The following is a 258651-nucleotide window of genomic DNA, read 5'->3' on the forward strand; positions in this document are numbered from 1 at the left end:
GTATGACGTTATATACTGTAGCGTTATAACGAATAACGTTATATACTATTAGGTAGTAGCGTAGAACGTTATTTAGTGTTACGTTATAACGTATAACGTTATATACTATTACGTTATAACGTATAACGTTATATACTATTACGTTATAACGTATGACGTTATATACTATATCGTTCTAACGTATGACGTTAGATGCTACAACGTTATAACGTATAACGTTATATACTATTACTACTATTACTACTATTAGGTAGTAGCGTATAACGTTATATAGTGATACGTTATAACGCATAAAGTTATATACTATAACGTTATAACGTATAACGTTATATACTAATACGTTATAACGTATAACGTTTTATACTGTTAGGTACTAACGTATAACGTTATATAGTGTTACATTATAACGTATAATGTTATATACTATTACGTTATAACGTATGACGTTATATACTATAACGTTATAACGAATGACATTATATACTATAACGTTATAACGTTTAACGTTTTATACTGTTATGTACTAACGTATAGCGTTAAACAGTGATACATTATAACGTATAACGTTATATACTATTACGTTATAACGTATAACGTTATATACTATAAGGTAGTAGCGTATGAAGTTATATAGTGTTACATTATAACGTATAACGTTATATACTATAACGTTCTAACGTATTACGTTATATGCTATAACGTTGTAACGTATAACGTTCTATACTATTACGTTATAACGTATAACGTTATATACTATAACGTTATAACGTATGACGTTATATACTGTAACGTTATAACGTATAACGTTATATACTATTAGGTAGTAGAGTATAACGTTATATAATGTTACGTTATAACGGATAACGTTATATGCTATAACGTTATAACGTCTGACGTTATATACTGTAACGTTATAACGTATGACGTTATATAGTGTAACGTTATAACGTATAACGTTATATACTAATACGTTATAACGTATAACGTTATATACTATTACGTTATAACGTATAACGTTATATACTAATACCTTATAACGTATAACGTTTTATACTGTTAGGTACAAAGATATAACGTTAAATAGTGTTACATTATAACGTATAACGTTATATACTATTACGTTATAACGTATAACATTATATACAAATACGTAGTAACGTATAACGTTAAATAGTGTTACATTATAAAGTATAACGTTATATACAAATACGTACGAACGTATAACGTTAAATAGTGTTACATTATAACGTATAACGTTATATACTATAACGTCCTAACGTATGACGTTATATACTATAACGTTATAACGTATGACGTTATATACTATAACGTTATAACGTATGACGTTATATACTGTAACGTTGTAACGTATGGCATTATATACAAATACGTACTAACGTATAACGTTAAATAGTGTTACATGATAACGTATAACGTTATATACAAATACGTACTAACGTATAACGTTAAATAGTGCTACATTATAACGTATAACGTTATATACTATTAGGTAGTAGCGTATAACGTTATATAATGTTACGTTATAACGTATAACGTTATATACTATAACGTTATAACGTATGACGTTATATACTGTAACGTTGTAACGTATGACGTTATATACAAATACGTAGTAACGTATAACGTTAAATAGTGTTACATGATAACGTATAACGTTATATACAAATACGTACTAACGTATAACGTTAAATAGTGCTACATTATAACGTATAACGTTATATACTATTAGGTAGTAGCGTATAACGTTATATAATGTTACGTTATAACGTATAACGTTATATAATATAACGTTATAACGTATGACGTTATATACTATAACGTTATAACGTATGACGTTATATGCTATAACGTTATAACGTATAACGTTATATACAATTAGGTAGTAGCGTATAAAGTTATATAGTGTTACGTTATATCGTATAACGTTATATACTATACGTTATAACGTATAACGTTATATACTGTTAGGTACTATCGTATAACGTAAAATAGTGTTACGTTATAACGTATAACGTTATATACTATAAAGTTATAACGTATAACGATTTATACTATTAGGTAGTAGCGTATAACGTTATATAGTGTTACGTTATAACGTATAACGTTATATACTATAACGTTATAACGTATGACGTTATGTACTGTAGCGTTATGACGTATAACGTTATATACTATTAGATAGCAGCGTAGAACGTTACATAGTGTTACGTTATAGCGTATAACGTTATATACTATTAGGTAGTAGCGTAGAACGTTATTTAGTGTTACGTTATAACGTATAACGTTATATACTATTACGTTATAACGTATAACGTTATATACTATTACGTTATAACGTATGACGTTATATACTATAACGTTCTAACGTATGACGTTAGATGCTACAACGTTATAACGTATAACGTTATATACTATTACTACTATTACTACTATTAGGTAGTAGCGTATAACGTTATATAGTGATACGTTATAACGCATAAAGTTATATACTATAACGTTATAACGTATAACGTTATATACTAATACGTTATAACGTATAACGTTTTATACTGTTAGGTACTAACGTATAACGTTATATAGTGTTACATTATAACGTATAATGTTATATACTATTTCGTTATAACGTATGACGTTATATACTATAACGTTCTAACGTATGACGTTATATAGTGTTACGTTATAACGTATGACGTTATATAGTGATACGTTATAACGCATAAAGTTACATACTATAACGTTATAACGTATAACGTTATATACTAATACGTTATAACGTATAACGTTATATACTAATACGTTATAACGTATAACGTTTTATACAAATACGTACTAACGTATAACGTTAAATACTGTTACATTATAACGTATAACGTATATAATATTACGTTATAACATATAACGTTATATACTATTAGGTAGTAGCGTATAACGTTATACAGTGATACGTTATAACGCATAAAGTTATATACTATAACGTTATAACGTATGACGTTATAAGCTATAACGTTATAACGTATAACGTTATATACTATTCGGTAGTAGCGTAGAACGTTATATAGTGTTACGTTATAACGTATAACGTTATATACTATTAGGTAGTAGCGTATAACGCTATATAGTGTTAGGTTATAACGTATAACGTTATATACTATAACGATATAACGTATGACGTTACATACTGTAGTGTTATAGCGCATAACGTTATATACTATTAGGTAGCAGCGTAGAACGTTATATAGTGTTACGTTATAACGCATAACGTTATATAATTTTACGTTATAACGTATAACGTTATATACTAATACGTTATAACGTATAACGTTTTATACAAATACGTACTAACGTATAACGTTAAATACTGTTACATTATAACGTATAACGTATATAATATTACGTTATAACGTATAACGTTAAATACTATTAAGTAGTAGCGTATAACGTTATATAGTGATACGTTATAACGAATGACGTTATATACTTTAACGTTATAACGTATGACGTTATATACTATAACGTTGTAACGTATGACGTTATATGCTATAACGTTATAACGTATAACGTTGCATACTATTACGTTATAACGTATAACGTTATATACTATTAGGTAGTTGCGTATAAGGTTATATAGTGTTACGTTATAACGTATAACGTTATATACGGTTAGGTACTAACGTATAACGTTATATAGTTTTACATTATAACGTATAACGTTATAAACTATTACGTTATAACGCATGACGTTATATACAATAAAGTTATATACTATTACGTTATAACGCATAACGTTATATACAATAACGTTATAACGTATGACGTTATATACTGTAGCGTTATAACGTATAGCGTTATATACTATTAGGTAGTTGCGTATAACCTTATATAGTGATACGTTATAACCTATAACGTTATATACTAATATGTTATAACGAATAACGGTATATACTACAACGCTATAACGTATAACGTTATATAGTCTTACGTTATAACGTATAACATTATATACTATTACGTTATAACGTATAACGTTATATACTATTAGGAAGTAGAGTAGAACGTTATATAGTGTTATGTTATAACGTATAAAGTTATATACTATTAGGTAGTAGCGTATAAAGTTATATAGTGTTACGTTATATCGTATAACGTTATATACTATACGTTATAACGTATAACGTTATATACTGTTAGGTACTATCGTATAACGTTAAATAGTGTTACGTTATAACGTATAACGTTATATACTATTAGGTAGTAGCGTAGAAGGTTATATAGTGTTTCGTTATAACGTATAACGTTATATACTATTACGTTATAACGTATAACGTTATATACTACTAGGTAGTAGCGTATAACGTCATATAGTGTTACGTTATAACGTATAACGTTATATACTATAACGTTATAACGTATGACGTTATGTACTGTAGCGTTATAACGTATAACGTTATATACTAATAGGTAGTAGCGTAGAACGTTATTTAGTGTTACGTTATAACGTATAACGTTATATACTATTAGGTAGTAGCGTAGAACGTTATATAGTGTTACGTTATAACGTATAACGTTATATACTATTAGGTAAAAGCGTATAACGTTATATAGTGTTACGTTATAACGTATAACGTTATATACTATTACGCAGTAGCGTATAACGTTATATAGTGTTACGTTATAACGTATAACGTTATATACTATTACGTTATAACGTATGACGTTATATGCTATAACGTTATAACGTATAACGTTATATACTGTTAGGTACTATCGTATAACGTTAAATAGTGTTACGTTATAACGTATAACGTTATATACTATAACGTTATAACGTATGACGTTATAAACTGTAGCGTTATAACATATAACGATATATACTATTAGGTGGTAGCGTATAACGTTATATTGTGATACGTTATAATGTATAACGTTATATACTATAACGTTATAACGTGTGACGTTATATACTGTAACATAATAACGTATAACGTTATATACTATTAGGTAGTAGCGTAGAAGGTTATATAGTGTTTCGTTATAACGTATAACGTTATATACTATTACGTTATAACGTATAACGTTATATACTACTAGGTAGTAGCGTATAACGTCATATAGTGTTACGTTATAACGTATAACGTTATATACTATAACGTTATAACGTATGACGTTATGTACTGTAGCGTTATAACGTATAACGTTATATACTATTAGGTAGTAGCGTAGAACGTTATTTAGTGTTACGTTATAACGTATAACGTTATATACTATTAGGTAGTAGCGTAGAACGTTATATAGTGTTACGTTATAACGTATAACGTTATATACTATTAGGTAAAAGCGTATAACGTTATATAGTGTTACGTTATAACGTATAACGTTATATACTAATACGTTATAACGTATAACGTTTTATACAAATACGTACTAACGTATAACGTTAAATACTGTTACATTATAACGTATAACGTATATAATATTACGTTATAACGTATAAAGTTATATACTATTAGGTGGTAGCGTATAACGTTTTATAGTGTTACGTTATAACGTATAACGTTATATACTATTAGGTAGTAGCGTATAACGTTTTATAGTGTTACGTTATAACGTATAACGTTATATACTATAACGTTATAACGTATAACGTTATATACTGTAACGTTGTAACGTATGACGTGATATACAAATACGTACTAACGTATAACGTTAAATAGTGTTACATGATAACGTATAACGTAATATACAAATACGTACTAACGTATAACGTTAAATAGTGCTACATTATAACGTATAACGTTATATACTATTAGGTAGTAGCGTATAACGTTATATAATGTTACGTTATAACGTATTACGTTATATACTATAACGTTATAACGTATGACGTTATATACTGTAACGTTGTAGCGTATAACGTTATATACAAATACGTACTAACGTATAACGTATATGCTATAACGTTGTAACGTATAACGTTCTATACTATTACGTTATAACGTATGACGTTGTATACTATAACGTTATAACGTATGACGTTATATGCTATAACTTTATAACGTATAACGTTTTATACTGTTAGGTACTAACGTATAACATTAAATAGTGTTACACTATAACGTATATCGTTATTTACTATTACGTTAAAACGTATGACGTTATATACTATAACGTTATAACGTATGACGTTATATAGTGTTACGTTATAACGTATGACGTTATATACTATTACGTTATAACATATAACGTTATATACTATTAGGTAGTAGCGTATAACGTTATATAGTGATACGTTATAACGCATAAAGTTACATACTATAACGTTATAACGTATAACGGTATATACTAATACGTTATAACGTATAACGTTATATACTAATACGTTATAACGTATAACGTTTTATACAAATACGTACTAACGTATAACGTTAAATACTGTTACATTATAACGTATAACGTATATAATATTACGTTATAACATATAACGTTATATTCTATTAGGTAGTAGCGTATAACGTTATACAGTGATACGTTATAACGCATAAAGTTATATACTATAACGTTATAACGTATGACGTTATAAGCTATAACGTTATAACGTATAACGTTATATACTATTCGGTAGTAGCGTAGAACGTTATATAGTGTTACGTTATAACGTATAACGTTATATACTATAACGTTATAACGTGTAACGATTTGTACTATTAGGTAGTAGCGTATAACGTTATATAGTGATACGTTATAATGTATAACGTTATATACTATAACGTTATAACGTATGACGTTATATACTGTAACATAATAACGTATAACGTTATATACTATTAGGTAGTAGCGTATAAGGTTATATAGTGTTACGTTATAACGTATAACGTTATATACGGTTAGGTACTAACGTATAACGTTAAACAGTGTTACATTATAACGTATAACGTTATATACAAATACGTACTAACGTATAACGTTAAACAGTGTTACATTATAACGTATAACGTTATATACTATTACGTTATAACGTATAACGTTATGCACTATTACGTTATAACGTATAACGTTATATACTATTAGGTGGTAGCGTATAACGTTATATAGTGATACGTTATAACGAATGACGTTATATACTTTAACGTTATAACGTATGACGTTATATACTATAACGTTATAACGTATGACGTTATATGCTATAACGTTATAACGTATAACGTTGCATACTATTACGTTATAACGTATAACGTTATATACTATTAGGTAGTAGCGTATAACGTTATATAGTGTTACGTTATAACGTATAACGTTATATACTATAACGTTATAACGTATGACGTTATATACTGTAGTGTTATAACGCATAACGTTATATACTATTAGGTAGCAGCGTAGAACGTTATATAGTGTTACGTTATAACGCATAACGTTATATAATTTTACGTTATAACGTATGACGTTAGATGCTACAGCGTTATAACGTATAACGTTATATACTATTACGTTATAACGTACAACGTTATATACTATTACGTTATAACGTATAACGTTATATAGTATTAAGTAGTAGCGTATAACGTTATATAGTGATACGTTATAACGTATAACGTTATATACTATAACGTTATAACGTATAACGTTATATACTGTAACGTTGTAACGTATGACGTGATATACAAATACGTACTAACGTATAACGTTAAATAGTGTTACATGATAACGTATAACGTAATATACAAATACGTACTAACGTATAACGTTAAATAGTGCTACATTATAACGTATAACGTTATATACTATTAGGTAGTAGCGTATAACGTTATATAATGTTACGTTATAACGTATTACGTTATATACTATAACGTTATAACGTATGACGTTATATACTGTAACGTTGTAGCGTATAACGTTATATACAAATACGTACTAACGTATAACGTATATGCTATAACGTTGTAACGTATAACGTTCTATACTATTACGTTATAACGTATGACGTTGTATACTATAACGTTATAACGTATGACGTTATATGCTATAACTTTATAACGTATAACGTTTTATACTGTTAGGTACTAACGTATAACATTAAATAGTGTTACACTATAACGTATATCGTTATTTACTATTACGTTAAAACGTATGACGTTATATACTATAACGTTATAACGTATGACGTTATATAGTGTTACGTTATAACGTATGACGTTATATACTATTACGTTATAACATATAACGTTATATACTATTAGGTAGTAGCGTATAACGTTATATAGTGATACGTTATAACGCATAAAGTTACATACTATAACGTTATAACGTATAACGGTATATACTAATACGTTATAACGTATAACGTTATATACTAATACGTTATAACGTATAACGTTTTATACAAATACGTACTAACGTATAACGTTAAATACTGTTACATTATAACGTATAACGTATATAATATTACGTTATAACATATAACGTTATATTCTATTAGGTAGTAGCGTATAACGTTATACAGTGATACGTTATAACGCATAAAGTTATATACTATAACGTTATAACGTATGACGTTATAAGCTATAACGTTATAACGTATAACGTTATATACTATTCGGTAGTAGCGTAGAACGTTATATAGTGTTACGTTATAACGTATAACGTTATATACTATAACGTTATAACGTATGACGTTATAAACTGTAGCGTTATAACATATAACGTTATATACTATTAGGTGGTAGCGTAGAACGTTATATAGTGTTACGTTATAACGTATAACGTTATATACTATAACGTTATATACTATAACGTTATAACGTGTAACGATTTGTACTATTAGGTAGTAGCGTATAACGTTATATAGTGATACGTTATAATGTATAACGTTATATTCTATAACGTTATAACGTATGACGTTATATACTGTAACATAATAACGTATAACGTTATATACTATTAGGTAGTAGCGTATAAGGTTATATAGTGTTACGTTATAACGTATAACGTTATATACGGTTAGGTACTAACGTATAACGTTAAACAGTGTTACATTATAACGTATAACGTTATATACAAATACGTACTAACGTATAACGTTAAACAGTGTTACATTATAACGTATAACGTTATATACTATTACGTTATAACGTATAACGTTATGCACTATTACGTTATAACGTATAACGTTATATACTATTAGGTGGTAGCGTATAACGTTATATAGTGATACGTTATAACGAATGACGTTATATACTTTAACGTTATAACGTATGACGTTATATACTATAACGTTATAACGTATGACGTTATATGCTATAACGTTATAACGTATAACGTTGCATACTATTACGTTATAACGTATAACGTTATATACTATTAGGTAGTAGCGTATAACGTTATATAGTGTTACGTTATAACGTATAACGTTATATACTATAACGTTATAACGTATGACGTTATATACTGTAGTGTTATAACGCATAACGTTATATACTATTAGGTAGCAGCGTAGAACGTTATATAGTGTTACGTTATAACGCATAACGTTATATAATTTTACGTTATAACGTATGACGTTAGATGCTACAGCGTTATAACGTATAACGTTATATACTATTACGTTATAACGTACAACGTTATATACTATTACGTTATAACGTATAACGTTATATAGTATTAAGTAGTAGCGTATAACGTTATATAGTGATACGTTATAACGTATAACGTTATATACTATAACGTTCTAACGTATGGCGTTATATACTGCAGCGTTATAACGTATAACTTTATATACTATTAGGTAGTAGAGTAGAACATTATATAGTGTTACGTTATAACGTATAACGTTATATACTATTAGGTGGTAGCGTATAACGTTATATAGTGTTACGTTATAACGAATGACGTTATATACTTTAACGTTATAACGTATGACGTTATATACTATAACGTTGTAACGTATGACGTTATATGCTATAACGTTATAACGTATAACGTTGCATACTATTACGTTATAACGTATGACGTTATATACTATTAGGTAGTTGCGTATTACCTTATATAGTGGTACGTTATAACATATAACGTTGTATACTAATATGTTATAACGAATAACGGTATATACTATAACGTTATAACGTATAACGTTATATAGTGTTCCGTTATAACGTATAACGTTATATACTATTAGGTAGTAGCGTATAGCGTTATATAGTGTTACGTTATAACGTATAACGTTATATACTATAACGTTATAACGTATAACGTTGCATACTATTACGTTAAAACGTATAACGTTATATACTATTAGGTAGTTGCGTAGAACGTTATATAGTGTTACGTTATAACGTATAACGTTATATACTATTACGTTATAACGTATGACGTTATATGCTATAACGTCATAACGTATAACGTTATGTACTATTAGGCAGTAGCGTATAACGTTATTCAGTGTTACGTTACGACGTATATCGTTATGTACTAATACGTTATAACGTATATCGTTATATACTATAACCTTATAACGTATGACGTTATATACTGTATCGTTATAACGTATAACGTTATATACTATTAGGTAGTAGCGTATAAGGTTATATAGTGTTACGTTATAACGTATAACGTTATATACGGTTAGGTACTAACGTATAACGTTATATAGTGATACGTTATAACGTATAACGTTATATACTATAACGTTATAACGTATGGCGTTATATACTGCAGCGTTATAACGTATAACGTTATATACTATTAGGTAGTAGAGTAGAACATTATATAGTGTTACGTTATAACGTATAACGTTATATACTATTAGGTGGTAGCGTATAACGTTATATAGTGTTACGTTATAACGAATGACGTTATATACTTTAACGTTATAACGTATGACGTTATATACTATAACGTTGTAACGTATGACGTTATATGCTATAACGTTATAACGTATAACGTTGCATACTATTACGTTATAACGTATGACGTTATATACTATTAGGTAGTTGCGTATTACCTTATATAGTGGTACGTTATAACATATAACGTTGTATACTAATATGTTATAACGAATAACGGTATATACTATAACGTTATAACGTATAACGTTATATAGTGTTACGTTATAACGTATAACGTTATATACTATTAGGTAGTAGCGTATAGCGTTATATAGTGTTACGTTATAACGTATAACGTTATATACTATAGCGTTATAACGTATAACGTTGCATACTATTACGTTAAAACGTATAACGTTATATACTATTAGGTAGTTGCGTAGAACGTTATATAGTGTTACGTTATAACGTATAACGTTATATACTATTACGTTATAACGTATGACGTTATATGCTATAACGTCATAACGTATAACGTTATGTACTATTAGGCAGTAGCGTATAACGTTATTCAGTGTTACGTTACGACGTATATCGTTATGTACTAATACGTTATAACGTATATCGTTATATACTATAACCTTATAACGTATGACGTTATATACTGTATCGTTATAACGTATAACGTTATATACAATTAGGTAGTAGCGTATAAGGTTATATAGTGTTACGTTATAACGTATAACGTTATATACGGTTAGGTACTAACGTATAACGTTATATAGTGATACGTTATAACGTATAACGTTATATACTATAACGTTATAACGTATGGCGTTATATACTTCAGCGTTATAACGTATAACGTTATATACTATTAGGTAGTAGAGTGGAACATTATATAGTGTTACGTTATAACGTATAACGTTATATACTATTAGGTGGTAGCGTATAACGTTTTATAGTGTTACGTTATAACGAATGACGTTATATACTTTAACGTTATAACGTATGACGTTATATACTATAACGTTGTAACGTATGACGTTATATGCTATAACGTTATAACGTATAACGTTGCATACTATTACGTTATAACGTATGACGTTATATACTATTAGGTAGTTGCGTATTACCTTATATAGTGGTACGTTATAACATATAACGTTGTATACTAATATGTTATAACGAATAACGGTATATACTATAACGTTATAACGTATAACGTTATATAGTGTTACGTTATAACGTATAACGTTATATACTATTAGGTAGTAGCGTATAGCGTTATATAGTGTTACGTTATAACGTATAACGTTATATACTATAGCGTTATAACGTATAACGTTGCATACTATTACGTTAAAACGTATAACGTTATATACTATTAGGTAGTTGCGTAGAACGTTATATAGTGTTACGTTATAACGTATAACGTTATATACTATTACGTTATAACGTATGACGTTATATGCTATAACGTCATAACGTATAACGTTATGTACTATTAGGCAGTAGCGTATAACGTTATTCAGTGTTACGTTACGACGTATATCGTTATGTACTAATACGTTATAACGTATATCGTTATATACTATAACCTTATAACGTATGACGTTATATACTGTATCGTTATAACGTATAACGTTATATACAATTAGGTAGTAGCGTATAAGGTTATATAGTGTTACGTTATAACGTATAACGTTATATACGGTTAGGTACTAACGTATAACGTTATATAGTGATACGTTATAACGTATAACGTTATATACTATAACGTTATAACGTATGGCGTTATATACTTCAGCGTTATAACGTATAACGTTATATACTATTAGGTAGTAGAGTGGAACATTATATAGTGTTACGTTATAACGTATAACGTTATATACTATTAGGTGGTAGCGTATAACGTTTTATAGTGTTACGTTATAACGAATGACGTTATATACTTTAACGTTATAACGTATGACGTTATATACTATAACGTTGTAACGTATGACGTTATATGCTATAACGTTATAACGTATAACGTTGCATACTATTACGTTATAACGTATGACGTTATATACTATTAGGTAGTTGCGTATTACCTTATATAGTGGTACGTTATAACATATAACGTTGTATACTAATATGTTATAACGAATAACGGTATATACTATAACGTTATAACGTATAACGTTATATAGTGTTACGTTATAACGTATAACGTTATATACTATTAGGTAGTAGCGTATAGCGTTATATAGTGTTACGTTATAACGTATAACGTTATATACTATAGCGTTATAACGTATAACGTTGCATACTATTACGTTAAAACGTATAACGTTATATACTATTAGGTAGTTGCGTAGAACGTTATATAGTGTTACGTTATAACGTATAACGTTATATACTATTACGTTATAACGTATGACGTTATATGCTATAACGTCATAACGTATAACGTTATGTACTATTAGGCAGTAGCGTATAACGTTATTCAGTGTTACGTTACGACGTATATCGTTATGTACTAATACGTTATAACGTATATCGTTATATACTATAACCTTATAACGTATGACGTTATATACTGTATCGTTATAACGTATAACGTTATATACTATTAGGTAGTAGCGTATAAGGTTATATAGTGTTACGTTATAACGTATAACGTTATATACGGTTAGGTACTAACGTATAACGTTATATAGTGATACGTTATAACGTATAACGTTATATACTATAACGTTATAACGTATGGCGTTATATACTTCAGCGTTATAACGTATAACGTTATATACTATTAGGTAGTAGAGTGGAACATTATATAGTGTTACGTTATAACGTATAACGTTATATACTATTAGGTGGTAGCGTATAACGTTTTATAGTGTTACGTTATAACGAATGACGTTATATACTTTAACGTTATAACGTATGACGTTATATACTATAACGTTATAACGTATGACGTTATATGCTATAACGTTATAACGTATAACGTTGCATACTATTACGTTATAACGCATAACGTTATATACTATTAGGTAGTAGCGTATAACGTTATATACTATTAGGTAGTAGCGTATAACGTTATATACTATTAGGTAGTAGCGTAGAACGTTATATAGTGTTACGTTATAACGCATAACGTTATATAATTTTACGTTATAACGTATGACGTTAGATGCTACAGCGTTATAACGTATAACGTTATATACTATTACGTTATAACGTACAACGTTATATACTATTACGTTATAACGTATAACGTTATATAGTATTAAGTAGTAGCGTATAACGTTATATAGTGATACGTTATAACGTATAACGTTATATACTATAACGTTCTAACGTATGGCGTTATATACTGCAGCGTTATAACGTATAACGTTATATACTATTAGGTAGTAGAGTAGAACATTATATAGTGTTACGTTATAACGTATAACGTTATATACTATTAGGTGGTAGCGTATAACGTTATATAGTGTTACGTTATAACGAATGACGTTATATACTTTAACGTTATAACGTATGACGTTATATACTATAACGTTGTAACGTATGACGTTATATGCTATAACGTTATAACGTATAACGTTGCATACTATTACGTTATAACGTATGACGTTATATACTATTATGTAGTTGCGTATTACCTTATATAGTGGTACGTTATAACATTTAACGTTGTATACTAATATGTTATAACGAATAACGGTATATACTATAACGTTATAACGTATAACGTTATATAGTGTTCCGTTATAACGTATAACGTTATATACTATTAGGTAGTAGCGTATAGCGTTATATAGTGTTACGTTATAACGTATAACGTTATATACTATAACGTTATAACGTATAACGTTGCATACTATTACGTTAAAACGTATAACGTTATATACTATTAGGTAGTTGCGTAGAACGTTATATAGTGTTACGTTATAACGTATAACGTTATATACTATTACGTTATAACGTATGACGTTATATGCTATAACGTCATAACGTATAACGTTATGTACTATTAGGCAGTAGCGTATAACGTTATTCAGTGTTACGTTACGACGTATATCGTTATGTACTAATACGTTATAACGTATATCGTTATATACTATAACCTTATAACGTATGACGTTATATACTGTATCGTTATAACGTATAACGTTATATACTATTAGGTAGTAGCGTATAAGGTTATATAGTGTTACGTTATAACGTATAACGTTATATACGGTTAGGTACTAACGTATAACGTTATATAGTGATACGTTATAACGTATAACGTTATATACTATAACGTTATAACGTATGGCGTTATATACTTCAGCGTTATAACGTATAACGTTATATACTATTAGGTAGTAGAGTGGAACATTATATAGTGTTACGTTATAACGTATAACGTTATATACTATTAGGTGGTAGCGTATAACGTTTTATAGTGTTACGTTATAACGAATGACGTTATATACTTTAACGTTATAACGTATGACGTTATATACTATAACGTTGTAACGTATGACGTTATATGCTATAACGTTATAACGTATAACGTTGCATACTATTACGTTATAACGTATGACGTTATATACTATTAGGTAGTTGCGTATTACCTTATATAGTGGTACGTTATAACATATAACGTTGTATACTAATATGTTATAACGAATAACGGTATATACTATAACGTTATAACGTATAACGTTATATAGTGTTACGTTATAACGTATAACGTTATATACTATTAGGTAGTAGCGTATAGCGTTATATAGTGTTACGTTATAACGTATAACGTTATATACTATAGCGTTATAACGTATAACGTTGCATACTATTACGTTAAAACGTATAACGTTATATACTATTAGGTAGTTGCGTAGAACGTTATATAGTGTTACGTTATAACGTATAACGTTATATACTATTACGTTATAACGTATGACGTTATATGCTATAACGTCATAACGTATAACGTTATGTACTATTAGGCAGTAGCGTATAACGTTATTCAGTGTTACGTTACGACGTATATCGTTATGTACTAATACGTTATAACGTATATCGTTATATACTATATCCTTATAACGTATGACGTTATATACTGTATCGTTATAACGTATAACGTTATATACTATTAGGTAGTAGCGTATAAGGTTATATAGTGTTACGTTATAACGTATAACGTTATATACGGTTAGGTACTAACGTATAACGTTATATAGTGATACGTTATAACGTATAACGTTATATACTATAACGTTATAACGTATGGCGTTATATACTTCAGCGTTATAACGTATAACGTTATATACTATTAGGTAGTAGAGTGGAACATTATATAGTGTTACGTTATAACGTATAACGTTATATACTATTAGGTGGTAGCGTATAACGTTTTATAGTGATACGTTATAACGAATGACGTTATATACTTTAACGTTATAACGTATGACGTTATATACTATAACGTTATAACGTATGACGTTATATGCTATAACGTTATAACGTATAACGTTGCATACTATTACGTTATAACGCATAACGTTATATACTATTAGGTAGTAGCGTATAACGTTATATACTATTAGGTAGTAGCGTAGAACGTTATATAGTGTTACGTTATAACGCATAACGTTACATAATTTTACGTTATAACGTATAACGTTATATACTATTGGGTAGTAGCGTATAACGTTATATAGTGTTACGTTATACCGTATAACGTTATATACTATATCGTTATAACGTATGACGTTATATACTGTAGCGTTATAACGAATAACGTTATATACTATTAGGTAGTAGCGTATAACGTTATATACTATTAGGTAGCAGCGTAGAACGTTATATAGTGTTACGTTATAACGTATAACGTTATATACTATAACTTTATAACGTATGACGTTAGATGCTACAACGTTATAACGTATAACGGTATATACTATTACGTTATAACGTACAACGTTATATACTACTACGTTATAACGTATAACGTTATATACTATTAAGTAGTAGCGTATAACGTTATATAGTGATACGTTATAACGTATAACGTTATATACTATAACGTTATAACGTATGGCGTTATATACTGCAGCGTTATAACGTATAACGTTATATACTATTAGGTAGTAGAGTGGAACATTATATAGTGTTACGTTATAACGTATAACGTTATATACTATTAGGTGGTAGCGTATAACGTTATATAGTGTTACGTTATAACGAATGACGTTATATACTTTAACGTTATATCGTATGACGTTATATACTATAACGTTATAACGTATGACGTTATATGCTATAACGTTATAACGTATAACGTTGCATACTATTACGTTATAACGTATAACGTTATATACTATTAGGTAGTAGCGTATAACGTTATATACTATTAGGTAGTAGCGTATAACGTTATATAGTGTTACGTTATAACGTATAACGTTATATACTATAACGTTATAACGTATGACGTTATATACTGTAGTGTTATAACGCATAACGTTATATACTATTAGGTAGCAGCGTAGAACGTTATATAGTGTTACGTTATAACGCATAACGTTATATAATTTTACGTTATAACGTATAACGTTATATACTATAGGGTAGTAGCGTATAACGTTATATAGTGTTACGTTATAACGTATAACGTTATATACTATATCGTTATAACGTATGACGTTATATACTGTAGCGTTATAACGAATAACATTATATACTATTAGGTAGTAGCGTAGAACGTTATATAGTGTTACGTTATAACGTATAACGTTATATACTATTAGGTAGCAGCGTAGAACGTTATATAGTGTTACGTTATAACGTATAACGTTATATACTATAACGTTATAACGTATGACGTTAGATGCTACAACGTTATAACGTATAACGTTATATACTATTACGTTATAACGTACAACGTTATATACTATTACGTTATAACGTATAACGTTATATACTATTAAGTAGTAGCGTATAACGTTATATAGTGATACGTTGTAACGTATAACGTTATATACTATAACGTTATATACTATAACGTTATAACGTATGGCGTTATATACTGCAGCGTTATAACGTATAACGTTATATACTATTAGGTAGTAGAGTAGAACATTATATAGTGTTACGTTATATCGTATAACGTTATATACTATTAGGTGGTAGCGTATAACGTTATATAGTGTTACGGTATAACGAATGACGTTATATACTTTAACGTTATAACGTATGACGTTATATACTATAACGTTATAACGTATGACGTTATATGCTATAACGTTATAACGTATAACGTTGCATACTATTACGTTATAACGTATAACGTTATATACTATTAGGTAGTAGCGTATAACGTTATATCGTGTTACGTTATAACGTATAACGTTATATACTATAACGTTATAACGTATGACGTTATATACTGTAGTGTTATAACGCATAACGTTATATACTATTAGGTAGCAGCGTAGAACGTTATATAGTGTTACGTTATAACGCATAACGTTATATAATTTTACGTTATAACGTATGACGTTAGATGCTACAGCGTTATAACGTATAACGTTATATACTATTACGTTATAACGTACAACGTTATATACTATTACGTTATAACGTATAACGTTATATAGTATTAAGTAGTAGCGTATAACGTTATATAGTGATACGTTATAACGTATAACGTTATATACTATAACGTTCTAACGTATGGCGTTATATACTGCAGCGTTATAACGTATAACGTTATATACTATTAGGTAGTAGAGTAGAACATTATATAGTGTTACGTTATAACGTATAACGTTATATACTATTAGGTGGTAGCGTATAACGCTATATAGTGTTACGTTATAACGTATAACGTTATATACTATAACGTTATAACGTATAACGTTGCATACTATTACGTTATAACGTATGACGTTATATACTATTAGGTAGTTGCGTATTACCTTATATAGTGGTACGTTATAACATATAACGTTGTATACTAATATGTTATAACGAATAACGGTATATACTATAACGTTATAACGTATAACGTTATATAGTGTTCCGTTATAACGTATAACGTTATATACTATTAGGTAGTAGCGTATAGCGTTATATAGTGTTACGTTATAACGTATAACGTTATATACTATAACGTTATAACGTATAACGTTGCATACTATTACGTTAAAACGTATAACGTTATATACTATTAGGTAGTTGCGTAGAACGTTATATAGTGTTACGTTATAACGTATAACGTTATATACTATTACGTTATAACGTATGACGTTATATGCTATAACGTCATAACGTATAACGTTATGTACTATTAGGCAGTAGCGTATAACGTTATTCAGTGTTACGTTACGACGTATATCGTTATGTACTAATACGTTATAACGTATATCGTTATATACTATAACCTTATAACGTATGACGTTATATACTGTATCGTTATAACGTATAACGTTATATACTATTAGGTAGTAGCGTATAAGGTTATATAGTGTTACGTTATAACGTATAACGTTATATACGGTTAGGTACTAACGTATAACGTTATATAGTGATACGTTATAACGTATAACGTTATATACTATAACGTTATAACGTATGGCGTTATATACTGCAGCGTTATAACGTATAACGTTATATACTATTAGGTAGTAGAGTAGAACATTATATAGTGTTACGTTATAACGTATAACGTTATATACTATTAGGTGGTAGCGTATAACGTTATATAGTGTTACGTTATAACGAATGACGTTATATACTTTAACGTTATAACGTATGACGTTATATACTATAACGTTGTAACGTATGACGTTATATGCTATAACGTTATAACGTATAACGTTGCATACTATTACGTTATAACGTATGACGTTATATACTATTAGGTAGTTGCGTATTACCTTATATAGTGGTACGTTATAACATATAACGTTGTATACTAATATGTTATAACGAATAACGGTATATACTATAACGTTATAACGTATAACGTTATATAGTGTTACGTTATAACGTATAACGTTATATACTATTAGGTAGTAGCGTATAGCGTTATATAGTGTTACGTTATAACGTATAACGTTATATACTATAGCGTTATAACGTATAACGTTGCATACTATTACGTTAAAACGTATAACGTTATATACTATTAGGTAGTTGCGTAGAACGTTACATAGTGTTACGTTATAACGTATAACGTTATATACTATTACGTTATAACGTATGACGTTATATGCTATAACGTCATAACGTATAACGTTATGTACTATTAGGCAGTAGCGTATAACGTTATTCAGTGTTACGTTACGACGTATATCGTTATGTACTAATACGTTATAACGTATATCGTTATATACTATAACCTTATAACGTATGACGTTATATACTGTATCGTTATAACGTATAACGTTATATACTATTAGGTAGTAGCGTATAAGGTTATATAGTGTTACGTTATAACGTATAACGTTATATACGGTTAGGTACTAACGTATAACGTTATATAGTGATACGTTATAACGTATAACGTTATATACTATAACGTTATAACGTATGGCGTTATATACTTCAGCGTTATAACGTATAACGTTATATACTATTAGGTAGTAGAGTGGAACATTATATAGTGTTACGTTATAACGTATAACGTTATATACTATTAGGTGGTAGCGTATAACGTTTTGTAGTGTTACGTTATAACGAATGACGTTATATACTTTAACGTTATAACGTATGACGTTATATACTATAACGTTATAACGTATGACGTTATATGCTATAACGTTATAACGTATAACGTTGCATACTATTACGTTATAACGCATAACGTTATATACTATTAGGTAGTAGCGTATAACGTTATATACTATTAGGTAGTAGCGTAGAACGTTATATAGTGTTACGTTATAACGCATAACGTTACATAATTTTACGTTATAACGTATAACGTTATATACTATTGGGTAGTAGCGTATAACGTTATATAGTGTTACGTTATACCGTATAACGTTATATACTATATCGTTATAACGTATGACGTTATATACTGTAGCGTTATAACGAATAACGTTATATACTATTAGGTAGTAGCGTATAACGTTATATACTATTAGGTAGCAGCGTAGAACGTTATATAGTGTTACGTTATAACGTATAACGTTATATACTATAACTTTATAACGTATGACGTTAGATGCTACAACGTTATAACGTATAACGATATATACTATTACGTTATAACGTACAACGTTATATACTACTACGTTATAACGTATAACGTTATATACTATTAAGTAGTAGCGTATAACGTTATATAGTGATACGTTATAAAGTATAACGTTATATACTATAACGTTATAACGTATGGCGTTATATACTGCAGCGTTATAACGTATAACGTTATATACTATTAGGTAGTAGAGTGGAACATTATATAGTGTTACGTTATAACGTATAACGTTATATACTATTAGGTGGTAGCGTATAACGTTATATAGTGTTACGTTATAACGAATGACGTTATATACTTTAACGTTATATCGTATGACGTTATATACTATAACGTTATAACGTATGACGTTATATGCTATAACGTTATAACGTATAACGTTGCATACTATTACGTTATAACGTATAACGTTATATACTATTAGGTAGTAGCGTATAACGTTATATACTATTAGGTAGTAGCGTATAACGTTATATAGTGTTACGTTATAACGTATAACGTTATATACTATAACGTTATAACGTATGACGTTATATACTGTAGTGTTATAACGCATAACGTTATATACTATTAGGTAGCAGCGTAGAACGTTATATAGTGTTACGTTATAACGCATAACGTTATATAATTTTACGTTATAACGTATAACGTTATATACTATAGGGTAGTAGCGTATAACGTTATATAGTGTTACGTTATAACGTATAACGTTATATACTATATCGTTATAACGTATGACGTTATATACTGTAGCGTTATAACGAATAACATTATATACTATTAGGTAGTAGCGTAGAACGTTATATAGTGTTACGTTATAACGTATAACGTTATATACTATTAGGTAGCAGCGTAGAACGTTATATAGTGTTACGTTATAACGTATAACGTTATATACTATAACGTTATAACGTATGACGTTAGATGCTACAACGTTATAACGTATAACGTTATATACTATTACGTTATAACGTACAACGTTATATACTATTACGTTATAACGTATAACGTTATATACTATTAAGTAGTAGCGTATAACGTTATATAGTGATACGTTGTAACGTATAACGTTATATACTATAACGTTATATACTATAACGTTATAACGTATGGCGTTATATACTGCAGCGTTATAACGTATAACGTTATATACTATTAGGTAGTAGAGTAGAACATTATATAGTGTTACGTTATATCGTATAACGTTATATACTATTAGGTGGTAGCGTATAACGTTATATAGTGTTACGGTATAACGAATGACGTTATATACTTTAACGTTATAACGTATGACGTTATATACTATAACGTTATAACGTATGACGTTATATGCTATAACGTTATAACGTATAACGTTGCATACTATTACGTTATAACGTATAACGTTATATACTATTAGGTAGTAGCGTATAACGTTATATCGTGTTACGTTATAACGTATAACGTTATATACTATAACGTTATAACGTATGACGTTATATACTGTAGTGTTATAACGCATAACGTTATATACTATTAGGTAGCAGTGTAGAACGTTATATAGTGTTACGTTATAACGCATAACGTTATATAATTTTACGTTATAACGTATGACGTTAGATGCTACAGCGTTATAACGTATAACGTTATATACTATTACGTTATAACGTACAACGTTATATACTATTACGTTATAACGTATAACGTTATATAGTATTAAGTAGTAGCGTATAACGTTATATAGTGATACGTTATAACTTATAACGTTATATACTATAACGTTCTAACGTATGGCGTTATATACTGCAGCGTTATAACGTATAACGTTATATACTATTAGGTAGTAGAGTAGAACATTATATAGTGTTACGTTATAACGTATAACGTTATATACTATTAGGTGGTAGCGTATAACGTTATATAGTGTTACGTTATAACGTATAACGTTATATACTATAACGTTATAACGTATAACGTTGCATACTATTACGTTATAACGTATGACGTTATATACTATTAGGTAGTTGCGTATTACCTTATATAGTGGTACGTTATAACATATAACGTTGTATACTAATATGTTATAACGAATAACGGTATATACTATAACGTTATAACGTATAACGTTATATAGTGTTCCGTTATAACGTATAACGTTATATACTATTAGGTAGTAGCGTATAGCGTTATATAGTGTTACGTTATAACGTATAACGTTATATACTATAACGTTATAACGTATAACGTTGCATACTATTACGTTAAAACGTATAACGTTATATACTATTAGGTAGTTGCGTAGAACGTTATATAGTGTTACGTTATAACGTATAACGTTATATACTATTACGTTATAACGTATGACGTTATATGCTATAACGTCATAACGTATAACGTTATGTACTATTAGGCAGTAGCGTATAACGTTATTCAGTGTTACGTTACGACGTATATCGTTATGTACTAATACGTTATAACGTATATCGTTATATACTATAACCTTATAACGTATGACGTTATATACTGTATCGTTATAACGTATAACGTTATATACTATTAGGTAGTAGCGTATAAGGTTATATAGTGTTACGTTATAACGTATAACGTTATATACGGTTAGGTACTAACGTATAACGTTATATAGTGATACGTTATAACGTATAACGTTATATACTATAACGTTATAACGTATGGCGTTATATACTTCAGCGTTATAACGTATAACGTTATATACTATTAGGTAGTAGAGTGGAACATTATATAGTGTTACGTTATAACGTATAACGTTATATACTATTAGGTGGTAGCGTATAACGTTTTGTAGTGTTACGTTATAACGAATGACGTTATATACTTTAACGTTATAACGTATGACGTTATATACTATAACGTTATAACGTATGACGTTATATGCTATAACGTTATAACGTATAACGTTGCATACTATTACGTTATAACGCATAACGTTATATACTATTAGGTAGTAGCGTATAACGTTATATACTATTAGGTAGTAGCGTAGAACGTTATATAGTGTTACGTTATAACGCATAACGTTACATAATTTTACGTTATAACGTATAACGTTATATACTATTGGGTAGTAGCGTATAACGTTATATAGTGTTACGTTATACCGTATAACGTTATATACTATATCGTTATAACGTATGACGTTATATACTGTAGCGTTATAACGAATAACGTTATATACTATTAGGTAGTAGCGTATAACGTTATATACTATTAGGTAGCAGCGTAGAACGTTATATAGTGTTACGTTATAACGTATAACGTTATATACTATAACTTTATAACGTATGACGTTAGATGCTACAACGTTATAACGTATAACGATATATACTATTACGTTATAACGTACAACGTTATATACTACTACGTTATAACGTATAACGTTATATACTATTAAGTAGTAGCGTATAACGTTATATAGTGATACGTTATAACGTATAACGTTATATACTATAACGTTATAACGTATGGCGTTATATACTGCAGCGTTATAACGTATAACGTTATATACTATTAGGTAGTAGAGTGGAACATTATATAGTGGTACGTTATAACGAATAACGTTATATACTATTAGGTGGTAGCGTATAACGTTATATAGTGTTACGTTATAACGAATGACGTTATATACTTTAACGTTATAACGTATGACGTTATATACTGTAACGTTATAACGTATGACGTTATATGCTATAACGTTATAACGTATAACGTTGCATACTATTACGTTATAACGTATAACGTTATATACTATTAGGTAGTAGCGTATAACGTTATATACTATTAGGTAGTAGCGTATAACGTTATATAGTGTTACGTTATAACGTATAACGTTATATACTATAACGTTATAACGTATGACGTTATATACTGTAGTGTTATAACGCATAACGTTATATACTATTAGGTAGCAGCGTAGAACGTTATATAGTGTTACGTTATAACGCATAACGTTATATAATTTTACGTTATAACGTATAACGTTATATACTATAGGGTAGTAGCGTATAACGTTATATAGTGTTACGTTATAACGTATAACGTTATATACTATATCGTTATAACGTATGACGTTATATACTGTAGCGTTATAACGAATAACATTATATACTATTAGGTAGTAGCGTAGAACGTTATATAGTGTTACGTTATAACGTATAACGTTATATACTATTAGGTAGCAGCGCAGAACGTTATATAGTGTTACGTTATAACGTATAACGTTATATACTATAACGTTATAACGTATGACGTTAGATGCTACAACGTTATAACGTATAACGTTATATACTATTACGTTATAACGTACAACGTTATATACTATTACGTTATAACGTATAACGTTATATACTATTAAGTAGTAGCGTATAACGTTATATAGTGATACGTTATAACGTATAACGTTATATACTATAACGTTATAACGTATGGCGTTATATACTGCAGCGTTATAACGTATAACGTTATATACGGTTAGGTACTAACGTATAACGTTAAACAGTGTTACATTATAACGTATAACGTTATATACAAATACGTACTAACGTATAACGTTAAACAGTGTTACATTATAACGTATAACGTTATATACTATTACGTTATAACTTATAACGTTATGCACTATTACGTTATAACGTATAACGTTATATACTATTAGGTGGTAGCGTATAACGTTATATAGTGATACGTTATAACGAATGAAGTTATATACTTTAACGTTATAACGTATAACGTTGCATACTATTCCGTTATAACGTATAACGTTATATACTATTAGGTAGTAGCGTATAACGTTTTATAGTGTTACGTTATAACGTATAACGTTATATACTATTAGGTAGTAGCGTATAACGTTATATACTATTAGGTAGTAGCGTAGAACGTTATATAGTGTTACGTTCTAACGCATAACGTTACATAATTTTACGTTATAACGTATAACGTTATATACTATTGGGTAGTAGCGTATAACGTTATATAGTGTTACGTTATACCGTATAACGTTATATACTATATCGTTATAACGTATGACGTTATATACTGTAGCGTTATAACGAATAACATTATATACTATTAGGTAGTAGCGTAGAACGTTATATAGTGTTACGTTATAACGTATAACGTTATATACTATTAGGTAGCAGCGCAGAACGTTATATAGTGTTACGTTATAACGTATAACGTTATATACTATAACGTTATAACGTATGACGTTAGATGCTACAACGTTATAACGTATAACGTTATATACTATTACGTTATAACGTACAACGTTATATACTATTACGTTACAACGTATAACGTTATATACTATTAAGTAGTAGCGTATAACGTTATATAGTGATACGTTATAACGTATAACGTTATATACTATAACGTTATAACGTATGGCGTTATATACTGCAGCGTTATAACGTATAACGTTATATACGGTTAGGTACTAACGTATAACGTTAAACAGTGTTACATTATAACGTATAACGTTATATACAAATACGTACTAACGTATAACGTTAAACAGTGTTACATTATAACGTATAACGTTATATACTATTACGTTATAACTTATAACGTTATGCACTATTACGTTATAACGTATAACGTTATATACTATTAGGTGGTAGCGTATAACGTTATATAGTGATACGTTATAACGAATGAAGTTATATACTTTAACGTTATAACGTATAACGTTGCATACTATTCCGTTATAACGTATAACGTTATATACTATTAGGTAGTAGCGTATAACGTTTTATAGTGTTACGTTATAACGTATAACGTTATATACTATTAGGTAGTAGCGTATAACGTTTTATAGTGTTACGTTATAACGTATAACGTTATATACTATAACGTTATAACGTATAACGTTATATACTGTAACGTTGTAACGTATGACGTTATATACAAATACGTACTAACGTATAACGTTAAATAGTGTTACATGATAACGTATAACGTAATATACAAATACGTACTAACGTATAACGTTAAATAGTGCTACATTATAACGTATAACGTTATATACTATTAGGTAGTAGCGTATAACGTTATATAATGTTACGTTATAACGTATTACGTTATATACTATAACGTTATAACGTATGACGTTATATACTGTAACGTTGTAGCGTATAACGTTATATACTATTCGGTAGTAGCGTAGAACGTTATATAGTGTTACGTTATAACGTATAACGTTATATACTATAACGTTATAACGTATGACGTTATAAACTGTAGCGTTATAACATATAACGTTATATACTATTAGGTGGTAGCGTAGGACGTTATATAGTGTTACGTTATAACGTATAACGTTATATACTATAACGTTATAACGTGTAACGATTTATACTATTAGGTAGTAGCGTATAACGTTATATAGTGATACGTTATAATGTATAACGTTATATACTATAACGTTATAACGTATGACGTTATATACTGTAACATAATAACGTATAACGTTATATACTATTAGGTAGTAGCGTAGAAGGTTATATAGTGTTTCGTTATAACGTATAACGTTATATACTAATACGTTATAACGTATAACGTTATATACTACTAGGTAGTAGCGTATAACGTCATATAGTGTTACGTTATAACGTATAACGTTATATACTATAACGTTGTAACGTATGACGTTATGTACTGTAGCGTTATAACGTATAACGTTATATACTATTAGGTAGTAGCGTAGAACGTTATTTGGTGTTACGTTATAACGTATAACGTTATATACTATTAGGTAGTAGCGTAGAACGTTATATAGTGTTACGTTATAACGTATAACGTTATATACTATTAGGTAGAAGCGTATAACGTTATATAGTGTTACGTTATAACGTATAACGTTATATACTATTACGCAGTAGCGTATAACGTTATATAGTGTTACGTTATAACGTATAACGTTATATACTATTACGTTATAACGTATGACGTTATATGCTATAACGTCATAACGTATAACGTTATGTACTATTAGGCAGTAGCGTATAACGTTATTCAGTGTTACGTTATAACGTATATCGTTATGTACTAATACGTTATAACGTATATCGTTATATACTATAACCTTATAACGTATGACGTTATATACTGTATCGTTATAACGTATAACGTTATATACTATTAGGTAGTAGCGTATAAGGTTATATAGTGTTACGTTATAACGTATAACGTTATATACGGTTAGGTACTAACGTATAACGTTAAACAGTGTTACATTATAACGTATAACGTTATATACAAATACGTACTAACGTATAACGTTAAACAGTGTTACTTTATAACGTATAACGTTATATACTATTACGGTATAACGTATAACGTTATGCACTATTACGTTATAACGTATAACGTTATATACTATTACGTTATAACGTATAACGTTATATACTATTAGGTAGTAGCGTATAACGTTATATAGTGATACGTTATAACGAATGACGTTATATACTTTAACGTTATAACGTATGACGTTATATACTATAACGTTATAACGTATGACGTTATATGCTATAACGTTATAACGTATAACGTTGCATACTATTACGTTATAACGTATAACGTTATATACTATTAGGTAGTAGCGTATAACGTTATATAGTGTTACGTTATAACGTATAACGTTATATACTATAACGTTATAACGTATGACGTTATATACTGTAGTGTTATAACGCATAACGTTATATACTATTAGGTAGCAGCGTAGAACGTTATATAGTGTTACGTTATAACGCATAACGTTATATAATTTTACGTTATAACGTATGACGTTAGATGCTACAGCGTTATAACGTATAAAGTTATATACTATTACGTTATAACGTACAACGTTATATACTATTACGTTATAACGTATAACGTTATATAGTATTAAGTAGTAGCGTATAACGTTATATAGTGATACGTTATAACGTATAACGTTATATACTATAACGTTCTAACGTATGGCGTTATATACTGCAGCGTTATAACGTATAACGTTATATACTATTAGGTAGTAGAGTAGAACATTATATAGTGTTACGTTATAACGTATAACGTTATATACTATTAGGTGGTAGCGTATAACGTTATATAGCGTTACGTTATAACGAATGACGTTATATACTTTAACGTTATAACGTATGACGTTATATACTATAACGTTGTAACGTATGACGTTATATGCTATAACGTTATAACGTATAACGTTGCATACTATTACGTTATAACGTATGACGTTATATACTATTAGGTAGTTGCGTATTACCTTATATAGTGGTACGTTATAACATATAACGTTGTATACTAATATGTTATAACGAATAACGGTATATACTATAACGTTATAACGTATAACGTTGCATACTATTACGTTATAACGTATAACGTTATATACTATTAGGTAGTAGCGTATAACGTTATATAGTGATACGTTATAACGTATAACGTTATATACTATAACGTTCTAACGTATGGCGTTATATACTGCAGCGTTATAACGTATAACGTTATATACTATTAGGTAGTAGCGTATAGCGTTATATAGTGCTACGTTATAACGTATAACGTTATATACTATAACGTTATAACGTATAACGTTGCATACTATTACGTTAAAACGTATAACGTTATATACTATTAGGTAGTTGCGTAGAACGTTATATAGTGTTACGTTATAACGTATAACGTTATATACTATTACGTTATAACGTATGACGTTATATGCTATAACGTCATAACGTATAACGTTATGTACTATTAGGCAGTAGCGTATAACGTTATTCAGTGTTACGTTACGACGTATATCGTTATGTACTAATACGTTATAACGTATATCGTTATATACTATAACCTTATAACGTATGACGTTATATACTGTATCGTTATAACGTATAACGTTATATACTATTAGGTAGTAGCGTATAAGGTTATATAGTGTTACGTTATAACGTATAACGTTATATACGGTTAGGTACTAACGTATAACGTTATATAGTGATACGTTATAACGTATATCGTTATATACTATAACGTTATAACGTATGACGTTATAAACTGTAGCGTTATAACATATAACGTTATATACTATTAGGTGGTAGCGTAGGACGTTATATAGTGTTACGTTATAACGTATAACGTTATATACTATAACGTTATAACGTGTAACGATTTATACTATTAGGTAGTAGCGTATAACGTTATATAGTGATACGTTATAATGTATAACGTTATATACTATAACGTTATAACGTATGACGTTATATACTGTAACATAATAACGTATAACGTTATATACTATTAGGTAGTAGCGTAGAAGGTTATATAGTGTTTCGTTATAACGTATAACGTTATATACTAATACGTTATAACGTATAACGTTATATACTACTAGGTAGTAGCGTATAACGTCATATAGTGTTACGTTATAACGTATAACGTTATATACTATAACGTTATAACGTATGACGTTATGTACTGTAGCGTCATAACGTATAACGTTATATACTATTAGGTAGTAGCGTAGAACGTTATTTGGTGTTACGTTATAACGTATAACGTTATATACTATTAGGTAGTAGCGTAGAACGTTATATAGTGTTACGTTATAACGTATAACGTTATATACTATTAGGTAGAAGCGTATAACGTTATATAGTGTTACGTTATAACGTATAACGTTATATACTATTACGCAGTAGCGTATAACGTTATATAGTGTTACGTTATAACGTATAACGTTATATACTATTACGTTATAACGTATGACGTTATATGCTATAACGTCATAACGTATAACGTTATGTACTATTAGGCAGTAGCGTATAACGTTATTCAGTGTTACGTTATAACGTATATCGTTATGTACTAATACGTTATAACGTATATCGTTATATACTATAACCTTATAACGTATGACGTTATATACTGTATCGTTATAACGTATAACGTTATATACTATTAGGTAGTAGCGTATAAGGTTATATAGTGTTACGTTATAACGTATAACGTTATATACGGTTAGGTACTAACGTATAACGTTAAACAGTGTTACATTATAACGTATAACGTTATATACAAATACGTACTAACGTATAACGTTAAACAGTGTTACATTATAACGTATAACGTTATATACTATTACGTTATAACGTATAACGTTATGCACTATTACGTTATAACGTATAACGTTATATACTATTAGGTGGTAGCGTATAACGTTATATAGTGATACGTTATAACGAATGACGTTATATACATTAACGTTATAACGTATGACGTTATATACTATAACGTTATAACGTATGACGTTATATGCTATAACGTTATAACGTATAACGTTGCATACTATTACGTTATAACGTATAACGTTATATACTATTAGGTAGTAGCGTATAACGTTATATAGTGTTACGTTATAACGTATAACGTTATATACTATAACGTTATAACGTATGACGTTATATACTGTAGTGTTATAACGCATAACGTTATATACTATTAGGTAGCAGCGTAGAACGTTATATAGTGTTACGTTATAACGCATAACGTTATATAATTTTACGTTATAACGTATGACGTTAGATGCTACAGCGTTATAACGTATAAAGTTATATACTATTACGTTATAACGTACAACGTTATATACTATTACGTTATAACGTATAACGTTATATAGTATTAAGTAGTAGCGTATAACGTTATATAGTGATACGTTATAACGTATAACGTTATATACTATAACGTTCTAACGTATGGCGTTATATACTGCAGCGTTATAACGTATAACGTTATATACTATTAGGTAGTAGAGTAGAACATTATATAGTGTTACGTTATAACGTATAACGTTATATACTATTAGGTGGTAGCGTATAACGTTATATAGTGTTACGTTATAACGAATGACGTTATATACTTTAACGTTATAACGTATGACGTTATATACTATAACGTTGTAACGTATGACGTTATATGCTATAACGTTATAACGTATAACGTTGCATACTATTACGTTATAACGTATGACGTTATATACTATTAGGTAGTTGCGTATTACCTTATATAGTGGTACGTTATAACATATAACGTTGTATACTAATATGTTATAACGAATAACGGTATATACTATAACGTTATAACGTATAACGTTGCATACTATTACGTTATAACGTATAACGTTATATACTATTAGGTAGTAGCGTATAACGTTATATAGTGATACGTTATAACGTATAACGTTATATACTATAACGTTCTAACGTATGGCGTTATATACTGCAGCGTTATAACGTATAACGTTATATACTATTAGGTAGTAGCGTATAGCGTTATATAGTGTTACGTTATAACGTATAACGTTATATACTATAACGTTATAACGTATAACGTTGCATACTATTACGTTAAAACGTATAACGTTATATACTATTAGGTAGTTGCGTAGAACGTTATATAGTGTTACGTTATAACGTATAACGTTATATACTATTACGTTATAACGCATGACGTTATATGCTATAACGTCATAACGTATAACGTTATGTACTATTAGGCAGTAGCGTATAACGTTATTCAGTGTTACGTTACGACGTATATCGTTATGTACTAATACGTTATAACGTATATCGTTATATACTATAACCTTATAACGTATGACGTTATATACTGTATCGTTATAACGTATAACGTTATATACTATTAGGTAGTAGCGTATAAGGTTATATAGTGTTACGTTATAACGTATAACGTTATATACGGTTAGGTACTAACGTATAACGTTATATAGTGATACGTTATAACGTATATCGTTATATACTATAACGTTATAACGTATGACGTTATAAACTGTAGCGTTATAACATATAACGTTATATACTATTAGGTGGTAGCGTAGGACGTTATATAGTGTTACGTTATAACGTATAACGTTATATACTATAACGTTATAACGTGTAACGATTTATACTATTAGGTAGTAGCGTATAACGTTATATAGTGATACGTTATAATGTATAACGTTATATACTATAACGTTATAACGTATGACGTTATATACTGTAACATAATAACGTATAACGTTATATACTATTAGGTAGTAGCGTAGAAGGTTATATAGTGTTTCGTTATAACGTATAACGTTATATACTAATACGTTATAACGTATAACGTTATATACTACTAGGTAGTAGCGTATAACGTCATATAGTGTTACGTTATAACGTATAACGTTATATACTATAACGTTATAACGTATGACGTTATGTACTGTAGCGTTATAACGTATAACGTTATATACTATTAGGTAGTAGCGTAGAACGTTATTTGGTGTTACGTTATAACGTATAACGTTATATACTATTAGGTAGTAGCGTAGAACGTTATATAGTGTTACGTTATAACGTATAACGTTATATACTATTAGGTAGAAGCGTATAACGTTATATAGTGTTACGTTATAACGTATAACGTTATATACTATTACGCAGTAGCGTATAACGTTATATAGTGTTACGTTATAACGTATAACGTTATATACTATTACGTTATAACGTATGACGTTATATGCTATAACGTCATAACGTATAACGTTATGTACTATTAGGCAGTAGCGTATAACGTTATTCAGTGTTACGTTATAACGTATATCGTTATGTACTAATACGTTATAACGTATATCGTTATATACTATAACCTTATAACGTATGACGTTATATACTGTATCGTTATAACGTATAACGTTATATACTATTAGGTAGTAGCGTATAAGGTTATATAGTGTTACGTTATAACGTATAACGTTATATACGGTTAGGTACTAACGTATAACGTTAAACAGTGTTACATTATAACGTATAACGTTATATACAAATACGTACTAACGTATAACGTTAAACAGTGTTACATTATAACGTATAACGTTATATACTATTACGTTATAACGTATAACGTTATGCACTATTACGTTATAACGTATAACGTTATATACTATTAGGTGGTAGCGTATAACGTTATATAGTGATACGTTATAACGAATGACGTTATATACATTAACGTTATAACGTATGACGTTATATACTATAACGTTATAACGTATGACGTTATATGCTATAACGTTATAACGTATAACGTTGCATACTATTACGTTATAACGTATAACGTTATATACTATTAGGTAGTAGCGTATAACGTTATATAGTGTTACGTTATAACGTATAACGTTATATACTATAACGTTATAACGTATGACGTTATATACTGTAGTGTTATAACGCATAACGTTATATACTATTAGGTAGCAGCGTAGAACGTTATATAGTGTTACGTTATAACGCATAACGTTATATAATTTTACGTTATAACGTATGACGTTAGATGCTACAGCGTTATAACGTATAAAGTTATATACTATTACGTTATAACGTACAACGTTATATACTATTACGTTATAACGTATAACGTTATATAGTATTAAGTAGTAGCGTATAACGTTATATAGTGATACGTTATAACGTATAACGTTATATACTATAACGTTCTAACGTATGGCGTTATATACTGCAGCGTTATAACGTATAACGTTATATACTATTAGGTAGTAGAGTAGAACATTATATAGTGTTACGTTATAACGTATAACGTTATATACTATTAGGTGGTAGCGTATAACGTTATATAGTGTTACGTTATAACGAATGACGTTATATACTTTAACGTTATAACGTATGACGTTATATACTATAACGTTGTAACGTATGACGTTATATGCTATAACGTTATAACGTATAACGTTGCATACTATTACGTTATAACGTATGACGTTATATACTATTAGGTAGTTGCGTATTACCTTATATAGTGGTACGTTATAACATATAACGTTGTATACTAATATGTTATAACGAATAACGGTATATACTATAACGTTATAACGTATAACGTTGCATACTATTACGTTATAACGTATAACGTTATATACTATTAGGTAGTAGCGTATAACGTTATATAGTGATACGTTATAACGTATAACGTTATATACTATAACGTTCTAACGTATGGCGTTATATACTGCAGCGTTATAACGTATAACGTTATATACTATTAGGTAGTAGCGTATAGCGTTATATAGTGTTACGTTATAACGTATAACGTTATATACTATAACGTTATAACGTATAACGTTGCATACTATTACGTTAAAACGTATAACGTTATATACTATTAGGTAGTTGCGTAGAACGTTATATAGTGTTACGTTATAACGTATAACGTTATATACTATTACGTTATAACGTATGACGTTATATGCTATAACGTCATAACGTATAACGTTATGTACTATTAGGCAGTAGCGTATAACGTTATTCAGTGTTACGTTACGACGTATATCGTTATGTACTAATACGTTATAACGTATATCGTTATATACTATAACCTTATAACGTATGACGTTATATACTGTATCGTTATAACGTATAACGTTATATACTATTAGGTAGTAGCGTATAAGGTTATATAGTGTTACGTTATAACGTATAACGTTATATACGGTTAGGTACTAACGTATAACGTTATATAGTGATACGTTATAACGTATATCGTTATATACTATAACGTTATAACGTATGACGTTATAAACTGTAGCGTTATAACATATAACGTTATATACTATTAGGTGGTAGCGTAGGACGTTATATAGTGTTACGTTATAACGTATAACGTTATATACTATAACGTTATAACGTGTAACGATTTATACTATTAGGTAGTAGCGTATAACGTTATATAGTGATACGTTATAATGTATAACGTTATATACTATAACGTTATAACGTATGACGTTATATACTGTAACATAATAACGTATAACGTTATATACTATTAGGTAGTAGCGTAGAAGGTTATATAGTGTTTCGTTATAACGTATAACGTTATATACTAATACGTTATAACGTATAACGTTATATACTACTAGGTAGTAGCGTATAACGTCATATAGTGTTACGTTATAACGTATAACGTTATATACTATAACGTTATAACGTATGACGTTATGTACTGTAGCGTTATAACGTATAACGTTATATACTATTAGGTAGTAGCGTAGAACGTTATTTGGTGTTACGTTATAACGTATAACGTTATATACTATTAGGTAGTAGCGTAGAACGTTATATAGTGTTACGTTATAACGTATAACGTTATATACTATTAGGTAGAAGCGTATAACGTTATATAGTGTTACGTTATAACGTATAACGTTATATACTATTACGCAGTAGCGTATAACGTTATATAGTGTTACGTTATAACGTATAACGTTATATACTATTACGTTATAACGTATGACGTTATATGCTATAACGTCATAACGTATAACGTTATGTACTATTAGGCAGTAGCGTATAACGTTATTCAGTGTTTCGTTATAACGTATATCGTTATGTACTAATACGTTATAACGTATATCGTTATATACTATAACCTTATAACGTATGACGTTATATACTGTATCGTTATAACGTATAACGTTATATACTATTAGGTAGTAGCGTATAAGGTTATATAGTGTTACGTTATAACGTATAACGTTATATACGGTTAGGTACTAACGTATAACGTTAAACAGTGTTACATTATAACGTATAACGTTATATACAAATACGTACTAACGTATAACGTTAAACAGTGTTACATTATAACGTATAACGTTATATACTATTACGTTATAACGTATAACGTTATGCACTATTACGTTATAACGTATAACGTTATATACTATTAGGTGGTAGCGTATAACGTTATATAGTGATACGTTATAACGTATAACGTTATATACTATAACGTTCTAACGTATGGCGTTATATACTGCAGCGTTATAACGTATAACGTTATATACTATTAGGTAGTAGAGTAGAACATTATATAGTGTTACGTTATAACGTACAACGTTATATACTATTAGGTGGTATCGTAGGACGTTATATAGTGTTACGTTATAACGTATAACGTTATATACTATAACGTTATAACGTGTAACGATTTATACTATTAGGTAGTAGCGTATAACGTTATATAGTGATACGTTATAATGTATAACGTTATATACTATAACGTTATAACGTATGACGTTATATACTGTAACATAATAACGTATAACGTTATATACTATTAGGTAGTAGCGTAGAAGGTTATATAGTGTTTCGTTATAACGTATAACGTTATATACTAATACGTTATAACGTATAACGTTATATACTACTAGGTAGTAGCGTATAACGTCATATAGTGTTACGTTATAACGTATAACGTTATATACTATAACGTTATAACGTATGACGTTATGTACTGTAGCGTTATAACGTATAACGTTATATACTATTAGGTAGTAGCGTAGAACGTTATTTGGTGTTACGTTATAACGTATAACGTTATATACTATTAGGTAGTAGCGTAGAACGTTATATAGTGTTACGTTATAACGTATAACGTTATATACTATTAGGTAGAAGCGTATAACGTTATATAGTGTTACGTTATAACGTATAACGTTATATACTATTACGCCGTAGCGTATAACGTTATATAGTGTTACGTTATAACGTATAACGTTATATACTATTACGTTATAACGTATGACGTTATATGCTATAACGTCATAACGTATAACGTTATGTACTATTAGGCAGTAGCGTATAACGTTATTCAGTGTTACGTTATAACGTATATCGTTATGTACTAATACGTTATAACGTATATCGTTATATACTATAACCTTATAACGTATGACGTTATATACTGTATCGTTATAACGTATAACGTTATATACTATTAGGTAGTAGCGTATAAGGTTATATAGTGTTACGTTATAACGTATAACGTTATATACGGTTAGGTACTAACGTATAACGTTAAACAGTGTTACATTATAACGTATAACGTTATATACAAATACGTACTAACGTATAACGTTAAACAGTGTTACATTATAACGTATAACGTTATATACTATTACGTTATAACGTATAACGTTATGCACTATTACGTTATAACGTATAACGTTATATACTATTAGGTGGTAGCGTATAACGTTATATAGTGATACGTTATAACGAATGACGTTATATACTTTAACGTTATAACGTATGACGTTATATACTATAACGTTATAACGTATGACGTTATATGCTATAACGTTATAACGTATAACGTTGCATACTATTACGTTATAACGTATAACGTTATATACTATTAGGTAGTAGCGTATAACGTTATATAGTGTTACGTTATAACGTATAACGTTATATACTATAACGTTATAACGTATGACGTTATATACTGTAGTGTTATAACGCATAACGTTATATACTATTAGGTAGCAGCGTAGAACGTTATATAGTGTTACGTTATAACGCATAACGTTATATAATTTTACGTTATAACGTATGACGTTAGATGCTACAGCGTTATAACGTATAAAGTTATATACTATTACGTTATAACGTACAACGTTATATACTATTACGTTATAACGTATAACGTTATATAGTATTAAGTAGTAGCGTATAACGTTATATAGTGATACGTTATAACGTATAACGTTATATACTATAACGTTCTAACGTATGGCGTTATATACTGCAGCGTTATAACGTATAACGTTATATACTATTAGGTAGTAGAGTAGAACATTATATAGTGTTACCTTATAACGTATAACGTTATATACTATTAGGTGGTAGCGTATAACGTTATATAGTGTTACGTTATAACGAATGACGTTATATACTTTAACGTTATAACGTATGACGTTATATACTATAACGTTGTAACGTATGACGTTATATGCTATAACGTTATAACGTATAACGTTGCATACTATTACGTTATAACGTATGACGTTATATACTATTAGGTAGTTGCGTATTACCTTATATAGTGGTACGTTATAACATATAACGTTGTATACTAATATGTTATAACGAATAACGGTATATACTATAACGTTATAACGTATAACGTTATATAGTGTTACGTTATAACGTATAACGTTATATACTATTATGTTATAACGTATGACGTTATATGCTATAATGTCATAACGTATAACGTTATGTACTATTAGGCAGTAGCGTATAACGTTATTCAGTGTTACGTTACGACGTATATCGTTATGTACTAATACGTTATAACGTATATCGTTATATACTATAACCTTATAACGTATGACGTTATATACTGTATCGTTATAACGTATAACGTTATATACTATTAGGTAGTAGCGTATAAGGTTATATAGTGTTACGTTATAACGTATAACGTTATATACGGTTAGGTACTAACGTATAACGTTATATAGTGATACGTTATAACGTATAACGTTATATACTATAACGTTATAACGTATGGCGTTATATACTGCAGCGTTATAACGTATAACGTTATATACTATTAGGTAGTAGAGTAGAACATTATATAGTGTTACGTTATAACGTATAACGTTATATACTATTAGGTGGTAGCGTATAACGTTATATAGTGTTACGTTATAACGAATGACGTTATATACTTTAACGTTATAACGTATGACGTTATATACTATAACGTTGTAACGTATGACGTTATATGCTATAACGTTATAACGTATAACGTTGCATACTATTACGTTATAACGTATGACGTTATATACTATTAGGTAGTTGCGTATTACCTTATATAGTGGTACGTTATAACATATAACGTTGTATACTAATATGTTATAACGAATAACGGTATATACTATAACGTTATAACGTATAACGTTATATAGTGTTACGTTATAACGTATAACGTTATATACTATTAGGTAGTAGCGTATAGCGTTATATAGTGTTACGTTATAACGTATAACGTTATATACTATAGCGTTATAACGTATAACGTTGCATACTATTACGTTAAAACGTATAACGTTATATACTATTAGGTAGTTGCGTAGAACGTTATATAGTGTTACGTTATAACGTATAACGTTATATACTATTACGTTATAACGTATGACGTTATATGCTATAACGTCATAACGTATAACGTTATGTACTATTAGGCAGTAGCGTATAACGTTATTCAGTGTTACGTTACGACGTATATCGTTATGTACTAATACGTTATAACGTATATCGTTATATACTATAACCTTATAACGTATGACGTTATATACTGTATCGTTATAACGTATAACGTTATATACTATTAGGTAGTAGCGTATAAGGTTATATAGTGTTACGTTATAACGTATAACGTTATATACGGTTAGGTACTAACGTATAACGTTATGTAGTGATACGTTATAACGTATAACGTTATATACTATAACGTTATAACGTATGGCGTTATATACTTCAGCGTTATAACGTATAACGTTATATACTATTAGGTAGTAGAGTGGAACATTATATAGTGTTACGTTATAACGTATAACGTTATATACTATTAGGTGGTAGCGTATAACGTTTTATAGTGTTACGTTATAACGAATGACGTTATATACTTTAACGTTATAACGTATGACGTTATATACTATAACGTTATAACGTATGACGTTATATGCTATAACGTTATAACGTATAACGTTGCATACTATTACGTTATAACGCATAACGTTATATACTATTAGGTAGTAGCGTATAACGTTATATACTATTAGGTAGTAGCGTAGAACGTTATATAGTGTTACGTTATAACGCATAACGTTACATAATTTTACGTTATAACGTATAACGTTATATACTATTGGGTAGTAGCGTATAACGTTATATAGTGTTACGTTATACCGTATAACGTTATATACTATATCGTTATAACGTATGACGTTATATACTGTAGCGTTATAACGAATAACGTTATATACTATTAGGTAGTAGCGTATAACGTTATATACTATTAGGTAGCAGCGTAGAACGTTATATAGTGTTACGTTATAACGTATAACGTTATATACTATAACTTTATAACGTATGACGTTAGATGCTACAACGTTATAACGTATAACGATATATACTATTACGTTATAACGTACAACGTTATATACTACTACGTTATAACGTATAACGTTATATACTATTAAGTAGTAGCGTATAACGTTATATAGTGATACGTTATAACGTATAACGTTATATACTATAACGTTATAACGTATGGCGTTATATACTGCAGCGTTATAACGTATAACGTTATATACTATTAGGTAGTAGAGTGGAACATTATATAGTGTTACGTTATAACGTATAACGTTATATACTATTAGGTGGTAGCGTATAACGTTATATAGTGTTACGTTATAACGAATGACGTTATATACTTTAACGTTATAACGTATGACGTTATATACTATAACGTTATAACGTATGACGTTATATGCTATAACGTTATAACGTATAACGTTGCATACTATTACGTTATAACGTATAACGTTATATACTATTAGGTAGTAGCGTATAACGTTATATAGTGTTACGTTATAACGTATAACGTTATATACTATAACGTTATAACGTATTACGTTATATACTGTAGTGTTATAACGCATAACGTTATATACTATTAGGTAGCAGCGTAGAACGTTATATAGTGTTACGTTATAACGCATAACGTTATATAATTTTACGTTATAACGTATAACGTTATATACTATAGGGTAGTAGCGTATAACGTTATATAGTGTTACGTTATAACGTATAACGTTATATACTATATCGTTATAACGTATGACGTTATAGACTGTAGCGTTATAACGAATAACATTATATACTATTAGGTAGTAGCGTAGAACGTTATATAGTGTTACGTTATAACGTATAACGTTATATACTATTAGGTAGCAGCGTAGAACGTTATATAGTGTTACATTATAACGTATAACGTTATATACTATAACGTTATAACGTATGACGTTAGATGCTACAACGTTATAACGTATGACGTTATATACTATTACGTTATAACGTACAACGTTATATACTATTACGTTATAACGTATAACGTTATATACTATTAAGTAGTAGCGTATAACGTTATATAGTGATACGTTATAACGTACAACGTTATATACTATAACGTTATAACGTATGGCGTTATATACTGCAGCGTTATAACGTATAACGTTATATACTATTAGGTAGTAGAGTAGAACATTATATAGTGTTACGTTATATCGTATAACGTTATATACTATTAGGTGGTAGCGTATAACGTTATATAGTGTTACGTTATAACGAATGACGTTATATACTTTAACGTTATAACGTATGACGTTATATACTATAACGTTATAACGTATGACGTTATATGCTATAACGTTATAACGTATAACGTTGCATACTATTACGTTATAACGTATAACGTTATATACTATTAGGTAGTAGCGTATAACGTTATATAGTGTTACGTTATAACGTATAACGTTATATACTATAACGTTATAACGTATGACGTTATATACTGTAGTGTTATAACGCATAACGTTATATACTATTAGGTAGCAGCGTAGAACGTTATATAGTGTTACGTTATAACGCATAACGTTATATAATTTCACGTTATAACGTATAACGTTATATACTATTGGGTAGTAGCGTATAACGTTATATAGTGTTACGTTATAACGTATAACGTTATATACTATATCGTTATAACGTATGACGTTATATACTGTAGCGTTATAACGAATAACGTTATATAGTTATTAGGTAGTAGCGTAGAACGTTATGTAGTGTTACGTTATAACGTATAACGTTATATACTATTAGGTAGCAGCGTAGAACGTTATATAGTGTTACGTTATAACGTATAACGTTATATACTATAACGTTATAACGTATGACGTTAGATGCTACAGCGTTATAACGTATAACGTTATATACTATTACGTTATAACGTACAACGTTATATACTATTACGTTATAACGTATAACGTTATATAGTATTAAGTAGTAGCGTATAACGTTATATAGTGATACGTTATAACGTATAACGTTATATACTATAACGTTATAACGTATGGCGTTATATACTGCAGCGTTATAACGTATAACGTTATATACTATTAGGTAGTAGAGTAGAACATTATATAGTGTTACGTTATAACGTATAACGTTATATACTATTAGGTGGTAGCGTATAACGTTATATAGTGTTACGTTATAACGAATGACGTTATATACTTTAACGTTATAACGTATGACGTTATATACTATAACGTTATAACGTATGACGTTATATGCTATAACGTTATAACGTATAACGTTGCATACTATTACGTTATAACGTATGACGTTATATACTATTAGGTAGTTGCGTATTACCTTATATAGTGGTACGTTATAACATATAACGTTGTATACTAATATGTTATAACGAATAACGGTATATACTATAACGTTATAACGTATAACGTTATATAGTGTTACGTTATAACGTATAACGTTATATACTATAACCTTATAACGTATGACGTTATATACTGTATCGTTAAAACGTATAACGTTATATACTATTAGGTAGTAGCGTATAAGGTTATATAGTGTTACGTTATAACGTATAACGTTATATACGGTTAGGTACTAACGTATAACGTTATATAGTTTTACATTATAACGTATAACGTTATATACTATTATGTTATAACGCATGACGTTATATACAATAAAGTTATATACTATTACGTTATAACGCATAACGTTATATACAATAACGTTATAACGTATGACGTTATATACTGTAGCGTTATAACGTATTACGTTATATACTATTAGGTAGTTGCGTATAACCTTATATAGTGATACGTTATAACGTATAACGTTATATACTAATATGTTATAACGAATAACGGTATATACTATAACGCTATAACGTATATCGTTATATAGTCTTACGTTATAACGTATAACGTTATATACTATTACGTTCTGACGTATAACGTTATATACTATTAGGTAGTAGAGTAGAACGTTATATAGTGTTATGTTATAACGTATAACCTTATATACTATACATTATAACGTATAACGTTATATACTGTTATGTACTATCGTATAACGTTAAATAGTGTTACGTTATAACAAATAACGTTATATACTACAACGTTATAACGTATGACGTTATATACTGTAGCGTTATAACATATAACGTTATATACTATTAAGTGGTAGCGTAGAACGTTATATAGTGTTACGTTATAACGTATAACGTTATATACTATAACGTTATAACGTGTAACGATTTATACTATTAGGTAGTAGCGTATAACGTTATACAGTGATACGTTATAATATATAACGTTGTATACTATAACGTTATAACGTATGACGCTATATACTGTAACGTAATAACGTATAACGTTATATACTAGTAGGTAGTAGCGTAGAACGTTATATAGTGTTTCGTTATAACGTATAACGTTATGTACTATTAGGTAGTAGCGTATAACGTTATATAGTGTTAGGTTATAACGTATAACGTTATATACTATAACGATATAACGTATGACGTTACATACTGTAGCGTTATAACGAATAACGTTATATACTATTAGGTAGTAGCGTAGAACGTTATTTAGTGTTACGTTATAACGTATAACGTTATATACTATTAGGTAGTAGCGTATAACGTTATATAGTGTTAGGTTATAACGTATAACGTTATATACTATAACGATATAACGTATGACGTTATATACTATAACGTTATAACGTATGACGTTATATGCTATAACGTTATAACGTATAACGTTGCATACTATTACGTTATAACGTATAACGTTATATACAATTAGGTAGTAGCGTATAACGTTATATACTATTAGGTAGTAGCGTATAGCGTTATATAGTGTTACGTTATATCGTATAACGTTATATACTATAACGTTATAACGTATAACGTTGCATACTATTACGTTAAAACGTATAACGTTATATACTATTAGGTAGTTGCGTAGAACGTTATATTGTTTTTCGTTATAACGTATATACTATTAGGTAGTAGCGTATAACGTTATATAGTGTTAGGTTATAACGTATAACGTTATGTACTATAACGTTATAACGTATGACGTTATATGCTATAACGTTATAACGTATAACGTTGCATACTATTACGTTATAACGTATAACGTTATATACTATTAGGCAGTATCGTATAACGTTATATACTATTAGGTAGTAGCGTAGAACGTTATATAGTGTTACGTTATAACGTATAACGTTATATACTATTAGGCAGAAGCGTATAACGTTATATAGTGTTACGTTATAACGTATAACGTTATATACTATTGTTACGTTTCGCTATCCAAATTTTGAAATTTTAAACAATGTAGTAGTCGCTGCCACCAGAAACAGTCTAAGGACTGTTTCAATTAGATATTTCTTGTTAGATTATGTAGCGTTGATCGGAGTTTAGGCCACTGGTCAACAATCTCCACGTTTCGGCTAACCTGCTATGCGCAGGAATACTAGCACGGGAGAGGATTGTTTGGAATAAACAATTATATTATAAATAATTATTACAGGCTGAATTAATGACGAATTATACTAATCATTGATATTATTTATTATTTTAATTATTAGTTATTAATAATAATTAAAGTTAACTCACCTGACGTTGGTCTCCGCTGATGAACGGGCAGGCCGCTGGGGTGATTCCGGTTTTACAAAGATCGACACTTCTATAATTTTTCGTTTTAATCTTTATTTAATTTGAACAGTGTAAACAACAGTGTGTCCGGACGTGTTTAACAATTCGAAATTCTAACACAAAAACTTGAGCCAACTATTGTTTTGATTCTAACTGTCTAATAACAATTATTTTATAATTCGAACTGACTAATAACATTTATATCTCGTAATTCTTAAACTCAAACTGGAACGAACAATTATTCTCTAATCGTAACTTAAATTCTAATTAAATCAACTGAACGAATTCTCTTAAATCAACTCAACTTAAATCAGACTCACTCAAATTCAATTGAACGACTAACAATTATTCTCCTTATTTTCGCTAAATTCTCCTGAACCAACTAATCACAATTGCTCTATCCTATTTCTTTATTCTAACTGAATTACTCTTCTTTAATTTCGTTAAATTCTCCCGAACGCTAACAATTTCTCTGACTATATTCTAACTGAACCAACTAATGGCAGTTACTCTCTTTTCACAATCACTCTGATTGTTCTAACTGAACCACTAACAATTAATCGCTAACGCTAACGCTAACAATTAATCTGACTCTTCTTTATTTTTCGCTAAATTCTCCCGAACGCTAACAATTTCTCTGACTATATTCTAACTGAACCAACTAATGGCAGTTACTCTCTTTTCACAATTACTCTGATTGTTCTAACTGAACCACTAACAATTAATCGCTAACGCTAACGCTAACAATTAATCTGACTCTTCTTTATTTTTCGCTAAATTCTCCCGAACGCTAACAATTACTCTCTTCTATTCCTTTATTCAACTGACCCGCTAACAATTACTCCCTTCTATTCCTTTATTCAACTGACCCGCTAACAATTACTCTCCTTATTTTCGCTAAATTCTCCTGAACCAACTAATCACAATTGCTCTATCCTATTTCTTTATTCTAACTGAATTACTCTTCTTTAATTTCGTTAAATTCTCCCGAACGCTAACAATTTCTCTGACTATATTCTAACTGAACCAACTAATGGCAGTTACTCTCTTTTCACAATTACTCTGATTGTTCTAACTGAACCACTAACAATTAATCGCTAACGCTAACGCTAACAATTAATCTGACTCTTCTTTATTTTTCGCTAAATTCTCCCGAACGCTAACAATTACTCTCTTCTATTCCTTTATTCAACTGACCCGCTAACAATTACTCTCTTCTATTCCTTTATTCAACTGACCCGCTAACAATTACTCTGATTTGAATTGTGTCGCTACGCTTTTTATAATGACATCCCCAATGGGATGACAGTCACGTGACAGTTCGTTCCGGTGGGAATCGCAATGCTGCAGGTTTTTAGAGTTTCCATGAGAGAACGTGGATTTTGATGATTACAGGTTATGTTGAGTGATGGATACAAAAGCGTCCGCGCCTGTGCGAACTGTGTGAGTATGTGTTTTTAGTATTCTATCTCGTTTCGCATGTTGTTTGTTTCCTTAAACTTGTGAATTTGTTTTAGCGCAAGAGGAAGAAGATATGTGAATGGTACGAGATGACGTGATCGACGTGCGTGTGTGAATATGTGCGAGGGATGATGCTGAAGTGGCGGTTTTCCATCCAAATAGGCACAGTGGCACCTTCGTTGGCGTCGTGTCCTGATGATCTTTTGACAATTTGGTTTTATTTGACAATATGAGATATATTTTGCTCCTTGTAGATTTATATGTCCATATTTGCTATATATTAAATCGTGTATATTTTATATTACCTTCTTGTTATTAGGTTATTAGTTGTGTAACTCCAGTTTCTGATCTATGGAAAGTGGTGAAACGTCTTCACGAAATACAATTTCATTCGTTTTCCTCCCTTGCATTGGCACGCTGTGAGTGGTGTCGACTTCCAGATGAGGTTTGTGCATCTTGATTATTATGCATTTAATGATAGATACTTTGTCAGAGGTTCCCATGCGGATTGTCTCGGTGTGTATCTTGTTATGATTTCTTTTATTTAGTTCATCCTGCTTCTTTCGTGTTTTATTCACTGCATATGATATTTCAGTGCAAGAAGAAGAAGAATTGTAAAGAATCCGTAAGTGGCCCTAGAAGACGCAGTCATCGTGTGAGGTGTTGTCGGCAGGAACGAAGAGTCGAAGTTGTTGAAGAAGTCGTGTGACATTTGTATTGTTTCCGGTTATATACAACGCTATTTCACATATCTATGTATATATATATATTATTATATTATTATATATTATTATACTAAATCTTCAGTTGGTTTAGTTGAATGTTCAGTAATGTAATTTTTACAAGGTGGTTTTGTATATTAGATGAGTAGTTGTTCGATATAATAATATGTGTATATATATATATACATTTCACAATGTAATTTTCCATTATGTAAAATATATATATGCATATGTATATGTGCGCGTATTGTTATTCTCATTGTTTCTCGGATCGTTAATTGGTTGAATATTCCATAATATGGATTTCGTATATAATTCTCTAGGTTTGTAGAAATGTAAATCTATATATTTATTTCTTTGCGTTTTAATGGTTTAATAACGTATACATACATATATATATATATATATATATTATGAATTTTTCCCAAAGATACGCGTACGCATGTGTATATCTATATATGTGTGTGTCGCAGAGTAATCTTGTATACAATTTTCACTTTTATTAGAATGCTGGTGTAATGTAGTATATTTTATTTCTTTTATATTTTATTAGATTACCAATTATTCAGATTCACGAAGTGGGTCACACACACAGATATGCATACACGTGTGTGTATATACATGTGTTTTCGCAGAGAAATCTCATACATTTGAATCGCGGTTTGTTTTATTTATTGGTTCATTTAATTATTTCATTTTATTTGTATTTTATATGTCATTGCTGATTGGTTGTAGTGTTTCTTCTTATTGATTCATTTATTTCATTTTGATTGTCTGTCGTATAATTCTTTTTATTTTGATTGGTTAGTTATTAGTTAATTTATTATTATTGGTCGTGTTTAATTATTCATAAGTTATTGGTTCGTGGCGTCACGTGCGGAACGCGGGACGTGACACTATTATGCAGTAGCGTGTAACGTTATATAGTGTTACGTTATAACGTATAACGTTATATACTATTACGTTATAACGTATGACGTTATATGCTATAACGTCATAACGTATAACGTTATGTACTATTAGGCAGTAGCGTATAACGTTATTCAGTGTTACGTTACGACGTATATCGTTATGTACTAATACGTTATAACGTATATCGTTATATACTATAACCTTATAACGTATGACGTTATAGACTGTATTGCTATAACATATAACGTTATATACTATTAGGTAGTAGCGTATAAGGTTATATAGTGTTACGTTATAACGTATAACGTTATATACGGTTAGGTACTAACGTATAACGTTATATAGTGATACGTTATAACGTATAACGTTATATACTATAACGTTATAACGTATGGCGTTATATACTTCAGCGTTATAACGTATAACGTTATATACTATTAGGTAGTAGAGTGGAACATTATATAGTGTTACGTTATAACGTATAACGTTATACACTATTAGGTGGTAGCGTATAACGTTTTATAGTGTTACGTTATAACGAATGACGTTATATACTTTAACGTTATAACGTATGACGTTATATACTATAACGTTATAACGTATGACGTTATATGCTATAACGTTATAACGTATAACGTTGCATACTATTACGTTATAACGTATAACGTTATATACTATTAGGTAGTAGCGTAGAACGTTATATACTATTAGGTAGTAGCGTAGAACGTTATATAGTGTTACGTTATAACGCATAACGTTACATAATTTTACGTTATAACGTATAACGTTATATACTATTGGGTAGTAGCGTATAACGTTATATAGTGTTACGTTATAACGTATAACGTTATATATTATATCGTTATAACGTATGACGTTATATACTGTAGCGTTATAACGAATAACGTTATATACTATTAGGTAGTAGCGTAGAACGTTATATAGTGTTACGTTATAACGTATGACGTTATATAATATTAGGTAGCAGCGTAGAACGTTATATAGTGTTACGTTATAACGTATAACGTTATATACTATAACGTTATAACGTATGACGTTAGATGCTACAACGTTATAACGTATAACGTTATATACTATTACGTTATAACGTACAACGTTATATACTATTACGTTATAACGTATAACGTTATATACTATTAAGTAGTAGCGTATAACGTTATATAGTGATACGTTATAACGTATAACGTTATATACTATAACGTTATAACGTATGGCGTTATATAATGCAGCGTTATAACGTATAACGTTATATACTATTAGGTAGTAGAGTGGAACATTATATAGTGTTACGTTATAACGTATAACGTTATATACTATTAGGTGGTAGCGTATAACGTTATATAGTGTTACGTTATAACGAATGACGTTATATACTTTAACGTTATAACGTATGACGTTATATACTATAACGTTATAACGTATGACGTTATATGCTATAACGTTATAACGTATAACGTTGCATACTATTACGTTATAACGTATAACGTTATATACTATTAGGTAGTAGCGTATAACGTTATATACTACTAGGTAGTAGCGTATAACGTTATATAGTGTTACGTTATAACGTATAACGTTATATACTATAACGTTATAACGTATGACGTTATATACTGTAGTGTTATAACGCATTACGTTATATATTATTAGGTAGCAGCGTAGAACGTTATATAGTGTTACGTTATAACGCATAACGTTATATAATTTTACGTTATAACGTATAACGTTATATACTATTGGGTAGTAGCGTATAACGTTATATAGTGATACGTTATAACGTATAACGTTATATACTATTAGGTGCTAGCGTATAACGTTATATAGTGTTACGTTATAACGAATGACGTTATATACTTTAACGTTATAACGTATGACGTTATATACTATAACGTTATAACGTATGACGTTATATACTGTAGCGTTATAACGAATAACGTTATATACTATTAGGTAGTAGCGTAGAACGTTATATAGTGTTACGTTATAACGTATAACGTTATATACTGTTATGTACTATCGTATAACGTTAAATAGTGTTACGTTATAACGTATAACGTTATATACTATAACGTTATAACGTATGACTTTATATACTGTAGCGTTATAACATATAACGTTATATACTATTAGGTAATAGCGTATAAAGTTATATAGTGTTACGTTATATCTTATAACGTTATATACTATACGTTATAACGTATAACGTTATATACTGTTAGGTACTATCGTATAACGTTAAATAGTGTTACGTTATAACGTATAACGTTATATACTATAACGTTATAACGTGTAACGATTTATACTATTAGGTACTAGCGTATAACGTTATATAGTGATACGTTATAATGTATAACGTTATATACTATAACGTTATAGCGTATGACGTTATATACTGTAACGTAATAACGTATAACGTTTTAGACTATTAGGTAGTAGCGTAGAACGTTAAATAGTGTTACATTATAACGTATAACGTTATATACAAATACGTACTAACGTATAACGTTAAATAGTGTTACATTATAACGCATAACGTTATATACTATTAGGTGGTGGCGTAGAACGTTATATAGTGTTACGTTATAACGTATAACGTTATATACTATAACGTTATAACGTGTAACGATTTATACTATTAGGTACTAGCGTATAACGTTATATAGTGATACGTTATAATGTATAACGTTATATACTGTAACGTTATAACGTATAACGTTATATACTATTAGGTAGTAGAGTATAACGTTATATAATGTGACGTTATAACGGATAACGTTACATGCTATAACGTTATAACGTCTGACGTAATATACTGTAACGTTATAACGTATGACGTTATATACTGTAACGTTATAACGTATAACGTTATATACTAATACGTTATAACGTATAACGTTATATACTATTACGTTATAACGTATAACGTTATATACTAATACCTTATAACGTATAACGTTTTATACTGTTAGGTACTAAGGTATAACGTTAAATAGTGTTACATTATAACGTATAACGTTATATACTATTACGTTATAACGTATAACGTTATATACTATTACGTTATAACGTATAACGTTATATACTATGACGTTATAACGTATGACGTTATATACTATAACGTTATAACGTATAACGTTATATACAAATACGTAGTAACGTATAACGTTAAATAGTGTTACATTATAACGTATAACGTTATATACAAATACGTACTAACGTATAACATTAAATAGTGTTACATTATAACGTATAACGTTATATACTATCAGGTAGTAGCGTATAACGTTATATAATGTTACGTTATAACGTATAACGTTATATACTATTACGTTATAACGTATAACGTTATATACTATTACGTTATAACGTATAACGTTATATACTATTACGTTATAACGTATGACGTTATATACTATGACGTTATAACGTATGACGTTATATACTACAACGTTATAACGTATAACGTTATATACAAATACGTAGTAACGTATAACGTTAAATAGTGTTACATTATAACGTATAACGTTATATACTATAACGTTCTAACGTATGACGTTATATACTATAACGTTATAACGTATGACGTTATATGCTATAACGTTATAACGTATAACGTTATATACTATTAGGTAGTAGCGTATAACGTTATATAATGTTACGTTATAACGTATAACGTTATATACTATAACGTTATAACGTATGACGTTATATACTGTAACGTTGTAACGTATGACGTTATATACAAATACGTACTAACGTATAACGTTAAATAGTGTTACATGATAACGTATAACGTTATATACAAATACGTACTAACGTATAACGTTAAATAGTGCTACATTATAACGTATAACGTTATATACTATTAGGTAGTAGCGTATAACGTTATATAATGTTACGTTATAACGTATAACGTTATATACTATAACGTTATAACGTATGACGTTATATACTGTAACGTTGTAACGTATAACGTTATATACAAATACGTACTAACGTATAACGTATATGCTATAACGTTGTAACGCATAACGTTCTATACTATTACGTTATAACGTATGACGTTATATACTATAACGTTATAACGTATGACGTTATATGCTATAACTTTATAACGTATAACGTTTTATACTGTTAGGTACTAACGAATAACATTAAATAGTGTTACACTATAACGTATATCGTTATTTACTATTACGTTATAACGTATGACGTTATATACTATAACGTTATAACGTATGACGTTATATAGTGTTACGTTATAACGTATAACGTTATATACTATTACGTTATAACATATAACGTTATATACTATTAGGCAGTAGCGTATAACGTTATATAGTGATACGTTATAACGCATAAAGTTACATACTATAACGTTATAACGTATAACGTTATATACTAATACGTTATAACGTATAACGTTATATACTAATACGTTATAACGTATAACGTTTTATACAAATACGTACTAACGTATAACGTTAAATACTGTTACATTATAACGTATAACGTATATACTATTAAGTTATAACATACAACGTTATATACTATTAGGTAGTAGCGTATAACGTTATATAGTGATACGTTATAACGCATAAAGTTATATACTATAACGTTATAACGTATAACGTTATATACTATTACGTTATAACGTATAACGTTATATACTATTACGTTATAACGTATGACGTTATATACTATGACGTTATAACGTATGACGTTATATACTACAACGTTATAACGTATAACGTTATATACAAATACGTAGTAACGTATAACGTTAAATAGTGTTACATTATAACGTATAACGTTATATACTATAACGTTCTAACGTATGACGTTATATACTATAACGTTATAACGTATGACGTTATATGCTATAACGTTATAACGTATAACGTTATATACTATTAGGTAGTAGCGTATAACGTTATATAATGTTACGTTATAACGTATAACATTATATACTATAACGTTATAACGTATGACGTTATATACTGTAACGTTGTAACGTATGACGTTATATACAAATACGTACTAACGTATAACGTTAAATAGTGTTACATGATAACGTATAACGTTATATACAAATACGTACTAACGTATAACGTTAAATAGTGCTACATTATAACGTATAACGTTATATACTATTAGGTAGTAGCGTATAACGTTATATAATGTTACGTTATAACGTATAACGTTATATACTATAACGTTATAACGTATGACGTTATATACTGTAACGTTGTAACGTATAACGTTATATACAAATACGTACTAACGTATAACGTATATGCTATAACGTTGTAACGCATAACGTTCTATACTATTACGTTATAACGTATGACGTTATATACTATAACGTTATAACGTATGACGTTATATGCTATAACTTTATAACGTATAACGTTTTATACTGTTAGGTACTAACGAATAACATTAAATAGTGTTACACTATAACGTATATCGTTATTTACTATTACGTTATAACGTATGACGTTATATACTATAACGTTATAACGTATGACGTTATATTGTGTTACGTTATAACGTATAACGTTATATACTATTACGTTATAACATATAACGTTATATACTATTAGGTAGTAGCGTATAACGTTATATAGTGATACGCTATAACGCATAAAGTTACATACTATAACGTTATAACGTATAACGTTATATACTAATACGTTATAACGTATAACGTTATATACTAATACGTTATAACGTATAACGTTTTATACAAATACGTACTAACGTATAACGTTAAATACTGTTACATTATAACGTATAACGTATATACTATCAAGTTATAACATACAACTTTATATACTATTAGGTAGTAGCGTATAACGTTATATAGTGATACGTTATAACGCATAAAGTTATATACTATAACGTTCTAACGTATGACGCCATATACTATAACGTTATAACGTATGACGTTATATGCTATAACGTTATAACGTATAACGTTATATACTATTAGGTAGTAGCGTATAACGTTATATAATGTTACGTTATAACGTATAACGTTATATACTATAACGTTATAACGTATGACGTTAGAAGCTATAACGTTATAACGTATAACGTCATATACTATTAGGTAGTAGCGTAGAACGTTATATAGTGTTACGTTATAACGTATAACGTTATATACTATATCGTTATAACGTATGACGTTATATACTGTAGCGTTATAACGAATAACGTTATATACTATTAGGTAGCAGCGTAGAACGTTATATAGTGTTACGTTATAACGTATGACGTTAGATGCTACAACGTTATAACGTATGGCGTTATATACTGTAGCGTTATAACGTATAACGTTATATACTATTAGGTAGTAGAGTAGAACATTATATAGTGTTACGTTATAACGTATAACGTTATATACTATTAGGTGGTAGCGTATAACGTTATATAGTGTTACGTTATATCGTATAACGTTATATACTATACGTTATAACGTATAACGTTATATTCTGTTATGTACTATCGTATAACGTTAAATAGTGTTACGTTATAACGTATAACGTTATATACTTTAACGTTATAACGTATGACGTTATAAACTGTAGCGTTATAACATATAACGTTATATACTACTAGGTAGTAGCGTACAACGTTATATAGTGTTACGTTATAACGTATAACGTTATATACTATTAGGTAGTATCGTATAACGTTATATAGTGTTAGGTTATAACGTATAACGTTATATACTATAACGATATAACGTATGACGTTACATACTGTAGCGTTATAACCAATAACGTTATATACTATTATGTAGTAGCGTAGAACGATATTTAGTGTTACGTTATAACGTATAACGTTATATACTATTAGGTAGTAGAGTAGAACATTATATAGTGTTACGTTATAACGCATAACGCTATATACTATAACGTTATAACGTATGACGTTACATACGGTTAGGTACTAACGTATAACGTTACATAGTTTTACATTATAACGTATAACGTTGCATACTATTACGTTATAACGTATAACGTTATATACTATTACGTTATAACGTATAACGTTATATACTATACGTTATAACGTATAACGTTATATACTGTTAGGTACTATCGTATAATGTTAAATAGTGTTACGTTATAACGTATAACGTTATATACTGTAACGTTATAACGTATGACGTTATATGCTATAACGTCATAACGTATAACGTTATGTACTATTAGGCAGTAGCGTATAACGTTATTCAGTGTTACGTTATAACGTATATCGTTATGTACTAATACGTTATAACGTATATCGTTATATACTATAACGTTATAACGTGTAACGTTATATACTATTTCGTTATAACGTACAACGTTATATACTATAACGTTATATACTGTTAGGTAATAACGTATAACGTTAAATAGTGTTACATTAAAACGTATGATGTTATATACTATTACGTTATAACGTATAACGTTATATACTATTACGTTATAACGTATGACGTTATATGCTATAACGTTATAACGTATAACGTTTTATACTCTTAGGTACTAACGGATATCGTTAAATACTGTTACACTACAACGTATAACGTTATATACTATAACGTTATAACGTATGACGTTATATGCTATACCTAATAGTATATAATAGTATATATATATGTCGGAGTGAAGTCAGGATTAATGAGATGAGCGTTTAATGAATTTTCATTAGGGTTGGCCATAGCCGTGATACGATGGAGAGTTTATTAGCACAGACTTATTAACAGGATTGGGCACTTGTAGCACGAGTGATAATGACCTTAGGTTCGAAACGAATCCGCAGTCCACGGGACTCTTTTATTCTTTACTCGCAGGCAACGCCTAGGTGGTACTCTCAGTTAGCCCGCGAAGTAAGCACTCTATCGAAATGATATCTTAGTCGATGAAATCGTACTCGAAGCTCTCACGATGACACTGTCTAGGAAAAACTGCTCCACTCTCTAGCGACACAAGGTCTTTTATATTCGTTGAGACAAGTCTTCGTTCAGAGAGTGAGGGAAATTGCCGTTGTTGTTAATTAGTCAGTCTTTGGAAGTGTCCTTCGCGGAAAAGACTGTTTGCCTATTTTCGTCAATCAAGGTTTAAGGTTTATGACGGGTCGATGTTTTGCGAATATGTCTCGACAACCGGCAATCGACCTACCCATAGAATAGGGTCTGCTTATGACGAGCCATAAGACAGAAACCGTTAGTATGCTTACTGTCAAGTGCCATTACAACTATTTCTTTTTATGAAGGGCTATAGACTTTTTCATGACTTTGTTAGAAAAACGTTCGTCCCTTGACCGCGGCTACGTTCGGTGACTGGTTGTCACCTCGAACCCAAACTCATTCTCATAGATTGCAGGCAATTACAATCGGGCTGAAGGACGGTGATTGTTTAACTACGGCTATGGTGAAATCCAAACTACAATATTAGGGGTTTTTCCCCGGTTTCAACGGAAGGCTCCGGTGTCTCTCCATCTCCGACATATATAATAGTTATAACGTATAACGTTCTATACTAATACGTTATAACGTATAACGTTATATACTAATACGTTATAACGTATAACGTTATATACTAATACCTTATAACGTATAACGTTTTATACTGTTAGGTACTAAGGTATAACGTCAAATAGTGTTACATTATAACGTATAACGTTATATACTATTACGTTATAACGTATGACGTTATATGCTATAACGTTATAACGTATAACGTTATGTACTATAACGTTATAACGTATGACGTTATATGCTATAACGTTATAACGTATAACGTTGCATACTATTACGTTATAACGTATAACGTTATATACTATTAGGCAGTATCGTATAACGTTATATACTATTAGGTAGTAGCGTAGAACGTTATATAGTGTTACGTTATAACGTATAACGTTATATACTATTAGGCAGAAGCGTATAACGTTATATAGTGTTACGTTATAACGTATAACGTTATATACTATTGTTACGTTTCGCTATCCAAATTTTGAAATTTTAAACAATGTAGTAGTCGCTGCCACCAGAAACAGTCTAAGGACTGTTTCAATTAGATATTTCTTGTTAGATTATGTAGCGTTGATCGGAGTTTAGGCCACTGGTCAACAATCTCCACGTTTCGGCTAACCTGCTATGCGCAGGAATACTAGCACGGGAGAGGATTGTTTGGAATAAACAATTATATTATAAATAATTATTACAGGCTGAATTAATGACGAATTATACTAATCATTGATATTATTTATTATTTTAATTATTAGTTATTAATAATAATTAAAGTTAACTCACCTGACGTTGGTCTCCGCTGATGAACGGGCAGGCCGCTGGGGTGATTCCGGTTTTACAAAGATCGACACTTCTATAATTTTTCGTTTTAATCTTTATTTAATTTGAACAGTGTAAACAACAGTGTGTCCGGACGTGTTTAACAATTCGAAATTCTAACACAAAAACTTGAGCCAACTATTGTTTTGATTCTAACTGACTAATAACAATTATTTTATAATTCGAACTGACTAATAACATTTATATCTCGTAATTCTTAAACTCAAACTGGAACGAACAATTATTCTCTAATCGTAACTTAAATTCTAATTAAATCAACTGAACGAATTCTCTTAAATCAACTCAACTTAAATCAGACTCACTCAAATTCAATTGAACGACTAACAATTATTCTCCTTATTTTCGCTAAATTCTCCTGAACCAACTAATCACAATTGCTCTATCCTATTTCTTTATTCTAACTGAATTACTCTTCTTTAATTTCGTTAAATTCTCCCGAACGCTAACAATTTCTCTGACTATATTCTAACTGAACCAACTAATGGCAGTTACTCTCTTTTCACAATCACTCTGATTGTTCTAACTGAACCACTAACAATTAATCGCTAACGCTAACGCTAACAATTAATCTGACTCTTCTTTATTTTTCGCTAAATTCTCCCGAACGCTAACAATTTCTCTGACTATATTCTAACTGAACCAACTAATGGCAGTTACTCTCTTTTCACAATTACTCTGATTGTTCTAACTGAACCACTAACAATTAATCGCTAACGCTAACGCTAACAATTAATCTGACTCTTCTTTATTTTTCGCTAAATTCTCCCGAACGCTAACAATTACTCTCTTCTATTCCTTTATTCAACTGACCCGCTAACAATTACTCCCTTCTATTCCTTTATTCAACTGACCCGCTAACAATTACTCTCCTTATTTTCGCTAAATTCTCCTGAACCAACTAATCACAATTGCTCTATCCTATTTCTTTATTCTAACTGAATTACTCTTCTTTAATTTCGTTAAATTCTCCCGAACGCTAACAATTTCTCTGACTATATTCTAACTGAACCAACTAATGGCAGTTACTCTCTTTTCACAATTACTCTGATTGTTCTAACTGAACCACTAACAATTAATCGCTAACGCTAACGCTAACAATTAATCTGACTCTTCTTTATTTTTCGCTAAATTCTCCCGAACGCTAACAATTACTCTCTTCTATTCCTTTATTCAACTGACCCGCTAACAATTACTCTCTTCTATTCCTTTATTCAACTGACCCGCTAACAATTACTCTGATTTGAATTGTGTCGCTACGCTTTTTATAATGACATCCCCAATGGGATGACAGTCACGTGACAGTTCGTTCCGGTGGGAATCGCAATGCTGCAGGTTTTTAGAGTTTCCATGAGAGAACGTGGATTTTGATGATTACAGGTTATGTTGAGTGATGGATACAAAAGCGTCCGCGCCTGTGCGAACTGTGTGAGTATGTGTTTTTAGTATTCTATCTCGTTTCGCATGTTGTTTGTTTCCTTAAACTTGTGAATTTGTTTTAGCGCAAGAGGAAGAAGATATGTGAATGGTACGAGATGACGTGATCGACGTGCGTGTGTGAATATGTGCGAGGGATGATGCTGAAGTGGCGGTTTTCCATCCAAATAGGCACAGTGGCACCTTCGTTGGCGTCGTGTCCTGATGATCTTTTGACAATTTGGTTTTATTTGACAATATGAGATATATTTTGCTCCTTGTAGATTTATATGTCCATATTTGCTATATATTAAATCGTGTATATTTTATATTACCTTCTTGTTATTAGGTTATTAGTTGTGTAACTCCAGTTTCTGATCTATGGAAAGTGGTGAAACGTCTTCACGAAATACAATTTCATTCGTTTTCCTCCCTTGCATTGGCACGCTGTGAGTGGTGTCGACTTCCAGATGAGGTTTGTGCATCTTGATTATTATGCATTTAATGATAGATACTTTGTCAGAGGTTCCCATGCGGATTGTCTCGGTGTGTATCTTGTTATGATTTCTTTTATTTAGTTCATCCTGCTTCTTTCGTGTTTTATTCACTGCATATGATATTTCAGTGCAAGAAGAAGAAGAATTGTAAAGAATCCGTAAGTGGCCCTAGAAGACGCAGTCATCGTGTGAGGTGTTGTCGGCAGGAACGAAGAGTCGAAGTTGTTGAAGAAGTCGTGTGACATTTGTATTGTTTCCGGTTATATACAACGCTATTTCACATATCTATGTATATATATATATTATTATATTATTATATATTATTATACTAAATCTTCAGTTGGTTTAGTTGAATGTTCAGTAATGTAATTTTTACAAGGTGGTTTTGTATATTAGATGAGTAGTTGTTCGATATAATAATATGTGTATATATATATATACATTTCACAATGTAATTTTCCATTATGTAAAATATATATATGCATATGTATATGTGCGCGTATTGTTATTCTCATTGTTTCTCGGATCGTTAATTGGTTGAATATTCCATAATATGGATTTCGTATATAATTCTCTAGGTTTGTAGAAATGTAAATCTATATATTTATTTCTTTGCGTTTTAATGGTTTAATAACGTATACATACATATATATATATATATATATTATGAATTTTTCCCAAAGATACGCGTACGCATGTGTATATCTATATATGTGTGTGTCGCAGAGTAATCTTGTATACAATTTTCACTTTTATTAGAATGCTGGTGTAATGTAGTATATTTTATTTCTTTTATATTTTATTAGATTACCAATTATTCAGATTCACGAAGTGGGTCACACACACAGATATGCATACACGTGTGTGTATATACATGTGTTTTCGCAGAGAAATCTCATACATTTGAATCGCGGTTTGTTTTATTTATTGGTTCATTTAATTATTTCATTTTATTTGTATTTTATATGTCATTGCTGATTGGTTGTAGTGTTTCTTCTTATTGATTCATTTATTTCATTTTGATTGTCTGTCGTATAATTCTTTTTATTTTGATTGGTTAGTTATTAGTTAATTTATTATTATTGGTCGTGTTTAATTATTCATAAGTTATTGGTTCGTGGCGTCACGTGCGGAACGCGGGACGTGACACTATTATGCAGTAGCGTGTAACGTTATATAGTGTTACGTTATAACGTATAACGTTATATACTATTACGTTATAACGTATGACGTTATATGCTATAACGTCATAACGTATAACGTTATGTACTATTAGGCAGTAGCGTATAACGTTATTCAGTGTTACGTTACGACGTATATCGTTATGTACTAATACGTTATAACGTATATCGTTATATACTATAACCTTATAACGTATGACGTTATAGACTGTATTGCTATAACGTATAACGTTATATACTATTAGGTAGTAGCGTATAAGGTTATATAGTGTTACGTTATAACGTATAACGTTATATACGGTTAGGTACTAACGTATAACGTTATATAGTGATACGTTATAACGTATAACGTTATATACTATAACGTTATAACGTATGGCGTTATATACTTCAGCGTTATAACGTATAACGTTATATACTATTAAGTAGTAGAGTGGAACATTATATAGTGTTACGTTATAACGTATAACGTTATACACTATTAGGTGGTAGCGTATAACGTTTTATAGTGTTACGTTATAACGAATGACGTTATATACTTTAACGTTATAACGTATGACGTTATATACTATAACGTTATAACGTATGACGTTATATGCTATAACGTTATAACGTATAACGTTGCATACTATTACGTTATAACGTATAACGTTATATACTATTAGGTAGTAGCGTAGAACGTTATATACTATTAGGTAGTAGCGTAGAACGTTATATAGTGTTACGTTATAACGCATAACGTTACATAATTTTACGTTATAACGTATAACGTTATATACTATTGGGTAGTAGCGTATAACGTTATATAGTGTTACGTTATAACGTATAACGTTATATATTATATCGTTATAACGTATGACGTTATATACTGTAGCGTTATAACGAATAACGTTATATACTATTAGGTAGTAGCGTAGAACGTTATATAGTGTTACGTTATAACGTATGACGTTATATAATATTAGGTAGCAGCGTAGAACGTTATATAGTGTTACGTTATAACGTATAACGTTATATACTATAACGTTATAACGTATGACGTTAGATGCTACAACGTTATAACGTATAACGTTATATACTATTACGTTATAACGTACAACGTTATATACTATTACGTTATAACGTATAACGTTATATACTATTAAGTAGTAGCGTATAACGTTATATAGTGATACGTTATAACGTATAACGTTATATACTATAACGTTATAACGTATGGCGTTATATAATGCAGCGTTATAACGTATAACGTTATATACTATTAGGTAGTAGAGTGGAACATTATATAGTGTTACGTTATAACGTATAACGTTATATACTATTAGGTGGTAGCGTATAACGTTATATAGTGTTACGTTATAACGAATGACGTTATATACTTTAACGTTATAACGTATGACGTTATATACTATAACGTTATAACGTATGACGTTATATGCTATAACGTTATAACGTATAACGTTGCATACTATTACGTTATAACGTATAACGTTATATACTATTAGGTAGTAGCGTATAAGGTTATATAGTGATACGTTATAACGTATAACGTTATATACTATTAGGTGCTAGCGTATAACGTTATATAGTGTTACGTTATAACGAATGACGTTATATACTTTAACGTTATAACGTATGACGTTATATACTATAACGTTATAACGTATGACGTTATATACTGTAGCGTTATAACGAATAACGTTATATACTATTAGGTAGTAGCGTAGAACGTTATATAGTGTTACGTTATAACGTATAACGTTATATACTGTTATGTACTATCGTATAACGTTAAATAGTGTTACGTTATAACGTATAACGTTATATACTATAACGTTATAACGTATGACTTTATATACTGTAGCGTTATAACATATAACGTTATATACTATTAGGTAATAGCGTATAAAGTTATATAGTGTTACGTTATATCTTATAACGTTATATACTATACGTTATAACGTATAACGTTATATACTGTTAGGTACTATCGTATAACGTTAAATAGTGTTACGTTATAACGTATAACGTTATATACTATAACGTTATAACGTGTAACGATTTATACTATTAGGTACTAGCGTATAACGTTATATAGTGATACGTTATAATGTATAACGTTATATACTATAACGTTATAGCGTATGACGTTATATACTGTAACGTAATAACGTATAACGTTTTAGACTATTAGGTAGTAGCGTAGAACGTTAAATAGTGTTACATTATAACGTATAACGTTATATACAAATACGTACTAACGTATAACGTTAAATAGTGTTACATTATAACGCATAACGTTATATACTATTAGGTGGTGGCGTAGAACGTTATATAGTGTTACGTTATAACGTATAACGTTATATACTATAACGTTATAACGTGTAACGATTTATACTATTAGGTACTAGCGTATAACGTTATATAGTGATACGTTATAATGTATAACGTTATATACTGTAACGTTATAACGTATAACGTTATATACTATTAGGTAGTAGAGTATAACGTTATATAATGTGACGTTATAACGGATAACGTTACATGCTATAACGTTATAACGTCTGACGTAATATACTGTAACGTTATAACGTATGACGTTATATACTGTAACGTTATAACGTATAACGTTATATACTAATACGTTATAACGTATAACGTTATATACTATTACGTTATAACGTATAACGTTATATACTAATACCTTATAACGTATAACGTTTTATACTGTTAGGTACTAAGGTATAACGTTAAATAGTGTTACATTATAACGTATAACGTTATATACTATTACGTTATAACGTATAACGTTATATACTATTACGTTATAACGTATAACGTTATATACTATGACGTTATAACGTATGACGTTATATACTATAACGTTATAACGTATAACGTTATATACAAATACGTAGTAACGTATAACGTTAAATAGTGTTACATTATAACGTATAACGTTATATACAAATACGTACTAACGTATAACATTAAATAGTGTTACATTATAACGTATAACGTTATATACTATCAGGTAGTAGCGTATAACGTTATATAATGTTACGTTATAACGTATAACGTTATATACTATTACGTTATAACGTATAACGTTATATACTATTACGTTATAACGTATAACGTTATATACTATTACGTTATAACGTATGACGTTATATACTATGACGTTATAACGTATGACGTTATATACTACAACGTTATAACGTATAACGTTATATACAAATACGTAGTAACGTATAACGTTAAATAGTGTTACATTATAACGTATAACGTTATATACTATAACGTTCTAACGTATGACGTTATATACTATAACGTTATAACGTATGACGTTATATGCTATAACGTTATAACGTATAACGTTATATACTATTAGGTAGTAGCGTATAACGTTATATAATGTTACGTTATAACGTATAACGTTATATACTATAACGTTATAACGTATGACGTTATATACTGTAACGTTGTAACGTATGACGTTATATACAAATACGTACTAACGTATAACGTTAAATAGTGTTACATGATAACGTATAACGTTATATACAAATACGTACTAACGTATAACGTTAAATAGTGCTACATTATAACGTATAACGTTATATACTATTAGGTAGTAGCGTATAACGTTATATACTGTTACGTTATAACGTATAACGTTATATACTATAACGTTATAACGTATGACGTTATATACTGTAACGTTGTAACGTATAACGTTATATACAAATACGTACTAACGTATAACGTATATGCTATAACGTTGTAACGCATAACGTTCTATACTATTACGTTATAACGTATGACGTTATATACTATAACGTTATAACGTATGACGTTATATGCTATAACTTTATAACGTATAACGTTTTATACTGTTAGGTACTAACGAATAACATTAAATAGTGTTACACTATAACGTATATCGTTATTTACTATTACGTTATAACGTATGACGTTATATACTATAACGTTATAACGTATGACGTTATATAGTGTTACGTTATAACGTATAACGTTATATACTATTACGTTATAACATATAACGTTATATACTATTAGGCAGTAGCGTATAACGTTATATAGTGATACGTTATAACGCATAAAGTTACATACTATAACGTTATAACGTATAACGTTATATACTAATACGTTATAACGTATAACGTTATATACTAATACGTTATAACGTATAACGTTTTATACAAATACGTACTAACGTATAACGTTAAATACTGTTACATTATAACGTATAACGTATATACTATTAAGTTATAACATACAACGTTATATACTATTAGGTAGTAGCGTATAACGTTATATAGTGATACGTTATAACGCATAAAGTTATATACTATAACGTTATAACGTATAACGTTATATACTATTACGTTATAACGTATAACGTTATATACTATTACGTTATAACGTATGACGTTATATACTATGACGTTATAACGTATGACGTTATATACTACAACGTTATAACGTATAACGTTATATACAAATACGTAGTAACGTATAACGTTAAATAGTGTTACATTATAACGTATAACGTTATATACTATAACGTTCTAACGTATGACGTTATATACTATAACGTTATAACGTATGACGTTATATGCTATAACGTTATAACGTATAACGTTATATACTATTAGGTAGTAGCGTATAACGTTATATAATGTTACGTTATAACGTATAACATTATATACTATAACGTTATAACGTATGACGTTATATACTGTAACGTTGTAACGTATGACGTTATATACAAATACGTACTAACGTATAACGTTAAATAGTGTTACATGATAACGTATAACGTTATATACAAATACGTACTAACGTATAACGTTAAATAGTGCTACATTATAACGTATAACGTTATATACTATTAGGTAGTAGCGTATAACGTTATATAATGTTACGTTATAACGTATAACGTTATATACTATAACGTTATAACGTATGACGTTATATACTGTAACGTTGTAACGTATAACGTTATATACAAATACGTACTAACGTATAACGTATATGCTATAACGTTGTAACGCATAACGTTCTATACTATTACGTTATAACGTATGACGTTATATACTATAACGTTATAACGTATGACGTTATATGCTATAACTTTATAACGTATAACGTTTTATACTGTTAGGTACTAACGAATAACATTAAATAGTGTTACACTATAACGTATATCGTTATTTACTATTACGTTATAACGTATGACGTTATATACTATAACGTTATAACGTATGACGTTATATTGTGTTACGTTATAACGTATAACGTTATATACTATTACGTTATAACATATAACGTTATATACTATTAGGTAGTAGCGTATAACGTTATATAGTGATACGTTATAACGCATAAAGTTACATACTATAACGTTATAACGTATAACGTTATATACTAATACGTTATAACGTATAACGTTATATACTAATACGTTATAACGTATAACGTTTTATACAAATACGTACTAACGTATAACGTTAAATACTGTTACATTATAACGTATAACGTATATACTATCAAGTTATAACATACAACTTTATATACTATTAGGTAGTAGCGTATAACGTTATATAGTGATACGTTATAACGCATAAAGTTATATACTATAACGTTCTAACGTATGACGCCATATACTATAACGTTATAACGTATGACGTTATATGCTATAACGTTATAACGTATAACGTTATATACTATTAGGTAGTAGCGTATAACGTTATATAATGTTACGTTATAACGTATAACGTTATATACTATAACGTTATAACGTATGACGTTAGAAGCTATAACGTTATAACGTATAACGTCATATACTATTAGGTAGTAGCGTAGAACGTTATATAGTGTTACGTTATAACGTATAACGTTATATACTATATCGTTATAACGTATGACGTTATATACTGTAGCGTTATAACGAATAACGTTATATACTATTAGGTAGCAGCGTAGAACGTTATATAGTGTTACGTTATAACGTATGACGTTAGATGCTACAACGTTATAACGTATGGCGTTATATACTGTAGCGTTATAACGTATAACGTTATATACTATTAGGTAGTAGAGTAGAACATTATATAGTGTTACGTTATAACGTATAACGTTATATACTATTAGGTGGTAGCGTATAACGTTATATAGTGTTACGTTATATCGTATAACGTTATATACTATACGTTATAACGTATAACGTTATATTCTGTTATGTACTATCGTATAACGTTAAATAGTGTTACGTTATAACGTATAACGTTATATACTTTAACGTTATAACGTATGACGTTATAAACTGTAGCGTTATAACATATAACGTTATATACTACTAGGTAGTAGCGTACAACGTTATATAGTGTTACGTTATAACGTATAACGTTATATACTATTAGGTAGTATCGTATAACGTTATATAGTGTTAGGTTATAACGTATAACGTTATATACTATAACGATATAACGTATGACGTTACATACTGTAGCGTTATAACGAATAACGTTATATACTATTATGTAGTAGCGTAGAACGATATTTAGTGTTACGTTATAACGTATAACGTTATATACTATTAGGTAGTAGAGTAGAACATTATATAGTGTTACGTTATAACGCATAACGCTATATACTATAACGTTATAACGTATGACGTTACATACGGTTAGGTACTAACGTATAACGTTACATAGTTTTACATTATAACGTATAACGTTGCATACTATTACGTTATAACGTATAACGTTATATACTATTACGTTATAACGTATAACGTTATATACTATACGTTATAACGTATAACGTTATATACTGTTAGGTACTATCGTATAATGTTAAATAGTGTTACGTTATAACGTATAACGTTATATACTGTAACGTTATAACGTATGACGTTATATGCTATAACGTCATAACGTATAACGTTATGTACTATTAGGCAGTAGCGTATAACGTTATTCAGTGTTACGTTATAACGTATATCGTTATGTACTAATACGTTATAACGTATATCGTTATATACTATAACGTTATAACGTGTAACGTTATATACTATTTCGTTATAACGTACAACGTTATATACTATAACGTTATATACTGTTAGGTAATAACGTATAACGTTAAATAGTGTTACATTAAAACGTATGATGTTATATACTATTACGTTATAACGTATAACGTTATATACTATTACGTTATAACGTATGACGTTATATGCTATAACGTTATAACGTATAACGTTTTATACTCTTAGGTACTAACGGATATCGTTAAATACTGTTACACTACAACGTATAACGTTATATACTATAACGTTATAACGTATGACGTTATATGCTATACCTAATAGTATATAATAGTATATATATATGTCGGAGTGAAGTCAGGATTAATGAGATGAGCGTTTAATGAATTTTCATTAGGGTTGGCCATAGCCGTGATACGATGGAGAGTTTATTAGCACAGACTTATTAACAGGATTGGGCACTTGTAGCACGAGTGATAATGACCTTAGGTTCGAAACGAATCCGCAGTCCACGGGACTCTTTTATTCTTTACTCGCAGGCAACGCCTAGGTGGTACTCTCAGTTAGCCCGCGAAGTAAGCACTCTATCGAAATGATATCTTAGTCGATGAAATCGTACTCGAAGCTCTCACGATGACACTGTCTAGGAAAAACTGCTCCACTCTCTAGCGACACAAGGTCTTTTATATTCGTTGAGACAAGTCTTCGTTCAGAGAGTGAGGGAAATTGCCGTTGTTGTTAATTAGTCAGTCTTTGGAAGTGTCCTTCGCGGAAAAGACTGTTTGCCTATTTTCGTCAATCAAGGTTTAAGGTTTATGACGGGTCGATGTTTTGCGAATATGTCTCGACAACCGGCAATCGACCTACCCATAGAATAGGGTCTGCTTATGACGAGCCATAAGACAGAAACCGTTAGTATGCTTACTGTCAAGTGCCATTACAACTATTTCTTTTTATGAAGGGCTATAGACTTTTTCATGACTTTGTTAGAAAAACGTTCGTCCCTTGACCGCGGCTACGTTCGGTGACTGGTTGTCACCTCGAACCCAAACTCATTCTCATAGATTGCAGGCAATTACAATCGGGCTGAAGGACGGTGATTGTTTAACTACGGCTATGGTGAAATCCAAACTACAATATTAGGGGTTTTTCCCCGGTTTCAACGGAAGGCTCCGGTGTCTCTCCATCTCCGACATATATAATAGTTATAACGTATAACGTTCTATACTAATACGTTATAACGTATAACGTTATATACTAATACGTTATAACGTATAACGTTATATACTAATACCTTATAACGTATAACGTTTTATACTGTTAGGTACTAAGGTATAACGTCAAATAGTGTTACATTATAACGTATAACGTTATATACTATTACGTTATAACGTATGACGTTATATGCTATAACGTTATAACGTATAACGTTATATACTATTACGTTATAACGTCTAACGTTATATATTATTACGTTATAACGTATGACGTTATATACTATAACGTTATAACGTATGACGTTATATACTATAACGTTATACGTTATAACGTATGACGTTATATACTATAACGTTATAACGTATGACGTTATATATTGTAACGTTATAACATATAACGTTATATACTATTACGTTATAACGTATAACGTCATATACTATTACGTTATAACGTATGACGTTATATACTATAACGTTATAACGTGTGCCGTTATATGCTATAACGTTATAACGTATAACGTGTTATACTGTTAGGTACTAACGTATAATGTTAAAAAGTGCTACATTATAACGTATTACGTTATATACTATAACGTTATAACGTATGACGTTATATACTATAACGTTATAACCTATGACGTTATATGCTATAACGTCATAACGTATAACGTTAAATAGTGTTACATTATAACGTACAAAGTTATATACAAATACGTACTAACGTATAACGTTAAATAGTGTTACATTATAACGTATAACGTTATATACTATAACGTTCTAACGTATGACGATATATACTATAACGTTATAACGTATGACGTTACATACTGTAACGTTATAACGTATAACGTTATATACTAATACTGTATAACGTATAACGTTATATACTATTACGTTATAACGTATAAAGTTATATACTAATACCTTATAACGTATAACGTTTTATACTGTTAGGTACTAAGGTATAACGTTAAATAGTGTTACATTATAACGTATAACGTTATATACTATTACGTTATAACGTATAACGTTATACACTATTACGTTATAATGTATAACGTTATATACTATTACGTTATAACGTATGACGTTATATACTATAACGTTATAACGTATTACGTTATATACTATAACGTTATAACGTATGACGTTATATACTATAACGTTATAACGTATGACGTTATATACTGTAACGTTGTAACGTATAACGTTATATACAAATACGTACTAACGTATAACGTTAAACAGTGTTACATTATAACGTATAACGTTATATACTATTACGTTATAACGTATAACGTTATACACTATTACGTTATAACGTATAACGTTATATACTATAACGTTATAACGTATGACGTTATATACTGTAACGTTGTAACGTATAACGTTATATACAAATACGTACTAACGTATAACGTTAAACAGTGTTACATTATAACGTATTACGTTATATACTATAACGTTATATACTATAACGTTATATACTGTTAGGTACTAACGTATAACGTTAAATAGTGTTACATTATAACGTATGATGTTATATACTATTACGTTATAACGTATAACGTTATATACTATTACGTTATAACGTATGACGTTATATACTGTAACGTTATAACATATAACGTTATATACTATTACGTTATAACGTATAACGTTATATACTAATACCTTATAACGTATAACGTTTTATACTGTTAGGTACTAAGGTATAACGTTAAATAGTGTTACATTATAACGTATAACGTTATATACTATTACGTTATAACGTATAACGTTATACACTATTACGTTATAACGTATAACGTTATATACTATTACGTTATAACGTATGACGTTATATACTATAACGTTATAACGTATTACGTTATATACTATAACGTTATAACGTATGACGTTATATACTATAACGTTATAACGTATGACGTTATATACTGTAACGTTGTAACGTATAACGTTATATACAAATACGTACTAACGTATAACGTTATATACTATTACGTTATAACGTATAACGTTATACACTATTACGTTATAACGTATAACGTTATATACTATTACGTTATAACGTATGACGTTATATACTATAACGTTATAACGTGTAGCGTTATATACTATTACGTTATATACTATAACGTTATATACTGTTAGGTACTAACGTATAAAGTTAAATAGTGTAACATTATAACGTATGATGTTATATACTATTACGTTATAACGTATAACGTTATATACTATTACGTTATAACGTATGACGTTATATGCTATAACGTTATAACGTATAACGTTTTATACTGTTAGGTACTAACGGATATCGTTAAATACTGTTACACTACAACGTATAACGTTATATACTATAACGTTCTAACGTATGACGTTATATACTATAACGTTCTAACGTATGACGTTATATGCTATAACGTTATAACGTATGACGTTATATGCTATACCTAATAGTATATAATAGTATATATATATAATAGTTATAACGTATAACGTTAAATAGTGTTACATTATAACGTATAAAGTTATATACAAATACGTACTAACGTATAACGTTATATACTATAACGTTATATACTGTTAGGTACTAACGTATAACGTTAAATAGTGTTACATTATAACGTATGATGATATATACTATTACGTTATAACGTATAACGTTATATACTATTTCGTTATAACGTGTAACGTTATATACTATTACGTTATATACTATAACGTTATATACTGTTAGGTACTAACGTATAACGTAAAATAGTGTTACATTATAACGTATGATGTTATATACTATTACGTTATAACGTATAACGTTATATACTATTTCGTTATAACGTGTAACGTTATATACTATTACGTTATATACTATAACGTTATACACGATTACGTTATAACGTATAACGCTATATACTATTACGTTATAACGTATGACGTTATATACTATAACGTTATAACGTATGACGTTATATACTATAACGTTATAACGTATGACGTTATATACTATAACGTTATAACGTATGACGTTATATACTGTAACGTTATAACATATAACGTTATATAATATTACGTTATAACGTATAACGTTATATACTAATACGTTATAACGTATAACGTTATATACTATTACGTTATAACGTATAACGTTATACACTATTACGTTATAACGTATAACGTTATATACTATTACGTTATAACGTATGACGTTATTTACTATAACGTTATAACGTATGACGTTATATACTATAACGTTATAACTTATGACGTTATATACTATAACGTTATAACGTATGACGTTATATACTGTAACGTTATAACATATAACGTTATATAATATTACGTTATAACTTATAACGTTATATATTATTACGTTATATCGTATGACGTTATATACTATAACGTTATAACGTATTACGTTATATACTATAACGTTATAACGTATGACGTTATATACTATAACGTTATAACGTATGACGTTATATGCTATAACGTTATAACGTATAACGTTAAATAGTGTTACATTATAACGTATAAAGTTATATACAAATACGTACTAACATATAACGTTAAATAGTGTTACATTATTACGTATAACGTTATATACTATAACGTTCTAACGTATGACGATATATACTATAACGTTATAACGTATGACGTTATATACTGTAACGTTATAACGTATAACGTTATATACTAATACTGTATAACGTATAACGTTATATACTATTACGTTATAACGTATAACGTTATATACTAATACCTTATAACGTATAATGTTTTATACTGTTTGGTACTAACGTATAATGTTAAAAAGTGCTACATTATAACGTATTGCGTTATATACTATAACGTTATAACGTATGACGTTATATACTATAACGTTATAACGTATGACGTTATATGCTATAACGTTATAACGTATAACGTTAAATAGTGTTACATTATAACGTATAAAGTTATATACAAATACGTACTAACGTATAACGTTAAATAGTATTACATTATAACGTATAACGTTATATACTATAACGTTCTAACGTATGAAGATATATACTATAACGTTATAACGTATTACGTTATATAATGTTACGTTATAACGTATAACGTTATATACTATTACGTTATAACGTATAACGTTATATAATAATACCTTATAACGTATAACGTTTTATACTGTTAGGTACTAAGGTATAACGTTAAATAGTGTTACATCATAACGTATAACGTTATATACAATTACGTTATAACGTATAACGTTATATACTATTACGTTATAACGTATAACGTTATATACTATTACGTTATAACGTCTAACGTTATATACTATTACGTTTTAACGTATGACGTTATATACTATAACGGTATAACGTATGACGTTATATACTATAACGTTATAACGTATGACGTTATATACTGTAACGTTATAACATATAACGTTATATACTATTACGTTATAACGTATAACGTCATATACTATTACGTTATAACGTATGACGTTATATACTATAACGTTATAACGTGTGCCGTTATATGCTATAACGTTATAACGTATAACGTTTTATACTGTTAGGTACTAACGTATAATGTTAAAAAGTGCTGCATTATAACGTATTACGTTATATACTATAACGTTATAACGTATGACGTTATATACTATAACGTTATAACGTATTACGTTATATACTATAACGTTATAACGTATGACGTTATATACTATAACGTTATAACGTATGACGTTATATACTGTAACGTTGTAACGTATAACGTTATATACAAATACGTACTAACGTATAACGATAAACAGTGTTACATTATAACGTATAACGTTATATACTATTACGTTATAACGTGTAACGATCTACACTATTACGTTATAACGTATAACGTTATATACTATTACGTCATAACGTATGACGTTATATACTATAACGTTATAACGTATTACGTTATATACTATAACGTTATAACGTATAACGTTATATACTATAACGTTATATACTGTTAGGTACTAACGTATAACGTTAAATAGTGTTACATTATAACGTATGATGTTATATACTGTTACGTTATAACGTATAACGTTATATACTAATACGTTATAACGTATAACGTTATATACTATTACGTTATAACGTATAACGTTATACACTATTACGTTATAACGTATAACGTTATATACTATTACGTTATAACGTATGGCGTTATATACTATAACGTTATAACGTATGACGTTATATACTATAACGTTATAACGTATGACGTTATATACTGTAACGTTATAACATATAACGTTATATAATATTACGTTATAACGTATAACGTTATATATTATTACGTTATAACGTATGACGTTATGTACTATAACGTTATAACGTATTACGTTATATACTATAACGTTATAACGTATGACGATATATACTATAACGTTATAACGTATGACGTTATATACTAATACTGTATAACGTATAACGTTATATACTATTACGTTATAACGTATAACGTTATATACTAATACCTTATAACGTATAACGTTTTATACTGTTAGGTACTAACGTATAATGTTAAAAAGTGCTACATTATAACGTATTGCGTTATATACTATAACGTTATAACGTATGACGTTATATACTGTAACGTTATAACGTATAACGTTATATACTAATACTGTATAACGTTATACGTTATATACTATTACGTTATAACGTATAACGTTATATACTAATACCTTAGAACGTATAACGTTTTATACTGTTAGGTACTAACGTATAATGTTAAAAAGTGCTACATTATAACGTATTGCGTTATATACTATAACGTTATAACGTATGACGTTATATACTATAACGTTATAACGTATGACGTTATATACTGTAACGTTATAACGTATAACGTTATATACTAATACTGTATAACGTATAACGTTATATACTATTACGTTATAACATATAACGTTATATACTAATACCTTATAACGTATAACGTTATATACTATAACGTTATAACGTATGACGTTATATACTATAACGTTATAACGTATGACGTCATATTCTGTAACGTTGTAACATATAACGTTATATAATATTACGTTATAACGTATAACGTTAAATAGTGTTACATTATAACGTATAAAGTTATATACAAATACGTACTAACGTATAACGTTAAATACTGTTACATTATAACGTATAACGTTATATACTATAACGTCCTAACGTATGACGCTATATACTATAACGTTATAACGTGTGACGTTATATGCTATAACGTTATTACATGTAACGTTATATAATATTACGTTATAACGTATGACGTTATATACTATAACGTTAAAACGTATGACGTTATATACTATAACGTTATAACGTATGACGTTATATACTGTAACGTTATAACATATAACGTTATATAATATTACGTTATAACGTATAACGTTATATACTATTACGTTATAACGTATGACGTTATATACTATAACGTTATAACGTATTACATTATATACTATAACGTTATAACGTATGACGTTATATACTATAACGTTCTAACGTATGACGTTATATGCTATAACGTTATAACGTATGACGTTATATGCTATAACGTTATAACGTATGACGTTATATGCTATAACGTTATAACTTATGACGTTATATGCTATAACGTTATAACGTATGACGTTATATACTATAACGTTATCACGTATGACGTTAAATACTATAACGTTGTAACGTATGACGTTGTATGCTATAACGTTATAACGTATAACTTTAAATAGTGTTACATGATAACGTATAACGTTATATACAAATATGTACTAACGTATAACGTTAAATAGTGTTACATTATAACGTATAACGCTATATACAAATACGTACTAACGTGTAACGTTAAATAGTGTTACATTATAACGTATAACGTTATATACAAATATGTACTAACGTATAACGTTAAATAGTGTTACATTATAACGTATAACGCTATATACAAATACGTACTAACGTATAACGTTAAATAGTGTTACATTATAATGTATAACGTTATACACTATAACGTTCTAACGTATGACGTTATATACTATAACGTTATGACGTATGACGTTATATTCTGTAACGTTATAACGTATAACGTTATATACTATTAGGGAGTAGCTTAGAACGTTATATAGTCTTACGTTATAACGTATAACGTTATATACTAATAACGTATAACGTAGCGTATAACGTTTTATACTGTTAGGTACTAACGTATAACGTTACATAGTGTTACACTATAACGTATATCGTTATATACTATTACGTTATAACGTATGACGTTAATACTATAACGTTATAACGCATGATGTTATATGCTAAAACGTTATAACGTATAACGTTATATACTATCAGGAAGTAGCGTATACCGTTATACAGTGTTACGTTATAACGTATAACGGTATATACTATTACGTTATAACGTACAACGTTTTATACTGTTAGGTACTAACGTATAACGTTAAATAGTGTTACATTATCACGTATAAAGTTATATACTATAACGTTATAACGTATGACGTTATATACTATAACGTTATAACGTATGACGTCATATACTATAACTTTCTAACGTATGACGTTATATACGATAACGTTATAACGTGTGACGTTATATGCTATAACGTTATAACGTATAACGTTAAATACTATTAGGTAGTAGCGTATAACGATATATAGTGTTACGTTATAACGTATAACGTTATATATTAATTCGTTATAACGTATAACGTTGTATACTGTTAGGTACTAACGCATAACGTTGAATAGTGTTACACTATAACGTATAACGTTATATACTATTACGTTATAACGTATGACGTTATATACTATAACGTTCTAACGTATGACGTTATATACTATAACGGTATAACGTATGACGTTATATACTATAACGTTATAACGTATAACGTTTTATACTGTTAGGTACTAACGTATAACGTTAAATAGTGTTACATTATAACGTATAACGTTATATACTATATCGTTATAACGTATGACGTTATATAGTATAACGTTATAACGTATGACGTTATATGCTATAACGTTATAACGTATAACGTTTTATACTGTTAGGTACTAACGTATAACGTTAAATAGTGTTACATTATCACGTATAAAGTTATATACTATAACGTTATAACGTATGACGTTATATACATTTAGGTAGCATCGTATAACGTTATATAGTGTTATGTTATAACGTATAACGTTATATACTATAACGTTATATACTGTTAGGTACTAACGTATAACGTTAAATAATGTTACATTATAACGTATGACGTTATATACTACTACGCTATAACAGATGACGTTATATGCTATAACTTTATAACGTATGACGTTATATGCTATAACGTTATAACGTATAACGTTTTATGCTGTTAGGTACTAACGTATAACGTTAAATAGTGTTACATTATAACGTATAACGTTATATACTATATCGTTATAACGTATGACGTTATATATTATAACGTTATAACGTATGACGTTATATGCCATAACGTTATAACGTATAACGTTATATACTATTAGGCAGTAGCGTATAACGTTATATAGTGTTACGTTATAACGTATAACGCTATATACTAATAGGTTATAACGTATAACGTTATATACTATAACGTTATATACAAATAGGTACTAACGTATAACGTTAAATAGTGTTACATTATAACGTATAACGTTATATACTATTAGGTAGTAGCGTATAACGTTATATAGTGTTACGTTATAACGTATAACATTATATACTATAACGTTATTACGTATGACGTTATACACTGTAACGTTATAACGTATAACGTTATATGCTATTAGGTAGTAGCGGATAACGTTATATAGTGTTACATTATAACGTATAACGTTATATACTATAACGTTATGACGTAACTCGTTATATGCTATAACGTTATAACGTATCAGGTTATATACTATTACGTTATACCGTATAACGTTATATACTAATACGTGATAACGTATAGCGTTATATACTATTACGTTATAAAGTATAACGTTATATACTATTAGCTAGTAGCGTATAACGTTACATAGCGGTACGTTATAACGTATAACGTTATATGTTATTACGTTATAACGTATAACGTTTTATACTGTTAGGTACTAACGTATAACGTTAAATAGTGTTACATTATAACGTATAACGTTATATACTATAACGTTATAACGTATGACGTTATATAATATAACGTTATAACGTATGACGTTATATACTATGACGTTATAACGTATGACGTTATATGCTATAACGTTATAACGTATAACGTTATATACTATAGCGTTATAACGTATAACGTTATATACTATTACGTTATTACGTATAACGTTATATAGTGTTCTGTTATAACATATAACGTTGTATACTATTACGTTATAACGTGTAACGCTAGATACCATTAGGTAGTAACGTACAACGTTATATACTATTACGATATAACGGATAAGGTAATATAGTGTTACGTTATAACGAATGACGTTATATCCTATTAAGTTATAACGTATAACGTTATATAGTGTTACGTTATAACGTATGACGTTGTATACTATTACGTTATATCGTATAAGGTTATATAGTGCTACGTTATAACGTATGACGTTATATGCTACTACGTTATAACGTATAACGTTATATAGTGTAGCGTTATAAGGTATGGCGTTATATACCATTACGTTATAACGTAGAAAGTTATATACAATAATGTTATTACGTATGACGTTATATACTATTACGTTATAACGTATAACGTTACATGGTGTTACGTTGTAACGTAGAAAGTTACATAACGTTACGTTATAACGTATAACGTTATATACTATTACGTAATAACGTATAACGTTATATGGTGTTACGTTATAACGTATAACGTTATATAGTGTTACGTTATAACGTATGACGTTGTATACTATTACGTTATATCGTATAACGTTATATAGTGCTACGTTATAACGTATGACGTTATATACTACTACGTTATAACGTATAACGTTATATAGTGTTGCGTTATAACGTATGGCGTTATATACCATTACGTTATAACGTAGAAAGTTATATACAATAATGTTATTACGTATGACGTTATATACTATTACGTTATAACGTATAACGTTATATGGTGTTACGTTGTAACGTATAAAGTTACATAACGTTACGTTATAACGTATAACGTTATATACTATAGCGTTATAACGTATAACGTTATATACTGTAGCGTTACAACGTATAACGTTATATACCATTACGTTATTACGTATAACGTTATATGGTGTTATGTTATAACATATAACGTTATATAATATTTCGTTATAACGTATAACGTTATATAATGTTACGTTATATTACTTATATATATTACTATTACCTAGTAACTTATAACGATATATATTATAACGTAATAACGTATACCGTTATACAGTGTTACGTTATAAAGTATAACTTTATGTACTGTTACGTTATGACGTTTAACGTCATATAGTGTTGCGTTATAACTTATAACGTTATATATTAAATGCCCACGCCGGATAAAACTCTGACATGTGCCGCGCCGAATCTACGCTCGTATCGCAGTGGTGGCGACGCGCGGTCGCTTCCTTCCTGATTCGGTGCTAGTATTCGCCAATGCACCCGTGCCCGGTGAACACCTGCGTCACTCTGTATGACAGGGGGGTGGGGGCCGGCCCCATCCAAGCAATCGTCCCTCTTTGGAAGGGCGGCCTCGAGATCCCTTAGCGCCGGCGCGCCCTCCCTCATGTCGAGGCTGATACGCCATCTGTCGAGCAGGGCCCGTCGAGCCCGATTCTCAACGTCGTCGCCCAACTCCTGGACCCCGTCCGACAGACCCCGCGTGTGGAGGTAAATTTCGCGACACCTCAATGCCTGCAGTTCGAACGGGGGGCACCCGGCATCGCCGCTGCTGCTCGGCAATGGTGCGGAAGCCCCTTACTACCCTGATGGCCACCGTCCTGTGCAACCTCCTGATCTTCAGGAGACTGTGGCGGCTGGCCATGAAGTCTTCTGCCCAAATCGGGCTCCATTGAGGAGCTTCGATCTCACCACGCCGGCGTAAGACGGCGCATTCCGACGCCGGGCCCGCCCAGCCGAAGCAGCAAACGTCCTAATGCATTCGCTGTCGCCTCGACCGTTGGTGCCAGGTGCCCGAAGTGAGCGCGGAAGGTCCAGTGACTGTCGAGGGTCAGGCCCAGGTCTTTCATGCTGGTTCCGACCTCGATCTCAGCCCCCTCCAACCTCAGGCTATAGCCCGCTGGAGGTGTCCCGTGATCGGCCCTGCGACAGAACCACATTGCCTCAGATTTCTCAGGGGACACCGTCAGCCCCAATCCCTTGATCGCGGCGACCACACAGGTCACAGCCAGTTCCGCCAGACGGACGATTCCTTCCCACGCCGCGCCCCAGACCAGCACCAACGTGTCGTCGGCATAGCACACCAGCCCCGAGTCCGGAAGCATCGGCACTCGAAGCACCGCGTTGTACGCGATGTTCCATAGCAGTGGACCAAGCACGTAGCCCTGCGGGACCCCGCGGTACACCGCCCTCTCAGTCATCCCCTCGCCACGAACGGTGTAGACGATGCTTCGGTCCCGGAGAAATGCCCGGACCACACTCCACAGGTACGCACCCGCGTACCCGATGAAACTCGAGGGCCGGGCATATCCTGTCCCAGAGGATGCTGTTGAAGGCGTTGACCACGTCCAGCGACACAGCCAACTCCACGCAACCGCGCTGCTCGGTCCCCTCAACCAGGAAGCCGACACGGGCTGCATCGTGGGCCGTGGACCGTCCCCTCCAGAAGCCAAACTGACTGTCGTGCAGTCCGGGAACACTCCGGGACAAATGCGACTCGAGACGGACCGCCACCACTCTCTCCAGTAGCTTGCCAGTTCCGCCCAAAAGGCAGACCGGCCGATATGCGGAAGACGAGTCCGGAGAGCGTCCTGGCTTCGGCAGCGAGACCATCCGTGTCTCTTTCCACAAAACGGGGAATTCGCCCCGAGACAGGAATCTGTCAAATAGACGTAATAATTTCGGGGCCAAGACCCCGGTGACGTCCTTCCACAGGCGGGTCGGGACTCCATCGGGACCCAGAGCTTTCCGCGCTCCGATCCTCCCGACAGTCTCGGCCAATTCTTCCTCGGTGACCCTCGATTCCGGGCTCCAACTTCCCGCGGAGTCACGTGGCTCTTCTTCCGACGGTTGAGGCTCTTGCTCCTCCTCATCGGTGAACCTGCTATTCTCCTCGCTTGTCGCTCCCGAGAACAGGGTGCCGACAACCGCCTCCAGGAACCGAGGATCCAAGCTCTCCGTTGCGGGAGGCGCCCATGGACGAAGTTTGTTCAATACCATCTTGTAAGGGCGCTCCCAGGGATCAGAGTCGAGGCTGGCCAGAAGATCGCCCCAAGCCCGTCTCTTCGCCTCCTTGATGGCTTGTTGCAGGGGCCTCCGCGCTTCGCGGTAAGCCTCATACAAACAAGCCACCGTGTCTTCGTCCTCCTGCCACCGGATCTGGTGTATCAGCGCTGAGCACGGATGCACGCCTCGCGGAGACGAGCGATCCCCTCAGACCATCAGTACACCGCGCCAGCACAGCGCGGGACTCCGGACCGCGGCATACACGAATCGTAGATCGCGTGCAAGTCGCGCCTGAACCGAGTCGCTCCCGCCTCCGCGTCCTCGTCGATCAGGGATTCTTCCTACCATCCGACGGCTATAGCGGCCGTCGCCGTGAAGTCCTCGTCGTGGTGAGTCGTCGATACTAACTAGGGTTGGACGACGGCAGCGCAGTGGTTAGCGTTTAGGTTACGAACGTTCGGAACCCGGGTTTTCGAATCCTGATTTCCGATTTCGAGTCCAATTTTTCTTCCATGCATCAAAAAACGGAGGAAAAATCAGCGGTACCCCAGCAGCGACATCTATAACCAGCAACCAACAACTATTACGGACAACATATACCACCTTCAGATCTTTTTCTTTTTCAGTATCGCTCTGGGCGTTTGTTAATGGAAATACTGTTGAACAATATATCTGTTCGACACTGATAAATATTTTTAATTTGAGGTTGCATTATTTAAAATTATTATACATGATTTTATTTCATAATTACAAGACGTACAAAACATAAGAAACATATTGCATTTCAAAAAAATGAAAGGTGATATATTAATATATCTGAATTATACGATATAAAAATTTTCTGCTAAATGAGAAGAAAATGGGGGACAACGATAGTGAAGTTAATAACATTTTGTAGTCTATTAATTTATTTGAAATAAACCATTATACCATTAAGATCTTATTTCATTACTTTATGGTATTAACAGTGACCATTTGTTATTAGGGTTATAATTTTCTCGTTCATAGTACTTTCCATTAATTAAGCACAAAGTAATTTTGTAGATGTTTCAATGCATAAATGTGCATAAATCAAAGTTTCTTCGCGATCATCGTTTATATTCAAGAATCTTGCACAGAAAACGTTGTGCAAATGTAATTCGACGTGAGTTCGACTCTTCGCGTTGACAATAAAGATCATTTGGCCTTTCCAAAAAGTTAAAAGAAAAGTTCCAAGTTAAAATAAGATATAGTAGAGTTCGAGTTCTTAAAAAGTATCTTTCTCGGTAATTTGTGCAAAAATTACATAGTGAAATAGAAATTATACGGAAAACGTCATATCTGAAACCAATTGAAACTGCACACACACACAGTCATTGAAATGAAAAAAAACGAGCACATTAAAATTGTCGGAAATTTTTAATGCAACAAACAAAACTCATTTTAAACTCATTTTATAAAAAAAAGTATAGATGTATTATTGAATAATTCGATAAAGCAAATTGTGACTTTAATCGATTCTTTTCTCATCTTCATATTTAAAATAAATTTTCCAATTTTGATAAAGTCAAAATTGAAATATTTTATTTCAAACTCAAATTCAAGTTGCTTTAATCTTGCACAATTCTGATTAATATGATAAAATGGTGGATATATAAGAAAATACTATGATTTATTTTTATAATTTAATCGCTTTTATATCTAAAACGTCCTCTCTTCAACTTTCACCTTTTCTTCTATCATATGTACTAATAAAATAAATAAGTTTGTTGTAGATTTATCAACTTCTAGGAAGTACACTTATATAAATAAACAACATTTCACATTATATGTATTACATCAAAAATTCAAGGATGGATAGTGGAATTTGGAATATAGATTGAAAAGTATAAATGAAATATGAATTGAAAAGATATGAGAAAAGCTAAAAAACACAAAACAGATTTTCATCCTTATCTGCTGTAAATTATAACCAAAATTCTTGTAAAATTCTACTAAACCTTATCCGACTTGAGTTTGTTACAGATACCATTGGAGAACCAACAAAAGAGGACATATCCCGTACAATATCCTACACATATAATATACTATCCCTTTTCCTTCTAATATTTAGATTTTTATATGAGTAGAGTTCTTAAACGAGTTTAGGTTTTTATAAATTGATGACTTAAATGTTGTTAATTAATAGTTTAAATGTTGTTAATTAATGGATTAAATGTAAATATAATGTAATAAATTAATAGCTCAAACGTTATAAATTAATAGTTTTTTTAAGTAATACTATATAACGTTTTATTAAATACAAAATTTATATAGAACAGAGTAACTACTTTACATGAAACATAATAACTCGAAGTATTAACGAATAGCGCTTTATTCTCTTGTACACCTCAAACAGGAATGAATTTCCTTTATTGCACATTCATTCATTCAACACATACGCGATGCGCTCGTCTTTTCCTGCGTTTTCCTTTTGTCTTCCTCTCTTTCATCTATTTTCTAACACGCCTCCTTACATTTATATTGTACACTGTACACTGTACACTGTATTTGTATTTACATATTTCCTTTCATTTTACATTCATTAGTTGCCCAAATTTTTCATATTTTTCTTTACATAAAGACTTTGTGAATATGTCCGCAATATTCTTATCAGATTTAATTTTAATTACATCGATTGTATTTTCTTCTATATACTTATATATATAATGATAATGAATTTCTATATGTTTTGAATTTTTCGTAAAATTTCCATATTTCGCTATATTAATAGTTCCGGAATTATCTTTGTAAATCTTTATTGACTTATCTATCCGTACATTGAATGTTCTAACTACTTCCTTTATAAATATTGATTCGTAAACTGCTTCTGATAATGGTGTGTATTCAGCAAATATCGAATCTTTTGTTACACATTTTTGTTTTTTTTTTTTATTTCCAGTGAATTACATTATCACATAATCGAATTACATACCCAATGGTAAACTTCCTATCATTACTATCACCTGCCCAATCGGCATCTACATAACAATCTAAAGTTTCAACCTTTTCATTTTTCTTATATTCTAATTTTAAGTCTTTTGTTAAATACAAATATTTAAGTATTCGCAACGCATATTTATAACGAGTTTCATTGTAACAGTTTTGAAATCTACTTAATTAATTAACGCTATAACTTATGTCAGGTCTTGTAACTGAGCTTACATATAATAATGCACCAATCAAATTTCTATGTTTAATATTACTTTCACATACATCATCCTTTTAAATTTTCAAATTTGTTTCCATCGGTGTATTATGTAATTGACTATTTTACAACTTATACTTGCTTACTAATGACTCAATACATTTTGTCTGAATTAGGTTCATTTCATTTTTTTTTTTTTTTTTTTTTTCATAATAATCATATTCAACGTTAATTCCTAAATATTCTTTTATTTCACCCAAATCTTTCATTTTAAATTTATCAGCTAAAAGTTTCTCTATATCTTGTATTTTCTCTTTGCTCATGGTACAAATCAATAAATCATCTACATATACAAGTAAATAAACAATATATATTCCTTTCTTAAAAGTATGTAGACAGTAATCTATATTACACCTTTTAAATCCTAAATTTATCAGAAATTTATTTAAATATTCATACCAAGTTCCCAGACTCTCCCTTAAACCACATAATAACTTTTCCAGTTTACATACCCTATTCGAACTATCTTCGTATCCTTTCGTTTAATTGACAGATATCTCAGAGATTACTTTACCATTTAAGAATGCAGTTTCTACATCCATTTGTTCAATAACTAGGCCCATTTTACAACAATGAGATAATAATATTTTTAACGTTTGCATTTTTGCTACAGAAGAATATATGTCATCAATTACATCTGTTTATTAAAAACCTCTTACGACTAACATAGTTTTATATCTTCCATCTGATTTTCTAATCTTCTTTTTTTCTTACATCTTATCAACTAATTCCCACGTTTTATTTTTATTTAGACGTTCTATTACTTTATCCATAGCCTTTTTCCAATTTTTACAGTCATTACTTGCAATCGCCAAATGTAAGAGGAGTATCTACACTACAATAATTTGCGTAAATATTATTACTATATATATCTCCTAGAGATTTAATTGGTTCTTTTCTCTCGCGTTTTGATTTACGTGGTATATGCTTAAAATCAATCTTAGATTTCGAATCATTTTTATTTTCTTTAATTTTTTCTTGTTCAATTTCATCAGCGCTTTCGAAACTATCATCCGATGATTCGTCATTTACACAATCGTTATTTTCTTCGTCTAATTCATCTAAACCGATACATTTTACATCTCTTTCTACGATATCAACATGTGTCGCAACTATTATTTTATTATTTACAGGAACTCCATAACCGACCTCATTGTAACCTAGTAAAATTCCCATATCTGCTTTTTTTCAAATTTAGGAATTCTTTTCTGTTTTAGTCTTCTTAGAAACAATTTCCCTTTAATTAATTAGTTATGGACAATTATCGTAGCAAATATCGCGACTTGCGCGATAAGGGTCTGCGATTTTTCATACGTGAGAATTCTTTGCGATATTAATTCACTCTCTAAGGATTGGAGAACCTTCCTTAAATCCTGTACTAAATTCTTCGTGCATAAAAGTTCATAAATTAATTACGTGTAGTGATACTTAAGCGATATAATATAACGAAATACAAGATAACGCAATGGAAAACCAATACAATTTAACGTAATATAATATAACGTAATAGAACATAATGCAACATCATATAACGTGATATAATATAATATAATATAATACCATGCAATATACTACAACATAATATAATCTAACGCAATACATTATAACATAATATAATATACCGTAGTGCAATACCACGCAATACAATAGCACGTAATATACTACAACATAATATAATTTAACGCAAGACATTATAACGTGATATAATATAACGTAATATGATGATATAACGTAGTATTATATAACGAAAAACATTGTAACGTAATACATTATAAAGTAATATAATATAACTCAATACTGTATAACGTAATACTATGTAACGCAATATAATGTAACGCAATATTCTATAACGTAATATATTGTAACGTAATATTATATAACGTCATACTATATAACGTAATAGATTATAACGTAATACAATACAGCGTGTTATGACAATATTCAACATTCAAGACATTTGCAAGACTGTGACGAGTATTCTCAAAGGAATGAGAAAACGTGTAACAATTGTTTATCACATTAGTTTGTCATACAAATCGTTGTATAGCCCTAGGGGAAATGTGATTTGAATAAAATGAAACATTTTCCTCAAAACGATGCCTTGCCTTGTTATTTAAAAGTTCGGTTGCTTTTACGACGGACTGTGTATATATGTATGTATGTATGTATAAGCGAAATTATTCCGAACATTGAACCTGACAATATGTATCAATGAACGAAATTGATGAAGTATGCCTTTTTGTGTATAAGTGCTTAAGTTTTTTATTTTGTACAAGAGAAAAAAAGTTTGTATATTTCTAAGTATTATTGCTTCTAAAAATAATAAAATCATTAGACCAACTTTTGATTTTCTCTGTGGCTGATAGATGACACAAATGTGTTGTATAAATCTAATTTGTATACAACATTTGGTGAACTTACGCATACGATATTCAATTGAAATCTTTAATTGAACTTAATCCGAAACTTGTTTGGTTTGGTCGTCGAGATTTGAATCTCCTCATCTTTAGGTATGTTCATTTATTCCATCTTTTTTCAAAACTATGTCAATATGGTGAACATCTTCTACTGTGATATAACCAAATCCAAATTTATACAGAAAAAGCACACAAATTTGATTCTCATCTATGATCCGTATCGATGCAATTCCTGTCATTTTAAAATAAAGCAACTGATAAAACACCGATCATGTCGGTGATATATCGAGTGTAGAAAACAATTTTATACTTTTAATTTTACATTTCACATGTTTTGTTGTACAAAATCTTTATTCTCAAAAATTGAAATATTCCAGAGTGATCAATGATTTAATTTCATTTTGACTCAATAATTTTCATCGTTTTTGAATCTCCATCTTTTCATAGACTAGGTAGTGATTTGTACAAATTTTCACACAGAATTAGATCTTTTCATTGATAAATTTTTAATATAATTTTTAATATCACTAACGAGAAAACAAATCGGTTCCGTAACTTCGGAATCGCGCATATTAAAATTTTTTTAATTATATCACTATGAAAATACTAAATGACAGATTATTTGTAAAATTATATATCAGCGAGGAATTATTATTTACATTTATTTTAAAATATTAATCATAAAAATATTAACATTGATTACAGACTACTAACGTATTTAACTACGCTAGAATCTGAAACATTTTTCGTGTTTGTGGAATCGATCGTATCGTATGTTGCAACTTAATATTTCTGGAATGGAATAATTAAGAATTAAATAAGACGCAAAGTAAATATTATTATAAATATAATATTATAGCGATGGAAGCTAAAAGAAATACTAAATTGTGTAGCAGAAATACACGAATAGAATTTTGATTGTTACAAGCGTAGCCTTCGCAGAAAGAACACGCAATGCTGGATCCCTGAAAATATTCCTCTAATTGGCAGTATCCATCGATTTCTCGTGAGGGGACGCAACCTCGCACCGTTACCAATATGTGCCCATCTACATCATAAAGGAAATATGTAGTTATTTTATAGTCTCGGCAGCATCATAAACAGAAAAAGCTTAAAGCTAAGCTAAATAAAAATCAATATGACGGTGGTGAAAAGCAAGAATTGCAAGATTGGATACCAGCATTGCTAAGTTTAGCGTTGAATATAGCGTATCAAATATTTATTTTATATAATTACTTACAAACGTGAGAAAGAATCTTACGATGCTATTAAAACAACTGACTTCTCAGAAGACTGAATGTGATTTTGATTTTACTAACAAATTAACAGTAAATAAATAAATATTTCCATGTTTTAGTTATTATAAATTGTTATCACTACTTTATGTCACTCATCTAAGATAGATAGATCTTTGTTGTGGTTTTCAATAAATGACTAAATTATTATACGATCATAAATTTTATGTTTATGTTTAAGCGTAAGCATTATCCTATCGTCTTTAGAAAGTGATACTTCGAAGAATGATTTTGCATGTGAAAATAAATCAAAAAATTAAATGTAACGTCTGTCCGAAGAAGCTTCGGTTTTGAAAAAATTGAAATTAAAAATTCATCGAGTAAACGCGTACGTATAATCCACGTCTATAATTGATTTGTAGTGACAAGCAATACAAGAGTGATAAATATCGGTGATATATCTATTTATCAATTCTATAAATCGATAATTTTGTTAATTTACGTTTATATTATTCAATACAGTATTGAAAGTGGCATATCCCTTTATGAGAGGAAATGAAGAATTCAAACGTATTTTGATGTTTCATTAATTAATCATTCAAAAGTTCGTATCTGTCATTTAGATGCGAAAGATTTATTACATAATATTTTACACATAACTATATGTGTTTATATAATCGAATTCCTGTAAATATAGAATATATCTTTGTGTGTTCGCTTGATGTTTGATCTGTTAGTATTAGAAGATGTCTAATTCGTAGATGTTAAAGATGCCTAAGTGCCTGTTTAACGTTCGTGCTTTGAATGTTAAAAGACGCCTAGTGCGAATTTTGTTCAGAATGTCCAAGATATCCTTAGTATGCTTAGGATACATACATATATTAGGATACATATGATTATTATTAAAAAGTCAATATTCCGATCACCATCAGTGTCGCAATTATCCCTTTTCTAGTGAGAATGTGACGGTATCTGAACTGACATGACGTGAAATAATTTGTGTTTCTCGAAAATTTGGCGATATTTTATCCAGGTCAGAAACTTCAGCAACTTGTATCTTTCAGCAACGTGTCTCTATATTATCCTTCGAAAATACTGAGTTTATAACACTTCATTTATTATTTTAGTACGCCGATTATTGATTGCAGAAGAAACTAAAACTTCTAAAAAATAATATTTTAAGATTCCTGTTCAAAAATATTCTTTCTTTGTGACCATGCTGGTAAGTTTTACTCGCGAAGATCTCACGAAATCTTTAGTATATTCTGAACGAAACAGATGCCCCTATACATATTCCAAAGGAACTATTAAAGTAATTAATTTATATATATATATATATTAATCTCAAACGCAAATAATATAATACTCGATTAAATTATGAAATTTTATGTGTTACGTTAAAAGTACAAGTATTAAGTAAACATTATTAACTGGAAAGAAAGCCATATCAAAATATTTCTTTAGATTTTCTCAATAATGTTCGAGTGTCGTAAACAATTGAAATAAGATAAAGCTCAAAATCATGAGATGATAATTATGAATAAATATGATATTATGAATTTATTATGAATAAATTATGAATACATAATCGTAAATCATGGAGAATTGCAACCTAGACTATATGGGAAATTTTAAATGATTGAAAAGCAATATTAGAAGACTCCTGAATTAAAGAAAAGCTAACACTAAGGAATAAAAAAGAATGACTAGTAAAAGCATAAAACAAGTTTTAACTGAAAATTCAGATGTATAAAGAGTGCGCGTGTAGTTTGTGGCATATGTTTCAAAAATATCACAAATCAATTGAAGACCATAAGAGAAACTACATGATTTTGAATTATGGCATAATCATTATAAAATCATATGTTTCTTAAGCTACGAAAATATAATTAAAAATCCTTTACGGTGTTATTGCATTATAATACAATAACCAGTTTTTAATTGAAACACTTTGTATCACAGTTAATAAATAATTCATCAAAAACTGAATATACTCTCGAGAAATGTAAAACATCTGTGCTGTGTTAATTGCAAAACGTACATTAATTTCGATTGCGTGACATTGTTGTTCAATTTGAAATTTGCATATTTGTAATTAGAAACATGATATATAGAGAGGGCTACATAAAGTATAGCATTTCTGAGTCTGTATACGATAGATAGATACATGTCTATATACCACCATAAATATAAACATCATTAGGTATGTAAAGTCCTTCCCCCCAATACATTTTCTTTTATCATTGCATTTATCATAGCATTTTCTTTCTTTTTTTTTTTATCGAAAAATTCGTACTGTGAAAATGAAATATAGGTCAAAAATAGCACAAGTACTTTGCAACTACTGTATGTACATAAAAGATTATTTTTTTTATTTCCATTGTAAAAAAATTCCTTAACCTTATCGTGCAAACGTTTTCTTTTGATATTTTATGCAATGAAAAATCCAATGTCGCAATGTCTAGTAATGAGAATTGCATTAATATTAAGCTTGTGCTCGTTTAATTACTATATTTAGATGAAAAATAATTTGTTATCATTTTGTATTTCCGCAGTAAATTTGCTAATAAAGCATTTACGAGTCTCATTTGCATAACATTTTTTTCATTCTTACTCATACATAAAATATACCGACAGTTTTGCAAGAAGAAACGCTTTGTAGATAAGTAAACGTTTCATTTGTAAGTGTTCGCATATGTCACTTATATGACATTTGGACAATACAAACACATTTCTTGATATATTCTAAGGAATACCAAGGTATTAGCTGCTTAGTATGTAGAAGCGTGTGCGAATGCAATCAACGTTAATATAAGCACGTCGTAGATATGTGCATGTGCGACTTACATACATGTATACGATGCGTGCACATAATGAAAGTGAGCGCACGCAACAGTAATTTACAACTGAATATACTTTATACGCACAATCGATGACGCTTTTAAGACAATTCTGCGACTCGTTTTGGGGACAGAGAACTAAGTCGAAATAAGGCGTCGGGATGTAAGGATCGTTGCACTCTCTTGTATGTCCGTTTGTCAAATCGGTATTGCATTGGTAACACCATAGATTTCCTCCTGTCGTGTATTCTGTTAAGTGGTTGAATTTTCTCGATTTTAAAGTAGTCAACAGGTAAGGTTGAAAAGAATGTTAAGCTTAGAAGTAAACAAAGTTAAAGGTGAAGTAACGGAATTAATCTAACTGTAAATCATTACAGCCATATACAAGATATCAATGAATATCATGGTAGTGACACTTTGCATAATTGCAATTATTCTTTGTAAATTGTAAGTGACTCTTTCGTGAATTACTAAACTTTTTCGACTAAGAATTATAACAAAGTACTTGCAATAATTATTGTCTATTAAATTCGTTTTGAATTGTCCTAATACTTATCAATTGCGCAAATTTAACTAAGTGTCATTTCCATTGAACACTTACACAAAAATAATATTAAAAGCTACCGATTTAAGCTCTACTTACCCAAATTTATGAGAACGATTATTATCGCCAAACTTACTTGTGCGGCCATGTTGGTTCTACCTGCTATCTTATCTATGATAATAAAGGTAAGGACTGTAGCAGATGTCTGCAGTGCAGATGTTAAACGTATTAAGAAATACATACATATTATGCATACAATCTTCCTCGTGTACGTAATAATCTATAAACGTTAAAATTATCAAACAACATTGTTCCTCAGTGTTGCATTTAATAATTGAATAATCATCATAAAATAAGTACCATAAAAAAACTGTACAGAGTAATTCCATTTTCAAACCCTCCCAACTATATTTTTTAAATTCTTCTCGTTTAGAATTATAGTGCACAGATATTACACTAGAATACATATTTAAAAATCAAGCTATAATATCTTTCGAATTATTGTAAAAAAACACGGTGTTAATATTAAAACTAAGTGTGAATATTAATACATATTTACAAATAACATTAATAGAAAAGTGAATAAAATAGATAATGCCGTGACAAGTTTTAACCGCATATCACCTATCGTTTCTTTTAAGAACTACGCATACATAAATTTTCATTTATTTCGCTATTTGATAAGCTTGAAATTGATAGTCTACGTTTCTATGTTTGAGAATATCGTTTCTTTAAAATTTTTCTCAAAAACGTATATTTCCATTAATATGAAAAGACATCGCTCTTATCCGCTTAGAGAAACCTCACGGATTACGTATATTTTTCTAATGCGCACATTTATGTACAAAGTTTAAAATTCTTACTGCTTAGTATCTTCAGTTATTTGTCGAAAAATTGCGGATTGAATTTTTAACGATAATACAGTACAATCGGTCGATATATATTTATTGCTTGTCACAATTTTCGATAATAATATATTCCATCTTTAGAAGCTAAATAGCATTCCGTGATATAAACATTAGCCAAATTTGATATTTCATAAGCCTCTTCGTTTGTATGTACAATACACATATAAGTTCAAGTACATATATAATATACATATATTTACTTCTTTATGCTTGTAAGGTCGTGCTTAATGAATTTAATCGCAAATGCAATTTGACAAATATACATAATAACATCCGAATTTTTATAATGAACACACATACAAGCAATGACCATTGCTCAATCAGAATAAAGTTATTATTCATTAAATATAATTCTATAGACATGAGCTTCTCGAAGTATTCGATATACAAAATCTGCTAGCCAATTTATTCTTAAAATTTGGACAATAGAAATTGTGTGGAAAGTCACATTTCTGTCTGGAATTCTTTCATAAGTATTTCGTTGTTTTCATTTCATTATGAAACAAGAAAGAAACAAGACAGAAACGTTTATATATATCAGAAGTCATTCTAAAGTAATGGAACAAATCTGATGAATTCCCTTATAGACTATCGCAAGTTTAATTTAACCGCGAAAAGAAGTTTGATTATTTAATAATTTGTATCTTTCGTCTGTACGAAATAGGAATTTACGATCTCGCTACAGAAAAATACAAATAAAAATTATGTACGTATATAGAAAACGATAAAAATATACAGAAAAATAATTTATTCGTTAGTCAAAAATTAATCTAACAACGCTGAATTTTTAATTTTTTTTTTTCTTTTTTTCGAATATTCATTGTATGATACATACTCGTGGTACGATGTGAAGTATTAGTGAACAATGTATATGCTTAATGTGTGTGTTTTCAAATCTTAGAATACGCTATGAATCGATTAACGAGCAACGCCTGTAAGGCCGATCGCAATCAACTCTATATTTTGATATATAAAGGTTACGCGCTGTTATAAAAACAGCCCAAAACTACAGCTCCAAGAGCGGACAACAAAGTAACGGAAATTGTTGGCGAAATTGTAATCGAACTATTGCAAGCGTCCTCCGTGCATAATTCACAAAATTCCAGCTTCTTATCGTCCGTAGTTAATGTAGGGATCATTGCATTTATCGATTTGCACGGGTCAACGGTCTCAGTCTTCGCTGTTTGGCAACTTCTCATTGTGATGTTTTGATATTTATCTAATAAACATAAATAAAAGTTCCTTCGCTTACATTCGTTCGATGGATAATTGATAATTAAATATTCAGATAGGTAATTAATCAGATAAATGATAATTTGAATAATAATTATTCGTTCGAATATAAAGATAATAGTAGAAGTATGGTGCGACAGATTTTCGTTTGGCACTTTCACCCTCGTATTCACGCATTCGCTCGTTTATTCACACCATTTCTAAATTTGAAATCTATCACGATGATGAGCTAATATTCTCATACTCTGAATAATTTACCCTTCAAAATCATTTTAGCACACGCCATTGGAGCGACAAGTTGGTGATCCAAATCGTCAACCTCAAAAATTGGAGCTGCCCAATTTAAAGCTTTGTGCTGTTGAATTCTTAGTTTCCAATCCAGCATGTGGTCTAAAGTACATTCGACAAGTTCAAGGTTATGTGCCTTAGGATCTGTTTCACAATTAGGATGCGTTAATGAAGTACACACATAGCATCTTACATTCTTATCTGTGAAACAAAAAGAACAGTTATTTGTAATACAAAATACGTTCTCATAAAAATAATTTTGCAGAATTGTTTCCGTCGCACAATATTAAACGTACAGGACGTTAGATAAGCCTGAAAACGGCCAAATATTTTGAAAACGAAACATTTTTTCCAAAAATATTTCGGACTAAAGTTTTACGGCCAAGGTTGCATCAAGGTTAATATGATCTTTTAAAACCATAAAATTCGACCTCGAGGCACGAGGTGCAACCTGGATAATGTTAGTGCTGGCGGCACTTCTAAATCACTCAAGTAATTCTTAACGAATATAGGTCATCAACCAGTGTTTTGGAAAGGTCATTGCCGTCAGCTCTAACACTGCATAATAAAAAATGGGGTGTTCCATTTGCAAAAATCATGTCGATCTTGATATGACCTAGATCCACTCAAGATCAAACGAATATGAACATTCAATAGAATGTTTAAAACCTTGAAGTATTGATTTGAAACATTTTTCTCAAATAATATAATCTGAAAAGATATTCTCTGTATATCAGATTTTATTGATGGATCATGCAACATTATAATAATAAAGATTTGATATTGTCAGGTTTCTGAGGATTATGAATACCCCAGTAGTCTTGTTGTAATAATATGAAATAATACAGTTTAATTGATTATTTAATGAAGTAATTATTAGGTTATCCGAAAAGTGTCTTTCTTTCGCAAACATGTTTTTTACAACAGTGCACCTTCAAGCAAACGTGAATCCAAGTCTGTGAAATGTCACGATACTTATCTCAACAGAACAAAATAGATCGTACGTAATTCGACAAAATAATATAAAACAAAAAACGTTGTACGTCTATTATTTCCTCATAAAACGAAAGAAACTTTTCGGACAACCTAATATTAAGTACAAGCTTACCACTAATGACGTTATTGCTTGTAATTCTACTTACATGTAGTAAACATACATAAAACTACATGAACATAGTATATTTTGCAATAATCGTTCAACAACAGAAAAGTAATAAACAATAGCTTGTTTTCATATATCATTTGGTTCACTTGTAACATTTTCTTGAATAATCGATATTTTTGCAAAACGTTGATTTTTCAGTTCTAATTAAATTTTGAAAATTGAGATAGATTTACAAGAGTTCCATTTTGTCAAGTAAATAGAATATCGAAGCATTCGAACTCTTTCATAAATTGCAATCGGCAAATTCATTTCCCATTGTGCACGGACAGTCACTTCTTTCGTCATTATCTCGCGATTCTTCACCTTCAACGTTTGTATCACTCGAAAGTTGTTGAGTTTGACATTGCAGTATTTTCATACGCCTCTCACAAGTACTTTACATATTTCATGTTTGACACGAAATATTTATAAGATATGACCACGGTTGTGTGTATTTGCTTAATGTTTGTTTCAGCAAGAAATGTTATTACTTAAAAATCAAAACAATTCACCACTCCGTTATTATAAACACTATAAAGTTCATGTTTTAGAAAGTAGATGAGATTATAATTAAGTGATTTTATATGTCTTTGATTCATAAAACACTGGATTTTTAGTTTTAACAGACAAGAGAGTTGATAAGAGCTAATAACAAATTTAAATTTTGTTCGAGAAATAATAAAAAAGATATTACTAGCTTTCTAACTATTTAAAGTTACACTCAAATAATTATTAGACTAAACTGTTGTCATTGCAAAACTAAGTGCTACGATTTTTGCAACTTTCTAAATTGATATAAAAAATATGGTAAAAAGTCAGTGAACAACATATAGAATTAAATGTTACATAAAATAAAAACGTGAAAAGATCGCGATAATTATTTTTGAAATCCAAACAAATAAGAATATATACAGAAACATATAGATTCCAAAATTAATCTTACATAGATGAAACGTTTTTCATTCTTGTTCAGCGTATATCTAGTACAATAACGGTAAGAAAATAGAAAAAGACGTAAATGTTCCAGAATAATAACGTATGAATCTCCTTAGAAAAATATAGAAGCCATTTTTCTAGATTATAGTCCATTTCAATTCAACGATTGTTTGTTTTCCGGAAGAAGTAAATAATCTATTTCTCTGGCGCCTGGTAGACGCCTCTACGACGTCGAAACATTCCCTACTGTCACACATAATTCTAACAAACCAATGGTACTTACGTACCGTGAGAATGTTTATAATCGAGCGTGTATTTCCAATGTCCCGTTTTCAAACATACGCATGTTCAATGTAGTTATTATTTGGGTCGCAGTATTGTGGCGCCAAGAGTCGCGACACTATATTACTCACCCCTACAAATTGTTCCATATCTCGTAGTTCGACAAACGATAGTTAACCTACTCCTACGTACTACCCATCTAGTTTCAGACTGTTTCGAATCGATTGAGAATATCCGCGACTAGAGAGTAACGGTTTTTTTTATCTTTTTTATTTTCACGTTGTCTCATAAATGTATATTAAAAGACATCTCGAAGTTATCAAGAGTTTCTGACAGTTAATTAACATCAACTGTAAATATGATTACTATATATACAGGACAAATAGCTAATCGAAAGCTGAACAATGCGGAATATTGGGAAATATCTTTGACCGGCAAATCTACATATATCTGATCTAGTCGTAATCTCCGGTAACATTTTTAATCATGCAAAGGGACGTTTACTGACGTTAAGTTGTCATGTACTAGCCTAACGTCTATACAATGTATAGGATTTTAACATAATTTTATATAAAAATTGCATTGTTTATACTGTTTAGATACTATATGATAATTAATTTATGTACATTAGTTTTAACACAGTTAGCAATATTAATTAGAATATCTTTATACCAATGTGTATACGGCAACATCATAATACTGTTAACGTTCCCAACAATTTCAGCAGTTATCATAGTACACAACTATAGCAGAATCTAGTAGCTAATATTGTTTATTCATTAGATTGTAAGGAACATTTTTAATCGGTTATTCCGAAATCAGTATGAAAATAACATGATGAAATTTCTTTTGATATTTACAAAAATATTGTGATTGATATAATTAGCCAGTAATAAAATTTAAATACGTACAGCTTCTAAATCAGGAAATATGCAATCTGTTACTCAAAGCATTACCGAAATATCTAGGGCGGCTTGTGTATAACAAATTGCCTGCTAATAGGGGTACCTTCGTATTTTTGAAGTTTTTATGCTAAAAGGCAATGCAAAGAGATCAGACACAACAATAAGTACCACATATGATGTATATATACAGTGTCTAAAGTTTTTTTCCGTCAAATGGTACTATTACATTCTAGAATAAAAATATGAAAAAATGTCATACACAGACTATGATAAAAATACGAAACAACAGGGAAGTGGGTTTTCGTTTGATAAAATGTTTAAACGAGCATTAACCTCAACCACAAGCTGAGGAGGGCCAATTATTCGCCCCCTCATATGATCAAATATTATGTCATTCTTACTCGTAAGAAACTTTAAAGCGAAAGATTTGCCAGATAAGAATTAATTGTACGCTAAGAATTGATACAAAGAGATAATATAAAGGGTCAATACAAAGAATTAATATAAGAAAATTCAAAGAAACGAATAAAAAGTTCGTAACGTAGTACATTCAACTTCCACCAATTATATTTTTATAAAATACTTTGAAATGGAATTAACTTAAATACCGCTGATACGCATGCCTTTATGCTTTTTTAAACATATTTCATTGTTACTTCATACTTCTCCTGTAAGTGTTTAATAAAATATTTATGAGCTTATATATAAGTTCCGTTCCTCTTTTTATTGTTACTCATAGAATACGCAGAAGTTTGGTGGAAGAAATCTGGAGCACTTTATGTACATATATATATAAGAATAACAGATACATATACTATATGACAATATGTGTACTGTTATGTTTATCCTATTACTCTAATAGACCGTATTTTATAAACCACTATATATCCTACGAGCGTTACTAAAGAAAAATTGCAAAGAAAAGTGTTCAATAAATTAATCACAACATGGAATCAATGTTAAAAACATAAAATAAAATATTTCATATTGGCACACCAACAGCTTGTAAAATCAACGTATTGCTTAACAAACTTTCATTTGCATTTTCACTAGTGTTCCACCATATTTGAAAAAAAAAGATATCTTTTCGCATCATTTTGTAAAAAGTAAATTTTCAATATAATCACCTGCACAAGCCGTCAACACGAACGCGAGATTAACAATTAACACTAGGATTCTTCGATACATCCCGGGAGTTGCGGGAGACAAGGTTTCACCTGAAGAAGTTTACTCTCGGGGAGCAGAATACAAACTGCGATTCGTGACGGGGGTTGAAGCACTGGCACAAGGAAGGATTGTCGCCGAGTCGACAGCCTGATCGCGAGTATGAGATTGCGAGGTCCGCCACTCACCACGCCACTCACCGACCTCCTCTCCTCTTTTCACCACTCCTCACTGTTTTTCGCCTCTCCTCCACAGATCGCATAATCGCGCAAGTCGCGTAGAGATTTAGCTTCTTTTTCCCTTCGAAGCCTTTTCTCTAGATCGTTTGACGTCTGGATCAGTATTACGCATTCAGCTTCATCAAATGCTCATGTGAATTCTTATTTTTCGAAAAGGAAACTAATCTTTTATGCAATACTATTATTAATCCTTCATCCGTAATCTTATTTTATTGACGTCGTCCGAACACTGGGTCGTTTAAGTCCATACAGTCCTTTTTTGGATTTTTGTGTTTTGTAGAAGCCTCTGAAGTTCTTGAATACTCCTCCAAGTTTCTAGAATATCATGCAATAATATTCATTGCTACGCGTTGACGTAACTTTTTTAAGCAAAGCGAAATTTAAAGAAAAATGTGGAAATAAATGAAAAATTACTTTAAACTACTGGCCGAGAATTAGTTACAATTTTTTATATTTTTATATTTTAATAAAGTTAAAATTTTTTTTAATTTGTATATACATTTTTTCTGTAGGCATTACATTCTTGTCCTCTTTTTCTTTTTTCTTTTAGTAAAGGTACTTTTGTTACAACCTGAATGTATGGAAAATTTACAGTTGAAATATAATCTGTTGTATTCGCGTGAAAAATTGAAATTAATAAAATTGACTTGGATTTTAAAAATTATATAAAATGGGATATACGTATTAAATACATAAAGCAAGTTACTCTACTGTTACCTCTAAGATTGAAAGATGTAATCACTGAGACGATTTCAATCATTTTCAATCGGTTCCCATTGAAATCACCGACAACAATTCACCGACACCAGATCTCATCGACGCCAGACTTCACCGACACCAGATTTCATCGACCCCAGACTTCACTGACACCAAACTTCGCTAACAACAGCTTTGACTATCTACTGCTTCAAATGATTGACAGTATTAGCAAAGGGAAATAGAAAAAGATCTTCACTACTATGTAGGTATTTTTGCTTATTTGTCGTACTTGTATTTATTGTGCCTTTGCTGTATTTTTATTGTCTTTCTTTTTTTTTTTTTTTTTATTTATTGCTGTAATTAATGATGATCGGCTGCCTCACACCGCATTGCATTAAAAATGCCATCTCAAACCTAACACGGACCATGAATTTGATATTGATTTGTGTTAAAATTACACTAGAACTTACGAACGTAAATTAATTGAAACAAAAGCATAATTTATTTAATTGCTGGTCAGCTCGTGCTCTGTCTTGCATTTGGGTTAGTTTTTTAATCCGATCGTCGTAAGGCAACCGGTTATCAACTATCTGCAGCGATAAACCTACATAACCAAAAACCCTCTCTTATTTCTCTGTGCTAATATTGCTTGCCAGTTAAAGCTGCTATCGAGGTTGTCGTCGGTTAAAGCTATCGCCGGTGGATTGTTATCGGTGAAAACAGTGTCGATAAAAATTGTGTCGGTGAATTCAATGAAACCTTTCCCAACTATAGTTAAACGACAAATCCTTGTATGTAATCATAACAAATTTTCGAATTACTAAACACAGACAGGTCATTTTTCACTAGTAAAAAAAGATTAGAATAAGATTTGATACACAAATAAGAGTTTATTGGAAATGATAACTTATTATAAAATATAGTTTGATTAAAAAATATCTTGAATTGAATTCAATGAGAATGATGTAGAAATAAATACATTTAACGAAATATGTGTAAGGTGTTTCATATCAAAACTAACAAGGGAACATCTCCAAGCGTTAATTACCTCACCTCACATTGTAACCAAAATTATGTATGTGTAGTTCTCGAGAAATATTTGACAGACACGTTTTCTTTTACGTGCTCATATTCACGTTGGAGGGATGAAGAGAAAGTTGGGGGTTGGGAACATATTTCGCAGGATATCTCGAAAACTATTGGGTCTAGAAAAGTGGTTCAACTATCAAAATTGGTTGTTTTTAAACAAGGAATTCATTTGCGTAAATAGGACTTTTAAAAATGCATTTGTTTAAAAATGATAATAGAAATTGACATACTTTTATTGTAAAATGTACATGTGTAAATTTGAAATAATTGTACAAAATATTGATATACTGGAATTTGGATTTTCATATTACATCGTACCTAAATTTATAAACATCGTGTTTCGTATTATTATCTTGTGAAAAAATATAATTATCTTCTAGCCCAATTTTGTTTACATTAACTTGGATATGTCCTTTCAAAATATCGATACGCGCTTTACGGTCCATAAATATATACCATAAATAAGACAATATAATATAGATAAGATAATATAAGATAAATAAGATATACCATAAACTAGCTAGCATTCACACAACCCCAAATTATGACTGATCTTATTCTCCATCATGTTTTATAGTCAACTGCCTTATGTTTAGTATTTCTTTGTCGCCATACTTTATATTCTAGATATAAATTAATGTCCTATAGTCTTTGCGAAGTATTTCCGAATATTTTTGTAACGTCAAAACTGGGCGCTTCCCATTTGTAATTTAGTATTTGAAAAGCTATTTAATATTTAATAAACGAATAAAATGTCTGCGTTAACTACAAATTATAATCTAATATAAAGTAGAGCATACTTTTACTTATTCCCATAATTACTTAAACTATAGAGTAAAATAGTTAATATCATGATGGCCGAATATTTTGCGGCAGACTGCACATCAACATTAAAACAGTTTTCAAACGCATTATGCTATTTTCATCGCATTTGTTTTCTGCTGTTTTATCTTGCCAATTATGCACAGACCGGTATATTCGTTTTCCTTTCCTAAACGCCTGTTACCTGGTTTATTTTCTCTTTTAATTTTTCCATCGCTATATCTATCTATGATTCCTTGAATTGTTGACCTTAGTTTATTTCCAACTTTAGAAACTTCGTGCAGAACTTCGCACTTGTTATGAAAATTTGCAATAACATCTTTTTTCCTTTTCAGTCGTTTAGTTGCCTTCTCGTTACTTTAAAAACTATCTGTACCGATACCTTTAGATACTGATGTTAATTATACTAACATTTCACGCATGTACATGTGTATATATCATCACGTTATGTACAATTTCATATAGGAATAATTATTAGGCGTATATTTTCCTCTATCTTTTTTAGGTATTTGTTAATATCTTCATAAGAAATATGGATAAATAACGTTCTCCAACATATGTACACGTCTCTTAATTGTGAAGATAAACAGAGTTCTATGAAACTTTTGTTGAAATTCACTATTGTTATGTATCACGCAAAATATATTTTTGAGATCCTTAGATATTTAATTTCCTCTACATTTTTTCGTTTTTCCTCTATTTATTCTATTTCTCTGCTTTTTGTGTACTATTGTTGTAATTGTATCTGTAAATTGTCACGTTTCAAATAGTGCAAAACTTCGTTCACGAAGAATAAAACATAATTGAGCAAACAAGCTGACTAACCCTGAACTGGTACAGTATTAAATTCATAGTCGGATTATGTATTATAGTATCACAATAAAAAATTTTAAATATCTAGCATCATACTATGTTTGAAAGCGAAACTATGACAATGTTACATCTGGTATGTTTTAGGACTCATTATCCTGGAATCAATCAAGTCATAAAAATCAATAAATTGCTTAAATTAAACCAATTTTAACATTGAAATCAATCTCGGGAACACGTTTTACGTTTTTATTAAAAATCCTCTGTGTACTATAATATTATAGCATTTACGTCTACAATTTGTAGACATTTTATTACTCACGTTGTCAAAATAATTTTTTATAGAAAAAAATCTTCGACGAAATACGAAAATGATTTTGCATTTTATAAATGGAATTCGTTTTTTATCATAAGTTGAATATTTAGTTATACACGAACTTTACCGACCTCTTCCATTAACACTAAACCTATTGACACTTCGTGTATACCTATTCCTACCGTGAGCGGTCAAAATGACCGGTGATTAAAGAAGTAATATTTTTTATGACTTAACTTAGATAATGGTTAATTTATAACTTAATGTATATAAAATAATAAACTTTCACAAAATTTCGTCCAAATTTACTTCTGTTTAATTTCAATTATAGACTTAGATAGAATTACCCTTTTATTTATATAAAGATATATCTTATTCAACTTTGCTGCATTTTTTACAAATTATCTTATAATCAATAAATAAATATTTCCCACATCATAAACAAATTTTCGTAATTTTGTAACCTTTACAATTTTTTACTTGACAAGTTTTTTATAATGAATCTGAACTTGTTGATAGTTTTATTGTATGGCTTTTTTCCCGCGATTCTTTATATAAAAGTAATGTATGCACTAGGTTTATAACAATTTTGTGAATTCTTTGTAAATTGGCCCCATACTGTAGATACCATTGCAAATTTATTGGTTCGTAGACGTTAGCTTCTTTCGCTCTTCTTATCAAATCGTATAAACCTCATAATTTCAGCAAAATCATTCGTCTCATTGTTTTTGAAAAAAATGCAGGTCTCCAAATATTATTCCACAAATATGAGACATCTAAATTCTTTACCTGATATGCACCGCGGGTATGCAGCAGAGCAATAAATGTATCCAGTTTTGTTACATCTAGCTCCTTCTTAGTCCCCAATATTCTAAATGGTTCTACTTCCGTACATTTTATTATATGATCCCTTATAAAATATAATTTGATTAAAAAATATTGATCAATGGTAAGATAATATGCCGTCTTTGCTAGTCCTTTCATTATATGTCGTTTAACATATCCCTAAAAATATTATGAACTAATGTCCTGCCAGATTTGGGACTTGCATCTATTTCTTTCCAAACTATTCCATCGGGCCCAGTTTCATTCTCTCCTGTCAACGATAATTTCTTTCCTTTTTGCTCTTACGTAAACGTTTATTTATAATATTCAATTCTGATTCGGTCGTAAATAGCTTTTCATGTGTTTCCATGCCGTTTTCAGTTGCTGAAGTTTCTTGTTTATCGCACATTGAACAGTCTTCCTCTATGTCCGTTATTTTTATTTTTATCATTTTTTTTTTTAATCTTGACATTTCTAAAGTAAATATTTATCACAGAATAATAACATGTACGGAATACAAAATTATTGTCAAATTTGATATGCTTTACTTTTCCTTTCATAACAACTTTACACAAACCGCTCTGAAATGCTTTCTGTCTGAGTTTTAGAAATAACAAGTTTAGATGTCGACTAATTGACTAACAAACCGAGATGTATTCTAATTGAAAAGACAATAGCAAGTGAAAATATGATCTGTGACGGCGATATTTATACGAAAATATTGATGAGTATTTTATAGCAATGAGCAATAACCCTAAGAAACTTCTCGACTTTTAAAATGTTTGTAACAATAGACCGTAAAAAAGGCTAAATTTTGTGGCGGTTCCTTAGGATTATTATGGGCCTGAGTTGATATGTCTTGACAGCTGATGGCTATCTTCATCGATCTTTATTACTGATTTTGTTTATCATCTGACCTTGAAATAACCTTTTCTTTGTACTGATTGCATTTATTCTAAAAATAACTAACATACATTGTCGGGCCGTCAAAATAACCGCTCACGATAGGCAAGGCAGAGTACAAATTTTTCTCAGAAAATAAAAGAGCAAACTATAATTAAGTACCGAAAAATATATTGTATGCATGTTTTAGGAAAAGTCAGAAATTATGAAGTGATATGATAAAGTTTAAATGTGGTTAAATTTGTGTATAAATCGCGAGAGCGGTCAATTTGACCGCGCCGATAGGTTTAGTATTAAACTGGTTAAGTTACGTAATTAGTAATAAATCGATAATATGAACTTACGCAGCACTGCTTGTCGCTATAATTTACAATAATTTTTAATAATTAAAACTGAACCTTTATTAATCGCTGCTCATCAAAGTCAGACCTTAAATACATTTAATGTATGACGACTAGCTACATTAGTTACGAGCGAATACTTCCTCTCAAAATATCTTTCGTCAACCGACAATTATGTGACATGATAAAGTGATAGAATTTACTACTGGAAGTACTTACATCTTATTAAACATTTTTGATTTCTCATATATGTACATACCTGATACAGTACAATTAAAAATATTAATTCATTTACCTAGTTTAAATATTATCTAATTTAAATATTACGTAACATGATGAATGAGACATTTTATCATTTAATATGTTTAGTCACGTACACATCTGTTTAATCAACCATGAGTCATGGATTGTATAACTCTCATTGAATTAAGATTTAGTATACAATCCACGTGGGAAATACATTTAAAACTAGTTGGCAAGAATTCCAAATACGTTTCCTTGCAGATCACATCAAAGTAACACATTACTAAAGAGAACCGTATAAATTGTGGCAGTAACGATTGACGTGGGGGTTGAAGGGCAGCGCGAATACGTCGAAGAACGTTAATTGTCTATTAGCCTAATTAAAGCTAACAATATCCATGACAAAGACGGCACACAGACCATATTTTTGTAGTACGAAACACGAAAATATATTTCTTAAAAATTATTCGCTTCAATGTAATTTTTCAAATGCAAAGTGACCATACTGTAAAACATAGAACAGCATAGTAAAATTTTAACAGAAACAACCATAAATTCAGTGAACTAATGAAGTAGAGATTTGTTGTTTCTCTTGTTAAATATTATAAAAAGTACTAAATTATTTAATAACTAAATATTACGAAATATTGAATTCGAATATTTTATATACTTTCTCGCGTTATGCGCCTTTTATACATTTTCATGCCTTATTTTCACCGGCAATCTGATAAAGAAGAAGAAGAATTGATTCGAATAACTGACTCCAGATCGTCTTGAATTTTTTAAACGGAAATCAAATTTCTGTTCATAAGGCAAGTTGTAAATAATATTAAAACAAATTGACTCTAAAAAATGATACCTATAAAGCGATTTTGATATTCTTCATTTTCATCTTATCTTGAGACGCAGAATATTCTCAACTTCACTCGCACTACGAATTACGGCCCACGGTGTATGTAAATATCGCATAGGTAGATTGTAGATAACGTGCCAGGTCATTCTACGATCTCGTGTGTTTTATCAGAGAAGATATTTTAACCACTCCAGTGCTTAATTTCTATATTTCTCTTAGAAATATTTCTCCTTATACGAGAAAATAGGAAAACAACGCATTCATTTGATAATATTTAGAGTACATGAGGACTTACCATGAGTTAATAGCAGGACCAATAATGCAGACATTTTGTCTTCCACTGTTTCTTTCAACGAAAGTTCCGTCTTACTGACTGTTTACTATTAATTGTCACCTATGGTCATAATATATTATAATTATATTCGGTGCAACTAAAGCGAAACATGTCTAATAGAATACAGTCACAAAATTCCTTAATAGTAATAATAATCATTGTTGTATTATTTGGCCTAATTATAATTAGCCTATTTAACAGTTTCGTTGTTAATGGAGTTTATAAATCAATATATTTACCTATTAAGCAAACATGCGTAATCCAACTGATCTAATCGTTTCCTTTACAGGGAGATACACTTCTTCTAGATCCAGGCAACGTAAAGGAAGACCTAATTCTGAGTTGACATGATACATTCGTAGGCGAGGCTTTACTCTTTACGATTGCCACTTCCAATTATGAAAGTTGTAAATTTTAATCACTGACCAATTTTACTATCCCGCCATGTCCCTTCCATTTACTATAATTCCTAGTTTAGTTTCTGGAAATATGTATACTAAAGTATATCTACACTTTCAGTATGGTATACCAATAATTCCTATTGAATACAGGTGATTTCCAATTAGTATCCTTTTATAGTACTGCGAACGTTTTTCTATTCTACTCGCTCTTAGTATGCCTTTTCGTGGAAGAGATAAACATTGTCTGCACTGGTGTGAGCTTCTAGACGATTTTTGGCAAAATCGCAGAATTTCCCTCTAGATCTGACCTCCGACCGTGCAGACTATTATCACTGTCGCTCATTTAACGTTAGAGCATCGTAAGTACGTAAGTGGCATCAATTTAAAATTATTATAGGTAATTTAGATATAGATACGTTCACTCATCTATGACAACGCAACATTCTCATCGCATTCTCTAACCCAACATTAATATTTTCCTAATCACACGTTGATCGAGTGCTACTGGTACAGTGACAATAAGACACTTATTCATTGAAGAAATTAATAGGATTCGTTGATATTCATTTTTATACAATTATATCAAGAAACTTTTCGTAAAAACCTTGAAATAATTACCTACGAAGCATGAAATTTATTTTCAATTTTCCTTACTTTCCTTAATGTGGTCTCTCATGTATTCAATATTTTCTGCTTCTGTTATTTTCATCCTTACCAAATAATAATAATAAAGTCTTTCTAAATACTAAATTCAATACTAAATTCAATACTAAATTCAATCAATCGTCTTCAATACTAAATTCTAACGTACTTTTTTATGAACTCTACAATGGCTTATGAAAGTATTTGAACTCTTATTATAGAGAAATTTATTAGTATATTAATTTGTAGGTATTATATAAAACTTTTTGAAATCTTTTTCATTAACACTGTAATGAGATATCGCTATGCTAGTAAAATTTGAAATCAATCTGAGTATATGTGTAAAAATTACAAGTTTCAGACGTTTATTCCAAACATACGTTTAGAAAGAAATTAGTATGATACGAATAGTCTAATAATGCTGAAACTTATTAACTATTTAAATAACTTTGTGATTTTTAAGAAATGTATACTACTGGTAAAATATTAAAACACTTAATATTTGTGTATTAAGTACAAATTGGATCAGGTAGTATCAGTTTCGTTAATTCGATTTAAGTTTACTTTTGCAGACAGTCTAAGTACCTCAAAATTATTATACATTACATTTATTATCTGTTATGTTATAGATCTGGCGTAAAATTTCGCTCCTAATTCTTCAAAATTCCACTCCCAACATCTAGCGTAATTGAAAATTTCCCTTGTCAATCTTTTTGACAAGTTAATAAACAAAAATTATTCACTTATCCGGAAATTATTAAAATATCATTGTTTGCATTTACTTGGATTAATATATTGAAAGAAGTTTCGTTACGGAAAATAAAAACATGCAATCATATTTCTATAGGGGTCTCCCTCGACAATCAATAATATTGTCAATATTTCAAGAATCTCAACGAAGACACAGTTTATCAATAAATATTGACAGTATTGTATTGACAATATGTATTGATCGTCTGAGGACAGCGTAACGCATCAAGGCACAAAGATGCTAAGATATGGCATGATAATACGCAGTGTTTAATTCCACTTAACTACGCCTACCTTACTTGTTCGCTACATTCACTACTTCTCCTATTTAAAAAAGGATATACACTTTAATTTATCAGGATGCTTACTAAAATTTAACGACGATTAAGAAATAAATAAAATTTATAACTATTGAAATATGATCATATATTAGCAATAAAAATTGTACGTATAAAAATATTGTTCTGCGCTAGTACTCTTTGCTAATGCTAACTAGATTAGAAATAATCAAGTGAGAATAACAATAACCTGATTTCATAAATAACTCGGTTCAGTTGCTTGAATTGTTTATGCTGCGCCTCGTAAACTGCTAAAGCTATTCTGCCCATTTATTGTCTATATAAATAGTGTACGTCTATGACTAGAACTCTTTCAGTTTTACGGTTGAACGAAAATTTAATAAAGTGCGTGCTTTTCGCCTACGATTTATACTCGCTATGACCTCTTTCGTTCAAACGTTTTTAGTTTTGAAATTTCCGAGAAAATCGCTGCTTATAAAATTGTACTGCAATTTTCATTAGACAGCATCATTAATCGTTGTCCAGTCATTTTGCTCGCTGTGTAGTCGGATACGTCGTAAACTTCGTTCTTGCGTAAAATCAGTACGGTATAGCAAAGAAAACAGGATAAAGGAGGGGAAGGATGAAAACGAGAGACGTCCGGCACCGCGGCGCCTATCCACGACGCGAACGACGCCGTCGTCTAGTTCAGTTTTGAATTTAGCAATTACTATAAGATCTAGCACAGAACTTCCTTTATTTTCGTCATCACGGTTTACAAATCGATCTATTCAAATATTTCTTTGGTTTTCTATTCTTGCAAATAATCTCGTCTTAACAAATTATTTTCAAATACATAATCCTGTCTAGGCAAATATTGTGCTTCTCTTGATTAACTCTGTAATAGATATTAATCGATTTCCTTTCGTATCATTTGTTCGTTACCTTTGAATACTAACCACGAAATTTATGGCAATAGTTAAATAGTTAAACATAAATAAATATGAATATTGTACAAATAATAAATAATACGCATTCGACAAATAATTAAATAAAAGTCTGTACAGTGATAAAATATAATTATATATAATTACTCACGTTAATCATTTCGAACACAGCACTGTCCCTGTATTTCTTGCTTTGTGTACAAGAGGGAATGATTTAACCCCTTTGAGGCGTATTTTTTCCGACCATGAATGCAGTAATATAACGTGTACCGTAGTATATTCGATGGTTAAAAAAATTAAGTTAAGCATAACTTTGAAATTGAGATATATAGTCTCGTCAGTTTTTCACAGTGGAGACATATGTCTCAACAGGCCTTAGTGAGAATAGGAAAAATTGTATTATATATGTACATAAATAAAAGGCTGTAGATGTATGTATATATATATAAGGTTATGTTAATAACGTGAGACTATCGACGTGAATTTCCTTTTTTTTATTTCGCTCATTTATGTATTGCTCTCACTATCGTGGACCTCTTGCATGTCATATATCTGTAACGTAAATAAAGATAAGCAACTGAATTCGGAAACATATATCCCAATTGACATACTGAAGATTATCTTGGGACGTGATGTCCCAATAGTCTCGAAAGGATAAAATATTGTGTTACTTATTCTAAAAGAATACGAATCGTTCATAGTAACGTGAAAATATGTAAACAATTGCTTCATAAGAATAGCATTCAATCCTATCATTTATCACTTACCTTTTTATCAAATAATTGTCTTGTTTTCATATCCTGCTGATATTCAGACACTTGTTTATGCTGTGCAGTGAAGCAATATTCAGAAATAGATTGAACTACGAAATAGATTTACTTTGTTTAATTAATACCAAGTAGACAGCCCATATTTTTATAATACAGCAAGAGATTTAATATTTTAAAGGAGTAAATGCAGATTATAGAAATTATATTAAATTTTGAAAAAGTTGATACAAAAGCTTCTCTTCTCGTCGTTGAAATTATGACCGGTATATCATTTACGTTCTTTAGTATTTATGGAATCCTATAAACAGGAACGCGAGTTATTGGATCAAACAAAGAACAAAGAAAAACTCGAGAAATATGTAAATATAGTACGCTATAATTCATCTTACGTATAGAAGTTATCCTTCAGAAATACCTGCGTATGTCAAACATCAATGTTGGTTGGTTGGTTGGCAATATTGGTTCAGGTGAAAAATTTGAATTATTCGCTTGCATAACTTTTAAAGCATAAAAAATAGCAAAATCATATTCTAACTGAAAAATGTTAAGAAATAATCCTTTCTTAATAGCATAATAGTATAATGTATTTTATATTTGTTTAAAAAGAGTGTTTTCATTAATATTTAAATTCAATTCTTGTAAATAAATTGTAAAAGCTTTCTATAATATACTTTAATATTTTTCTAGATAGTCTGTGTCGCAAGTTGCGAAAACTTCGTTTTCTAACTATAAGAGATTGCATCTTGTAAATAAATTGTAAAAGCTTTCTATAATATACTTTAATATTTTTCTAGATAGTCTGTGTCGCAAGTTGCGAAAACTTCGTTTTCTAACTATAAGAGATTGCATACTATTACGATTTCTGACGAAGAATGCAGTTTAAAAATATTTCGCGAATAAAAAGTAATATTTAAAATTACATTTATTCTACACTAATCCATCAATTATATTTGACTGATTATTACAGTATATTCATTCATTTTACTTATCAATTGTACAATACTTCAGTTATATCAATTTGAACTGTGGTATAGTACCCGGGCTGCAAAACATTCTCCTAGAATAACACTTTTTTGGGATTTCTGAAGTTGGTGAAGCCAAAAATGAGGGTCGTTTTTCGTGGAAATAACGCGTAAAAAATTGCAATCGATCTATTAATGTGTAACGTCCTTATGAATTTTGGTGGTACTTTTTTCAAAATTTGATTCTCTTAATCCGCTGAAGGGTTACTCTGTATGCGTTTGAATCGTTAGTATTGGATTAGGTTTGACTTATCCTTTTTATTTTCCACTCTCCGTGTCGTGAGGTCACGACCAAACAGAAAGCGGTAAGCGGTGAGCAGAAAAATTGGCATTTGGAACATTGACATTGGCTGTGCCAACCCTTGTTTTTCCACTTACCACTTATCGCTCTGTATATCCACTCTGTATGTCCAATGACCTTTGTCGATGTTCATAACGACGAATGTTTCGTAAAAAACATTCATAAGAACGAATTGTTAAAACCGCTAATTTCTGTAAAAAATGACACTCATTTTCAGCTTTAGCGACCTAAAACGCTACTGGAAAAACACATTCAGAATAAGAATTTTACAGCCCGTATACTATATTAAATCCTCAATTTGTATTAATTATACCGAATTTCCTAGAGAATAATTCCTAATTCTTGCAATTTTGAACTCTGATATTAATCATACGTCATTCTTGAAATTATCATTACGGCGAATCCATCAAATTTTATCAGAAAACATGAACGATAAGCTTATATTTTCTTATTTATTTAGCAGCTCTGTGAGACCAAACTTTTACGTCTGATCTTTCCTGTGAATTTCCCAAATCCTTGTGTACAGGCAATGATGATTGCAATACAGTAGGTACACATAAAATGAGGTAGCTCTCGATAATGCTGCTGGCTCTGTATTATAATAATTATAAGAATTAGCAACTATAATAATAATTAAAGTTATAATAATTTGCATAGGAGGGAATAAGAAATAATTTTCGCACAATTATACACGAAAAGCATGCTAAAAACATTCCAAACTGTAAAAATGTGAGATTATTTGTTACTGAGAAGATCAAGTGTAAAAAATGTTGATGATAGTCATTTGTTTTATTGAACGTTATTTTTTAATACATTATAAATAATAGCTCTTAATTGACAATATTAATTCTTAACGCGAGAAAATATTTTACATTTGTAAAAACGGGAAGAAAGTATTAGGCGTGGTCCTTAGGACATACCAAACGAAGAAAACTGTTTTTTTTTTCTGAAAAATATTGTAGTATCGTGGATGAAAGGTCTAAGAGATATCGGGCGAACTATAAACAATGTCGCGAGAAAGCCGAAGTGCCGACACTTCGTCCATAGTCCACAGTGCATAAACGTAGCGATATACTGCATATTAGTTGCATAATAGTAATATCATTAAACCACGTCATACGTAAGTCACATTCAAGATAAACAGTATTGAAACAACAGAATGTGATGAATTTTGGGTGGTTAATAAATGAGGTTCAGCGCTATGAAAAGTTGGATTTAATATCTTTTACCTCATCCCCGAATTTTCTTTCCAAACTATTCTTTCCAGACCTCCTTATACGTATTATAAATATTTTTATGTCATAAATATTTATATATTATTCTATATAAAATAGCGATGAAGAGAGTCTTTTTCTCACTACATTTAAGAGAAAAGTGAAAAAAGTAGAAACAGTGCTAAAAGCAGTAACTGATTTCGTTAAATTTGTCGCTTCAAGTACGACGAAATTGCTCAGAAACCATTATGAGAAAACCGGTTAACGGAACGATCAGTTGTCGAAACACTAAAAACTATCGAGTACGGTTGGCTCACTTATTCTTAATATTTTTATTTAGAATATGTGTTCAGAATTTTCAACATTTGCCCCTTTACATTTCTTCAAACGGTATCAGAATGACCTGTTCTGGGTGTGTCTTGAGCAATTTCTTCCTAGACTCTTTCAATACGCTAATTCATATATGCTTTACATGTTCATTTACACTGTCAAATTCTGTCTCCTTTGTAGCTATTCGACTTTTGTCTAATATATTTTTCTGCGTCAAAGTAAAAAAAAGAAAAAGAAGAAGAAAATAAAACACGATATGCGATTAACTGTTATTCACACACGATCCACTATAGTAACAAAAGCAGTTCTCGAAGGGAACAAATTTTATCCTTATAGCTAGAACGTCTTATATGGTTCTTATAGAGTGTAAATGCAATAAAATTTTTTTATAAAAGTAGAAGTAATAAAGCAATATGACTGTGTAACTCTTGCAAGACATATTAATTTGTATGTCTCGAACATATATTTCCTTGATCATAAATTATAAATCATAAATAAATTATAAATGAAAGTAGGTTCAAGTAACTTTAAAATCGCCTGTGTCTTGCCCAAATTTATAAGCGGAAGTTAAAGACGATTTTCATGTATATGTACATGTATATCTACATGTATACATGTGAATCCTTTCTCGGTGATATATTAGAAAGCATTACGACAAACTAATAAATTTGAGCCCAGAGTCGTATCACCATTATGATACCCGTTACTTTAGTAACAAGTTATCCTCGGAGCTAAGAAACGTTCTGTAATACAGATAATGCCCTTGGCATACGTTTAACGCGTGTTGAGCATCGTTTTCACAGACAATCAACGAATTTTCGAACAATGGATGTAGCTCATTATCTCGGATTAATAGTTAAATTATTTTAGAAACAGATTATGAATATACGCCATTAGTAAAGATATTTAATTAAAATTTAATTACTAATCTAATAGAATGTGACAAACTTAAAAAATGTTACAGACACGTTAACAAAAAAAAAAGTAAATTATTATACGTACATATATAGCTACTATGTATGTTCAAGTTCGTTAATAAAGTTAGACTATAGATCTAGAAATTATTCATTAAGAAATCTTTTAATGGATGAATATGTACAGAACTTTTTTCCGTTGAAAAGTAACACGTCTGACGAATTTCGTCAATTTCAGTCGCTTTTGATTTATTTACTAAAATTTTGATAAATTAAATGTATTATTTCATATTCAGAATTACCTAATATACCATTGAGTCATAAAAAGGTACGTGCATGATTATCTCCTGTATACAATATTTACTATGCATTTATTGTTACAATGGCAAAGAACAAGTTATAATTAATAACTGAAACTTTGAAGAACTCTGTACCCATTTATTCTTTATCATTATTAATTTCGATATACAGAATGTTTTAATATATACTAGCGTAACTAAGAAAAAACAAGCAACAAGCATTATAAATATTTGTTTCGTTCCACTTTGTTTATAAAGTAATTTTGTATTCCAAGAATATTCAAGGCTGCAGATATTATCTTATCAATACTTTATATTTTACCTGGATACAACCTCGCTGTTCATAAATACGTACTTCCTTAGTACATTATGAATCCTTTCAGTTTATTCACTTAATAAAAGCAAATTTCTGCTATTGTTTAAAATATTTAACGTTTCTCCTAAAAAGAATTCCGGGACATGCACATTTATAATTTTTCATGCCGTGAGAGTATTCACAAATAACGAACGAGATAAGAAGTATCGATAATAAGTGATTAAGTAAAGTATACCAATTCTGTTTATAAGAAGAATTCTCAAAACAGTAACTTAACTCAAAAACAAGATCAAATAGCGTTTACAGAACAGCGTTTACAATGTTGCGAAACCTGCATATATTAGAATCTATTAGGGTCTGTTCAAACAATTTTCGTAGTTGTGTTGAAGAGAAAACGGCTATGTACAGACAAATGCATTATAAGATTCTCGTAATACAGGAGGAATCGTTGGTGCGCACTAACGAAAGCATAGCTGGTGAAAACTGTTCGGGGAGCGTCAGGATGCTCGGCGCCACATTGCTGCGACCCAAATAGTAATAATACCGCCGGCGAAGGAGGGTCGGAGACGCTGTTGCGAGTGATGGAGGACGAGGAAGAATGACCGTACACTACCTACATTTGCTTGAACCTTGGACGTAGTGAGTCGCTCCTACATAACGCTATTTTTCACTGCCTGAAGTCAATGATTTTACGAAGCCATCACATCGATAACACTTTGTTCCGTTGCTCGTTTGCTTTTCCACATTCTCGTTGTTTCGTGATGACAAATGTACGCGCTTATACCCGTACAACGAAGCGGAAAAATAATTCTGGTCCCTATGCATATCGATGATTATGTGGTGGCTGTTTGCGCTAGCTGACATTCGTCGCGAGAGATATCCTGCTTTTCGGAAAAATGTCGTATCAAGGAAGATATTAAGGAAGGAAAGAAGAAACTTTTCTCATGCTGATAAATCAGCAAACAACATCCGCGAAATGTTCCTTCGGAGAAGTTCCGCCAACCAGATGTAATAATAAGGGCAACGTGGGTGGACGACCGGAATGCGACTTGTCTAACGATTGTTTCCGACAGATTGTCGGGAATAACTGGCTAATTCGTTCACATTCCAACTGCGTGTATCGATTTCGGTATCAGATGGCTTTTCAACTAACGCGTAAGGTTCGCGTCTGACGCGTTCACTGCCACGATGGTCATCGGTGACTCTAGTTTCGTTAAATCGTTTGGAACGATTAAGATAAATTTCATCGACTAAAAAATTGTCGACCATGCGAATGATCCAGATATAAAAGCGCGCAAGTACGATATAATATTTTGCAAAAAATTAAATGTTACAGAGCATATTTGAATCTATTGTGGCTCCCAGGGCAGAGTACAGAACATCTTCGTAGCAGATTACCTGTTAAGTAACAGTTTTGCTTATCGTTAGTATAATTAAATAAGAAATAAATAAAAAATAGACTCTCAACTTATCTGTATCATAGTATGCACACTATGGGGTATTTTAGTCCTAAATCAGATTATTTCATTCATTTTCATTATCAGTAGTTTCAGATTAACAATTTTATATTGATTGAACGACGAACATCGAAATTCTGTTCACACAAAAACATCCGCAAATATGTGTATAATTAAATGTAATTTCTTCTTGTTCTATATTAGCAATGTGAACTAAAATAATGTCAGTGCGAAGCTTATCATACGAAAGATAAGGAAAAAGCGTATTCTTGTGGTCGTGTTGCTCTTATCCTTCGTAAGGTAGATTTTACAAAATTCAAGTTAATTAAAATATTTTTCAAACTAATCTTTTCGGACACAGATACCTTAGTATTTTCTTACCTGGATGAGAAAACACGCGTACTGATCCGTAAAAAATAGAAACATGTAGCGTCACTTTCAAAAATAATCAATACCATGAAAAACTTGAAGAAAGCGATGTTATTGAGAAAATCATAAAGTTCAAAACGCGAATTAGAGGATCCGTCGTTCTGAATCAAAAAACTTTGCGCAGACACAACTCTTTTATCAGTAAATGTGACTAAAATCTTAAGGAATTCGAAATAAACGAAATACTTTATACATATAGTTTGTACATATTGTACGTAATAATACATAATCCTCTTATGTGTAATCGTGGCCAATTTGAAACATACATATATGGTGGCCAGTTTTTTCTATCGTTCCATAAAACATGATGCATCGCAGAAAACTATTATGTGAGAAACAGAGAAGACATTACAGTTCGTGATTACTCATCGTAAAAAGTGTATCAGCTACCGTAAGTTCTAATGTTCTTAACACCTTAGCCTCGTCCTGGAATTTCATTCCTTTTTTGATATTCAGAGTCGTCTTAAGAGGCCATGATTCAGACATACGTACATACGTAAATGCCCGAATGCAGCTGTAACATTCGTAAGAAGACGCGATAGAAAAATAGACATTTTCTCTCGAAAAAGATATCTGATGACCTTAGAAAACGGTAGAAGATTGATTTTTTATTTTCACGATATATTTTCATATGTTTCGTCATATCTTTCATCTTAGATTTATTTTCATGATTCCTCCGAAACAACTCCAAATGTGCTTTAAAGATTTCTTATTTTGTTAAAAACAAGAAAGGTGTGTAAAACTATTCTATCCATACTGATTGTGAGATGAACTTTGTCGCGTCGTCTTCATTGTACAAATAAAAAATGTATAGCCTATAATTGCAAAAGTTATAAACTGAAATTGATTAGTAATCGTTGTTTTCTTTTTGGTAAGTGCTGTACGTTTGCAACACTCGCAATTAATTATTATTTCATATTTATTACGTCTTAATAATCTTCTTACAAGATGATTTATATATTATTACATTTTGGTGTAAACATTTCAACCACAAAACTTCATACAGTAGCTTATAAAAACTGTTTTTATAACTGTATATTCATTATTATATATTATTATAATGTATACATATATATACATATATACTATATATTATTGTAATGCTTGTATTTAGTACTTTGAACTTAAAGGATAAAAGAAATAAAAAATTTTCACTTCATGTTTTTGGTTTTATGAACTTCTTATTCTTTGAGATAAAACTGAAACAACTTACTTTAGATTATTATATATTAGGTCGTCCGAAAAGGTTCCTTCGTTTTATAAGGAAATAATGGATGCACAACATTTTCCATTTTATATTATTTTATTGAATTACGTATGATCCATTTTGTTCTATCAAGATAAAGATCAGAACGTTTAATAGATTAGGTTTCATGTTTGTATAAAGATGCATCATTGTAAAAGACGTGTCTGTTAAAAAGGACACTTTTCGAACAACCTAATACATATATCGTAGATTATTTGCGAATATATCACAAATTTAATTGGATTTTAAGAGTTATATTATTTTATATTAAATAAATAGAATAACTTATTTGGTTTCGGTTTTTTGTAAAATGAAAGCAAAGTGCCGGGGGATGGGCTAGAAATAATAAAATCTATTTACAGTCGCTCTGGAAAGTAAGTTAAGGATCTTACGTTTAAACTTCCAGTGGAAGCGTTAACTTACTTTTCGGGACGACTGTATGTACCAACTACTTTAGATTGCGTAAGTTGCAAAATGTACAGTGACGCAGTATTTTTTTATTTCTAATATATATAAAACCACTTTCTGTTTCGTTCTATTTTCCTTTTAATTTAAACGGCATCGTTTTCACGCACTTGCTATATCTTTTAATAGATACTCTTTCTAATAATATACATATTTTATTTTTATTACATTTTATATTATCCGGACGATCAATTAGATGTATCTATTTATTTATTTACTTTATCGTAATATATTAGTAATGAAATGCCATTTTTCAGGCATTTTTCATTTGTCAGGTAGGACTTCTAACGAGAAAAACTATAAATTGACACAAAACATACAGAACTGTGGTCATCATGGATGAGAATGTCGTAGATCGATTGCATCCTGTACTCTTACATTCGCATACAAATTGATAACTATCGCGTGGGTAACGACCTCTATAACATTCGTTGTCAGAACTTCCCCATTTTGCACACTCGCGTATTATTATGTACTCGTGAGAATTCATAAAATAATCTAAAAATTATGTGATTAGTTTACGATTAGCTTACAATTTATCTTCTATATCGCAAAGATATTCCGAAAAGTAAAGAAATAATAGTTTAATGTACGTGATACCAATGAAAGATAATGTAACTTTCAAAATAACAGAAAGAAATAATTATAATAAATAAGTAAAGAAATGTAAAAGAGAAATTGTGATTATCAACTTACATATGTACACAGCTTTACGACAAAATGCTTGTGACGAGGAGCATGGCTTCAAATATCTTATATCCGCCGTATTAATAGTGCAATCTTGATCCCTTTTACTGTTACATTGATAACACGTAATAGCTTTCGATTCTTCTTATGCGTGTCAATAACGTATCAGATATGAATTTACGTATATAAGAAGATTAATATAAAGTATGATAGTATTATCATCATTAATGAATAACATATTTTATTTTTGTTTGTTATTTATATTTATAAAACAGAATATAACAAAATTTGGAATAAAGAAACGTTTGAAAATTTTTCCTACAATAACCATAAAGAAAATCGAAACGATTAACAGAGCATTAAAGAAAATATGCAAAATGAAACTTATTCTAAAAGTATTGTTCGCTTTATTTGTGTAGTTTATTGCTTCAATTATACTAACAGTCAGTATATATCTGTCTGCATTCTACTTTATTCGTAATTGATAAACATATATTCTGTTTTATCTACAATTGATAAACATGATATTTCTTTTATGAAACTTACCTCTTTGAAATACAAGTAAAAGCAACAGTATATGTAATGCATTTACTTTTACACGCATTTTAAGCTTTCTTTTGCGTTTCTATATTTACAATTTATTTAACGTTTGTTCACCAATTGTCGAATTTTCTCAGATTACAGCCACTTTATCTAAATTACTGTAACATTATCTTTTATTTGACTATCGTAAGATGTAGCTAAAAGAATGATGGGAATGAATATTACTATTGAGAGTAATAATAATAATGATTGAAAGGTTATATAATCATACCTTGACAAATGTGACCGAAATGAAAAATTTATTTTCTGCACTTTTATCCACGTATTGCAACGCTTTACATAACTTTCTATATATTAACTTATACAGTAATAAATATTGTCCAAGCGAAACAGAAACAATCAATTTAATTTAACAATTTTTCACTAACTTTGACATAAAAATTTAGTAAATACCTCTTAGACATAAACGTGACAAAATCAATACATAGCTATTTTCGTGATGCGTGGAAGAATTTGTTTCTAAAGTGTCTTTAAATTTAATTTCATGTTATCACTAAACAGTGTTACCGCTACAGCCTTAAAATACAAAAAACTATAGAATAATAAGAGGAACTATAAAGTTTCATTGAAACAAAAATAATAATATTAGAAATATTCAATTTAAAAAGGGGGATAGCTTAATTTATTATAGTTTTATATATTTTTAAAGAATAAATTCACAATATTATAATTTAAATCTTCATACAAAAAAGTGTAATTATAACAATTTAGGTAAACTGTAAATTGCAAAATCTTAAATATTAATATCTATATCATAGGACAGTTTCAATTCATTTAGATGAAATATAAGATAACGTATCTGTTACTGTTACGGAATAAAAATTTCACGTGGAAAAATTTGCAAGTAAATTAATATTTGAAAATTATTTAAATGCTTAATAAAAACGTAGAATTAAATTCCTATTTTATTTCTTACTTGAAGAGGTAATATCACATTAAAGAAAAAATGTTTGTGTGGTATAAATATTCGTGTAATCTCATTTTTAATATAAGTATATTTAGGTATATTATAACACTGATAATATTATATATGAAATGTCTACAATTATCAATTGATTCAAATATGATGATGAAATGTATAAATTTGTTAAATACTTAAAACTAGAGCAACGTTATGCTATTGACAGCAAGCGTTATATATATCCTAGTTGTTTTAAGGGAAATACGTATTTCATATTCAAGATATGAAGTATTTATTTCAATGTGATCATGTAAGACTATCGAATATGGATAAAAAACTTGAACTAAATATTTATCATGCACACTATTTTATGACTTTATATAAGTTCAATGTAAATATAAATTCTAAGAAAGATTTTATTTTGAGTTTTATGTTTATCAAGATACACGCGATGTTTTACACAATTCAAACGAAATGTATTTCTTAAACGACAGGTGAGTTAAGAGGGTATTCTAGTCTAGAGGCATGAATTTCGGGCGGTTTTTGAAGCTCTGTGCAAACGAAACAAAAAATATTTTCACTATCCATTTTTTTATCATTTATTTGTTGATATTTTAAAAAATTAACCGGAAAAAAAGAAACTCAAAATTCACAAAGTTTTGAGCTGGCAAAGTGGAGGGTCCAAAAAAAAAGTGTCCTGACGTGCATGATTTCAACCCTTCTGGTCATCTGAAACAAAAAAGCCGAACTGATTCTTAATTAGTATAAATGCCGCTATAACATGAACCTTGGAAAAGTAAACAAAAAATATGAATTATTAATAATGAAAGAATGTCATAAGAAAAAATTGTACTGTATTTTACACCGTTTACAAGATGTATTTTTATTGTATTGTATTGTGGAAACTGAAGTTCGTGCCTTTGAGTAGATTGGCCTAAGCAATGTGATCGATCTTCTACAAAAAAGTATTAAAATATTCATAATTCATCTTAAAGATATTATGGAACTTGGAAATTATTCGAATTATTCTATCTCTTAGAATGCATATAATTTATAATTTATGATGCATATAAATCATTACACGTAAATTCTTGAAATAACGTGCAAAAATTGAGAAGAGTATTCGTTAGCAGTGATAGATTCCTCATTATTAGTAGAAAAATGATCTCATTGTTACATTTTTAAAAGATTTCAGAATACTTATCACTTAGAATATAATCATCGAAGAGGTGTCAGGGACTCACTATGTTGCTAAATAAGTTAAATACTAACTGCGACGAGCAACGTGCAGTGAAAATCAGATCACATATATGACTTTCAATAAATTCAATACGTTTCAGTTCTGTATCATTTTCACAGATTTTATTGCGAAAATAATTTCACTGTTTACATTAGCCACATCATATTCTTAAGCAGAAACATGTACGTGTTCTAAATTAATGCAAACATTAAATAATAATAATACGCATACAAAAAATGTCAAACAATCTGGTTATACAAGCAGAAATATTTCTTATTTTCTAATCAGTATTTCCCCTTAGCATAAGATATTACGGTTATTAATTATTTGTTATTATATATTACTGCCAATTTTTTTTATTTGTTTTTAATTAACAACATATAAAAGACTTATCTTTATATCCAAATGGGACAAATAACAATAAGCTTAAGTATTTTGTTCTCATTACTTCCGCTGGCGAGTTTAAAAAAATAGGTCATAAGGAACGATGATTCAGAAGCTTAATAGCAAGAGTGGAAAAATATCCTTCACGTTCCTTTCCGTATTGTTCGCGTGCAACTTATTACAGTAGCTTCCATGACATTTCATGACGTTCAGTGTGTCACAGGAAAAGGGATATTATCCACTTATCGTGTTCCAAACCACCACTTTACGCTCCATTTGAACATAAAGCTCTTCGTACCGCCCACGGCCTTCCCTATTTAACATCCAGCCCTGCCTTATCCGTCAAAACAATCGTATTTTTTATCCTCGACGATTAAGGCTTTAGATTGCTACAGAAAGTTAACATTCTAATTATACTTCCTAGGAGGAAGTAGAAACATTCCAACAATATTTGTTGTTTATTATCATACATGGTATATTTAACGTTATATCTGGATAATTGTTGGTACTTCTTAAAAAATTAATTTGAGTTTCATTGAAACATGACAAACGACGTTTATATGGTTCATCCCAAGGATAACCAATTCTGAACCTTTGAAACAACGAGATGATATACGCTGGCAAAATTTTAAGAGATTTCGCGGACAATTTCAAAATCGAAGGTTGCGTATACTTTAAAAATTGAAGAAATATCTTGAGTAAATTAGAAAATTGTAATACCACCCACTTGTATGACATAAACGACGAGATTGCAAAATCGTATCGGAGGAAGACTGTCAAATCAAGTGAACATATTAGTGCGCATAGGTGAACTCGTTATTCGTGATAATTTAAGAAGAAAAATTATACAGGATGTTTCGCAAAATAGATTTAACTTTAGAGTGTTGATTTCAATGTTCGCCTATGTTTCTGTACACGATTGCGTTCATAATCACGAATAATGTTGTAAATTGTTGTTTACCATCTTACCAGTTGTCGATACGAGCTATCAGTTTGAATTGATTTATCAATATCGGATAAAACGCAGATATACTTGCTTCATTTTCGAGATCAACTTTCTCGAGGACCAACCCGTATTTAAGAGAACATTGGTCTTTGTTACGAATCAACCTTTTTTTTTATGAGAAATCATACCCTGTTTGATAATTCTACGACACTTTCCAAAACACCCCGCGCGTTTGTAACAAAATGCTTCAATTAGATTTCTGGTACTTAATAGTTACCACTGATAGGAAGTATGGAATATTTTGTACGTAGACTTATCGTTACTAGCGATATTTTTGGCAAAAATAAAAAGCGTGCAATCACTGAAACACAGTAAAAACCAATCCCAGGTAGCAGCAATCCTTCTACTGATTGTTCGTCAAAAATATTGATTTCTTGATATGGCGAGTATAGCAGCAACGGTAGAAAATCTGTACAACGCAACGTGGAAAACGAGAATCCAAATCGCGGACCGCAAAAAGCGACGAAGCTTTCGCGCGACCGTGGCTAGATCGTTTGGTCCTTGGATTATTCGTTGGGGCGAGATCGTTTTTCCCATTCGTCTCGCCTCGTCTTGTCGACCTTAGTATTCCTCGCGCGCAATCACGTATTCATGATTCTATCAGTGGTGTAAGCATCGTCGCCTTAGTTGCGGGCTTGCGCTGCAATCGCGCCGAACGACAGCCAACGCGAACAGTGCTTTAGCAGCTGTCGAGGCCGGATGGTTGGCCTCGTCAACCCCTGATCTGACCGCGTTCTCTCTCTTTCCCGCCGCTCGGTCGCGCGTAATCTACGCCAGTGACCGCGAGAAACGTTAATCGTAGAAGGACGTGCCAGGATAATACCGAAACCAACATGAAGCGCTTTCTCATCCTCGTCGTTTGCCTATTGGTCATTCTCGGTTTTTATGGTAAGCGTCTACGCGTCGAGTCTGTGCTGTCTTTGGTTCAACGATCGGGGCGGGTTTACGAGTCTGCTTCCTATCGATCCTCGTATCCTTCTCTAAAAGACCTACTTTTATCGCCATTTCCTTGTTTTTCTCCTTTTTCTTTGTTCCTCTTTGTTTTTGGTTTTTTTTACTACGTTATAGTCGTATAATCGTATAAAAGTTCATTTCCTGAATCGCGTCGTTCAGTGTGTGATGTAACTGATAAATAGTTCGGTCTCCGTTTCTCTACGATAATACTTCGTTATGTTAACTTATATTCTTTAATTGAAAAAATAATTACTGTACTTGTTTCGATTTGATTGTACGTGCGATGTGTCAGTATATTATGTAATTATTCTTTGGTTTTTGTATCTTTCTTGGTTACGACTATCTAAATAAATTAAAAAATATAACATAAATTAATCGAAATTCGCGACACATTTGCTTTTAATGTATAATTCTTATTCCCTTTTCCTCCATATTCGCCTAGTTCCTTTTAATTCTCGTCAATAAAGTCATGGTATACCCTATTCGAAAAGTGGATCAACTAGCTTCCTCGTTCGAGGGAAGCGTTTAAATGCGACGTCGTTGTTTCAGCTGATTTAACAATAAGGACGAGCGTGTATAATATGCCGTACGTTGTTTGCGGAAGCAATTGAATATGAAATAATCTTCATAAAGTTAAACGATCGAAATTGTATGGTCCAAAAAGTACCTATAATTCCGCGGTTTGATTTAACCAAATGACTGGTGCGAACGTTAGTGAGATCAATGACGACCAGCTATGCGCAAAGCAGTTTTCACATACACAACACATTCCAAGTCACTTGTATAAAATTTCATGTTTATTGTGGAATATAAAACTCAAGAACAGAAAGTGGTTACTTACATCGGTATCAACATTGAAATGATATTCGACATTTTTATAATTATCTTTTCGTTTCTAACATTTCTTAATTTTTAGTCCGTTTAATCTCTTAAGTGATTATGATATTTATTGCTATGTTAGTTCGTTATGTAAATTATACTGTTAGACATTCGTTATTTATGTCCTATTACGCTCAGAAAAATGAATGACCGTAGAGACAAGATTAAAACGCGAAGACAAGCGCGTAAACTTATTGTAGCTATGGCTTTCCAGGCCAGATAGCTGCATTGATTTTTATATCAGTAGGGTCGGAAGTACAATGAACCTTTATTCAATGGGAATGTATAACATTTCGAAACGTTTCCTGGTTTTTATAAAACAAACTTCATGAAAGACAGCTAAATTACGATGCTCTATGGTAATCCGAGTGTCCAAACGTTGACCCATATAAACAGACGCGTATACATAACTACAACAAATTATTCAATTGTTCTGACATAAAACGCATTTAGAGGAAGATAGTACCACGATCCCCCTGGCATGAAAGTTTAAATTATCGCATTATCTTCGTTTCACAGTGACCTCTCTTATCAACTATCCAATAATATTTTTATAACCTCGTGTTTCATGTAATTACGAAACTGAATATAAATTATCTACGCTACCGCAATGCGGATAATACCTAGTCACATTAAAACAATTATCATGTAAATTTATCTGCGTTGATGAAGATATTATAAGTTTCATTAATATGAAAGATGTAGTTATATCGAAATCACAACTATTTATCCAAGTCTGTATTTTTGTACGACGAGAAGTCATCAAAACAACTGTAAAAAATAGAACCTACCCGGAGATTTGTTTCTTTTCATTTCATTCATATATTTTTGCCCACTATCTCATCGTCTATCATTCCCTTTTGTGCATTTTTACAGCTTTTAATTTCTCATAAATATATGGACACTCGCAATTTATTTATAGCTTTAAGAGAATAAACTTTTGTGAGGGAAGAATTTTTAAGCAAATCATTATTATGTTCTAGGCATAAACGCGATGCAATGCTATCTTTGCAACAGTCACAACGACAGTCGATGCGCCGATGACAATCCACCCGACGCCCTCAAAAAAGATTGCTCCGACCTCAAAAACGGCTCGAAATATACCATGTGCCGGAAGATTACGCAAGTAATCGAGTTCAGCGTTAATGGACGTAAGTGACATTCAGATCCTTGGAAAAAGAAAATCTTTTTTAAATTATAGTTCTTATAATATTTCTGAAATATTCTTTAATTTATTTTAATATTTCATTTAATATGAAATATCTCTAATATAAATTCTTAATCGTCTTTATTTATATTCGTTTATGTTATCTTATTTCGATATCATTAAAATACGTTTCAACGAAAAATTGATGAAGACAACTGTAACAGCTACGATGCTAACAATACCAATCTTTTAGAGAACCAGTAACTTTAATGGGTTACTATAACTTTAGTGCGCTATTACTATTAACCTAGACTAATACAGTATCCTTATTACGTTGTAGAAAATTGCAATACGTGGTCACGCACCGGCGTGATTAGCGCAATACCAGTTATGATACAGTACTGGCTCAAGTAATTTGATATTTCGCACACAACATAGAATACAACTTATTAGTTTCATAATATCGTATCGATTATTAGTAAATAAGATAGACTGAACTATTACTGTGTGTTTGAAACAGTTCCACCTGATACCCGAGTCATAAGAGGTTGCGGATGGGACGAGTCAAGTTATAAAGGAAAGTGTTACCAAAGAAGCGGTTTTGGCGGTCGTCAGGAAGTCTGTTCGTGTTTGACAGACTTTTGTAACACGGCAACACCAAACGTTTTACCACCGACGTCTCTGATTCTGTCGTGTGTTATTGGCAGTGTTCTTCTAGCATACATTCGTAATTAATTTTGAGAAAATTAATATACACTCAACCAGTCGACGAAGAGATGCGTCCGAGATCGTTAGTACCTGCAAGCAGCTTCGACTTCGCATTTTAACGGATCGGAAGTAAGCGAAAGTGGAGAGGACGATGCGTTTCAGAGCAAATACTATCTCACACACTTCCCACACTTCCGTCATCAATGAAAGAAAAAAGCGTATAAAACAATCGAAACAGCACTTAAAGCGCAAAATGTCTTCTTCTATCTAGAATTTCACGTTGCATCTCGAGAACAAACGCTGGCGACCTCGAAATGTACGAACGAACGGAAAAATTCTCGACGAGAATACGTTTCATTCGAGATTCTAAAGACACTGCGGTGGCTTTCTGCCTCCGGCTGTCCATCGGTTCAAGATTATAGTAGTTTTAGACGAGATATTCCCGCTGTTCCTGATTATCTGGACGTTTCCAAGTGAAATATACCAAGACGAAAAATTAACGTAATTACCAATCTCTTACGTGTAATTGCTTTTATAATGTCGCTATAGAATTAATTGAAGAATATATAAAAGCGTGTCTTGGGAAAGTAAATAGATATTTCTATCGAGAAAGTATCGCATACACATATCTGCTAACGCATTCTATAGTGATATTCGTATATAAATTTTTAATAAGATAATTTTATATCTTAGACATATCTTTATATCTTAATTACATATCTTAGACGAGCTTTCACGAAAAGATCGTGCAGAGATTCAGGAACGGCGTGATCTTTGGTACTTTTTGCGAAATGTCGAACAGCTTGGCGAGCACTCCTCGATCATGCATAAATCTTCTTGAAAATCTTCAATTTAGGTGCTGAAGGTGTGACGACAGTCACATTGTGTTCACTCGACAATTTTCTGCATAGAGCTTAAGAATGATATTACATATGTAATAATTACGCAACTTGTTGAAAGTCTATATGTTGTGACAGCCTTCGCGAAAAAACATCTGTATGATACGTTTTTGTGCGAAGCGAGAAAAATATATCAGGGTTGCCGTTGCGGAGAATATCAAGTCTCTTATTTTCCTTACATCCTATCAAACAATATAACGAACAACTCGTATCGAGAATGAATTCATGCTTTTCTTAGACATTAGAGAGAGAATCTTTTTATACACGAAAAAGGTGCATTATCTAAATCTAGCATGATTTACGTTACACGTATTTCAATAAAATGCAATCGACGTTCGTTGGAATTATTTATATCTGAAGTCGTTTTAAATGCGTTGAATTTTATAATTTACTTTATTCTTAAAATCGATCGCGAAACATATCTATTTTTATGTGATTTAATGGGATCGAAAATATTTGAAATTTATACAAGATTAACAGATACGTTGAAAACGTTAGATAATTCATGGATAAAAATACCCACGCCGTACGTCAAATTTTTCGCTCGTTTCATTGTTCCGTGTAGAGAATTTTGTTTTAGGTCAACAGCCAGTAATCTGCCATTTTTCTTCGTGATGTTCGTTGACTTTCATTTCGTAGATTACCATTTGCCTTTCAATATGTATATATAAGTTTGGTCATTTCTCGTTCGCAAGGAATTTCGATTTGTTTCCGTGAGAGAAGAAACGTTAGACGAGAAAAACGATAACATGTACATTTGTTGACTCGAGAAAGGAGTGGAGCAATTTTGGAAAATCCTGGATTAACATCGAGTTCTTTGATTTAACCGCAAGTTCATTCGTTAAGAGTTTAAACCCTTTCCTTTCTCTGTTCTCCTGTACTGTACCTATTTAAGCTCGATATGATTTTATCTCATTACCTGTCGTCCCCGTGAAGACATTCCCTTACTTTGTCACTCTTTTCGTCATCGATTATATTATTGCATCGTTTACCGAACACAAATGGTTTACTCAAGAGAAACAAAGAGGCATCTGAATATCAGGTAAAACGAAATTTCTTCGTCGTTGTATATGCATAAAATAAATCAAAGGGAAATGTGCTTAGGTTAACGACGTGTCAAATAACAGCTGACATAGTAGCCAAGTTCATTTCGTTTGGATAAAATATCGTTAGCTATACGTATCGTTTGTTAACAACATTTCTCTTCAATTTTATTTTATTTTAATACAAAATGATTTAATACAAAAGTAACAATGCTTCGCGCATCGATTCGAAATTATGAATCTTAGGCGCGTGTGATAAATAGAATAAATTATTTCCTTAAACAGAGGTTGAAAAGTAAGAAGACAACGAGAGGATCGTATTCAAGCCGGGGTTAGGTGGATCATGCACCCTACAGCCGCACGAGCTAGTCGATCGTCCATACAATCTTCGATTCCGTCCGCATCAACCCCGTCGTCCCTCGTACATCCGCAGCAACAACAAATTCTTTATGGTCCTATAGCTAATCCGACGTTAACTCTTCAAGCATGCGGAAGTGGTCTGCATCCCTCGTGTATTTATCCAGGAACGCAACGTAACGCTGGTCTCGCTAATCCTGCTCCTTTGCATATACAAGGTGTAACTACGTTTCCCTTTAAAATTTGGTTCATTTTAAATATTTAAAAAAAAGATAGCTTTAAAAAATATTACGATAATTAGTTAATCTTTAAACGAGTAAAAGATGTGACCGTTATTTGCACCAGATTAACGATTACATACTTCCACCGACTGCAATCTTTTTATCGTCAGCCACAGAATTCGTTTTATCACTGATCGAGTTAATAGGATCTTGCTTTTATCGATTATATTTCCTTTTTTTTTTTTTTTTGGGATTTTAAGAATATTTTTTTATTGGGCGGGTTAATTCTTTCCTTTAAGGAAAGAATTAATAATTAATAACAGATATACAAAATGAATTTTGTAGAATGAGAATGATATTATCGTTGGCGGAAAATATTAATTGTTATCAATTATCAGTATCAATGTTTATGTTAAATAACAGTTTTCTAAAATTCTCGTACAAACCCACCCATGAATATAGGCAAAAGCAGCAGATGGCCAGCCAAAAATAAGCTCGTACGAAGTCAACAATATTGCCAACAACAACAGCAGCAGCAGCATATTCAACAACAGTTATCCTACAGCCCGAAACCTTTGGTTCTATATGATCAAACAACGAACAATGCTCCGATACCTTCACCAACTACTTCCTTTTTAATTGCTTCCTCGACGTACACGCATGGCTCTTTCTCTGGCGATCAGTACAACAATTCCGGAATTACGTTGATACCACAGCCCTACTTTAAGCCTCCGGATGTACAAACGTTTTGTCTAATTCAAGATCGACAAAATATTCAACAACAGGAACAACCATCGCACAGCTCCTATTATAATATCTCAGCTACAAACACTTGTAACTTGCAAACAATTAATGGCAATTCAGCGTTTCAATTTCCTAATCTCAATCCGTACGCAGCTACGGCAAATTTCACCAACGGCCAAATCACGGGTCCTGTTCAAACAGTACACTCTAATCAAATCTACCCTAATCATCCAGCGAGTTTAGTCTACGGTAGCCTACAGAGAGACAAACCTGTAGTCACTGCTGCCACACTTGACATTGCGCCCCTTAAAGTCGGCAAAAACAAAATACCTACAGTCGATACCTCTCGGGTTACCCCGATATCTTCTGAAAATTACGACGAATGGCCCCTTCAAACGATTACCTCTCCCTGTAACGACTTGTTCAACATAAAACCGAGTACAGAGGATGAGGCTAACCAAGAAACCAAGACGAGTTCTTCGGAAAAAGCTACATCGAACGTGTGTACAAAAGCGCAGGAGGAACATTATTCCGACGAATCGTCTACCAGCTTCGATTTTACGATCGAGGCTGAAAAGATGGTTTCAGCGCTTTGCAACATATCTTCGAACGATATTAATAAGGAGGAAACGAAAACCGAGAAATCCAATTCGACGCCGTTGTTTAGCGGAGCTGGCGATACCGCGTCAAATAAGAATACTTGGTTCACCGAATTTTGTGCGGATTATGGGAGTGGTACGTCGATAGCTGTTCAAACGGACGGACCGTGCCTGGATAGGACACAGTATCCGGAACTGTTGCGAAAAGTCATTTACTGGGGATGCACGGAAGCCGAAATCGTTTTAAACGATAGTTGCAAAACAAACGCCAGATGCAGTTGGTTAAAAAATCTGTCTACCGCCACTAAAACAGCAGTTACCAAATCTTCCACTTGTTTCCCAATTTTCGCCGGAGATCGTGTTTTCGTCGGCGATCTGATAAACGCTTTGTTGCGCATTAGCAACGGTTGGCTTGTTCTTGATAATTATTTGAACAAGCAGCACTATCCAAGCTTGAACGATAAATTCGACTGCGAGTTGCTGAGATGCTTTCGTTTGTGGGAAGAGAGCACACACGAGCTACTGAATCAGATCATCCACGCCTTCTTAAAGCTCGAAGAAAACGGCAATGCTTCTAATTTCGAGCAAAGACCAGAATCATTTGGAACCTCTTTTCCAGGTGACGTTTCAGTTTACACGAATCGCGACTTGTTTGATCCATCTTCAACTATGATTACATCGAAACAGAAGCCCGATAATAAAAAGAACAATCGAGATTCCAGTAACGGTGCGCAGTTATCGACCGGCAGCCTACGAAATTTCAGCCTGTACAATTCCAGCCAGGAGAAACAGTCGTCCCAAAAAGAATCAAAATTACGAAGTAAGTGGACCGTTACTGAGAACCTAACGACAATAGACAGCACGAAATCCGTGCCTGATATGTTCTTAGGGCACGCGGAACCTGCAGGTCAACCGAATAGTAGATTTCGTTCGAGAGGAAGCTCGTCCTCTGCCAAGACGGACACATCCACGCAATCGTTGAACGCAGAGTTTTTTCACCTAAGAAGCAAAATTCTTACGGAAAGCAATCAGGATCCTTCTAGACAATGGTTATTCAAGGAGAAGAAACAAGAATTCCCCGAAAATAAAGTTTCGCCACAGGAAAATGCCGACACCGTGTTTAGACTACAGCGACAGTTAGATGAAAATTGTGAGAGCAATTATGCTCAAAAATGTTTATCGAGGGTGGAATCTTCGTTTCTGAACCCTTCCATTAGTTTAGAATCTATATACTTTCCAGCCACCAACGACCACGAAAATTTTTATCCTAGTTACGCTATTTGTCCGCCGTATACGGTAGATTACGGTAACAAAAATTCAAAGAGCTTCGAACAAAATCACAGGAATAAAACGAATATGGATTTGGTTTATGTTGGCAAATCGTCCACGAGTCAACTGGAGCTAGCGGCTGTGCCAAAGGATAAGATGACGCTGCTTAGCCAAATCGAACCGAGTATCCCGGAAAAATCATCGGAAGAGATGACTGCCAATTTGTCAGCTTGGTTCGCCAGTATGAGAAACTCTGATAACAGACAAATGCCATTTATGAATCCGGCGGATGTGAATACAGAGACTGTTGTGCCACGTGGGTCGACGCGCGCAGAAATGTCAAAGAATGCCATGGATCTCGGTAATTGCATCAGACAGTTGCATATCGACGCAAATCGTCAGTTCCACACGCTGCAAAATATACAGAGCGTTCAAACTACACCCTGGAACGCTTATAATTTGATCAATAATCGCGTTCAAGTGCAGCAGGTACCCGAAGAATATGACAGTTCCGAAGATGTTCGAGTATACATGAAACCAGGAAGTTACAACGTGCCAAAAAAAAGACATCAAAGAAGATCAAATCGTCGTTTAGAGAGCTCCGCGTCTCGAAACGTTACCAACGGGACCTCGAACAATCATCGCAATCATTACGTTAACAACAAAGAGAAAACGTTTTGCGCTCCGGCATCGTCCACTCCTGTATCTCGACCTACCGCAACACCTATATCTAACGATGTTAATACTTTCGCAAATACAATGAAAGTGCCTTTCCCGGCGACTCCGATCGTACCACCTCCTACCTTCTCCCTTGAAAATTCACCTAGGATTTTAAAACGATCCGATACATCCAATTATACCGTGTCGGAAGATGTTACTTGGAAAGCAGCCTGCGCTTCCGCTGAGATTCTGTTAGAGGCGTTGAACGTAAAAGAGGATACGGACTTTAAGAAAACAGAGATCGATCGAGTCGACGTTAGCGAAAAGTTTGAGAGTGTGAAAGAGAACGAGAACGACGATACAACGTCTCAAGCGGTGCAGGATCGTGAAAAATTAGACGAAAGCCTTTCGAAAAATTTGAAGGACAGTAACGATGGTTGCGGAGGCGTTTCAAGCTACGAAGCGTCCGAAGATGACTCGGGCTCCACGAATCATTTTTCTCTCAACACAAGTATCAACGAAGCTCTACAGTTGTCTGGTTATAAAAATGGTAATAATTATAATCGCTTAAAGTTTATTCTAAATATCGCTTCTATCGGAAAAATATTTTCATTCGAAACATTCGCATGTCGCTTTGGAACTAAAAACGTAAGTCGTATATATTCTGCGTATTCTATACATTCTACGCGACTATCATATTACTATGATATTCAAGCAGAGTATTTAATTACTTTCAATGTCCAGCATTAATTCTAATTGTTTAGTGAAAATAAAATTTAATTACTTTAATACTAGAAGGACGGAAATTTGAGAACTTTAAATTTTTATAACACGTAATTGTAAATTAACATAGACGCAACAGAGAGGGGGGAGGGGGAGAGAAAGTAAATCTGCTTTAAAGAATAATAATAATAATAATAATAATAATAATATAATATATTTAGAGTAAAACAAGCTTTACTATGTATTTATTCCGTACGTATAAAATATTGAAATATTTAGAAAAGTAAATGGAAACATGTGTCTGATGTCACATTAAGGCAATACTTCCGTTCTTCCAGCATTAAATATCGCAATATTTTATGCAGCTACCCGTTAACAGGTTCTAGTAAAATGAATGTAAAAACGGATTCGTGGTTAATCAAAACTTTGAACAACGCCAACATGGCAAACAAGCAGAAACGACGAAAAAACAATGCCGTTCCACATAGCTCAGAATCGTCAAACAGTTCCGTAACAGAGAATGAACAGCCGGCTCCCGTCGTTTCGTTAGTGACCAACAGTACCGTAACAACAGTCGCAACAACTACGATGGTGAAGAATCTTCAACAGACTATTTGCTCAAGGAAAAGTTCGTGCATTTCCTTAAACAATGGCCAAACAACGTTGGGAGAGGCCGAGCGTGTCATAGGGAAGGCAACTTATTCGGAGACTCTTCGACGTTGCGCATCCTTAAGTACGTCCTTCTCCGAGAAGAAAGAATTCTGCAAGAAGAGCAAATTAAACATCGCCAACGTATCGACGATTTGTAGCACTGTAATACCGATCCCTGGGCGCAAGTGTCAAAGAAAAGATTTCGAAAAATCATATTATCTCTTGCATAATAGATCTCGTAAATGTTCCGGGAAGAAAGCTACGAAAAATTTCGAGGTCAATGATACTCTAGTGGAGGGAACATCGAAATCTACAATCGCAACAAAACACGGGAAGAAACGGGAGAATTCTGGATGCATCGAATTTTTAGACGGGAAATTTGGTGGGAAAGCCAGTGACAGAGGTTGGTCCGTATGGTATAGCTCGAAAAGAAAACAGAGTCTCAGTCCGCTTGCGCTTAGCAAATTAGAAATGATACATCAAACAGTTTGGCAAATGGAAGAAGCAGAAATTTTCAAGTGTCCATCCTCAGGAAGCAATAATGGAAAACAATCTTCTTCTCACACGGTTAGTTTCTTTGCATGTGTCCATTTCTCTAAATCGTAAATGGATAATTATATAATCTTCTTTTAGATCGAAGACTATTGTAAAGTTATTAAAAGTCCGATGTTCCTGGAAACGGTTGAATACAAACTAAAGAATCGAGTTTACCATAAAGTAGAACACGTGGTTAGAGACTTTCGTCGTATCGTTTATAATTCAAAATTATATCACAAGGTACGCAGGCTATTATATTTATCGATTTTCAAATCTTTGCTAGACATGTAGAGAATCAAATTAATATGATTAAGCTACAATATATGGTCTGAACTAATATAGTCTTTCAATAAATAATATTTAATATTCATCGTGGATATAATGCAGTCAATATCGCATAGAAATTTGAATAAAATGGCAAGACCTATTGCAATCTTCGAATGTGTTATCGAAAACTTTTATTTCTACTACGACTATAAAGTTCCCTTAATCATCTGATCGCAGGATGATCGTGATCGAGTAAAGACAATTGAAATACTATCGAAGAAACTCGAAGAACTATTCGAGGAACATTTTGCGAGTTGGGACTTCGATAATATTAGCGGTAGTCCAAGAGAAAGTTCGCCGGTGCTGCATCGATTTAAGACGGCTGGTCAAAAACCGGTAACTGGACGTTACGGCAACACGAAGAAATGTCCGTCTTCTTCGATTACCGATAACATATAATATTGCTCATTAGAGTATATGCTTTCTGCGACATCAAACTGCGCTTGGAGAATTATCGTGCCTATCACTCATGGTGACATTTTGTTGTGCATCTATAACTCATATTACTATTAGATTAACAGATAACTGATTGCATCGAGTTTATGTAAAATTGTTAGATTCGAAATTAAGTATATCTGTAAGGATCGGTCATAATAATATGCTCTAGTCACGCATCAGTTCGTATTGTTGTCGCATCATAAGCGTTCTACGGTTTTTCTTTCGTAATGCAGCTTGCTACGTTAAAATATTTTTCGTCTATTTTCAAACAAGTGAAAGTTTAAACGCTTAGTTTTCTGGTACATACCTCCGTATAAGATAATGCATCTTAAATGCGAAACAAGACGATAGTTACTTGCTCTTTTTATATCATTGATATTATAAATATATATATACGAAAAAAGATAGTAATACGAATTACTTAATAACGTTGCAATGATCATAGTCCACAACTTGAGAATACTTAATTATCACTAAAAGAAAAATAATTTGAGCATTTTGTCCTTCATCCAGATTGAAGCATAAAGCATTAAACGAAAATAGTGAAAACAATTGAAATATTATAAGAATAAAATAATTTTCCATTTGTAATATGATCGATATGCGTAAAATATATTATACGAGAAAAAAATAACTACTATAATATAAAATTGTACTGTCAAGCAAATAAAAAATTGACCAAATAAAATAGTTGAAAAAAAATGGAAAATCCCGCGTTATCGCGATGAAAGAAAACGCATGCGCAGTATAGCCTCTATAATCCAGTAAAGTTAATGCGCACATACCGTAGAAATGTCAGCTCAGGTAGTGTGCGCACATGGATTATAATAATGTCAAACACAGAGGGAACAGAAAGATGGCGGTCGAGCGGTAATTTTGTGATGCATGGGGTGTAGTCTACAAATGGTGTGTCTTACATTCCCAAGGGATTCGTCAAGATCATCATATCATCGTGCAATGTGACTATATATCGGAGACGACCGTCCTGTGAAGCAGACCGTGTTAAGAACGGAAGGACAACAACGGAGACGGATAGAAGAAAAGCTAAAAGGTGTGAGAGAGGAGGAGAGTAGAGAAAGAGAACGGACCCAGTTTGTACGTAACGAGAACGAGTGTAGAAGCGGTTCATTGCTCCGCTCTGACTTGTCGCCAAGATGGATTGGGAGTCGATTACGATGGCGAGTCTTCACCTGACGATGACCGAACATCAATATTATGAAGATATTTTTAGTTATTGCTGTGAAAATGCAGACAGCGACAGTGTGCCGGTGATCAAAGTTGCCGAACTACTGCGCTCGGCGAATTTACCAGGGGTTGTCACGATGAAGGTAAATTATATCAACTCATTGTACGTCTGTCAGCTGTTGGTTTTCTGTCACACACGCGATTGCAATATTGAGATCATAACATCTCTTTAATCGTATAGAAGTGGGCGTTTAATTTGTCGAACGTGACGTGATATCGGCAAATTACAAAAGCTTATGAAGGTTAGAATTATGGAACTGTTACGAAGTGATTATAAGTATCCTAATTAAATGACCACAACTAAACAATTACGTACTTGCATTTCCGAATAAAAAGATCAGTCAGTATTTTTACAATAGTTTAATGATCGATTTTGTCACAATGTCAATACCGATATGTTATTATTCTCAATATGTATATGTTAACAATTTCTAGTATAAAATTAAAAAATGAAAATTACAATGATCATCGAATGTATGAAGATACATTTGCAAATTAGTTTAAAGAATACATCAATTTCAGTATTTCTCCGAAGTTTTTGCAAAATAATAAAGTAATGAGAAATTTCAAATTTCCCAAATTTAAACAATATTTTTAAAATACATGAAACAAACCTCGCGTTAATAGTTTATTTCAAATAAAGTAGATTAATGATAATATTTAAGATATTTTATTTTATTGATAAACTAAGTAGAATATAAAATAAAAATATGAATTGTTTGAGAAATATTGTCAAATGTTATCTGAACATAAGAAACTTTTATATTACTTTCGTAAGTATGTGTTATACATTAATGTAATTTATTGCTTCTTGTATGATATTCATTATTTGTAAATAATGTATTATAGATATGCACAATTGTAAATAATGTATTTGTAAATAATGTATTATAGATATGCACAACTATAGATATAAAAATATTTATGTTTAAATTAGACAAATTTAAATAAAATACTAATTTTGTTTATTTGCAAAATAAATTCTTCTGATTTATAGATATTGGATATCTGTTTTGGAACTGAAGCAGCGCATATTGGTACACATCTTGGAAAGAAACAATTTTATGTACTGTTGAAACTTGTAGCAGCTCATCAAGCAGGACTTAGTATCCGTAAAGATATAATTACTATGCCCTTGGATGTTATTACCTTACCAAGATTTACTTGGCCAGCATCTGGGGAAGAAGATGATAGAAGAAGTTCAGATTCAAACATAAAAGGTCATCGACATGCTCCTGAGAGTACCACAGAAAGTGAAAGTGAAGCAGAATCTCCAAGAGAAACTGGCGGTAGTACAGATTCACCTACTCCAACAAATAGTATAATACAGGAAAGAAACAATGACATAGGTGGTGAAACTATATTAGATTCTGTATCTGGAGGTTGGCAAGGATTGTTGGTATCCGAAGAGCAGAGGCAATTACTAGGAACCGAAGAAGAAAGTTCAGAACGTCATAGCAGTGATGAAGGTGAAGGAGATGGTGATGGCTCGTTTCCACCTGAAGAAGTATGGATAATTAGTGATGAACAGCGAGAATATTATGCTGCTCAATTTACACAACTCCAACTTGATCCTGAGGGGCTTTTACACGGACCCATAGCCAGAACATTTTTTGAAAAGTCTGGACTTCCTTTAGGAGAACTTAGTCGCATTTGGCAACTCGCAGATATTACCAGAGATGGAGCGTTGAGTTTACAAGAATTTTTTGTGGCTATGCATCTTGTTGTGTTACGAAGAAATCATGTGCCTCTACCTGATGTCTTACCGCCACCTTTATTAATTCCTTTGCTTAAGCAAAAGACTGGTCCACCACCTATTCCACAAACTACAACTACTCAAAAAACTCCACCTAATACCACTGGTACTCGTGAAAGAAATAAAGAATGGACAAAATTTGTTGATTCACCAACTGGGACTAGCAGTTCTTTAACTAGCCCAGGTTTGCAATTAGTGAATTTTGATTTTCAAAAATCTGCTGTTGAAAAAGATCCTAAAATTCTACATCCAGTACCATTACGTTTAACACCTGAAGCAGCGATTCTTGCCTCTGGAGCAAATGGTAACAGTAGCAGCTGCACTACGTTGGGAGATGACGATCTCCAACGTACTGCAAGTGCATTGGCGCAACGACCTCTCATAAAAAAACCACCTCCACCTCCTGAAGAAGCTATTATAGTAACTCCAAAGAAGGAACCACCACCTCCACCACCACCCAGACCATACAGAACACATGCAAGAAGTTCTAGTCTTGATCTTAATAAATTAGGTATATGTTGCTACCAATACTCTGCGATACTTTTCATCTGTGGCTGAGAAAGCAAAGTTTTACGCTTCAAACTGTGCGCGTTCTTGTAGGGAAAAATGGTCAAAGTTTCCTTGGAGCACCTCCGCTAGTTCCACCAAGAATCTCTCCTGGAATTGTAAGTACTTTTATCCATTTTTTAATCATTTTATTACCAAACACCTAGATTAAAATTATTAATAATGAGAACTACGTTTAATTAAGCTGCTTTTTATGGATCCGCACAGTAGATATTTCAGATACTTTAGATGTTAACAATGTTATGGATTCGGAAAGTTAAAATATGTAGGCAAAATTATTGCTATAAAGAAAATTTTGTCATGTATCTCTACTACAGACTTCACCTCGAAAATTGGTTGGTCAAAAAAGTGAGGGAGAAGGACAAAAAGCCTTAAATGAAAGTCAAGGTTTTGTTGCTGATTTTTCTCACTTTTCTCCAAAGAGCGAACTACCTGAAAATCCACCTCTGGAAACTCCACAATCACAGCAATTTACTGGCGTCTGTGGTGCATTTCATATTTATAGAAAACCAAGTCCAAGTGAGTTTTTCATTTTTTTTATTTTTCTTATTTGAATTTCAATGTACAGAGTATTGTCATATCTTAACTTTTTGCTTTATTTACAGAGCGAGAAGGAGATGAAGATGCTCCTAAGGATGAATTAGAAGAATCAAAGAAATTAACATTACAAGAATTACGGGAGAAAAATGCCGAACTGCGATTAGTTTGTGAAGAATTAACACGAGAATTAGCTAGCGCACTTCAGGAACGTATAAATCTTCGTGCAAAGCTTTTACTTTTAACATGATGTAATTTGTTATCATTTGTAAAAACTCCAAACTATGAATTATTAATTTTTCCTAAATTTGTTGTAAAATCGAGTAACTCATGTGTCATGCTAGTCTAGAGTATTTCCTTTTGCAAAGTTTCGTACATCCACAACAGTTAGCGTAACCAAAAAATAACATTACAGAGCAGATATTAATAAAAATTATCCAATGTTAAATATTCAACCTATTTCTATTGTTAATTACTAAAATATTAGATTTTAAATGTCCCTTTATATATTTTCCATGTTTTAATAATGTATGGTTTAATAGAAATATTTAAATTGCTCTTGAATAATTGTGTTATTGAAAGGAAATGGATATTTCTTTCATTCTAAAACAGAAACGTTGAAGAAATATCAATGAAAATTCTTTGTGGTTACGCTACTATTCACATTTTGTCCTCTTTCACAGATAATTCCAGTGTGCATTATAGAAGCGTGGGTACAAATATTGTAGTAACATCTGCCACTCTCTAGTATTCAAATGTTACAGCATTTTAACGTTCAAATAATTTTAAAAACTTATATTTTTTATGCATAGTACTGTACTAAATTGCTGAGAAATAGTTCTTTATATATTACAAAGTTTTTAAAGTTGAATAATCGCATCAAGCTATAGTGAAAGCTTGATGATTATTGTATACTACAAAACTATAAAAAAAACATACTATAAAAGCGAGTGATAGATATTTATTGTTTACGACAACAAAATAAAACTGTATTTTCATATTGCTGTATCATCAAATTTTTCACAGCATGGCATAACAAATTGGTATTCCTAAAATGTAACAATGTATTTCATTTCATGATGATAATTGTATATAGCAAATAGAATTAGAACAAGGAATGAGAGAAAATGAAGTCTGCAGGAACAGAACACTCAAAGAATAAATATACTTTGAAAAGAATCGTTGATACTTTCAATTTTTATAGACTACTTTTGTTCTACTTAGATTATTCAACGTATTGTTTTCAATCGGAACAAAAAATATTAAATCATAAATCGTACGACTTAATTTGTATATAAATGTTCTGCAAAATGTTTTGTTCGATATCTCATTATAAAAACTAATTTAATATAAATGAGAAATATAAAGTAACTATTCCTTGTGCCATATAATACAATACTTTAAGAATATTGTAATTAATATTGCAGCCACTTCTGATGGCCAGAACTTTTGTTAAAGTTATTTAGAAATATTCCAATCAATAATCATATTGAAATATCTTTTTGTAAATGTACAGAAGTTGTACAGAAAGTATATGAGTTAACTATTATGTAAGTTAACCGGAAGTTAACTGTTGATTTATTCCATTCCTACTATTCATATAATGCTGTAAAAATGTATCAATATATAAGAAGATAAAGAAATGTTCAAAGACTAAATAAAACATTCTCTTAGTTTCATAACAATTTTTATTGATATCAATGTGTTGAATGGCAAATAATATTACAGGAAGAAATCACAAATATGTTAAAATCCTGGTTGTGAATGTTGATGAATGAACAAAATGATATAAAGTAATTGAATGTAACATACATTACTCTTACTTAGATAATATTATATATCATCCAAGAGTAATTTACGTTACAGTTGACTACGTAACTCTCATAAATATGCATTATACTTGCACTTGAATATATTTATGAACATATTTGAAAACCATAAACAGAAATTCGAATTAAGTAATGTGACAAACCCTAAAACCAGCTTCCTTTTGTACTTGTTTTGCCTAGATATTATTAGTTACAACTATGTAATGTGCGAAAGAAACGGTTTACTAAAAATATTCTCAATCTTACATTCTCAATTGTTGGTTGGAAACTCTACTGGTTAGAATGTTATTTAATCTGAAGTATCTATAAAATAACGATATATAACTCATATAACATTATCATATAGAACAGTTTACGAAATGTGTTACACATAAATATGAGTAAAATTTTAGTTATCTTTCGTTTGTATGTACTTAATTAAATCAACTACGCGGTTAGAATAACCATATTCATTATCATACCACGAAATTAACTTAACAAAGTTATCATTCAAAGGGATACCGGCTTTAGCATCAAAAATACTGGAGTGGTTATCACCAATAAAATCGGAAGATACTACATCATCTTCTGTATATCCCAAAATTCCCTTCAAGGGTCCTTCAGCAGCTTCCTTTATTTTAGCCTTAATAGCATCATAGGACGCAGGTTTGGCAAGTCTAACCGTTAAGTCAACGACCGATACATTATGTACCGGTACACGGAATGCCATACCAGTCAGTTTTCCATTAAGGGCTGGAATGACTTTACCAACAGCTTTAGCTGCACCAGTTGCAGCTGGAATAATATTTTGTGCTGCACCGCGACCGTCACGCCATAACTGTTATGAAACCAAATAGAAAACATTAAACATGATGAAACAAAAACCAATTATAGAGTGAAGAAATATATTATTAGAAAAAATTTGATATACCTTTCCAGAAGGTCCATCAACAGTTTTTTGAGTAGCAGTAATAGCATGTACAGTAGTCATAAGACCCTCAACGATTTCAAAATTGTCATGAATAACTTTAGCAAGAGGTGCTAAACAATTAGTAGTGCAGGAAGCATTAGAGATAACTTTGTAACTTGGATTATAAGCTTCCAAGTTAACACCAACAACAAACATAGGTGCATCAGCTGACGGTGCAGAAATAATAACTTTCTTTGCACCACCTTCCAAATGAGCCTAAAAGATTAAAATAATTATTTATATATGAATACATTTCTCTCTCTCCCTCTCTCTTTTTAAAATAAATATACAAGTTTGTACATACAGAAGCTTTTTCTATGGTAGTAAAGACTCCAGTAGATTCTACAACATATTCAGCTCCAGCTTTTGCCCATGGAATAGCTTTTGGCTCACGCTCACTGAACACAGCAATTTTATTGCCATTGACAACTAAGCAACCATTTTCGGCTTTGACCTCTCCCTTAAATCTTCCATGAGTGGAGTCATATTTGAACATGTATACCATATAGTCCAAACCAATGAAGGGGTCATTAATAGCTACAACCTATTAAAATTATAATAATGAAAAATATTGAAAGTACAAAAGCATATGATTAGCAAATTAACAAATTATTTACCTGGGCACCACGATCAAGAGAGGCCCTAAGCACAAGGCGGCCAATGCGGCCGAATCCGTTGATTCCGATTTTGCTCATGTCGTCGTCTTCTTCTATGCAACTGGAAAATGTGCGGTTTAACTTTTGATAACATATTTTTGACTCGGAATATACCAATTTGCTTTTATAAAGTAATTTTTGTGTGATCGATATAAGTAAAGTTAATCTCAATATTAACGGCATAACCTCAAATAGGTGTAATATATTTTTTCGATTTATAATGATTTTATATTCAGAATGTTATTTGGTATAATTAAATTTAAAGCATAGCATTATTTTTTTGATTAGATTACAAATATAAAAATATTGAATTATAAATAATTCATAAAGTAAAATACACATATATGCATATTTTGATTTATTGTAAATTCAATTGTGTTTTGTTGTAAATATTACTATTCTAACGAAAACGTGAATAATTTAATGTATAAACATAGATACATCAAATAAAGTTGGATGTTCCTAATATTCTTGCATTAATATTAAAAATAATTTCTGTAGTCTGCATTATTAAATTAAATAATTTATTACAAACAGAAATAATATTATAATTCAGATATTTGTCTTATAAAATAAGGTTTAATACTAAAGGTCACTCAAGGTCAATAAGATCTCTCAACGTCAATTTGTACTTAAAGACGAACGTGACCTTTTTCACATATTCATGCTTCGACTTTTACGATGATATATGTATGTACATACACATATTTTATATTCAATATTATTTGTAATAATATTGAAACATTACAAAAGAAATGTATGCAGCGGAATGTATATTAGTATGTAGAACGAACCGTATTACTATCTTATTCGATTTAAAAATTCGTTACTATAATTTATATTTAAACTAAAACTAGTAGCTTTTAATAGTTGTCTGAATTTTAAAATATAGCTTTTAGATTTTTTCAAAACATATAAAAATACTGATGTAACGGTAACAAAATCTATTGTTGTAAGAGATTATGTTACATCAAATTAACAGCACATATGTATGCATAAAAGTAGATTTTTTTATAAAATCAAAATCTTTCACAAATAATTTCATATTTAATAAAGTTCGTGAATTCTGAATTTCGTTTTTAAATAATTAATGTTGTACAATGTCGAAATGGAACAAATTCGTAGTAAGTAAAAAAGTTGGGTTACGTGAGTAGGAATGAAATACATAGCATATATGTAACAAATATAATAAAACCAACGCTAATAAAAATTGAAATAATGTGATTCGACGAAAAGACAAATTTAGACATATTAAAAAGTTATCAGTACACGTTTTCGCAGAGATTCTGGAACAGATTTTGTATCTACTATCGCAAAAATTATTATAGAAAGATACTTAGTTTGAATGACGTCATATCAACCGGTGTGAATAAAACGTACATATATATGTACTAAGAACATGCTATGTAATTCTAGATATAAGCAAAATTCTGAATTTTATTATTGTTTTATTAACATCAATTGAAAGACTAGTTTATTGTATATAAATATGACGTAGTGGAAAAATTAAATTGTAGGAAAACATACGATAAATTAAAAGTAAGTTATAAACTAGTGGTACTTACGTGAAAGAACAATCTGAACGCTACGCTTACCGCAAAAGCAGTGTCATTTGAAGGGCAGGCAACGTTAATATAACCGGTACCAGTTTTAGGCGTATGCGCTGTAATCGTTCCTTATTCTCGCACATCATCGGCTATTCTCGTATCACGTGAGTACACGTTCCTATCGACGTATTCAGAAGCCGCTAGATTTAAATTTGTTCTCGTGTAACATTTGTGTATTTAAAAAATGAATTAGATAGATAGAATTAATACAGATTTATTTTCATCATATTTATACAATATATAAACTTTCTCTATTCAACAATTTTATTTAGCAAACAAGATATACATACATACATAGAACAAAATGCAATTAATGAAACTTTAATGCAATAGTGATCTTTTGTTTAAAATTAATAAGGGATTAAACTTATAGGAGATATATAAATTAATAAGAGATATGAATAGAATACATATTAAGATTACCTTGCATAAAACGTAATCTTATAATACATTTTTGTTACTAAATGAAGTAATTAATCTTCACTTTCATCTAACTCCTGTACAGGTACTGATATATTACCGGAATCAACTTGATACATGTATTGTATTAAATCCACTATACGATGTGCATAACCATATTCATTATCATACCTACAAATATTTATATTTTCGTTAATTAACTAACAAACTTTATATTTACTTCATTAATGATTTTATGTTAAATTTTGTTATGTATTTATATTTAATGATTAATCAGTTTGAAAATTTGTTACAAAATAATCTAAAGTAGTTGAACATAAGATTGATTATTTTACGATTTCAAAAAGAATTTGATAATAGTATTTATATCTGTATATATAAATTTCAAATGCATATAAATATAATTTATGTACATATACGAATAAATAATAAATAATTAAGAAAGATTTACATTGCTTGTGTTATTATTTAAATTGATTATTATATTAATAGAAGAAATGATTCGGTAAGTTCACAAAAGTCAAAAATATTGTTTATGAAATAATTTGACTTGATAATTACCAAGCAACAACTTTGATGAATGTGCTTGTCTGGGGTATTCCAGCTTTGGCATCGAAAACACACGAAAAGCTTGTCTTATTGAAGTCGGATGACACACAATCATCATCTGTATAACCCAATATACCGTTTAGATCATTCTCTGACGCTGTTTTCATTGCTTCTTTCACTTCTTCATATGTTGTCGGTTTATTAACTCTAACATTAAATTAATTAACATAAAACTGTATAAATATGACACATGTTGCCATTTGATATTTGTTTGTATTAATTTTATAAATTACGGAAAGTTAATCACTGTTAATATAAAGTTACTTTGTTCTTTAAAATCAATGTTTTTTGTTTTGAAATCTTGTAATATTGTATGTGATATATATAATATTATAAATTGTAATAAAATTTTTACTATAATCAAATAAATTACTGTAATTGGCATTACCGAAAAGTCATGTCACATAAAGAAACATTTGGAATTGGTACTCTAAAGGCTATAGCAGATATTTTGCCTTTCAGTTCGGGGATAATTTTGTCCAATGATTTGGCAGCACCTGAAGACGTCGGAATAATATTTTGGAGAGCACCCCTACCATCTCTCCACAACTATAATACAGATACAATTATAACGTATTTTCTTAAATTAGTAAAACAAATCAATATGCACAAGTTATATCAGTAAATGTTAAAGTTCGAATTAGTTTCGTTCGTTCTAATATTATATGAAAATAAAAGAACTTATTAAGTTAATCATTCATCGTAATCAATTCCTAGTTACTATCTCTATTAATACATAATATAAAATTATTGTTTTTTAAGTAACGTAAACACTAGATTCGACGACAAAATTTGATTTATTTTAATAGCTGCGATACTAAGGACAAAAAATACATTATTTTATTAATGAGTGTTTTTATTGATATATTAGGAACGTAATACTTTTCTTATTAAGTAACATATTTTATTTCTGTAATATTTTTTGTGTAACACATTAATAATACTAATTGTTTCAAAGAATTTATAACTATTAAAAGTACGGGTTTTCGTGAATAAAGAGAGTTTGATAAAATATTTCGTAAATACCTTTCCTCTCTCTAGGGGCCCATCTAAAGTTCGTTGCATCGATGTTAAAGCGTGTACGCTACTGATCATTACTTCAATAACGTCGAATTTATCATGCATCAATCGAATGATAGGTGCTGCACAGTTTGTTGTACAAGAAGCAGCTGATATTATTTTACCTTTTTTTGGATCATAACAAGTATGATTTACACCATAAACCATCATTGATGCATCTATAGAAGGTGCGGTAATAATTACTCTTTTAGCTCCACCGTCCATATGTAACTAAAATGAGGCAGATGTTTCCTTTATTCTCTAGACATTTATTTTATGTAATAGAATTTAGATATATCTTCATAAATTTTTTACATATGTATTACATATAAGTTCAGTTTTCTCATGAAATAGAAAAATTTCTACTCTTTATAATGAGTTACGAAGTTTGGATAATAAACGAAAGCTTTCTAAGTAGCATTATAATATAGACGATTGTAAATATTAAATCGAGATTGTAATACAACTATTAACAAATACACCGAAATTATAAATAATAGGTATGAAAGAATAATCTCTTTTCTTACGCTTGCTTTTTCTAAGGTAGTAAAAAGCCCAGTAGCCTCAATTACATATGTTACACCTGCATCTCTCCAATTTATTTTACATGGGTTTTTTTCTTGAGATGTAGCTATTTTGTTGTCTTCAAAAGAAAAAATTGATTCAAGTATTAATTTCGTAAGTTTGTGAATCTATAATTTATTAATCGATCTTTTGTACTTATATTATAATGATATATTTACTTCATTATATCATTAATACAATATGTATATAGTATTAAATACAAAGTTTGTTCAGCGCTAGTTTTAATTAAATTGACTCAAGTAAAATATAGTGTATGAATTATTAAATATACCTCCGATAATAATAAATCCATTTTCACATTCCAATTTTACAGGATAAGGACCATGAGTCGAGTCAAATTTAAATAAATATATCATATAATCGGTTGAAATATACGGATCATTAATCATCTTAACCTAATACAATATATTTGTTTTACACTTGCTTGATATAAAAATATTTGCATGTAAATGTAATTTTTTACTAATTTGTTACCGTAACATCCTTTTCAAGACAAGCACGTAAACACATTCTTCCTATTCTTCCAAATCCATTAATTCCTACAAATGCCATAACTTTATGAAAATGTTTCCTAGTATCAGTTTATAATATTTCAAAATTATATACCGCATTTGTATTATACTTATCTTAGTTGTTCCGAAACGTCAAAAAGTCAATAGTGCGAATTTGTATACAAAATTGAAATAGACATATCGGAAAGTAGTTTTTTATCAAAATTTGTTCATAATATAATAAACATTTATGATATACGGAAAGAATATATAACATAAACTTGTCATATCATGATTAATGAAAAATTTAATGAAAGAATGTTAAATTCGGTTATAAAATAAATTGTCATAGTTTAGAATTTTAGATAACATCTTGACAATTTGAAAGTATAAAATATCTCAGGAATAAAATAAATTTTAATCGAAGTGTAAGGAATATCAAAAAATATTCGCGTATAAAACTTAGTTTTTAAGGTTGTTGGTATAAAAATACGGCACTGATTAAGTTAACATTTCAACCTTCAAAGTTATTTCAAAGTCATTTCAAAGCCGTAGTATGATAGTAGTATATATATAATGCGTCTTAACATCAGGTACAACAGTATGAAATTGAAAATACGTAGTGTCATTTACAGAAGTCAAAGCGGGTTGGGCTTGTCGAAAAATAATTTTTTGGGGAATTTTTTATATCGCAATTTGTAACCAGTTGAAATCTGCTCAACTTTTATTCAAAACATCTTTGTTGTAAAAATAAGGGTTTGAAAAATCGTAACAAAAATAGCATAGTACACACATACATACATATATCCTGTATATGTAATACTATATATAGAAATACATGTTTTCAAAATCGTTCAACTTATGTTTGTAGAATTAATTTAAAAATTTTTCAGCACGAAGTATCATGTAACAGAAAACAGATTTTGAAAATTCGTCAAATATTCGTATAGTTGGTTTAATTAAATGTGTGTACCATTCATTTCATAGTCGGTCATTTCTGTCAATATCAACATTTATAAATATTAACAGCAATGTGAATTAAATGTTCTGAATATATATACAATATATATACAATATATACAATATAGTATATACAATATAGTATATATATGTATACATGTGTATTTTGGAATCTTCCTTTCAATATCCTTTGAACGAGTATCGTAGAGAGACCACAGTAGTAATATTATTATTATCTTCTCTTTTTTTGCCGATACATATCTACTACGACTATTATGAAATACGAAATAGTTTGATATTGGAAAGGAAACATCAACATTGTTACAAGAGAGAATTAATCCCAAGACGTTCCTTGATGAACAGTATTACACATGCTCGCAGTCAAGGAAATCAGTTCAAGCTGTGAAATACCGAAATGGATATTTATTATCAGTACGAAATTTATTTAAGGAGGTTCGACGGTAAGTGACCTAATATTATTTTCGATAAAATTTGTAATATTGTAATAATAGATTGTGTATACTATACATATTATTAAAACGAAGAAATAAATTATGAAGCATTTCTAACATTTTGTAGCTCGAAGAAGACATGAATAATTCATAATTTAAAATAAAATGTAACATATTTTAATACCAATTAAACATGGAAGGTTCACTGCAGGAAATTACAGAAAAAATAAGATACAAATGGCCTTCTAATAAAACGTTGAAGGTAATTTGTTGCAATACTTAACTTTGAATTATATTGATATGATAAATCATATTACGTATAGCTATATTCATAAATAATATCATAAATTTCAGTATCATTTAAATAACTTCGGCCCGGAAAAGGATATTCGTAAATTAAAAGAAATATTTTTCATTAATAACATTCATTATAAAAGACAAATTTTTCAAGAAAAAATTCAATTTTTGTTCGTACATCTTTATTATATCAAACAAATGTTGCACTACATATGAAAAATGAAGTCGCGTCATAATACAGAACAGAAGGAAGGGAATATTTGATACAATAAAGACAATACCTTAATTTCATTTGAACTGTGAAATGTATATAATTATATAGTAAATTATTTATTAGTACCTTTCTTTTTAATATAAAAATTCATGATACATATTCCTAAATGCAAATTAATATTATTAAAAATTAAAAATATCATTTGTACATTAAAATAATTGCTATAGTAAATAATTAATTTCGACTTTTAAATTTTTTAAGATAAAGTATTTTACAAAACCTTATTCAGTATATTACAAATGATATTTGTATATTTTAATGACTTAATATTAATTTGTATATTTTACATGTACAATTTTTATATATTAAAAAAATTGGTACTAATAAATTTTATGCTCAATACATTTCTTAAAATAACTAAAAGTCATCTTTCAAGTATTAAATAATAAAAAAGAAATTAATAAAATGTTTCATTTGAGCTATAGGTACAATATTAGTACTTAAGTGTGTAAAATCGGTCACCTTATGACTGTCCTACATTTTTCGATAACATATATTGTAAACAGGACAAATTGTTTCCACTTAAAGTTTATGATAAATAATTGAAAATATTCATTAAATATTTAGTTACATTTATAAAAGAGAATTTGACTGCTTCAGATGAATATTAATCTGTAGCTAATCTCTAATTTCTTACATATAAAAGTTTTACTGTTGATAATAAAATGGTAATATGCGATGTATTTGGCGTAGGTAATCAAATTCTGTATGTTATCAAACAAAAATTATGCACAATGTTAGAATAGAAGTAAAAATTTATAAGTAATTGTATTGCAGACTACAAGTCATTAAATTCAGGAATCCTTTTCATCATTATTATAATGATGAGTGCTTTATAAAGGATTTTCTGATGAAATGACTTTAAAAATAATATAACTGGTACGTTTAATATTTCGGATATTTAGTGTTATCTACTTAGTTTTTAGTTTATTTGTTCAGATTAATAATTATATAACAATTAATTAAGTATAATTATATATTCTCATTAAAAATAATGTTTGTTTTTGTTTATAAAATATATTAAAAATAACAAACTTTCATGTAGAAAAAGTAGATATTAAAAAATAGATCAAATCTTGTCTTTGAGAAAATACATACAGTATATATTGAGAAACATTATTTTTTTAATAAATTGTAAATGAGTTTTCAAACAACTGTGTAAGATCTTCCTCTGATTGTTCTCGTGGTGCCAATTTTGTAATACGATACTGAAAATAATGTAAGACTGGATTAGTAATGAAATAAGCTCAAAGATTATTTATAGCTTTAAAATGTATGAAAAAAATATTGTATGATCATACAAATAATAAAATGTAAAAATATATATTATTATGTGACAATTCTATGAATTCGTCATATATAGCAGTGTGAAATTTCAAAAATATGGCAAATTTATTTGATTGTCATAATTCATAATGTATAGTGACTAATAAATCACTATTGCAAATTGATTGTGGTTTTTCTATTTACCAAAATATGTACACATGTTTTCTGGGTGAGAGATAATCTTAAACAGTTCGATTTAATGAAATTGTTGAAATTAAGAAAAATATTTTAATTTGCAAGAAATTGTTATCTGTTTATCTATTTAAAATTCCCGTTTTTATTTAGAAAGTTACTAAAGACAAAAATTTAGGTTCCTAGAAGCAATTAGTTTACATTTTCGTTACATATATTTACTTATTAATTAAAATAATTAAATTAAAACCTTGTTGATATTTGAGTGGCGTGGAAACGCGCATTTCTTAATTGCCATCTTTGTGACATCACGAGTCCGTTTCTTTCATGCATGGCCGTACACGTAACGACTATGCTCTGGTGTGTGCGCATGCTGATTGTCGGAGTAATATATATAGCTTGTTAAGAAAATGTGTAGCGCCTTTGCAGACGTGTAACATTACGCGTTCTTCGGATACTTTCGGTATGTGGTCGGAGACGTTCGGTTTTTTAAATTTTTAATTGCTTATAACTTTTTTCTTTTTAACAATTTTTAAAAACCAGAAAATATGTGTCTAAAATTTCTGTTTCCTGAATTCATTTGCATAATCAGTGAAAAATGTGCAACAACCGAATTGAGCTATAATAACTATAAACAGGATGTCCTATTTAAATGCGTCCCTGCGAATATCTTCGAATTTATTTATGATACTAGGAAAAACATATGGAGGTCAGCTTTGCTTTTTTAGATAGGATCCTATGTTTTAATGCATTAATCGATCCGTCTTTGAAACTATTCAACTATTGAGACTATTGAAACTATTCAAAGACGGATCGATTAATGTATTTTGGAAATATTTGCAGGAATCGATTTAAATAGGACACTGTACATAATTATATGTCACATTTTATCTAATACTAATTCAATAATTAATTGATTGTGCCTTAGAAAAGATATAAAAGGAAAGGAGCGAAATAAGACCATGATCATAATGAATGTGTATTCTGACGAATGAAACATCTCAAGGACGATGTAACTATGTTATATATCTTTTAATAATGTCAGAACGTTAATTCGTCAGAAAACGCACCGTATCCATATCGTAATAATGAGCCTTACTTGTGGCAGTGTGCCTTTGACTAAATTAGGTATATCTTCCTTTTTGAAACCTAATTCAGTCAAACCATTTTCAATTTTCATCACTTGCATGTACCCTTTTACAACGTCTGATAATATTTTGCCAGCATCATTTCTTTTAGCTCGATTAATATCAGCACCAAGTAATTCAGCAGCTTCTAAATGCCTTTCTGCACATCCATTTCCAGTAAAAGAAAATACAGCAGGTGCTGATATAACAACTGAAAGACCATGTGGCACTATAGGATGATCTTTGTTATAACCCTACAATAAACAATGCATCAATATTATAATTCAACAAATATTTATTTAGATATATTAAATGTAATTAACTCTATATAATTATATAGGCAATAACATAATTTAATGACAATAATTGTCAATAACTATCTGTTGTGTTTAATACATATGCACATTTATTTGATATCTATTGTATATGGCATAAGATGTGATTTTAATGTCACAAATCATACCTACTTTAATTTTGATAATTAACATTTTCCTTAATTCTTACATTTCTGTGTAATACAAAAATTTGCACTTTTATATTGTAGCAATTTAAGTACAGAAAACTGTAATAATGCATTTAATATGTGCTGTTTTTACGAACAAGTTAATAAAATTATTATCTTTTCTAAATGTACATACCTCTGGCTGAAAATTATGTACATTTCCACTAATAGAATAAGAAAGTGCATGACAAAGGTGAACTCCAGCATTACCAAATCCAACACCTGCCATGGTACTTGCAAGATGCATGTTACTTCTAGCTTCAATATCATCTTGGTTATATACAGCTCTTTTAAAATACCTACGTGAAGAAAGTATAATTATTATATTTAAAAACATTTTTTTAATTTACACAATTATTACTTTATTGTTAACTTCATTTTGTAATTGGAAATAATAGATACAATATGAAAATTATATAAATATAAATAATTCTTAAGAGTTATAAAAAGAAAGTAAATTATGTTAAATAAATTATGTTAAATTATGTTAATGTAGACCATATTAAAAATATTAAAATTTATTTTCTTATGATATTCTACTTGTTTATTATAATCATTATATACTTTTTTTACAACAAACAATTACATACTTGCATATTATTTGAAGAGCATATTTTGCCCATACATCACTAATAGGATTGCTACCTTGATAGGCTGGTCTAAGAATTGGATTGGGAGGACAAGCTCTTTCTGTATATGGTATTGCAGTAAAAGATTCAAGAGCATGACAAAACACATCAAAACCAGAATAAGCACAGACTCTTTCTGGCATGCTTAATGTATGATTTGGATCAATAAGACCTAAGGTAGGTCTCAGAGCTCTGTTGTAATTAAAATTCTCAAAATAAATAATTGTTCTGAATAATTTGAATTACAAATAATGTTTAATAATATATAACACACATGTACTCATTCATACACAAAATGTAAATTGTTTACAATTAAATAATAATTATATTGCAATATTGTTATTTATATATCATATTAGTACTTTTTCCTTGATAAGATCATTGATAATAAATTACCTATTAGCAATTCCAGTTTTGGCTTTAAGTGGTTGATAATCAAAGATAGAAACACCAGTTGTTTCTGAACCAGTACCAGAGGTAGTTGGTACTGCTATTAATGGTTTTAATGGCACTGTAATTGGTTTTCCTTTACCAATTGGTGCATTTACGTAATCTAAAAAGTCTGCTTGTGGATCAGAACTATAAAGATTTGCAGCTTTACAAGTGTCCATCACTGAACCACCTCCTACCTAACAATAATATTAAACCTATATTAAACTTCATAGTAAATAAATAATGTGTTATTAATTTATAGCTACAGCAATTAAAACTATAGTTAATCTTATAAATTTTAAAAATATAGGAGTAATTATCTTAATTTTTTCTTCTTACAATGCAGATTTGATAAAACTAAGTATCTTCCTAATTCTTTATTTCTCAAAATGCAGAATTGTTGCTTGCTAGTTAAGAGACATAAAAATATGTCCTAAATATATTTTAGAAAAATGAGGCTGATAATTTTCAAATAAGATTTGCGCATATATTTGTCTCTTACCGCTATAAAAGCATCAAATTGCCCACGTTTAGCGAATTCAATGGAATCTTTCAGACTTTGTTCTGTGGGTTCTACACGTACACTATCGTAGACTGTAGTTTGAATTCCATATTTAGTAAGGCTGTCCATAGCAGTTTTAAAAGGTGGTAAATTTATTAAGTTGGAATCTGTCATCAAACACACATTTTTTGAATTAAAATTTTGCATATCCATACCAAGTTCTTTTGTAACACCAACACCATACCGCACCGTAGAACAAGCCATCTGCAATTATTTTAATCAAGATGAAATTATTAAAACTAATATTTAGTCAAAGTTTAATGAATAAAAGATGTATAAATTTAACTCTAGTGCTATTTTTTATATTTTTTATTTGAGAAATATGAATCAAAAGAGAAAAATAAAGGAGAATGATTTGTTATTGAATTTATTATTAAATTTCTATTTCTTAAAAATTCAGTAAAAAGCATCATATAGACATCACAGACTATTGGAAAAAGCACAATAAATCTAAATATATATGTTGGATTCTGCTATAAATTTCACATGACAGCATAGTATGATAGTGTTAAAAATATTTGAATGAATTACGATCTTCTTTACATTTTATAATCATTTAATCAATAACAGACTTAACTTTAATATTAGGTCATTTGTTATGAAATTTTGAAAATACATACTTCAAATGCATATTCTTTTGCTGGTATAGCATTAGCTATTGTACTACGAGCTTTTCTTAATTCATGTATAGTTGTATCTCCTGGATTTCCATGAGCTGGACATTTACATCTACAATTTTCATCAATTAATACCAAAAATGTTTAATTAAAATTAACTTAAAGTACAATAAGAATGCCAATGAAAAAACAAAATTATTGATCTAAAAATATATAAAAATCTGTAGTATTTGTACATTTGTAACATGAGTATATTAAATACATATTAAGCACATATTATTATATATAATTAAATGTGTTATGTACAATATTGTAATTTTGTTAAATAATGCAAATTTATTTATTTATTTATTATCAGGCACATTAATTATATATAAATATATAATTGTTTAAAATTTTTAGTATAAATTATTTTATATTTTTTATATCATATATTAATATTATAAAATTAATAAAAATTGTAAAATCTATCTTTTAGTATATTGCGTAAATATTAATATCATTAAATAACTTGTTAAGCATTATATAAAAAATGATGTGAAATTGTTTTAATATAGATTAAGTGTATAATATATGTATAACTTTGTAGACTTAGAGTACGAATACAATATGGAAACAATAACATATGTATATGTGTACGTATATTACATATATATATATATATATATATATACTCACGACTGAGAAGAAATAACTTGCAATAGATTTATAACACGTTTTTTGGAAATCATCCTTTCGTAATATAATGTATAATTATAAATGAAACAAGAATTTAAAGAAAAAGTATTGACTATATGTTTCAAGTATCACTCGATCTCCTGCGCTGTTTTCTACTGAACCTCTAAATATTATTCTCTTCTAGTTATCTACTGTATGCACACATACGTGTGATATAATATTACGTAGATAGCAGTCAGTGCCGTATTAATATTATCATTTACATTCCCACTAACAAAAAATGTTTAATAACAATTTAGTCGTATTAACTTCTAATGATACATACCGTTTATTAATTGAAATTAATACATTTAATTAATAATGTAGTTTTCTTTGAATTTTATATTATATGTATAAACTGGTACAAAATATGAATATTCGAATATTATTATGTCGTAACTATAGTTAGATAACAAGCTGATTAAAATATATGCATGTTATCGGCTTATTTATATTAGCTAGCGTCACTGATAATAGATGCAAAACATGTTAACTGCATATTGAGATTGTTTTCACGAATACGAATCATACATCGTATGGTATGTACCATTAAATTAAACCATTAAATTTTATGTGTACATGATATATTTCAAATCTAAAATATTTTGAAAGTTCTCTATTATTTTATAGTTTGAAATTTTATTTCTTTTAAATATATTGTATTTACTATTTAATCGAATTTTCTTTAAATATTTAAAGTCAAATGTGTAACAATACACATACACATATACATAGTATAAGTATAATGTGTAAAAGTATAATGATTAAAATATTTTTGCACTAGGCATATTAATATTTGACTTCATGTTATACGTTATACATTAATATAATAAATATTCATTATGTAAAAAATGACAGTAGAGAATAGTTATACATATACATATAAAAAATAATATTATTATTACTCTAGAATAGATGAAGTATATTCATCTATTAATATTTTTGGTATTTTTAATATATCATATCATTATAATACCTATACAAGGTTGCAGTAAAAGTATCATATTGTTTTTACAAATTAAGATGATTATTATCTTTATTCAGACATAATGAAATATTATAAAGGAAGAAATTTATTATCATCTTTTATTATAATCAAAATTTTATTAAAACGTTATACATTATTTACAACATGTAGCATAATATATAGCACATCATAATGTACTATTTATACTACGAGGAATTAGTTCACTTGGTACTATATGTAGTACTTGGTACAAATACTTAACTTTCTATGGCTTAAACAAATGTTACAAGTGATGTTGTTACCATCACCGTAATTATGAATCATGTATCTTATAGTTTGTATATATTACTGTGATTGAACAGAATTATCTAAATTTAAAATGTAAAATTACATTCGTTGTGTTTTAAAATCCTGCTTTAACTTTTGCCGATTTTTGTTTTTTCTGATTTCAGTTATTTTTACAATAACTCATTTATTTATCTATAAATGACAATTATCAATATCAATCAATAAAAGTATGGTAATTATGCATTACTAATTAAATGTTTGTCCAATTGAGTTATTATTATAACATTCTAATTTATAATAAAAATTGTTTATTTGAATTAAAAGAATATTAGTTGTTTATGCAAGTAAGAGTTTCATATACAATGTATAAATTTCCTTTCAAAATATTATTAAGTATTATAAAATTCTTGGAAAATGCAACGACATTAGGCACTCTGAAAAACGTGCTTTTTAGTATTCATCCTAATCTAGTTATTTTAGTTAATCATATTAAAAAATATTTGCTCGTATTTTTATCATTATTTACGAATATTTTATAATATTAAGTGTAGAAGTCTATATGTTCCCTTTATGTCTACTATTAAAAGTATAATATTTTTGCACATGGCACGTTTTTCTGAGTATAATTAAATTGCGCATCGATATTTAAGAATATTTTCTATCTTTTTAAATATTTTTTATCATCTTTAAATTCAAATATATTGGTTGCTAAATAATTAATTATTTAACTGTAATTCATGACGAATTCTAAACACTTTCTGGCACGATTTTGTCATAATGGAATGTGCTACTGGAGTAAAAGCTACCCCGTTTCGGAACATGCGGTGTAGCAATTTCTTCTTGAAGCGGCTTATACACTAAACCGCAGTTCTTGTTATCAATTAAACCTTGTCGAAGGATCATTGGTGGCCTGATAACAGGTCCCTGACCTCGCCGTTTGGTCAAATAAATTGCAATACGTGCCGTTAGTAGAAGAATCAAGAAAATTATGATAATCACAATAAATACAGGCCAAAGTGCATCAGTGTACCAAGGATGATATTCCATATTTTCAGAGGCAACAAAGTCTTCGTATTCTTGATCTTGAGTTGTCCAGGCTTTCTCAGATTCTTCATTTGACTTTATTCCGTGATCAAAGTTATGTAGTTTAGGAAAATCCTAATACAAAAGAACAATTTATTATTCGTGATTGAAGTAATTTTTTTATATAAAAGTATCCTTATGATTGTTAAAAAGTAGAAGATATGTACAGTATATAGATACAATTTCGTAATGTTAATTGTATTCGATTGTAACTCTTGAAAGCAATATAATTTTCTTATAATTTTTATATTCATTATTGTATCAATTAATTTTGATTGATAATAATTAGAATCAGAAATTTGTATAATTCTTGTATATATAAAAGTGTATATAACTTCAAATTTTGGTATGATTATTAAAAATATTTTTGATAAGAAAGAAAAGAAAAAAGTGTATAAGAATCACTATACAAAATATTTCTTAACATATAATTTCTGTTAACAAAATATAATAATGATCAAAAATGTTATAGTAGACTTAGAAGCATAGTGTCTGATAAATAATTTTTATATATATAAGTGTAATAATTACAATTACATTTTAGTTTATACAATATTGACAAAACTAAAAAGATAATATTAAACTTGTTTATACAGAGTAGCTTATAAGTTACTTTCACATTTAAAAGCTATATAACTTCTTTCTTATTGTATACTTCTAAATTTCTGTTTCAAATTCTTGAAATTTGTTTTTGGAAGTGTATAGTTGAAAATTTCAGAATGAAGCAACAAGTAAAAATCCGTGGAATAAGACCCGATTATTCTTTGCGACATAACGTCACATCAAACTGTAATATTGCAATCTTTACAGGATGCAACTCACGATGATGAACTCTTGGCTCTTTAGTACCCCAAATGTGCTTGCTGTGTTTTGCTTATTAACATATTCATTGAAGTAGAAGTGGACTTCGTATACCATTAGAATAGCGTTAGAATAATGTGGTATTCGTTTCCAGAATAAAAATCTATTATTTTTTCTCGTTGCTCTGTTGTGAACTTTTCATTATTATTTCATTATTATTATAATATTTAATTGCAAATTTAAAAAAAAACAAATATTAAATATTTTAAACAAACATTTACAATTATAAAATAGAAAATTTATACAAATTTTAAATGGCAAAGTGATTTGTGGGCCATTTTGTATAAATTTCTTTATTATATTCTATCATTAATCAAAATGGTGAAAATTATAAAATTTATGCATACTTCATCACTTTCAACACTGCTTCCCAGTAGAGGGTCTGAATCTTCTGACGTGTCAAATCCACCAAGGAAAATTTTCAACTTCGTTTCTTTATGAGGAACCGGTCTCGGTCGTGGTCCAGAACTAATGCCGTCACAAACTATTTTTGCCAAATCCGTCCATTGACTGATACCTTCCGAGTCTTGATAGTTGTCACTATCACCATAATTGCTTATATAACTGTAAATTATACAAATGCACATTATTCTATTTAATTTATACGCTTTCCATATTTTACATTTAAAGTTTCCTCTATTGATATGGTTCTATTGAAATGGTTTAAGAAAAGCAATATTGTTGAATTTACTTAAAATTTTATAAGTTCGTATTATGTGAACCATCAGCACAAATAAAGTTTTATTTAAAAGAAAAAAGATTCTCTGTTTTACTATTCCAAAAAAAGACCAGCCATTAAAAATCCTACAAGACTATTACTTTTTTCATGATGCAATAGCTTAAAATAATTCTTTTATTTGATTTTAGTTTTATTAATATCTATTCAATCTTTTTTAATATATGTGAAGATAATATTGCATAATGTTTATGATTAGTATTAAATTATACGAAAGTGATGCTGATAATGATTTTACTATTTCATTTTTACTATTTTATTTTTAAACTAAGTTTCAATAATTAAATTTACTTTCTTGAATTATTATATAAAAATTTATCCTTATATGCCTCGATAATATTGCGATTATAATTTATTTGAAAGTCTATATTAAAATATAGAAATATTTCTTCCAAACTGAAAAGTAGATATTATCATACATTTTTAAATATTAGTTAACTATATGTTATAAAATGAATAAATACCTTGACAATTCAAGTGGCGTCACACCATGATCCGTGAGCCATTGTACAGCATCTTTAAACTCAACATCACAATCAAGAGAATTATATGATAAGTCCAAACCAACAATATTTGGCATTGCTCTTAGTTCTTCTACAGTAATCCGACGAAGAAGATTTTGCCGAACTGACAGGGATCTAAAAGAGCAATATATATATTACAATTATTTTGATTTAATGTCAATATTATTTCATATTATATTAAAATTGTTATCTTTATATTTTTAGTTTATATGAGAAATATAACTAGGAAAAATGACTAATTTAAAATAAATAAATAATATATAAAATAGTCAGTAAGAATAAAAGGATTAAATGTTTTGCAAATGCAGGTATAAAAACAAATTTTTATTGCGATAAAAATATGTGTACCGTAAACTATTCAGTGGAAGTCTAGCTTCAGACCAAACTCTCTCCAAAGCGCATCTGCTTACATCGAGTTTATTAAGACTGGGAGTCATGAGGAATGGTGTCACTTGTAATGCTGTCAAAGGATTACCCGCAAGATTGATTTTAGTTAAACTAGTGGCACCACGGAACATATTACTTTCCAAAGTACTAATTATATTGTCAGAAAGATCAAGAATTCGCAAAGACGAGAGGCGACTCAGAAGTCCGTCAGGAAGGCCAGTCAAACGATTTCTAGATAAATTTAATCGTGCTATGGCTGGCATGGCGTTGAAAGTTCCTTCTTCGAGGAAATACAAACCACAATTTGAGCATTCAAATCGATATACACTGTAAAAATGAATTCAATTATAAATGCGATTTTATATATGTAAAAAGTTAATTATATACAATTAACATAACAAGTATATCAGATATATTATATATTAATTAATCATTATCTAAATAATTAATTTTATTTATATATATAATATGAATGAACTGGATGTACATATGTTTATGCTGTAAATAATAAAATAAAGTATAGAATTTAACTAAAAAAGCATATAAAACAATAATTAAAGAATTCTACGAAAATAAAAGTATTTAATTAACACAGAAATAAAAGATTGTGAGACGATAAAATAATATATTTTAGAGATATTGTGTTTATGTTAATTTAATTTTAAATTAATTAAATTAGTCTTGTTTAGAGCATTTATTAAATACATTTAAATTATGACTTAACTTCTATAAAAATCTATATATGACGTACTGAGGAAATTACGCTTACAAAATTAGATAATAAATTTTCTATTTAAATATATTTATTGTACCGCGTACGTTACATTAGTTCCGAAAATTCTATTATCATATTGCTATATGTATATTAACATTATATATAGTCATATCTATGTAGGTAAGTTTCTGTAAGGTAAAGATTTATAGAAAGCGAGCCACCCCTTGCTGCGATAATTTTTTAATGTGATTTTAAGATCATCACCTTTTAGTTATTGATGTACTATTGCATCAAAATACAAAAAACGATTTTTTGATATGTTTTTAATAAATGGTGATCCCTAGTGAAGATCTTTACAATACTGCTCAGGATGATGATCTTGGCAACATATTAAAAAATTATCAAAATCGGAGGTAGCTTCCTTTCTATGAATATTTACCAATAACAAAGTTATTCTAGTGAATAAGTTAATTTTCAAATATAATTTATCCCTGTTTCTTAATTATACATATACATATGTATATCTATTTATTAGAAAAGTTACGATGATAATAAATATTATATATGTATAGTGAATATTTAAAAAAGTAGTCTTACCTGAATGTATTAGAGTCAGGTCCAGATGTTTTGAATATTGGCAAGGTCTCCAATTCGGGGTTATCGTTCATTAATAAAACTTGTAACATCGAATTAGCTCTTAAATGGTGTTCTGTTAGAGAAGTTAGTTTATTATCACTAATATCAAGATTAGTAAGTTGATTAAGATTAGTAAAAGCATGTTGATGAATTCTCTTGAGGCCATTCGATCTAATTGTCAATGTATCCAGTAGGGTTGCATCAGAAAAGTCATCTTTTGCTATTATCTTGATTTTATTATTAGATACATCTAATAATTTCACTCTCGGTGCTTGTATAGTACTCAAATTGGTCAAATTATTTCCTAAAAGTTAAATACACATTTATAAATACATACAATTTGATCAAAAAAGATAAATTGTTATTTAACTACTAATATAAACTAATTTATTAGTCATTAGATATTAATATTAATTTCTAATAACTATCGTTGATGATTATAAATATTAATCACGAAGTTCAAGTTTGTAATGCTGAAAGAAAAAGAGAACTTGTGCTCTTTTGTCTTTCCCTAATTAATATATGTTTTCTCTAATAAATTCTTTCTTTCATTGTTACTGAACAGAATGCTAGTAAATAATTTTCTCATAAGAACATTTATGTTGCATCAATTAAATAGTAAAACGTGTACGATTAACTATATTAATCTTACCAGCAATACGAAGTGTTTGAACCCTACTGTTAGAAAAGAGATCAACAGGAAGTTCGTTCAACATATTGTTCGAAAGATCCACTTCCAGAAGTGATTCCAACGTGCTAAAAGATTCGCTGTCAATTTCCTTTAATTTGTTACCTTTTAAATTAACGTAAGTCAGACCATTCATTTTTGAAAACGCTGTACGTTTTAGTTTTGTCAAACCATTAAAGGAAAAATCAAACTCTGTAACTGATGGAGCGTCAAACAGGCCATGTTTTGCCAATTTCAAATCTTGCGTATGCTTTAATGGATTTCCAGAAATAGCAAGTAATGATAGTTGTTTGTTGCTTTGGAAAGTGTTCGGATGAATGTCTTGAATATCGTTACGTGTTAAATTTATAGAAAATAAGTAGGGTATTCCATCAAACGCAGTTTGATTTAATTCGATTATTCTCGTGTCAGAAATCACAATAGATTCCAATTGTTGGAAACCTCGTGACTGAAATGCATGAGGGCCAAGACTAATTAGACCAGCATTTTCTATACGCAAATGTACAATATTTCTGTCAAAAGATTGATGTTCCACGAGTTTGGTGCATCTAAATACAGAACAAATGGAAAATTTTTTTAGTTATATATGTCTAAATTCGAAGTAATATATGAATTCTTTGTTTTATAGAAATTATCAAATTATGTAATATTTATTAAATTAATATTGTGTTTATCTGTCGCTAGTATAAAAGAAATAATTAATTTATATCATGTTATCGTCAAAAACTAGAAACGTACGTTGCAGTCGATACAGCTGCATACTCCCCACTACATTTACAATAATCGGGACATTGTGTCATCACTTGTTCATCATCTTCGGGCTCTTGGTCGTTTTCGTTATCGTCTTCATCAGTATCGTCATATTCGTCTTCGTTTTCATATTCTTCGTCCTCGTTCATATCATCTTCGTAGGGTGCGTCTTCATCTTTATCTAATTTTGGTTTAGTACTGCTTCCGGTTATGCTATTATCGCCGATCGTCCTTAATGAATTTGAGGAGGATGTTAAATTTACGCGTTTTTCACCATTAACTTCCACTTTAGCTCCATCTTGAGTCTGCAATTATTTTCATCACAATGTTATTATAAAATTATGATCAGATGGCATTAGCTACGATTATTCCAATATCTTTACGTTAAAAAGAGACGAAAATAGGAAGGAAGAAAGGATATTTATTAATCATTATCAGAGATTTGGATTAATAAATGTTTCAATATGCCAAAATTATTATTACGCACAAGCATCTCAATATTATAAAGTAACAAATATATGTATATTGTGTATCTCCGTTAGTTCTCTTGTCTTATCATTTCAGTCACTGTCAGATTGTCGGTTTTATGTAAAAACTTACAAATCACCTTAGAATTAGAAGCTTCTTCGTCTAAAGTATGAATTTCTTGCAAAAGTAAATCCTTAGGACCAAGGAAAGGTTTTAAAAGTTGTAGATCATCTTTTTTTAATTTTGAAGTTACCCTCTTATCACCCGAAATGGACGTTTTGTCTTTTGCTTCTCCATTTATTGTTGCGGCAGTGGAATAAGACACTTTCCCGGACGTATCGTTTGTCTTAAGTAAAGATTTTTTCGATAATTCTGCAGAATCTTCTATAAGGTTTAACGATTCGTCTGTAGATGATATTGCGTCGTTAGGATCAGATAGAGCATTACTTCGAGGAACCACTCCAGATACGAGTACCGTAAGCAGCAAAATGGTCAGAGTCTTCATTTTATAATCTATAAATAAAAACGTTTTTATATAAAAATATATAAAAAATATATTTTGAATTATGAACATCGTTGTATACATATATAGCCAGTATACCATACACATAGCATCTTGAAAACTTTACTTTCTCAAAGACTTGACATGTTTTTTGATATAATTTGGAAAAGTAAGATAAGTCGTTTTGTTTTTAATCTTCGGCTTATCGACAAAATTCAGCATAAGTCGACCATAGATTACTTAATAATAATAATAATAATAATAAGTCGACTTAATAATAAGTCGACCATAGATAAATTAATTAATTAATAAATAATAATTTGTACGATGACGACTATTATCACAACTTAGATAAGAAATTCTCTGTGTACAGATGTTGCTTGTTTTATATAAAAAAATGAATAGTTTGTATAGAAAATGATTTAAATAAAGTCATTTAGATTAAGTAATATCATTTGTCTGATATTTTCTTTTTACATGGTGTTTCTCAAAACTTTAAATTATATAGTAATCAGTATTAGATCCTATACTTATGCATAGTATTTTTCGCGTTCAGTAGTGTTCGCCGAGTTATTCCTACCTTACAACTACTTTCACTGCTTTCATTCGGTACTCAATATGTACTCAAAACAAGAATACATCAAAACACCTACCTCCTTCGATAAAATTTACAATCCAGAAGGAGGGACGCGATATCTTGGACTTGCGATTGGCGATATCTGAGCGTTGAATCATCAAGAGAAAAAAATAAAATTTGTTTATAATTATATCGCTTACAAGTATTTTGACCAAATTGACAAAGTGTCTCAATGAAATTAATACCATAAATGTGATTACGTTGTAGTGAATCTGAATTACATGATTAATTTTTTTGATATCATTGTGCGTCACAATGTGTATTTCACAATGTCTTCTCGTTGAGATGTGAAACATCTTGTCAATAGATCTGGATACCGACACATTTCGTTGATGAATGCGAAGACGTTAATAATGTTAAATGGAGGATACCTATGTTATATTTTTAGAAGCGAAGAAGTTCCTAAAGTTTCTCTTATTTGTCTTCTACACGGAACGACAGTTAGGCTTTACAGTTGAAAAATATACACTACAAATATATCGTCTATATTACAAATTCTATAGTATGCATGAATACTGCGTCATGACATAGGGATCTATCGTTTGTAGATAGATTAAAAAAAAAAAAGAACATAAAACAAATATTCTCATTTCTATTTTATATATTACAGAATAATTGTATGACTACAAATAATGATAGTATTAGAAATTTATATATAGATATAAAATGTAAATTTAACAATAGACGTATATTATAATAATATAGGTAATAGTAATGATAATAGAAATATAGCTTCTTTCTTTATTTCATTCGTACTAAATGCTTCCTAGCATGTACCTAATGTTTTATAGGCAAGTTCGAGTAACTACAACCGGTTTTGAAGGAAGTACTTATCTATACCAAAAAAGAAAATGCATTCGGGTAACTGAACCAAGAAAAGTTTCTACTCTCTTGACCTTGTACTTCGATCTTGAATCAATACACTAGTGTTCAAAGCATCCGGATACTTTGATACATTTATTATAACAGTACGCTCGACATGAAACTTCAATTGATTCGTCAACACAATGATTGAAGAACTATCATGTCGTTATAGATGGATAATTATTTCGTAGATGGATCAGCATGTAAAGAAGTTGAAGATTAGAAGTTAAGATTCATTGTTTTCAATTCTCCCATCACATTTCTGATAAATACTAGTAACATTTATTGTTGCCTGAGAGAAATTCTTAAATGTCATAAATGAATTGTTCGTCCACGAGGAGGTACAAAAATGGCCATTTTTGAACATCCTTCTTTCAAAGTTGAGGTACGACACTTTATCTCGATTCTACTTATTCTTGTTTATGTCTTGTACGTAGCTAAGGTGTAACGAGTATTCATCGTGACACAAAACTCAAATGTTCCTCCAGTCAACGCTATGAATATTCATTAAAAATATCGGACTTTGATCGCATTGAGTCAATATCATTACTAGTATCTCCGTCACTTGCCAGTACCGACGCCTGAATTTTAAAATATTTCAATTTGCATCGGTATCCAAACCCAACCCTTCAATATCACTTGCACGAGGTCAATAATACATATTATCAATACGTATTGGAGCTCTCCTGCTTTAGTTAGTGTTAAAAAAGAAAATAATACTGTTTACAGCATTGGAAATACGTCTCATGTAAATTAAATAGTGTTAATTAGTGATTATAAAATACGGAAGAATACTCAAGGTATTATAACGGAAACATCGTGAAGGAGAACTTGAAGAACTAATTTTTGATGCTGCAGTCTTTAAATACACTTTATATATGAAACATTCTGTTTTTTCACTCATTTCATTGTTTACGAAATGCAATTAATTATTAATGACGTATAATTCCGATGGTAAATAATAATGGTCTAATGGTGAAAGAATTTAATTTTCTGCATAAATATATTTATACGCCTGTATAATTGTGCACGTTAATAATTGGGTAGAATTTGATGAAATTGTAGAAATTAATGATGAATTAATAATTAAAAAATTTATTCATTACTTTTTAGTAGAATAAAATTAATTACTTTAATTTGTCGCGATATCACTTTAAAATGTGAGATAAGAGTTAACGAGATCCATAGAAATAATGTTTTGTAGATGTAGATGCATTATACCGCGACATTACTGATATAACCATTGTTATCGTGAAGCGCGTCTCATTGTCAGTGCTGTATGATTATCGTGTTCAATGTTCAACTACCACAATCATTTTTTAACCTATAATTCAATTCGTAATGAGACAAATCATTTTATTCGAAGAGAGGCACGATCACAGTTGAAGCGTTTTTTTCAGTGATAATAATTTCAATGAGCCTAAACTATAAAATTGTATAAATAGCGTACGATATAATTAAATTTTCAGTCACATTTTTGATATAAAGTTCGAAATATTGTTCTTAATCTTCAAACGTACAATGCTATCAATTGGGGAGAAACACATTTTTTAATAAAACAGCCACGTAACATAATTCATGATGCGTTTGAATATATTCAATAGTATTCATATTACCAAGGTAAAACGTACTGACGTAAGCGAATTATTATCTATGTATGATGTAATTCGAATACATTGTTATTCGTAAATAGCTCTCTTTGTATGTTAACTTCTATAACGCCCAACTATTTTACTATATAATAATTATTGTAATTTCAGAATGATCAGTTCACCAAGAAAAATATAGCAATTTGTTAAGTAGAGCTAACAGTAGCAATAACTGTATTTTCTAAATTGTTCCTTTTCTTTCTTTTGTAGCCTAAATTAAAAATGCTTATATAGTTTATTATATTTGGACAAGTCACATGTACATAAGCGTCATCATTATTAGAATTAAATAATTCTTTAACAATATAAGGTCGTAGGCGGAAGGATACGTTATATATACGCGCTTTGTAAGCTACATTCCAAGCAAACTTCTAATCAAGGAAAATTTATCTTTTGTACATCGACAGGCATGTTAGAAATGTAGGTATGTCTAAATAACAGACGGCAAGAGTCATCGGAGATGGAATGTAATCTAAGGAAGGTGGGCTTCAAAACGATCAGGTATATACGTGTGAATGTTGCCTTAAAAGGTGGATGGTGGGTTTAGGTCGTAGGGTGCACGAGTGCCAGTTGGGTTCTTTGTTCGACTCTAAAAAAATCTCAGCGGTTAAAACCAGGTAGAGTTACCTGTCTTCGAACATAACGCAGGTGGTCCCTTTTGCTTTTCCATTTCAATTTGGGCGCAACAAACACGCATAAAAGGCGTAGCCACAGCTACTTTATTCCAAAGGGGGTCTGTAAATCTTTGGATTGACATTTTTGGCCCACCTATGCAGTCGATGATGAATCTAAATGGACCGACATGAGACTAGATAAACGAATCCGGATATATTTTGTACAAACAAATGCTCAAATACTATTTCGTGTAATAATCTTTTGTTATTTTTACTCCAAGGAAATTTCTAGCTATGGAGTAAAGCGTAAGAATTGCGCGAGTGTATTATTATACGAACACAAATGAACTATTGACGCGATAAATATTTTAGAAATCTAATTATCGTATAGATATTTTAAATTAACGCCGAAAACAAAATTTCCGTGACTATAAAGAATAGTGTTATGAATGACAACAATATTATAGTACTACGAATACTTCTATCTTTCTCTATAAAATTGTAAGATTTAGTTAAAATAAAAAAATGGCGATGAAAAAAAATTAAACGACTTCTTGGAACTTTTTTTCGCGATAACGATGTATAAAAACAACATTACGTAATGTAAATTGGTTAAAAGTATACAATTTTTGCTACACGTGAACTATAAAGGAAATATCACGCTAATGCATCGTTGTTTCGTAGTTATAATAAAAAGTTACATATTCTATTACGTCGCGAAATATACGATTTTTTTTTGTTACAAAAAAAGACGGTTTGTCATTCCTTGATTTGTAATCTCTATCTTATTATTGTATCTATGATTACTAGATAATTATCAACGCAAGATCATGTACAAAAATATATCGGAAGAAAAATGACTATTCTAAACGAAATAGAACGATACGCTTAACTTATTATTTCTTGTTTCTGGTTACTGCGAAATCTTTATTGTGTAATTAAAATAAAAAAATTAAAGCAAGCAGATCATTTAAATTAAAACAAAAAGAAATTACTCTTTCAACAGATAAATATTATTAAGACATCGCGTCTGCCGAATAAAACGTTTCGTCTTGTAGAAAATATTCTGTGGACGTGCGTTGGATAATTATTATATGGTAGCGTCCTTCGAGGAGGTGTTCTATCGAAGCATTCTCCTAGTCAGATTTATATCTCGATTCGATTAAATCCCTGTGCTACTAATTCGTCGTATGACCGTAAAGCGACTTCTTGCGAAATAAACCGGCTCAAATGACACTCTCTACAGAGGAACATTATTATATAGCGTTATTATAACATAACAGCCGCAATTTGGTGTCGATAACAGTAAAAGTACCTAACCATTTCATGACTGAGTATGTATTTACTTCGTTGAATTACCTTTCAAGAAAATATCAATATATTGCTTAATTAATCGTTACGTACAATCGACGTCGTACTTAATCATACTTATCGTTTCTTGGATCTTTTGATTGCTATTGTTCGCGATGAACAAAAAATATCAAATATCTAATTAAAGACAAATGAAATGATTCACGATGAAAGCTTAAAAGGAGAATTTATATGCTACTTGTTCTTTAATAGGTAAGAGATATTTCCCTTATATGTGACAAGATATATCATAAGTGAATTCTTAGCACGGAATTGATGGAAACAAAGAATTTTTTGCACTCTACTTCTTTTTTTTTTCGCGATATCTTCTTGAAAATATCAGATTCTAGGAGTTGCTGACTAGTAGGCGCGCCTGATTTCCTCTTTTGGTTTAGTTAATCGTGCTGCTCTCGTTTCATCGTATAAATGTTTCTGCGTGATAATAGTCACTTACGTAATGTGTTACTGTTGTATGTGAAATTAAGAGCATGCAGCTTGTATGTATATATTATGTACTCGGCTCTTTTCATTCTATTGCTTTGCATGAATGTTCGAACGAATCAGAAGCATTTCGATTAGATTAAAAAGTGTCTTTAAATATTGTTAACATGTTATCAATAAGTTTCAAGGAAATAATTATTTCTCTTTTGTATTTCATTGTTAATCATTGAACCGTATAGAGAAAGTCACAATGCTACTCACAGAGTCCCAAAATTGTAAATCTTTATAAGAATTAAATTTTTAAAAGTAGTGCGGCAAAATTGTTTATCGTAAGCGTTAATTTCCTTTTTCATTTTAACAGCATAACGTTCGTTAAACTTCATTTCATCTGCTGGCTAGTACGCTGTTACCATTTTATCACACAATATACATAGGTTTTTATCATCGGTGTATCTTATCAGTGCGTTTATCTTATACCTACTGATAATATATTTGTTTTGTCTGAGACTACGCCATTGCTTTTTTACGCCTTTATAGCTTATATTTGAAGCTGTGATACTGTTGCACCTGTAAATATGTACCCAATGCAATTTTTGCAAACTTTTCAGGATTTCTTAAGCTTGCAGCTGTGCCACTTAGTAACAAATTTTTGTTTAACATTATGTTTAACAAAGTGAAATTATTTGCAATATTGTTACGCAGATTCTTTATCGAATTATCTTTAGAGGGAGAAAGAAAACGAGTGAGCTAGCGTTTATCTCTAGTTTATTTCTAGATAGGCCGAAAAACAGACAATAGAAAAAGCTAGCTTTCATACATATTTTAATATAATAATCTCAATAATACGAAAGCTTGGGTTAATTTTAAAATAAATCTACAATAGAAGATGAAAATTATCAACATTTATCGAAATGTTTTTCATCTATGTTTTTCATTTATGAAGCAAATATTTATTTTTGTCAGAAATGAAGCAATCGAGAAGAAATGGAAAACAGTTAAAAATACCATGTTATATCATAGCACAAAAGATTAAAAAAATGTTTCTAGAGACCTATAGTGTTGACTGATACTTTCTATTATTTTTCTGTTAGCACCAAACAAGATGTTGATCTTTTATAACATTCTAGTATAATCCAAAAGAATGATTATACTGCATATCTACCGACAATGTAGGATTCTTTCTTTCTTTTTCTTTTTTTTTGAAGCAGGAACGCATTACAATCTGTTCTCACAGAGAATTACAATGTTGGATGAATAAGAAAATTTTAAACATCGTTTTTTTAAAATTTTGTGTGTTATATACTGGGTATGTCAATCAAAACTCCCATTTAAGATAACCCGTTGTCTATTGATTGTATCGAAAAACGTCATAAATACATTATGTTGTATTTAAAGGGCTCATCGAATGGGTGGTCGGATGTTATCATCTAACAAGTACAACCGATTCGTTTGTTACCTAGTCTTCTATATATTAAATTTGGCAAATGAAAGTTAAAATATTTGCTATAGTTTTCTAGCATAAATAGGTTAATACTTTTTTGTAAAGAATGTTCAGCTGTATCGATTAATGTTATAAAAAATGTATGATGTGATTTAAAAAACTCAAGGTCACCTTGATATCTCAGAAAATATGATATTAGAAAATAAAATTGCATCCATCCGATGAGCCTATCGAAATGCAACATAATTCATTTAAGACGTTTTTCGATAAAACCAATAGGTAACGAGTTATTTTACGTTATTTTACTTCTTATTAAGGCTGTATTTAGAACTCACCCTGTGTGTACAATCTGCAATGAAAAACTCAACACATTGTAAATCGTTTAATTTAAAATTAACATCCAATCATGTATTCTATCTTTAGAATTTTAGATATTCGCTGTACAATATCGAAAATAACTTTTATAAACGAAACAGAAATTTAGTTAAACATTTACATTCCACAGATTAAGTGACAATTGACGGATAAACCAAAAAATTTAAAAATAAGGATTTAAGTCGCAACTACCTCAATGTTATAATATAACTCACATACAAGTCTTGTCATGGAAAGATAATACTTTACAATGATTTCCTGGAAGCTTTGCTGCTTATGAAGGAGTTTCTGCAGTTCTCCTTCGAATTGATAAATAAGGAAATTATGCTCCAAAGATCGTTTCAGCATAAGGAAAACGCGACAGTACGACTTTACTATGCATTAATTTATTATGTCTTAAACACTTCCATTGCTAGAATAAGTTTTTTATAATTATAATTATCGATCTCCGCTTATGACAGAAATTTCTTGTCAATTTTGATAAAGAATTGGCCAATTAACGATTTTCTGTGTCTAATTGCACGCATAAATTCCATGTGACCAGATTTTTAACATCTAAGTTAATTCTTCCAAGATTACGCAATCAATTTTTGCATTTCATTTGTTTAGTTTTATATAATGTCCAGCAAATCGTAAATTATGTCCTAAAGTTCTTTTCCATTATGCGCATGTATTTATATGATTTAATTATTGTCAATTACAACAAATTTTTACAATGCAACACATGCACGAACAAGCAACAGATTTCCAAAAGATTATAATGAAATAGAAGCAGCCTATAATCGTTTATTCATTATTGAATTATCCTATAAATAATTAGCACGCGATTAATTATATCATCTACTTTTAGCTTCCTAAACAGAGAGAAAAAATTGACATAAAAAGATGATCCTCCATTACGTAAAACATCGTAGACGTAAAAGATAATGTAATCAATTTAAATGGTATCAAAAATTTGTGAAATTCATGGAATCAGTCTTTTGTTAAATAAGCTATCAAAAACTTTTTTCTTGCTGTATAAAATTATAACGATATAATTATGACTCTCATCTAAGTATTTTTATCACAAATATATCTAAATGCGTGCTATTATGTAATATATCATGCAGAAACGCTTATAGTAATAAATGTATATGAACAAAATTTAATTTGCAAAGATCATGCACATATGTGTCATTAAAAATACATTTTTATACAAAACAGAATACATAATTTAAATAGTTTTTTGTAAGAAATGTAATTCAAATGATATTATAGAATTTTTAATATATTTCGAATATGTCAATATTCTTTACATATTTACAAATTAATTGTATAGTATTTAATTTAACTACAGCGCGGATTTTTATCATATTATAATAATATATAATATAATATTATATATTATTATATTATTATATATTATTTATTATATATTATATTATTATATATTATATAGTAATATAAATATTAAAAAATAATATATAATATATATGGAATTATTCACCGATGATTAATGAAGTATGAACTTCGAAGTATATATAAAGTACTCCACTTTCCATGATTCAAGAGTATCGTGTTTATAACTGGAAGAAAAAGCAAAGAGGGGAAAAAAAAGAAGATAATCGAGGCATCTGGCGAACCGGCTCGTCCACTCGGAATTTATTCATTCAGGGACCGGGAACGATCGTTTCTGATCTTGACTGAAAGTATCAGCAGGAGAATGAAATTATGGAGCATACAATAGTCGGATTTTAACCGAACTCGATCCTTCGTACAAGTATGTCAGTCGTGTTTAGGAATCGTGTTTCGTGTATTTTCTACCAAGTACAGTTATAGTAGGTATTTTTTTTTTTTTTTTTTAGAACAAAATAAATGCAGTGTTAAGTGATTTAAGTGTAAAATTCTATTATGTATCGCATTCTAATGTTACTTTCATTGATACGCATTATTATGCTATTCGTTTAAATAATCGAAATGTGAAATATTACCACTATATACGCGTATATAGTGGTAATATTTAATATATTTATATTATATTTATATTTAATATAATATATTTATTTTGTACGCAGATACCTATTACCACTATATACGCGTATATAGTGGTAATATTTCACATTTCGATTATTTAAACGAATAGCATAATAATGCGTATCAATGAAAGTAACATTAGAATGCGATACATAATAGAATTTTACACTTAAATCACTTAACACTGCATTTATTTTGTTCTAAAAAAAAAAAAAAAAAATACCTACTATATACGTATATACGCGTATATAGTGGTAATAGGTATCTGCGTACAAAATAAATATATTTAGTGTTTCGTAACGATATGTTACGAAGAATATAGCAATAATCTGGACATTAGTCATTTTAAGTAAACCTTCCAAACAGTTACAAATCGAATTAATCATTTAATTAGTCACTTTCCTTGAATAATTACTTAGTATTATTTGCCGATATCAGCATTTCTATTGTCTTTAAATTATAGACATGTTTTAAAGTAGTAATATAATAAAATGTAAATATTTAACTATAGAGACATGTACAAATTAATTATGCTAAGTTTATGAGATAAAAATTGAAATGTTGTGCTTCTCTGATTTTTTCGTTTAGGAGACCAAATTTTGCTCAACAATATTTATGAGAATGTATATTTTAAAATAGCGTGCTTTATGTCAGCGAGAAAAAAAGATTTAGACGATATAAGGGCTAAATAAAAATTGTTCGACATCAAAGATAACCAACAAGTGCATCTATAGAAATTGTGCATTCTTTGCAAAACATGATTGTCCCTATGTATATTGTACATACATTACACATACAATATATTGAACATGTTGATATAAAATTGCATCATTCTATAGTATAAAAGAAAAATACAATAAAGGAAAATGTATCAAACTTAGTTATCCAAGTTAATTTATTAGTTCTATAGTTTATGGAATTTTCCTTGTTTATGAAACTAGAAATTCGAATTAATTGTAGGTTCACATTGTGGTAACAAATTAGGCAGTAGTAATTGTCATAAACAGATTATTGTGTGTCAATGTAATGATATACTGATGAAATACAATCATAAATAAATAAATAAATAATTTAAAAATGTAACTTCCAAGTTATACACGTTGTAAAGTATTAAAGAAATAATTTTCGTCTGTGAAGAAATCACTGTCATTAAAGATATTGTGTCAGCCGACAGTTAAATTCCAGTAATTTTACGCAATATAATAATAATATTATATAGGTACCTCCATATTAAATTAAATACCTTTATATAATATTAAAATTAACGGAGATATGTTAATGTTCAGAATAAATAAAATTTATGTTATAAACATGCAATAGTAAACAAAAATGTAATAATAATTACGCCATTTATATCTTTGAAGTATATAGTTATGAGGACACTAAATTAATTTATTACGAAATCACCTAAGTATGTTTTGGCAATAATAACTTCTAACACTATGCTGCTATATCTCTCAAAGCCTATTTTTATTAAGAATCTACATAGTTAAATGTTATGCATTTTATTTACGATTAGTCACGATCAGTTGATCATTATTATAAAAGGCACATCGTTTAGATTTACTGTAATACACGTGTATTAAATGCTAACAAAATTTATGACAGAAGGAAGAATATAAAATATCTAACAACATCCAATCACTCCTAGGGAATAAAACAGTGCGAAAATACCGTGAAGTTTTTAAAAAAAATATATATACATATATATTTTTAAAACTATTCCAATTAAAACCCTTTTAAATCAAAAGACATACATAAAAATCATAGTCACTAAATAAACAAATGTAGGGGTTTATAATAGAAATATTAGAAATTTATTTTCTGTTGTCACATTCGTTTAACTTTTTTTTATCAGTTTAAATTTAGACGACGTTGTAAAAGCTGCCAAAGCCATAAATTAGTTAGCTAAATATTAAAACAGTTTGTTTATGAAATCCAGGTGATATGATAATTATGATAATTTTCCACTAAGAAATGAAGGTCGGGAAAAAAATTCCATCGACAATAGTGTTATGAAAAAGATTATTGCCAATAGTCCAAAAACAAACAGGAAGTGAGATTGTATCTTAACTGAAAGTAAATCATTCGACAATTACTTAATGGAGATAGCCACCTCATTATTTCAAAGAAAGAAACAGAATCCATTTTTAAAACATATCGTCTCGTATCATTCGTGACAAACAGAAAAGTTCGAAACAATGGGTTGAAAATGATAAATATACATATATGAAACCAATGTCGAAATAATCGCTTTATTCAAAACAGATTGTGCGGTGATCATCAGATAGAACTTCATGATTATAATTTCCTATTATTTGTAACCACCTATTATAAATGTAGACATACAATAATATTAAAAAGTACGAACAATATATGAGACATATATATAATATATAGTCAACAAAGAAACTATTTGCATTAGTACACAAGTGAAAAAATAACTATACGATAATTGTAAGATTTACTATAAAATTTTGCTGCATTTTCCTTATTCTCCCATGTTTTCAAATATCTAAGTATATTTGTAACCATTAAAATTTAATTCCATGTTTCGGAATGAAAAAAGGCTATTAAGAAAGATGCCTACAAAAATTAGAAATTTTTAAATTGATCAGTTTTCTAAATCTAGAGTAATCAAGTTATTGGAAAAATGTATAGGATCGCGTGGAAATCATTTTGGAAAAACGAAATATCAGAAACTTAATATCAATTGTTTCGACAATTATATTCGCAAACGGTATAACGTAAACAGAATACTCGTTAAAAAGTATTGGAACATACCTGTTACTATTTTATTGCAAATTGTAATTTATTCGATGAATTGTTTATTTTTAACAATTTCCTGTCAATTGATATAAATAAATAGAAATAAATTGGAACTATTGATTATTTAAACAGGTGAGAAAATAAATTTATCATAACTAAGGTGTGCTAAAGTTACAAATATGTTTTTGAAACAGATTTTATTAATTGTGTAGGATATAAACGTCCCTAAAAATAACCAGATGAATAATCTTCCACAAACTGTTTTATTTGAAGTACACAAAGTATTTGCAACATGGTTTGTACAAAAGTCATGTATATTCAAGTTATTAGATAAAATAATATCTTTTGTCGAAAAATAAATAGAAATATGTATTTATTGTTAAATCATTCTTCTCTCATTTATGTTAAATAATATCGACAAATAGAAAAGTATAAAAATTTCAATTTAAATAAAGCAAATGGTTTTCACGATTTGAATCGACTAAAAAATTATTATTCGCGTCATCAACGTTGGTTTAGATAGAACAATCAATCGGCGATCCAAAAGAATTTTCGTATAATACTGCTGACGACAGATCGGTAGGCGGATAGGTTGACCGCCTGTAAATGACTTCTACAATTTTTTTGTGCCTATCCAGAACGCTGACAACGCATATTTCTAAAAGTAAGTTCTCAATTCGTCCGATCAATTTATGTATGAATAACGTTACTTCTCGAAAGTATGTTTTCAAACTTTTTAAATAAAATCATACAAAATATTAAAATAATTGAATTCGCCCCATTATCTTTTTATAAAAGCAAATACCACGTCTTTAAAACATATAAGTATAAAGTATCATCTTCCAAATTAACAATTCTTCGACATAAACAGTTTAATACTTTCTTTTTATAGGAAATGATAAATTGGATTAAAAAAATGAAAAAATCCAAGTTGGTTTTTATATCTTTTCTACGCGGTCACCTCAAAAGAATTATTAATTACACATAATTACATGCTTCTCCAAAGGAACCATTAACCACATTCCATGTAGCAACCGTTTAATTCGCAAATCAAACATTTTTCATTACATTTAACGGTTACGTGGGTATTGGGCATTTATAAGTTAAAATGAGGCAGCTTGTATATTTTACTATGGATGAACCAAAACTTGCCAATTGATTCAAATTATGCTCATTCCAAGTAGAAAACATTATATGAATATAGGCCGTGAAGGCTCAGTAATAATTTAAGCAAATTTAGTTAACGAACGTTGATTATAAAGCGCATTGGTAACTTATAACACAGAAAATTATTTCTCTGCTGTCTGTACCAGATTCAAGTTACGTTTGGTTTGTTGAGTAAAATATTATTTTAGAAAAATAAAGAAAAATATTACATTTTTAAATAATTTCCTATTATAATAGATTTTATTAATCTTTTATACGTAAACCATTTGGACATTAAAATATTTGCAACAAATCATTAAGTCTGCATTATTATACATCTGAAAATTCATCTAAAAGTAATTGGTATTATATCAACAAATGGCGACTTTCATTAAGAGCATCTTCTTAACCATTGACTTGCATGGACATATTATGTAACATTTACTGTTCTGATTCATATCCCAAATCAATTGATAAATTGATGTTTACCCGTGGTGAAACATTCTGCTATCTATGATAAAGTAGATTTCTAATATATTTATATAATAGAATAATAAATCAGTATTTATATTTATCTATAGCAGTGCAAAGTTATGAAATGAAATATGTTCTAGGAAGATAACTTTGACATCATTCGATTTCTTTTATCGTCGAGAATCATTATCATAATAATAAAAATCATACTATTAGTGTAATCCATATGATAGAATTTAACTAAAAGATCGAATTATGTGTGAGGGGATTTTAATATTTCGTAGAATATCGGAAGAATAATTCATATGAGTAGAGTATAAAATACTGCAGATTTGCAAAGAGTTAAAAATTCCATTCGAGAACTAATATTTTGTTGACCGGCAGCGAATGTACAGTGACTTGCGAAAGTATTTCAATACTTAACATAGAATATATTATGTGTGCTATATAAAAATTTTGTAAAATTTCATTAACATTATGATAACACGTAATTATAATGATTATATTAATAAAATTAGGAGCCAGTGCGAAAAGATATATATGTAGAGTATTGTGGAAATGACAGGTCATTTATTGCAAACGGACGATCTCAGTATGTAGTATAAATAATGGCTTTATTCAGATGTATTAATTAGTGCTAAAAATAGCCTCATCAGAAATATTCCAGCTTATTAACCAAATCAGTCATTGACTGCTCAAATAAAATCGACGTTCTTCATAAAATCTATAGTAAATGTTCAAATACTTTCATGAGCCATTATATATACAATTCCTGTTTACATAAATGTATCAATTTATGCAGCTATTGCAATATAATGTATATTGTATGTACTACATGTATTGTATAAGTTATTGTTATAATAAATGTTGTTCATTATGTTGGATTGTGTCTGTATATGTCTGTATATTTAGAATATTATCTATTATTTTGAAGATTTTAATACCGTTAAATTTTTTTAAGTGACGTATCGATACGAAAGAATTTTTTGAGTTGTATGTAGGTACTGTTTCGAACTGTTTGACTGACATTGAGATATACATATGGTGAGCGAAGTCGGAAGGCACTCCCTGAGTGGAGGTCAATCTGCGTATACATTAAGCGAATGTACAAGTTCTGTTAATTTTACGTAATAAAAATATGACAAATTATTTACGAGGTTATGTACAAAGAACTATTGCTCCTTAGAATTTATGAAATTATCAGTTTGACTTTCTCTGTATATAAAAATTTTCGACCATTTAAAACAAAACAAAGTATCGTTGACATGTTTCTTTATTTATAGCTTCAGGCTTATTTATGTCTTCAGACATTTGATAAATATCTTTGCAGGTTTGTGCTATAGCGTTACTTTTCTTAAACTTAAACTCATATTAGATACAATGTTATATATGAACTTTAATCTCGGATATCCTCCACTTTGATTGTTGGCATAAAATAAGCAAAAAGTTATATTCCTGTATATTATTATTAAAGTAGGACATTTGTAGTTATTATACAGAATTAGTTTCGATTTTTAAGTCCATGATTACCCAATAAAAAGATAGTTATAGATGTTAGTTGTAAATAATGCAGGCAAACACAGAATGTTTATATCCGCCTAATACATAATACATAATAAAAGTACAATAAATTCTTTTTGTTTAACGTCTCGTTTCCAAGAAAATGCAGTTCGTAATATGTGTCGTTAAAACTTCATTTTAAACTTGACTTTCTCAAACATGCAATGAAAAAATTTTTTACTCCTTATTTAGACTTATTTTTTACTCTGCATATAATACTAACATTATGCTAATGAAAAGGCAAAAAATATACGTAATTGTTGTATAATCTACGATACACGAAATAAGTACATATATGTATATTATCATATATATTGTAAAATATATCAAATTTCATGTAACTAAATTTGGAAATTAATAAAAGCAAATTTACTTCAATTACGCTGATTTTAGCCTTTACATCTTCACACATATAAATATGACATAGGTAATTAATTTTTAACAGGAATGAAACATAACGTAAAAATATAGGGAGTCCCTGAATAAAGAAGAATTATATTAGATATATCATCAATCCGACTGATAAAACAATTTGCCTCTCCTCATTAATTTGGGCAGTTCTTAATTCTACTATGAAAATAGTTAGCGCTTAGCTTTTAAATAAGAACAAATCGGATACCAAGCTACGTTAACAGAATAGCATCTTTAATCGTTGCAAGTAATGATGGAATGGCGCTTCTACCTTGACCGTCATTCCGCACAATCCACCAGCTTTCACAATCACTAACGTCGATCAGGCATAAACCAAGTTTCAGTGTTTCCCTTGGTTAAAAATAGATTATTCAAATGGACACTGACCTTGCTATTGTACAATCAAACAATTCGACGCTAGGATGCGAGATATTATTATAGCAAGCATTCTTCCGCCGATAGGTACCATTATTTGGACATGCTGACAACAGATTTTATGAAAGTAAATAAGATGTTACTTTCGCCCAGTAAACGAAATTTCCCATATTATATTTTTTGGTCATGTTTGAAATATAATTAAAATATCTAGCACACGGTCCAATAGAGAAGTTATGTTCAGTCATAGCCTACTTTCCGTTTAAAAATATTTGATATAAATGCGACGTAAATTATTACAATAAAATTTGATGGAAACTCTCATTTAATAATAAATAAAATTTTCCGCCTATACCAATTAATATGAATATTTATGTACTAATATAGATTGTAAACATTTATGGAAACAAATAATAACTAAATGTATAGTATTTAGATATTTAAACTTTCGCATTAAAAACATTCTACAATGACAAGACAATGACATGTGACAATTACGTGCAATAAATTTAAAATACATTTCATTACGATTGACCTATTGTGTCATTTTATGTTCTACAAAGTTGATGTTTCTCTTAGACAGGATATATTTAGACTCGAGAATGAAAATAGAAATAAAATTAAAAATAGTCTCAGTAACCGTAACATAACAATAAAAATTAGATTCACAAATTGAATTGTATAACACTGTATTGTACTGTATAACACGTTATTTCAATTGACATTTATTAACTTGTCCCATATTTGCTTTTGTTAAAGAAGTCAATTAAAATTAATAAAATAAGCTTTTGAATACTTGAATGTTCACGCTTTTAAACGATTAAGACTCACCACAATCTTCGTAAATTTTTGCTACCCAAATCAAAATTTTATCACAAACATTGTAGAGAAGAACGCGCGGTGAATCTGTTTTCTTGGTTGTAGCAACGTGCAATAACTGTCAGCCAGCTCTTGAATCGTAATCTAACATACACAGAGTACGCATAGCGTGTGCGTACTACTGCGTGCTACGCGACAACAGAACGTATTCATTACTTACATAAAAATATTGTTGGCATATATTAATATTAATGTCCTTTACTATAACTACGCATGTTTTTTGAATCAACCGTAGTATTTAAATGATACAAAAACTCTTCATTCTTTGTGACCTTCCATTATATTTATATGAATACACGATTCTATTGCATTTGTAATTCATGTATAACATAGTAGTTGCGAGGTATAAATCTTAGTTAATAAGTTTATAACTTTTGATTTCTCATCGCTAATAGTATCGAAAATAATTTATGTTGTGTAAGTTGTAAAACGTAACAAATAAAAGCTTAAAATTTAAATCATATTGTATAATACAAAATATTAAATAATATTTAATTAGTTAATAAATTTTTAGAGTTGATAAATGTCAATTAAAAATATTGTATAATATAAAAATAACTAAAAGTAGGCGTCAACATAAATAATGAATTCAATCTCAATTAAAGCTTCTATTAAAGTATCCATGTATTTCATCCTTTATTGAAAATCATATTTATCATTTTACATCAAACAATAAATAACACAGAATTTTTATTCCTAATTTCAAGGTAATTGAATTTAACTGAATTGTAGTAACCAATCATTAATATTGCGTAGTTATTTTGAACGTATTTTGAACGGAGAATTATTTGATAACTATCTATATTAAAATTCTATTTCACTGTTATCTCCACTTGAGATATTTATAATATATAAACAGAATATATTTCATGATTATTGCACTAAATACATAGACAGGCATATATGTATATGCCTATACACATTATAATATATATACCTACATGTTATACATACATATGTATGTGTCATCAAACTTTTAGTATATATATATTATATATCTATATATAAAGAAATATATATATATATATTTCTTTTTCTGTAAGTAAATATGTACACAGATCTAAAAAATGAAGGAGATTTCATTTGCGACATAACAGAAACTTCTAGAATGACTCAAATTCTTGCTACAAACATGTTACCTTGTCTTTTGTTTCTTATCGGTTTCATTGTTTCAAAGCTGGATGGCGCCAACGAGGGCACAAAAATATAAGTTAATGTGTAGCTGCTGATACATACGCAAAGGTATGTATATCTGTATTTAGTCACATTAGAGTTTAATTCTCCCACGTGTTCGAAATCTATCTGTATTTAGTCACATTAGAGTTTAATTCTCCCACGTGTTCGAAATCTACGCTCAATTATTCCAATGCCGTTACTGTTATTTTAGATTGAACAAGGTAGCATGTAAACTGAAGCATAACCAGGTTGTCCTTTTTATCAATTTTACTTATGTATGCGTTTGCATTTCCACCATGACTGATTAGTTAACATTAATCAGTTGAAAAATTAGTCGTGAAATTGAAAATATTAACGTAAAAAGCGCCATATACTTAAGATAAAATTTTATAATCTTATAATTACTTAAAAATGAATGTATTGTTTTCAATAAAAAGATTTTTCTGAAACATGGATTATAACAAATGATAATTAAACAATAATATGTATATTAAGCGCTATTTAGATGCACGACTAAGTAAATAATAAAATGAATAAATAAACGCGTTCATCGACACTAAATCGTTGCCTAAAATTATTGTTAATGTTGCCTAATGTTGGCTAATGTTGGCTGATAAATATTTTGTCATGCAAACTGCTGCGCAATATGAATAACTACATATATGAAATTTTATTATTCTTGTTTTGCCTTTGATAATCACAATATAAAATTTAGTTTAGATAATTCTAGAAGGTGCATACGTTCACAATAATTCTAAAATTTTACTCAACCGTAAAAAATGAAAGCAAAGTATTAAACTTACGAAATAAAACGAATATCAAAGCTCATTCTTACATTTTTAAATTATATATAAAAATTATATTTAATATACAGTAAATTTTAAATATGTAGAAATTACAAATCTTTTGCATTTTAAAAATATTTTTTAATATCGCGTCAGCATTTGTGAACAAGACCTACGATGATATTTGAAACATTGTTTTAATGATAAAAATTATTATAACTATAATCTGATATTTTAATTTAATAAACATTAATTGGAAAATATAAATAGCAATTCAAAATATACCAATCCAATGAATTTGAATTAAGATTTTGGTGTACCAATTCCTAAGACTGTATTATATATATACATATGTGTATCGTGACAAATATTGCAACTGTACTTTGATCATAAATGGGAAATCGAACCCATTCAAATTAAACTTGTCAGGGATATAGTAAAAAATAATAGGATATTAAATGAAATTTTCAACAGCCGTGAAAAAAAGGTACAGGGAGAACATGGTAGCATGGTTCGTGCAAGTTTGTTCTTCAAACATGGCAGCAATAAATATACGAGGAATGACATGACCTTAATCGAAAAATACAGCTAAGATGATTGTATGCAGAGAAAGAATGCATATTGAAGAAGCAAGCTGTAGCTAATGGAAATACACCCACGAGTATTCACATCTGAAGGATGGCAAGGAACGATTCAACGGAATGTCCTTAGTTGGCGTGCTACTGGAGAAATTCCTCTTGCAGTCGAATAGCGGGGATTCGATACCGATTCAACGAGGAACGGATGTTGAATATACTTTGCAGTCGGAAAAACATTAACAGATATAAAGAGATCACTCACCTGTTCGTTTCTGCTATTGGTACTCCACAGACATGGATAAACTACACACGCGTAAGATCGTATGCAATAATGCAACTACAATGGAACGAGCACCGAAACCTGACGTTCCTCTTCCGTGCTTACGACGGTTTTGATTTGTGGACTACGTAGCCTATTGCACTCAGGCCAGGCGGCTAAGAGTGGGGATTAGTAAGGCCCCAGGGTCGCGTCACTGATTGGTCAATTGGTCCCTGATGTTAAAGTTGTTCAGGTAAAAGTCAGGTAACAGGTGATTGTCGTCGTGCCATCTAGCGAAGTTAATATTGAAACTTTTTAGAAGACATCTGGATCCTTTCTTTAAAATGTGTAATTATAAAGATGTGCAGAATAATTGAGAAATTATAACAGCTAATCTTATTGAATTTTCGTTAATTAAACACTAATTTAATCATTTTTATTAGACAATCTTCTATTAAACATTATATTTTATTATGTATTTATTTCGATAACAGTGTAAAAATAATATCTCTTATAATTAAATGTTTACATCAGAAAACTAAAAAATCATAGAAGAAATTAAATGAGATTTTAATTTTTTAAAAATATATGTACAAACAATAAAATGTATGTACATAATGCTAACTATGTTAAATGACAATTTTAAACATGAAAATTAACATTTAAGTAGTGCAATAATTTAACGAAGAATGATTGTTTCATTATATAGTAAACATTTTTATTATGCATTCTTGTACATTATTAGATAAGTACGAGAAATACAACTTCACAAAATTAATTGGATAAGATATGATAGAAGCATAAAATTATTTTACTACTTAAATACCCTCTTGTTTATATTATGTATGTATCAGTAACAAATGTAATAATAGATCAAGCACAGAATAAATTTGACAGCATCATGGAATTTTGTGTGTTCTGAAATATCGATCGTGCAAAAATTACAGGTTTTGTTATGCCATCTATGATTTAGAGCGGTTAATGGAATCATATTACATCTAACTGCCAAAGTTAATAAAATCAACACAAGTAAATTCACCTTTTCTGTTCATAACAGCCATATATACTATTAAAATGACTTAAATTAATTTATTTATTAAATAACTGATAATAATATAATACGTACCTGAATCATCTGCGCTCTGGTGGCAGAAATAGGAATTAAAAATTGAAATTACATCATTTCGCGCGGTGTCATATTGAAAGGTGGAAGCAACCGCAGAGTTTGTTATAAGTGTGAAAAATTTAATACACATCGACATGTCATTACTTCAAAACGGTGAGAAACTTAATTTAAATCGTTTTGTATTCACAGTTATTAACATATTAAGGACGAATCATATTTGTGAGAATTCTTGTGTTTATTCCGATGTTTGAGCTCGATCACGAAAATTTTCATATTTTCATCGTCGTCTTTTAGAAAAGAGCAGTTTATTTGTATCCTGAGTAAGAAAAACGATTAATCCGCAATGTGTTAACATAATTTATAGTGATTTATCGTATTTCCATGTAAACAGACGAATATCGAAATAAATGTAAAAAAAATCACACAATATCCGGGTACTAATAGAACATGATACGTTCCTGAACCAAGTGCACCCTGATAGTAAATTTTGAGATTAAAATTTGAAATTACATCATTTAGCGCGGCGTCATATTAAGAAAAGGAAGCAATTGTAGAGAGTTCGTCATAAATATGGAAAATTTAATATATGACACCAAAGTATTGCTTCAAAATAGTGACGATCTTAATTTGATTAACTATATTCGTAATCTCATACAATTTATTACGATTTATCGCTTTTCGTACTAGAATAAAAGAAATGTACTCGTCGTTGAAATGAATTAAGACTTCTGTTTTAAGCATGTAAGAATATTTGCATATTCTTATACATATTTTGCTGTAATTATTATCTATTCATTAAAAAATAAAGCCTGGTTTTAAATTTATATATTAGAATTCCAATTCTTATAGAAATTAGAATTTATTGCAATCAGAATTTTCTTGCTATTAAAGTTCTAAGTTTTCGTAGAATTTCATATTTTATTATCTCAAATTCTTCGAACAATGATTATTGTTTCTGAGAACAAATTATAATCATTCAATTTTTGTTAAAGGAATGTCACTCTTTCCTTTCTTTTCCGAGGATCGGAAAGGACCTAATGGTGCTTTAAAAGTAAAAAATGTGAGTATCTTATATTGTACTTCATTTAATTCTATTCCTTGTGTTTTACAATAATTATTATTAATTAAAAAGTAGAATCTGGTTGAAAATTTGATAAGTGTAAACCTTCATTCTTGAATTGAATATTATTATTAAAATTTTCTATTTAGTGGAGATCAGCCTTTTATTATTTCAAACTTTCAAAATAATTAGTACTGTTATTGAGAATAATTATATTTTATGCTTTATTAGGTCTCTTCCAGTCTTCATTTCTTCTATTGATGATCTATCGATGATTTCGGTTTGATGATGGCTTGATGGTATTTTCCCTTGAAGCACAACAATATCGTTGACAACGCTCTTCGCATTTAATTGTGAGTCACATGTATTTTTGTTCCTCTGGTTACTCAACCATGTCATAGGATGAAAGGTCCAAATCGATACGGGTAACTGGCCCGGCAAATTTGCCATAGAAAAGGGCAACTACTAATGGCTTTCTATCTTTTGGACCATCCAGAGAATGGGAAGTCATTCTCGTTACTACTTTGCCATTATCCTTGCTTTTAGTATTTGTAGTTGTAGTATTCTTTTTCTTTTTTTTTTTTTTTTGCCGATATACTATATGTCGTCCTCCCATTACATTGGGCAAGTTGCGGTCTTTTTATTAGTGTTGCGAGAAATTAATTACGGCTTGAATTAGAGTTTTGATAAAATGATATCTTAGTGCTACGAAAAAATGATTTTCCTATATATATTTTAGTGTTGCGAATTATGACATCGCGATTGTCTTTAGCAACTTTGTTTATGAATTGTCAGAATTTTGTAGAGAGTTAATACATGTTGAAGTTTCTCTTGCTTCTTTTAGTTTTAGAAACGCTAACGTTTTATTAATTTCATAGTATTGCGGTTTTTAGTAGTACAATATTTGAATTAGCTTTTTCTTCGTATATGGATAGTAATTTTATTTTTATTTTAAGAATTAATGTTGCGTCCTTCCACTGCGATTGTTTTAATCAGTTTTCTAGTTAGAGTTGCGTTGATGAACGTTCGCATTTTCTAAAATAGTGTTGTGCCTATATCATGCCCAATCTTTTTCCACTGAACTGTGGAAGCACGCTCCAACTCCTGGATCATCTGATGTAGTTTCACCAACAGTATGTCATCATGCTCAATATCACACTAATATGGTGGTATAAGATATTATCCATAAAAATTTCAAAAGTTAGCATTATATTTCTTGAAGTTTAGCCTACAATATATTAAATTCTACATTTAATTATGTGCTAGCATGAATGTAGAAGTATTCGTATTGCAATTGTATTCTTCACAATTTTGTAATAAAATTTAATTTTAATTCCATCCATAGCTAATATCGTAATTTTCTTTAAGAATCATTAAAAATATAATTAGATACCACCCGTGCGTTTATACTTTTAACAGAAGAAGATATTTTCGTAGTTAGTGGTTTCGTTTTCGTTTGAGTTAAAATTAAACTGCAGCTGAAAATTGAATTGAATGTAAATAATTTCTGTGCTCCTCGCAGCAAATTTCAGAGGGCGCAAGAAACATCCCGATCTTGTTCGAAGTCGGTATTCCAGAACGTGAGACACAAAGTCCCATTTAATGTCACGTCTATCCAATCCTTAGTCAATGACATAACAACACTTCTGACTTTTTGCACGATCGGTATTTCAGAACATATGACACAAAGTCCCATATGGGTCTCAAACACCTTATGCACACCTATCTACCACCATACATCCGTATCTTATTTATGCTTTGATTTCGATAAGGTTAATGAAATTAATATCATAGATATCTCATTGATATTTAATCTGTATTAATATTATTAATATTCTTTATATTCAGTAGAATGTTGTTATTTTGACATAAGTATTTTTATAACGATCTAAATTTTTGATGTTAAAGCATTAACAAGTATTTGAATTCAACATAAGGAAGGCAAATTAAAAATAGTTTTAACACATATTACATTGCATTGTACAGTACGTTGAAATGAGTTAGTCTTGAAGTTAACTTTTCGATAAAATATCATTATCCTTGGTATTCTTTCGTCATATGAGCGGCAAGTAGGAAAAGATTTTTATCTAGTTTGTATATGATATCGCGAGGATTCTTATCAGATAACGCAATTTATATTTAGGCTTGCAGTGGAACACGCGTATTTGATGAAAAAAGTGCTAAACTACAGCGTTTCTTAAAATAGCGTTTGTATCATTGGTAACAAATTCATGTTAACCAAAATAATAAATATCGTGACTAATCGAGGATCAATTTCAATTTGTGTCTTTCGAGTGGTTGAATGGTTGAATTTTGCACTTTTGTCTGGGAATGGATTACTTACAAACACCTGGCCTCAGACAGTGGTCATAGATACGGTGGATCACTTTACAATAGAACTGTATAATACTGCTTGTATTTTTTACGGATGGATATGTTAGAATGTTTATTCGCAAATCATCGTTTCCAGCGCGAGTATCGCTGAAGCTAATGTTCTCGTTAGTTAACAATATCCATAATTTTAAAGCTTAATCTAACGTGACAAGTTTCACCAAGGGTTCCGTTTAACGTCAGATCAATTTCAATTCAACTGTCATTATAGATTCTTTTCAAACCCTGCTTCTCCCTGAATATCGCTACAAAGTAGGCCAACATACATTTCCTGTAATCGTATACGATAAACAATGTATCCTATAACTCTATATTATTACAGCACAACGTTAATTTAAATTAACTTGATCGGTAAACGTATCGAGGAGTAAATATGTAATCGTTTTAACCGACTAATTTCGGCTTGATTTAGTTTAGGTTAATGATTAAATGGAGAATACCTGCTATAAATAATTTACATATGTCACGTGAATGTCTTGCATTTGAAGTAAATATGTAAATAAAATATATGAAACATGAAGAAAAAAATATTCAAAGAAATTTTTTATAGTTTTTTTAATCTTCTAAATGTATAAAGTTAACTGATTGGCGATTGCAGTAAAATTTTTGTATTTATTCCATTGAAAGAACGATTAAGTGCAAAGAATAGCAAGAAAAAACAAGATACGACGATACATTTTACTGATCATACTATATTAATTGGTGACATGATTCATTTACCATTCGTGGAAGATTATCTCTTCTTCGCAACCACATCTCTGTTTCGTACCACTTGTATTGCTCTTTAAAGACTGTATTATTTCTGATGATTTGGGATGGCTTTCATCAATGTTTTGGTCTACTTATTGTTTATATTATTTTAATAATGATTTTAATAAATAAAAACGTTTTTTCCCGTATTATAATATTAAAATTCTTGTCTGTACACATAATTAAGTTCCAACATTAAACCTTTTCTCATACTTGTCTTCTGTTTTCATTGTTTAGAGTTCTGAGAGTATCTTGTGGACACACACAATACCTATAGTTATAATACACTTGATATATAGATACTTATTTTTCCTTCTTCACTATAATGATATATTTTGTCATCAGTAAACTTCCACGCAATTTTTCATCAATCTAATATCATCATTTTTCCAAATATTTGAATTATATTGTTACACTGTTCGAATCACAGTCATCTGAGAACATTGTAATACAACAAAATTTAGAGAACAAAGCATTTGTTAAACAAAGTAAATATTAATATGTAAAAAAGTGTCGATAACTTTGGAGTAACCTTTAAGACGACTTTGGGCACTTTTTTTACTACTATCAAATATATCCTTTGAAACCATTTAAATCCCTCTTACAATTTTTTTTCTCTCATTAGATGACGGATGTTTATGTATCTAACTTTATGAATATACACAACTCGAAAAATGGAACTGAATCAAAAGCTTGTTTTATTAAATAAATATTATAATGGTTATTTCATTTTCGATATACTGTATATATTTGAATATTTCATGTAGCATTCTATACATATATGTGTTTATAAATATTTTATAGATACATAATCATCCAAGGTCTATTTCTTATTTAGATGTTCGATTTAAGTGGACATTCTGTATTATTCATTACAACAAATACAACAATCTTAACTATATGCTTTTAATTTTATGCATTATATGCTATTCTAATTGTTTAACGAATTCTCAGATATTTGATTCCTGGAATCAAAAGATCTTACGATGTTGTACATTTGTAATGTAATTCTATACATTTAAAGTTACGTGTGGAGAATCAAATTACATTCAATATACGTTTAATATCAATTATTGTATGACGAAATGTCACGATGCACGAGAAAGTCAAGAAACAAATTTAATACCTTTTCGCTCTATGTTTCATGAATAGATTAAATAATTCAATTCGTACGACGGTTTATTGTAGAATATTTTGCGATTCAATACACAGAAGAATGGAAATGTTCTTATCGACTAAGGTCATGACTCATCGTGTTAAATATAGATACATATTTCCTAAGAGATTTATTGGGATGCTTTGCATCGAATCTACGGGGAAAAAATTCATAGCGGTTCCGCAGTCGGATATCTCAACTAATGTACTTTCCTACATATAACGTCAAGTGGATGCATTTTCGATTGATTAAGCCAGCTTGATTTCTTTCATTCATATAAATATCCTTTCGAATGCAAGAATGTTAAAAATCATGTAATGTATTCAAGTATATAGACAAAAAAAAAAAAAAAAAAAAATGCAAAAATCGAAAATATTGGTCACGTTTTTGCTCGAAACACTTCGTGGAAGTCAATTTTTTATTTTTTTAATTACGACGCATCCTATCAAAAATTTCGAAGAAGCTTGAGGATAATAATCCTATTAATATATCGTTATTGTAGAAATAAAAAGTTGATCGTTCTAAAACTTCAATGCGAAATCTGTATTTTCCAACATTTTTAGAGTTTTTTATTTCGCATACTTGGAATTCGTATACTTTGGCCCCTACGATGTTCCCGAATTTTTTCAATATTTTTGCGTACCATTAAATAGGCAAAGTAAGGTAAAAACCGACAATCAGAATTTATTCTGTAATTATAGCTTTCCGATCGAAGTAAAAGCTTGAAAATTAGTGTATGTTTTCTTTTGATGAGCTATCGAACGGTATCACCAGGTAAAGTCATATTAAGGGTACCTTTGACCTATTACACTGTTGTTCATATATTTTTTAAGACATACAATCTCGAAATTTAGTGAAAATCATTCAAAAGTCCTTAGAAAACTATTTTCTAGTTTACGAATAAATAAGGTAAGTGATAGTAAAATTGTAAGTAATGGGCGTGTTTAAATTTGTGAGGAAAATGATTGCTAGTTATAGTGTTATGTCATATACATACCCTTTATTTTACATCATTGAATCATAATCGTGGAAGGAATTGTAGTTCCAAGTTAACAAAGTACACCTTATTTATAATAGTTTAACGGGAACTTAACTTTCCTAAAAAACAGTGTTATTAAAAAATATTTATGTGATATCAAAAAATGCTTTATGTTGCTGTTTTGGGAGATTTGTATTTTAATTTCAATTAAAATTGTTTGAAAATATTTTTCACTGAAACTTGCGCTGTAATTAACCTGGTGGTTAAAGTTATAATTAAAGCACATTTTTTGAGTAGAACATTTGTAGTTCATTATCTCTTGATAAAATCAATTATGCCCATCACAGTTAAATATACATGTAGGCAGTAAAAATTGAGATATATAAATTGCCTGCTAGGAATAAGGTAGAACGAAATGTATTTACTCTTGCAACAGAAAAATATTGTTTTCATTGCTGACAAATAAGAGTGCAAAGAAATATTATAGTTTCAATGATATAAATAGTTAACACAGTAAGATGATAACTAGGAATTGTTCGGCGTCGACGACGTGACAGACGGCAATGTCATTGCCAGAGGATTCGCTACGGCCGCGGCCGTTGAAACTCGTCGTGTCCGGGAAGTTGGTCCATTAGCTCTTAACATTCTCGCGTTAACGCCGTTTATTACGTGGGCGTAACGTAATACCTTCGCGTGGACCATTTTATCAGACGGCACATACTTCCAAGTATCTAAGTAGACGTTACGACATCAATTATTGGAATTGTCAGCAACCAAGTGATAAAACATGTAAAAGCTCACAACTTCAAATTCTGGATTTGTTTATCTGTTTATCTTATTTAATTGTAATTTGATATTAAAATCAATGTATAAAGTATATCCAAAAGAAATTTCTTCTTCAGAATTAAATTACTCGTTTCCTCATAATATATTATAAGGTGGCCAGCACGGTACTGATTGATTGTTTAAAATTTCGGGCTCAGGTCAAATAATGGTACCATCTTCGGGTGTGTTAGAAGGAGCTTCGAAGGCTTTTGCACCATTTAACTGTATTTTGTTCTGCACCTTAATCACGTCGCGACATCCAATAGAAGTAAGTAATAATTTATTTCTTTTTTTGGAGAATTCATTAAATCAAAATAATCGTGGCCGTATAATAAAAAGTTCTAAAAAATATCTATACTGCCATACTTGTGAACACTTTGAATTATTGTATCATTGTACCATTGTATCTTCTATGTCTCTTTTGTATTATGGAAAAACAGATTAAAGTTATCTTTTTTCTTTTACGGGATATTAAATCTTTTTTATCAATTAGTGTTTGCTTTATTACGTGAAGCTTTATAATTAGTATTTCATGAAGAGCAGTTTTATAATTCTTTTCTTCTAGAATGTACATGTGTGAGCGAATTTACGGAAATATGTAAAAACGTATGAAAATAAACATTTATGAGTTTTTTAGAAAATATACATTTTCCTCTTTTCTAGATTGTTATTTAATTTTAGTTTATCAATATTTTATTCATTTTTATGACATACACTCTTAGAATGCGATACATTTTTTACAGAGATTCATTTTTCGTATTTTTTTTTTTATAGTATTATTATAATTTTTCTGAATAAAATACATGGTTGTAGGGGGTAGGATGTCATAAACATCTTTCATGTAAAATATATCTATCTAAATAGTTTATTTTAATATTAAATTTTCTGATTGTAGAAAACTGCAATTGCATTATTATTATAATTCTGTCTACATTCATACAAGTAAAAGCAGTAAGCGATACACTTACAAATTTTCGGTTAGCAACACGATAAAATATGTCGCGCGAAATGTTTAAGGAGAAAGTCGAAATCCTTGAAATGTTTATACTAAGTGAAATACTCTTACCTATATGACGCATACACGGAAGATTGTTGTTAAGTCAATAGTATTGTTTCTTATATTAAATACAATAATTCATATAGTCTAATTGTAAGTACAGATATTTGAACGAATATTTATATGAATAGTACAAATCCGGAAGTGAAAGTAATATAAATAATAAAAAGATGGAAATTGCCATGTTCTTGTTCCCAGTTAATGGTATGTCATTTTCTCAAATCTATTATTTTTGTTACTTTTGAAAATTATCTTCTATATTAATTTCATATAAAATAATTACATAACATACTTGTGATTTCTGATGCTTCGGGCCTCAATCGTTCAAAATTTATTTTGCAATGTTCACAAAACGTCGTCATCGATACGTTTGAAATTCGAAACATCACAAATATGTCATCTTATGAAAGCTTAAAATATAAAACTATATATATATCAGTTTGTTTTGCATAAACTAATTACATAATTTAAACTAATTACATAAAATAGAAAATAGTTTAATACGTAAGATATATAATTATTAGAATATACGATAAAAATAATATTCAAGAAACAAGTATATAATTAGTAAAATATGTGTGCAATAGAAATATGCAAAATATATACATATATTTATTTTTGTATGTGTAATAATAAATATGTATACATATATGTATACATATTATAAAAATTTATTTCACAAGGTAGATACAGCATCGAAAAACTCAAATAATAATATAATGAAAAGTATAACATTAACGAATCTTATTCTTCTATTTTTACATTGCTTTCTCTATCTCTCTTAATTCCTTACTAATTTTCCGTTTATCAGTTTCCCTTTTTTTATTATTACGGTACCTTTTAAAGCTTACAATTAGAGTTCTATTCAAGTTTCTTTTACTCACAGTGTCTGCGATACAGTGTTACGCAAGACATATCTATAACAACCGCCACGGACAACTAATGCAATTTCGACGATAGATTAGATTTCCCTTTGATTTGTCTTCTCTCGGCTCGAGGTTTGAAATATGCTATAGGAAAAGGCACGCTAATCTTTCCTATATTCGTAGCATGGCAACAAGATCAAGATACACTATTAATAAAATTTAGTTAACGTATCAACCTCCGACGTGATTCGCTGCTTTGGTTTCACTGGTTGCTTTTAATTGACCAGTCGTGTAATTAGATCTGTTGTTAAGGAATGTTTCGTACCGAAATGGCACATGTGTCTGTAATTGAAGAGTATAATTTCTGTTGACTGAACGCTGCATTATGTAAAAGTCGATTCGCATTCACAACGATAATTTAGATTAATAATGATTTGTGTACATGTGGTAATGTTTTTGTCATTAATCTTGACGTAAATGATACTCGCAATCAGTACGATGATGTATACAAGTAAGTAAGTTTAGATTACACCGTGCTTAAATATTAAGTAATTTTATAAGAGAAGAAGCTTGCAGTTTAATTTTAATTTAGAAGGTATCAGAAAGTAACAATTTAGATTTTATTTAAAAAACATTCTGTAGACGATGATATAAACTTACGAATTCACAGTAATAATTTTTTAATACAGTAATAATTGTTTACTACTAAACGATACCAATTTTTAATATAGTTGGCCATAATTAATTAGTATATGAATGCTGTAATAAATACAATCGTTTATATTTCTCGATAGTAAATATTAAAGAAATTTTAATTTATGTTGAATTAAAAATTTTTTGGACTTATGGTAGAAAGGCGGAAGCAGTTATTACAACATACATATTTATGTTTGCATATGTATATTTTCAGAAGGTTGTCAAACCTAGTTAGAAGGAATATCGAATACTTCTGCACATCATTACACATCAAAAATAAAAAATGATTATGCATAAAAATTATTACTATCTTCTATTATATAATATAATTATTTAAAAATTCTTTTCACAGATATCTTTATTGGACAGTGATATCATTAATTGTGGGACTTCATTATTATAGAATTTCAATAAGAATGTCAAGAATGACTAATAGTAAGGAAGTATTGGTAGTACGTTATGTACGATACGTTATATTACGTACGGTAGTACGATTGGAAAATAATAAAAGATAATTGATTTTGACTTCGCCTAAGCTGTGTAATAATCTAAAAACGTGGTTTGTCAGGTGAATGTTAGTTTCAAATAAATTGAGATATTTCTATATTATCTTCATCGTTCGAAAATAAATTATTCAAACATTATTATCATAATATGAATAATGTCCCAAATGTCCCAAATTTTTTATAAATGCAGCTTTTAGCAATATTCTTGAAATATTATCTTCATTTTTGTTATCACTCCTTGATTCGTTAACGCTGTAAAGTATTCGAACATATCAAAATACATATTGATTTATGAATCACTAAGCCAAAAACGACGATATAACTCGTTACAATTTTATGACACGTATATTCAGTAAAAATATATAGAGCAAAAATAATAATACACATACATAAAATAGGGAATTGCAAGCTTCGTAACAAAGAGAATCTCATTCATGAATTTTATTAAATGACTGTGTTGTAAGCATTTGCGTGTATAAAATTATACTTACTTAAACGATGATTGGATGAAAACAATCTACGATAAGCGTAATAGTATTGTATCATGTTATCATTTGTGTATTTCTACGAATTATAAATCCTCTATTGAATCATTACATTAGCTTGAATTTTACGTACAAAAATCTGCACTTAATCCAATTATTCTATTTACTGAGAAAACATGGGTCTCAACTAAATTGACCCTCTTGATGTTATAACACGCAACTTGGCTAAGAAACACCTACGATCAAAGAAAAGGAAACAAACGATTCTCGTACCAATTTAACATCATACATATATATACAATTTTACATAGTAATGAAAGAATTTGTATAGAAATTGTTGTAGGATTTCATTAAAATTTTATTAGTAGCTCCTCAATTCTTTGATTGAAATTACATTCTTCAATTCGTCGTTATTGGTTACCGTTCGTACTGCAAATATGTTGCTGCAAATTTTCTCGATTGCCTGGCAATATCGATATCGGGAGTAGGTAGGTGGATAAATACGAAATATTCTTGGAATCAGACAAGGCGACTTTTCATACGTTGGAGACTGATACATTTCTAAGAGACGCTATTCGCAAAGAAAAGTACATATCTTCATATAATATATGTTTCGTCATCTACATTTTCAGAGAACTGAATTATTTGAAAAATAATATTAATAATAATAATAAAAATAATAATAAAATAATAATAATTTAATATATCGTAGCATGTTTCATATTTCCAAATAATATATGGAAACTTTCATTGACTTTCTAAAAACGAATATATGTAGTTTTATACGTATGTAACAATTTACACCTATATTTGTATAATAGTTTTGAAACTTATTTGATATTTACAGAACAAGCGTTTTTCATAGTATTTTCCGTATATTGTATAAACAGCTATTAATAAAACTTTAATTCAGGAATCAGTGAATCACTATATTCCGCGTTATCATTTATATTTACGCTGTGTAAAGTAAATTTCTTCGATCACCGTTGGATCTGTACTATTACACTTTAGTTACCACTTCTATTTATCAGAGAAAAATATGAATGAACAATAAAGTACTATGAAATACGGATTTCATCGATAGGAAATCAATTATAGTTATTACTAGAATTATAGTTATTACTAGAGAAGAAATTCTTGCTCATACTTTGAAGAGATAGGATGAAAAGATAGAAAAGAAAAAGAGAAAGAGAGATAGACAGATCGGTTATAATAGGATAGTGGCTTCTGATCAACGTCGGTGATGTCTTGAAGGTTGACCGGAAATTCGGAAGAGGTGGTCGGTTCTGGAGAATTAGCACTGACCTAGGGAAGGCCTCGAGGTCGTCGATGGCACACATTCCGAGTACGCCTATATTAAGTTAACTGCTTCATAGCTGCCGATTGGACAGCCGGTTTGCCATTGCCAACATATAGGTATACGCAGGGCATAGGCAATGCCAATTGCACGCATCCGCAAATTTGCCACCAACTGGCACGCTTATGTTATAGAGTTACTATGGCTCTACCTAAGTGGTTCCTCTCTCTAAGACACTGTGTAAAGGTGTGCTCACAACGATTTCTTTATTTCGATTTCATTACGCTATAACACAGGAGGAACCTTTCACAATTACACGTCGCCTAAAATATACAAGCTATGTCTGTATCCAGAAGTTCCAGCGACTTCATGTGAAAGAAGAAAATAAGAAAGCGGAAGAAACTTACATTTGTATTGTAGTTTCTCTTTTAACACGCTTTTAAATAAAAATGATATTTTTAAGGTTAGTTTGTTTTCAACGATGTGCAATTATGAACGAAGTTAAGATCATGCTTAGTACATTTCATATATATCGATAACTGTAAAAGTAAAAGATATAGAAAAAGTAGGTTGATTTTAAATTTTATTTATGTAGTTTATTAGATTAAAAGACACAATTTAGTAGATGTTCTCTTAAAAAAAAACTTCGTCATGGAAAAAATACTTTGCAAAGTCTACGTTATTAGTGTTACTCCAAAATATTTTGAAAATAGCAAAACGCTACAATAAATTATACCCGATATGTAATATAGTAAACTATAATCATTGCTAGTTCCCCTAACTTTGTCAAACTCATGCTCATTATCGTGTAATCGGTTGCATGTAGATTTAATGGGATTGTAAGTATTATAACTAACCCTTCTAAAAGTATGATTGTTCCACGCATTACGCGCTTAAACAGCTTACAAAAGTAATTTTTTATGAGCTTTTTTAAGAAGAATAAGAATATCTTCTTTAGATATTTTTTATGTGTACCTACACTGCATTACTATATTTACTCTGATAAATAGGTATTATCTAAAATTAGAATAAAAAATAAATACAGTTATAAAATTTAATCTTTGAATTACAATATTCTGTTGTATAATTTGAAAAGATATTTCTATATTTTTCTTCTGTTTCTCCTTTTCCTCCGATAATCTGTCAATTAAATTAACAGGCAAATGTCAGTGAATATATACTTGCTGTATTCGTTTTCTCTTAACAGAAACCATAATTGATTATCTCGTGAGTCAAACGCAGGTTGCGATGCTAAAGGAAATGATATTATATCACGCTCGCACCTGTGTTACTGGTTGCTTTACATGCCAAGGTTGTAATGCAAAACGATATTAGTATTTGCATTAGTATTTGTATTATGACCAAATGTTTGTAATGTAAATTGTGAATCTTAAATAATAGGAATTCTGAAGTTGTGCAGTAATGAGATATTTAATTGCCTCAGTTGTCTATAAAAGAAATCTTACATTAGGACATCTACATATATGTATGTATACGCGATTTATACGATATTTGTAAGTTTTTTCCAAAGTAGTAAAAGTGTTACTAATATAGTAAACAGTATAAAACAAATAAAGATGGTTAGCTCGTTTTATACTGTTTTTTTTTATAATACTGATATATTTTATCAGTATCATTATTCTATGTAATAAAGATAATAAATTATAACATTTTAAAGGTAAATATATAATAATAAAAAAATATTTATATATATAATATCAAATAGTATTGACATAAAATGTATGAAATATATGTATATTAAATATTTAAAATATAAATACTTCAAGAAATGGATGTATGTATACATTTCACATGTGTGCACTGGAAAATAATCGTGGAAATTAAATAAATAAACTAAACAAACATTGATTGATAAGATATTTGATATCAGCGTGCAGGTGATAGTACTTTAGAAAATTTTGATTTTTCTTTTACGTTTCAGTATCAATAATAATAATAAAAAATAAGAGTAAACATTGGACGTGAAAACAATTCGTTAGTGATTCCTCACTTCGTAACGATGTTTGACTTGCAATAACGCCCTAATCGTTGATTTGTAATAACCGTATGCTTACCGGCAGTAAAGCAATAGACGTGTTAGGCGTTTAGGTCGACTCGATCCACTACTTGTTTCTCGACTCCGCTTCTCCGCTCGTAAGAATCTCTTTCTGGGTCAGAAAATATACGACGAGTGTCGGTCGATATGACTAACAATAAGTCATAGACCAGAAGCCACTTTGGAGAATTCTCTCTGCTGTGCCAGTGCTTGAGATGATGGAGACACGAATAAGTGATAATCGATAATCGAATATCCTAAGTTCGAATGCTCAGTCATTGCTAACCAAGACTACCGAGGATCGTGTGAAAAATTAACGTCTTTTCTATTTTTTGTCGTAAAATCGTTCTGTTACGATTCATTCGTTGCAAATTATATTTTATGCACGAGCAGCTTATCTTTAGTGTGATCTTGGGTAGGATGTTATGAAGTTTGCCCGTGGATGATGCGAATCCTACTAGGATGATTACTGTGCGACGTAAACTATTCTTTTTCATCGTATCTTAAAGTTCTGCTACGATTTCGGTGATTGTTTGGAATGTTATATTTTGCACCTGTAACTAATAATTAGAATAAACAATGTAATGACTGAATTAGAATAAAATATTTTGTACTCTACGTAGTTAAGAGTATATTACTGATTTCTTTAGAAAAAATAGATAAAATGATAAATAATTAATATTAATAGGTCATTATATTTGTTACTTTCATGAAATTTTTTTTAACACAATGAATTTATTTCTATATGTAAATTCTGCGTAAATTACGATATTATAAGTTTCACTCTCTGATATAAGAAATTACAGGTAATGGATTACGTATAATAGATTAGATATAAATTTTTACTATTTTATTCACTCACACATTTGAAGACTTGTTATTTCACAGTTACAAAAATGTTGCTTGTTCATTTTACATTGCTGCAATTAACTTTATTTTCTTAGATTTTATTATGAATTTTAGCAAAATTAAAAAGATTGATACTACACATGTAAATGGATATCGAATTTCGTTATGCATTAGTTGCACGCACTTTTGAGTACATTTTTGTATTTGTGCAGAAAATTTATTTAGAAATTTTATTTTATTAGGTTCAAATAGCTATTGTTTTCTTCAGCTGTTCTTCTTTAATAAAGTAGCTATGAACATACATGGCCTAAATAATTCATATATAAGAGGGTGTGTACAGATATATCTATATATCTAGCATTAATGTCAAATGTAATTGTACCGTTAGAATGTTATAATCACTATGATTTAGGGTTACGCAATTTCAATCTTGCAAATAGCGTGGGTTGCTAACAGTAACTGAATGATTAAAGGTGTTCCAGGTAATGGATTGATCAGAATTATTGTGAATCGTTACTTGCATCTATGTATATGCAGGATCTTCATACTTATCTTTTCCCGTTATTTGAAATTCCAAGATGAGGATTTGTAATTCGATATTATTCGATGTTTCTTCTATTTTCCCTTTATCTATAAATATCGGTTGAGTTAATACATCATATATTACATTTCACTCACGTTAAATCTTATTCCCATCATTTTTTACAATTACTAAATCAAGCAAACTTAACTTATTGCTTAAATTCTTTTTCCCCTGTTCCATTAATTACGAAGGTAAGTAAAATAATTTTATGCAATAAGGTAGAGAGTTAAATAAAAAATAATAGTTTAATTGATCACATTGATTAAGTAAAAATTGGGATGGATCATATATTATATGTCGATTAATAGAAAAAAGATACAAGAACAGGGGAACATAATTTCACAGTTGTTTAGTAATTTCATCATACATATATAAAGGACAAACCTGGGAGATCGGCGTTCTTCAAAACGATTTCACCGGTTCCCCGAGACAGATCGCGCACACCTATCGCTACCAAGTGTGCATCGTGAATCGTGGTGGGGCCGCCGAGAGAGCAAGCGGAGAGTTGGTAGGCCTGCCCGCTGACTACGTTCTCTCGCTCATGGACTGTCAGAGTCCACAGTCCTAACTCGGCCTCAGGCTACGATAGATCGTATCTTACGTCGGTTCGATCTTGCGGCGAATTCATCTTGCGCGCGTCAGCTTGTTCCGGTCCTGACTGACCTCTTCGCTCAACTGCGACCGATCGAAAGATCATTCAAGTATCATCGAAACTCTACCGATACCTTTCTTTTATCGCGCCTCGCGTCGATAACGTTCCTCCGAAACGGTTCTTTTCTCTTCTTTTCCGAGTGCTGGTGAACTCAATTATTCAAGGATACTTTGCTGTTTCAAGGATTCTTTGGTAGGATAACATACCAAAAAACTGGAACTTAGGAGGTAAGGACACGTGGTTTCGCAAGACTTCTAGGGAAGTTGGCCTTCGTTTGTGAGAAACCTCATTTCAGTTGGAAGCGAATCAATTCGAGAAATCGAGTATGAATGAAAGATCGCGTTTCCAAGTAGATCGTGACATCCAATTAATTTGGGATTAAAATTTTTTGCTAAGTCAGTTTTCTGTCATTTACCGGCTACAGGTCTCGAGTAGTATTGGTATTAATGTATGTATGTACGTATATGACAGAATGTAAAAGATTATAAGGAATACAGGTTTGTGCAAATTCTCAGAAATGAACCATGAATTTCATTTTTTATTTTCGTATTAGCGTATTTGAATGTTTCATCGACTGAACGCTTTGCGGAAATGAAACCTTTGACAAAAATGTAAAGTTTAAAAGAAATGAAAAATTCAGAAGATAAAGGAACTTCCAACGAGCGCTTTTATCGCGAGCACGATCTATGATTATAAATTTAGTAATCTTAGTTGTGATCTAAATCCAGTTCCTTGATAATACGTATGTAACATGGCCATTAGTTTTATAGTTAACTGCACTTTCTTTGTAACCCAAATGAATAGCTATCTATACCTGTGTCCTGCGTAGATTAAATTCAATTCTTATCTTGCATCTCATGATTTTTGTAAGACTGTATTTCCGGCATCGACGGTCGAGCTGTATTTCTCTAAACTTAGAATAAATCGTTAGAGATCAAGTAACGTAACCTCGAGACAGTCAGGGTCGGTCAATGAAGTGTAGTTCGGTCGTATTTTGATTTATGATAGGTAATAATAGGTTATTAGGCTATGGTTCTGCGTCTTAACATTACAAAATTAACAGATTTACTTTAAACTAATTAATAAAAATCTTAATAAATCTCGACTTGTATGAATAAGATTTTAATTCATATTAACAACGAGTTCTTTTATTTTGTATTGTTGTTCTAGTTTAAATTTTTGCATAAATACTTGTTCCAATAATTTACATTTTTAAAATAGCAACGTTAATAATTATTTTACTTCTACTTCCTTATTTCATTCTAAAATTATTCAACTGTGCACAAATAATAGTGCAGTACTTCCTGATTTTACCTTGATCGTATTAATACTTTTATAAAATAAAGAGATAAGCCTTGGTATAGAAAGGTAGTTTGAAAAAGTTTATTATTATTCTATTAGAAGTACCTGCAGCTTATTGTTACATTAAAACTAATATTTATATAACATGTACCTTTTACTCCCATAATCGTTTACAAGTAGAAAAGTGTACAAACTTTCTACAATTTATTTAGTGTTGAATATCTTTAAGATATTGTTCACTTTATTCTTATACTTTACACTTAAAAACCTGCCTTAAAATAATAAAATAATTATATTTTTAATACTTTTAATTTAATATATCTATCTAAAAGCCTCCAGCTCACATCATAATCGTGCACATTTTAGTAAGCATTCTTAATTCCATGAACAATACAAATACAGAATGTATATAAAAATATGAACACTACTAAGACACATCTTTTCAACACGATATACATGAACATTTGCATAAATTTCATAATAAATTAATTATAAATGCTAGTGATTCATTTTTCATTCCTTTTTTTATAAATCAGCATATTCATAGTTCTTACGTTTAACACATTGATATTGGATTCGTATCACAAGCTTAAAAAAATCAATAACGACGTGAAACTTGTATATTAGCAATGTTCTACCTTAAAAGTAACGTTTTTGAATAATTAATTTAATTTAAATAATTAAATTTTTAAATAATGAGCGGCTTCATATTCAATGGCTAGCGATTATATTTTATCATCAAAATTATACTGAATCCTGTACTAAATTTGTGTTGTACTCCAAGTTGTACTGGGGATTATTACTTTCAAAATATGTATAGGGCATCTTACAGTGAATTGCCATAGATTATGAACACTGAATCGTCGTAGATTAGTGTACGCAGTGCACATTGCTTATTAATATTAACTAGATAGCTTTGAATCAGTGTCAATATTTGCGAAATGATTCTATATTGTTAACACACCTAGCTTTATATATAAATTACAGTAGTAGAAAGGAAAACTGTTATGATGATGTCAGATGGTTGACACACCTCCGTTACTCCTACAACTACTTCATTCATTACTTTTCTTCTTTGAAGACATTGACTGTTCGTTCGTCATTTTTACGTAATATAACAAATGCAGTTATCCACCAATTGATAGTTTCTTCGGTTCGAACGTTACAGCTCCCATTGAAATGATGGTAGAAGTAGAATTTAATGACTTTTTCTTACCGTGTGAATGGAAATTATTTTTATTTCGACATTGGGATATTACTGACGGGTTAACAGGTATATGCGTGATTGGATTGCCACGTACGTCATGATTAGTCACGCCACCGAAGCATACTTTCCACTCGACTTGGGAAACAAGTAATTTAAAAAAATTGTTATCATCTTGGATTTATGTCACGATACATTGCATTCCTGGATTTGTACAAGTACCTGTTCAATTCGTTATCTTTCTTTTAAATGTATATATATACTTCTAAGTAAAAGCAAAGTTGTATCACAAATAAATAATAATTTCGGTACTATTCCATTCAATAGCACTCGATAAAAATTCGTGTGAAAATTTGCATTGTCATTCTTCGAAGGTATGTAGCTATTATTAGATCCCACCCAACTTGTAGTGGTTTTGTTCCATAGTGAGTTATTTTGGTTCTAAATAGCTTCACTAAAGATACGAATATTCCATTTCAAGGACAAACGGGCTAGAACTCCCCATTTTCCTACGTGAGAATACGATGACGTTGGATTTGTTGTAGACAAGCAGGCTCAGGATTATACGTTGCTTTTGATTAACATGTTGCACAATACTTATTCAGGCCACAACAAGAACTTGAGGTCGTACAAGTACAGGCTTAAAAGATAATAAATGTCGAAGACGCAACTACGTATCTACGTATGTTAAATCGCTTCATTCAATAATTTCTTTTTCCAAATTTATATAGACGAAAATTTAAATATTTCACAAAACGTTAAGCATGAAAAGAAAATTGTATTCATGTACAATGAATATAGCTTCTCTGGTACTTGTTAATAAAAGATGTATATTCTTCACGATATTTGTATTTGGGCAATTTGTAAAAAAAAAAATTATTTATGCTTATAAACAAATATTTTTCACAATTCCACATAGGTATTTCCCTAGAATACATAAGTTCTATATATTTTATAACATAATTATAAAATAATACCTTAATAATTTATAGTAATAACAATATTAAACAACAGGAATTAGCTAATAATATTAATGTCAACATTGTATGTACATTAATATTAATTATATTGTGTTAGAATTATATATAATATAAAATTATATATAATATAAAATAATGATGAAGTGATAAAATATAATGATAAGCGATAAAATATCACAAAAATCTGTCAGAAAAATAGATTTTTACTTGCTGTAATAGTAAAGTTGTAAAAGTAAATAGAAAATTTAGTTGCAGATTATACAAAATTCATAAAACATTTCTTTTTTGCTAAAATACTTTTGCAAAATGCATTGCAAAAATACATTATTTGTATCGAAACCAAAGTGCAAAGTATCGCTATTTTCATATATGAATCTACAATATCTTATCAACTTTTTATCCCACTGTAAATATATTCGATTAAGGGAATGTAATTTTATATGTTGCAAATATTCTCCTACGAGTGAAATGTTCAACCCTTCTAAAGCATCGATATACTATTACTTAATTAGGATGATACTGATTGAAAGTGATTGCTGATATTGATCGACAATTGATAGAAATTCATATAAGTGACGCGTAAATTGGCTTATAATGGATGCTAAATACTGTAACAGAAATATAACTTATATAGTATACATATATATTATATATAAATATAACAATTATAACAATACGGATTTTTATGTATTTATAAGAAATTTGAAAGTGCAAAATTGCTCACGATACGGATAATATAAAAAGATATAAATAAAATATCTAAAGTATAGTGCCTTCTATAATACTTAGTAGGAAAAACAATTTTTTATCGATATTCTGCTTTTCTGTACAAATTTATTTGCTGTATTTTGAAAAATATGAGTTTGCGTAAATATCCACAGTCTAGTTAGATTTATAGCTATTATATTTTCATTTTAATGGCTTAATGCTTGTAATGATTGTAAACTTGTCAGTAAATCAATTTTTTGTTCCTTAGAAATATTTATAGCTGCGTCTGGAGGAGTTTTTCAAATTAAACATGAATGTTTTGTCTATTATCACGATTATAAATATTTTACGGGAAATTTCCTTGCAATCACTACTTCGATAAGTCAATTAAGAATTTATAGCAAATAGAAATCTAAAGAAACAGTATCTACGCATAAAATAATATCGTGGAACGTTCGCTGATATGTACATATAATGAAAATACGAGACAATTAGATTGTATTCAGTGCTCCAGGCTTTTTCAGCATAATAAAGTTAATATATTTTATGGATAAAATGAATCGAATTCATTATACTGCGAATTTCTCATTGAGTCCTTTAATTTTCACAAATGCACTGCAATTATATTAATTCCTAAAACGTATGTTAATACTTTTTGTGTATTCTATTCTTTAAATTACATAGTAACAGAAATCTAATGATCTAATGATCTCCCGATCATAGGTTGGATCGATATCCAAGATAGATGTTTATTTAATCATTTGAGTTAGACGAAGAACAATTGCCAAACAAAAGAACAAGTTATTTTTTATTATTATTGTAAAAATTTAATAGAGCATCTATGAGCCTATGTTTATGCTATAATGTTTTTTCCATTTTTACTCATAGAATATGTTAGCTTCGTTTTGCGGAAGATACCTGAACACCTTGCATACTAGTATATTCCGATAAATATATTTGTTGTCACAGTCAATAAGAATGTTTTGTAAAAGAACAAATAAAGTTCAATCGTAATATTTTGCAATGTTTCTAGAGTGTTTTATTATTTTGTTATGTGACGGATATTGTTGAATAGTTCTTGCATTTTAGCTTCAATTTATTAAGAAAAATATAATATATTACATAATATAATATAATATAATATAATAAGGATATAACATAATATAGTAAGAATATAGTATAATATAATAAGAATTAAGAGAAACTATTTTACAAACGAAGATCAGTCATTGATGGCATTATTTGGTTTTTATCTCATTTCGTCTTGTAAGGATTTGTGCGAATAATATTTGCAAAAACGAATTGAATTGAAGGAGTCTTGACTTGAAGTCCAATTGACGTAACTCAGAATATGTCCATATTATGATATCATGATAAATTCTCAGGTGTTTATAGCGAAACCAAACAACGTCATCGAAGTCACTTTTTTATTACTTCAGTCTTCCCCTTGTAGATGTTTGTATGTATCGTACGATACGTTTTACTCTTACTTTTTATGTACGTGTTTCCCTTTAGTTGTTGGTTATTCTTATCGGAAATTTCCAAGTATGTGCATGTAAGAAACGTATAGTCTTACAGAAAATTGTTTATTAATGTAATATTGCTTATGTATGTTGTTAAAATATAAAACATGATATAAAATATAAAAATCTTAGAAACAAAAAAAATGTTCTGGTGTACTTCCGCGTTATTAATCTTGCGCTGTTAATCTGTTTTATATTTTATATTTGCCCTATATTTACACACTACATTAGCATTGATAAATTCTTCCGAAACGAATTCATTCTGTATCATGTAATATCTACACACTTACGAAGTTATGTTACTGGAATTTCAAGGTTTTATCGCAGCAACGTATGATAACAATTATTCGATTATTTCTTACTTCTGACTTCGTGACTACTTCCGTCAAAAAAACTTCGATCTAAGTAATACAACTCTTTTGCTGTTACGATAAGCTTGTCAAAGTAGTACATTCTGCAACTCATTGATTGTGATACGTAAAGAGATAATATGTATTAAGATAATGCGTATGCTACCTTACTTTTTTTGCTTGAAAACGTAATATTCTGTATAATTACGCAAGTTATAATCTAACAGATTTCATGATTATCTGCTTTACGTTTCTTTTGTCGTTTATTTGTTAATGACCTGGAGGGTCAGTTAGGGTGTAATGGATCTCATCTTAACATACGCATATAAAATTTAATATAACATTTATAAAAATAGACGGAATCATGGCGTGATGTAGAAATTAGTGATAGAAATTAGAAAGCATAATAATCGAAAGCATATAAATGTAATGCGTTGCTATTAATTTAATGGAGGTTCATGTATACTTGCAGGTGATAAATTGAAAGTTTTTCAACGAACATACTTTTATCGTCATGTGACATCATGCGTAATTATCATAATTCGAACGAGCTGAAACTTTCTTGGAACGTTTGCAGATTTTACGTACTTTTTATCATAAATTTATCAATGCGTGTTATCGTTATATGTGATAAACATAAAATACCGCAACTTTTATCTTTTTTTTTCACAGCACATCGTACAAACTTCAATATCATTTATGTGATATAGAAATATGTGTTAGTATGTATTGTATTTGTTAAGACTAAAACAAATATACAGATAACTAAGGAATAGTAATTTTCAGGACATCTTTTGTCTAATTTTCAGCGAGAAAATAGTATAACGATTAATTCGCTATAACCTTTTACAATAATTTTATATGATATTTATAAAATTTCACACGTAAGTTATGTTATTTCTTCGTGTTAATGATAACTTATTAACCATAAATTCTCCATTTGTACATATGTCGATAATACTAAATGGAGAATTGGAGTTAAAAAGTTCACTGATTTTAACTCACAAATCAAAAAATCTGTTATTAATGTAGTTCATAATTCCAGACATTTATCTATGCAAAACTTTACTTTTAATAATCATTAAACATAAATACCTACTTGTGTAATCAGTTACTGTATCAATTTATTGATCCATAATTCGTATTAATAATAATTAACTGGTATTCATACATAAAAACGTTTTAATATCTCTTATATAATCAAAACGATTGAAAACTCATTGAGAAATCGAATATTTTTCAAATGTAGTGCTATTTAAAAACCGCGTAAAGTGACATAAAAACTATAAATAATTATATATAAATATACATAAGTAATTGTGTTATGTAATTCTTGGGGACTGCCTAATATAGTAACGATTTGAGGTACCGTATTGCAGCAACCTTACAAAACTCTAGAGTTACCCAAAAGAAAATGTTCTAGTTTCACAACAAGTGTTTAAAGGCAGTTACGTAACATACATATAATGTCGACTCTGTAATATGTAATGCGGTATATAATAATTCTTTTTATATTTAATATTCTATTTTAATAATAATCTAGTTCATAAATGTAATAAATATTTTAAAAGGTGGTAGTAGTAGTATCGTTTTAAATTTAGATTACACATGACATAGGTACATATGGGTATGTACCTACTTATTTTCTACATTCTCCTGTAAATATTGTCTTAAAAATCTTAAAGACTTTATGTCTGATCTACATGCCTTCTCAATTTACAAATAATTAATATAGAAATTACTCAAATATTATCATTTTTATCGAAATCTCGTTCCGATATTAATTACAAATCCTCAATTAAACATATCCCACAAAACCGCAAGTCCGCTTATCTGTTATATACTCTGTCAAAGGTAACGTTAACTCAACACCTCAAACTACACAGAAATATGGAAGCAATTAACTGTAGAGCTTGTTTCTCGGCTGATCTTGGTTAATTCATGATTTTCTCTGATCTTTCAACGCACGTGTCATCTACTATGAACTTTCACGAAGATTATGTGCCTTTGAACAAGAAAACACTGACCGCAATATCTAGCATGTGAAAAGTTGAAATACAACGAAGAAGAAGAAATTTAGAAGAAGAATAAGAATGAAGAATAAAATACAGAAAGCAAGTGAGAGTAATGGATATAATAATGAACAGAAATTTAAACATCACATGAAAAATTTTATATTAAAAATAGTCCATAACATAATGGACATGTGCATAAAAAAAATATTAAGGATTTGATAATATATGTTAAACGAAGACATTGACTCTTGCTTTCGTAGTTAAATATGTATTTACTTTTGTCCTAAAAATGTTTAATATGTATAATAATGTGTATAAGCAATAATATGTATATAAGCGAGCATGCGACGATTCTTTATGAAAAAAAAAAGAAAAAAAATGGAAAGAAGATATAGAAGAAAATGTTTTTGTCCCAGTCTCAATTTTCGAGAAAAAAGAGTTTAAAAACTCGTCAATTTATCCTTATACTTAGCTAATTACCGACTAGCTATGAATAAACAATCAGTAAGAAGTTATTCTATATGCGAAAACAAGTAAAAAAATAAGTAAAACAAGTACAGTTTAAATTAAGCAGCTTTATAGTTTGAAATACATTCTGTACAAACAAATGGTGAAAAAATATAATCTAAACCAAGTAGATTTATAATGTGAAATATATTCTGCGAAAAGGATTTAAAGTATAATATCCTAGCAATAAGCGTTAAGCTTATTATACAAGATAATTGTAAAACAGATTCTTCCTACTTAAGTAACTTTGTAACGAACGTATGCCAATTAACTTCTTCCATACGATGCTCGTTCGTCGCTTAGTGTCACTTGCGGCAACTGTAATAATTATTTAAACTGAGAGAATATGCACAAAAGTTGACAGATTACTTATAGTTACGCGATCAGAATGACTAAACAAGAGGATATAAACAGTTGCCTGAAGGCAATGGTAAATTGTATGCTTTTTGCAATTGTCGACTTTAGTCCAACGCTCATGTCGAAGAGGTTAATAGTCATCGATACCCATTGTATAACATTTACGTAAGTAATTGTAAGAAGTAAAAGATGTCAGAAAGGAAAAAGATAGTGTATTTTCATCTACTTGGCTGGTTAAACAGGAATGGACGTTATTGACGACATTAGCAATGCTGATACACTGAAGTCGACAAAGTGACCTTCGACCCCTGCATATTTATTTTAGTTTTCCCGGTCGGTCTCATTCTTTTTATTTTGTTCGTATGCGTGTTTTACATAGTTCCAAACGGTTTGCGGCACTGTGCGTAATCCACATTACGTTCGCCGTTCCCGTATACGAAATCGCTAGTGAACAACGAAAGTATAGTGTATACAGCAAAATTCTGATGTAATATCACGATACAGTATATTGTGCAACTTACGAATCACGTAACGTGCCAAAATGTTCGGAACACCTTGAATTTTTTTCAAGAATCGGGAACGATAACGAAATCCTGTACTGCCGACCTTCGATAGAGACAGTAAGAAATATTAATATTAATAAGTAATATCAAAAGAGTGATTTGATAATTAAAAATATTTTAATCCTCCAAATGATATATGTCTTTTACGTTTAGTAGATTTTTATTATTGACAGAAAGTATTGTAGTTGAAATACCGAAATTATCATAATTATTTATTAAAAGTATATTAAATAATATCAATGCTTAAATCTCTAATTCAAATAGAATTTTAAAAGCAAATAGTTTATACTTGAATGTCAGGAAGCGTACACGTTTTAGTTTTTTAACATTCATAAGCAATTAAAGAACGAAGTATTTTAAGAATACATACTTCGTTTGACAGAATGTAGCTATAAACAATGTAGTTATGAAAAATTTTGTTCGCGGAACTTTCTTTTCAAAATTTTACAGTTACATGGGGAAAGCGTAACGAGATGATTGAACAGTAGGTATTACATTACTCCAATTGAAAGCTTTGAAGTGTAACTACATGTTTACTAATCTGAAATGTAGTCTTATCTGAAGTGAGATATATCCTACAAATTTATAGTATCGTTGAAAAGTATTGACCGTGTTTTATAAATTTTCTTTATATATATATGCCTAGATATAATATATAAAATACTTTGATTTAAATATAAAGTGACAATTATTCAGCACAAAGGATCAAGATGTGCAAAGTTGAAATTTATCCAAATATTATACTTCACAATGTAGAGAAAAACCGAAATCATATAAAAACGAAGTAAACATATTATGAGTTATCAAATATCGACGTCATTTAATCGACGATTATAAATTACTTAGATATGTTATATCACGTGATATTAACGGAAATGTTAAATATTATCCTGAGAACATTCTTCTTGCATTTTTATCTGCACATTAACAAATTACTGCCTATTGAACAAAAGAGATAAAATAAATTATTTTTTCCATCATATTAATATTTTTTACAAAACTGTGTACTATTTGCGTTAGTATTACATGTATGGGAAATAATTCATTAATAGAAATGGTTCATTGTTCAGATACCTCGTGTGCTAGAAACTATTCTTAAAGGGCAACTTTTTCAAAGATTGCATTAGATAAGATAAGATAACTTTTATGTTCCTTACGTTGTCTGTTACTTCTTTTTCACTCATTTGAAGATGATTTAATATAACTCGATATTCACTTATGTAGTCTTCTTTTTACAATTTCGCTATTGAATTAAAAAAACAATTTTATAGAACGATCTTTTCGAGTTGAAAAAAAAATAATATAGATAATATAACATATAATATAAGATAATATAGATAAGAAATAATATAAATAAGAAAATATAGTAAAATATATTTCTCTTCGTATAATCGTAAAAAATAAAATAGAGTGTTTAATAATTAATTCCTTAAATGTGTATTTATATAAATACACATTTTTACAGTTCTGAACATTTCTAGTGAGATAATATATGCTTTTTAGTATTTTTTTGTAGTATTTAAAATAGAAAATGAAAAAATGATTTCCTTATAGTGCATTTTAGATTATAAGGATCTAATTTTATTTGATTGAATTTTTATTTAATTTAATATAATGTAATATTTTTACTTAATTTAGTGATTTGATAATGTAATAGTAATGGAATAATTTTTAATAAAACTATAACTAGTTATTATTATTATTGGTATCTTATCTACTATTATGTATCATGTTATATTAGTTGTTACTTTTCATTGTTTCCCTCTGTCGAAATTTATATTTTTTTCTTGACTAGATTGAATTACATAACCTTTTGATATAGACACGTGCCGATTGCCAAGCTGAAAAACGATCGACGTGTTACAATAACATTTTGAGATCTAATTTCATGCCGAAACACACCGTCTACATGTATACGAGATCAACGGATCTCTTCCTGTACAGGTCACGAATGAAAGTAAAATGAAGCAAATGGTTCATAGTGGTTTGATTTGACTTTGTTACACGATCTTTTCTACTGCGATATAAAAATCGATTTTAATGAGGTGCGATATACATACATACACATGCTTCCGAGACTTAACTGCGAACAATTTAGTTTTTATTAATATGCAGTTAGATTTCTGTCGATTTGTGTTTAACATGTAAAATTTCAAAGAAATCCACTTCCCGAGATTTCAAAGGCGTCCAGAAAGTTTAAATAAAATATCTGTATTTCCTTGATGCTTTGCGAATTTGTATGTATTTATGTAACAGTATGTACATTAAACATATCCAATGACGTTTTTCTTCCTGAAAGACGCAGTCGAAGAAGAAAAGATATCACAGAAAATGCTTTACACTTCTTTTTTTAAAACAGAATCTTCAATTAATACATTTCCTTTTCGATTTTACCATAAATAACGCATACAGTAAGAAGTCCGATAATCTTGAAAATTAAAAATCGTTTCATAATAATTATAACGTTACCATTTATAGGGATATTAATTACAAATATCATGTTTTTCACGTAGTTAATTGAATTTTTTAATTGTATTGTTTATTAATTGAGTATCTGTTACGTTTTTACTATTTTTTTATATATATAATATCACTTTTTTCCACTAATTTTAGTATAATTATATATTTAATTCAATGGTAAACACTCATTAATATTTGAGGTAATTGCAAACATCGGATTTATTACGTTTGGTCCACGCAATTAAATAGAGAGTTAAGATCGATTAGTAAACTGTTTAAATATAATTGTGAAGCGATCTTAACATTAAATCGTTATCAGAATAATAACAGGCTTATGGGGGGAGAGAGAGTTGAAGATGTTGTTCTTAGATTGTACCTCTTAAAATAGTATGGAAATTGAGTTGACCTCTGTTCTATTATAAAAACTGTCGTGACTCACATCTTTTATTTAAGTCTATGAATAATTTTCAGTACCATTTTTTTTTCTTGCTGAGAAGCATGATTTTTTAGTATTGTGTTACTGATTTATTTATTTTACGTATAGAAATGGTCATTCTCTGTATTTTATACATACATACGATAATACATATTATCCGAACATTTCAATCGCTTTATAGTAACAGCATTAGGACATGACTATTAGTAAAGTTATTTGTTTAAAAATTGATCGACAACGGACATATACCTTTGTACGAGATTCATCGATGTATCTACTGTTTTCAAGTATTATTCTTTAAACTGATCAGATTAGATGCCTAAGAACTTATATTCTTTCTGAAACATTGGGAAAATTCAATGTCGAAAACGAAATTACATAGATATACACAAGAAATAATTATTAACCATTTTAAAAAAAAGTTTAAACAATTTACACATATACCGATCATCATGGAATACGCTTTTTTTATGATTTAAAACTAATGTTTCAATAGGTCAGATCACAAATCATTAGTTTGTAATTCTTAATATTTATTATTAACAGGTGAAAAAAGATATAAAAATATTTGGTATATTCGCCTTACTCTCTTAGCCGAATGACACGTGTGACATTCACACCACTTGCTTCGCTACGAAATGTATGTCAGCAGCAAGATATCGTCCTTAATTGCTTCCATTGGTTGTCAATAAGAACTATTTCAAAAGTATTGACCATGTGATTCTTATAATTGGAAGACGTTGGTGTAACCGCAAAGCATTATCGAAAATTTTAACGTTACCAAGTAATATACTATTTGGTTTGCTTTCATCAGTTACAGAAAACCAGTTTTCATGGTGATAACGGGATTATTTTTTCATTGTATTACAAACAACTTGTCAACGGTCAATGATAATCGTAAAATTAATAATTAATATGTTACATGCGTATATGAATGCAAGAGAATCTAGTTTTAGTATTAATTTACATAGTAGCACATTCGTATAAGAGAAATTAAAGTTCCATCGGCTTTGATCTTGCCTCTATGCAATTTCCTTGTTACAAAAGATAAAGTGCTGTTGATCTTGTACTTGTATAGGAGTTGTCATTAATATTCCGTTATACAGTTGAAGATAGCGCTAATGTTTCAATTTTAGGTAATTGGCTAATTTATCCTTATTATCGTTATCTATATCGGTGTTATCTACATTTTATGTAAATATGGTTTTATGATGTAGCTAAGATTTATAGAAACAAAAATTTTACTTTACAAGTGGTAGCACTGCTCGCTGAAATATGTACTGTATCCACGCATTACCTTTTGCTGCAAAAGCACCCGTGTACTTTCATTTTGTATTTATTTTTAGAAACTGTTTTTTATAAATTGTATATTTTATAGTACAAGTAAATGACTGATATTGCTAATTATATGATTCATTCCCTCGGTATAATTTTCTTACTTTTCAGTTTCTTCTGAACACTAAATATGTGCAAACTCACTTTCACTTATTATCAAGCATCATGGAATATATTTTTTTCTGTAATATTTTTTCGACTTTTTCTTCGATATATATCATAATAAAGATTCCAATCGATAAGAATCAAAAGTTACTCTTTATATTGTATTTCTGATTAATCGTATACAATAATAATACTCTTTTTATCGAATTGAAGTTAATGCCGTTTGCCAACGGATAATTACAACTAATTTCCATTACTTATAATATTTAATATTACGTATTACGTTAATTATTGGCACAATACAGAGATCTTATCGATTTTCTTAATTTCTACTTAATAATGCTCAAAAAACCAACAAACAAGTTTAAACAATTCTCTCGTACCGTCATTCGATGGAAAAACACCACAACTCTTTCGTCGTTACATTTTTGTCGGCGATCACGGAGTTCGAATGATTAATCGAAAGCGGCGATTCATAAATAGGAAGGCTCGTTAGAATAGCAAATATGAAATCGTTATTTCCGATTACTTTGAGTTGATTGACCTGTCCTGACGTATGGTTCGATCCTGATTTCTGGTGCGTTACGGTTTGCTAATCGTTTCGCACGACCGGCTGCCATCGATACCGCGATACCTGCGTGGTTAAGACACTCTCCCTGTGTGGCCTGCGTCTCTCTTTTTCGCTCTTTCCCTCTCTTTTCCCCCTGACTTATACCAGCCCGCATTCCCTCGCGCCGCTTTCCTTTTTCCTCGGTTCCGCTTCTGTTCCTTTTTTCCCCTCTGTACCTCTTCGTTGCGCTTCACGCTGCCGGGGTCCTACCATGTCTTCGAGCTCCCGTGAAACACCTTGGCATTCCTTTAAATGGATACTGCAGATACTAAATCTATAGTTACGTTATACGTGCAACATCCGCGTAATAATTATACAGGTGCGTTCATTCCATCCTCCATCCGCTAAGTTAATACATTATGTTCAATAATTTGCTCGTCCACATCATCACGTAACCTTATGCTTTATTTAATAGGGTGTAATTCTATTAAATAGCAGCAGTAGAAAATAGTCAATGAGTTTTGTATCCCATTATGATTATATTACAAATTTCGATACGCTTTAAGCACGTTCTAATTACATACTATTGTAGAAGTATTTCTGTTTTGGTATGGTTTCTATTTTCATGAGGTTATTTTAAGAATCGGTAGCGTTGTAACTATTCAAGCAATTAAAGAATGAGCTACGTGTTAAAGGTCATATCATATATGTAATTGAAGGGCTTGGTACAAAAATCGGTTAGATTCATTACTGTTTGATGGCGTATGAAATTTTGTAGATTAGTAGATTTTTTGATACGATACATGTACACTTATTTTTCTTTTTTTTTTGTTTAGTAGTATGCAATAAACGATACAGAAACGAAAAGCTAATTTTTGTTGGCTTTTGGTAACAACAAGAAATCTATGCTCATTAGCAAGGGAGAAGATTACTTCCCATTGTGAAGCTATTCGACTATTGGTAGCTTCAGATCTAAAACGACGTATCCTAATTTGGCAAATCTTCACTTATGTACTATTTATTATCTTTCGGAAAGCAACAATTCTACGTCTCGGTATAAAGTAGAATGTAATCTCAGATTAGCGTAATTTATACATGCCTTGTTCAAGATCAGTATCATCGCTTTATCATTGATGTAGACAAGACATTATCGTTTAACAAAGAAAAATAGCCCATTAAATCGTGAAGCCTATAACTTTTTTTCATTGATTTCACGGAGGTCGATGAGTTCAGATGGAATTTCACAGACACTTTCGTCTTCCTCGTATCGAAAGGTACACGACCTCTTGAAACGACTTCTGGAATTGCCGACTCTGTTAGAAGCACGTGGTGAACTGGACCACGAGGCCGCGAAGGTACCGTTAAGCGTGCAACCGGCAAAAAGTAAAGGCATGACCAAAGCGGGTGTGTATGCTCGTTGCCACGTTCATTACAACCTCGGATTTCCTGGTCAGCCCTATTGGAATCATTGTCACTTCCTGTATTCGTATTGTACAATTTAGGATGGATCAGTTCTTCGTTGTTTCTTTTGTTCGCGATAATACTTTTTTTCAATCGAACATGAACAAAACAATACTGCTTCGAAGAAAAATAGATGCTGACGTTTAGTTACTTTGTTTAACTTGTATTAAGCTTGTCGCCTTTGTAAAAAGAAGAATTAGCGTACCTCGTAAAGTTTTAAGAATTTTCGAAATTTCGTGACGTCAATTTAAAATACCTTATGTTCACTTAAGTATACTTTTTTACATTAAATCTAAATAACGTTTTGAATCGTGCTAGCTGTTCATGGTAATTTGAACTGAGGAAGATTTATGCAAAATAGGTTTCAAGTATCATAATAACGTCCTGTGTCACATTTTATGTGATTTCTAGAAAAGTATCTCCGTTTTATTGTTTTCAAATCTTAGAACCGATCTCAAGAACTGTTCATCTTGGAACTGTAAGGAATATTGAAAAGATTGCGAAAGATCGACTAAAACGAGTCCTTAGATGAAAGCTTTCAGTGCGGTTTTCGAAGCTGGGAATAATGTCTGAGGAGTATAGTTCCTGTATAGAGTTCTATATACTTTTCCACTGTTTCTAACTGTTTTAAATTGAACCATTGAATTCGCTAATAAACTCTTAACGAAATCAGTTTTTTATATGATAATTCAGAGAGTGGAAGCTGTAGTGAATCTAAATAAATTTCTTAGCAATAAAAAAAACGAGAGTAGTTTGCGTAACAGTAATACAAATTTCAGCTGTATCGTAATCCATTTTAGTTAAGTAGGAGACAGTATTACCTTTCGGTGTCCAATAAATATTTCCAACAAAAATTTATATTATTAATAACATTATATAGAATACATATCCCTAATAATCATAGAATGAACTTGTTTCACTATTTTGTAATAAATGTTAACTGCAATAAATATTTGTAATAAGTGTAATTCAATAGGATTAGGTGCTTATTAAAAAAGGATTTTTACTTAGAGTATAGCATGGGAATATAAATAAGTAGGTTTAAGCATGTACGGTATATAAGTAGCGGTTGCAGACATAATAACGTTATCCTTTGAACTCAAAACGGTTAACGTTGTCTTGCGGTAAGAATTGAGTAATATAAAAGAATGTAAAAACGTTGTAAAACATTAAGAGAAACTAACTTGTTCAGTAATTGTAGTTCCCCTGTAATAACTTTTACTGAATGTGTATGAGGCAACTATTTTCACTTATGCCTTTATAGTGCGAGTCTGACTAGTATTATTTTTCTCCTTCCGTTCTCCTTCTTTTTCTTTTTCGTGTATTGCATTGTATATAACTTATTGTTAGCGAAACGTAATTTCTGATTCATAAATATTATTTTACGAAGAACTAATAGTATAAGCTACTTTTGATATATAGAATAAGACAAATTAATACGATAAATAAAAGTAGCGGTGGCTTGATGTTATACAGACACATCGTTTGTTATAATATTTGTTTCAGTATAGAAGAACATAACGCGATTCTATTACTTATTTCTCGATTCTACTCACTTTTGTTCGTTACTTTTCTGCGGACCGAATATTTTTATCGAAAAGTTACGTCATTCGAGAAGAATTTGTCGTATGACATATGTATAATGAAACTGGTGACAAAGTAAACTAAACGACACGAATTTCTCTTAGCTGTTGGTTCTTGATCTCTTACGATGACATTTCTGAGAAAAGTTTCTTGAACTACTAATGAGATCCGCTTATTTGACTTTAATGGCTATAACTATTTATTATAATACCGTATATTTGATAATCGTTGATATAAACTATATTCACGTAGCAATCCTATTTTTATATTTTCCACTTTGCTGCAGATGCTTTCGAAACCACAGTCCTGCTAAGGCTACATCTGATCAAATATATCGTGAGTATTTTATTACAAATATCTCTTGCTGTGCTCGAAATTATTTTAAAAACGAACACTCTCGAATCAATAAGTAGCAGGGCCAATAGATGTTTGAATTTTATACCGCTTACGAGAAAGGATTGTAGAATCTGTATTAAAATCTCCTTATCTTATTGGCCATGACCTATCTCCACCCACGCGTCCGAACAAAACACTTGGAGACTGCTTTGCGCAGTACGTAACTACTTAAATTCTATTAACCGATCGCGTCTGTTTGCACATCAGGCGCAGAAATTGTCATAAGAATACCCACACACACGTCACTTGGACTTTAGATCGATGGAGTTATCCAATGGGTAGTGCACACTTTTAAAATACGCTTCATCGGCACATATACGTATTTTTATATAGTTTTATCACGTAGCTTTATTTAGAACTAAATTATTCATTCGATTGATCTATTTCCTTAACAATTATTTAAAAATTTTAGATTTCTATAATAAAGCTATAATCTTATATTTCTATATTAAAGTTCTGTAATATTTGAACATCTTCCGAATCCAGTCTATACATTAACTTTTACTAATCTTAAAACGTTCGTTTCTTATCTTTATATTCGTTTAATTCACGTTAGAGTTTGCATGATATACAATGGACAAAATAAAGGCAAACAATGGCATCAATTATTTGAATTATCACCCTGATATTAAAGGGCACTTGATATGCATATTAGCAGTCAGAGAAATTTCAAGGCATACAAAGAACGCGTAGTATGTGCAATCGTGGTCGCAAATTAATGTGATTATAATCGAAAAAAGGAGTTCAGTGCTTGTGCATTCTTGTGAGAGCTTCACATACCGAGCAACGACGTTTTCCTTTCCTTTCATTTGAAGAAGACGATGTGTGTATATAGTAATTACTGGTGGCGGCACGTAATGTCGTCAACGTGGGTAATATGCAAAATAATGCAAATAACGTAGTAATGCCGAAAGTAATGGACTTATCTTTGGTTCATCTATCTATAGAACGACTGGAACGATGATTTAGCGGTTCAATGTGGCATTTACGGCTGCAAAACTATTTTATCGCAAACCTACTTGAGTTTGGTCTTTCCAAGAGATGTTTGTTAATTTTAAAATCAGTTTACGTTTAAACAATCAATTAAGAATAAATTGTCGAAAAGGAACAAATTCAAATGTATATCTATTCCGAAGGAAAAGAATTTCTTGCATAGAATTGATAGGCTTCTATATGTTTTGGCAATTTATATAGATTATAATATATAGATATAAAAGTTTTCAAGATATCTGTATATTAATGATCTTGGTTATTCGTGTTAACGCATCAATTAGTATTGAAATCGTTAAAGAAGCAATGCCATCGATTCGAGTGTTTCATACGTGTGATTAAAAGATTTATAATCTCTTTTCACAAATTACACTTTTGATAAAATATAAAATGATATTATGATAAAATTATAATTAAGACAGAATTTTATCAAAATTTTATCAAAAAGTGTCGTTATTTGTAATTTTAACGCAGATTTATTTCAAATAAAATAATTGAAATATAGCTATAGAATAAGATAAATTAAATAATTTTATAAATATTATTATGATTTTATCATCCTAATTATCTATTATAAACATGTAAGATCTTATATGAACTAACAACAACATACTCCTGTTCTGTTTATGATTTTTGTAACATCTGCCTTTATTAATCTCAAAATCGGAACGATGAAAATTACAAATAAACTAATTATAAATTCTCTTTTCTTTTTAACAGGTGAATCGGATAAAAAGATGCAAAGAATACTGTTGCCATTGTTCTTAACATTCTTGAGCTATTCAGGATGGACCAGCGGGCTTTGCGTTCTGGAGAACGGTACAATAGCTCGTTGCCACGATCTCGAAGATGTCAAATATATAGACACTTCTTCCCTTAACTTGCTGAAGGCTTCCACGGAGAAATCTACCCTCGGGTCAAATCTTTTCGTCAATTTGACCAGTCTTCGGCATTTAGATCTTTCAGGAAGTGCCATCGAACAAATAGAACCAAAAAGTTTCAGCCAATTGACGAATTTAAGAAGTTTAAATCTTGCGGATAATCGTATTGAACATTTGGAACTGGCTTCTCTAGATGGTTTAAATCATTTGCACAGTTTAAATCTTCGTAAGAACAATCTTCGACACTTGCCACCAGCCTTGGCTCGCTTAAAAATTCTAAAACATTTTGACGTTCAAGGCAATCCATTGGAATGTAATTGTGCCACACTTAGAGTAAAAGATCTGATCGTAAAAAGAGGCGTGAAAATCTCGAAAAAAGTTCTCTGCGCTAGTCCGAAAAATGTAAAAGGAACATCATTATTCAAATTAGATACCGCGATTATTTGTGAATTCGAGGAACAAGATCGCGAGATGCAAAATGATCAGGCATCTACGTATTCGGAGGAAGATTATGGTTCTGGAGATTTGTTCGATATAGAGGAAGAGAGCATGGAATATTCGATAGAAGCTTCAACCACCGAAACTCCGAAGGAAATCGCAGTTGAAACACCATTCCCAGAAATCCCTGCTACTACTGCTTCGAGTTCTGAATCAAAAACAACTGAATTACAGCTTTCGACTCGAACGACAGATGCTAGCGAATCGACAGATGCTAGCAAACCAACAGATGCTACCAAAACGACAAACACCAACGACGATGAGATCTTTTTCGATTCCGAAGAAAAAAGTAATCCTACTACGGTGGATATGACAACGGAGAGGAAGAAAGTCTACCAAGATGGTCTATTTTATCCGACAGAAAGTTCAGGCGATGGAGAAGACGGTTCTGGAGAAGGATCTGGAACAGGCATGGATACTGGTGACTGGAATACAAGTTACCAACCTCAAACAAACGACGAAGAAAAGGAAGTTTCTCTCTTTGAGAGATTCTACAATATATTTACGGGATCAACGACGTCTTTAGAAACGAAAAAGGAACCTAACTTGGAAGAGGAAGAATTTATCGACGCGTCTTCGACTAAAGGTATCGAGGAAGAAGAGGAACAATTAGTCGACAAATCTGTGTCAAATCCGGTTGCAGTAGGTGTATCAAAAAAGGATTCCGACGAAGCAGTACCAGGTATTACTGATATGAGTACTAAAGCTGATGTAACGACACCTGTTAATGGAGTTGAGCTATTCGACAGCAAGTTGAACGAGATGACGAAATTAGGCAAAGTTAAAGTGAACGAGGAAGACACGGATGACGAATTGACGGTATCTCCAGCGAAACAATCGAAGAAAGGAATGGGTTCTTACGTTGTTCTAGCCGTTTTATTGGCGGTTTTGGCGACTCTCATAGGATTTGCAGCTTACAAAGGTGACTTTTGCAGGAAAGGAAGAAAACGTGATGATGTTGAAAATGGAACTGAACTGAAAGACATGCAGAAAGCTTTGTTGGAAACGGGAAGTTCAACGCAACCAAAGATAGCTTCGAACGGAAGCGTGGAAAGCACACCTTTGGTCGCAGACACGACAGATCACGATGAGATAAGGATTTCGAATAACTACCAAGTTACGGCAGAAATACCAAGATCTCCGAACGGTATTTCCGACCGTACAGAACCAGTAAAACCACCGCGAGCAATTACTCCACAAAACGATCAACGAATCGAAGAGACGACTGGTCAAGATGGAAATTCTCTGAAAGATGATACGTTGTCGTTACGGACAGATTCTATAGATCCAGTAGTTAATGGCAGCCCGATTCCACCAGAAAAGGTCCAACCTCCCTTAAGTCCCGGTGCTCAGAGAGTGAAGATTACTTTGCAAGAAAATCCTGACAGCGTGCCAAGGACGCCTATACTCATCACGAGAACAATGGCTGGTGAGAATCTAGTCAAGACGCCATGAAGTAGATTCGAAGGGCCTTAATCGGATGAAAAACTTGAATCCATAGGAGAATCAACGAAGACGAAGAAGAGATCAGTATATTCGTGTGTGCCGAATTATCGGATTCATAATGCCACCAGTGTTCCTAAATCCATGCCGAATGGGCCTTGATTTCAATGGATTTTTAAGATACTGTGAGATACACATTATACCATCATCGAATCTGTGTTTTGACTAAGAAACGGATTGCTTTAAGTGAAAGTCCAACCTTGTAGACGTACAGTTCATTGACGATTCGTTTAATCGAGTTAATAGGAGGAATGAACGATTCTGCGAAATGTTGTTTGTACATATTTGCAAATAATAGTCGTACATGATAATACTTCCGCTGTTTGAACAAAGTTTGTGGATGGATACTATTTGATACATTTTATATACGTTTATGCAATATTAGCACACTAGTCAGTTCTCTTAAGCATCTTCCTTCCTGTGTAAACTCGAATGGAATTTGAATACGATAAGTTCCATTAGAATTCTTTATACTCGAAGTATACCATTATTGTTGCAATATAACACGAGTGATGCTAAAACTATAAGAATCTTCATATATAATGTCAAAATCTTTCTCTGTTCAATTCAATTTTTATATGATACTACACGTACGGTTTTCGTTAAATTTTTCTTGAGATATATTATAATTATATTATAATTGATAGTAAACGAATGTTTCGTTTTGTGATATTAAATAAAAAATTAAATGTTCTTCTGGAAGAATACAAAAGAGTTTGACTTTCGCTAGCGAAACTTAACACTTAATAATTAAAAAATTAATTTATATAAAATCTATATCCTATATATTTATAATAATCATTCCAAGTTAATCATATCATCCTCATCGAACCGATGATGTTAAATAAAATATTGATATAAAGTAAGATAATATAGAGTGTATGTAATTTATAGTTGGAGACAAGCAATATATTTGAAATTTGTTTGGAAAAGAAATTAAAACTTCAACGTTTCAAATATAAAATGTCAATTGTGTGTCTTGTATCCGCACGAGTTCGCATAAGACTCATCATTTGCATTTTTTAGCAATTCTTCAACTGCTAAACAACCCTTTTACTATTCTTTAAAATTCCATAAGGATAAATATTATTAAGTGCGAATAATCTATTTATGAAAATCAATATTATAAGGTGTTAATGTTAAATATTGTTTAAACATTTGTTACGGTGCATTGAAAGTAATGAGAATTATCGTTAAAATTGTTATAATAATATTCAGTTAAAAAAAAATATTATGGCGTTCCTCTCAAACGAGGAAAAAATATTTTTAAAAATAATTCTCTGAAACTTATCGCTTTGCTGGTATTTATTCTTCTATACCAAATTTCTATTAATTTTTGCAAACCAAATGCGTAAAATATTGAAATATTTGCATTAAGATAGCGCAAATCTTCTTGTAAAAATTATTTCCAAAGAAAACCTATGCGTCCTTGTATTATGGCAGCAAACTGTTTGTGTAAAACACGAAGCGTTTTGATTTCGTTTAAGCGTGTTCGGTTGAACTTGTAGCAAAGAGAATTATCTCATTGATACTGTGATTATCACTGAAACGCTAAGAGAAGGTAATGTTCGATCCTTCGTTTTATCATCGACATATCATCGTTATTTTCGCCATTAACTTTGTTCCCTAGATAAGTTTTCCCATGCAACATTTATGAAATATACATTGTTACATATATATAGGTACAAATTGTATGATAGCGAATATACAGTTGAAACAATCATATCGATATATTTTTCATGCGTTTATAATTTTGAACAATGGATGCGAAATAAAATGATAATATTTATAAAATACATGGTTGTTTTCGTCAGTATTATATCAATCCTGTTAAAGTACCGTTTAATTATAATTAAGTATAAATGCTTAATCCATAGTACCTATAATTCATAAGGAAATAAATAACAACGTACGAAATGTAGAGAAATAACATAAAACAGTAAGGAAAAGGATAATGATGATGTTTTTATTGACTACTGTAACTGTTTTGTAATGACAAGAAAACGGATATAAATATTTTTTATGTATATATATATATGTATAATTATCTCTTTCATAATAACTTAAATTTATGAGAAATAGAAATATTTAAGAATTGAAATGATATTGAAAATATCCAAAAATTATCCAAAAATGACGATTAGTGATTGTTATACGAATATTAAAAACAACTTGGTGACAACATACGTTATATTCCTAGATACAAAATGTCTGTTTAACATCATTGTTTACTATTTAAGAGATTTACATTTTTCTGAACAACTATTGGAATTTTCTTCGCATCATGTGTTACGATAAATGATACGTTTATTGCTCAAATTACCGGCTACGGTGCCAAGCTGACTCTAACTGTATTCAAGTTGATCTGAAATTACTGTAATTTTACAGTTCCTTCATTAAATCCTAATCCCTCAATGAAATATGTTGTTTCAACTGCAAGTGTCACTTCGTTATTAATTCTATACACACACGCACACGCATATATATATAATGCTTTTAAATCTTTTGCATTGTGTTAGACGAAAAATGTATCTTTACATCTAACCGTAGAAAAATATTTTTATAGAATATTTTGACTTCTTTAGAGATTCGAATTATTATTACGTACATAACTTAAATTAATGTTATCTATTACTTACGAAAAATTTAGATCCACTCTAATATATCATGTAGCATGTGTAAAAAATTAATTGCAGGTTACAAAGAAATATTGCAATTTTGAGAATGACGCCTTCTTAAAGATAAGATAAATGTGATATGATATGCGTACGTGTAAAAATTAAGTACTTAACGTAATCTGAAGATTTCCAATTAAAAATATGAAATAATCATAGTGTGTAAGAGATTCCTTATATTTACCTTGTCTTATCTTTGTCGGGTTAATTCATCGACTTTTATTAATAAATACTTAGACTTATTAATTCTACACATTATATCATTTTGTATGATCTTTAAAATATTATATTCGTCGCTTTTTAACTTTAAAATTTAAATAATAAATCTCCTAAGCAGTTATAATTTATCACCACTGAATTTTTTAAATATATGAATTTAATAAAATTTAATAAAAGGTAAGCTTTCGTCGACAATTTTGGCATAAAAGACGTTCGAGAGAAATATACCTTTATTGCGTGATCTAATAATTCGTAATCCTGGTTAATTGCACGTTTCATCTTTATTTAACTATTTTGGCAACATGTTTGATCGTTCTAAAGAACAATGCAAGTGCATTATTACAAAATTACTTTTTCGTTGACAGTAATCAGTTTTATTTAATATCTTTCGATGGTAGATTAATGATTATGATTGTGATCATTCCGTAAAAACTAGGTATTAAAAATATCAAAATATAATAACATTTCGTTTAAAAAACATTTTAATGAAATTGATAACAGATTGTTCTTCAAGAATCTTGTTCTGCGGTAGATTCTCTGTAACCGCTCTTAGGCTCTCTTCGAAGTTCTCTGATCACAATCGATCTACTAGAACCAACTGGTTGAATATCTGAGTCTTCGTCATCGGTCGAGTGCCCGTCGTAAACTGTGTACCTCCGTCGCCTTTTTTTCGAGTTCGGTGTTTGCGGTCTGGGTCGAATTCTTCCGCTTCCTGATTCTACAGAATCACTTATCACGCTTTGCCTTCTGGCTCTACGTGCCATATAGGCTCTAGAATTTTTCTGATTCTGTGGTAAAGCGGTTTCGCTGTTATCGACGGAGGTAGTTCTTTCTCTTCTGATTCTTTCGTGTCGTCGCTCTTCCCTTCTAAGCAAATCATCCTCGCTCTGAATTCTCTTCTTTGCTCTCCTTGTTCTTCTATATTTATATCTTATGTTATCAGCAGAACCCATAACACGCACAGAACTTGTTTCTACCGAAATTTCATCCAAATTATCTAAGGACCGGGCTAGCCTTGGCATTTGTACTGCTTCTTCGTAACTAGGTGGCCCTATTAATTCGAGAGGATGGATTCTTGGTTCTGGTGCACGTTCCAACTGTTGTTCTTGTTGCTGTTGTTGCGTAGCTTGGTTCCTGTCGAACAATCAACAATTATCTTTTCTTTTCACGATACAAATATATTTAATAAAAACGATTTAATTGAATTGAGAGTAGATAATTGAAATGAAAATAGGTAAAGTCAATTAAATATTTGGATTTTTATCTCGATAACTTTAAAAGGGAATTCATCAATTATGCTGAATGTACCATGATAACTTCTATTGAAATCATTGAAATTTCTGTAATAATATGGATTTTAAAAGAATACAACTTCTGAAAACAGACACTTAGCTTTTGTAAATGAGATTTATAAAGGATTGTTAAGTATACAATCGTTAATTTATAACCGCAGTTATACTTTGATCTTTTTAAATAAACTTATTTCATTGAGGTAAAACAGATTTCTAATTTATTGTACATAGGTAACATCGTAACATCGTAATTTGTGCAGATTGACATTTGTGCAAAATGATAATTAAGAAACGATGAAAATGTTCTTGAACTGAAATTTTCAATTTTGTAGTTAATATCACTATATTGGAAAAATTGTAAAAAATTATTTCTATAGTTCTCGCTTTCGTAATTTCAAAAGAAAATTCCTTACTATCTGTTTTATCTTTAGGGAAAACACTTTGTTCATTTAAAACAGATTGCTCATACATTTTTAACACTTTTTTAAAAATAATTATTTTGCTTGCTATAGTCGAATAATTTTTTAATAACGCAACCCGTTATTATTGAATTGAAATACTTTCGTGATTATTATCGTCAGCTTTAAATGGATAAGTAATCGTTTCAAATTAGATATTCATAATATCGTATATAAAAAATTTCAATATAATATTTTTTATTCTTAGAGAGTTCTTGCGTAGTTAAATTTATAAATCGTGCAAATCTGAATTCCTTAAAAGAGTCTTCCTCACCTTCTTTGCCTTAATAGTCTTAAAGTTTCCAATTGTTGTCTTTGTTCGATAGCTCTCCTTTTAATCCTCATCATATGTCTGATAGATATGAAAGTTCCACATAAAACAACGATTGTAAGGATAACGAGCATCACAAATCCCCAGGTTCTGTCCTTGTTGTAATAAACAGGTCCATTCCATACGTTGAAACAAGCAGTTAGCCAGGTATAACCAGATACGTTCGATGGACTTTGACAAAGCAAAGTTTGTTCCACAGTTTTTGCTGGTCGTTCAGTTAGAAAAGTATACAACATGTATAAGTCCTCACAGTCGCAACGCCATGGGTTGTCCTCTAATTTTATGTTGTTTATATCTGGATTGTTTCGAAAAATTTCTGGATTTATAGCTTCCGTCAAACGATTTCCTAAAAATTGAAGAAGTTTGCTATCATTAAAAAAATTCGAATAATTCTAAGCATTATCAAAACAATTGATTAACAACTATTGTCTGAGCAAATTAGTAATCGATTATTTCATTTTTCTCGCTACCTTTGTGTCATAAATTTAATGTGATAAGATGCTAATTAAGATTAACATTAATCGTTAAAAAAATTTATTGATTGTTTAGTTTGGAAAATTAACGTCTACGATGTATTTCGATTGGTCGACTTATACACGATACACGTGCAGGTAAATTATTAAAGAGATACGTTTCAAAAATACTTGAAGATCTCAAGATAGGTATGGTAGCAGATCTATCGATAAACTGGTAAAAATCAAACCTGATAAGTCGATTCTTAGTAGTTGCGGTAACTGAAGAAACGTATCGTTGAGCACCTCGATTATTCTATTTTGCCTTAAATCTAAATTCTTCAGTGATGTGGATTTTAATTTTGCTGGAAGCCTTTGTATTCGATTATCACTCAAAATAACGCTCCTTATTTTTGGCATGTTTGCCAAGAAATTTCCATTTAGATCACTTATCAAGTTTGACGATGCGTCCAACGTTGCTACCGTTGACGTGAAGTTTGGAAGCTCGTACAAAACGTTGTAGGATAAGTTGAGCAATTTGAGTTCAACATTTTCGTGAAATGTCAATGGGTGGATCACTTCCAAGTAATTGGCAGACAAATCTAATACTTGCAGTTTCACTAAACCCTCGAACGTGCTCATATTCAATTTTTCAACTCCATTCGCGTTAAGGTAGAGGAAGCCGAGTTCCCTATTTTTAGCGAAGATTCGGTCCGGCAGCATGCGAATCATATTGCGGGATAATCGAGCCTGAGTCAATAAGGGAAATCCGTGTAGGCCTGGCCTATCCAGATTACATCTCGACACGTCCAACTTCTTTAGTTTCGGGTGTGTCAATGTCGAGTTTCTGAAAATAAAATATTTACGATATTGTTCATGTAAGTGTAAAATAGGCTAACATACTCAACTGTTAAAATATTGAATTGGATTTCATTTATCTTTTCTTTCTTTTTTTTTTTATTTTTAAAAGTTAAAGACGAAATAGTTATAAGGATACCACTTTTTATATTTTTACATAAAATGAGTATTTCTTATGGAGTTCACTACTTCTTACTTGTGTTACTTTTTCATAGAATTTTGTAATATCTTTCTAACTTTAATAGGAACAGTAGTATAATAAGAACAGAGAAAGAATAGAAAAAGACTGGTGTATATAATAAGATAATAATTTGGTAGGCTAGTAATAATAGAAAAGAATCTAATACTTCTTAGAAAATATTATGTTCTAGATCGTATAATATTAATTTAAAGAGGAAATTATAAAATTTCATTCATTCTCTGATTAAAATTAGAATAACGGCTGCAAATTTAATTAATTGCGAATAATTGTCTTCGTTCTTACAGTTTCTTATTCCTTTCAACGACATCCTGTAATGTGACATGTTCTTAATATTTTTTATATTTTTATAGTAAAAAATAGACTTTTTATGCGAATAACGACGTAACGATCATACTGTACGATAATGCAAACGTAAATTGATACCGCAACCAGAGTTGCAAAAACAGTTACACATGCAAGACTATGATTTTAATTTTTTGTTTTGGATATTTCTTCATAACTAAAACTGAATCATCTTTCGTGATACAATTAATTCTCAAACGTTGTCCTCACCTTAAGGAATAGTTTCTTTGCTTAGAATTTCGATCGCTTACCTCGTGCTGTAGACTAAGGTAGGATTGTTGGACAGTCGAAGCTCTTCAAGCGCTGGAAATCCATTGAAAGTATCGGGTCTTAAGTAATTTAAGAGGCAGTCAGACATATCGAGCCACTGTAATTTTGGACTCCATGTGTTGTCGATGTTTTTCAGTGGGTTTCCCATTAACGTAAGCATAGTCAGTGCTGGTAGATTATCCAACGATGTATTAGTGAGTTCCCGTATCTCTGTTAAATGAAAAGGTATTAAAAACAAAATCGATGGTTAACAATTAAAGTTTCTTCTCAAAAGCGTATTTACATCGAGGAATAAATTTACAGTGTTCTTATACGTATTGAATATATCATTTAGCTACTGTCGCTTTCAATGAAAGAATTAAACAAATAAATCTTCCAAGTATTAAATAAAATTTAATTGGTACTTGTATTTGGAATTTCGGATTTTATATCTTTGAAAATTTATTTGAAATGAAAGCCTTGGAAAATTCATGTTTACGATGAACGAAGATTAATTGAAGAGTACGTAACAAGTTTATTATGAAAATATTCATATAATTAATGAAATATAATTGTACCGCAGTAACTAGCATCCAAAGCCTCGATACTGGCGCTCATTAATTCCTCCAATTTGGATAATGGATTTGTGGATAGGTGTAGAACCGTTAACGATGGTAGTTGTCCTAAGGATCTGATATCAACGACATCTTTTATGTTGTTGCCGCTTAGATCCAATCGTCGTAAACTTTTTAAAGACTTTAAATCCTCGGGCAACGAACTCAATTTATTTCTTGCTAAATTCAGATATTGTAAATCTGTGAGTCGCGTAATGTCATCGCTGATATTCGTTAATAGATTGTTGGATAAATTTAATTGTTCTACCTAAAACATAATTAAAAGATGATTGCAACAAAATAGTTAACAAATCGTTCTTTAAAACGTTGCCAATATCAAATGCACATTCTTGTAACTGGTAAGTCATCATTTCTTGTACGTAACGTTTTATGATCAATACATGACATCAATCTATAAAAGATTATTGCTCATATCTCATAAGATTGAAATCCATTGTGTCCAAAGTTATTACAGATAATATAAAATTTCATGTGAAATGCTATTTATAATATCAGAATACAATTTATATAACGTTGATTGATTCTCAAAGCAAAAACGTATTAATGATTCGAACGAAAAATTTCCTACATGTGTATGCATGCATATTTTCATACTGCAGTACTTCTACGTATGTTGACATTGCTACTTTTACATTGTTCGACATATATAGTACTTTTACATATTTTTATATATGTAATATTCTTCAAGATATTCGTTGGATACTCATTTCCTTTCTCTACCGGTACATTTGTAGCAATGACTCATTCTTAGTTGCTTTTTTAATCATTAACGCGATAAAGCATAGAAAATGTCTGTTACACCGCCATTACCAACACTCGCAAACACTTTTTCTCTTCGTTCCAACACTACGAAGATGAATTCGTCATTAGCTTAATCCTACAGAGAGAATTCACCTACCACGTCGCTTATATTTTCAGGGAACACTTCCAAGCCTTGTTTTGAACACATGACAGTTCTTGGTTGTTGGCTGAGGTGGCACAAACATCTCGTAGGGCAAGTACTTTGACACATCGTGATCGAGAAAATTCCTAAGTACGTGGCTAACAAAGATAGCAAACCATGAGGCGACATTATCCGGTCCTTCATATTGTCTACTATCATACGCGATCGCGTGAACTTCCATAGAAATCACATTTTCATTCGGAAGCGGACTCGGATTCTTGTTAATAGAAACGTGGTAGGAATTTCTATGTCAACTTTCGACTGTGCATTTTCACTGTTCTTTTCTTTGAAGTTTCCTGGAATGAAGATGGACGGTCGCGGATCAATGAGTGGGCCAACAGTACTCGGAACCGTCCTGAAAACTACTGAGTACTTATCTTTGATAAGTAACGTGGGATATGCCACATGATATCTCTGTAAGATAACTGGCGCGTACAACGAGGTGTGGAGAACATTATTTCCAGTGATAGTAGAAAAAATCCAAGTGATATATCGACAAATGCACCTGTTATTCGTCTAAAAAAATTACGATCATCGTTATATACGAATTATTTACATCTACTAGAACAAATTACGAGGTGTTAAAATTCGAAGAGTGGTAAGTACAAAAATTTAAAAAATCATTAAAAAAGTACTACTACCTATTGTTACAAATATACCATGTTCTTCTACACATTTTATTGTGATGAAAGAAAGTATAGAAAGATTAATTATCGTTGATACTTAAGAAATATTAATGGGATTAATAACGTTTAGGAGGAATTTTCAAAGGTATGTAAAAATATTTCATAATAAATTACTACAGGAAGTATATTTAAAAAACTAGTTTATGGAAACTTTTTCTGACAGAAGCATACGGTGAATCGTCTGTGAATTGAAATTTGAATGGGCAGTCCAGTGGAAAATATAAGACATTAGATAAGTACCTCAAGCATCCGAAAAGCCGATATTGAGGCGGCCATCTCCGCAGTCTAAGTCTCTTTCAGCTGACCCATGCGGATATTTTCCCCTTCCCCAACTACTGTCGATGTATTACAACCTTTTTTTATCAATCCAACAGGGCAGCATCTAAGGTTTTCTTCAGACTGGAACAACCGCAACCCGGAATTATGTCGATAACCAACGTTAATACATCAGTAGCAAGAATGCGATGACGTTAATCCATAAGATATTTAAGAGATAAAAGCATAAAAATTCACGTTACTTTTTTTGTTTTCATTTCCGAGTTCTAATCGCACAGCCTTACCTCAGTTAGTACTCGTATCTGAATATGGCCATTCGATTTTAACTTTCTCATAAGATAGTTCTAATTTCAGCGAATCACTTCATTCGCGTACCTCGTTACATATCCTTGGCTGCTGTAAGAAAACAAATAGCGACAAACGTATAGAAATTTACCGAGATTACAGCCTAGTATAATAAAATAATAGCTACAGTTTACAAAGAGAGTGCTCGCTACTTATCAAGTACCTACAATGTAGAACGTGTGAATCAATGCATGCGATAAGAATTTAGTTAAAGTTAGATAGCTGTGACATGCACCGATAAAGGCTCCTCCCTTCGTGTTGATAGATTTAAAAAAAGTCGTTATCCGCGCAGGACTGTGTCTCTCTCTTTTTCACACGTCCGGTTGGTCCAATGGGGATGATAGGTCACACCCTCGGGAGGGTGCAACCGGTTTAGCCAGCGCCGGCGCTTAGCCGACGGCTTATCCAGTAGGGACAAGGACGTGCTACTTCTACCTGTTGATATACTAAACCAACCCCTTCGCCGAGATTTTGCAAATCCACAGTTCCACACCAGACATTTGGTCACGCCCTCCAAACTGAAGATTACACGAATTCTTTGCATTCTTGCACTTGCTACTTTCCACCTACTCTTCTGTCTCGTTATAACCAGATTCTATGAATTTCAAACATTGAAGCTACGAGCTTTTAATCATCTTACGCTGAACATTACGTTATTAGAACAACGTTACGCATTCGCCAAGCAAAAGTTAAATATTGGGTTATGGAACGAAGAGTACTTTGCATCACGATGATGGTTATTCAATGGTTTCTGTATGAGTTTGATTATCAAGCCTGTATCGATTTCCCATTTCTAATTTCAAGTCACAACCGGTGGATATACTGCAACGTATAGTCGTAATAAAAAAAATTGGCGCTCTTTAATACGGAGAATGTGAAGTGGCGTTGATTAATAAAATTTGATTAAAAGTAAATTTGGTGTCCAAATTTGCTTTTACTACCAAGACACGATTCCGTGTTTTGTATTTAACAAATTATTAAGCGACAATCCATATATAAATTTTAAAATTTATATACTTCTTAGTCGAATTAGTCTATCGAATTAGAATAGACAATTCTAATTCGATCGAACGAATACGACAGATTTGAAGTGAACGTCTCAATAAAGTTGCTATATGTAATATTGTTCAGTTCTTTTATGTTTCATTGTTAAGTGAAAAACTGTTTCCCTGCAAATGTTCGAATCAACGCGTCGATACCCGTTTGAAAAATATGTAATCTTGCAGAGACTGAAGTATGTATCATCTCGGTATGACAAATCAAGAGAGAAAATACATACTTCTTGCCCGTTATTTCGAAGAGTATTAACAAGTATATCTATTCTCGCCTGTCAGCCGTTTAGAAACAGAATCAAAAGGTAACAGACGTATTCTATGCGTGTTTCTGGCAAAGCCGCGGTTACCATTATCGTAAAGGCACTGCCCATCCAGACAACAAAAATTCATCCGGCAAACTCGCTATTGAGGCCAGCTATACGAAACAGTTGCTGGAGAAGATATTACGTTGCTACTATCTGGCCTGGTAGATTCTGTCCTGTATGTCTACGTAGGTATATATATATATCTATATACTATATACATCTCTCTATATATTTTTAACGCCTTCATTTCCGGCCACGTTGGGACACCGGAAATAGCGGGACGATACCTCGCGGTGTTTCAGGTATTGATCAGTTCGAGAACTGGGTACCACCCACCCTTAGCGGGTGGGGGTGCACCCTCTGCAGACTGGAAGCTTCGACCCCTGTACCGACCCCCTCCCTTTTACCCTCACCACCGGCTACCGGCGTTGCTCGTGACGCCCCCATCCGCCTCCACCTCCATCCCCTTCTCTTTGCCAACCTGCAGTTTCAACTGCCCTCCACCCACCGTGCCTCCATCCCCTGCGACCCAGCTACGAGCCATCGAAGACGAATCTTTAGATATCGCCGTCGTCTCCGCTCGGATCTTCGGGTTACGCTTCAGTAGGCTCTTCGGAAATAAAACGGGGACGAGTTTGCATTGGTATCGTTTGCACGGTAGCTTCTTCTCAGGAGACGTTCCAGGATTTGCCACAGCTACTTTATGGACCGTTTAATTGGAAATACTGCGACGTGGAATTTCTTTGAAGATTAAACCGCAATTCTTCAGAATGTTAGGTTGCTGTTGTGTTTAATATGATATTTCTTTCGTCGAATTAATGAGAATTACGTAGCTACGTGTTAGATCCAAGTTGGTTTTTTCGAACGTGTTGAGCTTGGAACCACAGAGCCGCCTGACGCGGAAGCTTGACGGGAGGGTCGAACTCACGCTTTTTATTCTTATTACATATTTATCCCGAGAAAAAATTGCTCTTCCAAGAAACTTTTATCATTTTCGACTCTATGTTGCAAAGAAGACGGCAGATAGTTTTTCATTGGATTTAGTTTTATCTATTCGTAGGACAAAGTATACTGTAAAATAGTATGCTGACAGGAAATTTGACTCGTAGATATCAAATACGAATAAGAGAGTGTCACATTCGTTGCATGTCTTCTATTAAATCCTACATATTAATTGCCAATTCCTTGCTAATTCATGCGACAGTACAATGATACGTAAATTGAAATTACTTACATATACAATATATCTTAGAGATACATATCTCTCCAATCTGTAATTACTTGCGTATAGTTTATGCTACTAGTTTCGACGGAAGTTTAAGAACAAATATCCTAAAGTTCTATGCAAAAAGCACTGACTGTTGTAATTAAGGTAATTCTCGCGCTAAACTTACTCGTTTATCACCTTTCGACATTAGAAACGGGGAAAGGATACTTTTGCGGGGGTTATACACGCGAGTTGTGAGATTCCGGAGTGATTTTATTTTCCCCAAAGCCACCCCCGCCACGCAATGGCTCTAAGCTCGGTTATAAATAACGGCTTATCTTTTGTCGGCTTCAACGCCACTGCGAGTCTGTACAAAGGCAAACTCCACTCCTCAGAACGACCCTACCCACCACCTTTTATGCCTTGTAAGGGGGCGCGTAAAAGAAGACGTCTTTCGGAACGTGCACTCGTAATTGCTGTGGCATGTATCTGAATTAAATCCAGCGGTTTGTCGTGGTCTTTCCGCATCGACAAGCATGCACAGATTGTACGTACAGATTTACGGTATCCTGTACGTGGCTTTGTCCTACGGGTTTACCCTACGTTCCAAAGTTTGGGATTGTTATCGTAATTCCAAGTGTTGATACATTATTAAAATTAGTAAAATCGGAATACATAATAAATACAAGGACTTTTTAACGAAAGGAGTAAAGAAACAATTAAATTACAAGTAAAAATAAAAGACACTAAAATAATTTCATTTGATGGTATGAAATTATAGGTGTTTTAAGATATATATATTACCTATATTTTGATAATATACGAACTTTCGATGATAATGTGTACATATATGTATATGTATGTAACATATATATGTATATACATAGATTATTTTTGTGTTCTTCAGACGGTGATAAATACAAAAAGAGTTAAAGTTGTAATATACAAAGTTTAAGATTTTATTGCTAATTGTAGCAAGATAAAGTGGATTGAAAATTATAAAATATGCGAATTTAATTAATATATAAAATTTTTTAATTTCGGGCTTCACATCCGAATCGTACAACAGTGATACCGATTAAATCCTTCGAGATTAATTACTTCGTTTTAGGAAAATTAAACACCAATGTTGATACGAAAATTAAGGAATTTTCAAGGAATGGAGTTGTTTAGCTCATATGTATTTAGTATAGTCGTGTGTGTGTTATTTTAATACTTTACCTGTTACTAAATGTTTCTATAAAATATCTGTAATTGCAATCTAATTATGTCACACATTATTGATATTGTAAATATATAAGAAACTTTATTTCAGTCTTGTAACCTTCCTATAGCAGACATGTGCGTAATTAGACTAACCACATTTAGATATCGTAAGTAAACTTCTTGCATTACGTAGTGCAACAATTTGCTAGTATTCGTGAAATATACGCAAAACTACAAAAGTGTCAAGTTTTTTTTATCAAGTTTATCAGCTATCTTTACCAGACTCTGATTAGACATCAAACAGATTACGTTATAATTTTGTCATATTTATCACTTTGTTAAGTTAACCAACGATACGTTTTTTGTTTTGCTGCTGCGATATCACCCACCACTAAGTTGTTATTGCCGTGCAACTAGCTAGCTTAAGTATGTAGGTAGATTTCTCGCTAATATTTGAATGGATGCCGGCTATTTGTGGTTCAGTGCGTCTTTAACAAGATCAGAGACATTGAGGTGCGGGACCCTCGCGAGGATGAGGTACAACGTACACAGCAAGATACGCGTGTGTTTGAGTCTCCGTCTACGTATACACGTCTATAAAATATACGTTGGGTCCGTGATACCGTGCACATCTGTTGGTGCTCCCAAACTATGGAGAAAGAGAAGGACACGCCAAACCTTGGCATCCTCGATGTTTCCGTAGCATTGTTTAATCGTCGTCCGGACCTATCCTTCGTTTGCTGTCGTTTCTATTCGCCTTCTCTTTCCTACGTTCGTCTCCCTGCTCTCAGACGATGTAAATCCGTATTGGAGTTCCGCACGAAGCCTGTAACCCTGAAACAGGATCCTGTTCGAGCGAGTGACGATTAAAGGTCGTAGGTGGAAGAAGCGCCACGTTAAGGAGAGTGCAAATTAAGATTCGAGGGAAATCAGACTTTGATGTCACAATTTGGGTAATAAATAGTTTCGCGTGGTGTGAACGTAAGTAAGGAAAAATTTAAAGAAGATAGAATATCGAATTACATCCCGGTGTATTTAGAAGATTTTGCAGATGACTTTAATTTGGGTTATCATCTTTGCGTCGAAGTAATTATATTATTATTACGTGAATACGTAAAAAATGTCTTGTTTCATGAAAGTAGACGAAATTTATTGTTTAAGAAGAGAAATGCTAGTAAACAAAATATGGATATTTTTTATGTTATATGTACATTCATTGTGAAAGGAATATAATTAGTAAATAATTACATAAACTAATAGAACAATTAAGTAAGCAGTGATTAATGTCAGCCAGAGTCCTCTGTTAACATAATATAAATGTACAAAGAAACCAACAGTAACATTCATCATATGTAACAGTAATGCATACACACACACAATATATACGATATATATGAAATGATACAGATGCAAGGTAAACATATACAGGTAAAGTTTGTAGATACATCAATTTTTGCGTGATTAAGAAGAGATACGAGATTTAACTTTTTCAGATCAGGGTTTTTTCAGGGAAGATATTTACTTGGAATGTTGATTTCAAAATTTGTTCACTAAAAATTTGTTGTATGTTAAATCTGGTGACTTCCTTAAATTGGCAATTATCATTGCAGCATTTTCTTGCCATAAATTATCTTACCGTGAGAGGTTCACACATATTTATAGTAGTTCAATTAAAAAGTTCGAAGATACAGATTTATTTGATTGTATTATTATATCGAACTTATGTAAGATATACAAGATATACAGCCTGAAAACTTGGTTAAAACAATGTCTCAAACAGTGAAAAATGCTAATTCATTTTTAAAACATTGATGTCATGAAATAAAATTAGAATTGGTGTGTCTTGATCTTCCTCTGTTCTAGAATACATTGAAATACGCACTATATATTGAGAGATCTAAACAAGAAAATGTTAACGAAAAGTGAGAAACATAACTATAAAAATGCTTTAAAATTAATTAATTTATTGTTTACGTCGTATCTATGTCTGAACCAATTAGCTTTCTTACTATATTTTCCTTGTGGTTAAAATTATATAGCAAAATAAATAAACAATATGTTTAGACTAGATTAGGACATTTTTAAAGAACAAATAAATAATAATCTATTTTACAAACGATGAAGATTAATAATTTCTTCTATTTAATTATAAGCAGGAACTTTTATGGCGTAAGAAAATCAATAGGGTTGATATTACTTCTCCGCATTTGGTATATGCACTCTGATTTTGTTCGTAACAATCGTTCGCTATAGTATTCGTTCGTTGCAGCATATTCCACTATGTAGTACATCAGTCGTGAAATTGGTGTTGAAATCTTCAAGCATAACGAAATGTATTAAAATAGATTTTGTAACACGCTGTCTCGTTAGAACTGTCCAGACTAAATATCGTTAGCATGCTATTAAAATCAAAACGATGAAAGATAACAAAAATATTATGTATATGTCTGTGCAAATTAAGTATCGTCACACCGTTCTCTTGCTAAGGAGGCGGCGATGTCAGAACATTCTTCGTGGATGAGCATATTTCATAGCGCTATCTGAGAAGCGGTGTACATCCGAATATGCCTAAAGAGTCGAAAAGATTGCGTCGTCTACGCCAGGCAACATGCCAATCTTGCTCGATGCCTTTTATTGCCGCGATAAGCGGCTGTCCTGTCTGCTTCTCACACCCCCAACAAGAAAATACCCGACGAAACGTTACGAATGTAATCTTTACTTCTGTACCGCTCCTTAATGGACGGTTTCGCTCCTTCGTGCCACGTAGCACGCACTAGCGACTAAGTTTGAATCTCTTGCAGATTTGACAGAGTGTATCTTCTTTATGGCAAAGAGGGAAAAATGAGATAAACTTTTGTAGTGTTTAGATAAGGGTTAATTGAGACAAAAGGCTATATATCTACTTAAAAGCAATTGAGGATTTATTTTACGAATCTGTATGTCGTTATATATAAATTTGTATATTTATATATTACGTACAAATTCATGTTATATAGTATGTGTATGTACTTGGTCAACCCACAACCTAAACACATTTTTTTATCGTTAACAAATTTCTCAAGTTGATCTTTTTGCACGAGTTTTATAATTACATTAAACATCCTCTTATTTCTGATTCAGATATAAAATTTGAGGATCGCAATATGGGTATAAAGGGAAAAGTAGCTAAACTGTAGATATATCAAAGTGAATTGGAGAATTGAATTGATTCAGTGCTCTTAATTTACGTTAAAGCCATTGACGTGTCTGCATAATATAGATACTACGATATGCATATACATATATACTTGTATCAAATCATTCCACAAATTTGTATGCACCTTTGTACGTTTATTAAAAAGACGTGAGTGACAAAAATTATTTTAGGAAAATAGAATGAAACTGCAGTTATCAAAATGCAGAGAAATTGCATAAAATAATGACGAATGGCTATACCGTTGATTGAAATGAATCACAACATCGTATCTTTTTATTGCTTCATTATGAATGAGAATTATAGGAATTTATGAACTGACCTTGGTATTAAATCAGTAAAATCAACCTTTATCTGGAATAATATTTTAATGTACATATATCTTAATGTATACGGTTTTAATACAGTTTGAATTGCATGTTATTAATAATAATCGAGTTATTTCCACCACATTTCCTATGTTGTCCATCACATTCTCTTATAATTTTGACACGTCTTATTAAAAACATCTTGCCGTGGTTTAAACTGTATTTTAGTTGTATTATTTAAATTGTACATTAGTAAAATTCCTTAATAACGATTTAATTTAAGGTGATATTACTTACGACGCTATACTTTTTCGTACAATCTGCACTAAAAATTTATAAATTTATAATTTTAGATTAGGGATCAGGCACTTGTGAGTATGAATTTAGTTTTAACTTAAATACTTAAAACGATATGTGGTAATCGTAAATTTAATTTTTTTGATAATTGTAGAATTAAACAATTTCTTAAGTTCTGCATAATGCGATCTTTTATTATTTCATTTTGAAAATTTTATTATTTATTTATTTTCAGTAATATCAATGATTTGCGTACTGTAATATAAATTTGCAATGGTAAAGGAGCATTCTGTTTTCTATATAATATTAAATGAGAGTGCAATTTTATAAATACTGTTGATCGAAAATCAATCATACTTTATCGAAAGAGCTCGAATCACGTATGGAAATAGAGAGGAATAGTTCGATTTATTGAAAAAATTTTCGGTAACGCAATACTTTAAGTGCTATTTTGTTCGACGTCAATGGAAATTCGATAAATCGTCTTTACGTTATGCTTAAAGCTTTCCTATAATGAGCCAATCAGGACGTTCTGCGATTAAGTTCGTAGCGCCGCAAAACTTAACTTAGAGAACCTCGACAGTTCTTTGAAACTTGGAAACTTTGATCCATCTCCGCCTATAAACCTCCTTCTAGAAGTTTTTAACTTTTTCCTTAGATAAGGTAAGCAACCTTGCCTGTCATTTAATGAAGATCGTATTAGAATGTACTACTTCGTATGAGCTTTCGCGTCACAACCTAAACTTATTCTGCATATAAAGAGATTATATCAACTTTAATCACAATACGTATATTCTTGCGTTGCTCACGTTAACTCATTGCCAGTGCGCCTACATATCTGCAATCCGCTCAACCGCGATGTTTGGAACGAGCGTACATATATGTCGTGGACGGACTTTATCATAAACAAATTATCGTATTATAAATACTATTATCTTTACCTTAAATTTTTTTTAAAACAGAGAAACAATTTAAAAAGATTCTAATTTTATACTCAAATTAATATAAAGTATTTATTCGAAGAAAATATTTAAAAATATCAATTTGCTTGTTGATACTTTGGTTCATATTATTAATTTATACATAAAATACAAACATTGAGTTATACCTAATAAGTTTAGAAATAAAACTAAAAAAAATAAATCCTGTTATTTTTCAGTTTTTGATGAGATTGTAACACAGTCGAACTAAAAAGATCAACTACAAAGCTTGTTCAATTGCATTCGTGTCTAATTCCTTGTGAGTTCAAGATGAAAATAAATTAATTAAAAAATTTATCTTGTTTTGATTTGTAGTTGAAATAAAAATTAGTCCAAACACTTATTACAGTCAGTCGCGGAAGTCTACATACATCTATGAAATTTTGAGTATCTGACTAACCAGAAACAGTAAAAGGGAATTTAAAAAGTTGAAACGTTTAATTCACAAAAATCTTAGGATAAAGTTATATCAAAAATCACAAAACCTTTCATTTTTTCAACGCGAAAGAAATAGCAGATCATTATTGATACTTACTTTAGGAAAAGGAGGAGGAAGCTAAAACATATTAAATATAATATTAAGCCTATTATTACTTACAAAAATTTTTCATGTAAATATAACAGGTGTACGTAATTTTTACAACATTGTATTATATATTTCTTTACTTCATTTTTTTTAATAAAGGTGAATGTGAATAAATTGTTACATTTTAACGATATATCTATATTTTAGTGTATCAAGAAAATTTGTACAGTTAACATTTTATATTTAAGGGATGTTTATCTATGTAAAAATCATATATTTTTATGGTGTATAAACAATATAGACAAAATAACGAATTTTGTATCTTATATCAGAAGAAAAATTTTCTATAAAATACTCACCCTCCTACGATAATGATTAATCTCAATTGAGGATACCTACAATATTTCACATGTGGGAAATTACATGCGTAAAAGTACGATAACCAAAAATTGCAGATGATCATATCAGGTTTATCTTAGTCGGAATATAAAGGATTAGGCGTATTTCAGACACGGCAGTTATTTTCAATTACCCTTCGACCCCCTTCAGTTGCATCCCCACCCTGTTCGAATGTAGCCCGGCCCGCTCAGGGCCGTATAATGTATGCGAGATAAAGGCCAAAGAGGCGCCGTCGTAGACTAAGATATTACAGAGAAATGGTATAAGGTGTGGAAGGTGGTGGCTGGGGGAGTTGGTTGCAGGGTAGCTGGATACGGTAGCGCGGGGAAAGGGGTACCCATAACTTATCGCAGATTTAAGGCTCTTAGACTTAAGGGACTCTAATAATAATATAGCGCCATTCCGCCACCGTTATATGGAATTCTAGTACATGTACTGTATAGCATAGCTAAGAATTCTCTATGATTTAACCCTTTAACGTACAACTTTCTGCGACCTGACCTGTCAAATATGCATAGTTTCTTTTAACGGAATTGTTCCTTAGCAGTATGTTCCTTTTTCGTAAATTTTAATATTAATAAAAATTAAGTTTTGTTATAGAATGCACTTAAATAGATGCCAAATATAAAGTAAGAAATGAAAGAGAAAAGGTGTTTCTATAAATATAAAAATGCGATCGTTCATTGACACCAAAAACGTGTTAAAGACGTTTAGTTAATTGTGCGTGAGCGTTAAGGTTAAAAAATATTGTGTAATACATATATTACCGTTCATCTGGACGATTGCGTATTTTTGAGATTAAGTAATTTAATTAGAAAAATACAAATTAAAAAACTAATAAGCTGAAGATTTAAGGCGATTTGATCCTTTCTATTTAGTATAGTATTGTTTCGTACATGCTGAAATTGATACCTGTAAAAATATGTCAATAGAGTTCTTTACCCTTGACTCGTTTGGTTTTTAAGCTGTAGATTCTGCTAAACTGTTTGAGGAAGATTATTGCAATTAACTTAAGCAATAAGATTTAATTCGCTAAACGTCGCAAACTGATAAAGTTCCATTACAAAGTGACCGAAGAAACGTTTGCATATTTATGAGTGATTCTAGGTGAAACATTTTGACTGAAACAATGTTTATATATTCTACTACTTATATGATTTAAGACTGTTTCTTAAGTCTTACATATATCAAGAAAATTTTTTTCGAAATAACGAGTAGGAAAGTTTGATCTCTAAACGCTAATAGCAAAGTAATGTCTTCAATTATATCTACAGTCGTTTTCCAAGGAGAAGATGTTATCTAATATAATCAATGCTCTCAACTGATATACAAAGTTGAAAACTCCTTGTTAATAGTTTTAATAAGGAAATATGCTAATCTACAATAATATTAACTCTAACGCACAATAATCTTGAATCTTGAATTACTCCATCCATTCCCAGCAAAGATGTCATATTCCTCTAACGTTTCTAAAAGTTTTCCTATTATATCGGAAATTCGTGATTCAATCTTGTAGCATTTTTCGTTTCTATTAAGAAGCCCCCTATAAGTGACAGAAAGAAACACGTTTCACCCTCGAAATGAAATACTAAATAGCATCTCACGCCAAATAGGCGCTCTAATAGACTGTAGAAGCATTTGATATTTAAAAAGTTCTAAGTATTTGTACCCTCGAGTAAAAACATGCCATGAGTAAGATAGGTTTTCATAGATTTCCAAAAACGGCGCTCCCCGTGGTGAATATCGCAGGAACCGTGCCGGCCGAGTAGATAATGCAAAAGAAGAGAGGAACAGGCAGCGAATAGGGAGATTTAAGACGGCGTGGCGCCACGGTAAACAAAAGCCACGATAAATTTCATAAGTCGCCGAATTAATAAAAGATTACAGCGCGGTTACTGCGGGCAGCCGCAAGATAAGAAGACACTCGGCGCGAGTACTCTCGACGGAACGGCCTCGAGACCGCAGCTAAATCATCGGATATCTTGCCCCCGCGATACATAAACCACCCTTCAAGCTTACACGTATACGTTTCATACACCGTTCTCCGCGTTCTATCTTCGCGAGAACAAGGATGCCCTCCTCTCGATGCCCGGGAAAAGGGCTCCGGATGTCGGACAGCGAATCGAATCGTCCTACTAACAACCAGCCGTTAAACGCCAATCTTCCGCGACTTTCGAGTCCTTCCGACTTAATAATGACGAAACAATGTCAACGCAACTTTAACATGTACGTAAGAAATAAAAAGAGTATTCAGAAAAATTACGAAGTATGTAGTATTTGTAAGAAGAACAAAGGCAACTTAAGAGACGGCTATAAGTTTTATATGTTAAACATTACTATACATAAGGCAATTATTAAAATTTATTGCTCGTGATGGATTAAAATATTTTTCCTATTTGGCGTTGGAAGCTCAAGACATCCTGACGAAGGAAATAATTTTCTGTAAGTCGTCTGTCGTTTTACTATATCGTGATAAAGTTACGGTGCTGTTGGATATATGAGACTGTTATTTATCTTAAATAATATTGTTATTGTCTATATATTGTTCCATCGCTAAAAAGCTATAATTGTTAATGATTAATTATACTTTGTATATTTTCTTGAGATTGTACTCGCGAACGAGTAGAACAGAACAGTGCAAGAGATTGGTAACAATTTAACCCTTTCAGTGATCACGATTATCCCTCGATTCCATTTGCTAGCCAAATGTCTATTGTTTAGCATCATAATCAGAATATTGAAACATCATCGGCAGCTTTCTCACTTTATTTGATATAATTTTATTTTATTCGATATTTATCATGCTTTAGAAATTAAGTTTCAGTTTCATCAACTTGGTTCGATCTAATTTAACTGAGATATAATAAACTATTGTTATTAGATACTTCATTCATTGCCCACAATGCTGTTAGTAATAAAGTTCCAATTTTTCTAAACTCGTCACGCTGACGATTTTAATTGGGATTTTAATCAACGATTCCATCTCCGTGACATAGTAGATACGTAAATCGGACACTTCCAAGGTTTAAAATATAGAGACTAATTATATTAGAATTAATCAGAAGCTAATAATAATAACAAATATACGGTAGAAGCCAAGAAAGTTCGATTACATACGTATAATTCAGATTCGATAACGTCGAGAGGACATTCAGGCTTTAAGAGATTAATCCTTACACATTTCCAATGATTCGACAGATTTTCGTATTTACTTATTATTACTAGATAAGATGTGTCGCAGACCGGCGGACAAATATCTGGGTCTGGTATTAATTGGCAAGCAGGACACTTTGATAGGCAGTTCGGGGCGAATGGAAGACCGAAAGCTTCACTTTGATGTCGAGAACGCGGTCCATTTCGTACTGGGAAGCTCAATTAATTAAGCAACGATGAAGAGGGATGAACTTATATGTCCGAGAGTTTCAAGACTATCCTAAGTCATATGATTTAATAAATACGATTATCGTCTGTTTGAAACTTTTCCCAAGGATCGAGGTGCATTACAATAATAAATTCGACGCACAGTTCCTTTATACTTTTATAAATGTTTCACTTTTTGAGATTTCTATATTTTTTAAATTTGTTTCACTGTAAAATAGTACAACAAGTACATGAAATATTACAAATACTTTACTGATATTTTACAATGCTATCTTAACTATGTGATTAAATAATGAAATAACGTAATGAATCATTCTTTCTTGTTTTAACAGACGATATTAATAGGAAACGTATAAAAATAAAGAAATACCAAAATATATCCTTAACGTAACGATCTCAACGTTTTAATCGTTAAACGTTTTTATCGTCTTAATGACAATCAAATGTTTTGCGCTGATATGATTCTTGGTAAACGTCGAATTAAAGTGAGAGTTAAGTCTATGGTATTAAGACGCGGACCTCGAAGACGAAGAGGACAGTATAAAGAAGAAGGAAGAAGAAGGAGCTAAGACAAGGAAGAAGGGGAGGACTAAGAGGAACACGCCGTAGTAGAAGAAGAAGAACAGGAAGAAAAGAGGCGAAGATACAGAGGCGGCCACCAGAGGCGGTGATCTATGGTGGGATTACCGGTGGCGGTATTTCTTCATAACCGTTTCTCCGGGTTGCTTCTCTTTTCTCTTCTTCGTCGTTCCCACCAGGTTCGGTTGGCTGGCCTTCTCTTGGTTGGTCCTGCGATCTACCAGCAGCGTCTTTCCTTCTTCGACTCTGCCTATATCTCCCTACGATGCTACGTATACACCCCATGCTCTATGCTCCGTTCAGCTCGTGGGGGGTTGTATCTTAATAACATTCATGAGCTCAGATATACCCGCCAGATTTATTGCTCTGACACCCGCGGATTCAGCGAAGCTCCGGAACCAACCACCACCCTCTCCTTTTCTCTTCGCTTGCTATCGTTTCCTTTCTTCTTTGGCAACACTCAATCTCTTTGCCTATTCCAACTTTTTCCTTTCTTCGATTCTGATGGCCTTCTGTCTATCGGATTACGTGAACTTGCTACATGATTATTCGCTGTCGATACCTTAAACGCTCGGTTAACATTGTTGCAAATTTGTAACTGCGAATTAAGTAAGGTCCTGTTGCTAACAAAACACTTTTATAAATTATTGTCTATATATGTAAATGATCTATATTTTAATCGAGCACTGAGCACAATTTTCTCTTGTCATATCCACATAAATATCTATTCTGGTTAAGTTGAATTGCGTTTTTAATTTTTAATTACATTTCTCAATGACAATGACTTTGTGTCATTTCAATTTGATGATAGTCGTGAAATAATTAATAAAAGTAACGATTAAATGAGCAGGCAACTTATACATTGCAAACTAACTTCTTTATTTCTCTGTTTATTCCTTTCTTACGCAATCAATAATTAGGATAATTTCGAAGCTAACACTTTTGTTATCACTATATGAAACGAAACCACGGTGGCTCCGCTTTTATCCGTTTATCAATTGAGTCTCTTGTGGAACTACCCTACAGATACCATTCTGCACCCTCCGCTTCTTGGCGGAGGCCGTCGACGGGTGTGTGTTTCGATATTTATGGCTGCCTGTATATTACAAGCGAGCTTCGAAGCTACCACTGTCGTTATATATTCAACATTAAATGTATACTACCTTCGATTTACAGCCGATTCGTATAAACGTATCTCGTTCTCTGCTACTTCTCTTTTTATTAAAACAATAACTAAAAGATTGACAAATTATTATTTACCAAAATTGTATAAATATATTCAGAAGGCAATAAGATCCAGTAGTAATTTTCTTGTAAGTATAAGCATACTTACTTTTAAATCTTCACTTTCAAATGTTAAATTCTATTTTCTTAACCTTGCAATTAATCTAGAGGCTGTAATTTAGAAGATTCTAGTGAATTATAACGTAAAATCATTCGATATAAAAGAGAGGGATAAGGCGTTATGAAGTTTCTATGTTTATTTTGTTCATTCTCGTCATTCATCGAAATCGTGTAAGAAATGCATACTGCTTTCACTTTTTTCATGAAGATATACTTAGTATGATACAAAATGAACCTAGAAAAACCTAGAGAACCTCGTCAAGTTTTACTAAGTTTCTTCATATATAATATAATCGTATAATCGTATAATTTACATAAAGACAATAAGAAAGATTCATATAAGCATATTTTTGATCTAAACTTAGAGAAATTGTTTCTATACGAAATTGCACAAATGTTCGTGGAATGTTTGTCAAATTAATAAATCTTAACTGCAGACTTGCATTCAGGTCCAAAGTGAGTATCACAGGTTGAGTGAGTTCAGGTCGAGCACATATTCGAATAAACAGTTACACGCCATTGAAAGACAAAAATGGTTATACCTAAGGGGAAAGATAAAACAGGACAAATCTCTAACAGGACATCTATCTCTTTCACCATATTTGCATTTTTTATCGACTACCGAAGTAGGTTCCATCGCGTTACAAAACGCCATAGATGATTCAAATTTGTTCCATAGAAGCCTATATATACAAACGAACGAATAAAAAAATATAAATTCTGTTGAAAAGTGTCGAAAATTTCACATCTTGGTTATTACATAGTAATTAACCAATTTTGTGTATTATAAACATAATTAAATGCAAATGTTGAAAAGTTAAAAATTCTACACCTTGATTACTATGTCGTAATTAACAAATTCTGCGAATTGCAAACATAATCTAACCCATATGTGGAAATCAAAGAAGCAAAGGAATCGAAGGAATTTTTACATTGATTCAATGCATCTAATTTTCAAAGGACGATCCTCGATTCCTCGGAAGGTTACCGATTACATCGTTTCTTGTGGGGATGTCTTTCTATGTTCGCTTACACGTGAGCTTGTGTACGCGTGATCGCGGCCGTGTAGGAGTAGTATAAGCTTCTCTCGTGCTGCGCAAGGCAATACAGATTTATGTAAGTATTTAGCACAGGCTCTTTGCTTTATCACGAGTCGCCCAGCCAAGACATCGTTGGCGTTGTACCCAACCCATCGCACCGGTTTGACCGCCCGAAAATTTTCAATTATTTTTCCATCCTCGACTGCTTCGATCCCCTGTCTCGTCCTCTTCTCCTTGCCCTGTCCCGCGGGATCACACCACTTTTCGCCGTCGCCTGTTTGTGAAGACTCAAATCTCTAAATCGATTCTTATCGTTTAATTATACACATATTTGTTCTTATGTAAAAACATTTTCTAATTTGTAAAAGTTATCAGGTCCACCTGTACGATCGAGCAAATATTATTAGTGAAGTTTTAATGAAATTTTACAAGTTACGTTCCAAGTTAGAAACTACGTATGCTAATGAATTTTCTCGAACAATAGGATCAATAATCTTGTAAATTCACTGATATTATTAGTTGTTGACTAAGTTTATTATTATTGTATTAATTTTAAACAACTGTCAGTTGTAAAAAGCATCCATTTATGTAATTAAATCTCTGCAGTGGATATTGGAACATCAATTTCAGTATGCTATGTTTGTGGATATATTAAAGACAATATAAGAAATATAACAGCGATTTTTATAAATCGCTTGTAAAATGTTTATGTTTATTTATACAATAAATTAAGAGAGATAGTTGAGTTAACTGTTGTATAATTTACAGCTTAGTCGTTCCTTATATATACAAATGTTTAAAATAAGTTTATTTGTACTAATTTCGCGACCAACTTAAAATAATAGAAAATAATGTACATTGGAGACACTTCATAGTTTTCTTTTATCAGAAAGACAATTTTTATCAGAAATACAAAACAAATAGCAAACGACGCGTGTATTGTTTACAGAGAAAGAAAATTGACGAATTTTTTTTTAATTTATTAAGCAAAAAGACTTGATTTTTCGGTTTCGATTACAAAAATGTTTAGAAAAATACTGTGAGTGTAAATTTAAATTTATTATTAAATAAATATGAGAAAAGGGATGAACTTGCTGAAAGTCTCTACTGGAAAATTCTTCTATAGTTTGTGATTACGTGTCTTGTTACCGTTTCCTAGCAAGGACACGTCTATCGGATCAAAAAGACACGATCATATGTCAAGAGAGAAAAGATTCTGTTTGGCCAATCATGAAATGGCTAAAAGCTATTGGTATCGTATCAACAACCCCTCTGTCGAACCCTGATCTTCTAGTAGAATGGGCCTTAAGCTGTATGAAATTCCCGCTGATCCTCCTAAAATACTAACTAATCAGCATTCTTGAGTTTATCGAAAATGAAATAAACGATGACATTCGCTCTTATCCACTGCTTCGTTTTTAAATTCTTTAAAGCATAGTATACTTTAAAATATTATTATACGCGCTACTAATAATCATCATTATACGTACATCTTGTTTGTTATATTACTGTACATTTCTATGAGTGCACTTGTCCTCTGTTTCAATTACCTTCTCTGATATCTTGTACATTTTAGAGAATTTCGTACGAAATAACAAATTTGCGCTTGGTACACAAATCAACCATAAATCCTACATTAGAAACTTAACACTTGAATTACCAGTCTTCATTGATCTTGCGATTTCGGTGGCTCCTAAAATTCAAATGATCTTTCTGCGTACGATAGAGGCGGTTTTTTACATTTGCGTATATAGCTGATTATGCAGGTATAAAAAGAGACATAGAGAGGGAGAGAGAGAGAGAGAGAGAGAGAGAGAGAGAGAGAGAGAGAGAGAGAGAGAGGAAGAGATGAGAGAGGTGTAAGGAGTAGAATGTTGGTGTTCGGTCGATCTTAATACTGTCTTAAGCCCACCAGAGCGCAACATAAATTATGTATCGTCCGGGCGTAAGATGCCTCCAAGATCCCAGGAGCACCTGGTATTCCTACTTCGGCTCATGGTTTCTCCAAGACTTCCTCCGCCTCCTTCTTTAGCCCTCCTTCTCGGTGGCAGTTTATACGTTCCAACAGTACCTCCTCCGCGGGTCCCTAAATTTTCTCGAAGTCTATAAGGGTTAAGGAATTAACTGTGGTTGCTGGCTGGACTGTTGCGAGCCTACAGGGTTCTGATACGACTCGGTGCAGGGTGCTTGCCTCTGGGAGCTTAATAGCCCGTGCGAGGGGCAAGCGAAATACCGAGAGGAAGGAAGGGAAGCTGGCAAGATCTTCGCCGAAAGCCATTACAAGGATTTCTTTTATTTACGATCGCGAAAAGAGCTCCTTTGCTGGTCGGGCTAAGTGGTATGATCTTCTCTCCTCATGACTCTACTTCTACGATAGATCTCGGCCAATGACCGACTAAGCGGCCACTTTTGGAGGCTTAATGTTCTGTCCAATCGTGTAATATTCGACTATAGATCAATTAAGAGGCGATGTTGCCTTTCTCCGAACCAGCAACTTTCTTGTATCGATCACGGAACATAATCACCCATAACTCTCTATTATACCCAATTCTTGTTTCTTATTTTCTGTCAGATAAAGGTATAAAAGTTATTAACATAGGTGAGCTCCGATACTTGAAATTATTCCGCATTAAAACTTAGTTGAATATGAAACATTGAATTTCAAATAAGAGTAACATAAATCTAAGTATTTGAATAACAAATAAAAATTAAGTGTTCGTGAAATATTTTCTATTAAAGATTTAAAGAAACCGCGAACGAAAAATGTATTGCTAAATTATTAAGTCCGATAAGTCACGTAATCATTTAAATTTAAATAACTATCAACTTCATTTGATTAAACTCTGCAACCAGGGGTTATTATCAGCCAACCATTTCAATCTTTTATGTCTAAGTCAACCTTTAGTGACTCATTGCATTGCTAATTTCCAAATGAATTGCATGCGTAAAGAAATGATATGTAAAAGAAGAAACGTAATAACATTCTTTAATATTTAGAAATACTATTTTAATTGCAAAACTACCTAACATAAAATTTATTGTTTAATTTTAGATAGTAAGTGAGTTAATTACTTCTGGTGCAAAGAAAATTATCTAGCAAACATTAATTATTTTGAATAAAAGAAAGAGTACAAATACGCAATATATCTACACTAATAACAATTTTGACAACATTTATTTATATAATCAATTATTATTATACTTAAGTAATCAACAGATCAAATTGTAAGTTTTTATATACTCAGGGCATGTTAATTATATTTATACATGTGAATTAAAATACAAATTAAATAATGTCTCATGCTTCTAATTATATGTACACGAATTAAATACTATATTTATAGATGTATGTAAATATTTGAAATATAAATGAAAAGTAATGTCCATTCTAATTTATTACGTGGATTAAAATTTTAATACATGAATTTTATGCAATTATAGACAAGCTTAAAAAGCAGTACTTCTACAATTTACAATTTCACGATATTTAAAAAACTGTATGAAAGGATTTTGAAAACAAAATGCCTCCATCAATGTTTTATCGTAATGGGATGCAACCAATATATTGAATATCCCGCACAATATTATAATGATAATAAAAAGAAATATAGAAACAAATTTATAAGAAATTAAGGAAGGAAGAATAAGATATTAACGTAATCACCATAGAAAATAATTTTCTATTCTTTTCCTAATTAATATGTTACATTATATAGCAGGTATGTTTCAAAGAAACTATTATTTAATCAAAGCGTTGTATTTTAATTTGTCTCTTTTAGTAATTAAACATGTACAAAATCAACCGTATTAAATATTACAACTTTATGTGAGATATATTTATAAATGAGTTTGTAAGTCGCCCACGGATATTATATAAATCATAAAAATCCGTCTCCTGTGGACCTCTCTCTCTCTCTCTCTCTCTCTCTCTCTCTCTCTCTCGTAGAGGGTTGTCTTTCGCTGCACGCACGGTCAAGATGTAGAGCGGGTGCCGATAAATTAACGGGATTAATTATCCGACCCTCGGATTTAACGGAGCCGAGGGATACGGCCTACCATTCTCGGCGATCTTCCTTCCACGGCTCATTACTTTCAATCGCAGCACTTCAATATCTCTCTCTCTTTCTTTCTCTCTCTCTATCTATCTATCTATCTCCTTTGTCTCTCTCTTTCTCTCGTCCTTTTTTCCCCGCTGCTCGTAATTTTTACCATAGCTACTGACGAGGTTGGGGTGGGATTAAAGAATAAGAAAGAGGAGGTCAGACTTCGTTTATATGGCTTCATCCACGATTTCATCGGCCAATGAAAAGGACGAAGTTAAGGGATAACAGAAGGGAGAGTAAGAGTCAAAGAGAATAGCTGCGTCGCCGACCTTACCATCCCTTAAGGATTATAAGGCCAATCCTGCGGCTAATTTGCGAACTCTCGAATTCTCCCTTTAACATTCTGCGATTTCGTCTTAACCATCCTCTCATCTGCCTTTTAGTCGTTTCGTCCTTGTTTTCCTTGTCTTTCTGCTCTTACGCGCAATCCTAAAAAGACACGAAAATATATACACCTCAAACAATTTCATTTTTCCTCCAACCTATTTAATGCTGCCTTATCGTACCTGGTATAAACAATGTCCTTTCTTTTAGTTTTGCGGAATTTCACGATGTTTTTTTTATATTAATTGATAACTCATAGAAAGGAGGCGAGCCATTTCTTGCTTCTTACTTTTGGTCACATGTTGAAGATCAATGTTGACCTAGTTGCACATTAACACGTACTTTCACGATAGACAGTAGTTTTCTAATCGTTCGAATTTAATATAAGTAACTGCTTCGACCTACATATCGCAGAATTTGAGCAGCATTGCTATTGTATCGAGAGAAATTTTGGCAGCATTTAAACGTAGACAAGTAGATCAAAAATTTCCTTTCAAAGTTAATAGTAAAAAGAAATGAATGAGGACAGAACATTGATAGTTCTTACACAATTCTTATTTTCATCTTCAGAAAAGAAGAATTTATGATCTAGAATTCATACTGTAGTAATTAGAAATTACGCTATCTCGTTGCTGAAAAATTGTTCTTATACAGCGACGCTAACAATTACAGATATATTTTCAGAATTTTAAATTTGCACAAAACGCAATAATATAAAAGTCGATTGTGCGGATGAAAACACTCGCAAGTTGATCATGATTATGTATTAATTAGCTATATAAATTATCTTAATTAGTTACTACTCTGCTTTCAAGATTAGCAGATAAAAGATAGGAACTTTTTAAGATTGTGCCAAAACCAAGAAATGTATAAAAATATCAATGATTCATCGTAAGCCTGTACGTTCCAGAATTATAACCGAAAAGTGATATTTCTAAAAAATACTGAATTTTTTTAGCTACGCAAATAAAGTGATTGTACTGCGTCGTCACATCTTCAACAGATTAAGCTATAATCATAATCATAACCTGGCTATTACTCGGTCATTATCCTTAACCATTATTCTGGTATAAATCCTTCTGCATTTATATAGGATACGTAACAGTATTAGGACACTTTTACTGCTCTTACTGATCGCATCCAACGATCTAGTCATCATGGACAACATTATCTACGACGAAACGTCCGGCAGCTGCATGGAAACAGAATAGTTAGGCATATCCTAACCGCGGCTGATAGGAGAACAGCGTGGCTCTCCGTTTTGCTCTTTCTCTCGATCTCTCTGTCTTGTTCTCCGTTATTATTCAGGAACTTTGCTGACAGCTCTCCGGATAGGCAGATAAGAACGTCCTCTGAATGCCGAAGCGTGCACAATGCTCCTTTGGAACGACGTGTACCCACGTCTCGTGGTTACTTTCCTAGCATACAATCGCGACGAGGCCATAGTTTACCGAATAACATGAACGTTCTTATTCCGAAATCCCGATTTTTCGTTATTCACGCAGATTTGTCGACCGCTTCCGAATTCATTTTCTGCGTTTCATCGATTGTTTCGTTGAGCATCGTTTGGTTAGATTAGGTGGATCGCGTTACATTGATATCTAATGGAAAATGACGTTAAAGGAAATAGCTATATATGTGCAGAGCTGGGAAAAAGTCCTCTGAACGAAATACAAACCTAATTGATCGTTTTCGATAGAATAGGTAGAATCGATACAATCGTAAAGTTAACTGCGTGTATTAGCCGAAAGTGTCACATATATACAAAACAAAGTATATGACATCGCATGACAAGTTTGGCGGGATCTCTTTCCGATTCTACACGGTATTTGGATATATGAAATGTTAATTGCGACGCGAATTATGATTGGAAGCATAACGAAGATGTTCAGTATATGATTGAGCACTAAATTTAAAAGAAATCGACTTGGTTTATAAGTAGCCAATGTTGGCAAACACGAAACTAAAAATAATAAATCATTTCAGTCTCTGAAATTGAAGTATGCACGAGTGGAGAAATCTCAATATCACTTGATACTTGAAAGCATATTTCCAGTCAAGCAAAGTAATAGGCATTAGTCAAGTGGGAATATCAACGAAGACAAGCGTAGAAATATGAAAGGATATTGAAAATCAAATAAATGACACGACTTTAGAATTTGTAAATGAACTATATGACGATTGATTATATTTTTGGGATTTTCGTAAATCTTGTAATGTACTTATAAAAACATGTAAATTTTCGATATCATTAGAAGAAGTTTTACATTTCATTCGAAGCCTCGTCGTATCTGTTGTTTAAAAATCCAATAAAAATTCAATATTAAATAAGGATTAATCGAAGAACAGAAAAGGGAAAGATTTCCAGGACGAGAATGTCATTCCTTATAACGATTTACTAGCGAGGGTGTGGTTTAAATTATTCCTGTGTCGGCTGACAAATTAAGATCAGATAGAGAGATGATCCTCGAGGCTGCTGACTTTTAGATTTTCATAAGGCATCGGCCCGCCACCCTACCGGCTTCTTACATTCCACCCTCTTTCTTCCTTACTCTTCGACCTCAATTTTCTTATCCGTCTGAACAGTCTAATATTTCCGTCTCTGTTTCTGAATCTTCATTCTGGCGTTTTTCGAATCAAATATTCGAATCGCGTTTAAGATTTGTGAAATTTTAATGCCTAGTTCAGAATTAATTATTTAGTCGTATTCCTATTTCGTTTATGGAAACGTCATCGTTAGTCAAAATTTGAAATTTTTTAACGCGTTATGGTGATTATCTTTTTCAACAAGAAGCGATAAAATTCCGTAGAAAATATACCGTGAACATCAAATTTACAAATAAGTGCTTACACATAAATCTACCTACGTATTATTATTAATCATAATTAATTGTTTATAAAAATATGCGAGGTAGAATATTTTTTTTATTAAAGCTTAACCCAGTATGGCTACATCAGTGTTTTTATTTTTCATATCATTAAAGGAAGATGATTAATTTCATTACACACTCTTTTAACGACGCACAAAAATGTTTGTATAGAATGATTGAATGTTTATTACGTCTAGTTTATATATATTATAATTCAAACAAAACGAGTGTTACGCAGAGTTCTCAAAGGTTTTTCGCATAAATAATACCCATGCGTTCTGCAAGCAAAAATGAGGAACGAGGATAACTCATCGTTTCGCTCAACTTTGTAAGCTTTCATACAAATAGAATGAAATAGTGTGGTACCTCATTAATTTGTCTTAACAAGCATCAACATAATTTAAATAAAAAACACGGTTTTCCATTGAAACACTTAGCTTGATCTTAGTATGTCTTCTTATTTCATTTGCAGACAACATTTTGAATTGTTCAATTAGTAACTCCAGTATTCTTTTGCAGTGAAGCTTTTTGAAACCAAAAATTATATTTCGGAAAAGAAGATTGTTCTTATGTATAAATTTTTATGTGCACATATTTATCTTTTCCTTTTTAACTTGCTATCGATGAAAATAATAATTTATCAATATTGCAAAAGCGATATCACTGAAGTACGAAAGCTTAAATATAGTTCAATTTTTATCTAACACAATTTTTGCTAAAATGCAAAGAAAATCGTTGATGATACGTATGTATTTACGTGAATCACTACACCGGTAAAATCAAAGGTTTGGTGACGTGAATTGAATAAATTTTTACCACAGCGTATCGATAACAAATTGTTATCCGTTTATTGAATGTACTAAAAATACATACAAAGATATCAATACATTGTAATTTCCTTCATTATTTAATTGTAATTTATTATAATTTATTTAATATATTATCTTTTTATTATTTTAAAGGTAAGAGAAATCTTGAAGTAAAAAAATTAATGAATTTCCAAGTTCTGTGAAACTTATTCGATATACGATTCATCCGATATCGGTAAAATAGTCCCGATTTCCCGAAGAACGTCCCTAAACCTTTGCCGCTCTCTTAACGATGTCTCGACTTTGCTTCACTCGAGAGACGAATCTCAATAACGAAAGGGATAACAGTTTGAGTTTGTACCTGTATAGTCTCGGATAAGAAGAGGCTGCTGCGGTGAAGTCGAATTTCGATGTTTTGCGAATGAACGAGCATCGACCTACGTGGATCTTTACAAGACATTTTAATTGGACAAATCCGCCTATCCTCATTAAATCCGCCCTGACTTCAGTACGATCTCCCTGTTGTCGTCCTATGCGTGTATCTCATAGATGACGAAAGCACTTCCCCTTCGTCATCTTCGTGTAGCATTGTCGACTTAAACGGAGTCGAAAGTCTGATATCCTCTGATCAGATTCGCTCATACCGTCACAGGAACTTCGATAGAAAGATCCGTTTCCTCTTTAATCATTAGTTCTGCATACTATTCGCCATGGGGAAAAAGGTGTCGTTAAATTTTGTTTTCTATAAAGTTGATTTAAATCTTAGTTATTAGTTGACTCTTATAATTGTATCATTAGGTTTCCTTAATTTTGGCATTATTTAAGAACGAGAAATTTATTTGATTTTATTTTAACTGAACGAAAATAAATTTGAAAGAAATTTGGCAACAATTTTCATCTTGTACTGAACTAAACAAATTTTAATGCAGCTCAGTGTCTGTGTACGTCACGTTATGGTTTGTATACATTTACATCTAAAAAGTTTGTAGATTTTATATATAAAAATAAGTGACGTTGAATAAGATTCTCTTTTAAAATGTCTGTTTATTTAAGATATATGATCTGCTATAATATTCACAGATCTTAAATAAGTTAGTACATATTAATAAAGTTCTTTATATACATTCTTTAAAATTAATAAACATCTCCAGTTTACTTAAAAACATAATTAAGATTATGAACTGTAACGAAACATGCACGTACATTGTATTTAATAGAAAAATGATTTAAACATTGAATTACACATACTATAAAATTGTAGTATTGATTTTTAAAATAAGAAATGATAATTTAATGTTGATGTGACAAGTATAATCCTTTACCACATCTGTAGATAGGCTTTGATTATTATTGTAAAGCTTGAGTCGGAGTTGACTCGACAACAACACGTTGATTTCATCTTGGGGTGAGATTTCAACCCTGCAGACTCAACGTTTCGAGACTCGCAGACACTATTACAGACATTTATGCTGGTCTGTATCATATCTTATATATCGCATCTAATTAGATATTGAATAGGACTAGGTGTTGAATAGAACTAAATATAATAAAAATATATGAAAATAATTCAA

The 258651-nt window shown here is 30.5% G+C and overlaps 12 protein-coding genes and 6 long non-coding RNA genes across 29 annotated transcripts; 8 read left to right on the forward strand and 10 right to left on the reverse strand.

Moving 5' to 3' along the window:
* Positions 1-46999: 46999 nt before the first annotated feature.
* LOC126923061 (uncharacterized) lies at positions 47000-48212 on the forward strand. The gene is made up of 3 exons (XR_007713045.1): positions 47000-47217; positions 47292-47680; positions 47831-48212. It is a non-coding gene; the product is annotated as an uncharacterized LOC126923061 (long non-coding RNA).
* An 11259-nt stretch (positions 48213-59471) lies between these two features.
* On the forward strand, positions 59472-60692 carry LOC126923059 (uncharacterized). The gene is made up of 3 exons (XR_007713044.1): positions 59472-59685; positions 59760-60148; positions 60299-60692. It is a non-coding gene; the product is annotated as an uncharacterized LOC126923059 (long non-coding RNA).
* Positions 60693-80739: 20047 nt separating this feature from the next.
* Positions 80740-82051, reverse strand: LOC126927920 (uncharacterized). The gene is made up of 2 exons (XM_050743910.1): positions 81790-82051; positions 80740-81710 (listed from the first exon to the last, which is right to left on the reverse strand). The coding sequence occupies exons 1-2, from the start codon at positions 82049-82051 to the stop codon at positions 80740-80742; spliced, it is 1233 nt and encodes a 410-aa protein (XP_050599867.1).
* A 3353-nt stretch (positions 82052-85404) lies between these two features.
* Positions 85405-91875, reverse strand: LOC126923371 (uncharacterized). Its single transcript, XR_007713133.1, has 3 exons — positions 91863-91875; positions 88626-88748; positions 85405-88492 (listed from the first exon to the last, which is right to left on the reverse strand). It is a non-coding gene; the product is annotated as an uncharacterized LOC126923371 (long non-coding RNA).
* A 1372-nt stretch (positions 91876-93247) lies between these two features.
* LOC126923300 (uncharacterized) lies at positions 93248-99372 on the reverse strand. Its single transcript, XM_050736625.1, has 3 exons — positions 99143-99372; positions 94719-94949; positions 93248-94446 (listed from the first exon to the last, which is right to left on the reverse strand). The coding sequence occupies exons 1-3, from the start codon at positions 99201-99203 to the stop codon at positions 94205-94207; spliced, it is 534 nt and encodes a 177-aa protein (XP_050592582.1). The 5' UTR covers positions 99204-99372; the 3' UTR covers positions 93248-94204.
* Positions 99373-117966: 18594 nt separating this feature from the next.
* Positions 117967-119856, reverse strand: LOC126923352 (uncharacterized). Its single transcript, XM_050736721.1, has 3 exons — positions 119668-119856; positions 119131-119265; positions 117967-118932 (listed from the first exon to the last, which is right to left on the reverse strand). The coding sequence occupies exons 1-3, from the start codon at positions 119723-119725 to the stop codon at positions 118706-118708; spliced, it is 420 nt and encodes a 139-aa protein (XP_050592678.1). The 5' UTR covers positions 119726-119856; the 3' UTR covers positions 117967-118705.
* A 4010-nt stretch (positions 119857-123866) lies between these two features.
* On the forward strand, positions 123867-127626 carry LOC126923311 (uncharacterized). The gene is made up of 3 exons (XM_050736635.1): positions 123867-124143; positions 126072-126239; positions 126756-127626. Exons 1-3 carry the CDS (start codon positions 124089-124091, stop codon positions 126968-126970), a joined length of 438 nt encoding a protein of 145 aa, XP_050592592.1. The 5' UTR covers positions 123867-124088; the 3' UTR covers positions 126971-127626.
* Positions 127627-127642: 16 nt separating this feature from the next.
* On the forward strand, positions 127643-136062 carry LOC126923335 (uncharacterized). The gene is made up of 5 exons (XM_050736702.1): positions 127643-129460; positions 129926-133285; positions 133838-134676; positions 134743-134886; positions 135151-136062. The coding sequence occupies exons 1-5, from the start codon at positions 129229-129231 to the stop codon at positions 135370-135372; spliced, it is 4797 nt and encodes a 1598-aa protein (XP_050592659.1). The 5' UTR covers positions 127643-129228; the 3' UTR covers positions 135373-136062.
* A 179-nt stretch (positions 136063-136241) lies between these two features.
* On the forward strand, positions 136242-141615 carry LOC126923138 (ralBP1-associated Eps domain-containing protein 1). Of its 3 annotated transcripts, none has more exons than XM_050736308.1 (5): positions 136245-136739; positions 137654-138923; positions 139013-139077; positions 139402-139498; positions 139585-141615. In XM_050736308.1, the coding sequence occupies exons 1-5, from the start codon at positions 136566-136568 to the stop codon at positions 139764-139766; spliced, it is 1788 nt and encodes a 595-aa protein (XP_050592265.1). In that variant the 5' UTR covers positions 136245-136565; the 3' UTR covers positions 139767-141615. The 3 variants fall into 3 exon arrangements, with proteins under 3 accessions (XP_050592274.1, XP_050592265.1, XP_050592254.1); XM_050736297.1 differs by having other exon boundaries at positions 136246-136739; positions 139297-139498; XM_050736317.1 differs by lacking the exons at positions 139402-139498; positions 139585-141615 and adding an exon at positions 139164-139229 and having other exon boundaries at positions 136242-136739.
* On the reverse strand, positions 141182-144637 carry LOC126923191 (glyceraldehyde-3-phosphate dehydrogenase 2). Its single transcript, XM_050736448.1, has 5 exons — positions 144516-144637; positions 142912-143011; positions 142599-142838; positions 142256-142510; positions 141182-142162 (listed from the first exon to the last, which is right to left on the reverse strand). The coding sequence occupies exons 2-5, from the start codon at positions 142987-142989 to the stop codon at positions 141734-141736; spliced, it is 1002 nt and encodes a 333-aa protein (XP_050592405.1). The 5' UTR covers positions 142990-143011; positions 144516-144637; the 3' UTR covers positions 141182-141733.
* Positions 144638-144803: 166 nt separating this feature from the next.
* On the reverse strand, positions 144804-148943 carry LOC126923186 (glyceraldehyde-3-phosphate dehydrogenase-like). Its single transcript, XM_050736434.1, has 8 exons — positions 148803-148943; positions 147705-148768; positions 147502-147625; positions 147173-147288; positions 146613-146876; positions 145975-146135; positions 145539-145733; positions 144804-145148 (listed from the first exon to the last, which is right to left on the reverse strand). Exons 2-8 carry the CDS (start codon positions 147780-147782, stop codon positions 145031-145033), a joined length of 1056 nt encoding a protein of 351 aa, XP_050592391.1. The 5' UTR covers positions 147783-148768; positions 148803-148943; the 3' UTR covers positions 144804-145030.
* A 59-nt stretch (positions 148944-149002) lies between these two features.
* On the forward strand, positions 149003-150739 carry LOC126923358 (uncharacterized). Its single transcript, XR_007713127.1, has 3 exons — positions 149003-149142; positions 149261-149395; positions 149488-150739. It is a non-coding gene; the product is annotated as an uncharacterized LOC126923358 (long non-coding RNA).
* On the reverse strand, positions 150667-156053 carry LOC126923153 (probable hydroxyacid-oxoacid transhydrogenase, mitochondrial). 4 transcript variants are annotated; one of them, XM_050736342.1, is made up of 8 exons: positions 156035-156053; positions 155035-155143; positions 154355-154618; positions 153817-154049; positions 153382-153612; positions 152928-153090; positions 152262-152543; positions 150667-150912 (listed from the first exon to the last, which is right to left on the reverse strand). In XM_050736342.1, exons 3-8 carry the CDS (start codon positions 154616-154618, stop codon positions 150829-150831), a joined length of 1257 nt encoding a protein of 418 aa, XP_050592299.1. In that variant the 5' UTR covers positions 155035-155143; positions 156035-156053; the 3' UTR covers positions 150667-150828. The 4 variants fall into 4 exon arrangements, with proteins under 4 accessions (XP_050592299.1, XP_050592285.1, XP_050592290.1 ...); XM_050736328.1 differs by lacking the exon at positions 156035-156053 and adding an exon at positions 155710-155938; XM_050736333.1 differs by lacking the exon at positions 156035-156053 and adding an exon at positions 155543-155568.
* Positions 151384-153511, forward strand: LOC126923360 (uncharacterized). Of its 2 annotated transcripts, none has more exons than XR_007713130.1 (2): positions 151384-151632; positions 152091-153511. It is a non-coding gene; the product is annotated as an uncharacterized LOC126923360 (long non-coding RNA). The 2 variants fall into 2 exon arrangements; XR_007713131.1 differs by having other exon boundaries at positions 151384-151625.
* Positions 156054-156820: 767 nt separating the features above from the next.
* LOC126923070 (extracellular matrix protein 2) lies at positions 156821-184317 on the reverse strand. Of its 3 annotated transcripts, none has more exons than XM_050736116.1 (9): positions 184153-184317; positions 164105-164364; positions 163372-163688; positions 162598-163181; positions 161907-162249; positions 160556-160921; positions 160148-160321; positions 159295-159511; positions 156821-158161 (listed from the first exon to the last, which is right to left on the reverse strand). In XM_050736116.1, the coding sequence occupies exons 2-9, from the start codon at positions 164354-164356 to the stop codon at positions 157751-157753; spliced, it is 2664 nt and encodes an 887-aa protein (XP_050592073.1). In that variant the 5' UTR covers positions 164357-164364; positions 184153-184317; the 3' UTR covers positions 156821-157750. The 3 variants fall into 3 exon arrangements, with proteins under 3 accessions (XP_050592073.1, XP_050592056.1, XP_050592063.1); XM_050736099.1 differs by having other exon boundaries at positions 163991-164364; XM_050736106.1 differs by lacking the exon at positions 184153-184317 and adding an exon at positions 181304-181443 and having other exon boundaries at positions 163991-164364.
* Positions 165468-224987, forward strand: LOC126923097 (protein windpipe). Of its 4 annotated transcripts, none has more exons than XM_050736163.1 (3): positions 201390-201710; positions 219210-219259; positions 221030-224987. In XM_050736163.1, exon 3 carries the CDS (start codon positions 221047-221049, stop codon positions 223141-223143), a length of 2097 nt encoding a protein of 698 aa, XP_050592120.1. In that variant the 5' UTR covers positions 201390-201710; positions 219210-219259; positions 221030-221046; the 3' UTR covers positions 223144-224987. The 4 variants fall into 4 exon arrangements, with proteins under 4 accessions (XP_050592151.1, XP_050592120.1, XP_050592130.1 ...); XM_050736173.1 differs by lacking the exon at positions 201390-201710 and adding an exon at positions 210813-211049; XM_050736184.1 differs by lacking the exon at positions 201390-201710 and adding an exon at positions 217260-217282.
* On the reverse strand, positions 193263-201355 carry LOC126923365 (uncharacterized). The gene is made up of 3 exons (XR_007713132.1): positions 201216-201355; positions 193786-200878; positions 193263-193716 (listed from the first exon to the last, which is right to left on the reverse strand). It is a non-coding gene; the product is annotated as an uncharacterized LOC126923365 (long non-coding RNA).
* A 1360-nt stretch (positions 224988-226347) lies between the features above and the next one.
* On the reverse strand, positions 226348-232287 carry LOC126923086 (leucine-rich repeat-containing protein 15). The gene is made up of 6 exons (XM_050736125.1): positions 231799-232287; positions 230848-231147; positions 230272-230500; positions 228870-229465; positions 228110-228512; positions 226348-227219 (listed from the first exon to the last, which is right to left on the reverse strand). Exons 1-6 carry the CDS (start codon positions 232004-232006, stop codon positions 226595-226597), a joined length of 2361 nt encoding a protein of 786 aa, XP_050592082.1. The 5' UTR covers positions 232007-232287; the 3' UTR covers positions 226348-226594.
* Between the last annotated feature and the right edge of the window lie 26364 nt (positions 232288-258651).

This window comes from Bombus affinis, chromosome 2 (genome assembly GCF_024516045.1).
Source record: "Bombus affinis isolate iyBomAffi1 chromosome 2, iyBomAffi1.2, whole genome shotgun sequence".
Classification (NCBI taxonomy): Eukaryota; Metazoa; Arthropoda; class Insecta; order Hymenoptera; family Apidae; genus Bombus; species Bombus affinis.

What these genes read in the sequence shown, in the direction of transcription:
- LOC126927920 (XM_050743910.1), bottom strand. Translation starts at nt 82,051, where the DNA reads ATGGTATTGAACAAACTTCGTCCATGGGCGCCTCCCGCAACGGAGAGC. An exon ending in CGGAGCGCGGAAAGCTCTGG is followed by an intron (nt 81,711 to 81,789) that starts GTCCCGATGGAG and finishes TCTATTTGACAG; the next exon opens with ATTCCTGTCTCGGGGCGAAT.
- LOC126923153 (XM_050736328.1), bottom strand. Translation starts at nt 155,762, where the DNA reads ATGATTTCCAAAAAACGTGTTATAAATCTATTGCAAGTTATTTCTTCT. An exon ending in AATTTGATGCTTTTATAGCG is followed by an intron (nt 154,050 to 154,354) that starts GTAAGAGACAAA and finishes TATTATTGTTAG; the next exon opens with GTAGGAGGTGGTTCAGTGAT. An exon ending in GCTCTTCAAATAATATGCAA is followed by an intron (nt 153,091 to 153,381) that starts GTATGTAATTGT and finishes TTCTTCACGTAG; the next exon opens with GTATTTTAAAAGAGCTGTAT.
- LOC126923335 (XM_050736702.1), top strand. Translation starts at nt 129,229, where the DNA reads ATGCACCCTACAGCCGCACGAGCTAGTCGATCGTCCATACAATCTTCG. An exon ending in GTTGTCTGGTTATAAAAATG is followed by an intron (nt 133,286 to 133,837) that starts GTAATAATTATA and finishes ACCCGTTAACAG; the next exon opens with GTTCTAGTAAAATGAATGTA. An exon ending in AACAATCTTCTTCTCACACG is followed by an intron (nt 134,677 to 134,742) that starts GTTAGTTTCTTT and finishes ATCTTCTTTTAG; the next exon opens with ATCGAAGACTATTGTAAAGT.
- LOC126923352 (XM_050736721.1), bottom strand. Translation starts at nt 119,725, where the DNA reads ATGCGTGTAAAAGTAAATGCATTACATATACTGTTGCTTTTACTTGTA. An exon ending in TTTACTTGTATTTCAAAGAG is followed by an intron (nt 119,266 to 119,667) that starts GTAAGTTTCATA and finishes GACACGCATAAG; the next exon opens with AAGAATCGAAAGCTATTACG. An exon ending in TCGTAAAGCTGTGTACATAT is followed by an intron (nt 118,933 to 119,130) that starts GTAAGTTGATAA and finishes CATAATTTTTAG; the next exon opens with ATTATTTTATGAATTCTCAC.
- LOC126923097 (XM_050736194.1), top strand. Translation starts at nt 221,047, where the DNA reads ATGCAAAGAATACTGTTGCCATTGTTCTTAACATTCTTGAGCTATTCA.
- LOC126923191 (XM_050736448.1), bottom strand. Translation starts at nt 142,989, where the DNA reads ATGAGCAAAATCGGAATCAACGGATTCGGCCGCATTGGCCGCCTTGTG. An exon ending in CTCTTGATCGTGGTGCCCAG is followed by an intron (nt 142,839 to 142,911) that starts GTAAATAATTTG and finishes TAATTTTAATAG; the next exon opens with GTTGTAGCTATTAATGACCC. An exon ending in CTACCATAGAAAAAGCTTCT is followed by an intron (nt 142,511 to 142,598) that starts GTATGTACAAAC and finishes TTAATCTTTTAG; the next exon opens with GCTCATTTGGAAGGTGGTGC.
- LOC126923138 (XM_050736297.1), top strand. Translation starts at nt 136,566, where the DNA reads ATGGATTGGGAGTCGATTACGATGGCGAGTCTTCACCTGACGATGACC. An exon ending in TCTTGATCTTAATAAATTAG is followed by an intron (nt 138,924 to 139,012) that starts GTATATGTTGCT and finishes GCGTTCTTGTAG; the next exon opens with GGAAAAATGGTCAAAGTTTC. An exon ending in TTATAGAAAACCAAGTCCAA is followed by an intron (nt 139,499 to 139,584) that starts GTGAGTTTTTCA and finishes CTTTATTTACAG; the next exon opens with AGCGAGAAGGAGATGAAGAT.
- LOC126923086 (XM_050736125.1), bottom strand. Translation starts at nt 232,006, where the DNA reads ATGATAGTAGACAATATGAAGGACCGGATAATGTCGCCTCATGGTTTG. An exon ending in TTTGGATGCTAGTTACTGCG is followed by an intron (nt 230,501 to 230,847) that starts GTACAATTATAT and finishes TTCATTTAACAG; the next exon opens with AGATACGGGAACTCACTAAT. An exon ending in ACTAAGAATCGACTTATCAG is followed by an intron (nt 228,513 to 228,869) that starts GTTTGATTTTTA and finishes TTCAATTTTTAG; the next exon opens with GAAATCGTTTGACGGAAGCT.
- LOC126923300 (XM_050736625.1), bottom strand. Translation starts at nt 99,203, where the DNA reads ATGTATCGAAGAATCCTAGTGTTAATTGTTAATCTCGCGTTCGTGTTG. An exon ending in CGTGTTGACGGCTTGTGCAG is followed by an intron (nt 94,950 to 99,142) that starts GTGATTATATTG and finishes TTTGTTTCACAG; the next exon opens with ATAAGAATGTAAGATGCTAT. An exon ending in TGCTAAAATGATTTTGAAGG is followed by an intron (nt 94,447 to 94,718) that starts GTAAATTATTCA and finishes TATGTTTATTAG; the next exon opens with ATAAATATCAAAACATCACA.
- LOC126923070 (XM_050736099.1), bottom strand. Translation starts at nt 164,356, where the DNA reads ATGAAGACTCTGACCATTTTGCTGCTTACGGTACTCGTATCTGGAGTG. An exon ending in TCAAACACTTCGTATTGCTG is followed by an intron (nt 162,250 to 162,597) that starts GTAAGATTAATA and finishes TTTAACTTTTAG; the next exon opens with GAAATAATTTGACCAATTTG. An exon ending in CCTGACTCTAATACATTCAG is followed by an intron (nt 160,922 to 161,906) that starts GTAAGACTACTT and finishes TCATTTTTACAG; the next exon opens with TGTATATCGATTTGAATGCT.
- LOC126923186 (XM_050736434.1), bottom strand. Translation starts at nt 147,782, where the DNA reads ATGGCATTTGTAGGAATTAATGGATTTGGAAGAATAGGAAGAATGTGT. An exon ending in TGGATTTATTATTATCGGAG is followed by an intron (nt 147,289 to 147,501) that starts GTATATTTAATA and finishes TTTCTTTTGAAG; the next exon opens with ACAACAAAATAGCTACATCT. An exon ending in GGCCCCTAGAGAGAGGAAAG is followed by an intron (nt 146,136 to 146,612) that starts GTATTTACGAAA and finishes TCTGTATTATAG; the next exon opens with TTGTGGAGAGATGGTAGGGG.
- LOC126923311 (XM_050736635.1), top strand. Translation starts at nt 124,089, where the DNA reads ATGAAGCGCTTTCTCATCCTCGTCGTTTGCCTATTGGTCATTCTCGGT. An exon ending in GGTCATTCTCGGTTTTTATG is followed by an intron (nt 124,144 to 126,071) that starts GTAAGCGTCTAC and finishes ATTATGTTCTAG; the next exon opens with GCATAAACGCGATGCAATGC. An exon ending in CGAGTTCAGCGTTAATGGAC is followed by an intron (nt 126,240 to 126,755) that starts GTAAGTGACATT and finishes TGTTTGAAACAG; the next exon opens with TTCCACCTGATACCCGAGTC.